The sequence below is a fragment of the Ranitomeya imitator genome, chromosome 3 (genome assembly GCF_032444005.1).
Source record: "Ranitomeya imitator isolate aRanImi1 chromosome 3, aRanImi1.pri, whole genome shotgun sequence".
NCBI lineage: Eukaryota > Metazoa > Chordata > Amphibia > Anura > Dendrobatidae > Ranitomeya > Ranitomeya imitator.
This window is the reverse complement of record NC_091284.1, coordinates 94,380,107-94,636,708: the sequence shown is the minus strand read 5'-3', so window position 1 is coordinate 94,636,708 and position 256,602 is coordinate 94,380,107. Positions and strand designations below refer to the sequence as shown.

The window sequence follows — 256,602 nt, the reverse complement described above, 5'->3', positions numbered from 1 at the left end:
ATAAAGAAGGGGATACCCTCACTGAATTCAGTGTCCGGTATTGTCGCCACCTTTCGCACCCATTCGAAGAGCTCTACGTATATTGCCATTAGATAAAGAACTTAGATTAGGAGTCTTTCACATTAGACGCCCCGTGCGACCGCAGCCATTCTGCCGCCTCTGCTGGATCTGTAAAGAACAAGGTGGAGCCCTCATGGACAATGCGGAGCCGAGCTGGATACAGCATGGAGTAGATGATATTCTTATCCCTGAGTAGTTTCTTGATATCTATGAATCGTGCTCGCTGCTTTTGGAGTTCCATGGAGAAGTCCGGAAAAATTGATATTGTAGCATTATTAAATCTGATGGGGCCCTTCTGTCGCGCCAGGCGAAGAGTAGTATCTCTGCAGTTGAGGAGGCGTGCCAGGAAAGGTCGAGGTGGAGTTCCAGGGGGAAGAGGTCTCGTTGGGACTCTATGGGCCCTCTGCACCGAGAATGTCGAGGAGAATCCATCCCCCAGGGAGGTCTTAAGCCATTCTTCCAGGAATTGTTCGGGTTGCTGACCCTCCGAGCGCTCTGGGAGACCAATAATCCGAATATTGTTGCGGCGTAGTCTGTTTTCCAAATCATCTGCCTTTTGCTTCCAAGCGTTTACGGAGCCAGTAGCTTTTGTTATTTTTGCCTCCATAGGAATGATGGTATCTTCTATATGAGACACTCTGGTTTCGACTTCCGAAATACGCCCTCTCATAGCTTGCATGTCGTGTCGCAAACGACCCACCTCTGTGTGCACATCCTCTATTTTTTCCGTGAGAGATGATCTAGTGAGGTAATAGCCTGCATTAGCTGCTCGGATGCCTGTTTAAGGGTCAGTTCATCTTGGTCTCCCTCTTCATTACTATCAGAAGGACGGCCCTTGCGTTGGGTCGGTGCAGAGTTATTTCTGAGAGAGCGCACGTTATCAGGGGGATCGTCCCTGGCATATTTCTTTAGCCTATCAGCAGCTCCTGCTCCCTTAGAGTGCTGCATGGTAGACAGTTAAAAGGGCCCCACAAATAGTCACAATTGTAGTTATGGATAAACAGAGCCCTGGTTCCAGGTCCCGTATAATGAGGCACTGGACTGTACTCCAAAGAGGCCACTGGTTTGGCAGATAATGGGGTTTATAGAAGCAGTTCTGGTAATCTTCACCTCCACGGGGGGGGGGGAGGGGAGCAGCAGGGAGAGGGGTTAATCCTCCTAGTATTGTGGTGCTGGTATTTAAAGTATCTGTCTGATACCCAATTTCTCAGGGCACACACACTACACCACCCCTTTATGTTCTCAGATGTGCGCTCTCCTTTCCAGCAGCACCGCAGGTGTAATAAGGAGCGCTGCTTCCCCTACTGCCAGGGTGCGCGCTATATTAATGGCCGCCGCTCCCCACAGGCACCGCCGTCCCCCTCAAGCCCCACAGTTACTGCACACCAGCGCGGCCCTCACCGCTGTTGTCCAGTTATCTCCGGCTCCAGGGAGGAGTAAGTCCGGCTCCCACAGAGGCTGGCGCCGCGCTCTGTGTCTCGGAGCGCGCGCCCTAAAGATGGCCGCCGCCACACGTGCAGTCTCCTGGCCGCCTCAGCCCTCGCAGCTCCCGGCACCTCAGATCACCGCAGCTGCCGCCCAGAGGGTCCGCAAGGCTCCCACGATCATAGGATCCCGGTCTCCGTCGGTACCGCCTGCGGCGGCAAGGTACTAATGGCAGGATGGGTTCAGGATGTGCGGAGCTCTCACTAAGTGCGTCCTTCTTCTTCCACTACATAGCCACGCCCCCCCTTACTAACTATGTTACTATGTAAATAATGAAAAAAATATTATTCCCATGAATACATTTCTTTATCTAAATAATAAAAAAAAACAATAAAAGTACACATATTTAGTATCACCGCGTCTGTAAGGACCCGACCTATAAAACTGGCCCACTAGTTAACCCCTTCAGTAAACACCGTAAGAAAAAAAAAAACGAGGCAAAAAACAACGCTTTCTTATCATACCGCCGAGCAAAAAGTGGAATAACACGCGGTCAAAAAGACGGATATAAATAACCATGGTACCGCTGAAAACGTCATCTTGACCCGCAAAAAATGAGCCGCCATACAGCATCATCAGCAAAAAAATTAAAAAGTTATAGTCCTGAGAATAAAGCGATGCAAAAATAATTTTTTCTATAAAATAGTTTTTATCGTATAAAAGTGCCAAAACATAAAAAATGATATAAATGAGGTATCGCTGTAATCGTGCTGACCTGAAGAATAAAACTGCTTTATCAATTTTACCAAACGCGGAACGGTATAAACGCCTCCCCCAAAAGAAATTCATGAATAGTTGGCTTTTGGTCATTCTGCCTCACAAAATTCGGAATAAAAAGCGATCAAAAAATGTCACATGCCCGAAAATTTTACCAATAAAAACGTTAACTCGTCCCGCAAAAAACAAGACCTCACATGACTCTTTGGACTCAAATATGGAAAAATTATAGCTCTCAAAATGTGGTAACGCAAAAAATATTTTTTGCAATAAAAAGCGTCTTTCAGTGTGTGACGGCTGCCAATCATAAAAATCCGCTAAAAAACCCGCTATAAGAGTAAATCAAACCCCCCTTCATCACCCCCTTAGTTAGGGAAAAATTACAAAAATGTATTTATTTCCATTTTCCCATTAGGGTTACGGCTAGGGTTAGGGCGAGGGCTAGGGTTGGGGCTAGGGTTGGGGCTACAGTTACAGTTAGGGTTTAGATTACATTTACGGTTGGGAATAGGGTTGGGATTAGGGTTAGGGGTGTGTCAGGGTTAGAGGTGTGGTTAGGGTTACTGTTGGGATTAGGGTTAGGGGTGTGTTTGGATTAGGGTTTCAGTTATAATTGGGGGGTTTCTACTGTTTAGGCACATCAGGGGGTCTCCAAACGCGACATGGCGTTCGATCTCAATTCCAGCCAATTCTGCGGTGAAAAAGTAAAACACTGCTCCTTCCCTTCCGAGCTCTCCCGTGTGCCCAAACAGGGGTTTACCCCAACATATGGGGTATCAGCGTACTCAGGACAAATAGGACAACAACTTTTGGGGTCCAATTTCTCATGTTACCCTTCGGAAAATACAAAACTGGGGGCTAAAAAATAATTTATGTGGGAAAAAAATTTTGTTTTATTTTTACGGCTCTGCATTATAAACTTCTGTGAAGCCCTTGGTGGATCAAATCGCTCACCACACATCTACATAAGTTCCTTAGGGGGTCTACTTTCCAAAATGGTGTCACTTATGGGGGGTTTCAATGTTTAGGCACATCAGTGGCTCTCCAAACGCAACATGGAGTCCCATCTCAATTCCTGTCAAAGTCAAACGGCGCTCCTTCCCTTTTGAGCTCTCCCATGCACCCAAACAGTGGTTTACCCCCACATATGGGGTATCGGTGTACTCAGGACAAATTGTACAACAACTTTTGGGGTCCATTTTCTCCTCTTACCCTTGGTAAAATAAAACAAATTGGAGCTGAAGTAAATTTTTTGTGAAAAAAAGTTAAATGTTAATTTTTATTTAAACATTTATAAAATTCCTGTGAAGCACCAGAAGGGTTAATAAACTTCTTGAATATGATTTTGAGCACCTTAATGGGTGCAGTTTTTAGAATGGTGTCACAGTTGGATATTTTCTATCATATAGACCTCTCAAAATGACTTCAAATGAGATGTGGTCCCTAAAAAAATATGGTGTTGTAAAAATGAGAAATTGCTGGTCAAATTTTAACCCTTATAACTCCCTAACAAAAAAAAAAATCTTGGTTCCAAAATTGTGCTGATGTAAAGAAGACATGTGGGAAATGTTACTTATTAAGTAGTTTGTGTGACATATCTCTGTGATTTAATTGTATAAAAATTCAAAGTTGGAAAATTGTGAAATTTTCAAAATTTTCGCCACATTTCCGTTTTTTTCACAAATAAACGCAGGTAATATCAAAGAAATGTTACCACTATCATGAAGTACAATATGTCACAAGAAAACAATGTCAGAATCACTGGGATCCGTTGAAGCATTCCAGAGTTATAACCTCATAAAGGGACAGTGGTCAGAATTGTAAAAATTGGCCCGGTCATTAACGTGCAAACCACCCTTGGGGGTAAAGGGGTTAATGCATATGAAGCAATAGGATTACTCCGTCCCAGGTGCATTACTCTACATTTATCTTCATTAAACCTCATTTGCCAAGTGTTTGCCAATTCAGTTATCTTATCCAACTCTTTTTGCAATATCGTAATGTCAAGGTCAGATTTTGATATCCTACATAGTTTGGTGTCATCAGCAAAGACTGACACTTTTCTCTCAATCTCATCCACAAGGTCATTAATAAAGAGATTAAAAAGAATCGCTCCAAGCACAGATCCTTGCGGTTCCCACTGCTGACTATATCCCATTTAGAGAACAAACCATTTATGACGACATTGTTTCCAGCCAATTCCTTACCCATCTGCATAGTTTCCCCCAGTCCTTGCCTCAGTATAAGACTTATGTAGTACCGTATCAAATGCCTTTGCAAAGTCCAGATAAATAACATCAGCTGCATTACCAACATCCAGATTTGCACTCACATCCTTATAGAAACCCAATATGTTAGTTAGACATGACCTAGCTTTCATGAATCCATGCTGGTTGTCATTTATTATATTATTCTTTGCAATAAATTTCTCCAGGTCATCTCTTAGGATGCTCTCAAAAACTTTGCACACTACTGATGCCAGCCTTACCGGACGGTAGTTGCCTGGATCCACCTTCTTGAATATCAGTACCACATCAGCCATTCTCCAATCCTGTGGCACCAACCTTCTCACAAGAGAGTCTAAGAATATGAGATACAGCATTCTGTCAATTATTGAGCTCAGTTCCCTCAGTAACCGTGGATGAATGCCACCTGGGTTGGGGGATTTGTCAATGTTTAATTGAGCTGCAAGCCATCAGTGGGCACAGACCTGTAGCTCTACCAAAACCTCTTCCACTCCTTCCCCAGAGTCACACAGAGCCCCAGCACAGTCTCCTGTACAGGAAACTGCAGGGAAAATAAGTAATGCACACAGAAGTAATGCACAAAGCACCATAACACCAGCCCTGGCAATAAAGACCATCTACTAGTCTCTTTCACTGACATGGATAATGGGATGGATCAATGGATAGGGAGAGATTTGAATGTATTCATATTACAAAAGACAATACAGCAGGATGTATATACATTACACATACCATACTGTATGCATACAGATAGAAGGGAGATAATTGGGTCTACAGCAGCAGTCAGAGAAAGAGTGAGCTCAGCTGAATGCAGCATCTCCCACTCACACAGAAAGCCCTGCCAACCGATCAGTTTCCAGAGCCCAGAATTGAGGGAGATTTTGATGTGACATGAAAGGAAGCCAGGAGTTTCTCCACCAGAGATCATGTAACCAGAAGAGCAGCTCGTTACACAAGGATTTGGAAATCAAAATATTTAACGAATTTTAATAAATCTGTATTAAAAAGGTTTCTTCTCTAGACATGGGCAAACACATGGGGTCCGACTGAACATTTTTAAAAAGTTCAGTTCGAGTACCAGAAAGGTACCCGAACCCCATTCAAATGAATGGGGGCCCAAGCATCGGGTGTTTCGCACTGTGTCATTTGTGTGAGAAACACCGGCTCTGATTGGCGGCAAGTTCGTTACTGCTGGTCAGAGGGCTGTGGTGCCCACGCTGTCATCTGTGTGAGAGCCACCAGCTGTGACCAGCGGTAAAAAGGTTAATAGCTTGGGAAACTTTATGGCTATTGACCAGTTTACGAAATATTAACATCAGCACCCAGCCGTTGGCTTTCCCTCTGCAGTTTATGAAAATTACGGGGGACCCCACGCCGTTTTATTAATTTGATTATTTATTAACAAATACAGTAAAATACACACCCAAGGTAACCTTAGTTCACAGCGTCCAGGTGTTCCAGCAGCTGGAAACTTGAATACCCTTAAAATGTCCCTCAAAGTTTCCCATGAGGTTTCTGGGCCTCACAGGTGCTGGTGGCTGTGGACTCTGGTAACCTGAAAGGCAAGGCAAGAGAAACAGCTGCTATGAACTCAGGTGAGCTTATTAATAAATAAAAAAATAAAATATACATTATTTATAAAAATATATCTAATCAATTTGCCTTTACTGGGGAGGTTACAGGCTGCTATTTTTAGACAACATCCATGGCCCCTTCCCAGTCTGAGAATACCAGCCCCCAGCTGTCTGCTTTAGCTTGGCTGGATGTCAAAAATAGAGCTGGAGCATATTAAAAAGCATTTATTTAAATAATTAAAAAAAATATAGTTCTTACCGATAACGGTATTTCTCTGAGCCCATGACGGCACCACGGAGAGAGGGGATCCGCCCACCAAGGACAGGAAACCTACGGATAAAAAGGCGGTACCACTCTCCTGCATCAGTTGTTTTACATAGAGAACGATGGGAGACTACTAAAACATTTGTAAATTTTAACTGTTTATCATAACGAGATACCGCGTGTTTAAAGACTATAAATAGACTATGGCACTAATTTGATGTGCGCACCCATAAGTGAAGGGAGGGAATGTACGGGTGCCGTCATGGGCTCAGAGAAATACCGTTATCGGTAAGAACTATATTTTTCTCTGATCGCCCATGACGGCACCACGGAGAGAATTGCATAGATAGTACATTCAGGGAGGGACCACCGCCTCCAGAACCCTTTTACCGAAAGTAAGGTCTGAAGAGGAGATTAGGTCCAATCTATAGTGCCTATAGAATGTGGATGGTGAAGACCAGGTAGCAGCTCTACATATCTGGTCTATAGAAGCTCCGGCTTTCTCCGCCCAGGAAGTTGCCACTGCCCTTGTTGAGTGAGCCTTAACCTCCCCTGGAACGGACATCCCACTTGCCGAGTATGAGAGACTGATGGCGTCTGTGATCCATCTTGCTATGGTGGCTTTGGATGCTTTTTTCCCCTTCCGGGGACCCTGGAAACACACAAACAGAGAGGGATCCTCCCTACTCTCTCTAGTGGCTTCTATGTAATGTAAGAGACACCTTTTTACATCTAGTGTATGTAAGGTTTGTTCCTCCTTATTTTTAGGGTTGGGACAGAAGGAGGGGAGAGATATCTCTTGGGACCTGTGAAATTTTGAAGCCACTTTCGGTAGATATGCTGGGTCTATTTTTAAAATGACTCTATCCTCTAGAAATTGTGTGTAGGGAGGATTAGCTGAGAGAGCCTGTAAGTCGCTAACCCTACGGGCAGAAGTGAGGGCGACTAACAGAGCAGTTTTTAGAGATAAATTTTTCAGTGAAGCTTCGCGTAATGGTTCAAATGGAGTACTAGTCAGGGCTTTAAGGACCAAGTTTAAGTCCCATTGAGGAACAACTTTTACTGGAAGAGGCCTCGATCTTCCTGCTGCCCTGATAAATCTAGAGACCCATCTGTTTGAAGCTAATTCAAAATTGAATAGGGCTCCCAAAGCTGCCACATGAACTTTTAGGGTACTAGTGGCCAACCCCATCTCCAACCCATTTTGTAGGAATTCTAGTATGGAAGTAAGGGGAATTTCTTTCCCTATTCTTACACCTGAAGAAGACAGAAATTTTTTCCATACCTTGCCGTATTGTTTTGTTGTAACCGGCTTCCTACTTTGTAACAGGGTTGAGATTAGCCCCGGAGAGAACCCTCTGCTCTCTAATAATTTCCTTTCAAGAGCCAAGCTGTCAAGTGCAAGTTCTTGACTCGAGGGTGACAGACTGGGCCCTGCGACAATAGATCCTGAAGGTCTGGTAATACCCAAGGGTCGGATATTGACATCTTCCTCATCCATGAGAACCAAGGTCTCTTCGGCCAGAACGGGGCAATTAGGATGACCAGCGCCCCGTCCTCCCGAATCTTCCTCAGCACTGCTGGAATCAGAATAAGAGGAGGGAAGGCATAGACAAGATGGTGACCCCAAGATATCAGGAAAGCGTCCACCGCTACTGGGTTCCCCAGAGGAGATAGGGAGCAAAAGGAGGCTACTTTTTTGTTTAGATGGCTCGCAAAGAGATCTATTTTGGGAACACCCCATCTTTCTGTGATCTGGGTGAATATTGACCGATTTAGTTCCCATTCCCCCTGTTTTAGGCTGGACCGGCTGAGGAAGTCTGCTTTGTAATTGTCTACTCCCTTTATGTGTAGGCTTGTTAGGGATAAGAGATTGCTCTCGGCTATTTGCAGGATTGAGTCGGTCACTTCCATTAGATTTTTGGAACGGGTACCCCCCTGGTGATTTAGGTAAGATACTACCACCCGGTTGTCCGACATTACTCTTACATGGTGAGAGTGAAGGACCCCCAAGAATTCTTGAAGGCCAAATTTTACTGCAAGGAGTTCCTTCATGTTGGAGGATTTGTTTACCAGAGATGGAGACCAAATGCCCTGGGCTACTAGGTCGCCCAGATGGGCCCCCCACCCTGAAGGGCTTGCGTCTGTAGTCAGGACTTTCGAGACCTGAATTACCCATGGGACTCCCTGGGAAAGATTTTCCTGCGATTTCCACCATGTTAGAGAGTGATTGGTGCGAGGAGATAGAGTCAACTGCCCGTCTAAATGCCCTCCTAGATGGATTTGCTCCGATAATATCTGCCATTGAAGGACTCTCGAATGTAATTGGGCCCACTGGACCGCTGGAATACAAGAGGTCATGGAGCCTAAGAGGGACATGGCCTGACGGAGTGTTATGGAGGGGAGAGATTGGGTTCTTGATACTAAACTTTTTAGTTTTTGTATCTTGTTCTCTGGGAGCCGACACTCCATCTTTTTGGAGTCTAGAGTGAGACCTAGGTACTCCTGGACCTGAGAAGGCATTAGTCTGGACTTCCCTACGTTTATTAGCCAGCCCAATTTCTTTAAAGAATGCATCACTATTGCCAGTTGATCCTCGCAATGTTGCGGGGAGGAGCCTATCACCAAGAAATCGTCCAGATATGGAACGATTAGGGTATTTTCTTCCCTGAGGTGAGCCATTACCTCTGCTATCAGCTTTGTGAAAACCCTCGGGGCTATGGCAAGGCCAAATGGTAGAGCTGAAAATTGGAAGTGATTTAGGACTCCCCTGATGTGAACTGCCATCCTGAGGAATCTCTGGTGATCCTTGTGTATTGGGACGTGATAATATGCGTCCTTTAGGTCCAGGACCACCATGAAGCATTGGGGAAACAACATTTTGATAGATGATTTTATCGTTTCCATCTTGAATGCTTGAACGTCCAAGTAATTGTTTAGTTTTTTTAGATTTATAATGGTCCTGAAGGAACCGTCTGGTTTCTTCCTCAGGAATAGAGGGGAATAGTACCCTTGCCCTCTTTCTTGTGGGGGAACCTCCAGGAGTACTCCCTTTTTTACTAGCCCGATGACCTCGTTTTCCAGTGCCAGCTGTTCTTCTGCCGAAGATCTTATAGATGTCATCGTAAAAGAGGGACGGGGCCATTTTTTGAATGTCAGCCTCAGACCTGATTCTATGATGTTTAGAATCCATTGACTGGAGGTAATCTTTTTCCAGGCTGGGAGAAAGAGAGATAATCTCCCTCCCACCTGGGGCGAACCTTCATTGAGAAGGCTTCTTGGTATCGCTGGGGTTTTTGTTAAAGATGAACCCCTTGTTCTTGTTCCTCTTATCCTCCCACTTTCCCTGGCCTCTCCCAGGGTTCTTACGGAAAAACCTCTTGTTTCGAAAGGGCTTCCTGTAAGAGGGGAGACCTAGAGAGGGAAAGGACTTTTTCTTGTCCCCTGCTTTTTCCAAGATATCATCTAATGTGGAACCGAACAAAAACTCCCCTTCGCAGGGGATAGTACACAATTTTGTTTTTGTTTGTAGATCGCCAGGCCAATTCTTAAGCCAGAGGGCACGCCTGGCCGCATTAGCAAATACTGCCGACCTGGCAGCTAATCTTATAGAGTCTGCCGAGGCGTCAGCCAGAAAGGCCGCAGCTCCCCTTATTACGGGTAATGTCTTCAGCATCAAGTCTCGGGAAGTTTTCCCCTTTAATTGACCCTCTAGTTGATTCAACCAGATCATTAGGGAGCGAGATGTGCATGCTGCTGCCACTGCCGGTTTCAGGCCTCCTCCCGCTGACTCCCAAGAGCCCTTGAGGAAGGCATCCGCCTTCTTGTCCATAGGGTCTTTTAGGACCCCTATGTCCTCAAACGGGAGAGCGAATTTCTTTGATGCTTTCGCTATTGCTACATCTAATTTGGGGGCTTTTTCCCAAAAGGAGCAGGATTCATCCTCAAAGGGGTATTTCCTTTTGGGAGTTAGGAGAGTCTTTTTCATGGGTTTTTTCCATTCCTTTTTGATTAGCGCTGCAATTGTTTCATTAAGCGGAAAAGCTCTCCTCTTTTTTTGTTCTAAGCCCCCAAACATAATGTCTTGTGCTGATTTTTTAGGGTGGGAGTCTACTAACCCCATAGTACTCCTCACTGCCTTTATGAGGCCATCAGTGTCCTCTAATGGGAAACAATTGTGACCTCCTGAGGAAGAAGTGGATGACGAAGACGCGGAGGAGGAGTCGGAGGATTCCGAACTCGCACTATCGCTGTCAGATTTAGAGACTGGGGACGGGGACCTGTGTCTGGTCCTTCTCCGTTTTCTTCCCCTTTTAAGGGATTTAAAGGTGTCTTCCACCTGCTCTTTAATCAGGTTTTTAAGATCTGTTGCAAACCCGGGCAGGCTTTCTGATACCGTCTGCTGTATGCAGGAATTACATAGCTGCTTCTCCCAGGCGAGTGGAAGATCCTCTTTACAGATGGCACAGACCTTGTGCTTGGTTTTACCTACGCTTTTCCTTCCCTAAAAGAGACAAATAATAATCTTACTGTCTCTAACTTTCACGAAGATCAACTTACCACCTCCAGGACCCATAAATACCGGTTGGGAATTCTCAGCCTCTGGCTTTTTCCCCGACGCCGTGCTGGACTCCTTGCTGTGTTGAGACCTTTGGCGTTCTTTGCTGGTGTCCTGGTAACCTTTCTGCTGCCGCCTTTTTTGCTGCTGCGGCGATGCTATAGGTGGAGGTGATTCAGGCAAGGGAGATGCCGGGTCGCTCATACTGCTGCTGCTGGTCTGCGCAAAACAACACTTGCTACGCTGGCGCTGACACGACTGCTCCTGAGGCTCCTGCCAATATACTGCAGAGCCACTGGGGGGAAGTAAATCCTCCCATTTAAACTTTCCCGCTGCTCCTCTTTTTTTTTTTTTTTTTCTACTTCCCGGCGCCTGCGCAGTAGCGCCCGGCCGGCACGAGGAGCGCTGAAACGCTGGCGCCTGCGCAGACGCTCCTGCGTCTTGTAGAACGCCTAAGCGTCATGTCGGGATCTATGGAGCGTCCAGCTACAGCGAGGAGCGCCGACGCCTGCGCAATCGCTTCCGCGGCGCCCCGGCGTCTCGCGAGACCAGCGCAGTTCCGGGCATGCGCCGACTTTCCAAGATGGCGCCCGGAGTACAGATATGGCGCTGCTGACCGGCACCCCCGGTCCTATGCAGACCCTTATTGCGCGGCTCTGCAAGCCCGATGGCGTTGCAGTGTGCAGGCTGACGCGAGCTAGGGGAGGGCCACGCCGCACCTCCCGCAACCACAGAGGGACCCCCCTGGATGTTGCCGCTGCTGCATCTTACCTGAGGAGGTGACCGCGAACTCCTTGTCACCTCCTCCACGCACCCTTGAGGCCCACTAGCCCCCAGCGGTGGTGCCTCGGGTCACCACCCCAGCCGAGGCAGAGGGACCCCAGCTGCCTGAATCGGACTGGTTGGCCCCGGAATTCCAACGCTGACTGGTAAGTCCGTAGGTCTCCCATCAAGGACAGGAAACCAACTGATGCAGGAGAGTGGTACCGCCTTTTTATCCGTAGGTTTCCTGTCCTTGGTGGGCGGATCCCCTCTCTCCGTGGTGCCGTCATGGGCGATCAGAGAAAACTGGCTTGAGGACCCCTATTTTTGATAGCCAGCCAAGATAATGCTGACAGATGAGCGCTGCAGCCCACAGCTGTCGGTTTTACTGACACTGGCTGTCAAAGATAGAGGGGACCGCACATCATTTTTTAATTTCATTTATTTATTGCACAGGTGTCGGCAGGTGAATACTCCTAGCATCGTAATCATCGTACACTTGCTCCTACTGCTTTTAGCGAGACCAGGTGTAGGGTGATGAGGGTAGTACTCATCAGCTCAGAAGGCCTTTCCTGTCAGGAGGAACTAAATACTTCTCCTCATCCTTTGAGAAGCTGGGTGAGAACATTCCTTTCCTATAATTACACATACCATGTTAAGACACTGATGGATATGTATCCTCACTATCTATTGCTTCTAATATTTTTTATTTTCATGAGCTGTTTGTGTACTGGTCGATTTTCCTTTGACCACCATTAACACTATATGAAAGCTACAATTTCTACTCCATTCCGATTAATAGAGATAGTTGGGTTATAGAAAAATATATATACCCCAATCTCTGATAATCCCCAGTTGCACCATTAAATCCATTATCAAATAGAAAGAAGATGTTGCTATAACAAACCTGCTAAGAGAGGGTCGCCTACCAAAACTCAGTCTGGGCAAGGAGGAAATTCATCAGAGAGGCAAGAGACCAAAAGGTAACCCTTAAGAACTCCAGCACAGACTGGAGTATCTGCCCATATGTATACTACATAGAGGTGGGCCTTTATGTAGAGTGGGCCAAAGAGTGGGCAGAAAAATGCCTTTAGTTACACACAAAAATTGTAATGCTCATTTTGAGTTTGCCAACAGATGCATAGGCAACTTCCCAAATGTATGGAGGAAAGTGCCGTGGTCAAATGAGACCACTATTGGACTTTTTGGCCACCAAGGTAAATGCTAAGTCTGACACCAAAAAACAGTTCATAACCCCAACACCACCATCCCCACAGTGAAACATGTTGGGGACAGCATCATGCTGTGGGGATGTTTTTTGACAGCAGGGACAGGGAAAATGGTTCATGTCAAGAGGAAGATGGATGGTGGAAAATACAGGGATATTCTTGAGCAAAACCTATTTCAGTCTGTCAGTGATTTGAGACAGGGACGGAGGTTCACCTTCCAGGACAATAACCACAAGCATACTGCTAAAGCAACACTTGAGTGGTAAGGGGAAACATGTAAATGTTTGGGAGTGGCCTACTCAAAGCCCAGACCTCAATTCAATTGTGGTCAGACTTGAAGATTGCTATTCACCAGAGGAAACCATCTAACTTGAAAGAGCTACAGCAAGAGCAGTTTTGCCTTGAGGAATGGGCAAAAATCCAAGTGGCAAGATGTTAAAAGCTCAAAGTCAGATCCAAAGAGACATGTAGCTGTACCTGCCGCAAAAGGAGGCTCTACAAAGTACTGACTTTATTGGGGTGATTAGTTAGGCACATTGAAGTTTTCAGTTATTTTGTCCTAAATGTTCTCAGTTGTAGGCATATTCTTTACATGAACTGATGCAAACGCTCAAAAAAACTGTAAAATTCCAGGTTGTAAGGTAGCAAAACAAAAATATCCCAGGGGAAGGGTGAATATTTTCGCAAGCCACTGTATTTAGTGAAGTGCTTATCAATGGCAGTTAGTTTACATGGAAGGAACATGTAAAGTAGGTGCCAATCCCTAATACATGTATCAAAGCCATATTCATGAATGTGTATATAATTGAAAATTAAGGAACGCAGTTAATAAATATGTGGAGTTAGATAAAGGATACATGTGCCCGAAAACAAAATATTAGCTCAATTTATACACAGACTTTTTCTGATTGACAGAAAATTTGATAAATAACCTAAAACTAGAAATTATTAAAGGGAACCTGTCACCCCCAAAAAATGGAAGGGGAGCTAAGCCCACCGGCATCAGGGGCTTGTCTACAGCATTGTGAAATGCTGTAGATAAGCCCCCAATGTATCCTGAAAGATGAGAAAAAGAGGTTATATTATACTCACCCAGGGGCGGTCCGGTGCCTCCCATTTTCTTGGGATGATGTCCTCCTCTTGTCTTCACGCTGTGGCTCCGGCGCAGTAGTATAATATAACCTCTTTTTCTCATCTTTCAGGATACATCGGTGGCTTATCTACAGCATTACAGAATGCTGTAGATAACCCCTGATGCCGGTGGGCTTAGCTCAACTTCCATTTTGGGGGTGACAGGTTCCCTTTAAAAGTGAGAATTTACGTCACTCCCGAGTCACAGATATTTTTTTTTATTGCCTAGAGCAGTGGTCGCCAACAAAGGAATTTAAGGTCACATGTTATCATGACCCTACAGTGGTCCCCAACCTTTCTTACCTTGAGAGCCACATTCAGCTGTAAGAGAGTTGTGAGCCACATCCAGAGGTCTTCAATTAGCGACATCCAGCTCATGCCACCTCTCCTCCGAGAAGTGACATCCAAAGCCCGCAATACCAAAATAATGACAGTCCAATTTTTCCCATAGAATGCACACTGGGGCAGTACACTTCCATCCAGGGGTTCCCACCTTACCTCCATTTGGTATTCTCACATTAGGCACTCACACCACACTATAGCACCAAGATTCAAGCGACTCTCTAAATGGCAATCATCACACTTGACAAATGCTGCTGGTTTATATGGGCTGCTAGTCGGGAATGAGCATGCAAATTATCGTTATGTCACTATACAAAAATCATGAGTAAATTGTTCATAGCACAACTGTGATTATAAATGCATTTAATCAATCTAATATTTTTGATTTGCTAAGAACGTACCTTGCTTTATCCTTTCCCCTTCCCATTACAGTTTTTAAAGGCGTTGTCCAGAACGTTTCCATTTATGGTCTAATCTGAGGATGGGTCATCAATATCAGAACAGTGTGGGTGCAACATCCGGCACCGAGGCCAGTCATCTGTTCCCGATGGCGGCAGTCAGATGTGATCAGTTGTGGAACAGCACAGCTTCGTCAACTATATATTGGCAGCAGCAGGTACGACCGATCCACCACTATACATGCAGATAAGGGAGGATGTGCAATACTCAGCCATATTCACGATTCGGTTCACGGAGCTCTTCTGCACGGCAGCTCATCACATCCAGCTGGCAATCGGGAATAGTCAATTTGTGGGAGCGCAGAGTGTCATACCCCTACTGATCTGCTATCGATGACTTATGCTAAAGACATCAATATTAAAGTATTGGACAACCAATTTAAGTCAATCAAGAGATAATCATTTATGGATAACTTGTCTTGAAATATGCATTTATAAAGCCTTAAACAATCTGCTATTCCCTTTTGGAGGTGAAAACCCAACAGTTATTAGATATTAGATAAATGTTAATTAGATTTATAAACATCAGCTTCTGTGTAAGAAAAACATACAATTTTTTTTAGGTCATGCTGTTTGTGTGGGTACCTCATTGGTGGACACAGAAAACTATAGGTGAAGTCTGCTGCCACCAAGAGGCACTAAAACCATCACCTTAAATTACTTAGCTCCTCCTCAGCAGGCTACACCTGGCTTACGGGCACCAAGCTACTCAGTTTAGCTTACTGTCAAGCAGGAGGCAGACATAAATCTGGAATCCATACCTGTTTCTAACTATGGTTTTTCCTGCTCATAACCTCTTTTCCATATGACCTATCTAGTAGGCGTCCTCTTTCAGTGGAGCTCCAAATCCTCTTCCATTGCGGACACAACATCCTCCTCTGAAAGCACAACTGATCGACGCATTGATTTACTGACAAAGCCTCCCCTTGAGGTGGTGGACTCAGTTCCTTCATTCAGGCCTTCTCAGTCTCTAGGAAGAAAAGGCTAGGATAAGATGGAGAATCACCATAGAGTCCTGGATGTTTGGGTCAGAGAATAGTACCAGTGTTTTCCATTCTATTTGCTAACCAAGAAAGTCCATCCTTCTCAAGAGCTAAATAAAGTAGATCCTCTACCTGATTGTGCCTTCGTCGCTTTTGCCATACCCCCAGAGCGTTTAGTGAGTTTGTAACCCTGGTGGTCACCTAGGACACCTACATCCTCCAATAGAGTTTCCTAAGGTACATGACAGTTAAGGGCTGTGGCTTGGGCACTTCTACATTTCAGGAGAATTTTTTTACTAGATCGGGAGTTGCGTTTTCTCATGCCCTATTATGACCTCAAAACGTAAACTGATGCCAATTCTACACATTGACTGTAAGCCATAATCATCAACATTAACAGAAATAAACACTTGAAAACTCTGTAATGACCATATAGGAGTTTCACTTTTTGTATTGAAGAACTGAAATAAATTAACTTTTTGATATTTTTTGAGAAGCACCTGGAACATCCTGATAAGCCTTTCCCATAGCCCCTTCTTCCAGTCACTCAGTTTAACAGCAAGGGTTGTTCAGGCAGCAGCTCTAAGGGCTTCAGCTCCGATTATGATCAGGACTTGGCATACATGCCATCACACTTGGTAGGCCTTGTTTCATTGGTGGAGATTGAACAACGTTATTTTCATGTTTTTCTCCTTTCCAGTTCTTTTCTCCTTTTGTAATCCGGTCTCGAGTCCAGATTGGCTCTCTGTACTGTCAAGGGCCAGGTCTCTGCTTTGGCTATGATTTTGTGAAGCTGGCTTCTAAGTCTCAGGTAAAGACTTTCCTCCAGGATGTGGTGCACCCCGTGCTGCCATATTGGCCCCAAAAGGTCTGTGGAACATCAAACTGGTTTTGGATGGTCTTCAGTCCTCTACTTTGAGTGGATCAGTGTCATCTATTCGCTCCTGCTTTCCTAAAGGGTGTTTCTCCTGATAGTGATTATTAGCTGAGAATCTGAATGGGTGGCTGTTGATTGATGCGCTTGCTTCATTGTCCTTCACCTACAAAAGGTGATCTTGTATCTAGCAAAATCCTCTCTCCCTAAGGTGCCTTTTGAAAGCTGGATTTATCTTCCATTCTGAAGCAGATTGGGCTACAGCAAGAGCATCCCCATTCAGGGTCACAGCTCGCTCCAATGGCGATGGTCCTGAGCCGTATGTTATTGGTATCTGTTCTTCAGGTCTGTAAGGCCAGCTGTTTGGTCTTCAGTGCACATCTTTTCAACGCTTTAGAGAGATCATACCTTTACATTGGTAGATGCAAGTCTTAGCAGGAGGTTGCTTAACACAGCAGTCATCGGGTAGTTGCCTGAGGGATTGCTATTCTCTCTTTTGCAACAGTATTTATTTCCCACCGAAATTACTGCTTTTGGACATTCCATGGTTTTCAGTGTCTTGCAGTGAGCTGCCTAAGAAAGTAGGAATTAGACTTCAGGTCTGCTTGATCTAGAGGTTCGTGTGGAGCTTTCCGTAATTCATTCAAACTGAGATTCCGGGGGAATACTGAGCTACATATTGTTGGCATAATGCGTTGTGCAGCTTTAATGAACCTCACTGCCCAGGGATGGTCAGCTAGCGGGTAGTCATAACAGGCGCCCAAAGCTGAAATTTGTACTTTTAAAGTACTAGGTCTTAAACCCATGTTGAAGCCTGCTTGAAGGAAATTCAAGATCTGAGGAATATCTGGTCCTTGAAAGATGGATATTGGAGTTTTGCTGTATGTGCAAAATTTTTTCCAGATTTTTAGATATATAGCCAATGTCACTGGTTTTCTGCTCTTTTGCATGGTTGAGATGACTGAATCTGACAGACCTTTTGATTTCAGGATCTCCTTTTCAAGATCCATGCTGAAAGTTGTAGCATCTTTAGGTCTTGATGGACCAGCGGTCCCTGCGTCAGAAGGTCCCACGTTGATGGTAGCAGAACTGGATCCTCCAGCGCAATCCACTTCAAAAGGGGGAACCAGCTCCTCTTGGGCCAATATGGCACTATTAAGATTACTACTGTAGGACTTTCCTGTATTTTCCTCAAAATTCTTGGTATTAGGGCGAGTGGTGGGAATGCATAAGCAAGTTCCATGTCCCAGTTTTGTGCTAAGGCGTCCACCCCGGTGGGATTGTCTCTTGGATTTAGTGAAAAAAACTCTTGTCTTTGTATTTCGCCTTGAGGCGAATAAGTCTATCTGTGGAGTACCCCATCTCTGGGTTAGCTGAAGAAAGACTTTTTCGTTTAGAGACAATTCTGAGGGTTGCACCCTTTCCCTGCTGAGAAAGTCTGCTATCTGGTTGCTTGAACCTTTTAGATGTACTGCTGTGATTGATCTCACAGTGCGTTCTGCCCAAGAGAATATTGATTCGGCTAGTCCCTGCAGGTGACGGTGCCTCGGACCTCCTTGATGAGGAAGGAAAGATACCGTGTTCGAGTTGTCCAAGAAGACTCTGAGATGACGTCCTTGCAACTCTTTTTGACATCTTTTTAGTGCTTCCCAAAACACTCTAAATTCCCTGTAATTGGAGGAACTGTTACGTACAAACATGAGCCATGTTCCCTGAAGGTAATGTCCTTCTATGTGAGCTCCCCAGCCGCTTAAGCTTGCATCTGTGGTTACATTTATGCACGGAGAAACTCTCCAGGGTTTCCCTTTTTTGAGGTTCTTTATGTTGACCCACCAAGATAGGGATTGTTTTACCTCTCTGGATAACAACATCTTGTTGTCCAACGAATTCTTCTTGCCATCCCATACTGAAATGACCTCTCGTTGAAGGATTCTTGAATGAAAATGGCTCCACCGTATGCTGGGAATACATGAGGTCATAGAATCCTCATGGCTTTCCTGATGGATATGTACCTGCGCTTTATTAGCGCCTGAAATTCTTGCTTGTTTGTTTTTGATCTGGTAGGAAAGAGTATTCCCGTTCGGAGTCTAGCAGTACTCCTAGGAATATTTTCTCCCTTTCTGGAATGAGATTTGATTTTTTTGAATTTATTATCCACCCCAGTCTCTCCAGGAGCGACGTGGTCAATGTTAAAGATTCTTCCATCTGATGTGCCGAGTCTGCTATCAACAACAGATCGTCTAGATATGGGACGATGAGAATGTTCTTTTCTCGTAAGTGAGCCTTGACTTCTGTCATGAGTTTTGTGAATATTCGTGGAGCCGAAGCGAGACCGAATGGTAGGCACTGGAACTGAAAATGATGAATTCCCTCGCAGTCTTTTATTGCAAATCTGAGGAATTTCTGGTGTGAGACATGGATGGGTACATGGTAATATGCATGTTTTAGATCTATCGTGCACATTACTGAGCTCTTTATTATTAAAGGTATAATAGATCGGAGGGACTCCATTTTGAAGCATGGGTAAGCTACCCACTGATTTAATGGCTTTGGGTTTTATTATTGTGCGGTATTCTCCTCTTGGTTTTTTTTATGGAGAACAGACTGGAGTAATGACCATGAAACTGCTGGTAATGAGGCACTGGAACTATGACCTGTAGTTCTGAAAACTCTTGTATATCTGTTGATCTCTGATGGACTGCTGGCTACTCGGTACGTGTTAGGCAGTACCTTTTGGGAGGTGGTTGAGTGACAGCTATCTTGTACCCCTGGGCAACCGTCTGAAGGATCCACTGATTTTGAGTGATATCCTGCCAACCCTCTAGGAAGTACTGCAGTCTCCCTCCTATATTGTTGGTGTCATTGTCCGCTGGGTCCCAAAAGGAACCTCTTCCTCTGCCGCCTTTAGGGTAGCTCCATCTACCAGACTTCCCTTTCCCTTTATAGTCCTGCCTAGGGTGGGAACGAGTTTTCTGAAAGAAAGGCATTTTCTTTGGCTTCTCTTCGGGAAAGCCCTTCTTTTTATCAGATGCTTTTTCAAGAAGTTCGTCTAAGACAGGACCAAAGACATGGGATCCTGAGAACGGAATCGAACAAATTTTTTTCGACTGAGTATCTCCTGTCTAAGATCTCAGCCACAAGGCCCGCCTTGCCGCATATGACAGCTGTCATGATCCATTCCGGATTTTAGTCCTGACTGCTCTTTCTCTGGGAGGATCATGTCTAGGGTTAACTTTGCTCTGCCTCATTCTGGGCTCGGGTTTGCTATTTAGCTCCCAGGTATCCTGACGGTGGTGTCAACTATAGCTCTGTCTTTGGCGTGTGAACCTGAGTCTGGAAGCCCTTGATTTGTCCTACTGTGAACCCTGACTTGTCCGGTGTCTGTTATCTCCCCCGGCCTGCCCTTTCCCAGTGTCTCTTTGTTTGTCTGCAGTTTTGCTTGACTCTCTGGTTCTGACCTCCTGGCTTGGCTTTTTGACTTTATTTCAGTTTGTCCCGTATTTTGCCCATCCTGGTTTACTGATCCCTTGCTACGTCCTGACTATCCATTCTGTCTTAATCCTTTTATACTGTTGTGCTGTCTTGTGCTCTGACTTGGCTTTCCTGACCTCGCTCTCGCCACTAGGTGGAGTCTGTTCAGTTGCTTTGTGTGTGCAGTCTGGCTTCCCTACCAAGCTCCCCCTGGTGGAGGTTGCGCTGTACTGCACTGCAGCTGCATGACAACAGCGCATTATTTCTAGCTGCGAAACGCACGGACTCTGCTGAAGCATCTGCCATGAAATCAGTCGCCATTCTTAGTATTGACAGTGATTTTAGAATTTCTTCCCTGGGAGTTCTGTCTTTAATGTGACCTTCCAGCTCATCTACCCAGAGACTCATGGATCTTGCTACAGAGGTGGCCGCTATGTTTGTTTTCATAATGGCAGCTGATGACTCCCAGGCTTTCTTAAGGAGATCTTCCAACCTTTTATCCATTGGGACTTTTAAACCAGATGAGTCTTCAAAAGGGAATAGATGTCTTCTTTGAGACTTTAGCTACCGGAATGTCGATCTTCGGTACGGACTCCCAGACTTAAGTTTCTTCTGGATCGAAGGAAGATGGTACTTGAAGTCCCTTGGGACTTCCAGTATCATTGCCGTTATATGGTTGTTAACTGGAAATACTGTGTTTTTGCGGGTTCTCAGGCCGCCAAACATTTCTTCCTGAACTGATAGTGGTTCAGTCCTCTACTTTCATGGTACTTCTAACCGCTTTTAAGAGCACATCCGTGTTCTCAGACGAGAAAAGGTTTCTTTTGCATTCCTCCGGGAATATCACCGAGGAAATGTCACCTTCACCTGAGTCCGGGTCGGAGTAACCTGAAACCTCTCCCTCTTCCGAGCTGAGGTCCATGTCCCATCTGGGCCTTTTAGGATAAGGGGATTGGGGTGACACCAATGTTGAAACAGTAGCCTGGACTTCGTCTCTAATCATAGTCTTTATGTTAGTCAGCAAGGAAGCCTGTTCGTCTTTGAGCAGTTTAGTTATGCATACTTCGCATAGCTTCTTGCTATAACCATCTGGGAGTTTGGCGGTACATAACTGACATCTGATAGCCTTCTTAGTGGTTGTAGTAGATAGTTTAGGGATGGCTTTGTCCTAAAATGTAAAAGGAAGGCCCTGTAGCTATCGGAACTAAAGTCCGGTTATGTACTTCCCCACCAAGTTTACGCATATGGTCCGCGGGTAGCCCTAGGGACTGGTTGTCTCGACGGCTAGCACCTTCCATCTTACTAAGTCAGGTGTGCTGTCAACTATCAGTCATTAAATAGTCAGTCTTACCAGACTTCAGAACAACTGATTCATCCTCCTTCCGAGCTCAGCTGCTGCCAATATTCGGTGTCTGCAGGTCCCAGCTGTACTGCGCATGTGTCATCTGGAATGCACGCTAACCAGCTTAGGACCATGTGCTTTCGGCGCCATAAGCTGCAGGCTCTCTTTGCCCTGCCGACGTGCCCCAGCCCCCGGGATGCCGGAAACTGCCGGCGCCGCAAATTCCTGGAATTTGGCCATGCCCCCCGGAAGTCATCATCGGCGCACTCCCTCTGACACGCAGTGCCAGAAGTCTGGGGAGATGCCGCCAGTGCCGGACCCCAGAGAGACACCGCGGCCGCATGCACAAACCGGGGAAACGGCGGCAAGACACCCTAGCAGCAGCTGCTACCCAGAGCCCCTCTGAAGGGATGAGGCAGTTAACGGGAGGCACAGCTCGACATATATTGCGTGAGGGACCTCCATCGGTTTCCTGCGATATAATGAAGTCCCCGTCCACCGAGACTCCCGCAGCCCAGAGCCCCCTCCAGGAGGACATGGCCGCACACGGGAGCATCAGCTCGATCGCGCTTGATAAGGTAAATTCCATTCTTCTGGGGAACACTCTCCTGCGTCTGTCCCTGATAGGGACAGGAAAAACATTGAAGGGTGGTGGGGAGGGGCTTTTAACCTCTTCTGTGTTCCTGTCCCTATCAAGGATACGAAGGATAACCTCCTGGTTGTGCTGCCAGGAGGGACGTCCTGGAAAAGAGAGTTTTTTGTACTCACCATACAATCTCTTTCTCGTAGCATTCATTGGGGGACAAAGCACTTACTCTTGCTTGAAGTTGTTCTTCCCAGGGTGGTCGTTTTTGCTTTTGCTTATTGTACTGCTTGTTTACTGAGAAGATAGATGCCGCTAGGCCTGCCATAGCCTGCTGGGAAGGCGCAGACTCATTTTTTCTTTCAGGTGTTGTTCTTAGCACCAGCCTCCTGGTGGCACCAGACTTCACCCATGGTTTCCTATGTCCCCCAATGAAGGCATCGTGAAAGAATTTTTATGGTACCAAAAATACCCCCCCCCCCTTTTTTTTTTTTATTAAAGCATGGCCTATATGTTGAGTTTTTGCAGAGACAATTTTAATATAGAGGGAAATCAAAAAAGAAAATATATGATTGGTTTTCTATAGAAAGATTTCAGTGGCCCTTTGAAATCAGTTGATCGATGGAGATGCCCAAAACTCAAATGCGTCAAAAATCCATCAACACATGTCAACATTCAGACAGCACATTTAACCCCTTAATGACCGCCAATACGCCTTTTACCGGCAGCAGTTAAGGGTACTTATACCTCAGTGCTGCTTTTTAACGGCGCTGAGATAGGTGTATAGCGCCCCACAGAGTCGGATATTTTCATGGGGGTGCTACCGGGGGTAGCTGAGACTCCGGAGAACATGATTCGGGCTGGTTTTTACAGACCCCAGTGTTGCGATCACTGTTATTCACAGAATAACGGCGACCGCAACAACAAAAAAAGTCTGATTTACCATTAAATTTCTCTCTCCTCTGATGTGATCACACATCAGAGGAGAGAGAAATGGGGTCTGCCCCCCTGGTACCTCCGGTGTCCCTGGACCCTCCTTCTGCCCCCTGTGATGTCCCATGGCCAGCGGAGTCTTCTTCCAGGAAGAAAATGGCAGGCGCATGCACCTGGCACAATAGAACATTTTTCCCATTGGTTCATTTTGATCACTGTGATAGACCCCATCACAGTGATCAAAATGAAAAAAATAGTAAATCAAACCCACTTTATCACCCCCTTAGTTAGGTAGAAATAATAAAATAAGTATTTATTTCCATTTTTCCATTAGGGTTAGTGTTGGGCTAAAGCTAGGGTTGGGCTAAAGTTAGGGTTGGGGCTAAAATTAGGGTTGAGCTAAGGTTAGGGTTGAGCTAGGGTTAGGGTTGTGATTATGGTTGAAATTATGGGTGTGTTAGGGTTGTGGTTAGGGTTGGAATTAGGGTTCTGGTTGGGATTGGGGTGTGTTTGGGTTAGGGTTGGAGTTAGAATTTGGGAGGTTCAATTGTTTAGGTTCATCAGAGGGTCTCCAAATGCGACATGGTGCCGCCATTAATTCCAGCCAATTTTGCGTTCAAAAAGTCTCTCTCCCTTCTGAGCCCTGCCATGCGCCCAAATAGTGGCTTTCCCCCACATACGGGGTATTGGCATACTCAGGAGAAATTGCACAACAAATTTTGTTGTCCATTTTCTCCTGATACCCTTGTGAAAATTTAAAAAAAATTGGTTCCAAAGTTAATTTTTTGTGAAAAAAGTATAATGTTCATTTTTTCCTTCCACATTGCTTTAGTTCTCGAGAAGCACCTGAAGGGTTAATAAACTTCTTGAATGTTGTTTTGCGCACCTCGAGGGGCGCGGTTTTTAGAATGGTGTCATTTTGGGGCATTTTCTGTTATAATGACTTCCCCCAAACTCACTTAAAATGTGATGTGGTCCCTCAAAAAATGGTTTTGTAAATCTTGTGTAAAATTAGAAAAATGAGAAATCGCTGGTCAACTTTTAACCCTTATAGCGTCCTAACAAAAAAAACAAACTGTGTTTCCAAAATTGTGCTGATGAAGTTGACGTGTGGGAAATGTTATTTATTAACCATTTTGTGTGGCACCACTCCCTGATTTAAGGGTACAATGATTCAAAGTTTAAAAATTGCTAAATGTTTGCCAAATTGCTGTTTTTTCATAAACGCAAGTTATATCGAAGAAGTTTTACCACTAACATTAAGTACAATATGTCATGAAAAAAACTATCTCAGAATCAGTGTTATGCATTGAAGAGTTCCAGAGCTATAACCTCATAAAGTGACAGTGGTCAGAATTGTAATAATTGGCTTGGTCATTAAATACCAAATTGGCTCTGTCGCTAAGGGGTTAAAAGAAATGTTTATTTGATTTAATATGTCCCCTAAGCAACACACAAGTCTCCCCCACACCCAAAAAAGATAAATAAATCATGAATACAAACTTCAAAATTTCTTCTCAAAGAAATACCACGATGACAAAATAACAAAAAAAAATAAACCTACGGTATATTGCCATGGTATCTGCAGAGTCAAAGTGACAATGTCTTTAGTCCTCCTCTTTTTCTACATATGTTTTTCCTGCAGAACGAGCAATTTGTCTGGCAAGATAACGGTCTCTGGCTGAAATAACGGTTTCTTCATTACTTCGTTTTACAAATTTGCTTGTTGAGGAGTTTCCATCTTTTGAGGTATCCTCTACCTTGCGCTTTGAGTCAGGATCTTTTTCCTGTTCATCATGTTGATTCACGTCACACAATGAAACTATCTGCCCTTTCCTCTCCACGCTCCTATGAATCTTGGCTTTATCTAAACTCTCCTCCAGCTCTCTTTCTGTTTTTCCTTGATCTGCTCTTTCTCGCCCAGCTCTGCCTCTATTTTCTCTGTCTGGTTTATCTCTATCTGCTTGCTCTTTGTTGTCTGTATTCTCCCCGTCTGCGCGATTTCGGTCTGACCTGTGCGAGTGATCTCGGTCTGACTTGTGCCTGTCCTTTTTGTGATGCTCTCTGTCAGTGAGATCCCGATCTTTATCAACCCTGTCTCTTTGCTTTCCCTCATCTATTCTTTCTTGGTGTTTCTTGCTATCTTTTTCAATATAATATTCATCACCCTCTCTCCTGACATGTTCCTTTCCTCTTTTTCCATCCCTTTTACTGCGGCCATGTTCTCGCTCTTCGTAATCTTGCTCTCCTCTCCTCCTCTCCCAGTCTTTATTGTTGTGCTCCTTGTGCCCTGTTCTTTCCTCAAAATCTAGAATACTTTCTCTTTCATATTCACGGCGCTGAGATTTGCCACTCTCCATTCTGTTTTTGTCACTCATTTTTGTACTTTTTTCCTTGTACCTCTGGCAATCATCTTCCTCACTTGATGAGCTTGTGGGCCTACGTCTATAATGGGTTTTTCTTTCTTTTTTGTCAGATATACGTGGTTTGTTTGTAGTCTCTTTTTCATTTTCACTGGACTCCGTTTCCAAATCACTATCTGCATCGATGTTTTCCAACTGGTTCCCATTGTTAGGTTCATCAGAATATCCTTTGGGCTTCTCCTGTTTAACCCTATATTGAGAAACAAACATAACGTTTACACAGATATTTCTAGTATTTCTTGAAGTGTATACAGACAGATCAATCCCAGTTTGCTATACAGTCATTTGTGTGAACCAGACTTGATTAAGATTAACTTAGCCAGTATCATATTGGATACGTTTGCAGTCAAATGTTACCAAATACTGGTTGTTTAGAACAGTTTTCACATTAATAAAATTCAATTATACTTTGGGGGCACGAACAAATAGTACATAATTGTATAATTACAACCAATTTTACTAATAATAACTTTATTGATCAACATTCTTTAAAAACACAACTACAAAAGACAACAGATCATTAAATAAAAAACCCTGACAAAGCTGCATATGAAACGCGCGTCGGGGTACTGGGCAATGTGGTCCTTTATGCATGATGGCACATGGTGGGTATAGCTGCTAGTTCATGTGATACTTTACCTATATAGGCACCAATGCAGGGGGTCTTTTGACTATTTCAGTTAATACACTGTTCAAAAAAAATAAAGGGAACACTAAGACACCACATCCTAGATATCACTGAATGAAATATTCCCATTGCAAATCTTTATTCATTACATAGTGGAATGTGTTGAGAACAATAAAACATAAAAATGATTAATGTAAATCAAAATTAATATCCCATGGAGGTCTGAATTTGGAATGACACTCAAAATCAAAAGTGGAGAATCAAATTACAGGCTGATCCAACTTCAGTGGAAATGCCTCAAAACAAGGAAATGTTGCTCAGTATTGTGTGTGACCTCCACTTGCCTCTATGGCCTCCCAAACACGCCTGGTAATTCTCCTGATGAGGCAGCGGATGTTCTCATAAGTGATCTCATCCCGGACCTGGAATAAAGCATCAGTCAACTCCTGGACAGTCTGTGGTGCAACATGGTGTCGGTGGATGGCTCGGGTTTTCCCGAACACGCTCGGGTGATCTCCGTGTATTTGTGACTGCTTGGAGATAAAGTTTTTGTTGACACAGCTGCTGACAGCCAGCCTGAGTACATACATAGTAACATAGTTAGGCCGAAAAAAGACATTTGTCCATCCAGTTCAGCCTATATTCCATCATAATAAATCCCCAGATCTACGTCCTTCTATAGAACCTAATAATAACATAGTAACATAGTTAGTAAGGCCGAAAAAAGACATTTGTCCATCCAGTTCAGCCTATATTCCATCATAATAAATCCCCAGATCTACGTCCTTCTACAGAACCTAATAATTGTATGATACAATATTGTTCTGCTCCAGGAAGACATCCAGGCCTCTCTTGAACCCCTCGACTGAGTTCGCCATCACCACCTCCTCAGGCAAGCAATTCCAGATTCTCACTGCCCTAACAGTAAAGAATCCTCTTCTATGTTGGTGGAAAAACCTTCTGTCCCCCAGACGCATGCGGGGGTTGCCTGGTTGCTAGGGAATCCCCACATGTAATCAAGCTGTCAAGCAGCCGCAAATCATGCAGCTGCGGCAAGGAAAACTAAATCTCACCACCTGAGCATGCTCTGGAAAACCCGAGCAACGAGTACACTCGCTCATCACTAAAAGAGACATGATGTCCCAGATGTGCTCTATTGGATTTAGATCTGGAGAACGGGCAGGCCAGTCCATAGCATCAATGCCTTCATCATGCATAAACTGCTGACACACTCCAGTCACGAAGTCTAGCACTGTCATGAATCAGAAGGAACCCAAGGCCCACTGCACCTGCATATGGTCTCACAATGGGTCTGAGGATCTCTTCCCGGTAATTAATGGCAGTTAAGGTATCTCCTGCTAGTACATGGAGGGCTGTGCGGCCCTCCAAAAAAATGCCTCCCCACACCACTACTGACCCAATGCCAAACCAGTCATGCTTAAGGATGTTGCTGGCAGCAAAACAATCTCCAAGGCATCTCCAGACGGTCACATCTGTCATGTGCTCAGTGTGAACCTGCTCATGTCTGTGAAGAGCACAGGGTGCCAATGTCGAATCTGTCAATCTCGGTGTTCTTTGGCAAATACCAATCGCCCTGCACGGGGTTGGACTGTAAGCACACCCCTACTTGTGGACGTTGGGCCCTCAAAACACCCTCATGGAGTCGGTTTCTGACAGTTTGAGCAGACATATGGATGTTAATGGCCTGCTGGAGGTCATTTTGCGGGGCTCTGGCACTGCTCCTTCCATTTCTCCTTGCACAAAAGAGGAGACAGTGGTCCTGCTGCTGGGTTGTTGCCCTCCTACGGCCCCCTCCACGTCTTATGGTATCTGTTCCATGCTCTGAACATTGTGCTGAGACACACAGGTACCCTTTTTGCTACAGCTCACATTGATGTGCCATCCTGTATGAGCTGCACTACTTGAGCAACTTCTGGGGTTGCAGACACTGCCCCATGCTACTGTGCAGTATCTCTATGCGTGAGAGCAATGACAAGGTGAAAATGTGACCAAAACAACAGCCAAAAAAGATAATAGAGAAATGGTCTGTGGTCACCCCCTGCAGAACCACTCCTTTATAGGGCTGTCCTGCTAACTGTAATATAATTTCTACCTGTTGTCTCTTCCATTTGCAAAACAGCAGGAGAAAGTGATTCACAATCTGTGTTGCTTCATAACTGGACAGGTAGATTTCACAGAAGTGTGATTGACTTGGAATTACATTGTGTTGTTTAAGCGTTCCCTTTATTTTTTGGAGCAGTTTATATCTCACTGACATGACTATTTACTTGTAGCCTTGGTGTTGTATATACTCAGGGATTGGTTATACCAATACTGAATATAGCTGCCATGTAGATTTAATGTTCCTGTAAATTATGAGTACTATAATCCTGGGTTTTATGCTGTTTTTTTTTTTTTTACTGATCTGTTGTCTCTTGTAGTCGTGTTTAAAAATTGCTTAATCAATAAAGTGGTTATGTGATTTGTAAAAGGATTTTTTGTACTTTATTATAGACGATTTGATGGTAATTATAGGATTATATAAGTTGGTCAAATGCGCAAGTAATTAACCCTTAGAAAAACGTATATCTACAGAAAACTGATGATCTGCTTTGCTGGCAGGGAGGAAAATCCAAACTGCAATTTTCTGGATACATGATCAGAGAAAAATCAATGGTAAAGGTTTTGGTGAACTTCTTACTTTATTGGCCAATTGATATAATTGGTTAAAAAAAAAAAAGCAGAGGTTTGTGCTAAGTTAAATTAAAGGGGCTGTCTGGGATTTAGATTCTTCATTGGGAGCAGAGTTGCTGTAACCAAGAATTTAATACACAGCGTAAAGAGCTATGTGTTCCCAGAATTGTTTATTGTGTCCGAACTCATCTGACATCTAGGTCCTGAACAACCCCTCTAAAGGAATGGTTAACTCCAATAAAGAAATCGTGCACTTGTAGTTCTCCAATGAATAACTGAACTCTAAATAGCAATGGAGGTTTTCAGAAATACATCTAAATGAAGGCACCTACACTTTCTGCTTGTACAAGGAGGCAATGCTAAAAAATAAATGTCACCAGTGACAAACTTTACTTACTCAGCACTTCTCAAGCTGCATTCAGGAGCTTTCTCTTCGCCCACAGTCTGGTTCAGCAGATGCCGGTAAAAGCCGCTCAAGTCTTTCTGCTTAGTTACATCCAGAGATGCTAAAATTGGAGATGTTTAAAAGTGTATTTAATGGGCGTTTTATTGGATGCAATTGTGTATGTCCTAAAGCTGGAAATTTATCTACATCACAGCAGTACCTCATCTGCAATTGGGTACATATTGTTCCCCTTAGTATAATACCTGTAAAACCTCACAGGCTATAATATTAGGATTGTAACAGTGCCCATAGGTACAATGGACGGCAGGATGATAAATGTTTATATTTTATTTTCCTGGAATTTTTGGAAAACCAATGCAATCATTTAGGGTCTCTCCTTACAAACCACAAATCAGGACACCAAGCTGCATAATCCTGTCCACTCTACAATCGGCTTCCCTTAAGTGGACATGAGCTATGAAGTTTGGTTTGTTAAAGGGAATCTGTCTGCATGCAGGTCATAGAAAGATGATACCTTGATATCTGTGATCCGAAGTCTTATCCTAGAGAAATCCATATTTTTTTTAAATATGTTTAGATCTATGGGTTGGACATGGATCTCCCTGAGAATCTGCCTTCAGAGATTATTGTAAATGGAATGTAGAGTTAGCAGACAGTCAGTCATTACATGTCTCACACTGGTAACTCCCCCTGACATGTAAAATAATGTCTGAAGGCAGATTCTCAGGGAGATCTATGTCTTTTTTCCTGCTGAATTCAGATCTATGTCCGGCACATAGATCTTAGCAGCTGATTTACGGATTAAGAAAAAAGTGGATTTTTCTGGAATAAGACTCCAGATCGAAGATATCAAGGGGTCATTTTATTAATTTTTTTATTATCTACATGCCCGTATAGAGGTCTTAGAAGGGTTGAAGATACCGACAACCTCTCCAGTGATATAGATAGCGATCGTTTATATCCCTGCTACATAATAGGCTACGATCATGACTACCATCTATTCTGTCTTAACAAAATGACACTGTCACCTTCTATCGCAGCTTCTCTCCTCTCCCGCTCTTCCTCTTCAGCTTTCTCCTGAAGCTTTTTCTTATAGGCGGTTGTGACAAAAGCTTCCTTGTCCTGAAATTCTTCCCCTTCCATTTCACGTTCTTTCTGGATCTTTTTCTCCATTCTTTTTTCCTGTTCCTTCTTTCTGTGCTCCACTGCTTTCAGGACGTTCTGGATATACTTAGGCTGAGTAAAGTAAAAATGTATGTACTCCATTCACAATGTCAAAATCTTTAGTTTCCCTGCAGATTTTCTACCGGTGAAATAAGCACGGCACCTATAAGCGAAACATGTAATTTTTCTTTGTTGCACAAAGCAGTTAAAGAGTTGTTCCACTACTTTCATACTGCTGACCTATCCTCCAGAATAGGTCATCAATATAAAATTGAAAGGGGTCCAACACACCCAGCATTGCTACCTGTTCTCATTGTTTGAATGAATAGGATCAGATCTGCAGTACCCGGCAGCGACCACTACACAGCTGATAGATCCGTAAAACTAATAACAACGGATTTCTGCCAGCACTGAGAACAGATAATGGGTGCGGGACCTCCACCGATCTGATAGTGATAAAATCAGGAACAATCCTTCAATACTAGGACACACGTGTTTGGATTTAAATGGATTGGCCTCACCAAAGAACTCCATTTTAATATGAGATTTACTGCAGTGATCAGCTTAAATCCAGGGCAACAGATGATCTTGGATGGGAAGATGTAGCTGGACATTCAGCTGTAGTACTATGTGGTGGTCATTTAGATGAATGGCTATGAAAATTGTGCATTCACACTGAAGGCATCAAAACTATGAATTAACACATGTGGAATTACATACTTAACAAAAAAGTGTGAAACAACTGAAATTATGTCTTATATTCTAGGTTCTTCAAAGTAGCCACCTTTTGCTTCGATGACTGCTTTGCACACTCTTGGCATTCATAAGTGCATGTGGGGGTTGCCTGGTTGCTAGGAAATCCCCACATGTAATCAAGCTGGCTAACAGATGTAAATCATTCAGCTGCGGCAGTGAAAACTAAATCTCCGAGCACTAAAAAAATACTCGGAGAACACCCGAGCGGGCTCGGGAAATCTCAAGTAACGAGTATATGCTCATCACTAATCGTGAGATTATTTTGCATGTGCAGCAGATGTAAGAAAAAAAAACAAAGGGGCCAATTCATCATTGGTTTTGCATCTTTTTTTCCGGAGTAAAGTAGTTCAAACACGGACTTTATCTTATGTGTACCTTAATCATTATTAAATTTTGCACCGTTCTTAAAAATAACAACTTAGTGGTTTCCGTTTTGGTTATCCAGATGTTTCAGCCCAATTCATAATTTGTCACTCTTGAAATGTTGCAAAAAGTTTGTGTAACCGGTAGGGTACAAAATATATCTGACCTTTTTTTTTTTTTTGCTCAGCTGAAGACTAACAACAGCATTGTCTCATCAAAACTATTGTGCGACTTTTTAATCTAAAGGTGGTTAAAAAACAAAAAATACCAAAAGAATAAGTATCTTTGAATTTTCGCCAATTCATCAAACATTGTGTGTCCATGAAATAATTTAGATTTTTATTTTCATTGCTTTTTTTTTACCCCGAGGTTGTATTGACCTTTATCTAATCTATAATATTAATAACTACAATTGATTACAAATGAAAGGTCACATTTAGCATTCAGTTCGAGAATTTAGCACAGAGATACCTTCCTATCCTTTGCAGATAGCATCTTAGCTGCATTATCCTCCTTCTTCTTCTGCAGGTCATCATACACACTGTCATATTCATACACGGATGCATCCTCCTCCAGGGCTTTCTGCATTTCCAGCTTGGTCTTGGAAGAGAGATATAAACATGAACATTTCTGCAATTCATCATACTTTATTACAATGATCTCAGAATGATTCAGATAAACCTCATTAGATCTTCACCAGAAAGGTCAAGTTCAACAACCCACCTGTGTGCTACTACATGATAGTGAGATTAAGCAGAATTCTCCATAAAATGTATGGAAAGCTTCAATTTACACAAGGTGCAAGATTGCAACACTAGTGTTTCTGTAGCAACAATACATCATGTAATCATATAAAGGAAAAACTTCCAGCATATGTACGGTCTATAGAAATCATCCTATTACTTTATCTCATTTCAGCAGACTCGGGGATGAAAGGTGTCACCTATCATGTCACATGCCAGAACGTGCAAGGTTGTGTCTACAAGGTGCCTTTCTAAAAAGTCACGTAGCGAGGGGTCAGGTATTGACACACATGCGGCCACCAGACAGCAGTCAGGATCTTGTTATGCATCAATGTAGCATGTGACACTGTTCGATACCCTTCGAAAGACAGTTAGCGAGAACACACAGACAACACATAGATGACATACATCACTAGTGCCATCTTTTGTTTTGTGCCTAATATCTATAGTGAGTTAAAGAGAAAGAAGATTTAATGTGAAAGAACGGTCACATCTCCGCCGAAGCCTGCTCCTTCGACGTCTGCGTCTGTCAACAGGCACCACCGTGTTCACCCTGCGGGTTGCGCTGGTGTTAGAAGAGGTGTGGGAACCAGAAGCTCTGGACGACGCAGGCTCCGTCCAACCACTAATGTTAGGGTGGCTCGAACCGGCAGCGCTGTCCAGTCTGACAGTATTGGTGTGCTGTTCAGCTGTAGTTAACAGGTCCTTGCTTCAGCCAATTGGAAAGCACCTCACCCTACCTCAAGCTTCCAGCTCACTGCTAGAAGTTGCCAGATATAGCTTTGTGCTTCCCTGGTTTTGGTCTGTAATTTCTGCTTCAGTTTAGTGTGGTTTTCCTGTTCTAACCTTAGCGGTTTTATTGACGATTTTCCTGCCTGACAATTTTGCACCTTTGCTGCCCTCTTGCTTTTGACCTGGCTACCCATTTCTGTGGCCCCTGCCCAGAGTCCCTTGTGTAACTCCAGATCACTGTATAAAAGTTAAAAGCATGAAGGCCTGGGCAACCCCAGGGCTCTGGGAAATGGAGTGGCTTGCTCTATTAGGCTTTAGTCTATTCATGATAGCCATTTTAGAGCTGCCAGGCGACCACTGACGGAAGCTCCTTATAAGCACCTTTTTCCTTTATACGCTACAGCTGCCTTGCTGCTCCTTGATGAGTTAAAGGACAGTACGGGAGACTCCTTCTGCAGTTCCTTCACTTGCACACAAATAGGTTTGAGAGGTGGAAGGAGGGAAATAGCTGTATATAGAACTGTATATAGAACCGTATATAGAATGCTATGTACATTTCTCTTTTTTTCTGCGCAATATTAGAAAATAGATTGGAGGTAAGAATTTTCTTTTTATTAAAGTGGTTGCTCGGTTACATCGACAAAATGGTCTGATCGGCAGAACGGGAAACTTACAAAATGGAGCAGAAGATCGGAAGCCCAACAGAAGCACTTTCAAAACTGATAATTAGACAAAAACTCCTCTTAAATGTGTTCATATCCTTCAAGGGTACAATTAGAGGGAAAAGAGTAGTATTGTTTCAAAAAGGATATTTTGAGTTGTACATTAGAGTTTCACTTGGCAAGGAATTCTTAGCAAAAGTGGATTAGTAGTTACAGAGCGTGTATTGAATAGATGGTTTTGGAGTGGGCTGGGCATCTACGGTCACTAATCACAGTGCGAACCCATCAAACATCATCTTGTCAATGTCACTCTGATTTGGAATGAGTGGCATGAATACTACAGTGTATATACAAGTCAGTTCTGCTATTGCAATGCACTTGAGAGGACGCCTTGGGCTGAGCCTGAGAGAGAATTAATATAACCTGGATCAAAAAGCTGAAGGTTTTGCAGTAACAGTATGCACTTCTTTTACTTTACAAGATAGTATACAAAGCGAAGATTTCTGATACAAGTATAGTTTTATAAACATTGTCCCACATAACCTACCCGTATTATAGCCAATTGCCTTTACATTTTGCCAGTGTACGTGTTCATTTCTATTTTTCTCTATCTATAATGTGGCCAAAGCTGCAGAACACACAATACCTGCTTCATCACGCGTTTCTTCAGGGCTTCTTTTTGCAGAGTTTCGCCAACCGACATCTAGAAATACATAAAAATGTATTTATGTATAAAAGCAAATCACACAAAATAGGGAATCAAGTAAAGTATGGGAGAGAGTTACATATAGTTTCTCGTGATATTATCTATGCCAGTGGTGGTTGATTTACCATTCTATAAGGGCTTAAGATGCTGCCATTGATGCCATCCAAAAGGCCAAATATTCCATTTGTTGTCCCTTGTTCCCAAATAGCAGTATTATTATGCACTATGTAAAGTTAGAAATCACTTCTCAGTGAAAAGCGACCATGAATTGGTTTCAACTGTTAAAAAGTAGTTCCAGGATCAGCAGCTGGATAGTGTCCATCACCCCATACTAAAGGACGAGGACATAGATAGCTCATACCCTTTCAAAAATGTCTCATTGGTCTAAGACAATGAAGCATATTCATAAGGTTAAATGCACCAAAATTATCATGCAATTTGTGCTAAAAAACAAACAGTTTTTTTCATTACTTGCACTATATTTACTATGCATTTTGGATACTTTCTGTTCCTTTTGTGGAATAGGACACCAATCATGCAACACTATGCACTAAAAAAAAAAACCAAAAAATCTTGGTGAAAACTTTTGAGCAGCTGTGAAGATTTGCTTATAGATGCTACAGCCCAGCTAAAAACGGGTGATCCAGCCCTCTATATCCACTAATAGATTACAAGAATCTAGTCCTCATTTTCATTATTCCTGTTGGGCAGGAGCTGTGTAATCATCTTCAGTAAGTGTGATAGGCGTTTCTGTATCCCTTATACCGCAAACCAGCTGGACTCAAAATGCAGATTTTAATTCTAAACAGGAAAACGGTCAGAAAATATTGTACAGCCATTTCAAAGTAAACACTCCATTCTAATCAGAACTAATACAGCTATTTAATGTATGAAGTTTGTATTTTAAAATCTGGTGAAAGATCCCCTTTAAGGATATGTTCCCACAATGAGCTTTGGTGAGTTTTTGATGTTGCAGATTATCTGTACTTATTAGGTAAATTACAGTGCCTTGCGAAAGTATTCGGCCCCCTGGAACTTTTCAACCTTTTTCCACATATCATGCTTAAAACATAAAGATACCAAATGTAAATTTTTGGTGAAGAATCAACAAGTGGGACACAATTGTGAAGTTGAACAAAATTTAGTTTTTTTAAAATTTTTGTGGAAATTCAAAAACTGAAAAGTGGGGCGTGCAATATTATTCAGCCCCTTTAACTTAATACTTTGTGGCCCCACCTTTTGCTGCGATTACAGCTGCAAGTCGCTTGGGGTATGTCTCTATCAGTTTTGGACATCGAGAGACTGTAATTCTTGCCAATTCTTCCTTGGGAAACAGCTCGAGCTCAGGGAGGTTTGATGGAGATCGTTTGTGAACAGCAGTTTTCAGCTCTTTCCACAGATTCTCGATTGGATTGAGGTCTGGACTTTGACTTGGCCATTCTAACACCTGGATACAATTATTTGTGAACCATTCCATTGTAGATTTTGCTTTATGTTTGGGATCATTGTCTTGTTGGAAGACAAATCTCCGTCCCAGTCTCAGGTCTTTTGCAGACTCCAACAGGTTTTCTTCAAGAATGGTCCTGTATTTGGCTCCATCCATCTTCCCATCAATTGTAACCATCTTCCCTGTCCCTGCTGAAGAAAAGCAGGCCCAAACCATGATGCTGCCACTACCATGTTTGACAGTGGGGATGGTGTGTTCAGGGTGATGAGCTGTGTTGTCTTTACGCCAAACATATCGTTTGGCATTGTTGCCAGAAAGTTTGATTTTGGTTTCATCTGACGAGAGCACCTTCTTCCACATGTTTGGTGTGTCTCCCAGGTGGCTTGTTGCAAACTTTAAACAACACTTTTTATGGATATCTTTGAGAAATGGCTTTCTTCTTGCCACTCTTCCATAAAGGCCAGATTTGCGCAGTGTACGACTGATTGTTGTCCTATGGACAGACTGTCCCACCTCAGCTGTAGATCTCTGTAGTTCATCCAGAGTGATCATGGGCCTCTTGGCTGCATCTCTGATCAGTCTTCTTGTCTGAGATGAAAGTTTAGAGGGACGGCCGGGTATTGGTAGATTTGCAGTGATATGATATGCCTTCCATTCCAATGTGATTGCTTGCACAGTGCTCCTTGGGATGTTTACAGTTTTGGAAATCATTTTGTATCCAAAACCGGCTTTAAACATCTCCACAACAGTATCACAGACCTGCCTGTTGTGTTCCTTAGTCTTCATGATGCTCTCTGTGCTTCAAACAGAACCCTGAGACTATCACAGAGCAGGTGCATTTATACGGAGACCTGATTACACACAGGTGGATTATATTCATCATCATTAGGCATTTAGGACAACCTTGGATCATTCAGAGATCCACAATGAACTTCTGGAGTGAGTTTGCTGCACTGAAAGTAAAGGAGCCGAATAATATTGCACGCCCCACTTTTCAGTTTTTGAATTTCCACAAAAATTTAAAATAACCAATAAATTTTGTTCAACTTCACATTTGTGTTCCATTTGTTGTTGATTCTTCTCCAAAAATGTACATTTGGTATCTTTATGTATGAAGCATGATATGTGGGAAAAGGTTGAAAAGTTCCAGTGGGCCGAATACTTTCGCAAGGCACTGTAGGTTACTTGCATTTTTCATTGCATTTTTGTGTGCATTTTTTAACATTGTTTTTATCGCTGCGCATTTGGTCTCTTTTTGGAATGTCATGTTTTAAACACGGCTAATTTGTTTTGTTTTTGTTTTTCCTGGAGTTTGGCTTTGACAAAACTTTATTGAAACATTCATTGGTAGATTACTTGCATTTTTGATGCGCTTCCACTGAGGAAAGGCACTAAAAACACTTGTAGGTTATTTTAACTGTAAATTTTCCACTTCTAATGCGCGTGTATGGGAAAATCTTCACATAAAACCCAGTATACACCCAAGAAAAACTGAATCATTACGGATTTGGAACACGCACCACAGGTCAGTATTCGCTGAGTAAAAAAATAAAGCACAGAGGGCAGGAGATTTCTATAAATCCCATACACCCTGGTGGAACTGTAAGACACTGCGTTTTTGACCCAACAAACAGATGCAGAATCAAAAACTCACTGAAAATTCATTGTGGGCACACAGCCTAAAAATTCAGAAATGTGCAAGGTACGGCATAGAAATGTCTAACTAACTTCTATGTAAACTTACGGTAAGTCAATGTTGGATATAAACAATCAGTACATTTATGCTTAGTTTTGTGGGACAGTGTTTGGGATTTTCACAGATTGATTTCTAACCAAAGCTATTTACATCCCTCAAAATTATGAGGAATATACTGTATTTGCATTAATTAGACAGTTTTCATGTATCCTGAAATAGACTGTGCTCTTAAAATGTACTAAAAAAGGAACACATAAGCCCTGAAACACTCCTCAACGCTGAAAGGAAAAGTCATGAAAATATGAATATAAAAAAAGCAGTAGACAAGTTAATGATATGCAATGGATGAAAAAAAACGTATCTTGGCTGCGATCAATGTGGTTATAACTGACTGAGGAATACTCTGCCAAGCTGAAAGCACTTGTACACACATCATCAAGATCCGCTGCTGGCAACTCCCTTTAGAACTGTGAGCCAATGACATCTCAGATCACGACTGGAAACACTGCAGGCCACGGTAGCACATTTAGGCCATGCAGCCTTGCATTGTAGTGTTGAAAAATGGCTCCTAGGACACTTTCACATTCCCTCGTGAAGGCCTCTTCATAGTGTTGCCCACATCAGCTCCAGACCAATCTCTGCGTCCAAGACAAAAGACTCATCACTGAAGAAGATAGATCTCCATTACTGTATTGCTTGGCACTATGATAGTCTTTGTGAGTGGTGGTGTGAGGCCAGTGGAACACCTGTAGCTGGATGTCTGGCTCATGGCCCAATGCGGTGCAAACATCGTCTGATGGTTTCTGTTTGACGCCTTAGGCCAGTGGTCCCCAACTCCAGGCCTCGAGGGCCACCAACAGTGCAGGTTTTCAGGATTTCCTTAGTATTGCACAGGGGTTGAAATCATCACCTGTGCAAATGATCACATTACCACCGATGCAATACTAAAGAAATCCTGAAAACCTGCACTGTTGGCGGCCCTCGAGGCCTGGAGTTGGGGACCCCTGCCTTAGGCTTTGAATGCATAGTCTAATTATACTTGCACTAAAGAATGGAACACTACACACCATTCTTAAAATCTGACAAGACCCCGTTGGCAAAGCCACGGTGAGTTATTTGGAGGGAACGTCACAACAGTCCTACTCCCAGGATTATGGTATGGGGTGGCATAATGTACGACAGTCAGACCCCTCAAGCCTTCATTCCAGGTACAGTAACAGCTAGGAGCTACACTGATTTGGTAGTAGAACCAGTAGTAAGGCCATTATTATATAGTGTTCCTGAAGCAGTTTTTTCAAAACAACAACGCTAGACCACAAGTTGCTGGTGCGCAGTCTGCGTGAGCCAAAGTGCTACTATGGTCTGCAGAATCTTTGTGATGGTCTCTCATTGAGCATATCTGGGACATATCTTGAGTCATAATTACAAAGGGAGCTGCCAGCAGTGGATCTTGATTATTTTCAAACCCAAGTGCATTCTGCAATGCAGAGCATTCCTCAGACAACCATTAATAACCTCACTGACACCATGCCAAGGAGTGCAGGTGTGGGTATTTCTGCATGTGACACTCATACTCATTAGTGAATAATTTGAGATGTTTCAAAATTTTACATTTCCATTATTTCAATATGTTTAACCATCCTGTGATTTTTACAATTCCATGACTTTTCCTTCTTGGGGTTGCAACTTTTATTTTGAAAAGTAGTAGTGTAGTATGGCTATAGGATATAACTCATACAACTAGTTCCCGATGTCTGTGCCAAAGGCATATTATCTGCCTAAACCCACTGCACACATCTCTCCAAGCACAGCACATGTCTGACAAGTCAAGGAAAGCACTACTGACATCAGTCTTCAACACCAACAAGTCACTGCTGTCAGATCTGGATGAATATAGGGGAGGTCTCTGAGAATGCAGGTGGTGGAGCGCCATTGTTTTTCCTCCATTCAGCTGTTACAGCGCACCTTATGAAACATTGAATAGTGTCTGTCCTGTCATCAGTGTTCACTTACATACACACAGCTGGGCTACACATGGGAGTCTCATAAGACCAGAGCAAATAGTGCGACAGGTCCTTAAAGAAAAGAAAAAAAAAAAACTCTCCAGGAAAGATGTTCTTCACTTTAGTGTGGAAAATAATGATGGCAGAGAATGGATAAGAAGGCTTTGGTGTGCACACTCAGGTCTTTTACCAGTCACATCCTGCAGTATATATAGACAAAATTTCCCAAATTAACACTTCAATGTGTGCCACTGCTCAGGCATAACGTGCCATACATCTACCTACAAGCTTCCAATTAGTATATTTAACCCCTTAGTGACAGAGCCAATTTGGTACCTAATGACCGAGCCAATTTTTGCAATTCTGACCACTGTCACTTTATGAGGTTATAACTCTGGAACGCTTTAACGGATCCCGCTGATTCTGAGACTGTTTTTTCGTGACATATTGTACTTCATGTTAGTGGTAACATTTCTTCGATATTACTTGCGATTATTTATGAAAAAAACAAACATAGCGAAAATTTTTAAAAATTTTGCAATTTTCAAACTTTGTATTTTTATGCCCTTAAATCAGAGAGATATGTCACAAAAAATAGTTAATAAATAACATTTCTCACATGTCTACTTTACATCAGCACAATTTTGGAAACAATTTTTTTTTTTGTTAGGGAGTTATAAGGGTTAAAAGTTGACCAGCAATTTCTCATTTTTACAACACCATTTTTTTTTTTAGGGACCACATCACATTTGAAGTCATTTTGAGGGGTCGATATGATAGAAAATAACGAAGTGTGACACCATTCTAAAAACTACACCCCTCAAGGTTCTCAAAACCACATTCAAGAAGTTTATTAACCCTTTACGTGCTTCACAGGAACTGAAACAATGTGGAAGGAAAAAATGAACATTTAACTTTATTTTGCAAACATCTTAATTCAGAACCATTTTTTTTATTTTCACATGTGTAAAAACAGAAACGTAACCATAAATTTTGTTATGCAATTTCTCCTGAATACGCCAATACCCCATATGTGGGGGTAAACCACTTTTTGGGCGCACCGCAGAGCTTGGAAGTGAAGGAGTGCCGTTTTACTTTTTCAATGTAAAATTGGCTGGAATTGAGATCGGACGCCATGTCACGTTTAGAGAGCCCCTGATGTGCCTAAACAGTGGAAACCCCCCACAAGTGACACCATTTTGGAAACTAGACCCCTTAAGGAACTTATCTAGATGTGTGGTGAGCACTTTGAATGCCCAAGTGCTTCACGGAAGTTTAGAACGTAGAGCCGTGAAAATAAAAAATCGCTTTTGTTTAAACAAAAATGATCTTTTCGCCCACAAATTCTTATTTTCACAAGGGTAACAGGAGAAATTAGACCAAAAAAAGTTGTTGTGCGATTTCTCCTGAGTACGTCGATACCCAATATGTGGGGGTAAACCACTGTTTGGGCGCACCGCAGAGCTTGGAAGAGAAGGAGTGCCGTTTTACTTTTTCAATGTAAAATTGGCTGGAATTGACATTGGACGCCATGTCGCGTTTGGAGAGCCCCTGATGTGCCTAAACAGTGGAAACCCCCCACAAGTGACACCATTTTGGAAACTAGACCCCTTAAGGAACTTTTCTAGATGTGTGGTGAGCACTTTGAATGCCCAAGTGCTTCACAGAAGTTTATAATGCAGAGTCATAAAAATAAAAAATATATTTTTTTTCCACAAAAAAGATTTTGTAGCCCCCAAGTTTTTATTTTCACAAGGGTAACAGGAGAAATTGGACAACTAAAGTTGTTGTTCAATTTATCCTGAGTACGCTGATGCCCCATATGTGGGGGTAAACCACTGTTTGGGCGCACGGCAGCGCTCGGAAGGGAAGGAGCGCCGTTTTGGAATGCAGACTTAGATAGAACGGCCTGTGGGCGTTATGTTGCGTTTGCAGAGCCCCTGATGTACCTAAACAGTAGTAACCCCCCACAAGTGACCCCGTTTTGGAAACTAGACCCCCCAAGGAACCTATATAGATGTGTGGCGAGAACTTTGAATGCCCAAGTGCTTCACAGAAGTTTATAATGCAGAGTCATAAAAATAAAAAATATTTTTTTTTCAACAAAAAGATTTTGTAACCCCCAAGTTTTTATTTTCACAAGGGTAACAGGAGAAATTGGACCCCAGAAGTTGTTGTCCAATTTATCCCGAGTACGCTGATGCCCCATATGTGGGGGTAACCCACTGTTTGGGCGCACGGCAGAGCTCAGAAGGGAGGGAGCACTGTTGTGAATTCTGTGGCCAAGCTCCCTCCTGTGGTCGTGAGCAGGGTTGAGCGACCTTGACCTTTTTAGAGTCGAGCCGTGTTTCGCGAAACCCGACTATCTTAGAAGTCGAGTCGAGTGGAATCGGCCGATTATCGCGAAAAGTCGGGTATCGCCCAAAACACGAAACCCAATGCAAGTCAATGGGGGAGCATAGTCGGCAGTGAGTGGAGGCCAGGAAAACACCTACACTGCCCATTTTAATGGCAAAAACATCCATTCTTGTTAAAGAAGCTTGTCAATCGTAATTTACCTTATAATAATTGGAAGGCATTTGAAATTGGGGGTCATTTGGCTAAAGTTGTGGGGGGTAGGGCTGGTTCAAGTAATTAGTGGGCCCAGTAAATCTGGACCACGTCACGGCAGTGGAGCAGGGAGAGGTAAGTATTTCAACTTTGCAAGTGCTGTGATCCTGAGCAAGCAGGGGGGGCCCACTCGTTGGCATTGGCACTGGCACAGGGCCCCTCAAAGTACAGCGGTGTGTTTGCACGGCGGGGGCGCCTCGAACCGGCAGCAACTTTTGCGTACTATGAGAGGCCCTGTGCCAGTGACGTCGCCAACTAGTATTCCTCCCCCCACCTGATGAAGGAACCTGCACTTTCATCTGCACCTTCCTCTTTGTCCCCGTGTAAGGTGGTATGGTATGCGTGAAGAGGAACCTGACTTTCAGCAGGGTCACAATCTTGCTGTGTAGCGTGCACGGGGAATTTTGCGTTATGGGTCAATGTACCAGCAGACTCATCTATCACTGGCTGGGCAATGGGCAGGATGAGGAGGAAACACAGATATATGCCCAAAGAATAAAGTGGGCTAAATGCAGTTCAAAATTGGCAACTGTAGTAAACAGGCGGCCCAGCTTTGTTCAGTTGAGGAGAACAGCAAGGAGTGGCAGACACCGATAGTAGGCCCCAACCCAACTAGTAGGCCAAATGCAGTCTAACATTAACAACTACTTAACAAGAGCCTGAAAATGGAATTTCAGGACAGGAAACCAGGAGAACAGCAAGGAGTGGCAGACACCGATAGTAGGCCCCAAACCAACTAGTACGCCAAATGCAGTTGTTCCATTTAACTACAATTTAATGAGAGCCTGAAGATAGAAGTTCAGGAAAGGCAACCTGGAGAACACCTTGGAGTGTAGCACACCATCTCTCTACACCCCATACCCAATTTGTAGGCCTAATGCAGTGTAGTTTTCAACAACTACTAAACGAGAGTCGGAAGATCGAAGCAATGTGGACGAAACCTGGGGAACACCTTGGAGTGTAACACACCGTCTCTCTACACCCCATACCCAATTTGTAGGCCTAATGCAGTGTAGTTTTCTACAACTACTAAACGAGAGTCGGAAGACCGAAGCAATGTGGACGAAACCTGGGGAACACCTTGGAGTGGAACACACCATCTCTCTACACCCCATACCCAATTTGTAGGCCTAATGCAGCGTAGTTTCCAACAACTACTAAACGAGAGCATGAAGATCGAAGCAATGGAGAGGAAACCTGGGGAACACCTTGGAGTGGAACACACCATCTCTCTACACCCCATACCCAATTTGTAGGCCTAATGCAGCGTAGTTTCCAACAACTACTAAACGAGAGCATGAAGATCGAAGCTCAGGAAAGGCAACCTGGAGAACACCTTGGAGTGGAACACACCATCTCTCTACACCCCATACCCAATTTGTAGGCCTAATGCAGCGTAGTTTCCAACAACTACTAAACGAGAGCATGAAGATCGAAGCAATGGAGAGGAAACCTGGGGAACACCTTGGAGTGGAACACACCATCTCTCTACACCCCATACCCAATTTGTAGGCCTAATGCAGCGTAGTTTCCAACAACTACTAAACGAGAGCATGAAGATCGAAGCAATGGAGAGGAAACCTGGGGAACACCTTGGAGTGGAACACACCATCTCTCTACACCCCATACCCAATTTGTAGGCCTAATGCAGCGTAGTTTCCAACAACTACTAAACGAGAGCATGAAGATCGAAGCAATGGCGATGAAACCTGGGGAACACCTTGGAGTGGAACACACCATCTCTCTACACCCCATACCCAATTTGTAGGCCTAATGCAGCGTAGTTTCCAACAACTACTAAACGAGAGCATGAAGATCGAAGCAATGGAGAGGAAACCTGGGGAACACCTTGGAGTGGAACACACCATCTCTCTACACCCCATACCCAATTTGTAGGCCTAATGCAGCGTAGTTTCCAACAACTACTAAACGAGAGCATGAAGATCGAAGCAATGGCGATGAAACCTGGGGAACACCTTGGAGTGGAACACACCATCTCTCTACACCCCATACCCAATTTGTAGGACTAATGCAGCGTAGTTTCCAACAACTACTAAACGAGAGCATGAAGATTGAAGCAATGGAGAGGAAACCTGGGGAACACCTTGGGGAGGCAGACACCGTTAGTAGGCCCTACCAAAGTTGTACACCCAATGCAGTTTTAAAATTCCTAGAGGCTGAAAACAAGACTATTGACGCTCAGCTTTTTTCAAAGGAACACAGCTGAATTGAGTGGCGAAGACAGACACAGGTAGTAGGACTCAAACCAAAAATGTGGCTCACTGCAGCAGAAAAAAGTTACAGGGGTACACAAGCTGCAGTGCTCTGGGCAGTGGAGGACAATTTCAATAGTGAACCGCAGACAGACTTTGTACGCCTACTATTAAAAAAAAGGATGCTCTATGCAATTATAAATAGGTTCCAGGGGTACACGGGCAGCAGTGGTGTGGTCAGTGGAGGCCTAGTGGAAGGAGTGACCGCAGACAGGCATCGAAGGCCTAAAATAATAACACATGGCTGTAGGCAATTTTAAATTGGTTCCAGGGGTACACGGGCAGCAGTGGCCTGGTCAGTGTAGTAGTAGTAGAAAGAACGGACCGCAGACAGGCATCGAAGGCCTAAAATAAAAAAAATTGGGCTGGCTGTAGGCAATTTTAAATTGGTTCCAGGGGTACACGGGCAGCAGTGGTGTGGTCAGTGGAGGCATATTGTAAGGAGTGACCGCAGACAGGCATCGAAGGCCTAAAATAAAAAAATTGGGCTGGCTGTAGGCAATTTTAAATTGGTTCCAGGGGTACACGGGCAGCAGTGGTGTGGTCAGTGGAGGCCTAGTGGAAGGAGTGACCGCAGACAGGCATCGAAGGCCTAAAATAATAACACATGGCTGTAGGCAATTTTAAATTGGTTCCAGGGGAACACGGGCAGCAGTGGCCTGGTCAGTGTAGTAGTAGTAGAAAGAACGGACCGCAGACAGGCATCGAAGGCCTAAAATAAAAAAATTGGGCTGGCTGTAGGCAATTTTAAATTGATTCCAGGGGTACACGGGCAGCAGTGGTGTGGTCAGTGGAGGCATATTGTAAGGAGTGACCGCAGACAGGCATCGAAGGCCTAAAATAATAACACATGGCTGTAGGCAATTTTAAATTGGTTCCAGGGGTACACGGGCAGCAGTGGTGTGGTCAGTGGAGGCATAGTGGAAGGAGTGACCGCAGACAGGCTTCGAAGGCCTAACATAACAAAAATGTCAATACAATGGTATTGTCAGTGGCAGGCATTGAAGGATGTCAGCGCATAGACTAAACATTGGTGGAGCTGTGAGATAATTTTGCAAGTGGTAGAGCACTGTTTGAGCTGGGGGGGGGGAACTGTCTTGTGGCCGGCGGTACAGGCCCAGGGCCCCTCATATTACAACGGTGTGTCTGACGTTGGGTGCGCACCACCACCGCCAGAGACACTTTATTGTACTAGGAGGGACCCAGTGGCAGTGCCGTCGACCAAAAGCGGGCACACCCACCTCTTCAGACAAACAGCACTCTCACGGGTGCTGGCGCCAAGTGTCGATACCACGGCCCCGTGTGGGGAGTTTGGCCATTTAGTGAGGTGTAAACATGTCGTATGCTGGACAATCAGGTGCAGAAAATTACGAGATTGGAAAAGGCATTCAGAATAGTCCACAGGCAAGACCTTTTCATAGGAAAGCTAGGTGTCAGCCGGGCAAGGTGGGGCAAAAGATTTCGAAATCCAGTTGTGGTTCATTTTAATGAAGGTTAGATCATCTACATTTTGGGTAGCCAGACGAGTCCTTTTTTCTGTTAGTATTGAACCTGCAGCACTGAATACTCTTTCTGATAGGACACTAGCTGCCGGGCAAGCAAGCTCCTGCAATGCATATTCTGCCAATTCTGGCCAGGTGTCTAATTTTGATGCCCAGTAATCAAATGGGAATGACGGTTGAGGGAGAACATCGATAAGGGATGAAAAATAGTTTGTAACCATACTGGACAAATGTTGTCTCCTGTCACTTTGAATTGATGCTGCAGTACCTGTCCTGTCTGCGGTCATAGCAAAATCACTCCACAACCTGGTCAGAAAACCCCTCTGGCCAACGCCACTTCTGATTTCTGCCCCTCTAACTCCTCTGGTCTGCTGGCCCCTGCAGCTCGTGTGAGAACGATCACGGGCGCTGTGTGCAGGGAATGCCAGAAGCAAACGGTCAACAAGAGTTGATTGTTTGGTTGCTAATATTAGTTCCAAGTTCTCATGTGGCATTATATTTTGCAATTTGCCTTTATAGCGAGGAGAAAGGAGGCAGGCCAACCAGTAATCGTCATCGTTCATCATTTTAGTTATGCGTGTGTCCCTTTTGAGGATACGTAAGGCATAATCCGCCATGTGGGCCAAAGTTCCAGTTCTCAAATCTGCGGTTGTGCTTGGTTGAGGGGCAGTTTCAGGCAAATCCACGTCACTTGTGTCCCTCAAAAAACCAGAACCCGGCCTTGCCGCGCCACCAATTTCCAGTGGCCCCGGAAAAGCTTCCTCATTAAAAATATAATCATCCCCATCATCCTCCTCCTCCTCTTCGCCCGCTAACTCGTCCTGTACACTGCCCTGGCCAGACAATGGCTGACTGTCATCAAGGCTTTCCTCTTCCTCAGCTGCAGACGCCTGATCCTTTATGTGCGTCAAACTTTGCATCAGCAGACGCATTAGGGGGATGCTCATGCTTATTATGGCGTTGTCTGCACTAACCAGCCGTGTGCATTCCTCAAAACACTGAAGGACTTGACACATGTCTTGAATCTTCGACCACTGCACACCTGACAACTCCATGTCTGCCATCCTACTGCCTGCCCGTGTATGTGTATCCTCCCACAAAAACATAACAGCCCGCCTCTGTTCGCACAGTCTCTGAAGCATGTGCAGTGTTGAGTTCCACCTTGTTGCAACGTCTATGATTAGGCGATGCTGGGGAAGGTTCAAAGAACGCTGATAGGTCTGCATACGGCTGGAATGTACGGGCGAACGGCGGATATGTGAGCAAAGTCCACGCACTTTGAGGAGCAGGTCGGATAACCCCGGATAACTTTTCAGGAAGCACTGCACCACCAGGTTTAAGGTGTGAGCCAGGCAAGGAATGTGTTTCAGTTGGGAAAGGGAGATGGCAGCCATGAAATTCCTTCCGTTATCACTCACTACCTTGCCTGCCTCAAGATCTACAGTGCCCAGCCACGACTGCGTTTCTTTCTGCAAGAACTCGGACAGAACTTCCGCGGTGTGTCTGTTGTCGCCCAAACACTTCATAGCCAATACAGCCTGCTGACGTTTGCCAGTAGCTGCCCCATAATGGGAGACCTGGTGTGCAACAGTGGCAGCTGCGGATGGAGTGGTTGTGCAACTGCGGTCTGTGGACGAGCTCTCGCTTCTGCAGGAGGACGAGGAGGAGGAGGAGGGGGTGCGAACGGCTACAGCCAACTGTTTCCTAGACCGTGGGCTAGGCAGAACTGTCCCAAAATTGCTGTCCCCTGTGGACCCTGCATCCACAACATTCACCCAGTGTGCCATGATGGACACGTAACGTCCCTGGCCATGCCTACTGGTCCATGCATCTGTTGTCAGGTGCACCTTTGTGCTCACAGATTGCTTGAGTGCATGGACGATGCGCTCTTTAACATGCTGGTGGAGGGCTGGGATGGCTTTTCTGGAAAAAAAGTGTCGACTGGGTAGCTCGTAGCGTGGTACAGCGTAGTCCATCAGGGCTTTGAAAGCTTCGCTTTCAACTAACCGGTAGGGCATCATCTCTAACGAGATTAGTCTAGCTATGTGGGCGTTCAAACCCTGTGTACGTGGATGCGAGGCTAAGTACTTCCTTTTTCTAACCATAGTCTCATGTAGGGTGAGCTGGACTGGAGAGTGGAGATCGTGGAACTAGCGGGGGTGCCGGTGGACATGGCAGACAGAGACGGTGGGAGATGGTATTGTTGCCGCCGGTGCCCTAGATGCAGTGTTTCCTACTACGAAACTGGTGATTCCCTGACCCTGACTGCTTTGGCCTGGCAAAGAAACCTGCACAGAAACTGCAGGTGGTGCGGAAAATGGTGGCCCTACACTGCCGGAAGGGATGTTGCGTTGCTGACTAGCTTCATTGGCCGAGGGTGCTACAACCTTAAGGGACGTTTGGTAGTTAGTCCAGGCTTGCAAATGCATGGTGGTTAAATGTCTATGCATGCAACTTGTATTGAGACTTTTCAGATTCTGTCCTCTGCTTAAGGTAGTTGAACATTTTTGACAGATGACTTTGCGCTGATCAATTGGATGTTGTTTTAAAAAATGCCAGACTGCACTCTTTCTAGCATCGGATACCTTTTCAGGCATTGCAGACTGAGCTTTAACCGGATGGCCACGCTGTCCTCCAACAGGTTTTGGCTTTGCCACGCGTTTTGGGCAAGATACGGGCCCGGCAGATGGAACCTGTTGCGGTGTTGATGCCTGCTGCGGCCCCTCCTCCTCCGCTTCAGAACTGCTGCCGCCTGCACCCTGTTCCCCCAATGGCTGCCAATCGGGGTCAACAACTGGGTCATCTATTACCTCTTCTTGTAGCTCGTGTGCAACTTCGTCTGTGTCACCGTGTCGGTCGGTGGTATAGCGTTCGTGATGGGGCAACATAATCTCATCAGGGTCTGATTCTTGATCATTACCCTGCGAGGGCAATGTTGTGGTCTGAGTCAAAGGACCAGCATAGTAGTCTGGCTGTGGCTGTGCATCAGTGCACTCCATGTCAGATTCAACTTGTAATGGGCATGGACTGTTAACTGCTTCACTTTCTAAGCTAGGAACGGTATGTGTAAAGAGCTCCATGGAGTAACCCGTTGTGTCGCCTGCTGCATTCTTCTCTGTTGTTGTTTTTGCTGAAGAGGACAAGGAAGCGACTTGTCCCTGACCGTGAACATCCACTAACGACGCGCTGCTTTGACATTTACCAGTTTCACGAGAGGAGGCAAAAGAGCTAGAGGCTGAGTCAGCAAGATAAGCCAAAACTTGCTCTTGCTGCTCCGGCTTTAAAAGCGGTTTTCCTACTCCCAGAAAAGGGAGCGTTCGAGGCCTTGTGTAGCCAGACGACGAACCTGGCTCCACAGCTCCAGACTTAGGTGCAATATTTTTTTTCCCACGACCAGCTGATGCTCCACCACTACCACTACCCTCATTACCAGCTGACAATGAACGCCCCCGGCCACGACCTCTTCCACCAGACTTCCTCATTGTTTTAAAAACGTAACCAAACTAACGGTATTTGTTGCTGTCACACAACTTACACGGTGAGCTATAACTTCAGTATGATTTAGCTACCCCTTTACAGGTGAGTGAGACCACAACGAAAATCAGGCACAATGTTACACACTCTGTTGTTGGTGGCAACAAATGAGAGAGATGCCACACACGCAGGACTGTCACTGAAGCACAAATGTAAATATTAATCTCCCACTGATTTGATTTTTTTTTTTTTACAGGGAGACTTTAGGAAAAAAAAAAAATAGAATAAAATGATTTTTTCAGGAAGAATTTAGAAACCAAATAAAATAAAATGATTTTTTCAGGGAGAATTTAGAAAACAAATAAAACAAAAAAAGGCTTTCTATGGCCCACTGAGTGAGAGATGACGCACACAGGAGTCAGGAGTGGCACACAAGCCCAGAGGCCAATATTTATCTCCCACTGATTGATGTAGTGATTTTTTCAGGTAGATTTTGGAACCCAAATCAAGCTAAAAAAATAATAGGCTTTCTATGGCCCACAATTGGAGAGAGAGAGAGATGGCACACCCAGGAGTCAAGACTGGCACACAAGCAGAAAGGGCAATATTAATCTCCCACTGATTTGATTTATTTTTTTTTTTTCCAGGGAGACTTTAGAAAAAAAAAATAATAAAAAAAATGATTTTTTCAGGAAGAATTTAGAAACCAAATAAAATAAAATGATTTTTTCAGGGAGAATTTATAAAACAAATAAAACAAAAAATAGGCTTTCTATGGCCCACTGAGTGAGAGATGACGCACACAGGAGTCAGGAGTGGCACACAAGCCCAGAGGCCAATATGTATCTCCCAATGATTGATTTATTGATTTTTTCAGGTAGAATTTAGAACCCAAATCAACCCAAAAAATAAATAGGCTTTCTATGGCCCACTATTTGTGAGAGAGATGGCACGCTCAGGACTGGCACACAAGCCCAGAGGCCAATATTAATCTCCCACTTTTTTTTTTTTTTTCAGGGAAAATTTATAAACCCAATAAAAAAAATAATAAATAGGCTTTCTATGGCCCACTATCTGAGAGAGAGAGATGGCACGCTTAGGACTGGCACACAAGCCCAAAGGCCAATATTAATCTCCCTTTTTTTTTTTTCAGGGAGAATTTATAAAACCAAAAAAAAAAAAATAAATAGGCTTTCTATGGCCCACTATTTGTGAGAGAGATGGCACGCTCAGGACTAGCACACAAGCCCAGAGGCCAATATTAATCTCCCACTGATTGATTTATTGATTTTTTCAGGTAGATTTTAGAACCCAAATCAAGCAAAAAAATAAATAGGCTTTCTATGGCCCACTGACTGAGAGGTGGCACACACAGGAGTCAAGAGTGGCACACAAGCCCTGAGGCCAATATTAATCTCCCACTGATTGATTTATTGATTTTTTCAGGTAGATTTTATAACCCAAATCAAGCAAAAAAAATAAATAGGCTTTCTATGGCCCACTGAGTGAGAGATGGCACACACAGGGATGGCACTCTAGCAGAAATGTCAATCTTAATCTCCCACAAAAAAAAAAAAAAAAAAACAGGGAGTGTCCAACAATTACTATCTCCCTGCAGTAATCTCAGCCAGGTATGGCAGGCAGCAATAAGGAGTGGACTGATGCACAAATTAAATAAAAAGTGTGGACAAAAAAGATAGCTGTGCAGAAAGGAAGGAACAAGAGGATTTGTGCTTTGAAAAAAGCAGTTGGTTTGCACAGCGGCGTACACACAGCAATGCAGCTATCAGGGAGCCTTCTAGGGCAGCCCAATGAGCTACAGCGCGGAGGGGAAAAAAAAAAAATGTAGCTTCCACTGTCCCTGCACACCGAAGGTGGTGTTGGGCAGTGGAAATCGCTACAGCACAAGCGGTTTGGTGGTTAATGGACCCTGCCTAACGCTATCCCTGCTTCTGACGAAGCGGCAGCAACCTCTCCCCAAGCTCAGATCAGCAGCAGTAACATGGCGGTCGGCGGGAACGCCCCTTTATAGCCCCTGTGACACCGCAGACAGCAAGCCAATCACTGCAATGCCCTTCTCTAAGATGGTGGGGACCAGGACCTATGTCATCACGCTGCCCACACTCTGCGTTTACCTTCATTGGCTGAGAAATGGCGCTTTTCGCGTCATTGAAACGCGACTTTGGCGCGAAAGTCGCGTACCGCATGGCCGACCCCGCACAGGGATCGGATCGGGTTTCATGAAACCCGACTTTGCCAAAAGTCGGCGACTTTTGAAAATGAACGACCCGTTTCGCTCATCCCTAGTCGTGAGTGGTACTGCGGCTGGTTCTGTCTATAAGCTTCCTTTGGTGGATGAGAGTGGTACTGTGGCTTTGAGTTTCCTTCCTCAGGTGATGAGGTTAAGTCGTTAGGTGCTGCTCTATTTAACTCCACCTGGTGCTTTGACCCTGGCCTCCAGTCAATGTTCTAGCATTGGTCTTGCTTCCTCCTGGATCGTTCCTGTGGCCTGTCTATCCTGCATAAGCTAAGTTCTGCTTATGTTATTTTTGTTTGCTATATTTTCTGTCCAGCTTGCTATATTGGTTTTTCTTGCTTGCTGGAAGCTCTGAGACGCAGAGGGAGCACCTCCGTACCGTTAGTCGGTGCGGAGGGTCTTTTTGCCCCTCTGCTTGGTTGTTTGTAGGTTTTTGTGTTGACCGCAAAGCTATCTTTCCTATCCTCGGTCTATTCAGTAAGTCGGGCCTCACTTTGCTAAATCTATTTCATCTCTGTGTTTGTATTTCATCTTTACTCACAGTCATTATATGTGGGGGGCTGCCTTTTCCTTTGGGGAATTTCTCTGAGGCAAGATAGGCTTATTTTTCTATCTTCAGGGCTAGTTAGTTTCTCAGGCTGTGCAGAGTTGCATAGGGAGCGTTAGGCGCAATCCACGGCTACCTCTAGTGTGGTGTGATAGGATTAGGGATTGCGGTCAGCAGAGTTTCCACGTCTCAGAGCTCGTCATATGTTTTTGGTAAATGTCAGGTCACTTGTATGCTCTGAACTTCAAGGTCCATTGTGGTTCTGAATTACCTGTTCATAACAGAGCACCATTTGACTTTTTGAGCGCAAAATTGGCTGTCGTGTTTGGACACCCCCTGATGTACCTAAACAGTGGAAACCCTCCAATTCTAGCTCCAACCCTAACCCCAACACACCCCTAACCCTAATCCCAACCCGATCCATAATCCTAATCACTAACCCTAACGATAATCACAACCCTTACCCCAAAACAACCCTAATGTCAACCCTAACCATAACCCTAATCAAAACCCTAAATCCAACACACCCCTAATCCTAATCTCAACCCTAACCTCAAACCTAACCCTAATCCCAATACACCCCTAATCACAACCCTAACCTTAACCCTAATCCCAAACCAAACCCTAATCCCAAGCGTAACCCTTAGGCCAACCATAACCCTGATCCAAACCCTAACACTAATCCCAACTCTAACCCTAACTTTAGCCCCAACCCTAACCCTAAGGCTACTTTCACACTTGCGTCGTTTGGCATCCGTCGCAATCGTCGTTTTGGACAAGAAACGGATCCTGCAAATGTACCCGCAGGATGCGTTTTTTGCCCATAGACTTGTATTGCCGACGGATCGTGACGGATGGCCACACGTCGCGTCCGTCGTGCACTGGATCAGTGTTTTGGTGGACCGTCAGCACAACAAAACGTTCAATGTAACGTTTTTTTGTACGTCGCATCCGCCATTTCTGACCGCGCATGCGTGGCCGTAACTCCGCCCCCTCCTCCTCAGGACATAGATTGGGCAGCGGATGCGTTGAAAAACTACATCCGCTGCCCACGTTGTGCACAATTTTCACAACGTGCGTCGGTATGTCGGGCCGATGCATTGCGACGGCCCCGTACCGACGTAAGTGTGAAAGAAGCCTAACCCTAAATTTAGCGCCAACCCTAACCCTAAATTTAGCCCCAACCTTAAATTTAGCCCCAACCCTAACCCTAAATTTAGCTCTAACCCTAATCCTAACCCTAGTCCTAACCCTAGCCCTAACCCTAATTTTAGCCCCAACTGCTCTTCTCCTGCCGGCCGATGGAGACAAATGGTGGGTGCACTGCGCATGCGCCCGCCATTTTCTTTTCCCCGGCGGCCAGGTGGAGCAGCAGGAGGACCCAGGGACACCGGTGAGTATGATAGGGTCCCCGAATCCCCCTATTTCTCTGTCCTCTGATGTGCGATCACATCAGAAGACAGAGAATTACACTTTGCTGTTTTTTTTTTTTTTTTTTTTGCGGTCGCCGGTAAACAGTTAATTACCGGCGATCGCAAAACAGGGGTCGGTAAAACCGACCCTGATCATGCTCTTTGGGGTCTCGGCTACCCCCGGTAGCCGAGACCCCAAAGATTCTCCCGGGGCCGGCCGGCGGGCGCACTGCGTATGCGCCCGCCATTTTGAAGATGGCGGCGCCCATCGGGAGCCACGAGGAGCACCGGGGGAGACAGGTGAGTATCAGGGGGCGATCGGGGACCCCTTTTCTCTGTCCTCTGATGTGCGATCACATCGGAGGACAGAGAAATTAAAAAGAAATCGCTTTTTTTGTTTTGTTATCGCCGGTAAACGGTTAATTACCGGCGATCGCAAATGCGGGGTCGGTACAAAACCCCCCGAATCATGTTCTCTGGGGTCTCGGCTACCCCCGGCAGCCGAGAACCCGGAGAAAATCCGACTCTGGAGGGCGCTACTCACTTTTTCCACAGCGCCGTTAATTAATGGCGCTGTGGTTTAAGTACCCTTAGCAGCCGCCGTTAAAAGACGTATCGGCGGTCGCTAAGGGGTTAATAAAAATAAGGATGTATACCACCCTAACGGAGGCGAAGAGGATGCTCTTTTGGCTCCCTGGGATGAAATAAGCCTTATCAATAAAAAATATAATATATATATATGTATGTGTATATATATATATATATATATATATATATATATATATATATATATATATATATATATATATATATATATATACAGTGGGGCAAAAAAGTATTTAGTCAGTCAGCAATAGTGCAAGTTCCACCACTTAAAAAGATGAGAGGCGTCTGTAATTTACATCATAGGTAGACCTCAACTATGGGAGACAAACTGAGAAAAAAAAATCCAGAAAATCACATTGTCTGTTTTTTTAACATTTTATTTGCATATTATGGTGGAAAATAAGTATTTGGTCAGAAACAAAATTTCATCTCAATACTTTGTAATATATCCTTTGTTGGCAATGACAGAGGTCAAACGTTTTCTGTAAGTCTTCACAAGGTTGCCACACACTGTTGTTGGTATGTTGGCCCATTCCTCCATGCAGATCTCCTCTAGAGCAGTGATGTTTTTGGCTTTTCGTTTGGCAACACGGACTTTCAACTCCCTCCAAAGGTTTTCTATAGGGTTGAGATCTGGAGACTGGCTAGGCCACTCCAGGACCTTGAAATGCTTCTTACGAAGCCACTCCTTCGTTGCCCTGGCGGTGTGCTTTGGATCATTGTCATGTTGAAAGACCCAGCCACGTTTCATCTTCAATGCCCTTGCTGATGGAAGGAGGTTTGCACTCAAAAATCTCACGATACATGGCCCCATTCATTCTTTCATGTACCCGGATCAGTCGTCCTGGCCCCTTTGCAGAGAAACAGCCCCAAAGCATGATGTTTCCACCACCATGCTTTACAGTAGGTATGGTGTTTGATGGATGCAACTCAGTATTCTTTTTCCTCCAAACACGACAAGTTGTGTTTCTACCAAACAGTTCCAGTTTGGTTTCATCAGACCATAGGACATTCTCCCAAAACTCCTCTGGATCATCCAAATGCTCTCTAGCAAACTTCAGACGGGCCCGAACATGTACTGGCTTAAGCAGTGGGACACGTCTGGCAGTGCAGGATCTGAGTCCATGGTGGCGTAGTGTGTTACTTATGGTAGGCCTTGTTACATTGGTCCCAGCTCTCTGCAGTTCATTCACTAGGTCCCCCCGCGTGGTTCTGGGATTTTTGCTCACCGTTCTTGTGATCATTCTGACCCCACGGGGTGGGATTTTGCGTGGAGCCCCAGATCGAGGGAGATTATCAGTGGTCTTGTATGTCTTCCATTTTCTAATTATTGCTCCCACTGTTGATTTCTTCACTCCAAGCTGGTTGGCTATTGCAGATTCAGTCTTCCCAGCCTGGTGCAGGGCTACAATTTTGTTTCTGGTGTCCTTTGACAGCTCTTTGGACTTCACCATAGTGGAGTTTGGAGTCAGACTGTTTGAGGGTGTGCACAGGTGTCTTTTTATACTGATAACAAGTTTAATCAGGTGCCATTACTACAGGTAATGAGTGGAGGAAAGAGGAGACTCTTAAAGAAGAAGTTATAGGTCTGTGAGAGCCAGAAATCTTGATTGTTTGTTTCTGACCAAATACTTATTTTCCACCATAAAATGCAAAAAAAATGTTAAAAAAACAGACAATGTGATTTTCTAGATTTTTTTTCTCAGTTTGTCTCCCATAGTTGAGGTCTACCTATGATGTAAATTACAGACGCCTCTCATCTTTTTAAGTGGTGGAACTTGCACTATTGCTGACTGACTAAATACTTTTTTGCCCCACTGTATATATATATATGTGTATATATATATATATATATATATATATATATATATATATATATGTGTGTGTGTGTGTGTGTGTGTATGTATGTAAGTATATATATATATATATATATATATATATATATATATATATATACATACATACATATACATACATACAAAATAGACAAAAGAAGGCAGCACTCCAAGTCCTTTTCAAGGTGAAAAAAGTGCGAAGTTTATTCAAGCCCACATCTCTGTGCGACGTTTCGGCTCACACTGAGCCTTTCTCAAGCCAGTGTGAGCCGAAACGTCACACAGAGATGTGGGTTTGAATAAACTTCACACTTTTTTCACCTTGAAAAGGACTTGGAGTGCTGCCTTCTTTTGTCTATTTTGTATACATGTTGGGTAGATGAGCGGACCATTCTACCCAGGAGGCCAGGCACCCACCGGTGAGCATTGTGCTGTGTGTAATATATATATATATATATATATATAGATATATATATATATATATCTATATATATATATATATATATATATATATGTACGTACACCGACCCGAGTATAAGCCGACCCCCCTAATTTTGCCACAAAAAACTGGAAATGCAGCTGCTACCGGTGAATTTCAAAAATAAAAATAGATGCTCCATACCGTTCATTATTGCCCCATAGATGCTCCATATAAAGCTGTGCCATATAGAATGCTCTGCACCATTCATTATGACCCCATATAAAGCTGAGCCCCATATAGAATGCTCTGCACCGTTCATTATGGCCCCATAGATGCTCCTTATAAAGCTGTGCCATATAGAATGCTCTGCACCGTTGATTATGGCCCCATAGATGCTCCTTATAAAGCTGTGCCCCATATAGAATGCTGCTGCAATAAAAAAAAAAAATCACATACTCACCTCTCTTGCTCAGGACGCCGGCGCTTTCAATATTTACCTGCTCCTCGTGCGGCTCCGTCTCCAGCACTGACGCTCAGCAGAGGGCGCGCTCTGACTACGTCACCGCGCCCCCTCTAACCTGAGCGTCACTGCCAGGGGACGCTAGAGACGGAGCAGCAGCGGAGCGAGGAGCAGGTAAATATCGTGCAGCGCTCCCCTCCCCGTATACTTACCTGCTCCCGGTGCGGTCCCTGCAGTCCCGGCTTCTCCCGGTGCTGCATCTTTTTGCTGTATTGAGCGGTCACAGTTACCGCTCATTTTCAGTCATGAATATGCGGCTCCACCTCTATGGGAGGTGGAGCCGCATATTCATTTCTGTAATGAGTGGTACCATGTGACCGCTCAATACAGGAAGATGCAGCGCTGGAAGAAGCAGGGACTGCAGGGACCGCGCCGGGAGCAGGTAAGTATAACTAGACAGCCCCCGCTCCCCCTCACCTGCCGACCCCCGGGTATGACTCGAGTATAAGCCGAGAGGAGGACTTTCAGCCCAAAAAATTGGGCTGAAAATCTCGGCATGCGTTTACATGCGTTTTTTTTTGGACAAAAAATGCATTGGAGTCAATGGGGACGCATGCGTTTTTTTGGACATGCGTTTGCATGCGTTTTTTTGACGCATGCGTTTTTTTTGGCACCATTGAATTAACTGTAGATAAGGATGTCTAGACACTGATAAGCCTCCCCCATAGCAGCAGGGTTATAAAAGGAAGGTTGGGGGAAGTTTCTGGTCACTTCTCATCAGACTCCAAAGAAGACAGCACCCTGCCCGGACACATTGTTGGACAAGACACAGAGCAATGTGAGTATATCCTAGCCAATGCATTCATTTTCAATTTTTTTGATCTACATGTCCTAATTTCTTCAATTTTTTTCTTTCAACACGCATCAGAATGTCTTCTCCGGTTTCTTCGTCTGATGAGGAGTTCCAGCCACGGCAATCAGAAGTGGATCACGTGAGCGAGGTAATTTTTTTGTCCGTCAGCTTGGTAAGTATTGACTGTCACATCGACACGAGGCAATTTTTTTTTTTAATTTTATAGAGCACTTCAACTGAGGGACAGAGAGGTACTGAGCAGCGGAGTCAAGGTCCAGGTGGAAGACGGCAGCGGGTATGTATACCAGGCAGACTGTCCTTATTATAATATTCTTTCCTTTTCTGTACCCTTGTTTTTCTTTACATTTTTCTTGTATCATCCTTTTCTGAAAGTTGTCTTTCATATTCCTGCCCTTTCTCATCTTCGTGTCTTATTTTTTCCAAATGTGGTTGAGCAAACTTAAATGATTTTCTTTTAATTTTAGGTTTCACAACGGGACGACGACCGGATTGATAATGACCTGCTGATCAGTCTGGTCCAGGAGCGAGTCCCGTTGTGGGACAGCCGGGATCAACAGCACTCCGTCAATAGTGTTCTCCGTCGTTTGTGGAGTGAGGTGGCCCAAGCGTTGTGGGATGGCTGGGAGAATTCCCCGCCACGGGTCCATAATGCATTTGGTAAGTATTGCACGGTAGTGTGAAGCAACAGACCTTGGCCATGCTCTCTTGACTGTGTGTGATGAAAGAAACTTTTCGTAGTTTCTGTCATCACACACAGTCACGAGAGCACGGCCAAAAGTCCTTATTCTGACCATTATATTTTATTATTATTTCACAGTGGACAAAGTAAGGACACGTTGGCGTTCCATGAAGGACCGCTTCAACAAGGACCTGCGTGCAGAGAAGAGTGCAGCTAGTGGTTCCGGAGCAAGGCACCGGCTCTACAAATACCACCGTGTGTTGGCCTTCCTGAGACCGGTCCTTCTCATGAGAACGTAAGTATTTCTCACATGCCTCCGGTTGTATTGCATAGACATAATCTGTCATTTTTAATTCCACAGGATGTACCGTCTTGTTATAGTTTGGTATTAATTTTCTGTTTTCTTTTTTCACAGCACACACTGCACGACTGTCGCCACAGGTTCTGGAGCGGTCCTTCAGCCGGCAGCCACGGACCCGTCCCAGCCATCCAGCAGCGCAGCACCAGGTGGGTCTTCCACACTCACTGGAGACCAGGGGGCTGGCCCATCAGGTCTTCCCCTTTCGCAGTCCTCTTTCGCTGCACCCATTTTTGCGGGCTCATCCCGGCAGCGACAGAGGGCTTCGGATAGGTCCCTCATGCCCGAGTTTTTGCACTTGAGCTCGGTTTTACACGAAGCTATCAAGGCTTTAGGTGACAGAATGGATGTGTCCCATAACCTGTTAGAGTGAGGCATCCAGGATGTCGCCAAAAGCGTTGATCAAGTGAAAGCAGACCTCCAGAAGCCAGCTCATCATTTTTTTTAATCAAATCGAACAGGGCATGTCGGAACACCTTAGCCCTGATCTCCAGCTGAGTGTGATGCAGGCCTGCAATGTTGCTTTTGTGCAGGCTATGCAGCAGAGTCAGAGTCGTAATGTGGCGGCATATCCAACTGTGCCGTCACTGTCACAAGTAAACACTATTCCTACCTCTGCTGCATACCACTGCACGGCCACCTCTATTCCCTCTACAGGTGTACTCCACTACAGCGCCAACACGATGACGAGTGCTGTTGGACATCCCACCGCCACCACCGCTGCTCCGGCTTGGACCTCCTCCGCTCACACCACGATGACGCAGGACCCTGGCGTGGCTTATCGGCCCGGCACCCTCCCGATGCAGCAGGACCCATCCATGCAATATCGGACCGGCCCACCCCCGATGCAGCAGGACCGAGGCCTGGCATATGGGACCGGACCCACCCCGATGCAGCAGGACCGAGGCGTTGCTTTCCGGGCAGGACACCCCCCGATGCAGCAGGACCCATCCATGGCGTATCGCACCGGGCCCCCCATGATGCAGCACGACCAAGCCATACCTTTCCGGACAGGACCCACCCCGATGCAGCCGGACCCATCCATGGCTTTACGTTCCCCCCCCCCCCCCCAACGATGCACCAGGAACCTGGGAGGGTGTTATGTTCCCCCCCCCCAACGAGGCACCAGGACCCAGGCGGGACTTTATCTTTTCCCCCATTGGACTCAGACATTGCCGAGCGCTCCACAATGGAGACTGACTGTTTAATTGTGGAGCCGGGTCCTGACGTGTCTCCCGCCTACACTTTACAACCTAGCCCCAGAAGACTTCCCCCAACCCGGAAAACCCAACGTAAAACTGGCAAAACTCATAAAAAACAAAAAACTTTGATTATTCCTCCCCCATCACCTACCGATGTGTCTCAACCTTCCAGTGTGTCTCAAGCCCCTCATGTTTTAAGCCCCATCCCCGAACTTCCAGACCCTTCAAGTTTTCTTGCCCATTCTCCTGCCACCTCTGCCTCCTCCACAGTGAGCCAGGCTTCAGTTCTGAATACCCCCCAGTTACGTCACTCAACCCCAAGCCGGCGTGGTTCAACCCGGCGCGGTACCAAAAAATAAATTGTTGTTTTTCCTCAATAAAAAAAAAAGATTATTTGCAACAATTATGTTTGGTTTATTGTGTCTTTCACCGCTCTCAATACACACCAATAAAGTTCGTCACACACTTATTCTTTTGGCCTACACATATCTCCAGTAGTATAAAATACCAGACAACATCTATATGTGTTTCTTTAGTATACAGATATGAGTTGGCCAAAAAAATAGCAGTTATTTCCATACTCTTATTTTTAATTTTTAACTAGTGTAGTGTCACTGTCCAAAGAGAAAATGGTGGCAATCAAGTTCAGAACTCAACTGAACCGGTCAGATGTCAAAATAGACACCTGACCTGTTTAGTTGATTACTGACTTGTATATTCACCCTATTCTATATAGCACATTATGTGACAATTTTTGTCAAACTGATAGGACAATGGTTGGCACACGCTAACTATCTATCCTCACCTGGGCAGGTGTAAGAAATTTTGAATTCATGATCATGTATATGTTCATCATGAATTCATTATTTCTTACACTTGACTTGACGGGTATAGAGAGCGTGCCAGTCTTGACGCAATGACGTCAAGAAGATTACCAATAAATAAATTTAAATCTGGTTACATTATTATAAGTATGCGTGTTTATATCATTCTTTGTAAACCAAAATAGGGAGTGCAACAGAGGTCAATTATGATTAAAAAAAATCTAATTATTACCTCATCAACTATCACCCACTCCTGGTTTTGGATTACAAATTATGATATACATATCTACTGCCCATCTTTGTTCAACCTTTTTTTAGAGAGGAAAAAGACAGGAGACCTGGTGAACACAAAAAAGTTTATTAATTAGAAAAATTTGTATCAGTATTTAATAATTGGTAAACATTAACATACAACAGGACATTTAAACAACATTGTCCTGCCATGAAACCCGTCCAATATCGGACACAAAATAGGCCGCAAATTGGTCCCGCATAAGACCAACGGCTGCAGTTGACCGCATCGGGTGATGCTGAAAATCTGGCAATGGGTGTGAAACTGGTTCATCAAGTTCAATGTGGGGTCGCTCCTTAGCCATTATATAATTGTGTAGAACCACACAGGCTTTGACCACCTCGTCCACAGTTTCCACTTTTAGATTGATGGCTGTTGCAAGAATGCGCCATTTAGCAACCAGAATGCCAAAGCTGCATTCTACGGTTCTTCTGGCCCTGGTCAGTCTGTAGTTGTATATTCTGCATGTGTGGTCCAAGTCCCTACTAGAATAGGGCTTCAGGAGATTTTCACACATCTGGAAGGCCTCATCCCCAACCATAACAAATGGCAGCGGTGGGCCTTGAGTGTTGGGGAGAGGCTGTGGAGGCGGAAAATTAAAATTGTTGCCATATACCCGACGGCCCATATCCGAGCTCTTGAATGTCTGGGAATCATTGCCACGGCCAAAAGCTCCAATGTCCACGGCGATGAAGCGACACTCCGCATCCGCTATTGCCATGAGCACTACCGAAAAATATTTTTTATAATTAAAAAACTCAGATCCGGTTCTGGCAGGTTTAACAATGCGGATGTGCTTCCCGTCCACCGCCCCTAAACAGTTTGGAAAATCACACACGTTCAAAAATGTTTTTGATATTTCCCGCCACATGTCCACGGTGGGTACGGGTATAAACTCCTCACGGAGTACATTCCATAACGCACGACAGGTGTCCACAACAATTCCGGACAGGGTTGAGATTCCAAGGCGGTATTGGAAGTGCAGGGAAGATAAACTCTCTCCTGTGGCCAGAAATCTAGAAGAAAAGGAAAAAAAAAATTAAAATTTGCTCTTAATGGTGTTTTTAAATAAGAAAAAGGTAAAAAAAAAAAAAAACCCAAAATACATGTCATAACCAAAAATTTGGACTGTCATTGGTTTAGTTTTGGAACGTACCGTAATGTCACTAACAGACGTTCCTCGGGTGGAATTGCTCTACGGAGCCGTGTGTCCTGTCGCCGTATGGAACCTTCTACACGAGACAGTAAATCCCGGAAAGAATCCTGAGACATTCTGGTGTAATCCTGGAATTTCTCCGGGTTGGCATTCAGCTCCGCATAGAGCGTGTGATATGCTCCACGGGTCTCACGCACTTCAATGATGGGGTGCCTCCAAAAACGCCGACGCTGTCTCCTTCTCCATCTTTGGCGGTTTCGGTCTTGCTCCCAAGCAAAAACACAGGCAAGGAAAATCTTGAAGCTGAACTCCAGTTTGAAATAAAAGTTCGCCATTGAAAGATCCATCATGACACCGTAAACAGTAGCAAGCTCTGAAAATTTCTGTTCCCCTAGGGTCTATATATTGATTGTCAATCATGTACGCCCTCTCTGTTCCCATTGGTTGTGTCTGGTAACCTTTTTTTTTATTTTTATTTTTAAATCCCCCAAAAAACACAAACGCATGCAAAAACGCATGTAAACGCGTGTAAACGCTGCGTTTTTTTGACGCACGCGTTAAACGCGTGCGTCAAAAAAACGCAGCGTTTACACACGTTTTTGTACCATGCGTTTTTTTAAAAAAAACGCATGCGTTCAAAAACGCAAGTGTGAAACCAGCCTTAAATGAAAAAACACAAAAAGAATTGTCCAAAAGCCAAATTGAATATAATTCCACACCAAACATAAAAAAGGGGGTGGACAAAAGTATTGGCACTGTTCGAAAAATCATGTGATGCTTCTCTAATTTGTGTAATTAACAGCACCTGTAACTTACCTGTGGCACCTAACAGGTGTTGGCAATAACTAAATCACACTTGCAGCCAGTTGACATGGATTAAAGTTGACTCAACCTCTGTCCCGTGTCCTTGTGTGTACCACATTGAGCATGGAGAAAAGAAAGAAGACCAAAGAACTGTCTGAGGACTTGAGAAACAAAATTGTGAGGAAGCATGAGCAATCTCAAGGCTACAAGTCCATCTCCAAAGACCTGAATGTTCCTGTGTCTACCGTGCGCAGTGTCATCAAGAAGTTTAAAGCCCATGGCACTGTGGCTAACCTCCCTAGAAAGAAAAAGTGACAAGAGATTTCAACACAAGATTGTGCGGATGCTGGATAAAGAACCTTGACATCCAAACAAGTTCAAGCTGCCCTGCAGTCTGAGGGTAACAGTGTCAACCCGTACTGTCCGTCGGCGTCTGAATGAAAAGGGACTGTATGGTAGGAGACCCAGGAAGACCCCACTTCTTACCCCGAGAAATAAAAAAGCCAGGTTGGAGTTTGCCAAAACTTACCTGAAAAAGCCTAAAACGTTTTGGAAGAATGTTCTCTGGTCAGAAGAGACAAAAGTAGAGCTTTTTGGGCAAAGGCATCAACATAGAGTTTGCAGGAGAAAAAACAGAGGCATTCAAAGAAAAGAACACGGTCCCTACAGTCAAACATGGCGGAGGTTCCCTGATGTTTTGGGGTTGCTTTGCTGCCTCTAGCACTGGACTGCTTGACCGTGTGCATGGCATTATGAAGTCTGAAGACTACCAACAAATTTTGCAGCATAATGTATGGCCCAGTGTGAGAAAGCTGGGTCTCCCTCAGAGGTCATGGGTCTTCCAGCAGGACAGTGACCCAAAAAACACTTCAAAAAGCACTAGAAAATGGTTTGAGAGAAAGCACTGGAGACTTCTAAGGTGGTCAGCAATGAGTTCAGACCTGAATCCCATAGAACACCTGTGGAGAAGTCTAAAAATGGCAGTTTGGAGAAGGCACCCTTCAAATATCAGGGACCTGGAGCAGTTTGCCAAAGAAGAATGGTCTAAAATTCCAGCAGAGCTTTGTAAGAAACTCATTGATGGTTACCGGAAGCGGCTGGTCGCAGTTATTTTGGCTAAAGGTTGTGCAACCAAGTATTAGGCTGAGGGTGCCAATATTTGTCTGGCCCATTTTTGGAGTTTTGAGTGAAATGATCAATGTTTTGCTTTTTGCTTCGTTCTCTTTTGTGTTTTTTCATTTAAGACAAATTAAATGAGGATAATAATACCAAATAATTTGTGTTTGCAATCATTTTCAGAAAGAAAATGAGTATTATCTGACAGAATTGCAGGGGTGTCAATACTTTGTGAAGTGAAAAAATTGCAACAGCATCAAAATACTACCTTGAAAATGTGCAAAGCTTCCCCAACCACTGTTCAAATGACTCTTAAATATAAAGATAAAAAGGAAAACAGCACAAAAAAATGAAAAAAAGTGGACTTTATTGCCCAAACGTCGTGGCAACGTTTCGGATGTGGTATCCTTTCTCAAGCAGCACAAACTTCTGCACAGTCCCATACTGTGTATCAATTTTGTACAAGGAAGAAACAGTGCACAAGGGGGTGAGAGAGGTCAAATGACCCAACACATAACAATAAAAAAATGCAAAGGGATGATATAGAACAGATATGTTGGAAAGTGCAAACGGTGTGAGACATGTCCGCTGCGTCAGCATCACTAAGCATACACACATGGTAATTTCACCGCACTCCCGATGCAATTGCATCGGGCATATTTCTAGTGTTGATATAAGTGCCAGTTTTCCCAGAAAATGTAAGGCACAGACACAAAGTCCACAGAACTTTACCAAAATTGCAGGTGCTAGTAGAAATGCAGTCAATAAAAAATGGATGACTACAGAAAATCCAGAATTATTTTCCAGTAAGAGGGGATCTGGGGTCTGCTATAAGTCATCGGCAGCGCCACCAGCTGTGATAGATTGCATACGGGCCGCTCAGCAATGCCAATATTATAGGAGTTACCCAGGATTTTTATTATTTGTGTGTATGGGGCTAAGAACTAACAGTAATTATAATCGCAATATACTAAAAATATTCCCAATAACAGCAGAGTAACTGTAAAACTGTATTACAGTATTTCTATGAAAACAAAGCTTTTCCCCCTTAGTAACCCTCTGTCCTAGAATAAAACAACCATTCCAATACACAGGTTATGGCAGTCATCCAGGAATGTGCAAAGTATAAAGGAAACTAGGGCACTGCCTTGTTACACACAGTGCTCATGTGCCAAAAGAAATTGATAAAACTGAGTGGGCAGGGTGTGTGACTGATATTCCCAGGGGTGCGGGTATTAACTAGCAGTGCTTACAGGACCATGGGGACAATGAAAAGTAGAGCTCATAAAAGGTTTGGATGATTAATAAAAAAAATAAAAATAAAATAAAAAAACAAAACTAATAATTATGTTAATGTGTAAAGATCTTTTTTTAAATGTTTGGTCAAGTTGATTGACAATTGGGATCAGGAGGGGAAGATCAGCTCTTGTGGACCGGGATGGATCATGCATTGTGGTTGGGCATGTGTCCCTTCCCTTTTTCCTTTCCCCCGGCCGTACACGATGGACGTTTAAAGATAGTATACAATAAAAGTTTAGAATGGCGCAAAAATTAAATTTAGACAAATCAATAGCGATGGGGCGTTGTTTCATTGTTAACCCCTTCACGACATTCGATGTATATTTACGTAAAAGGTAGTGTCCCTGACGCGTCTCCACCTGCGGCTGTTAAATTCCCGTTAGTTTCACCTGTCCGCGCCCCTGTCATGTTATCGCGGGCCCCAATAGGTTGTCATGACAGCCTCGAGTCTGCTGAAGACCCCCGTGCCTGTCATGACGATACTCCTGTGAACACCATCCCGTTGCTGGATTTCATAGGAGATAGTGATTTTTGCTGTGTATAGCACAGGCGATCGGCCCATCTCAGCATCAAATCTCCTAAGAGGACTATTAAATAATGTCAACCATAAAAGTCCGATATACCAAAATATTAAATTAATTCATCCAAATTGATAAACGGAGTAATAATAAAAAAAACTAAATAAAAAAAAACACCAGAATTACTTTTTTTTTTTTTTTAGGCCATTGCAATAAAATGTAGTGAGAGGTGATCAAAGCGCATCTACCCCAAAATAATATCAACAAAAAGGTCAGCTTACAGCACAAAGAAACAAGTCTTTTCACAATCCCAGATCCCCAAAACTTAAAACATTACAGGTCCCGGAAAATGGGAAAAAAAGGGAAAAAGTTTTTTCTTACAAATTATAGAATATAATATCACGTAGTATATCGCCCAGTCACGTATTGCCCAGCACATAGTATATAGCACAGCCCACGTAGTACGGTATATTGCCCAGCCACATAGTATATAGCAGAGCCACGTAGTATATTGCCCAGTCACGTAGTATATTGCCCAGTCACGTAGTATATTGCCCAGTCACGTAGTATATTGCCCAGTCACATAGTATATAGCAGAGGCACGTAGTATATTGCCCAGCACAGAGCCACGTAGTATAGAGATGTCAAAAAATAAAAAATAAACATATACTCACCTATAGCCCGTTGAAGTCCTGCTATACTTACCATCCGCCGCCTTTGCCGCTCCTCGCCACGCTCCCGGGACCGATCACCGCTCCATTGCAAGCGGCAGCTTACGTTCCCAGAGCTGGTGTGAGCAGGACCTCTGATGACGTCGCGGTCACATGACCGTGGCGTCACGGCAGGTCCTTGCCACACACCAGCCCTGGGATGGGACCGAAAGCTGCCGCTTGCAATGGCGCGGTCCCGGGAGCGTGGCAAGGAGCGAGAAAGGCGGCGGAGGGTGAGTATAGCAGGTTTTTTGTTTTTTTTTTTATTATTTTTAACATGAGATTAACTATGAAATAGTTTGGGGGACACAGGGTTAATAGCAGCGGTAACGGAGTGCGTTACACCGCGGGCCGTTACCGCTGCCATTAACCCTGTGTGAGCGGTGAGTGGAAGGGATTACGGAGCGGGCGCCGGGCAGTGAGTGCAGGGGAGGGACTAATCGGACTGTGGCCGTCGCTGATTGGTCGCGGCAGCCATGACAGGCATCTGCCGAGACCAATCAGCGAACGAATAACCGTGACAGAAGGACAGACAGACGGAAGTACCCCTTAGACAATTATGTATATAGATACATGTATTTTAAAATAAAAAAAATCTAAAGATATATCTGTAAATAAATAATTGAATGAAAAAAAAAAAAAAATAAGTACACATATTTGGTATCACCGCGTCTGCAACAACCTGACCTATAAAAGTGGGCCACTAATTAACCCAGTTAGTGAACACCATAAAAAAAAAATTTAAAAATAAGGCAAAAAAAATGATTTATCATCATACCGCCGAACAAAAAGTGGAATAAAACGCAATCAAAAAGACAGATATAAATAAACATAGTGCCGCTGAAAAAAATCAGTTTGTCCCGCAAAAAAACAAGCCACCATACAGCTCCATCAGCGAAAAAATAAAAAATAAGTTATAGATTTCACAATAAAGCAACGCAAAAATAATTATTTTTTCTATAAAATAGTTTTTATTGTCTAAAAGTGCCAAAACATAAAAAAAAGATATAAATGAGGTATCGCTGTAATCGTACTGACCCAGAGAATAAAACGGACTTATCACAAAAATCAGAATAGAAAGCAATGAAAAAATGTCATGTGCCCGAAAATGGTACCAATAAAAACGTCAACTCGTCCCGCAATAAACAAGCCATCACATGACTCTGTGGGACAAACTATGGAAAAATTATAGTTCTCAAAATGTGGTGATGCAAAAACTATTTTTTGCAATAAAAAGTGTGAAAGCAGCCAAACATAAAAACCGAATATAAATCTGGTATCGCTGTAATCGCACCGACCCGAAGAATAAAGTCGCCTAATCACTTATACCACACGAGCAACGGCGTAAAAATAAATAAAAATAATTCTTCACCTACTGTTCATTTTTTCATTCTGCCTCCCAAAGATCGCAGTAAAGCTCGGCGCACATTTATCCTGCGCTCTGCGTTGAGCCCTTACACTGGGGTTTCCGTGTAAATCTGTGAAATACGCGACTCAGACGGAACCTCTGGTGGAAGATTACCTATAAGGAGGCAGATACAGACACTGTAGACACCATTAGGCCTGTGATCCAGCGGTGTCAGTCTTTTTGGGCCTGCATAAAAGTGCAATCGGCCACAGTTTTCTGCACTTCTGAAAAGAAGGACACTGCTGAACAGAGGCCAGACAGAGTCCAGAGTAACTCTGCTGCCTCATTATAGTGAATGGATTCTTCTGCGGTTACATCTGAATCACGTCACTCAGAGATTTAGATGGAAACCCCAAAGTAAGTGCTCAGCATAGGGCGCCGGATAACTGTAATCACAAATATTATGTAAAATGTTCCCAATAACAGCTTCAACTCAATCCACAAGAAAAGCAAGTCCTCACTCAGATCTGTCACCTGTTAACGGAAATATAGGGGGCTTCCACGTTACTGGTAGCACAAATGCTCTGGAAAAGCGAAATGGCTCCTCTTCCGCCAAAAGAAATTCAGCAAATTCTGTGCTCCCAAATCCAAATGCCCCCTCCCTTCTGAGCTCCAGCGTACCTAAACCAGATATAGTGTCCATGTGTTTGGCATTTCTGAAGCGATGAGAGCCCACCTAACTTACGGATGCATGTCTCCAGAAGCACGGGCTGGGCATAACGTACTGGTGACTACAGCATACTGGTCACTACAGCGGCAGTTTGCAATTTTCACTTGGCAACATTCATTGCTGTTTCTGGAAAATACCCATGGAGTCAAAATAAGCACTACACCTGTAGATAAATTCCCAAAGGGGTATAATTTCCAAAATGGGGTCACTTGAGGGGGGATTCTGCTCTTCTAGCAATTAGGGGCTTTGTATATGGAGTCCGCAAACTCTTCTAGGAAAATCTGTGCTCCAGGAGGCAAATAGAGCTCTGTCCCTCCTGAGTCTCTCCGTATGGCAAAGTAGTACTGTACAGCCACATATGGAGCATTGCCACTTTCAGTAGAAATTGCGGGACAAGTTTTGGTGCCATTTTTACCCACTTGAGTGAAAATTTTAAATCTGGGGTTAAAACTAAATTTTCATGGTACAGGTGTAGTTATTTTTTCTTCACTGCTCAATGGTTAAAATACTGTGACGCACCTGAGGTGTTATTATGATCACTGCACCCCTAGATGAATTCATTGACGTGTGTAGTTTGTAAACAGGGGTCACTTATGGGGGGGAATTCTGCTGTTCTGGCACCTCAAGGGCTCTCCCAGTGGGTTATGGTACCTGCAAACTATAATAGTAAAATTGTAAAATCTGGCATGCAGGAAAAAAATGGAGCTCAGCTTGTTGTATAAAAAAAAAAAATTCCTATTAGAAATTAGAATTCCCTTAGAAAATGTAAAAACTTGGAGCTAAAACAACATTTTTGTGCGGAAAAGGTAATTTTATTATTTTCATGGCTCAACGTTATAAATTTCTGTGAAGCACCTGGGGGTTCATGGTGCTTACCATACATCTAAATACATTCTTGAGGGGTCTAGTTTCCAAAATGGGGTCAGATGTGGGAGTTTCCACTGTTTAGGTACATCAGAGGCTCTCCAAATGGGACATGACGTGCGCTAATGATTCCAGGAAATTTTATATTCAAAAAGTCAAATGGCGCTCCTTTCCTTCTGAGCCCTGCCGTGCGCCCAAACAGTAGTTTACCCCAACATATGGGGTATTCGCGTCCTCGGGAGAAGTTGCACAACAATTTTTAGGGTACTTTTTTCCCGTTACGCTTGTCAAAATAAAAAAAAATTTGGATCTGAAGTAAATTTGTTGGGGTAAAAAAAAAAAAAAAAAAAAAGGTAAATGTTCATTTTTTTCCACATTCCAAAAATTCCTGTGAAGCACCTGAAGGGTTAATAAACTTCTTGAATGTGGTTTTGAGTACCTTGAGGGGTGCAGTGTTTAGAATGGTGCCACTTTTGGGTATCTTCTATCATATAGACCCCTCAAAGTGACTTCAATTGTGATGTGGTCCCTAAAAAAAAAAAATGATGTTGGAAAAATGAGAAATCGCTGGTCAACTTTTAGGCTATGTGCACACGTTCAGGAATTCATGCAGAAAATTCCTGTGGAAATCCGGACATTTCTGCCAGATTTCCGCATGAAATCCGCAAGGGTTTTTTTTTTTGCGCGTTTTTGCGCGTTTTTTCCCGGACATTTCCCAATGCATTAGACAGTGGGAAATCCGCTAAAAAAAAACGCAAAATTAATGAACAGGTTCATTATTTTTCCGCAATGCGTTTTTCATGCGGAAAAACGCACATAATGTGCACAGAAATTGTGGATTCCATTATAAATGATGGGATGCTTAATGTATGCAAATTTGCGGTTTTATAGCGCTTTTATAGCGCAAAAACGCTAAAAAACCGCAAATAATCTGCAACGTGTGCACATAGCCTAAACCTTTATAACTCCCTAACAAATAAAATGTGGCTCCAAAATTATCCGAATGTAAAGTAGACATGTGGGAAATGTTACTTATTAAGTATTTTGTCTGACATACAGTGGGGCAAAAAAGTATTTAGTCAGTCAGCAATAGTGCAAGTTCCACCACTTAAAAAGATGAGAGGCGTCTGTGATTTACATCATAGGTAGACCTCAACTATGGGAGACAAACTGAGAAAAAAAAATCCAGAAAATCACATTGTCTGTTTTTTTAACATTTTATTTGCATATTATGGTGGAAAATAAGTATTTGGTCAGAAACAAAATTTCATCTCAATACTTTGTAATATATCCTTTGTTGGCAATGACAGAGGTCAAATGTTTTCTGTAAGTCTTCACAAGGTTGCCACACACTGTTGTTGGTATGTTGGCCCATTCCTCCATGCAGATCTCCTCTAGAGCAGTGATGTTTTTGGCTTTTCGCTTGGCAACACGGACTTTCAACTCCCTCCAAAGGTTTTCTATAGGGTTGAGATATGGAGACTGGCTAGGCCACTCCAGGACCTTGAAATGCTTCTTACGAAGCCACTCCTTCGTTGCCCTGGCGATGTGCTTTGGATCATTGTCATGTTGAAAGACCCAGCCACGTTTCATCTTCAATGCCCTTGCTGATGGAAGGATGTTTGCACTCAAAATCTCACGATACATGGCCCCATTCATTCTTTCATGTACCCGGATCAGTCGTCCTGGCCCCTTTGCAGAGAAACAGCCCCAAAGCATGATGTTTCCACCACCATGCTTTACAGTAGGTATGGTGTTTGATGGATGCAACTCAGTATTCTTTTTCCTCCAAACACGACAAGTTGTGTTTCTACCAAACAGTTCCAGTTTGGTTTCATCAGACCATAGGACATTCTCCCAAAACTCCTCTGGATCATCCAAATGCTCTCTAGCAAACTTCAGACGGGCCCGGACATGTACTGGCTTAACCCTCCGTCACATACAATATTCGGACTAACGAGTTCACATACAATGTGCCTGTCAGGCGCCTGATGGAAAAAGCCGGATTACTCACCGGTAATACTCTTTTAGTGAGTCCACGACAGCACCCTACAGGAGAGAGAGGGATCCGCCCCACAGGAACAGGAAACCTACAGAAAGATAAAAGGGGGCGGTCCGCCTTTCCTCCTCAGTTTTGATTTCAGAGTACCCAGAGGACCGCCAGTATTAGGCAAATATAATTTATTTCATCTTCAAACTTATTTGCTCATGTATGATTAAAAGAATTTTACTCAATAGTAAGTACTATATTAACCTAGGGAGGGATGTAATAGGGTGCTGTCGTGGACTCACTAAAAGAGTATTACCGGTGAGTAATCCGGCTTTTTACCCCTCGCCACGACAGCACCCTACTGGAGATCTTTCAGAGACCATCACCTAGGGGGGGGACCACCGTGCTGAGGACAGTCCTGCCAAAGTCTAGGTCAGAAGTTGACGATAGGTCAAGCCTATAGTGATTATAGAAGGTAGAAGGATTTGACCAAGTTGCCGCCTTACATATGGTTTCTATTGGGACGTCTCCTCTTTCGGCCCAGGAGGATGCCATAGCTCTGGTAGAGTGTGCCGTTATGCCTTTCGGAGGGTTTTCTTTCCTCGCGGAGTAAGCCAGTGTGATAGACTCCCTGATCCACCGGGATAAGGTGCTTTTTGTGACTGCATGACCCTTCTTGTGACCCTGAAAGGATATAAACAGAGCCCTACACTGTCGCCAGCTACTGGTCCTTTCAATGTATTTTAAAACTACTCTTTTAACATCTAGAGTGTGATATTTACATTCCTCAGGAGTGGAAGGGTTACTGAAAAAGGTGGGTAGGACTATTTCTTGTGACCTATGGAATTTCTTCGCTACCTTGGGAAGATAGGAAGGGTCTAATTTAAGAATCAACTTATCCTGAAAAGTTAGCAGGAAAGGTGGATCTATAGAAAGAGCTTGGATGTCACTGATTCTCCTAGCTGAAGTCAGTGCTACCAAGAGGACAGTTTTAAGTGATAAATATTTAATGGATACTGAATCTATTGGTTCAAATGGAGAGTCTGTTAGGGCTTGTAGAACTAAATTTAGATCCCAGGGTGGAATTCTAGGTATATTAACAGGATTTATCCTTTCACAAGCCGTGATAAATCGGGATACCCATCTATTTCCTGCAATATTATGGCCATAGAGGGCTCCCAGTGCTGATACGTGAACTTTTAACGTATTTACAGCTAAACCTAGTTCCCTCCCTTTTTGAAGGAATTCCAATATAGATTGTACCGGAATTTCTGATGTGTTGGGAGATTTATGGAACTGTAGGAATTTTTTCCAGATTTTTGTATAAATTTTTGTAGTAGAGCGTGTTCTACTTTGGAGGAGTGTGTCAATTAGTCCCTCGGAGAATCCCCTTAATTTTAGCATCTGCCTCTCAAATTCCAGGCCGTCAGATGGAGATTGTCCACCTGGGGGTGGAGAAACGGACCCTGGAAGAGAAGGTTGGGTGTAGAGGGGAGGACCCAAGGGTCCGAAACCGACATGGCTTGTAGGCATGAGAACCATGGCCTTTTGGGCCAGAATGGTGCTATTAGTACAACTCTCGCTCCATCCTCCCTGATCTTCCGAATGACCTGTGGTAACAATATTATCGGAGGGAAGGCGTACGCTAGACTGTATTGCCAAGGGGTTTGGAAAGCGTCTAGAATGTCCGGATGATCTGCTAACGATAGGGATGCAAATTTCTGGACTTGCCTGTTTTTTCTCGTGGCGAAGAGGTCTATTTGCGGACAACCCCATAGGGATACTATCCGCTGGAAGATATGATGGTTTAGGCACCACTCTCCCTGCCTTAGGGTATGTCGACTTAAGAAGTCTGCCTGCTGGTTGTTTTTCCCCCTTATGTGAACTGCACTGAGGGATAATAGATGTTTTTCTGCCAAGTCCAGAATTTTCCCAGCGGAAGACATCAGAGTCTCTGATTGAGTACCTCCTTGTCTGTTTATATAAGCCACTGTTGTGGTGTTGTCGGAAAGGATTCGAACGTCTTTTCCCCGGAGCTGTGGGAGAAAATGACATAAAGCGTATCTTACTGCATTTAGTTCTTTCAGATTAGATGAGTTGTGGCATTCTTCATTGTCCCATAACCCCTGGCAAAAATCATTTCCCATATGAGCGCCCCATCCATGAGGACTGGCGTCAGTGGTTATAATATGAGATGGTGTTATTACCCATGGAACACCACTCATCAAATGGTTAGAATCCAGCCACCACGTTAAGGAACATAAAACTTCCTTGCACAACGTTATCTTTGCATTTAAGCTAATTAGCCGTCTTTCCTCTTGGAGGATTTGGTGCTGCAGTGTCCGGGTATGGTATTGTGCCCACTGGACTGCAGGTATACAGGAAGTAAGAGATCCCAGTAATGACATGGCTTTTCTTAGGGTCATGTGAGGATTATTTATTGCTGTTGTGACTTTATGTCTGATGAGTGAGATTTTTACCTGAGGGAGCAGACATTTTTGAGTTATGGAGTCTAGATGGAAGCCCAGAAACGCTTGAAGTGACAGTGGAGTCAGTCTGGATTTGTTGATATTGATTATCCAACCTAGATCCTGTAGAGATGAAACTGCATGAGCTAAACGGTCAGCACGCTGAGAAGCTGAATTTCCGATGACTAAAAAGTCATCTAAGTAGGGCACAATTAATGTCTCTTTTTGGCGAAGATAAGCCATCACCTCTAAAATCACTTTGGTGAAAATCCTTGGCGCTGTAGCAAGGCCGAAGGGCATGGCTGCATACTGGAAATGACAAATCTTGCCTTTGATTGCCACCGCTACCCTGAAGAACTTCTGGTATCTGTCATGAATAGGAAGATGGTAATAAGCATCTTTTAGATCAATGCCACCCATCATACAGTTTGGAAAAAGTAACTTTATGGTGGATTTTATAGACTCCATTTTAAATGTATCATTTTTAATAAATGAATTAAGCTTTTTGAGGTTTAGGATTGTTCTGAATGAACCATCGGGTTTGGAAATTAAGAATAGAGGAGAATAGAATCCTCTAGTCTCCTGTCCTTCCGGAACTTGGACTAAAACCCCTTTTGATAATAGGGTTTGGATTTCACTCTCCAGGGCCTCCTGTTGTATAGGCGAGCTGAGAGATGTTATAATGTATGATTCGTGGGGAAAGCGAGAGAATTGTAATTTTATTCCATCTCTGATTATATTTAAAATCCACGAACTAGATGTAATATTTTCCCACTGGGGAGTGAACAATTTTAATCTGCCCCCTACTGGAATGGTTATATCCTCAGAATTTGCTGTCTTTTGGGGGGTTGGGTCTTCTGAACATGGTACCTTTGTTTATCTTCCTTAGGGAACCATGTTGACAACCTGTCCGTCTGCCTTCTCTTGCCGAATGGCCTTCTCTTAAAGGCTCTCCTATAAAAGGGAATAGAGGTATCAGGAAAAGCCTTTTTCCTGTCTTTTGCCTTCTTGAGTATGTCATCTAAGGTTTTTCCAAAGAGGAACTCACCCTCACATGGGATTGCGCATATCTTAGATTTGGATTGTGCGTCCCCTTTCCAGCTTTTCATCCATAATGCCCGTCTTGCACTGTTTACCAGACCTGCGGATCTAGCTGCTAGGCGGAGAGAATCTGCAGACGCGTCCGCCATAAAGGCTGCTGCCCCTCGTATTAAGGGAATAGCAGCTCGTAATTTTTCTCGTGACATTTTATTCTCAATGCTTTGGTCTAGCTGGTCAATCCAGATGAGCATTGACCTGGCGGTACAAGTGCTTGCTATTGCTGGCTTAAATATGCCTGTAGTTGCCTCCCAGGATCTTTTAAGGGACGACTCGGCTTTGCGATCTAGAGGGTCTGAGAGTAACCCCGCGTCTTCAACAGGCAATGTGGACGGTTTAGAGGTAGAGGCAACAGCTGCGTCAACCTTAGGGATTTTGGTCCACGTAAGTAACTCATCATCACTAAACGGGTATTTCCGTTTTGATGCTGAGGGCAAAAATCTTCTCTGATCTTGTCTCTCCCATTCTCTTTTTATTAATGCCTTCACTGCTGGAATAACTGGAAAGCATTTCCTTTTCCTCTCCGCCAAACCCGCAAACATTATACCTTGCGTGGTTTGTGCGCCCTTTGTTTCCTCACACCCCATAGTGTCTCTTATTGATTTCACTAGATTATCCACACTATCTAAGGGGAAACATGAAAGTCCCTCAATTTCTGAAGATGATGATGATGATGATGATGATGCAGAGGCTATAGAGATATCTGAGAGTACGGCTTGCTCACTATCAGAATCTGATAAAGGTGTTGGCTTTTTGGATTTACTTTTTTGTGGTTTATCCTGTGACATAGCCTTTAACTCCTCTCTTATAATAGCGCGTAAGTCCGTAATAGACACCGCTGCTCCTTGTGTGGTTTCTGCTATACAATCCTTGCAGAGTTTTTTGGGGGTATGAGTCTGGTAGGGGCTGGCTACATAAGGCGCATTCTTTATGTTTGGTTTTCTGTCGTTTTTTGGCCTGGTCCAAATAAGAGATAGCGAGAGGAGGAGAAAGAGAGAGAAAGGAGGGGGAGACGGCGTCAGCTTAATAGGCAGAGTTATAAACTCACCCAGTGAAGCTTTCTATTACCGGATCAGACGGCCGAGATCCTTTGGATTTATCCACTGTGTCGCTCTTCCGACCGGCATCTGATGATCCTCTGCTGGAGCGGTCCTTGGAGGGAACGGAGTCTCCTGCTGCAGGATCCATGGCACCTGGAGATGACATCTTGCATCGCAGGTAACAGTGGTTAGCCGGTTTAAATAGAGCGCCATTTTTTTTATTATTTTTTTAAGCGGTACTGCGCATGCGCGAACTCGCGCTACCCCCACCGCTGATCTCGGCCTGCTTACCCCGGAAGTTTAGCATCTACTTCCGGGGTGAACTTACTAATGGCGGTCAGCGTGCGCGGAGCGGCCTCTAGTCCCTGGATCGCCATGCAGGAAGCTCCTCTCACTCACCCCTTCTGCCGGGCGAGGAACTCCCACGCTGAAGCCGCCGCATAACGCAGATGCCGGGCGGCTTTCTCCAGACCCGGACATCTGTATGCCTCCCAGACGAGGAGGGAGCCGTCTAGCGGAACTCCCCTGACACTGCTTCCAGGCTGCAGCCCCTGCCGTTCCGAAGAGACTGCACAGGCGGCGTGCATGCCCAGGTACTTCCGTAGCTTCTTAGAGTCCTGTCGTTCCCGCAGGAACAGGAAACCTAAACTGAGGAGGAAAGGCGGACCGCCCCCTTTTATCTTTCTGTAGGTTTCCTGTTCCTGTGGGGCGGATCCCTCTCTCTCCTGTAGGGTGCTGTCGTGGCGAGGGGTAAAAATACCTATAATATCTAATGTTTGCAATTTCAGTGCTCTAAAAGTGATCAGTGACCTTCATAGGGATGTAATAAAAGAGACTACACATAATCAGTTGCAAAAAAAAACATTTACTTAACATAAAACTAATAACTATGAAATACAAACTTTTCAAAACTCCCGCCAAATAGTCCCCAGTTCGACTCTCTCAAAAAAATGTACAAAGAAAATTTTTGAACACAAACTTAATTTTAAGGTACCTTAAGTACTATTAAAAACATATTCAATCAGAAGTAGATGCTGAGGTTTCCCCAGAAAAGTCACACTTGCAGAGCAAATAGCAAGAATTACACACCATTTTTGCATGTGTCAGGCAAATTGCTTTATGACATTTGAGACATTCATAATTTGAAAGCCTTCTGGTTCCGCTTTCCGTTTGACAGGTTGTGCATCTCCTTCTTTTGTGAGGTGGTGCAGATGGTGACTTTTCACCATCATCTTCTGGGCGGAACCTTTTGAGCTGAACTTGAAGGCGAGAGGGGATACGATTGTTTTCATGCTTCTCCTGCGTAGCTCTCCAAGTACTAGTTCATGGGCCAATTTTTTCAGATACAATCGTCTACGGAGTGGTTCAAGCTTGTTTTCAAGATAAATTACTTGTGAATTTATACCACCCAAATTCAACAAAGCAAAAAATATGACTACTAGCCAGCGTTTGATGTTTCTGCTGACGTTGAAAGTGGAGCACATCTGATCTGCTGTATCCACACCCCCTTTGGTGGCATTGTAAAATGTAATTATCTCCGGTTTTTTTTCTGCCCCAGTCCCAGGATCGATGGCAGCATCATCATGAAGTGTTGATAGAAGAAGTACGATTTTTTTGGCATGTGGTACATAGGAAACTAAAGCCTTTCCATTATGGAATGCAAACATACTGCTGTACTGTTGTCTCTCTTTCACACTTACAAACTGTGGCGGCAATTCCCTTTTGTTTTTTCTTACAGTTCCCACATATGACAGCTTCTGAATTTTCAGATAATCAATCAGATCACAACTTGTAAACCAATTGTCAGCTGTAATATTGCGACCCGATCCAAATAAGGGTTCAGCCAGTCTTTTTACAACATCAATGGGTTTGTTGCTCACACAGTAAGGACCTTCTGGTTGTTTTCCTGCATAAACTTCCAGGTTGTAAGTGTAGGTCTTACTGGCATCAACAAGGGCATAAATTTTTATTCCATATTTGTTTGGCTTTGATGGAATATATTGACGAAAGGCACATCTACCACGAAAACCAGGGAGCATTTCGTCAATAGTGAGATTCTCTCCAGGGTAATAACTTTGTTTACAGTTTACAACAAATCTTTGAAATATATCACGAATTGGAGCAATTCGGTCATGTGTTTTGCGTTCGGTTCGGGTAGTTCTGTCGTCAAACCGAAGGCAACGAATTAGAATCTTGAATCTGTTTATGGACATAACAAGGCTAAATTTTTCAACTCCATCCCCATCTTTACCCCAAAGTTCCTCCAAACTTTGTCTATTTGCCCTATAAGCTCCTGCAAGGTACAGTAATCCAAAAAAAGCACGCAGTTCTATTTCATCTGTGGGCTTGATGGTTCTGTTGCAGATGTACTTGTCCTTTATAATGTCTATATATTGGTTGGTATATGTGACAATAGAGTCCAGAATGTCATCTGTAAATATACTGTTCCAGCATTCAACTGCAGTTTTTGCATTACGTGCAGTTCCTATTACTGCAGGAAGGTGAGTAATAATGTTTAAAGGTTCCCTACGTTTTTTCTGGAATAGCTTCTTGTTCCATTTAGTATTTTTATCTTTTCCAATATAATATGATCCAACTTCTTCATCCTCACCACTGTCACCATCTTGCTCTGTTTCAGAATCCAGGACACATTCTTCCACCTCATCATGAGAATCAATCTCACTTTCCTCTCCTAAATCCTCATTCAGTGTGAGGTCTCTATCATCTAACAGCATGTTTGTTACTTCCTCAACATCAAGTTGTTTGGATAAATTGTACATTTTCCTCTCCATTTCAGCAGATAATCTGAAGCAAGAGAAGGAATATGTTAGGGAACTACTGTATATGCCTGAGCAGCACACTTTCTTTTATAAAATCTCCCTTATTTCTATGAAATATCCTCACATTTTGTGCTATACATTCATAAAACAAGCTAGGTAAATAAACTATTGTGATGAATAAAAACATACAATACCAACCTTACTGAATGTGACGTATTCACATACAATGAGCCTGAGAGATCTGTGCAGCTATATCCTCTCCCCTGAAGCTCTGAAATCCAACTGTGATATCAGGTTTCACAGATCTTCAAGAGACAGGAGACTACCTGGAGGGAGGGGGTTTCCTCACAATCTGGTGAGGAAGGAGAAATGAAAGTAAAAGAGAAGCGCCTGTCAGATCAGTTGTATGTGACGGAGGGTTAAGCAGTGGGACACATCTGGCACTGCAGGATCTGAGTCCATTGTGGCGTAGTGTGTTACTTATGGTAGGCCTTGTTACATTGGTCCCAGCTCTCTGCAGTTCATTCACTAGGTCCCCCCGCGTGGTTCTGGGATTTTTGCTCACCGTTCTTGTGATCATTCTGACCCCACGGGGTGGGATTTTGCGTGGAGCCCCAGATCGAGGGAGATTATTAGTGGTCTTGTATGTCTTCCATTTTCTAATTATTGCTCCCACTGTTGATTTCTTCACTCCAAGCTGGTTGGCTATTGCAGATTCAGTCTTCCCAGCCTGGTGCAGGGCTACAATTTTGTTTCTGGTGTCCTTTGACAGCTCTTTGGTCTTCACCATAGTGGAGTTTGGAGTCAGACTGTTTGAGGGTGTGCACAGGTGTCTTTTTATACTGATAACAAGTTTAAACAGGTGCCATTACTACAGGTAATGAGTGGAGGAAAGAGGAGACTCTTAAAGAAGAAGTTACAGGTCTGTGAGAGCCAGAAATCTTGATTGTTTGTTTCTGACCAAATACTTATTTTCCACCATAATATGCAAATAAAATGTTAAAAAAAACAGACAATGTGATTTTCTGGATTTTTTTTCTCAGTTTGTCTCCCATAGTTGAGGTCTACCTATGATGTAAATTACAGACGCCTCTCATCTTTTTAAGTGGTGGAACTTGCACTATTGCTGACTGACTAAATACTTTTTTGCCCCACTGTATCTCTGTGATTTAAGGGCATGAAAATTCAAAGTTGAAAAATTGTGAAATTTTTCGCCAAATTTCCTTTTTCACAAATAAACACAAGTAATATCAAAGAAATTTGTCCACTATCATAAAGTACAATATGTAAGGAAAAAACAAACATTCTCAGAATCAGTGGGCTCCATTGAAGCGTTCCAGAGTTATAACTACATAAAGGGACAATGGTCAGAATTGCAAAAATTGGCCCGGTCATTAACGTGCAAACCACCCTCAGGGATAAAGGAATTAATAGAGGTGGAGAGCCAAGGATTCCCAAGCTAGAGACTGATAAGCTACAAACTAAAATGATAAAATACAAATATTACCCAGAAGTGTAAAAACTTTTTTAAACAAAAAAATAAATAAAAATCACTTTCAGACCTTAACCTTTATTACCACTGCATTTTTGCTGCACTCTACAATGGCTGATATTCATGGCTTAACAGTATCAAAATAAGATAAACTAAAATATACAATTGATGTAAGACTCTTCAAAAGGATTAATTCTTTCTGGAAACTGATATGAATGAATTGTACCTGGTACCTTCAGCCCTAGGTAAAACAAGTGCAGAAGAAGTTACACAAAGGCCAGTGTTGCAAAAAATGCAGAGAATCTGCCAAAATGTACGTCAAGTTAAGAACCGATGCGTCACATAGTTATGGATTGGGAGGTCTGGACTGTCCGAAAGGTTTCATTTCTCGTGTACATGTACCGTATGTTCTTTAAAGGTATGTGAACACGTTCAGGTTTTTTTCGCAATAAAAACGCTATAAAAACTCATTAAAAATGCATACATTATACATCCTATCATTTAGAATGCATTCTGCAATTTTTGTGCACATGATGCGTATTTTTCTGCGAAAAAAACGCATTGCGGTAAAAAAAAAAAAAGCAGCATGTTCATTAATTTTGCGTTTTTCCTGCTGCCTGGATTCTGCTGCGGCACTGCTGCCTGGATTCTGCTGCGGCACTGCTGCCTGGATTCTGCTGCGGCACTGCTGCCTGGATTCTGCTGCGGCACTGCTGCCTGGATTCTGCTGCATGCCCAGATGATGCCAAGCCATTACTGCAAATGTCTGGAAAGCTGAACCGGAGGATCTATTCTAGTGATTTTTGGATTTATTAGAATATTCACGGATAAAACAAATCCAAGAAAGGGCCCGCCAAGATGAAGTTACAGGAAATTACCATAAGTTTTTTTTTTTTGCACTGCTCTCAGAAAATTTTCATTCTAACCAGTTTGCAACGTTCAAAAAGAGAGAAGGGATATGATTGTGGTGGCTTAAAGGGAATGTGTCAGCTCATTTTTCAGTTATAAGCTGTGGCCACCACCATTATGGGCTTATCTACAGCATTCTGTAATTCTGTAGATAAGCCTCCGATGTAACCTGAAAGATAAGAAAAACAAGTTAGATTATACTCACCCGGGGGCTGTCCGGTCTGATGGGCGTCGCGGTCCGGGTCCAGCGCCTCCCATCTTCATACGATGACGTCCTCTTTGCTTCCTGCCGTGGCTCCAGCGCAGGCGTACTTTATCTGCCTTGTTGAGGGCAAAGCAAAGTACTGCAGTGCGCAGGCGCCGAGAAAGGTCAGAGAGGCCCGGCGCCTGCACACTGCAATACTTTACGCTGGCAGATAAAGTACGCCTGCGCAGGAGCCACGACAGGAAGCAAGGAAGAGGACGTCATAGCATGAAGATGGGAGACGCTGGACCCGGACTGCAACGCCCATCGGACCGGACCGCCCGTGGGTGAGTATAATCTAACTTGTTTTTCTTATCTTTCAGGATACATCGGGGGCTTATCTACAGCATTACAGAATGCTGTAGAAAAACCCCTAATGGCGGTGGCCGCAGCTTATAGCAGAAAAATTAGGTGACAGATTCCCTTTAAAAGGCATCTGTCATCAGGTTTTTGCCATATGATCTGAGAGCTTCATGATGTAGTGGCAGAGACTCAGATTCCTGTGATTTATCACTTCGTTTACTGGGTGCAGCAGTTGTGATACAATCACAGTTTTCTCTGCTGCAGATCTAGCAGTTCTCTGAATGCTGACCTGTCTAACCTGCCCATACCCTTGACTGATAGATTTCTGTGTATATTGTACATTGTCAGAAAGCTGCTAATCAGTGCTGGAGATGGGGTTACACAGAGCAGCTATGAGGCATAAGAAACCTAGTCCTGTAGTGATAATCTGCTGATCACACAGATTTTATTGGAACAACGGCACACAGCCCAGTGACATCGCTGGAATCAGACTCACAGCCCCTACATCACTTGGCTTTTCGATTATACAGCAAAAGACTGATGATAGATTCCTTTGAAGGAACCCCATACACATTAGACCAACGTTGGCTGAACATGCCTTTGTAAACAGATTTAGCCAACAGTTTAATATGTTCAATGGCCCCCGATTAATTATCGGCTCTGACGATCATCTTAGGGTATATATGATTTCAAACTGCCAATTTACTTACTTTACTCACTTATATAGTGCCATTAATTCCACAGCCTTTTTACACAGAATGTCGGCACTGTCCCCATTGGGGTTCACAATCTAGATTCCCTATCAGTACGTCTTTGGAGTGTGGGAGGAAACCGGAGAGCCCGGAGAAAACCCATGCAAACACAGGAAAAACATACAAACAACAGTATCACTGTGCTTGATTGGCAGCAAACTCGTCTGAACTCCTTAGAGAATCTATCGGGTATTGTAAAGAAGAAGATGAGACACCAGACCCAACAATGCAGACGAGCAGAAGGCTGCTATCAAAGCCACCTGGGCTTCCATAACCCCTCAGCAGTGCCACAGGCTGATCGCCTCCATGCCACGCCGCATTGATGCAGTAACTGATGCAAAAGGAACCCCGACCAAGTATTGAGTGCATTTACTGAACATACATTTCGGTACGCCAACATTTCGGATTTTAAAATCATTTTTCAAGCTGGTGTTAGAAAGTATTCTAATTTACTGTGATAATGACTTTTGGGTTTTCATTGGCTGTAAGCTATAATCATCAACATAAACAGAAATAAACACTTATAATAGACTAGATGGTGGCCCGATTCTAACGCATCGGGTATTCTAGAATATGCATGTCCACATAGTATATTGCCCAGTCAAGTAGTATACAGCACAGAGCCACGTAGTATATTGCCCAGCCACGTAGTATATTGCACAGCGACGTAGTATATTGCACAGCGACGTAGTATATTGTCCAGCCACGTAGTATATTGCACAGTGACGTAGTATATTGCCCAGCCTTGTAGTATATAGCACAGAGCCACGTAGTATATTGCCCAGTGACGTACTATATTACCGAGCTACGTATGTCTCAGGTTAAAAAAAATAAAAAATAAACACACTCACCTAATGATCCGAGGGCCCCTTGTAGTTGAACATACTCACCATTCTGGTCACTGCTCCTCAGCATCCCGTCTCTCCGCTTCCTGGGATCCAACGGTGCTGTGCAGATGGGTGCGCGGCTGCCGCCATCTTGCATTCCCAGGATGCTTTGCGAAATTACCCATATGACTTAGCGGTCTTGCGAGACCGCTAGGTCTTATGGGTAATTTTGCAAAGCACCACTGGCAAAGGAAGATGGCGGCAGGCTCGAGCGGCTCAGCGGACAACGGAGGGTGAGTATAGCAGGTTTTTTGTTTTTGTACTATTTTTAACGTTACTTTCTTTTACTATTGATGCCGCATAGGCAGCATCAATAGTAAAAGGTTGGGGACACACAGGGTTAATAGCAGTGGTAACGGAATTAACCCTGTGTTAGCGGTGACCGGAGGGGAGTATGGAGCGGGCGCCGGGGACACTGACTGCGGGGAGCGGTGCGCCGGGGACACTGACTGCGGGGAGCGGAGCGCCGGGGACACTGACTGCGGGGAGCGGAGCGCTGGGGACACTGACTGCGGGGAGCGGAGCGCCGGGGACACTGACTGCGGGGAGCGGAGCGCTGGGGACACCGACTGCGGGGAGTATGGAGAGGGTGCCGGCCACTGACTGCGGGGAAGGAGCAGCCATTCTCTTCTGGACTGTGCCCATCGCTGATTGGTCGTGGCTGTTTTGCGGCGACCAATCAGCGACTTGGATTTCCATGATAGACAGAGGCCACGACCAATGAATATCCGTGACAGAAGGACAGACAGACAGACTGAAGTACCCCTTAGACAATTATGTATATAGATCACTCTGTTTGTAATGACTCTATATAATTTACGGGTTTCACTTTTTGTATTGAAGAACTGAAATAAATGAATAACTTTTTGATGATATTCTAATTTTGTGAGAAGCACTTGTATATGAGAGTTGGGCAAAATCATTTGGCCGTCAGTAATCAGAAGTGTACGTGGTCTTCAGTCACTACCAGATATCAGACCAACAAAGGATCGGGCTTTGATGTTTTACCTCTCCAACGACAACTACCTTCAAAAACATTAAGGTTGATATTTGTGAATTACGTTGGACGCCTTCAAACCTCCCTTATATAATCCTATAAAACTTTGGTAGACGGGTCATGGGTATAATGTTAGAATTATGTTCTTTCTTACTTTTTTAGGTTTCCTTAGCTGAGTGATAGCTTTGTTTCACCTATGAATGTTAAAATGATCCACCTGCCTGCTGTTTGGCTGGAGTGTCTACAGTACAAATACGGCATTGTGAATGGTTTATAGTGACAATTTCCTGTTGTCTTGAAGGTACTGATAGATTACAATTTCCTGGACCTTTTATGTTATTCTTGCTTATCAACAGGTCTTTTATTAAAGGTCTGTGAGCATAGTTACAAGTCAGTCTTCTTTATTTGTCTACATAAAGTCTTTTATTTCTAGGCACAAAGCTTTAATTTCAGACTATTCTTCAAAGCAAGAACATTTTCACCCAGAATGTTTGAGTAAAGACAGGTTGTCCACAGTCACACAGCTACAAGTATGGACCTCTGCCAATAATTGAACATGGATTAACATGTCAGACTCCTTATTAATTAATGTTACCTATAGCACATGCAATGGCCTACCACAAACACTGCGGAAGAGGATTACACTGATGTCAAAATGATCTGCAAGGATATTACATCACTTCCCTACTGGTGAGAGTCCGACTTCGAAGACTTTATCCAATGATTTTGGCTTTTTCTTGAGGCTACTGACTATAATGGGCCAATCATAAAATAACTCGAAAAACCCAAATGGTGTAAACAGGAGGCAAAGTGGCGTAGCACTTCCTGAGTCTGCTGCCCACGGCGGTCAGACCTCAACCTTTTCAATATTGATGCCATTTTCTACTAATATGTTATCAATGTCTGTCATGGCACAAGCCCTTTATATATGTACTAGATGCTGGCCCGATTCTAACGCATCGGGTATTCTAGAATAGGTATGTAGTTTATTTATGAAGACTTAAGAATAATGCAATGAATACACAGGATTTTCCGAGTAAAATATATACATTAACAGCGCAACGTGGTTCAAATACCACGCCAATTCGTGGCCGGACTGCGCATGTTGCTGATTGGTTGCGGCAAGCCAGGCGCAACCAATCAGCGCAGTGGGGTTTAAATCCCACGTCAATTCGTGGCCAGACTGCGCCAATATCACTGATTGTGCTCGCGACCAATCAGCGACACGGGATTTCCGTTACAGACAAACAGACAGAATTAGACAATTATATAGTAGATACCTACTTGTAGTATATAGCCTTGTAGTATCAAATAGGTTCAAATACCACGCCAATTCGTGGCCGGACTGCGCATGTTGCTGATTGGTTGCGGCAAGCCAGGCGCAACCAATCAGCGCAGTGGGGTTTAAATCCCACGTCAATTCGTGGCCAGACTGCGCCAATATCACTGATTGGTCGCGAGCAGCTGCTCGCGACCAATCAGCGACACGGGATTTCCGTTACAGACAAACAGACAGAATTAGACAATTATATAGTAGATACCCGATGCGTTAGAATCGGGCCATCATCTAGTATTTATGTAAACATTGGTGCTTACATTTACCATATTTTTCCGATTATAAGACACACTTTTGTTCCCCCAAATTTTGGGGGAAAATGGGGGGTGCATCTTATAATCCGAATCTGTGTGATGTGCTGTGCTGTAGAGGAGGGATGCGGCTCTGAAGTGGTGTCAGGGGGCTGGGGTGGGGGAGGGGCTGGCTGGGGCTGCAGACAGCAGGAGGTCCTGTGCTCCCATTTATTAGACTCATGTAATATTCAGTGCACCTGCTGTCCATCACCTGGTGCTGAAGCTGTGCAAGTTGATCCACAGGGGAGCAGCGAATATTACATGTGCCTGCCTCTCCCCCCCTCCCACCATGCCATCATGGATATGGCCCCCCGGTCACTCTTATATGCCCCCCGTGCTGCTGGCAGGCACATGCGCCCCCCCCCCCCCCCCCGTGCTGCAGGCAGACACATGCCCCCCCTGTGCTGCTAGCAGACACATGCCCCTCCCTGTGCTGCTGGCAGGCACATGTCCCCCCTGTGCTGCTGGCAGACACATGCCCACCCCCCCTGTGCTGCTGGCAGACACATGCCCCCCCTGTGCTGCTGGCAGACACATGCCCACCCCCCCTGTGCTGCTGGCAGACACATGCCCCCCTGTGCTGCTGCTGGCAGACACATGCGCCCCCCTGCTGTGAGACATATGATAAAATAACAAACACTTAACTCACCTTCCGATGATGGCTCCGTGCTCACAGCTCCTTTGTTGCGCTTCCTGTGTCTGTGCTGACATCCGATTATGTGATCGTCATAGCACAGTAATGACATCACTGTGTGCCCAGGTCACATGATCCGATGCCTGCGAAACAGGAAGCGTAACCGAGGGGCTGTGAGCACGGAGCCATCATCGGAAGGTGAGTTAAGTGTTTGTTATTTTATCATGTGCCTCCCAGCAGCACTGGGGGGGCATGTGCCTCCCAGCAGCACTGGGGGGGCATGTGTCTGCCAGCAGCACAGGGGGGGCATGTGTCTGCCAGCAGCACAAGGGGGGCATATGTCTGCCAGCAGCACGGGGGGGCATGTGTCTGCCAGCAGCACGGGGGGGGCATGTGTCTGCCAGCTGCACGGGGGGGGGGGGCATGTGTCTGCCAGCTGCACGGGGGGGCATGTGTCTGCCAGCTGCACGGGGGGGCATGTGTCTGCCAGCTGCATGGGGGGGGCATGTGTCTGCCAGCAGCACGGGGGGGGGGGAGGCATGTGTCTGCCAGCAGCAGGGGGGGCATGTGTCTGCCAGCAGCACGGGGGGGGGGGCATGTGTCTGCCAGCAGCACGGGGGGGCATGTGTCTGCCAGCAGCACGAGGGGGGCATGTGTCTGCCAGCAGCACGAGGGGGGCATGTGTCTGCCAGCAGCACGAGGGGGGCATGTGTCTGCCAGCAGCACGGGGGGGCATGTGTCTGCCAGCAGCACGGGGGGGGCATGTGTCTGCCAGCATGCCAGGAGCACGGGGGGGCATGTGTCTGCCAGCAGCACGGGGGGGGGCATGTGTCTGCCAGCAGCACCGGGGGGGCATGTGTCTGCCAGCAGCACAGGGGGGGCATGTGTCTGCCAGCAGCACAGGGGGGCATGTGTCTGCCAGCATGCCAGGAGCACGGGGGGGCATGTGTCTGCCAGCAGCACCGGGGGGGCATGTGTTTGCCAGCAGCACAGGGGGGGCATGTGTCTGCCAGCAGCACAGGGGGGGGCATGTGTCTGCCAGCAGCACAGGGGGGGCATGTGTCTGCCAGCAGCACAGGGGGGGCATGTGTCTGCCAGCAGCACAGGGGGGGCATGTGTCTGCCAGCAGCACAGGGGGGGCATGTGTCTGCCAGCAGCACAGGGGGGACATGTGTCTGCCAGCAGCACAGGGGGGACATGTGTCTGCCAGCAGCACAGGGGGGGCATGTGTCTGCCAGCAGCACGGGGGGGCATGTGTCTGCCAGCAGCACGGGGGGGGGCATGTGTCTGCCAGCAGCACGGGGGGGGGGGGGGGCATGTGTCTGCCAGCTGCACGGGGGGGCATGTGTCTGCCAGCTGCACGGGGGGGCATGTGTCTGCCAGCTGCATGGGGGGGGGGGCATGTGTCTGCCAGCAGCACGGGGGGGGGGAGGCATGTGTCTGCCAGCAGCAAGGGGGGCATGTGTCTGCCAGCAGCACGGGGGGGGGGGCATGTGTCTGCCAGCAGCACGGGGGGGCATGTGTCTGCCAGCAGCACGAGGGGGGCATGTGTCTGCCAGCAGCACGAGGGGGGCATGTGTCTGCCAGCAGCACGAGGGGGGCATGTGTCTGCCAGCAGCACGGGGGGGGCATGTGTCTGCCAGCAGCACGGGGGGGGCATGTGTCTGCCAGCATGCCAGGAGCACGGGGGGGCATGTGTCTGCCAGCAGCACGGGGGGGGGGCATGTGTCTGCCAGCAGCACAGGGGGGGGCATGTGTCTGCCAGCAGCACAGGGGGGGCATGTGTCTGCCAGCAGCACAGGGGGGGCATGTGTCTGCCAGCAGCACAGGGGGGGCATGTGTCTGCCAGCAGCACAGGGGGGGCATGTGTCTGCCAGCAGCACGGGGGGGGGCATGTGTCTGCCAGCATGCCAGGAGCACGGGGGGGGCATGTGTCTGCCAGCAGCACCGGGGGGGGCATGTGTCTGCCAGCAGCACAGGGGGGGCATGTGTCTGCCAGCAGCACAGGGGGGGCATGTGTCTGCCAGCAGCACAGGGGGGCATGTGTCTGCCAGCAGCACAGAGGGGGCATGTGTCTGCCAGCAGCACAGGGGGGCATGTGTCTGCCAGCAGCACAGGGGGGCATGTGTCTGCCAGCAGCACAGGGGGGCATGTGTCTGCCAGCAGCACAGGGGGGGCATGTGTCTGCCAGCAGCACAGGGGGGGCATGTGCCTGACAGCAGCACAGGGGGGGCATGTGCCTGACAGCAGCACAGGGGGGGCATGAGCCAGCACAAGGATGGGGGTTGTATAGATACAGGATGAGGGACATATGATTTGTAAGACGGACACTGGTATTATACAAGACAGACCACCATGTAACAGAAAAAAATATTTTTTTCTCTTTTTCTTCACCAAATTTGGGGGTGCGTCTTATAATCAGGTGCGTTTTATAAAGCGAAAAATACGGTATGTTTTAACCCATTGGACACACTGCCATTGTTTTTCTCCTGTCTATTTTAAGAGTCAAAACTTTATTAGTCATCTGTCACTGCATGACAGCTTGTTTTATACAGGATGACTTATAGTTTTCAAAGACACCATTTATTTTACCATATGATAAACTTAAAGGGAACCTGTCACCCCGTTTTTTGAGATTGAGCTATAAATACTGTTAAATGGGGCCTGCGCTGTGTGTTCCTATAGTGTATGTAGTGTACCCCGATTCCCCACCTATGCTGAGAAATAACTTACCAAAGTCGCCGTTTTCGCCTGTCAATCAGGCTGGTCAGGTCGGGAGGGCGGGGTGACATCGGTGGTTCTTCCTCAGCTTTACGTTGGTGGCGTAGTGGTGTAGTGGTGAAGACACAGCGCGCGATCTGCGCTGTAATCCCTTGCATCGGTGGGGGCGGCCATCTTCCTGGGGCCGCGCGTGCGCAGATCGAGTGCTCTGCTGCACGGGGCTTCAGGAAAATGGCCGCGGGATGCCGCGCGTGCGCATTAGAGATCGCGGCGGCCATTTTCCCAAAGCCGAGTTTGCATCTCGGCTTTGGGAAAATGGCCGCCGCGATCTCTAATGCGCACGCGCGGCATCCCGCGGCCATTTTCCTGAAGCCCCGTGCAGCAGAGCACTCGATCTGCGCACGCGCGGCCCCAGGAAGATGGCCGCCCCCACCGATGCAAGGGATTACAGCGCAGATCGCGCGCTGTGTCTTCACCACTACACCACTACGCCACCAACGTAAAGCTGAGGAAGAACCAGCGATGTCACCACGCCCTCCCGACCTGACCAGCCTGATTGACAGGCGAAAACGGCGACTTTGGTAAGTTATTTCTCAGCATACATAGGGAATCGGGGTACACTACATACACTATAGGAACACACAGCGCAGGCCCTATTTAACAGTATTTATAGCTCAATCTCAAAAAACGGGGTGACAGGTTCCCTTTAAAAACGGGGAAAATTTTTATTTTCTCCCTTACACATTGTCCTCCATGTTATTCTCTCCCTCAGACTGTCCTTCATGTTATTCTCTCCCTCACAGACTGTCCTTCATGTTATTCTCTCCCTCACAGACTGTCCTCCATGTTATTCTCTCCCTCACAGACTGTCCTCCATGTTATTCTCTCCCTCACAGACTGTCCTCCATGTTATTCTCTCCCTCACAGACTGTCCTCCATGTTATTCTCTCCCTCACAGACTGTACTCCATGTTATTCTCTCCCTCACAGACTGTCCTCCATGTTATTCTCTCCCTCACAGACTGTCCTTCATGTTATTCTCTCCCTCACAGACTGTCCTCCATGTAATTCTCTCTCTCACAGACTGTCCTCCATGTTATTCTCTCCCTCACAGACTGTCCTTCATGTTATTCTCTCCCTCACAGACTGTCCTTCATGTTATTCTCTCCCTCACAGACTGCCCTCCATGTTATTCTCTCCCTCACAGACTGTCCTTCATGTTATTCTCTCCCTCACAGACTGTCCTCCATGTTATTCTCTCCCTCACAGACTGTCCTCCATGTTATTCTCTCCCTCACAGACTGTCCTCCATGTTATTCTCTCCCTCACAGACTGTACTCCATGTTATTCTCTCCCTCACAGACTGTCCTCCATGTTATTCTCTCCCTCACAGACTGTCCTTCATGTTATTCTCTCCCTCACAGACTGTCCTCCATGTAATTCTCTCTCTCACAGACTGTCCTCCATGTTATTCTCTCCCTCACAGACTGTCCTTCATGTTATTCTCTCCCTCACAGACTGTCCTTCATGTTATTCTCTCCCTCACAGACTGCCCTCCATGTTATTCTCTCCCTCACAGACTGTCCTTCAGGTTATTCTCGTTCTAGTATATGTGTGTAGTTTATTTATGAACGCTGATTGGTCGAGATCGGCCGGGCGCGACCAATCAGCAGAGAGGCTTTCAAACAGGAGGAGGTGGCGCTGGATGGAAAATAAGAGCTGGAGTGAGAGAGGCTTCAGATCTACATTAGCCCCTCAGCCTCATTTGCATATCAATTCAAATGCTGATTTCTCAGTAAGGGAGGAGCAGACTAGTCATGTAAATAGTATGGATAGACTTGTCTTTGACAGCGCCACATACACATATGACTAGTTTTTTGGTGTGGGGAGAGTGAAATCCTGCTGCCAAATTCCCTTTATAACCACTTTAGGAGCCTAGGCAGAATGTTTCTTAGACATGAATAAAATTATATGGCTCCTAACGCCCCGCATACATTACAACTTACAGTAAAGATATAGGCATGACCTACAACTACCGTAATTGTTGTAAAAGAACTATACAAAACCAGTTCTTCCAACATCTGGCACAAATCTGCTAGGCAGTAACCTGTATGATGTGACCGGTGTCCTACATGTTTATACTATTTTGGAACTAGATAGCTGCTGTGGCTCTCTCTGTACAAAGGAAATTATTTTTTACTATGCGAGTACAGCAGGTCAGCAGATAATCCTCCAGTTCAATCTACAATAGTCCAGATGAGAACATTAAACACAAATGCACAAGGTTGCAGGATTCTGTTAAAATACATTTAGACTACTTTTACTATAAAAAGAAAAATACTCTGACTATAAGGATACATCTATACAGGGTAGAAATGCTGCAGATTCTGTGTGCGCATTAGTGCATGTACACCTACTAAAGGTCAGTACCAGCCATGTAGATGAAACCTGACTATGTATGATCAGCAGATGATCAGAACCTAGTGACCGACCAGAGATAAAAGTATTTAAAGGACTCCAGTAACACTTGGCAATCAAGAACCACTTACAACAGTCCTGAAAAACTGTAGTTACCACTGAACCTTTGGGATTCCCATTGAGAATGATGGTCCACTGGTTTAAAGGGTCATAAACTACCACATCATCTGTAAAACACGGCGGAGGCAGTGTGATGGCTTGGGCATGCATGGCTGCCAGTGGCACTGGGTCACTAGTGTTTATTGATGATGTGACACAGGACAGAAGCAGCCGAATGAAGTCTGAGGTATTCAGAGCCGCCATACTGTGTGCTCAGATCCAGACAAATGCAGCCAAACTGATTGGTCGTCGTTTCATACTACAGATGGACAATGACCCAAAACATAAAGCCAAAGCAACCCTGGAGTTTATTAAAGCAAAGAAGTGGAATATTCTTGAATGGCCAAGTCAGTCACCTGATCTCAACCCAATTGAGCAGCATTTCACTTGTTAAAGACTAAACTTCAGACAGAAAGGCCACAAACAAACAGCAACTGAAAACCACCGCAGTGAAGGCCTGGCAGAGCATCAAAAAGGAGGAAACACAGCGTCTGGTGATGTCCATGAGGTCAAGACTTCAGGCGAAACGGCCGTCGTTCTGCTCCCGCATTCCTATGTCACACACCCCCGTGCCGTGAAGACTTTTAACAAATAAAGACACCTGCATAAGAAGATCGGTGAGTGCTGCTACTTTCTTTCTCTTCATATCCACGCTATCTGGTTTTCCGGCTATAGCACCCGAGATCGGGGGATCAGCTGAGGCTAATTAGCCTAAAGCGGAGGTAGTCAGCTGCAGCGGTGGTGCGGTCAGCTGTGCTCTTGTAGATGATTCATTGCCAACAAAGGGTTTTCAACCAAGTACTAGAAATGAACATTTTATTTAAAATTATTTAATCTCTCCAATTACTTTTGGTCCCTGTAAAAACAGGATGGCACATGTTAAGGAGCTGAAACTCCTAAACCCTTCATCCAATTTTAATGTGGATACCCTCAAATGAAAGCTGAAAGTCTGAACGTCAACTGCATCTGAATTGTTTTGTTTAAAATTCATTGTGGTAATGTCTATAACCAAAATTAGAAATATGTTGTCTCTGTCCAAATATATATGGATGTAACTGTATGCTTCGCAGCAGTCACATAAATCACAGGTACCAGCAGACATGAAATGACTCACTGACTTTTATCAGTGTTGTGAACATGGTATATGACCTCAGGCAGATGTCATTGTGTAGTGAGAGGGAGGAGGTGAGCTGTGACCATCACCAATTACATCACATCAGAGATCCTGGGTTATCCATAGATGAGTGACACCAGTCATTATAATCCAAACATTAAAATAGTAGGTCATTTAAATAACACATTCCCCTTGAATGAGAACTCTGTCCCTTTGAAAAGTTCTGGAGAGGGACAGATGCACACAAAAAAAAGGGCAATACCGTCTGATAAAGTATAAGCGATGGTAGCGATAACCGCATGGGTAGTTACCGCTGCTGGAGAAAATGGGAATTCCAGATGTAGAATGGCAAAAATGGAAATGGTCACGCGTTCAGACGGGCCGCACGGTGGGAATGAGGAGCCTTGGAATTCCAAATTGTTTATCAATACCAACGTGTTTCTCTGCCGCAGCAGCGCTTTTCTCAAGGTATAAAAAACAAGTGTTTACATATCTGAGAAAGAAGCCGTTCCGGAGCAGAAACGCATTGGTATTAACAAAATCTATTTTGGAATCTATTTTGCCTAAACGCGACAATATCCATTTTTTGCCAAATCCGTCCCTTTTGTAATTTATCCAGACAAATATGACTTCATACCAGTAATACATTCTTAACGTTTGAGATCATACCAGGCACTGATAAATAACATCGTTCAGCTGCCATAGAGCTTATTGTATTATTAAGTAAAAGTGTTCCTCAATTTTTCTGTATTTTGTGATCAATCCTAGAGATGGACAGACACACATTCTTACCGTTTTCAATACATTGCATTATTGGAATATTTACATTTCACCTACTACAGTCATATGCGGCCCCCGCAGTACGGGCCAAAGCACAGAAAAAAAATGCTGCAATTAATATACTGAAACTAATGCTCGGCTGCTAACGAGATGTTTAAAAAAAAAGGAAAAATAATGTAATATCTTATGACAGAGTGGAAGTAGTATGTGAACGTGAAAAAGTAGACTGTCACTTCAGTAACCGTCCATGGCTCTGTATAAGTGGGATCTGGATTCCACTAAAGGTGAAACTAGTGATAACTTTATAGCAGTGTATTCTGAAAAACTTTATAAGAATAAACAGTTTAGAAGGTAAACCTTGCTTAAAGGGGTTGTGCCACGAACAAAAGTATATTCTAATTAATAGATCTGGGAATAATAATAATTTCCACAATTGGATGTGTTTAAAAAAAATGTTCCTGTGCTGAGATAATCTTATAAATGTGCCCCTGCTGTGTACTGTGTAATGGCCGTGTCTGACCGTACAGGAACATGGTCTGATCATTTAAAAAAATTGGGCCGGGTCATTAAGGGGTTAATTGATCTTGCATTAGACCTTGGAAAAGTCTGCATTGAAATTATAATTAGGGAAACATCCATCCAACGCAAGTATCCATTTTTCACACCAGATTTGTGACAGGTTATCAGACGCTCTGCAATATGCAATGAAGAAAACATAAAAACTTTAATTTGATATAAAAAAAAAAAAACAATACAACAAAGTAATTGTAAAATTTTGTGAACATTTTGTAAATAAAGAAAATCATAATAGACTTTCTACATTTGTAACAAATGAGCAAAACATACTTTAAATTACCAAGAGAGAAAATCGTAGACCGACAATATGGCAATAGCGGCCCTACCTAACAAACCAAACAGTGATTGTCTCCAGGTCTGAATACCAGGTCTTGTTTCTGAGAAAAACAGACAATATATCGGTGATAGGATCGCTGTAAAGTGTGAGCCGTCCCCTGGCCGGACTTTATTAGAGCCCAGTTATAAACACAATGCTCAGAGGCAGACATGATAAGTCTCAGGAAATGAATCTCTCCCCGAGCGCTGCCCCTTATCTTATAAAAGCCTGGCATTCATACCTTACTAATAAAAAATGTTATATTAAGTAAGCAAAAGGGAAAAAGAAAAAACAGATAGCATCAAGCTCTGAATCTGTTAAAGGCACGGTGAGCAGGAGGTCTTATTACCTTATATTTCATCCCTTTTGCTTTACACATTTTAATAAAGAGTTTCTATAACATCCGTCATCGCTGCTGATGAGCCGGGGCACGGAGCGGTGAAGTTTGCAAGTAGCGGGAACAAAGGCGAAAAAGTTTGAAGATTCTCGTTGAAAATAATAAAATTATTTGATTATTGGGCAGTGCATGTTTGAATTAAAAAAAAAAAAAAAAAAAAAAAGGATCTGTTTTGTCATACATAACATGTAATAAAAAAAAAAAAAAAAATTGGGAAAAAAATTAGTACGTGCGCATACATGCTTCAGTGTCCCATTGCAGAAAAAGCTGTAAGAGAACTGACGTTTTCATGTGGCACAGTCTTATCCTTAGTTGTGCAAAACGTGTGAATAGTAAGTTTATCCAACGTTCTTTTGAAAGTTACCCACCAACAGGGGTCGATAACGTGGGAAACCCCCTCTGATACCTCTATATGCCTTAATCGGGCATGTAGAATGTGCAATCGTTAATGCACTCACTTCCTGGTGAATCTGGACTGCGTTGATACAAAGTAGCCAATCTGAAAAAGCAAAGCAGCATCCTGAACCAATGAGGAGACAGGAGGTGTGTCTCAGACTACCGCAGACTCCTGCACACACTGTAGTCAAACAGTAGTCACAGATCACAGCTCTGCACTAATGGAGCTCAAATAAAAAGCAACCATGGAAAATAGATCGGATGTGAGCATTAATTATACTGACTTACTAAAGGTACAGACTCCGACTGTTCTAGTGTGAAAGAATTAAGAATTGTTAGAGGGTTTTCTGATCAACCTTGTTTTAAGAAAGGGGAAGTGTAACATTTTTCCTGCATGCTTTCTTCTGAAAGTCCCATTTCAGTATGGTCATGGCAATAATACACCAATATAAGGGTATGTGCACACGCTGCGGATTTTGCTGCGTATACGCAGCGTTTCCGCAGCTGCGGATCCGCAGCAGTTTCCCATGAGTTTACAGTACAATGTATACCTATGGGAAACTAAAACCGCAGTGCACATGCTGCGGAAAAAAACGTGCGGAAACGCAGCGGTTTATTTTCCGCAGCATGTCAATTCTTTCTGCAGAATCCGCAGCGGTTTTACTCCTGCTCCAATAGAAAACTGCAGGTGTAAAGCCGCAGCGGAATCCGCAGTAGAAACCGCAATAAATCCGCAGTAAAAACCGCAGCGGTTTTGCACTGCGGTTTTCCAAAATCCGCTGCGGAAAAATCCGCAGTCCTCCAGGATACCTGTGCACATACTCTAAGGGTTCTGCTTTGGTAAATCAAGTACATGTATATCCATTTGTATGGTTTCTTTTTGGAGAGGTGCTTTGATACGTTTTGCTTACTTTGGTATCTTCGGCCTCTGGAAACACTAATTGGGTTTCTTGTGATTATTCCCCGTTTCATGTAAAACACAATACATACCTTACACTAGAATCGGATGATGCTAGGGACCCTCAAGGACCACATTACACCCAAATGTACCAAATGTTCATTTGCGATTATCATGAAATTTGAGGTTTGAAGTTAGAATTTTAATTTAGAATGTAAAATATTTAATACCCCAGAGCCGCTTACTGAGATTAATATTTAAGTATTACTGAAATTCTCAATAGCATCCTCTCTCATGTAACAACCCAGGAACTAATTAGCCTATGGAATCATTATCTATTGGGTTAAATGGCTGGCAAAAGAACTGTCACTCCAATACATTCAATTGTCATCTAAAACTGGTCACATCCAGCCTTATACAGTACAAAAAAAAATACCTAGGCAGATTGGCCACTAACTAAACGAAAGCAACATTTTCTTTGTAGCGTTAAAGGGAATCTGTCACCACATTGGACCTATCTAAACTATTAATATGGGCATACAGGGCACCATATAAAATGGTGAAAAAACTCGTCCATGCGTGTTTCTCTTATCATATGCCTGGTTGAGAAGTCATCATTTATCACTGCATATAAATTACCTCTTCCAGGTTCTGTGGTGGACACTGGAAGATAATTCTGCCTCCAGAGATTATTTTACATAAAGAGAGCGTTACCAGTGTGATGTGTGATGGTGACCAGTGCGATGTGTAGTGGTGACGAGTGCGATGTGTAGTGGATACCAATGCGATGTGTAATGGTTACCAGTGCAATGGGTAATTGCTCTCTGCTCTCCTGATCTCACTGCAGAGCGGTGTGTGATTATACCGGACACATCTGCAGGTTCCTCTCAGCTTCCATCTCATAGGCAGACAGGGTTGTAAAACAGTTACAATACAGCAGAGCTGACAGAGATGCAATAAATGTTTGCAAGAAGATAAATTTATTTTCTCCAGTTCTGTGTTAGTTACTTGTCTCACACTGGTAACTCCCTCTTCATGTAAAATAAGCTCTGGAGGCAGAGTTATCTTCCAGGCAGCGTCCTCCCAGAGCCTGGAAGAGGTAATTTACATGAAGTGATAAAAGATGATTTCTCAATAACAAGGCATCTGATATGAGACACACAGGGAGGACTGTTTTCAGCATTCTATAACCTGTATGTCCATATTAATAGCTTAGATAGGTCAAATGTGGTGGCAGATTCCCACGATTAGGAATAGCAGCGTTTTGGACACTTTTGCCCACTGTGCTTCTATTTGACGGTACATAAGCTCACCTGCGGTAATTCTAATAATTCATGGCATCCAAAGAGTCAGTCTTCCCTAGCTATTCCACATGACGTTTTTTTAGCTCTCAGTCATCTATCAGTCAGTGCGCACTAACAATAGATATAATCCATTAATTGAGCATAGCGGCTCTGCCTGACCTTAATAAAGAAATCACATAAAAGCAACAATGGCAAAAAAAGCAATGGAAGGTCCCACCATCGACCCACCTGCCACATCATAAAATTCCAACTTCAGAAATTATACTTTACAAAAAAAAAATTTGCTATGAAACCCAGATAATTCTATCTCTCCCACCTCCCTGTGAGAGTTTAACCCCTTCCCGACCCATGACGCCACGTAGGCGTCATGAAAGTCGGTGCCATTCCGACCCATGACGCCTATGCGGCGTCATGGAAAGATCGCGTCCCTGCAGATCGGGTGAAAGGGTTAACTCCCATTTCACCCGATCTGCAGGGACAGGGGGAGTGGTAGTTTAGCCCAGGGGGGGTGGCTTCACCCCCTCGTGGCTACGATCGCTCTGATTGGCTGTTGAAAGTGAAACTGCCAATCAGAGCGATTTGTAATATTTCACCCATTATAACGGGTGAAATATTACAATCCAGCCATGGCCGATGCTGCAATATCATCGGCCATGGCTGGAAATACTAGTGTGCCCCCACCCCACCCCTCCGATCGCCCCCCCACCCCCCCGATCTGGCCGGTACACTGCTCCGGCTCCCCTCCGTCCTGTGCTCCGCTCCCCCCCGTGCTCGTGTCCGCTCCCCCCGTGCTCCAATCACCCCCCCGTGCTCCAATCACCCCCCCTGCACTCCGATCCACCCCCCCCCGTGCTCCGTTCCACCCCCCCGTGCTCCGTTCCAGCCCCCCCGTGCTCCGTTCCACCCCTCCCGCGCTCCGATTCCCCCCCCCCGTGCTCCGATCCCCCCCCCCGTGCTCCGATCCCCCCCCCCCCCCCCCGTGGCCACCCCCCACCCTATCATACTTACCGATCCAGCCGTGGTCCCGTCAGTCTTCTCCCGGGCGCCGCCATCTTCCAAAATGGCGGGCGCATGCGCAGTGCGCCCGCCGAATCTGCCGGCCGGCAGATTCGTTCCAAAGTGCATTTTGATCACTGAGATATAATCTATCTCAGTGATCAAAATAAAAAAAATAATAAATGACCCCCCCCCTTTGTCACCCCCATAGGTAGGGACAATAAAAAAATAAAGAAATTTTTTTTTTCCACTAATGTTAGAATAGGGTTAGGGTTAGGGTTAGGGGTAGGGTTAGGGGTAGGGGTAGGGGTAGGGTTAGGGGTAGGGTTAGGGGTAGGGTTAGGGGTAGGGTTAGGGGTAGGGGTAGGGTTAGGGCTAGGGTTAGGGTTAGGAATGTGCACACGTATTCTGGTCCTCTGCGGATTTTTCCGCTGCGGATTTGATAAATCCGCAGTGCTAAACCGCTGCGGATTTATGGCGGATTTACCGCGTTTTTATGCGCATTTCACTGCGGTTTTACAATTGCGATTTTCTATTGGAGCAGTTGTAAAACCGCTGCGGAATCCGCACAAAGAAGTGACATGCTGCGGAATGTAAACCGCTGCGTTTCCGTGCAGTTTTTCCGCAGCATGTGTACAGCGTTTTTTGTTTCCCATAGGTTTACATTGAACTGTACACTCATGGGAAACTGCTGCGGATCCGCAGTGTTTTCCGCAGCGTGTGCACATACCTTTAGAATTAGGCTATGTGCACACGGTGCGGATTTGGCTGCGGATTCGCAGCAGTGTTCCATCAGGTTTACAGTACCATGTAAACATATGAAAAACCAAATCCGCTGTGCCCATGGTGCGGAAAATACCGCGCGGGAACGCTGCGTTGTATTTTCCGCAGCATGTCAATTCTTTGTGCGGATTCCGCAGCGTTTTACACCTGTTCCTCAATAGGAATCCGCAGGTGAAATCCGCACAAAAAACACTGGAAATCCGCGGAAAATCCGCAGGTAAAACACAGTGCCTTTTACCCGCAGATTTTTCAAAAATGGTGCGGAAATATCTCACACGAATCCGCAACGTGGGCACATAGCCTTAGGGTTAGGGTTGGAATTAGGGTTGTGGTTAGGGTTAGGGGTGTGTTGGGGTTAGTGTTGTGGTTAGGGGTGTGTTGGGGTTAGGGTTGTGATTAGGATTATGGCTACAGTTGGGATTAGGGTTAGGGGTGTGTTGGGGTTAGTGTTGGAGTTAGAATTGAGGGGTTACCACTGTTTAGGCACATCAGGGGTCTCCAAACGCAACATGGCGCCACCATTGATTCCAGCCAATCTCGTATTCAAAAAGTCAAATGGTGCTCCCTCACTTCCGAGCCCTGACGTGTGCACAAACAGTGGTTTACCCCCACATATGGGGTACCAGCATACTCAGGACAAACTGCGCAACAATTACTGGGGTCCAATTTCTCCTGTTACCCTTGTGAATCTAAAAAAATGCTTGCTAAAACATAATTTTTGAGGAAAGAAAAATGATTTTTTATTTTCACGGCTCTGCGTTGTAAACGTCTGTGAAGCACTTGGGGGTTCAAAGTGCTCACCACATATCTAGATAAGTTCCTTGGGGGGTCTAGTTTCTAAAATGGGGTCACTTGTGGGGGGTTTCTACTGTTTAGGCACACCAGGGGCTCTGCAAACGCAACGTGACACCCGCAGACCATTCCATCAAAGTCTGCATTTCAAAAGTCACTACTTCCCTTCTGAGCCCCGACGTGTGCCCAAACAGTGGTTTACCCCAACATATGGGGTATCAGCGTACTCAGGAGAAACTGGACAACAACTTTTGGGGTCCAATTTCTCCTGTAACCCTTGGGAAAATAAAAAATTCTGGGCTAAATAATTATTTTTGAGGAAAGAAAACGTATTTATTATTTTCACGGCTCTGCATTATAAACTTCTATGAAGCACTTGGGGGTTCAAAGTGCTCACCACACATCTAGATAAGTTCCTTTCAGGGTCTAGTTTCCAAAATGGGGTCACTTGTGGGGGGTTTCTACTGTTTAGGCACATCAGGGGCTCTGCAAACGCAACGTGACGCCCGCAGAGCATTCCATCAAAGTCTGCATTTCAAAACGTCACTACTTCAATTCCAAGCCCCGGCATGTGCCCAAACAGTAGTTTACCCCCACATATGGGGTATCACCGTACTCAGGAGAAACTGGACAACAAATATTGGGGTCAAATTTCTCCTGTTACCCTTGGGAAAATTAAAAAATTCTGGGCTAAATAATTATTTTTGAGGAAAGAAAACGTATTTATTATTTTCACGGCTCTGCATTATAAACTTCTATGAAGCACTTGGGGGTTCAAAGTGCTCACCACACATCTAGATAAGTTCCTTTGGGGGTCTAGTTTCCAAAATGGGGTCACTTGTGGGGGGGTTCTACTGTTAAGCCACATCAGGGGCTCTGCAAACGCAACGTGACGCCCACAGAGCATTCCATCAAAGTCTGCATTTCAAAACGTCACTACTTCACTTCCGAGCCCCGGCATGTGCCCAAACAGTGATTTACCCCCACATATGGGGTATCAGCGTACTCAGGAGAAACTGGACAACAACTTTTGGGGTCAAATTTCTCCTGTTACCCTTGGGAAAATAAAAAATTGCAGGCTAAAAGATCATTTTTGAGAAAATAATTTTTTTTTTTATTTTCATGGCTCTGCGTTATAAACTTCTGTGAAGCATTTGGGGGTTCGAAGTCCTCACCACACATCTAGATTAGTTCCTTTGGGGGTCTAGTTTCTAAAATGGTGTCATTTCTGGGGGATCTCCAATGTTTAGGCACACAGGGGCTCTCCAAACGTGACATGGTGTCCGCTAATGATTGGAGCTAATTTTCCATTTAAAAAGCCAAATGGCGTGCCATCCCTTCCGAGCCCTGCCGTGCGCCCAAACAGTGGTTTACCCCCACATATGGGGTATCAGCGTACTCAGGACAAACTGGACAACAATATTTGGGGTCCAATTTCTCCTATTATCCTTGGCAAAATAGGAAATTCCAGGCTAAAAAATCATTTTTGAGGAAAGAAAAATTATTTTTTATTTTCATGGCTCTGCGTTATAAACTTCTGTGAAGCACCTGGGGGTTTAAAGTGCTCAATATGCATCTAGATAAGTTCCTTGGGGGGTCTAGTTTCCAAAATGGGGTCACTTGTGCGGGAGCTCCAATGTTTAGGCACACAGGGGCTCTCCAAATGCGACATGGTGTCCGCTAACAATTGGAGCTAATTTTCCATTCAAAAAGTCAAATGGCGCGCCTTCTCTTCCGAGCCCTGCCGAGTGCCCAAACAGTGGTTTACCCCCACATATGAGGTATCGGCGTACTCGGGAGAAATTGCCCAACAAATTTTATGATCCATTTTATCCTACTGCCCATGTGAAAATGAAAAAATTGAGGCGAAAAGAATTTTTTTGTGAAAAAAAATTACTTTTTCATTTTTACAGATCAATTTGTGAAGCACCTGAGGGTTTAAAGTGCTCACTAGGCATCTAAATTAGTTCCTTGGGGCGTCTAGTTTCCAAAATGGTGTCACTTGTGGGGGAGCTCCAATTTTTAGGCACACGGGGGCTCTCCAAACGTGACATGGTGTCCGCTAAAGAGTGCAGCCAATTTTTCATTCAAAAAGTCAAATGGCGCTCCTTCCCTTCCAAGCCCTGCCGTGCGCCAAAACAGTGGTTTACCCCCACATATGAGGTATCAGCGTACTCAGGACAAATTGGACAACAACTTTCGTGGTTCAGTTTCTCCTTTTACCATTGGGAAAATAAAAAAATTGTTGCTAAAAGATAATTTTTGTGACTAAAAAGTTAAATGTTCATTTTTTCCTTCCATGTTGCTTCTGCTGCTGTGAAGCACCTGAAGGGTTAATAAACTTCTTGAATGTGGTTTTGAGTACCTTGAGGGGTGCAGTTTTTAGAATGGTGTCACTTTTGGGTATTTTCAGCCATATAGACCCCTCAAACTGACTTCAAATGTGAGGTGGTCCCTAAAAAAAATGGTTTTGTAAATTTCGTTGTAAAAATGACAAATCGCTGGTCGAATTTTAACCCTTATAACTTCCTAACAAAAAAAAATTTTGTTTCCAAAATTGTGCTGATGTAAAGTAAACATGTGGGAAATGTTATTTATTAACTATTTTGTGTCACATATCTCTCTGGTTTAACAGAATAAAAATTCAAAATGTGAAAATTGCGAAATTTTCAAAATTTTCGCCAAATTTCCGTGTTTATCACAAATAAATGCAGAATTTATTGACCTAAATTTACCACTAACATGAAGCCCAATATGTCACGAAAAAACAATCTCAGAACCGCTAGGATCCGTTGAAGCGTTCCTGAGTTATTACCTCATAAAGGGACACTGGTCAGAATTGCAAAAAACGGCAAGGTCTTTAAGGTCAAAATAGGCTGGGTCTTGAAGGGGTTAAGCACCCATGAGACTAATGTTGGCTGAACTTCATGGGGTCCGCTGCGGTCTAATGTGTATGAAAGCGCCAGCCAACTTATGGTCTGTGGAGATGTCGATCGTTTATGTCAGACTTCGGAATGCCCACTGCATGGTTCTTCCAGAGATAGGCCACCAGCCAACGTGTCAGTCAATGAGAGCACAGGAGCACTCCAACAAACAAGCGTTCCTGCATATGGGAGAGTCAGATGATCTGACTGTCGGCCGATGCATTGTTTGTCCGCCATCTAATGTGTATGACCAGCTTTACACCTTTCCTCCTGGATCCCCAGCAGCGTGCTCATACATCTGGAAATCAGATTGCAAAGATCTTGTACAAAACCCAAGGATGATTGCGATGGGTTGTCTCAGCGACCAGGTTTATTGATGTTTTCTTCTCTGAATGGGCTGGAATTTGATCTAATCCATTGGAATTCGAACTTCGTACTAACAATCAATGTCAGACATGGTCCGATGTAGAGTACACTGATCTATTTCATTGTGAACATTTCCTTTGTTTTAGGTAAATATTACACTTTGCAGTGCACTGTGTCAGACCAGCGATCTGACAGGCACTGCAGGGAGGCTTCCCAACGCCTGCTCTGAGCCACCTCCTCCCTGCAGAACCCGGAAGGCCCCCCCCCCCCCCGCAGCCATTTTGGATCCGGGGCCTGCATGGAGGAGGAGGTAGGAGAACCTGTGCCGCCGGAACGCTGCGATAATTTTTTATCACAGTGTGTCGGGGGTTAATGTGCCAGGAGCGGTCTGTGCCGGATGTCAGCTGTAATAATCAGCTGACACCCATGAGCGCGGCCGATCGACTATGACGTACTATCCCGTCACTGGGAAATAAATGCCAGGTCACCTCGACGGGATAGTATGTCATATGGGATTAAGGGGTTAATGTTCGGCCCCGATAAAATAATAAAGCCCAGCTCTGTTACAGTGGTGTCGGTAATCGCAGTCCTGGGGCTGTGATTTGGTGAAATTACACTTGACGCCCAATCAGTGCTGGCATCACTGTCTCCGCCTTCGGACAAACTGAACATGAAGAGGAAGCCTGGGATCAGCTGCAGCCCTGGCTTTATCTTCATGTTCAAGTTGTCCAAAAGCAGAGGCAGTGACTCCAAAAGCGGAGACAGTGACTCCAAAAGCGGAGACAGTGACTCCAAAAGCGGAGACAGAGACTCCAAAAGCGGAGACAGAGACTCCAAAAGCGGAGACAGAGACTCCAAAAGCGGAGGCAGTGACTCCAAAAGCGGAGGCAGTGACTCCAAAAGCGGAGACAGTGACTCCAAAAGCGGAGACAGTGACTCCAAAAGCAGAGGCAGTGACTCCAAAAGCGGAGACAGAGACTCCAAAAGCAGAGGCAGTGACTCCAAAAGCAGAGGCAGTGACTCCAAAAGCGGAGGCAGTGACTCCAAAAGCGGAGACAGTGACTCCAAAAGCGGAGACAGTGACTCCAAAAGCGGAGACAGTGACTCCAAAAGCGGAGACAGAGACTCCAAAAGCGGAGACAGTGACTCCAAAAGCGGAGACAGTGACTCCAAAAGCGGAGACAGTGACTCCAAAAGCGGAGACAGTGACTCCAAAAGCGGAGACAGTGACTCCAAAAGCGGAGACAGTGACTCCAAAAGCGGAGACAGTGACTCCAAAAGGGGAGACAGTGACTCCAAAAGCGGAGGCAGTGACTCCAAAAGCGGAGGCAGTGACTCCAAAAGCGGAGGCAGTGACTCCAAAAGCGGAGGCAGTGACTCCAAAAGCGGAGACAGTGACTCCAAAAGCGGAGACAGTGACTCCAAATGCGGAGACAGTGACTCCAAAAGCGGAGACAGTGACTCCAAAAGCGGAGACAGTGACTCCAAAAGCGGAGACAGTGACTCCAAAAGCGGAGACAGTGACTCCAAAAGCGGAGACAGTGACTCCAAAAGCGGAGACAGTGACTCCAAAAGCGGAGACAGTGACTCCAAAAGCGGAGACAGTGACTCCAAAAGCGGAGACAGTGACTCCAAAAGCGGAGACAGTGACTCCAAAAGCGGAGACAGTGACTCCAAAAGCGGAGACAGTGACTCCAAAAGCGGAGACAGTGACTCCAAAAGCGGAGACAGTGACTCCAAAAGCGGAGACAGTGACTCCAAAAGCGGAGACAGTGACTCCAAAAGCGGAGACAGTGACTCCAAAAGCGGAGACAGTGACTCCAAAAGCGGAGACAGTGACTCCAAAAGCGGAGACAGTGACTCCAAAAGCGGAGACAGTGACTCCAAAAGCGGAGACAGTGACTCCAAAAGCGGAGACAGTGACTCCAAAAGCGGAGACAGTGACTCCAAAAGCGGAGACAGTGACTCCAAAAGCGGAGACAGTGACTCCAAAAGCGGAGACAGTGACTCCAAAAGCGGAGACAGTGACTCCAAAAGCGGAGACAGTGACTCCAAAAGCGGAGACAGTGACTCCAAAAGCGGAGACAGTGACTCCAAAAGCGGAGACAGTGACTCCAAAAGCGGAGACAGTGACTCCAAAAGCGGAGACAGTGACTCCAAAAGCGGAGACAGTGACTCCAAAAGCGGAGACAGTGACTCCAAAAGCGGAGACAGTGACTCCAAAAGCGGAGACAGTGACTCCAAAAGCGGAGACAGTGACTCCAAAAGCGGAGACAGTGACTCCAAAAGCGGAGACAGTGACTCCAAAAGCGGAGACAGTGACTCCAAAAGCGGAGACAGTGACTCCAAAAGCGGAGACAGTGACTCCAAAAGCGGAGACAGTGACTCCAAAAGCGGAGACAGTGACTCCAAAAGCGGAGACAGTGACTCCAAAAGCGGAGACAGTGACTCCAAAAGCGGAGACAGTGACTCCAAAAGCGGAGACAGTGACTCCAAAAGCGGAGACAGTGACTCCAAAAGCGGAGACAGTGACTCCAAAAGCGGAGACAGTGACTCCAAAAGCGGAGACAGTGACTCCAAAAGCGGAGACAGTGACTCCAAAAGCGGAGACAGTGACTCCACAAGCGGAGACAGTGACTCCAAAAGCGGAGACAGTGACTCCAGCGCTCATTGGGCGCCGGGTGTCATTCCAGCGCATCACAGCCCCAGGACCGCGAGTGCCAACACCGTGGAAACGTAGCCGGCACGAGAGGAGAGCATAGGCTTTATTAGGTTATTGGGGCATAACATTTAGTTTAAGAAGGGGTTGTCCTAGTAGTGAACAACCCCTTTAACTTTATTCTCCCTGCAACGTTCCGGTTTCAGACACAGGGGCGGTGCTGGTTATGTCACCGGTATAGAGAGTGTCGGCTGTAACCGAGCCCCGGCATTGACTCACTTGCTCTGTAATGGGGCTGGCTGTCAGTTAGTGCTGTGGCCGCAGCTTTCACCACTCAGATCGGTGACAGAACCAGTGCAGGCACTGCTCCCGTGACTGAAACCGGAATGCTGCAGGGGGAATAAAGTTCATTTTCTCCTCCCAAAATTCAGGTCAGTGCCGGTACCAGGCAGGCTAATAACACTATAAGGCTGCGGTCACACGTTCAGTATTTGGTCAGTATTGTACATCAGTATTTCTAAGCCAAAACCAGGAGTGAGTGATAAATGCAGAAGTGGTGCATATGTTTCTATTATATGTTTTCCTCTAATTGTTCCACTCCTGGTTTTGGCTTACAAATACTGAGGTAATATACTGACCAAATACTGCTAGTGTGACGGCAGCCTTAACCTGCTGATTACCCTCATATTTGCAGATTGATTAATAGGTGTTTTTTTTGGTGGTTACAGGTTCCCTTTAAGAAAAATCCTCCATCAGGGACAGAACTAGTCTTAAATGCCCTCTATGGTCATCGACAGCGTCTAAAAATATATAAATTCCCAGGAATCAATGAAGTAGAAGCACTGGGTACCAGTGGCCATCTTTCTCTTTCAGGAAGAGGAAGCCACAAAAATGGTCTAAAATTATTACAATAAGAAACACATTTTATAGGGGATTCTACCCAAAAACCTTTGTTATATAAAAAGGACAGATCGGGAGGAGTTCAACCACTGTGACCGCCAACAGGAGGACCCGCTTGACCACCATTACATTCAGTGTGCTCCCCTTTGTGCGAACTTGTATTTGGGGAGAGACTGCTGCACCACCTTAAGATGAAAACGACACTAAATTACGGTAAATTACTGTTTTTTTTTTTGGAGTAGCCAAAAACCTTAACTAGGTGTCAGTGGAGCACTTGTTTAGCCTAAAGCCAATGACTGATTGTCTACTGTATAAGAGATTCTCCCAAATCACAGACACATGATGACCGGGATGAGAAGCATTTTTGCAATGTTTACACAGTGCGTTAAAAATCCTGCATTTTGCAGAACCAGCAAAATAAATGAGATTTCTTCAATCTCATGAAAACATTGCTTTTTTTTTCTTGCGCATTTTAACCATTAATGTGCATGTCTTCAAATCTGCAGCATGTCAATTCTTTCACACTTTTGGTAGTGCTTTTCACCAATCCAAATAAAAGCATAAATAACGCAGTAAAAATGCAGAAAACAAGCAGCAAAACAGTGTACATTATATGCTGCGTTTTTTCCAGCATTTTCAGTGCAGAAAAAAAGAAATGCTGCAAAAACATGCAACATGTGAATATACCCCAATGATATTTCGACTGACAGCCTTCTAAAATGTAAGGTCAGCAGTAATCGCTGCCAACACCTCAGGCGGCAATTTATCTCCGGTAAGAATTCTTGATGAGCAAAGAAAAACTATACCAAAATAAAATAAGATACACGATTTCAGGTTAAAGAAAAAAAACACAACATGCACAATGGGTAATTTCACCTCCGATTCAGCTCGTCTTCAGTCAGTAAGTGTTCCTGACAATGTACAGATCTACATACGCCGTTAAGGACTTGTGACAATTAACTATGATTACTCCGGTAACATTACGTTTCTTAGCAATGTGCGCTAAGCACGTCATATGCTGGGTTTTCTCCTGAAATAAACACTACGCTTGGCTTCGTGGACTTTAGAAACTTCCCAGCTTTGGAAAGAACCCAAATAATGAATCACCTTTGTTATGACAAAGCAGTATCCTTCTCAGCTAAGGGGCTTTAGAAACGACCTCTGCCCCCCGAACCCGCTTTACATCAGTGAAGAAGAAATGGATATGAAAATGTCAGATTACCACATTTCCCCATAAAATCAATATGAAAAGACAGTAGATCCATATAGCTACTATGCAACGCTAGGTTCCCACATTATGGCCACATAGGGTTGTTAATGGACGAACAATTCAACACGCAACATAGTGCGCCCATTAGCATGACTCCGAAGCCCTACAGATGTGTCTAGTGGTCATATGAAAGAGGTATCTCATCCTCAGGGAGCTTTCTCACTTTCTCATGGTTACCTATTCTGGGCATAGTAACTTCATCGCTCGGGTGTTACAGCATACATGGGCAAAAAAAGTGGAAGAGAACCGATTCTCCGGTGCCACCGACTGGAAGTACCAAACATCAATATCAACCCTTGTTTAACACAAGCAGTAAGCTTGCGTCTGAGCAAATTAAACATTGACAAATCCCCGGCCCAGATGGCATTCATCCACGGATACTGAGGTGGCATTACTGTGACTGGCCGCATTACCTCATCAGAGGTTATAAAAGGACTGGCACCGCCGCAATTGGCACACCATAGCACAGTTCTTATTGGAGGGAGAGAGTAGCTGTCCATAATCAGCATAATGAGACCCGCCTCTGTGCCTACTTAAACAGTCGCTGCTCACAATTAAATATGAAGCTTTGCACGCGAACCAGGTGGAGATAGAAGACATGGAGATACTAAAGGTACCGTCACACTGAACGATATCGCTAGCGATCCGTGACGTTGCAGCGTCCTGGATAGCGATATCGTTCAGTTTGACACGCAGCAGCGATCAGGATCCTGCTGTGATGTCGTTGGTCACTGCAGAAAGTCCAGCACTTTATTTCGTTGCTGGACTCCCTGCAGACATCGCTGAATCAGCGTGTGTGACGCCGATTCAGCGATGTCTTCACTGGTAACCAGGGTAAATATCGGGTTACTAAGCGCAGGGCCGCGCTTAGTAACCCGATGTTTACCCTGGTTACCAGCGTAAAAGTTAAAAAAAACAAACACTACATACTTACCTTCCGCTGTCTGTCCTCGGCGCTGTGCTTCTCTGCACTGGCTGTGAGCGCCGGCCAGTCGGAAAGCAGAGCACAGCGGTGACGTCACCGCTCTGCTTTCTGGCCGCTGTGCTCACAGTCAGTGCAGGAAAGCACAGCGCCGGGGACAGACAGCGAAAGGTAAGTATGTAGTGTTTGTTTTTTTTTAACTTTTACGCTGGTAACCAGGGTAAACATCGGGTTACTAAGCGCGGCCCTGCACTTAGTAACCCGATGTTTACCCTGGTTACCGGCATCGTTGGTCGCTGGAGAGCTGTCTGTGTGACAGCTCTCCAGCGACGCTGCAGCGATCGACATCGTTGTCGGTATCGCTGCAGCGTCGCTGAGTGTGAAGGTACCTTTACTACCAAGTCTTATCTCATCTACTCAGTACAGATTGGGTATCAATGGAGATATGGAAGGTGAAGGAGGAGGGACAGGAGAGCAACAGAGGCTAGTACCCACACAAGCTTTGTCCAGTCTCTCCTACGTTGATGGGCTGAGGACGAGGAGGATGGATAGTTGTCATCATGGTGGAGACAGGGAAGTGTGGACCTTGGCACATATGGACGACTTTATGAATAGCTGCCTTTTCCATGATCCTCGCGTTATATTCATCTTAGCCAAAAAAAATTTACTTGTTCTTCACCCGGCTAGGCCCACACTACAAGAAGAACCTTGCATCTCTCCTTCCTGAGGCAGAGAGGTCTACTAAAATGGTGTTATACCAGAAGGCCATTGTGGAAATATGTTGGTAAAATTCCCATCAGACAACGCTAGCGGCAGGGGGCAAGCTTCCTTGGCCAACCAAGGAGGAGAGGCAAGAGAGACACAGCAAAGGCAGTGGTACACTGTGAAAGGCCTGCGCCAATTTCATGACACCAGCCCAACCAAAGGAGGGAAAAGTTTTTAAAGATGGCCAAGCAATAACTGGACGACAAAACCAGATTACTCCCTAATTCCTCTGCAAACTTCAGCTAATGGGTCTCAAAGCTGGACACCTGGCATGCGCTTTCCCTCTATGACTTGGAGGTGTCGTGCTTCCCTGCCCCTAGCTTCTTATCTGACCAGATTTTTAATGCCACTGGGGAGGGTTCGACATAGATAAGCACTTTTGCCAGTCAATAGAAAATGCTGACAGGGTCACTCAAATAACAAAGAACAAAGCCTGGATTAGCCCAGAATTCTCCACATCACCAGATAATAAAAGCACAATATTTGAATCAGGCCCCCCAGTTGTTGCCTTAAAGGTGCATGGATGACCCTCCTTAGAATTTTTCATGGCTTTGCACTGTGTGCAGAGCCTTTATAAAGGTACCTTCACACATAATGATATCGTTAACGATATCGTTGCTTTTTGTGACGCAGCAACGATATCGTTAACCCCTTCATGACCCAGCCTATTTTGACCTTAAAGACCTTGCCGTTTTTTGCAATTCTGACCAGTGTCCCTTTATGAGGTAATAATTCAGGAACGCTTCAATGGATCCTAGCGGTTCTGAGTTTTTTCGTGACATATTGGGCTTCATGTTAGTGGTAAATTTAGGTCAATAAATTCTGTGTTTATTTGTGATAAAAACGGAAATTTGGCGAAAATTTTGAAAATTTCGCAATTTTCACATTTTGAATTTTTATTCTGTTAAACCAGAGAGTTATGTGACACAAAATAGTTAATAAATAACATTTCCCACACGTCTACTTTACATCAGCACAATTTTGGAAACAAAATTTTTTTTTGCTAGGAAGTTATAAGGTTTAAAATTTGACCAGCGATTTCTCATTTTTACAACGAAATTTACAAAACCATTTTTTTTAGGGACCACCTCACATTTGAAGTCAGTTTGAGGGGTCTATATGGCTGAAAATACCCAAAAGTGACACCATTCTAAAAACTGCACCCCTCAAGGTGCACAAAACCACATTCAAGAAGTTTATTAACCCTTCAGGTGCTTCACAGCAGCAGAAGCAACATGGAAGGAAAAAATGAACATTTAACTTTTTAGTCACAAAAATGATTTTTCAGCAACAATTTTTTTATTTTCCCAATGGTAAAAGGAGAAACTGAACCACGAAAGTTGTTGTCCAATTTGTCCTGAGTACGCTGATACCTCATATGTGGGGGTAAACCACTGTTTGGGCGCACGGCAGGGCTTGGAAGGGAAGGAGCGCCATTTGACTTTTTGAATGAAAAATTGGCTGCACTCTTTAGCGGACACCATGTCACGTTTGGAGAGCCCCCGTGTGCCTAAAAATTGGAGCTCCCCCACAAGAGACCCCATTTTGGAAACTGGACCCCCCAAGGAACTTATCTAGATGCCTAGTGAGCACTTTAAACCCTCAGGTGCTTCACAAATTGATCCGTAAAAATGAAAAAGTACTTTTTTTTTTTCACAAAAAATTTCTTTTCGCCTCAATTTTTTCATTTTCACATGGGCAATAGGATAAAATGGATCCTAAAATTTGTTGAGCAATTTCTCCCGAGTACGCCGATACCTCATATGTGGGGGTAAACCACTGTTTGGGCACTCGGCAGGGCTCGGAAGGGAAGGCGCGCCTTTTGACTTTTTGAATGGAAAATTAGCTCCAATTGTTAGCGGACACCATGTCGCGTTTGGAGAGCCCCTGTGTGCCTATGCATTGGAGCTCCCCCACAAGTGACCCCATTTTGGAAACTAGACCCCCCAAGGAACTTATCTAGATGCATACTGAGCACTTTAAACCCCCAGGTGCTTCACAGAAGTTTATAATGCAGAGCCATGAAAATAAAACATAATTTTTCTTTTCTCAAAAATGATTTTTTAGCCTGGAATTTCCTATTTTGCCAATGGTAATAGGAAAAATTGGACCACAAATGTTGTTGTCCAGTTTGTCCTGAGTACGCAGATACCCCATATGTGGGGGTAAACCACTGTTTGGGCGCACGGCAGGGCTCAGAAGGGAAGGCACGCCATTTGGCTTTTTAAATGGAAAATTAGCTCCAATCATTAGCGGACACCATGTCGCGTTTGGAGAGCCCCTGTGTGCCTAAACATTGGAAATCCCCCACAAATGACCCCATTTTGGAAACTAGACCCCCAAAGGAACTAATCTAGATGTGTGGTGAGCACTTTGAACCCTCAAGTGCTTCACAGAAGTTTATAACGCAGAGCCATGAAAATTTAAAAAAAAAAATTCTTTTCTCAAAAATGATTTTTTAGCCCGCAATTTTTTATTTTCCCAAGGGTAACAGGAGAAATTTGACCCCAAAAGTTGTTGTCCAGTTTCTCTTGAGTACGTCGATACCCCATATGTGGGGGTAAACCACTGTTTAGGCACATGCTGGGGCTCGGAAGTGAAGTAGTGACGTTTTGAAATGCAGACTTTAATGGAATGCTCTGCGGGCGTCACGTTGCGTTTGCAGAGCCCCTGATGTGCCTAAACAGTAGAAACCCCCCACAAGTGACCCCATTTTGGAAACTAGACCCCCCAAGGAACTTATCTAGATATGTGGTGAGCACTTTGAACCCCCAAGTGCTTCACAGACGTTTACAACGCAGAGCCGTGAAAATAAAAAATAATTTTTCTTTCCTCAAAAATGATGTTTTAGCAAGCATTTTTTTATTTTCACAAGGGTAACAGGAGAAATTGGACCCCAGTAATTGTTGCGCAGTTTGTCCTGAGTATGCTGGTACCCCATATGTGGGGGTAAACCACTGTTTGGGCACACGTCGGGGCTCGGAAGTGAGGGAGCACCATTTGACTTTATGAATACAAGATTGGCTGGAATCAATGGTGGCGCCATGTTGCGTTTGGAGACCCCTGATGTGCCTAAACAGTGGAAACCCCTCAATTCTAACTCCAACACACCCCTAACCCTAATCCCAACTGTAGCCATAACCCTAATCACACCCATAACCCCAACACACCCCAAACCACAACCCTAATTCCAACCCTAACCCTAAGGCTATGTGCCCACGTTGCGGATTCGTGTGAGATTTTTCAGCATCATTTTTGAAAAATCCGCGGGTAAAGGGCACTGCGTTTTACCTGCGGATTTACCGTGGATTTCCAGTGTTTTTTGTGCGGATTTCACCTGCGGATTCCTATTGAGGAACAGGTGTAAAACATTGCGGAATCCGCACAAAGAATTGACATGCTGCGGAAAATACAACGCAGCATTTCCGCGCGGTATTTTCCGCACCATGGGCACAGCGGATTTGGTTTTCCATATGTTTACATGGAACTGTAAACCTGATGGAACACTGCTGCGGATCCGCAGCCAAATCCGCACCGTGTGCACATGGCCTAATTCTAAAGGTATGTGCACACGCTGCGGAAAACGCTGCGGATCCGCAGCAGTTTCCCATGAGCTTACAGTTCAATGTAAACCTATGGGAAACAAAAATCGCTGTACACATGCTGCAGAAATACTGCACGGGAACGCAGGGGTTTACATTCCGCAGCATGTCACTTCTTTCTGCGGATTCCGCAGCGGTTTTACAACTGCTCAAATAGAAAATCGCAGTTGTAAAACCGCAGTGAAATGCGCAGAAAAACCGCGGTAAATCCGCGATAAATCCACAGCGGTTTAGCACTGCGGATTTATCAAATCAGCAGCGGAAAAATCCGCAGAGGAACAGAATACGTGTGCACATACCGAAACCCTTACCCTAACCCTACCCCTAGTTCTTACCCCAACCTTAGTGGAAAAAAAAAATTATTATTTTTTATTGTCCCTACCTATGGGGGTGACAAAGGGGGGGGGGGCATTTACAATTTTTTTTATTTTGATCACTGAGATATAACCTATCTCAGTGATCAAAACTCACTTTGGAACGAATCTGCCGGCCGGCAGATTCGGCGAGCGCACTGCACATGCGCCCGCCATTTTGGAAGATGGCGGCGCCCAGGAAAGAAGACGGACGGATCCCGGGAGGCTAGGTAAGTATAAGGGGGGGGGGGGGGAGATCAGGGCACGGGGGGGCGTCGGAGCACGGGGGGGTGGATCGGAGCATGGGGGGGTGGATCGTAACACGGGGGGGTGGATTGGAGCACGGGGGGGGAAATCGCTGTGCGGGGGGGGAAATCGCTGTGCGGGGGGGTGATCGGAGTGCGGGGGTTTTAATGGAGCACGGGGGTGTGATTGGAGCACGGGGGGAGCGGACAGGAGGACGGGGGAGCGGAGCACAGGACGGAGGGGAGCGGACCACAGATCGGAGGGCTGGGGGGGCGATCGGTGGGGTGGGGTGGGTGCACAGAAGTGTTTCCAGCCATGGCCGATGGTATTGCAGCATCGGCCATGGCTGGATTGTAATATTTCACCAGTTTTTTAGGTGAAATATTACAAATCGCTCTGATTGGCAGTTTCACTTTCAACAGCCAATCAGAGCGATCGAAGCCACCCCCCCTGGGCTAAACTACCACTCCCCCTGTCCCTGCAGATCGGGTGAAATGGGAGTTAACCCTTTCACCGGATCTGCAGGACGCGATCATTCTGTGACACAGCATATGCGTCACAGGTCGGATTGGCACCGACTTTCATGACGCATACGCTGTGTCACAGGTCGGGAAGGGGTTAAGGAAATCGTTCTGTGTGACAGCGACCAATGATCAGGCCCCTGCTGGGAGATCGTTGGTCGCTGAGGAAAGTCCAGAACTTTATTTCGTCGCTGGACTCCCTGCAGACATCGCTGGATCGGCGTGTGTGACACCGATCCAGCGATGTCTTCACTGGTAACCAGGGTAAACATCGGGTTACTAAGCGCAGGGCCGCGCATAGTAACCCGATGTTTACCCTGGTTACCAGCGTAAAAGTTAAAAAAAACAAACACTACATACTTACCTACCGCTGTCTGTCCCCAGCGCTGTGCTCTGCACTCCTCCTGCACTGGCTGCGAGCGTCGGTCAGCCGGAAAGCAGAGCGGTGACGTCACTGCTCTGCTTTCCGGCCGCTGTGCTCACAGTCAGTGCAGGAGGAGTGCAGAGAAGCACAGCGCCGGGGACAGACAGCGGTAGGTAAGTATGTAGTGTTTGGTTTTTTTACTTTTACGCTGGTAACCAGGGTAAACATCGGGTTACTAAGCGCAGCCCTGCGCTTAGTAACCTGATGTTTACCCTGGTTACCCGGGGACCTCGGGATCGTTGGTCGCTGGAGAGCTGTCGGTGTGACAGCTCTCCAGCGACCAAACAGCGACGCTGCAGTGATCGACATCGTTGTCGGTATCGCTGCAGCGTCGCTGAGTGTGAAGGTACCTTAAGTGTAAGACTGTGTGCACACATAGCAGATTTTTTGCGTTTTTTTCACGTTTTTTTGCTATAAAAACGCTATAAAACCGCGAAAAAACGCTCACATTAAGCATCCTATTTAATAGAATGCAATCCGCATTTTTTGTGCACATGCTGCATTTTTTTCCTGAGCGGATTCGCATTCCAGAAAAAAAACGCAGCATGTTCATTAAATTTGCGGAATCGCGGGGATTCCGCACACCTAGGAATGAATTGATCTGCTTACTTCCCGCATGGGGCTATGCCCACCATGCGGGAAGTAAACAGATCATGTGCGGTTGGTACCCACGGTGGAGGAGAGGAGACTCTCCTCCACGGACTGGGCACCATATAATTGTTAAAAAAAAAAGAATTAAAATAAAAAAATCGTGATATACTCACCTTCGATGGCCCCCGGAGTCTTCCTGCATCTCAGCGCTGCACGCGGCCGCTTCCGTTCCTGTAGATGGTGTGTGAAGGACCTGCGATGACGTCGCGGTCACGTGACCGCAACGTCATTGAAGGTCCTGCACACATACCATCTGTAGGAACGGAAGCCGCTGAGGAGATCGGCTGTTTGCGGTAGGTGAGTATGACTATTTTTTTTATTTATTTATTTTTTTTATTATTTTTAACATTCTATCTTTTACTATTGATGCAGCATTGGCTGCATCAATAGTAAAAAGTTGGTCACACTTGTCAAACACTGTTTGACAAGTGTGACCGACCTGTCAATCAGTTTTCCAAGCGATGCTACAGATCGCTTGGAAAACACTAGCATTCTGCAAGCTAATTATATTTGCAAAACGCTAGTTTTCTGCGGGAATATGCATGCCAATTCCGCATGCGATATTTCCGCGGCAATTCTGCAACGTGTGCACTTAGCCTAAAAGTGCCACACCTACACTTTAATTTTTTATGAGACACTCCAATTGGTGCCTTGAAGGGTATATGGATGACCCCGATTGTAATTTTTGACAGGCTTTGCACTTACTGGACAGCCTTTATGAGTCTGAGTACCACTACATGACAATTTGAATAGAATGTGCATGAGACCCTCCTTTATGTCTAATACAGGGAGTATCTAAGTCCCTCTACCATCATAATTTAGGCAATTCTTGCTTCCTTCATATATTACAATGAAATTTACAATTTTTTAATAAAATTTTCAATTTTGGCTTATTTTTTTTAATCCTTTTTAAATGTTTCCTTATAATAATGTTTCTTAGCATTCTTTTTCCTTTAAACTCCAATTTCTCGTCGATTTTGAAGGTTTTATTGTCAGTCCTTAACCCGTTAATCCCATATGATGTACTATCCCGTCGAGGTGACCTGGGACTTAATTCCCAGTGACGGGATAGTATGTCATATGCGATCGGCGGCGCTCACTGGGGGAGCGTGGCCGGGTGTCAGCTGACTATCGCAGCTGACATCCGGCACTATGTGCCAGGAGTGGTCACGGACCGCTCTGGGCACATTAACCCCGGGCACACTGCGATCAAATATGATCGCAGTGTTCTGGCGGCATAGGGAAACATTGCGCAGGGAGGGGGCTCCCTGCGTGCTTCCATGAGACTCTCGGAGCAACGTGATGTGATCGCTTTGCTCCGAGGGTCTTCTACCTTCTTGTCCCTGCAGGCCCCGGATCCAAAATGGCCACGGGGCTGCTTCCGGGTCCTGCAGGGAGGTGGCTTACCAGCGCCTGCTCAGAGCAAGCGCTGGTAAGCTTGCAGCCCTGCATGTCAGATTGCTGATCTGACACAGTGCTCTGAAAAGTGTCAGATCAGCGATCTGACCCTATAACATGATGACCTCCCCTGGGGCAATGTTGTAAAGTAAAAAAAAATATTCACATGTGTAAAAAAAAAAAAAAATCCTAAATAAAGGAAAAAAAATATTGTTCCCATAAATACATTTCTTTATCTAAATAATAAAAAACAAACAATAAAAGTACACATTTAGTATCGCCATGTTTGTAACGACCCCACCTATAAAACTGTTCCGCTAGTTAACCCCTTCAGTGAATGCGGTAAAAAAAAACGAGACAAAAAAACAACGCTTTATTATCATACCGCTGAACAAAAAGTGAAATAACACGCGATCAAAAAGACAGATATAAATAACCATGGTACCGCTGAAAACGTCATCTTGTCCCGCAGAAAACAAGCCACCATACAGCATCATCAGCAAAAAAATAATACGGTAGTTATAGTCCTCAGAATAAAGCGATGCAAAAATAATTATTTTTTCTATAAAATAGTTTTTATCGTATAAAAGCGCCAAAACATTAAAAAAAATGATATAAATGAGGTATCGCTGTAATAATCATACTGACCCGAACAATAAACGGCTTTATCAATTTTACCAAACGTGGAATGGTATAAACGTCCCCCCAAAAAGAAATTCATGAATAGCTGGTTTTTGGTCATTCTGCCTCACAAAAATCGGAATAAAAAGTGATCAAAAAATGTCACGTGCCCGAAAATGTTACCAATAAAAACGTCAACTCATCCCGCAAAAACAAGACCTCACATGACTCTGTGGACTCAAATATGGAAAAATTATAGCTCTCAAAATGTGGAGACGCAAAAAACATTTTTGCAATAAAAAGCGACTTTTAGTCTGTGACAGCTGCCAATCATAAAAATCCGCTAAAAAAACCCGCTATAAAAGTAAATCAAACCCCCCTTCATCACCCCCTTAGTTAGGGAAAAATAATAAAATTAAAAAAATGTATTTATTTCCATTTTCCCGTTAGGGTTAGGGGGCTAGGGTTGGGATAGGGTTTCAGTTATAATTGGGGGGTTTCCACTGTTTAGGCACATCAGGGGCTCTCCAAACGCGATATGGCGTCCAATCTCAATTCCAGCCAATTCTGAGTTGAAAAAGTAAAACAGTGCTCCTTCCCTTCCGAGCTCTCCCGTGCGCCCAAACAGGAGTTTACCCCAACATATGGGGTATCAGCGTACTCAGGACAAATTGGACAACAACTTTTGGGGTCCAATTTCTCCTGTTACCCTTGGGAAAATACAAAACTGGGGGCTAAAAAAATAATTTTTTATTTTCACAGCTCTGCGTTATAAACTGCAGTGAAACACTTGGGGGTTCAAAGTTCTCAGAACACATCTAGATAAGTTCCTTAGGGGGTCTACTTTCCAAAATGGAGTCACTTGTGGGGGTTTCAATGTTTAGGCACATCAGTGGCTCTCCAAACGCAACATGGCGTCCCATCTCAATTCCAGTCAATTTTGCATTGAAAAGTCAAACAGCGCTCCTTCCCTTCCGAGCTCTGCTGTGCGCACAAACAGTAGTTTACCCCCACATATGGGGTATCAGCGTACTCAGGACAAATTGCACAACAACTTTTGGGGTTCATTTTCTCCTGTTACCCTTGGTAAAATAAAACAAATTGGAGCTGAAGTAAATTTTTTGTGAAAAAAAGTTAAATGTTCATTTTTATTTAAACATTCCAAAAATTCCTGTGAAACACCTGAAGGGTTAATAAACTTATTGAATATGGTTTTGAGCACCTTGAGGGGTGCAGTTTTTAGAATGGTGTCACACTTGAGTATTTTCTATCATATAGACCCCTCAAAATGACTTCAAATGAGATGTGGTCCCTAAAAAAAAAATATGGTGTTGTAAAAATGAGAAATTGCTGGTCAACTTTTAACCCTTATAACTCCCTAACAAAAAAAAAATTTTGGTTCCAAAATTGTGCTGATGTAAAGTAGACATGTGGGAAATGTTACTTATTAAGTATTTTGTGTGACATATCTGTGTGATTTAAGGGCATAAAAATTCAAAGTTAGAAAATAGCGAAATTTTCAAAATGTTCGCCAAATTTCCATTTTTTTTTCACAAACAAAACGTGAGTCTTATTGAAGAAATTTTACCACTATCATTAAGTACAATATGTCACAAGAAAACAATGTCAGAATCATCAAGATCCGTTGAAGCGTTCCAGAGTTATAACCTCATAAAGGGACAGTGGTCAGAATTGTAAAAATTGGCCCGGTCATTAACGTGCAAACCACCCTTGGGGGTTAAGGGGTTATAGTGGAGTAAAATTGTGTGACACCATTGTTCTCAGCAGCAATGTGGAAATTGGAGAGGCTTCCAGGGGTCTTCCCCAAGCCGTTTTCCTTTCATATCCACCCATTTTAACATTTTCACTCCCCCAACGCCCCCCCACACACACCTCCTTGTAGGGTCTGTCAAGAAAAATGTTCGGATTTCGTATTGACACTCATTATACTCGTTATTTAAAAAGAGCATTAGAAATTGCTCTGTCCGACCAAAGAGCCTTTTAGTGCTCGCTCATCTCTAATTGTGAAGCGATCCTCAGCTTTCGGCGGTCTGACTGAATCACTGACACAGGTTTAGGGGTGGGTTGGATTATGGGAGGGGGAATATTCATTTAGTATTAACATAGGTTTTACTAGCCAGCACACGACAATATATTTTCAGGGGCAACAGCAACATAACAGGGCAACGTACAGCAATAAAGGTTACACATCCTGAAGGTGATGCCCAAGCTCTACTATTAGGGTACAAAAAATTACCTGACAGATTAACTTTACTGATGTGCAGCATGGTGGCTCAGTGGTTAGCACTGGGTTCAAATCAAGGACAAAACGTGCAAGGAGTTTTCTACGTTCTCTGTTATGGCTGGCAATCAGGCAACACAGCGTGCAGTAATCAGCGCACATACAGAGATCTGGCAATAACCAAAAACAATAGGACGAGCTCTGAGACGTGGAATCTCTGTAGACTGCAGTACCTGATCTATCCTCACACAACTATAAGCAGCAGTGGATTGCGCCTATCACTACCTATGCAACTCGGCACTGCCTGAGGAGCTGACTAGCCTGAAGATAGAAATACAAGCCTGACTTACCTCAGAGAAATACCCCAAAGGAATAGGCAGCCCCCCACATATAATGACTGTTAGCAAGATGAAAAGACAAACGTAGGAATGAAATAGATTCAGCAAAGTGAGGCCCGATATTCTAGACAGAGCGAGGATAGCAAAGAGAACTATGCAGTCTACAAAAAACCCTAAAACGAAAACCACGCAAAGGGGCAAAAAGACCCACCGTGCCGAACTAACAGCACGGCGGTGCACCCCTTTGCTTCTCAGAGCTTCCAGCAAAAGTTAATAGCAAGCTGGACAGAAAAAACAGAAAACAAACTAGAAGCACTTATCTAGCAGAGCAGCAGGCCCAAGGAAAGATGCAGAAGCTCAGATCCAACACTGGAACATTGACAAGGAGCAAGGAAGACAGACTCAGGTGGAGCTAAATAGCAAGGCAGCCAACGAGCTCACCAAAACACCTGAGGGAGGAAGCCCAGAGACTGCAATACCACTTGTGACCACAGAAGTGAACTCAGCCACAGAATTCACAACAGTTCTCCCTGTGTCTGCGTGAGTCTCCTCCGGGTTCTCCGCTTCTTTCCACACGCTAAAGACATACTGATAGGGAACTTACATTGTGAGCCCCAGTGGGGACAGTGATAAAGATGTCTGGAAAGCGCTGTGAGATATGATGGCAATATAAAAGTGAGTGAAAAACTACAGTTAGGGCCAGAAATATTTGGACAGTGACACAAGTTTTGTTATTTTAGCTGTTTACAAAAACATGTTCAGAAATAAAATTATATATGTAATATGGGCTGAAAGTGCACACTCCCAGCTGCAATATGATAGTTTCCACATCCAAATCGGAGAAAGGGTTTAGGAATCATAGCTCTGTAATGCATAGCGTCCTCTTTTTCAAGGGACCAAAAGTAATTGGACAATGGACTCTAAGGGCTGCAATTAACTCTGAAGGCGTCTCCCTCGTTAACCTGTAATCAATGAAGTAGTTAAAAGGTCAGGGGTGGATTCCAGGTGTGTGGTTTTGCATTTGGAAGCTGTTGCTGTGAGCAGACAACATGCGGTCAAAGGAACTCTCAATTGAGGTGAAGCAGAACATCCTGAGGCTTAAAAAAAAGAAAAAATCCATCAGAGAGATAGCAGACATGCTTGGAGTAGCAAAATCAACAGTTGGGTACATTCTGAGAAAAAAGGAATTGACTGGTGAGCTTGGGAACTCAAAAAGGCCTGGGCGTCCACGGATGACAACAGTGGTGGATGATCGCCGCATACTTAATTTGGTGAAGAAGAACCCGTTCACAACATCAACTGAAGTCCAGAACACTCTCAGTGAAGTAGGTGTATCTGTCTCTAAGTCAACAGTAAAGAGAAGACTCCATGACAGTAAATACAAAGGGTTCACATCTAGATGCAAACCATTCATCAATACCAAAAATAGACAGGCCAGAGTTAAATTTGCAGAAAAACACCTCAAGAAGCCAGCTCAGTTCTGGAAAAGTATTCTATGGACAGATGAGACAAAGATCAACCTGTACCAGAATGATGGGAAGAAAAAAGTTTGGAGAAGAAAGGGAACGGCACATGATCCAAGGCACACCACATCCTCTGTAAAACATGGTGGAGGCAACGTGATGGCATGGGCATGCATGGCTTTCAATGGCACTGGGTCACTTGTGTTTATTGATGACATAAGAGCAGACAAGAGTAGCCGGATGAATTCTGAAGTGTACCGGGATATACTTTCAGCCCAGATTCAGCCAAATGCTGCAAAGTTGATTGGACGGCGCTTCATAGTACAGATGGACAATGACCCCAAGCATACAGCCAAAGCTACCCAGGAGTTCATGAGTGCCAAAAAGTGGCACATTCTGCAATGGCCAAGTCAATCTCCAGATCTAAACCCAATTGAGCATGCATTTCACTTGCTCAAATCCAGACTTAAGACGGAAAGACCCACAAACAAGCAAGACCTGAAGGCTGCGGCTGTAAAGGCCTGGCAAAGCATTAAGAAGGAGGAAACCCAGCGTTTGGTGATGTCCATGGGTTCCAGACTTAAGGCAGTGATTGCCTCCAAAGGATTTGCAACAAAATATTGAAAATAAAAATATTTTGTTTGGGTTATGTTTATTTGTCCAATTACTTTTGACCTCCTAAAATGTGGAGTGTTTGTAAAGAAATGTGTACAATTCCTACATTTTCTATCAGATATTTTTGTTCAACCCTTCAAATTAAACGTTACAATCTGCACTTGAATTCTGTTGTAGAGGTTTCATTTCAAATCCAATGTGGTGGCATGCAGAGCCCAACTCGCGAAAATTGTGTCACTGTCCAAATATTTCTGGCCCTAACTGTATATGTAATAGATCGTTCAGTGCACAACACAAAAGATCATCTCATACACTGATCAGCAGACTATAGCACCAACATATTCTGCAGCACTTTACATACATCATCATCACTGTCCCCAATGGGGCTCACAATGTAAATTCCCTATCAGTATGTTTTTGCAATGTGGGAGGAAACTGGAGAACACGGTGAGAATAAACCAACTACTTACAGATGTTGTCCTTGGTGGGATTTGAACCCAGGACCCCAAATCTGCAAGGCTGCAGTGCTAACCACTTAGCCGCCATGCTGGCAGACTGTAAGATGCCACTAGTTCATGATAATCTTGCAGTGTAAAAGACCCTATAGTCTCCACTGCTGCTCAGAGTCTGCTACATGGACGTCATGTTGACGGCGGTGCAGCCAGTCAATGATCGCATTCAGCTCACCGATTGTCTGCACCGCTGTCAACATGACATTAGTGCTGCAGACAATAGCAGACCCTGGGAGCAGCACCGGAGACTCAGCGCTGGACCCAGATAGGCAGAAGCACAGCAGGAGGTTTCCTGAAATTGGAAAAATTATTTGGTATAAAACCAAAAACTCCATTTGCATGCATCAGTTTTGGTGTTCTTTCCCCACCTATCAGTATCAGGCGGCAAACTAGTTGGTTGGATGAGAGACCTTAAATTAGTCAGGTGAAGGGGGGGAGGGGGGTCTCCTAAAAAAAATAACCCCAAAACCTTCAAATCTATCATATGGAGATTTATAGGTGATGCAATGACCCCTGAGAAATAAAATACCAAATTGCCTCTTCTCAGATGACGTGAGACCCCTTGCAGCACACGGTGACGAGGTACCAGGAGGTGCGCCCGGATCGCTGACCGTTACTAGCGCGTTTCTCTTACCTCCTCATCAGAATCATCGGCGAATGCTGAATGTTTGGGTGCACAGACATTTTTCTGTTGCAGTTTCTTGGGAAGAATAAGTCCATACCTGTGAAACACAAGATCCAGATGTAAATATTTGGTAGTAACTGTACACTAGCACATAAATATAGTCCATTTCACAATCCATTTCACATTTTCTTGGAAAACAAAAAATGCTGAGTAAGTAAACAGGCTACAAGTAACAGTCCGGTATGTGAGCGAGTAGCCAACATCTCGCCTGAGGAAGCCTAACCCCAGAGGAGAAGCGTTGGCTATGCCCCACTCCACACACTTCCCAATGACCTGCCTCCTTCTCAGAGCTGGGTGCCATTGATTTGTGCTGCGACCTGTCGAAATGACAATGAATCTACAAGAGGGAGCGCTGCTAGGTCTCCTGTATGTCACCCTGATGTACTGAGGGTCTTCACTCTCCAGCTGACCTATATATTATTTTGTACAAAATTATCAAACTGTAGCTGGCGAGTACGAGTGTCATTCTATGGTAGCTTACGTTACAAAGATGATGGTAACTTAGCTGGCAATAAGTTTAATCCAAAGGATGGTAACATACTGTAACTCAAGCTACCATCAGCTTAGTAATGTAAGTTACTATACGTACATGATCTATATTTGTTGTAATAAAAACTGGTGCATTTAACTTGAGAGGTTAAAATAATTTGTTTTTAAGTTGCTGAGACTATGGTGTTTTAATACAATGTGCTTCTCCCCGGTTTACCAGAACAGAAAATGTGGCAGACTCATGAAGGACAACTGCTTAAGTTACCATGGAATGAGCCACAACTGGATGGATTGATCAGTCTCACACCATCGGTCACACTATTCCACCACTGTAAGGGTATGTTCACATTTTTGCACCTTTTTTTTTAGTACCAAAAACTGTAGTAGTGGCAGAAAAAAAATCTATAATATGCATGGTCTTTTACCTGTTCTTTTTATTGGGTAAAAAGCGGTGAAACAGCCTTGCAAAAATTGACCCGCTGCTTGTCTTTTGCACACAAGATAAAATATGCAGCAAAAACTCGGCAAATACTCCACGTGCGACCATACCCTTACCATCGTCAAGTCATACTTTCCTGTATGCGTAACATCTCCCGTTACTCCAGTTAAATCTGAAATATTGCAATGTACGCAGCACCTTCAACGTTTCCTCATTTTGGGAATCAGAAGTGGTAATGCAATTTTCACAAAAAAAAACTAGTTTAAATTTGTGACAATAGCAGAAGTTACCAGCAGAGGGCGCAGTGCTGGAAGGAAGATGTGATGCCACAATGCACAATGGGGTGGTCCTGCCGCGAGTGGGCAGGAGCCAGTTTTGACTAATGCCATGGAACCTGCTGTGATTAGTAGGGGGAGGCCAGGAGGGCCTGCCCTGTGGTGCTGACCCGATGACCAGGGAAGTAGCACAATGGGAAACATACCATAACTACAAGGCAGGAGTCATGACAGTATTTATTATTTATTATGCGTTGCTTATATAGCACTATCTTATTCTGCAGCGCTGCAGACAATCATCGCTGTGCCCAATGGGGCTCACAGTTACCTTTGGGAGAAGCTGTAACTACTGGAGCAGACCTTGGAGAGACCAGGCTCACACATCACCAGCTGCAATTTTGCAGTTTTCCGTTTTTATGTGCAACTTAATCTGCCCAGGGCAGTAAAGCTGGACACAGGGTGGGGGCCGCGGGGCAGTAAAGCTGGACACAGGGTGGGGGCCGGGGGGCAGTAAAGCTGGACACAGGGTGGGGGCCGGGGGGCAGTAAAGCTGGACACGGGGGGGCAGAGTGCTGGACAGAGATGGGGCAGAGTGCTGGACAGAGATGGGGCAGAGTGCTGGACAGAGATGGGGCAGAGTGCTGGACAGAGATGGGGCAGAGTGCTGGACAGAGATGGGGCAGAGTGCTGGACAGAGATGGGGCAGAGTGCTGGACAGAGATGGGGCAGAGTGCTGGACAGAGATGGGGCAGAGTGCTGGACAGAGATGGGGCAGAGTGCTGGACAGAGATGGGGCAGAGTGCTGGACAGAGATGGGGCAGAGTGCTGGACAGAGATGGGGCAGAGTGCTGGACAGAGATGGGGCAGAGTGCTGGACAGAGATGGGGCAGAGTGCTGGACAGAGATGGGGCAGAGTGCTGGACAGAGATGGGGCAGAGTGCTGGACAGAGATGGGGCAGAGTGCTGGACAGAGATGGGGCAGAGTGCTGGACAGAGATGGGGCAGAGTGCTGGACAGAGATGGGGCAGAGTGCTGGACAGAGATGGGGCAGAGTGCTGGACAGAGATGGGGCAGAGTGCTGGACAGAGATGGGGCAGAGTGCTGGACAGAGATGGGGCAGAGTGCTGGACAGAGATGGGGCAGAGTGCTGGACAGAGATGGGGCAGAGTGCTGGAAAGAGATGGGGCAGAGTGCTGGACAGAGATGGGGCAGAGTGCTGGACAGAGATGGGGCAGAGTGCTGGACAGAGATGGGGCAGAGTGCTGGACAGAGATGGGGCAGGATTGGAAACAGATGGGGCAGGATTGGACGCAGATGGGGCAGGATTGGAAACAGATGGGGCAGAATGGAGACAGATGGGGCAAGATTGGAGACAGATGGGGCAGGATGGATACGATGGAGACAGATGGGGCAGGATGGGGAGATCATATGGGGCAGAATGGATACCCATGAGGGCAGGATGGGAGAACATATGGCGGGAGCCTGGAATGAGACACACGGGGGCTAGGATGGCGAATATTACCATAGGGGCTAATTAAGGGATATTATTATTGCAGTGATGTATTTATTTTATTTTTTGAGTATACTGTTTTAAATGGGGGGGGGAGGTCCTGTTACTGTGTAGAGTGATACTATGTTGCCTTCTTCATGTGGTGTAATGTAGAAGTTGGGAAAATTAAGTAATGTGTTCTACAAGCGGAACTCGAGATAACTGTTTTATTTCCTGCAGAGACGAGTCCTGGCTGGATGAAGTGATGGCGGTCTGTGCTGGATGAAAGATGAAGGACTTCACCTAGAGACGTCACTGGTGAGTCAGTGTTACATATACACTGACACTATACACTGTATACTATATACAGAGGTCCTGTGTACAATGTCACCAGTGATCACTGTATTACCTATACATTATATACAGAGCTCCTGTGTATAATGTCACCGGTGATCACTGTATTACCTGTACACAGACACTGCTTACTAATTACAGATCTCCTGTGTATAATGGCACTGATGGTGATAGTATTGTGGGTTTTTTTTTATTACTGATCAGTATTGTAGTATTCAGTCATTTGTGGTTATATGCGGTCTGGTCATGGTGTATTTGTTCCTTGTATTTTATATTATTCGATCACTGTGGTGGTAATATGTCATCTGGTCATAGTGCTGTGGTATTTGTTCCTTGTATGTGATATTATAGGTCATTTAAAAAATTGAAAAATAAATAAAAATATACCTAAATTGTATTGCATTTTTTAACAAATATTTAGTAGGTTACAGTAGAGTAAGGCCCGGCCAAAAGTGTCTACCGTGTTATGGTGGCGGCTTAAAAAATCTTTTGGCCAAAACAAAAGCTGCCGGCTATATGTGTGATCTGGTGATGGGAACTGTCAATGTGTGATAGGTGAGAAGTGGAGATTTTCCAAGAGAGAGCGGTGGGACTGTGGACAGTTCGTGGGGTGGAGCCTGGAGGCGGGGCTGGGGTGGAGACTGGGCGGAGTTTCAAGTGGGCCCCGAAAATTTTGCCAGTATGGGGCCCCAAAATTTCTAGTGGCAGCCCTGCTCGGGACATATCCGCCCTTCTGCCTGTTCCAGTCTGACCTGCCGACCGGGACAGCAGAATAGCTGAAACAGTGGTCCATGGGCCACCCCACGTCCTCCCCTGCCACCATCCATCCACTGCAGCCCTCTGGACATATCCGGCCTTCTGCCTGTTCGAGTCTGACCTGCGGACCGAGACAGCAGAATAGCTGAAACTCTGGTCCATGGGTCACCCCACGTCTTCCCCTGCCACCATCCATCCACTGCAGCCCGCTGACACAGCTACTTACATCCTTAGGATGCAGACAGTGATGAATACATTGGTGGAGGATGGGACCGCCAACTCCATTTCCCACCAATCAGCGTGTGAGACAGCAGACACGACCATGTCATTTCATCGCACTGCCACCGAGACTCAGAGCATAGGAGACAGGAGCAGAGTCGGGGGAACGGGAGTGAGACGCGTAGGTGGGTTTCTTGTTTTTTTTTTCATGGGTATGGGACATTTATATGTATATTGGAGGTTGTACGGGTGGCTCACGCTGTATACTGTAGGCCATGTGTGGGCTCATACTGTATATAGGAGGCTGTGAAAGCTCACACTGTATATGTAGGCTGTGAGGGCTCATACTGTATATAGCAGGCTATTTGAAGATATATATATATATATATATATATATATATATATATATATATATATATATATATATATATATATATATATATATATATATATATATAGTACAGACCAAAAGTTTAGACACACCTTCTCATTTAAAGATTTTTCTGTATTTTCATGACTATGAAAATTGTAAATTCACACTGAAGGCATCAAAACTATGAATTAACACGATGACTGCTTTGCACAATCTTGGCATTTTCTTGATGAGCTTCAAGAGGTAGTCACCGGAAATGGTTTTCACTTCACAGGTGTGCCCTGTCGGGTTTTATAAGTGGGATTTCTTGCCTTATAAATGAGGTTGGGACCATCAGTTGTGTTGTGCAGAAGTCTGGTGGATACACAGCTGATAGTCCTACTGAATAGACTGTTAGAATTTGTATTATGGCAAAAAAAAAAGCAGCTAAGTAAAGAAAAACGAGTGGCCATCATTACTTTAAGAAATTAAGGTCAGTCAGTCCGAAAATTTGGGAAAACTTTGAAAGTGTCCCCAAGTGCAGTTGCAAAAACCATCAAGCGCTACAAAGAAACTGGCTCACATGAGGACCGCCCCAGGAAAGGAAGACCAAGAGCCACCTCTGCTTCTGAGGATAAGTTTATCCGAGTCACCAGCCTCAGAAATCGCAGGTTAACAGCAGCTCAGATTAGAGACCAGGTCAATGCCACACAGAGTTCCAGCAGCAGACAAATCTCTACAACAACTGTAAGGGCTTGTTTTCACTTGCGAGGAACACGTCCGTGTCTCGCATGTGGAAACGAAGCTCTGGTGCCGGCACTCCGGAGCGGAGTGTGCGGCTGCATGTGTTGCTATGCGGCCGCACGCTACGCTCCCAAGTGCCGGCACCAGAGCTTCGTTTCCACATGTGAGACACGGACGTGTTCCTCGCAAGTGAAAACAAGCCCTTAAGAGGAGACTTTGTGCAGCAGGCCTTCATGGTAAAATAGCTGCTAGGAAACCACTGCTAAGGACAGGCAACAAGCAGAAGAGACTTGTTTGGGCTAAAGAACACAAGGAATAGACATTAGACCAGTGGAAATCTGTGCTTTGGTCTGATGAGTCCAAATTTGAGATCTTTGGTTCCAACCATCGTGTCTTTGTGCGATGCAGAAAAGGTGAACGGATGGACTCTACATGCCTGGTTCTCACCATGAAGCATGGAGGAGGAGGTATGATGGTGCTTTGCTGGTGACACTGTTGGGGATTTATTCAAAATTGAAGGCATACTGAACCAGCATGGCTACCACAGCATCTTGCAGCGGCATGCTATTCCTTCCGGTTTGCATTTAGTTGGACCATCATTTATTTTTCAACAGGACAATGACCCCAAACACACCTCCAGGCTGTGTAAGGGCTATTTGACCAAGAAGGAGAGTGATGGGGTGCTACACCAGATGACCTGGCCTCCACAGTCACCAGACCTGAACCCAATCGAGATGGTTTGGGGTGAGCTGGACCGCAGAGTGAAGGCAAAGGGCCAACAAGTGCTAAGCATCTCTGGGAACTCCTCCAAGATTGTTGGAAGACCATTCCCGGTGACTACCTCTTGAAGCTCATCAAGAGAATGCCAAGAGTGTGCAAAGCAGTCATCAAAGCAAAAGGTGGCTACTTTGAAGAACCTAGAATATAAGACATATTTTCAGTTGTTTCACACTTTTTTGTTAAGTATATAATTCCACATGTGTTAATTCATAGTTTTGATGCCTTCATTGTGAATTTACAATTTTCATAGTCATGAAAATACAGAAAAATCTTTAAATGGGAAGGTGTGTCCAAACTTTTGGTCTGTACTGTGTGTGGTGTTATATATATATATATATTATTGCCTTAGGGGTACTTCCGTCTGTTTGTCTGCAACTTCCTTAACGGAGATCCCGGGACGCTGATTGGTCGCGGCCAATCAGTGATATTGGGGTGGGAGTTAAACACCGCTTCACTTTTTACTATTTTTAAAAACAGATAATGTTAAAAATAATAATAAAAAAAAAAAACATATTATATTCTCACCTTCCGGCATCCGTGGCAGCCTCTCCTGCTCCTATACTACGTCGCTGTGCTATATACTACGTGGCCTGTTATATACTGCGTGGCTGTGCAATATACTGCGTGGCTGTGCAATATACTGCGTGGCCTGTGTTATATAGTACATGGGGTGTGTTTATATACTACGTGGCTGTACAATATACTACGTGGGGTGTGTTATATACTGCGCGGCCATGCTATATACTACATACATATTCTAGAAAACCCGATGCGTTAGAATCGGGCCACCATCTAGTTGTATATAAGAGGCTATGTGGGGGCTCACGTTGTATATATGGAGGCTTTGTGGAGCTCACACTGTATATACGTAGGCTATGTGAGGGCTCATATTGTATATAGGTATATTGAGGGATGTCAGCATACTTAATTCTGCTTAATAGTAAGTGATAATATTCAGATATTTAATTATTTATATTACCGTATATACTTGAGTATAAGCTGAGATTTTCAGCCCAATTTTGGGCTGAAAGTGCCCCTCTCGGCTTATACTCGAGTCACGGTGGGCGGCAGGGTCGGCGGGTGAGGGGGAGAGGGCGCTGAGGCATACTCACCTAGTCCCGGCGATCCTGACGCTGCCCCTGCCTGTCACACTGTCTTCGTTGCTGCAGCTCTTCCCCTGTTCAGCGGTCACGTGTGACCGCTGATTAGAGAAATAAATATGCGGCTCCACCTCCCATAGGGCTGGAGCCGCCTATTCATTTCTCTAATCAGCGGTGCCGGTGACCGCTGAGGAAGAGGCTGCGGCACCGAAGACCGTGTGACAGGCAGAGGGAGCCGGGAGCAGGTAAGTATGTAATATTCACCTGTCCGCGTTCCACATGCCAGGCGCCGCTCTGTCTTCACGTCCTCTTGCACTGACTGTGCAGGTCAGAGGGCGCGATGACGCATATAGTGTGCGCGGCGCCCTCTGCCTGATCAGTCAGTGCGGAGAGACGCCGGGATCGGACGCCGGGAGCTGCAAGCAGCGAGGCGAGTATGGCATTTTTTTTTTATTGCAGCAGCAATGGCACAGCTTTCTATGGCACAGCTATGGGGCAAGAATGAACGGCGCAGCGCACTATATGGCACAGCTATGGGGCAGGAATGAACGGTGCAGAGCACTATATGGCACAGCTATGGGGCAATAATGAACGGTGCAGAGCACTATATGGCACAGCTATGGGGCAGGAATGAACGGCGCAGAGCACTATATGGCAGCTATGGGGCAATAATGAACGGTGCAGAGCACTATATGGCACAGCTATGGGGCAGGAATGAACGGTGCAGAGCACTATATGGCACATCTATGGGACAATAATGAACGGCACAGAGCACTATATGGCACAGCTATGGGGCAGGAATGAACGGTGCAGAGCACTATATGGCACAGCTATGGGGCAATAATGAACGGTGCAGAGCACTATATGGCACAGCTATGGGGCAGGAATGAACGGCGCAGAGCACTATATGGCAGCTATGGGGCAATAATGAACGGTGCAGAGCACTATATGGCACAGCTATGGGGCAGGAATGAACGGTGCAGAGCACTATATGGCACATCTATGGGACAATAATGAACGGCACAGAGCACTATATGGCACAGCTATGGGGCAATAAAGAACGGCGCAGAGCACTATATGGCAGCTATGGGGCAATAATGAACGGTGCAGAGCACTATATGGCAGCTATGGGGCAGGAATGAACGGTGCAGAGCACTATATGGCACAGCTTTATATGGCACATCTATGGGGCAATAATGAACAATATGGAGCATTATATGTGGCACAGCTTTATACAGAGCATCTATGGGGCAATAATGAACGTTATGGAGCATCTATTTTTATTTTTGAAATTCACCGGTAGCTGCTGCATTTTCCACCCTAGGCTTATACTCGAGTCAATAAGTTTTCCCAGTTTTTTGTGGCAAAATTAGGGGGGTCGGCTTATACTTGGGTCGGCTTATACTCGAGTATATACGGTAATTATAATTTTGAGCAGAATTAATTTCAGTCTATTGGTCCGGCCCTCCACAACAGACACTGTATCTCATGTGGCCCCTTGGTAAAACTGTCCACCCCTGAAGTAAACAGATCTGGGTCTCTCATACATCTATAGACTAGGATTCCTTGACTCCCGTTTAGCTCTCCACAACATGTGGGTGTTATGGTGGGGGTTGTATGGCCTCGCTCCCACTTGTGTATAAAATTAGCGAGTGCAATGCAAGGGGTGGGGGATAAATAAATAAAATAATAATCACACTGCGTTCGCACCAATATTATTCAATGAGTCCTGGTAGTGGAACCTGCATCTATTAGACAATTGGGGCATATACTTTTTATATGCTATAAACATCTCAAAAGTTACTTCATTATGTTTTATTGGGGGCCTTGGAAGCCATTGAATGTGGCAATGCTGCGCTGTGCACTCCTGGCCTAAAGGATATCATTGCTGGAGCAGATTTTCCAGTACTATGCTATCGGCAGAGCCGTCCTTCATAACTATAGTCACCATTCTGCAGTTGGCTCACACTTTACATTGGTTTGGTGTGTAAGGTAACAATGTCTGGTCTGTTGCTGCCCCCTGCAGGACATCGATAGTTAAAACCTTAGGGGCTAAACAAATTTCTACCAAAGAAATCCATCCAGGCCATCTTCTCACCACGTATGTGTCCTGTCAGGTGCATGGACGGATAAAAAATGTCCACTACAAAGTCACTTCTGAAAAGTGTAGGTCACACAACAACACGCAAAAACATGGAGCCAGACATGAAAATGTCAACGGTGGCCGATCGGATTAAATTTACTTCATATTTTTATAGATCAGAAGGCGCCAATACCAAATATAGGCATTTTTTAATTTTTTTTTATGAATGGGGCAAAAGGGGGGCTATTTAAACTTATATATTTTTTTTCCCACTGGCTTCAATAGTTCCCTGAGGAGAATCATCCAATCGCATGTGCTACATACAAGTGCTTCTCGCTAAATTACTAAACTAAACACTAAAAAGTGCCAATACCTGGTTTACAAACAACAGTATCACTGTGCTTGATTGGCAGCAAACTCGCCTGACCTTAACCTCATAGAGAATCTACGGGGTATTGTCAAGAGGAAGATGAGAGACACCAGACACAACAATGCAGATGAGCTGAAGGCTGCTATCAAAGCAACCTGGGCTTCCATAACACCTCAGCAGTGCCACAGGCTGATCGCCTCCATGTCACGCCGCATTGATGCAGTAATTGATGCAAAAGGAGCCCCGACCAAGTATTGAGTGCATTTACTGAACATACATTTCAGTAGGCCAACATTCCGGATTTTAAAATCAATTTTTCAAGCTGGTGTTATAAAGTATTCTGATTTACTGAGATAATGACTTTTGGGTTTTCATTGGCAGATGTACCGTATATACACTCGTGTATAAGGTGAGTTTTTCAGCACATTTTTTTTGTGTGCTGAAAACGCCCCCCCTCGGCTTATACACAAGTCAATTGTCCCAGAAGCTGGCGGGGGAGGGGGAGCGGCGGAGCAGTGGATCACAGAGGTGGGAGCCGGCGGCTGAGGCTAAAGCCTGTGCCGCTGCTGTAATAGCGCACAGTGCCAGCTGCCAGCACATATCCTACTCCGGTACCAGCGCGCCCTCGCTGGCACTGCATCTTCGTTCCGGTGCCAGCAGCTCTTCCTGTGCCGAGCGATCACGTGGCCCTGCTCATTAAGGCACTGCACATGCACGTCTCTCCACTCCCATAGGCATGGAGTGCATATATATTCATTACCTTAGTGAGTGGGGCCACGTAATCGCTTGGCTGGAAGACAGAGCTGCTGGCGCCGCAACAAACGAGATGCAGTGCCACCGAGGGCACACAGGCAGGTAAATAGGATGTTTTTTGTTTTGTTTTTTAACAGCAGTCATGCATACAAGGATAGGGGATAAATAGCCATGCATACAATGACAGGGACAGGGGAGCCATGCATACCAGGATGGGGATGAGGGGACAATGCATACCAGGATGGGGATGAGGGGACAATGCATACCCGGCTTATACTCAATAAGCTTTCCCAGCATTTCATGGCAAAATTAGGTGCCTTGGCTTATACTCGGGTCGACTTATACTCGAGTATATACGGTATTTTTGTTTTTGCATTTTCGTTTTTTGCTCCTCTTCTTCACAGAGCCATAACTTTTTTATTTTTGGGTCAAAATGGCCATGTGAGGGCTTGTTTTTTGCAGGATGAGTTGTATTTTTGAAGGACACCGTTGGTTTTAACATATCATGTACTGGAAAACAGGGAAAAAACTCCAAAAAAAGTACTACATTCATTAAATGCTAAGACTACCTGCCATTATGATTCTCCAGGTCATTACAAGTTCATAGACACCAAACATGTCATATTTTCACAGTCTCAGTTCATATTTTTAAAAACTTTTTTTTCTTTTTTTAACTTTTGCCATGTTTCAATAGCATTGGCTCTGCTACACGCAGGCGATGATCAGATCACCTCTATGTAGCTGAATTGCTGAGTTGCTATGAGGTGACCACAGGGTGGCGCGCACAGCAATCCGGCATCAACAACCATAGAGGTCTCAAGGAGACCTCTGGTTGTCATGCCGACACACCGATGAGCCCCGATCATGTGACAGGGGTCACCGGTGCGTGCATTTCTGGCCGGATGCGCTTGTTAAATGCCGCTGTAAGAGTTTGACAGCGACATTTAACTAGTTAGTAGGCACGGATGGATCACGATTCCACCCGCACCCAATGCGGGCACGTCAGCTGTTCAAAACAACTGACATGTCCCAGCTTTGAGGTGGGCTCACCGCCGGAGCCCACATCAAAGCGGGGGTTCTGCCATCTGCGTAACAGTACGTCTGATAGCAGAGAGGGGTTCAACTTTTATTTTTTAAATTATTCTTTAAAACTTTTTTACTTTTTGCATGTTTCAATGGTCTCCATGGGAGTCTAGAAGCTGCAGTTCTTTGATCAGCTCTGCTACATACAGGCGATGAGCAGATCACCTGTATGTAGCAGAAATGCTCACTTGCTATGAGCGCCGATCACAGCTCAATTTTTCACAAACCCGCACATTTCACATTACCACGCATGTCCACTGGATTGGTGATAATAACTGCTGGAAAAGGGGGATCTAACTGCTGAGATCCCCCACCATGCTGTATACGAGAAGAAGGGGAGTGAAAAACTAAAAAAAAAAAAAAAAAAGGTAGTCAAGCATATTGATGAGCTCTGTAAAACCTCACCCCCACCAATGATTGGCAGCTTCCTGACAGGGTTTTTATCAAAATGACAGCAAGCAGGCCAGTAAATGATACATCGCTGGAATCAGGGTCTCTTTCTCTACATTATGCTCCTCTGAGATGGAGTAGCACAATCTTGCTGACTAATTCCCTTTAACCTATCCACACTGCTGTGTCTCTGACCATTCTGAACATAGCTATGCTCCTCAATCTATTCACTGCTTTGGTAATCTAGTTTGATCCAAGTATGTCTCTGACCACTCTGCATACAGATATTGCTCCTTAATCGGTTTACACTGCTCCTTGTCTCGGTAATGCCATTAAATTAAATCTCCTTCTGCACCCGCCCTTATATCTTGCATCTCCCCTACCTTTCCTGACTGCCCATATTTGAGCGCTTTCTTATAGATCATATATACTTACCTTTTCTTAGGGTTAGCTAGTACTAGTCTATAAATAAATCAGTCCAATTTTCATCCAGGAGAGTGGGATCATTTTTTCTAAGTTGTTATCCGTATGCAGTTTTTTTACTCAGCAGCTATCATTTACAATTTCCTATGATACAGAATTGAAATGTATCCATAAAAATCGGATGCCACACTGATAGTCTGTGTGGCAAGTGATTATTCCCGTGCGTTGTCTGATTTCGGAGTGACACGCTGCGATTTTCTCATGCCGAGTACAACAAAAAATAAGCAGATCTGCACTGATATCCAAATATGCATCCCAGTGGTACCTATGTTTGTCTTATATCAAATTTCACAGCGGCGTATGCTGAAAAATGTCCCCACACCATGATGTTCCCACCTCCAAACTTCACTGTTGGCATGGTGTTTTTGTGGTGATATGCAGTGCCTTTTGGCCTCCAAACATGGTGTTTATTATGGCATCCAAATACCGTATATACTCGTGTATAAGCTGACCCGAGTATAAGACGGTGCACCTAATTTTGCCTCGAAAAACTTATTGACCCGAGTATAAGTCGGGTATGCATCGTCCCCGCATCACTATCCTTGTATGTGTGGCTCCTTATCCCCATCCTCGTATGTGTGGTTCCTTATCCCCATCCTCGTATGTGTGGCTCCATATTCCCATCCATGTGTGCGTGGCTCCTTATCCCCATCCTTGTCTGAATGGCTCCTTATCCCCATCCCCATCCTTATATGCATGGCTCCATCCCCATCCTTGTATGCGTGCCTCCTTATCCCCATCCTTGTATGCGTGGCTCCTTGTCCCCATCCATGTATGCGTGGCTCCTTGTCCCCATCCATGTATGCGTGGCTCCTTGTCCCCATCCATGTATGCGTGGCTCCTTGTCCCCATCCTTGTCTGCGTGGCTCCTTGTCCCCATCCTTGTCTGCGTGGCTCCTTGTCCCCATCCTTGTCTGCGTGGCTCCTTGTCCCCATCCTTGTCTGCGTGGCTCCTTGTCCCCATCCTTGTCTGCGTGGCTCCTTGTCCCCATCCTTGTCTGCGTGGCTCCTTGTCCCCATCCTTGTCTGCGTGGCTCCTTGTCCCCATCCTTGTCTGCGTGGCTCCTTGTCCCCATCCTTGTCTGCGTGGCTCCTTGTCCCCATCCTTGTCTGCGTGGCTCCTTGTCCCCATCCTTGTCTGCGTGGCTCCTTGTCCCCATCCTTGTCTGCGTGGCTCCTTGTCCCCATCCTTGTCTGCGTGGCTCCTTGTCCCCATCCTTGTCTGCGTGGCTCCTTGTCCCCATCCTTGTCTGCGTGGCTCCTTATCCCCATCCTTGTCTGCGTGGCTCCTTATCCCCATCCTTGTCTGCGTGGCTCCTTATCCCCATCCTTGTCTGCGTGGCTCCTTATCCCCATCGTTGTCTGCGTGGCTCCTTATCCCCATCCTTGTCTGCGTGGCTCCTTATCCCCATCCTTGTCTGCGTGGCTCCTTATCCCCATCCTTGTCTGCGTGGCTCCTTATCCCCATCCTTGTCTGCGTGGCTCCTTATCCCCATCCTTGTCTGCGTGGCTCCTTATCCCCATCCTTGTCTGCGTGGCTCCTTATCCCCATCCTTGTCTGCGTGGCTCCTTATCCCCATCCTTGTCTGCGTGGCTCCTTATCCCCATCCTTGTCTGCGTGGCTCCTTATCCCCATCCTTGTCTGCGTGGCTCCTTATCCCCATCCTTGTCTGCGTGGCTCCTTATCCCCATCCTTGTCTGCGTGGCTCCTTATCCCCATCCTTGTGTGCGTGGCTCCTTATTCCCATCCATGTGTGCGTGGCTCCTTATCCCCATCCTTGTCTGAATGGCTCCTTGTCCCCATCCTTGTCTGAGTGGCTCCTTATTCCCATCCTTGTATGTGTGACTCCTTCTCCCCATCCTTGTATGTGTGGCTCCTTCTCCCCATCCTTGTATGTGTGGCTCCTTCTCCCCATCCTTGTATGTGTGGCTCCTTCTCCCCATCCTTGTATGTGTGGCTCCTTCTCCCCATCCTTGTATGTGTGGCTCCTTCTCCCCATCCTTGTATGTGTGGCTCCTTCTCCCCATCCTTGTATGTGTGGCTCCTTCTCCCCATCCTTGTATGTGTGGCTCCTTCTCCCCATCCTTGTATGTGTGGCTCCTTCTCCCCATCCTTGTATGTGTGGCTCCTTCTCCCCATCCTTGTATGTGTGGCTCCTTCTCCCCATCCATGTGTGCGTGGCTCCTTATACCCATCCTTGTATGTGTGGCTCCTTATCCCCATCCATGTGTGCGTGGCTCCTTAGCCCCATCCTTGTCTGCGTGGCTCCTTAGCCCCATCCTTGTCTGCGTGGCTCCTTACAGGACAGATGAAAAACACAATACTAGATTGCTGCCGGAGATTCCTCCTCACATATGTGTGAGTGAGTTTTTAAAGGTGATAGGTACACAAGATATGTAGTATATACACTGCTCAAAAAATAACTGGAATGCAAATACCACTTCCTACATATCACTGCATGAAACATTCCAGTTGCAAATCTTTTTTTCATTACACAGTGGAATGCATTGAGAACAATAAATTAAAATGATCAATGTAAATCAAAATTGATATCCCATGGACGTCTGGATTTGGAATGATGCTTAAAATCAGAGTGGAAAATCAAATTACAGGCTGATCCAACTTCAGTGGAAATGCCTCAAGACAAAGAAATGATGCTCAGTGTGTGTGTGTGGCCTCCACGTGCCTGTATGACCTCCCTACAACGCCTAGGCATGCTCCTGATGAGGCAGCAGATGTTCTCCTGAGGGATCTCCTCCCAGACATGAAGCAAAGAATCAGTCAACCACGGCACCTGCATATGGTCTCTAAATGGGTCTGAGGAGCTCATTCTGGTACCCAATAGCAGTCAGGGTAACTCTGGCTAACACATGGAGGGCTGTGCGGCCCTCCAAAGAAATGCCTCCCCACATCATTACTGACCTACTGCCAAATCGGTCATGCTGGAGGATGTTGCAGGCAGCAGAACATAATCCACGGTGTCTCCCGACTCTGTTGTGTCTGTCATATGTGCTCAGTGTGAACCTGCTCTCATCCGTGAAGAGCACAGGGCGACAACTTTGATTCTGCCAATTTTGGTGTTCTCTGGCAAATGCCTATCGCCCTGCACGGTGTTGGATTGTAAGCGCAATGCCTACTTGTGGATGTTGGGCCCTCATGGAGACTGTTTCTGACACTTTGACCAGACACATGGATGTTAGAGCCCTGCTAGAGGTCATTTTGAAGGGCTCTGGCACTGCTCCTCCTTCCAGAAAAGGAGGAGGTAGCGGTCCTGCTGCTGGGTTGCTGCCCTTCTATGCCCCCCTCCACATCTCCTGGTATACTGGCCTGTCTCCTGGTATCTTCTCCAAGCTCTGGACACTGTGGTGACAAACAGCTACCCTTCTTGCCATAGCTCGTATTAATGTGCCATCCTGGATGAGTTGCACTACGTGAGCAACTTTAGTGGGTTGTACACCACCTCATGCTACTGTACAGTACCTCTAGGGGTGAGAGCAATGACAACTTGTAAAAGTGACCAAAACAGCCAAAAAGGATGAGAACAGAGAAATGGTCTGTACTGACCTTCTGCACAATCACTCCTTTATGGGGGTTGTCTTGCTAAATGCCTATCATTTCTACCTGTTTGTTCCATTTGCACAAAAGCAGGAGAAATAGATTCACAATCTGTGTTGCTTCATAACTGGACAGGTTTATTTCACACAAATGTGACTAACTTATTTAAACGGAACCTGTCACCCCCAAAATTGATGATGAGCTAAGCCCACCGGCATCAGGGGCTTATCTACAGAATATATATATATATATATATATATATATATGAATATATATATATATGAATATATATATATATGAATATATATATATATGAATATATATATATATATATGAATATATATATATATATGAATATATATATATATATATATATATATATGAATATATATATATATATATATATATATATGAATATATATATATATATGAATATATATATATATATATATATATGAATATATATATATATATATGAATATATATATATATATATATGAATATATATATATATATATATATATATGAATATATATATATATATATATGAATATATATATATATATATATATGAATATATATATATATATATATATATATGAATATATATATATATATATATATATATGAATATATATATATATATATATGAATATATATATATATATATATGAATATATATATATATATATATATGAATATATATATATATATATATATATATATGAATATATATATATATATATATATATATATATATGAATATATATATATATATATATATATATATATATATATATGAATATATATATATATATATATATATATATATATGAATATATATATATATATATATATATATATATATATATATATATGAATATATATATATATATATATATATATATATATATATATATATATATATATATATATATATATATATATATATATATATATATATATATATATATAACCACAGCAGCACATGTACATGAATCGGCCATGTGAAAACTCTCCTCTATTTGTATGGATGTGGCAACATCCAGACTTATCTTGCACTCCCCCCATTGACCTTGCAGGTGGCGGTAATCAACTCTACCTGCCCATAAATTGTAGGTCTAGCCCAAAGTGACATGTTTGTCCGAAGTTGTAGGCTGGTGGCCAAAGAGTGGCATGTACAATAGAGTAGGACCCATCAGGGGGAGATCACCTTGCCGTGGTTGATGGGCACACGTTAATTGGCCAATTTATGCGCTAAGAATCTCCATTTTAACTGTAAGTTTTATGAAAAAAAAATTTTTGAAAAAATTTTTATGAAAAAATATTTTTGTGAAATGTATATTTGTCTGTGTTTTCACATGGCCGATTCACGTACATGTGCTGCTGTGGTCTTTTTTATCTGTGTGTTGCAGTTTGCAGCTTGCACGTGTTCACATTGGGGGTGCTGATATATATATATATATATATCCCCTTTGAGAAAGCTATCACGTGAAACGCGCGGCAGGGGTCATATGGTGGACCACTGCACTTCTCGGACTTACAATGGGTGAGCATTGATGCCAATGTTATATTTGTCGTATGGAACTGGGCGGTGTTTTCAACACGTGTGTTCTCTGATGCTATCTTGATTATTTTGAATATACTACTATGAAAACATCCGCAGTAATGAGGCTTTATTTTGTATATGGGTATATGCTCTCCCAGGTCTTATAACGGAGCAGTGTTCCTCCCTTTGAGTGTTAGTTGTGGTTCCTTCCTCCATTGTTTTATCAAAAAAATGCTACATGTTATCATAATATATGTTTAATAAAAATCATTTTAATTGAGTTAATTTGTTGGTGATATATGTACTCTTGGTCCTTCTGTGTTGAATTGCTGTTTGGGAGTATTTCACCTGGCGATATGCCGATATACAATATATGGGAAAGGTTTTTAGAATAATATACCTTTGGCCCTGATGGATATGAAGTGCTGGATTATATATATATATTTATATATATACTAGATGGTGGCCCGATTCTAACGCATCGGGTATTCTAGAATATGCATGTCCACGTAGTACATTGCCCAGCCACGTAGTACATTGCCCAGCCACGTAGTACATTGCCCAGCCACGTAGTACATTGCCCAGCCACGTAGTACATTGCCCAGCCACGTAGTACATTGCCCAGCCACGTAGTACATTGCCCAGCCACGTAGTACATTGCCCAGCCACGTAGTACATTGCCCAGCCACGTAGTACATTGCCCAGTCACGTAGTATATTGCCCAGTCACGTATTGGCCAGCCACATAGTATATAGCACAGCCCACGTAGTACGGTATATTGCCCAGCCACATAGTATATTGCCCAGCCACATAGTATATTGCCCAGCCACATAGTATATAGCAGAGCGACGTAGTATATTGCCCAGTCACGTAGTATATTGGCCAGCACAGAGCCACGTAGTATAGAGACAAAAAAAAACCATATACTCACCTATAGCCCGTTGAAGTCCTGCTATACTCACCCTCCGCCGCCTTTCTCGCTCCTCTCCACGCTCCCGGGATCGCTCCATTGCAAGCGGCAGCTTGCGGTCCCGTCCCAGGGCCTGGTGTGAGCAGGACCTATGATGACGTCATATGACCGTGACGTCACGGCAAGTCCTTGTCGCACACCAGCCCTGGGACGGGACCGCAAGCTGCTGCTTGCAATGGAGCGATCCCGGGAGCGTGGAGAGGAGCGAGAAAGGCGGCGGAGGGCGAGTATAGCAGGTTGTTTTTTTTTAATTATTTTTAACATGACATTTTTATTATTGATGCTGCATAGGCAGCATCAATAGTAAATAGTTGGGGACACACAGGGTTAATAGCAGCGGTAATGGAGCGCGTTACACCGCGGGCCGTTACCGCTGTCATTAACCCTGTGTGAGCGAAGGGGATTACGGAGCGGGCGCCGGGCAGTGAGTGCAGGGGAGTAGGGGAGGGACTAATCGGACTGTGCCCGTCGCTGATTGGTCGCGGCAGCCATGACAGGCAGCTGCCGAGACCAATCAGCGAATGAATAACCGTGACAGAAGGACAGACAGACGGAAGTGACCCTTAGACAATTATGTATATAGATATCTCAAGCTTGAGAAAGGCCCATTTGGAGCCGAAACGTTGCCCAGACATGTGGGTTCAATAAATCCTGCAGAGATTTTTCAGCTGGAGTGCTATATATGTATATATATATATAAATAAATAATCATCCTTATGGGGTTATCAGTGTTTATTATGACCCAGTCATTTCTATATGACACAACATCAGTATACACCAATTGAATTGCATTTTACATGACTCTTTAGGACATCCCACACTGGATAAATACTACATACCAGACCCCTAAATAAAAAGAACAGATATTAACGCTTAAACTCACAAGGTAAAAAAATATATATATATAGACCACTATAAATACATCTCTCAGACTGGCATGATTAAAAAATAAAAGCCTCCTAGAAATATGGGTCCGACAAGTACAAACCCCAGACTAGACAGTCGGAAACTCTCCGCCACCCAGTAGCCTCAGGACATCACCTACTGTGGCACCTGGGAGGGTAGGGAACTGCGGGGTCAGTAAAGAGGTGAGTGGACACCTGGAAAAAGTGCTGCCACTTCTGTGAGATCTCCCCTCTTCTCCAGTTACTTCATAAGAAATGAATAGACTTATCTATAGATGGCACCTGGCCAAAGGTAGTATCACACACATATACCATAGATCACCCTGCACAAGTCACCATTAGTGATGAGCGAACGTTCTCTGATCAGGTGTTATCTGAGCATGCTCGTCTGCTATCAGAGCGTCTTCTGTGTGCTCAAATAACATGTTAGTCCCCGCACCTGCATATCTTGCTGCTGTTTCACAGGCAATGGGACCAGAATAATATTTTTCTAGCATGGCGAAGACACCCGGTTAGCATACAAACATGCTCGCTCATCATTAGTCACCGTCTTACCCCGGATTTACATGTACATTGGTACAAATATAACATTATATATATATACACACACACTATGGCTGCAGGGCTACAACATGATCATATTCTGCCAGCTGCACACACCGGTTAGCACTGCACAACATCCCGCTCCGGAGACCTGGCAGTAATGACGTAGGAGCGGTGCATGACATACAGGACGTGATACTCTGGTGTTGCTTACAGCTTGTCACACACAACCTGCGCGGCTGCCACTTACTGCTTCCCGGGAGCCGCCATCTTTCCTGCGCAGTGTACGTGCGCCGTGTCCGCAGCTGCACATTCGGCACTGTGTTTAGTGCCATTATCACACAGGTCACACCTTATAGTCTAAAACTCCATGTCGTGTGATAACGTCTCTTGTGCGTGCATTGCTCTTTATGTATTGAAAGTAAACTTGATCTACTCGTGACGAATCTGCGGACACAAATGGCAATACAAGCGGAAGTGGCGAATGGAGCTCTGGGAAATGTAGTTTCCGCAAATCAGAGAAATCGCGCACGCACAGAAGCAGAATGAGAAGTTGTGGTCGGTGCTGACTGCTGAGCACCTTCGTTGGCGGCTTCTACCCGAGCCGTGGTCCCGTCTCATAAAGCCAACAATGCAGTGCGCCATTTCTGTAGCAATAAACACTTGGCCCCAGTTGTGCGGCTTGAAACTCGTTGGTAACCAGTGCAAAGTGTTCGTCAGGGCCATTTACCTTCATGGGTGGGTAATAGTGTCTGGCTTGTAATGTGGCCAAGGGGACCAATAGGCCACTCAGGTTCCGGGACCCAGGTGCGACTTTATAAGGCTACGTGCACACAGTGCAGAAATGTCTTCCTCTCTTGCGGGAAAATGCCCTTTTTTTCTTGCGTTCTTGTTGCAGATTTTTACCCACTCATTTATTAACATGCTGTAGATTACAGATGAGCAGCGTGTGCAGGAGTCTTCAGGATTCTTGCTCACTTTTCTGGCAATAGGCAAACCCTCAGGATTTTTGGCAAATCTCCACTGAAAAAAAAAAAACACAACATGTGCACACAGCCTTAAGCCACAATAAATGGATTTATAGTATTTGGCCCAGGCAGGGCCGTCACTATAATAGATGCAGGGCTAAGGCTACTTTCACACTAGCGTCGTTTTGGAGAAAAAACGCATGCTGCACAGATGCCCGCAGGATGCGTTTTTTCTCCATAGACTTTAATTAGCAACGGATTGCCACACGTCGCATCCATTGTGCGACGGATGCATAGTGTTTTGGCGGACCGTCGGCACAAAAAAACGCTACATGTAACTTTTTGTGCGTCGTGTCCGCCATTTCCGACCATGCGCGGCCAGAACTCCGCCCCCTCCCCAGACCTTACAATGGGGCAGCGGATGCCTTGAAAAACTGCATCCGCTGCCCCCGTTGTGCTTTTACTTCACAGCATGCGTCGGCCTGACGCACTGCGACGGGCCCGTACCGACGCTAGTGTGAAAGTAGCCTTAGAATTTTTTTTTTTTTTTTTTTAAATGGGCACAAGGTCCTTATAGGGTTTTCTTAGCTCCACTCAATTTTCTGCAGCTGTTCTGTACAACTTCTACACTGTCAGGATTTCACTCTTTTGTCAATTTAAGAGGTTGTCATGAGATTTGCATACTGCAGGTTACGTGCCAATATCCGCTTCTCTTAATAGAACTTTGAGAAAAGTAGGCATAGTTGTTAGTGATGAGCGAGTGTACTCCCTGCTCTGATTTTCCACAGCACGCTCGGGTGGTCTCCGAGTATTTATGACTGCTCGGAGATTAGGTTTTCATCCCCCGCAGCTGAATAATTTCCGGCTACTAGACAGCTTGATTACGTGTGGGGATTCCTTAGCAATAGCAACCAGGCAACCCCCACATGTACTCAGGCTGGCTTGGAGCTGTAAATCATGCAGCTGTGTCAACAAAAACTAAATCTCTGAGCACCACCAAATACTCAGAGATCAACTGAGCAAAAGAGTATACTCACTCATCACTAATAGCTGCTTGTCAACACATGACCTCCAGGATGCAAATCTCATGACAATGCCCTAGCAAGCTAAAGAGCGCAATCCTGACCATGTGCATGTTGCACACTGTTAGGGTATGTGCAGACGGTCAGATGACAATGTCATGTCATGATTAAGGGAGCTTAGTCTCCAGAAACGCATTGAGATTCTTACCCACATGGTTTGTGCTGAAGTTTGTATTCTCCATGTTTAAGCTTGTGAATAAAGAAATCTTTTTTCACGGATTCGGTGAAGCTGGACATTTTCTTCTTTTGGATTCTCCACGCCCAGAAACAGCGGGTCCGTGCTCCCGAAACTTGGCTTATGCATCACGGGTGAGCTGGTTTATATTCCTTCTGACATTTATCTTGCAGAGACTCGCGTCTCCACAAGATAAATAGACATGCTGCAGCCTGGAGAGATGCGCTGCATGTCCATCTCCGCGGGTGAGCTGCGGGCGTCGGTGCTCGCATAGTGGCCATGGGATTTCTTGAAATCTGGACCTTGTGGATGTACGCATCATCCAACCCGCAGCGTTTGCTGACTGTGGGAACATACCTTCAGAACTCGGCAATCTGAAATCACATAGACCAACTACAGAAATTTATTTGGAAAACCCCCTTTCAGCATTTTGGTCAATATAAGCTATATATATATATATATATATATATATATATATATATATATATATATATATATGTATAAGCTCACTGCTACATGGGATCAATCTCTTTTTAACCCCTAATTACCTTTGATGTACAATTTTGTCACAGGTCCCATGCAGGGTGTACGGTTCAGGTTTATACCAGTCAGACGTTGGCTCATTAGTCAGCATTATTATTATTATTTATTTATATAGCGCCATTCCATGTGCTGTACATGAGAAGGGGTTTCATACAAAGTTATAGATATTGTTTACAGTAAACAAATTTACAGTGACATCTGAAGGATTCAAGGGTGGTGGATAATCGAATATGTTGAGGCATGGAATTCCATAGGATGGGGGATATTCGGGAGAAATCTTGGAGGCGGTTGTGTGAGGAACGAATAAGTGCGGAGGAGAGTAGGAGGTCTTGGGAGGATCGAAGATTATGTGAGGGGAGATATTGGGAGATTAGTTCGGAGATAAAGGGAGAGGACAGGTTGTGGATGGCTTTGTAGGTCAGTGTTAGTAGTGTACTGGATTTGTTGGGGAATTGGGAGACAGTGGAAGGGTTTGCAGAGGGGAGAAACAGGGGAGTAGCGAGGAGAGACGTGGATTAGCCGAGCAGCAGAGTTGAGGACAGACTGGAGTGGTGCAAGAGAGTTGGTGGGGAGGCCACAGAGGAGGGTGTTGCAGTAATTGAGGCTGGAGATGATGAGGGCATGCACAAGAGTTTTAGTGGATTGATGGCTGAGGAAGGGATGGATTCTGGAAATATTTTTGAGTTGGAGGCGACAGGAGGTGGTAAGAGTTTAGACGTGTGGTTTGAACGACGGCAGAGTCTAGAGTTAGGGTACCGTCACACTAAGCGACGCTGCAGCGATACCGACAACGATACGACGTCACCGCTCTGCTTTCCGGCCGCTGGGCTTACACAGGGCAGAGAAGCAGAGCGCCGAGGGACAGACAGCGGAAGGTAAGTATGTAGTGGGTTTTTTTTTACTTTTACGCTGGTAACCAGGGTAAACATCGGGTTACTAAGCGCGGCCCTGCGTTTAGTAACCCGATGTTTACCCTGGTTACCAGCGAAGACATCGCTGAATCGGCGTCACACACGCCGATTCAGCGATGTCAGCAGGAAGTCCAGCGACGAAATAAAGTGCTGGACTTTCTGCAGCGACCAACGACATCACAGCAGGATTCTGATTGCTGCTGTGTGTCAAACTGAACGATATCGCTAGCCAGGACGCTGCAACGTCACGGATCGCTAGCGATATCGTTTAGTGTGACGGTATCTTTACTCCGAGGCAGCGGATTTCAGGTGCAGGAGAGAGCGTGATGCCGTTTACCATAATAGATAGATCGGGCAGGGAAGATACGTGAGATGGAGGAAAGATGATGAGTTCGGTTTTGTCTACATTGAATTTTAGGAAGCTAGAGGTGAAGGAGGAGGATATGGCTGATAGACACTCCAAGATTCTGGACAGCAGAGAGGTGACATCTGGGCCAGAGAGGTAGATCTGATTGTCGCTTGTATACAGGTGGTACTGGAAGTCATGGGACTTTGAGTTGTCCGAGGCCAAGGGTATAGATGGAAAAAGGTAGGGCGCCCCAGGACAGAGTCTTGAGGTACTCCAAAAGAGAGAGGGCGGGATGAGGAGGTGGTGTGGGAGTAGCAAACGCTAAATGTGCGGTCGGAAAGGTAAGAGGCGATCCAGGACAGGGCAAGGTCTTTGATGCCAAGGGAAGAAAGAATCTGTAGCAGTAGGCAGTGGTGGACTGTGTCAAAGGCAGAGGACAGGTCGCGGAGGATGGAGAACTGCCTGTTAGCTTTGGCTGTGAGTAAGTCATTAGTAATTTTGGTCAGGGCAGTTTCGGTGGAGCCACATTAGAGGTCGTCAAGGAGAGAGATGACAGGTGGGAGGAAAGTTGAGCATGGACATGCTGCTCAAGGAGTTTGGAAGCAAACGGGAACAGTGATATGGGGCGGTAGCTGGGCATAGCAGCTGGGTCAAGGTTTGTTTTTTTGAGGATGGGTGTGATAGTGGCATGTTTGAAGGCAGAGGGGAAGGTACCAGAAGATAGCGATAGTTTGAAGAGATGGTTAGGACTGGAATGAGCGTGTTAGTGAGGTTGGGGAGCAGGTGGGAAGGAATGGGGTCAAGTGCACAGGTGGTGAGGTGTGATTTGGAAAGGAGATGAGTAAGCTCTCCTTCAGTGATGTTGGAGAGGGAGGTTATTAGGGAAAGGCAGTGGTCTGGTATATGAAGTGGTTGGGGAGGTAGAACAGTAAAGGTTTTCCTTGTTTGGTTGATTTTATTTTTGAAGTAGGTGGCAAAGTCCTCAGCAGAGATGAGGGGAGTTGGAGGTGGCAGTGGTGGGCGGAGGAGAGAGTTGAATGTGCTAAACAGTTGTTTTGGGTTGTAGGATAATGAAGATACAAGGTTTGTGAAATAGGTCTGTTTAGCAGAGGTGAGGGCTAATTTGAAGGCAAGTGTAGCTTGTTTGAAAGCAGTGAAGTCGTCTGGCAGGTGTGTTTTCTTCCAACGCAGCATCTGTTTGTTACAGCAGCAAACATGCGGCCTGCAGGCATTGGATCTTTTGTGATGATCACAACCTGATCCTGGGGCTTCCGATGTCAGCGATTCTTTTCAGTTGAATTTGCGTCCATGAACCCACACTCAATTGAACTGTGTCACAGACACCAGCTTTCTACGTGGCAATACCATTACAAGTCGCCGACCAATCAGAGGCCATGAGCTGATGGCGGCAAGCTGTGTGTTGGCATTGCACAGGCTGCAGCGGAGAAGGGGATGCTGTTCGCTGAGGGAGTTGAGGTCAGGTGAAAATAATATTTTTTTTCAATGTGTAAGTGAAGTGTGGCATAATTGGGGGAATTACTACATGGTGGGGAACAAGATGGGCACAATACTATCAAATGGTGACATTGCTACAAGAGGGAACCAGGATGGGACGTTACTATAACATGAGAACATTGCTACAAGAGGGGACATTACTATAAGATAGGGGCATTACTACAAGAGGGGGACCAAGATGGGACATTACTATAAGATAGGGACCAGGGTGGGACACTACTACAACATGGGGACAATACTACAAGATGCTGACCAGGATGGAGACATCACAAGATGCGGACCAGGATGAAACATTACTATAAGATGGAGAAATTACTACACGATGCTGTCCAGAATGGGGACATTACAAGATGAGGACCAGGGTGGGACACTACTACAATATGGGGACATTACTACAAGATGCTGACCAGAAAGGAGGCATTATTACCAGATGAGGACCAGGGTGGGACATACTACAAGATGCTGATCAGAATGGGAACATTACAACAAGATGAGGACCAGGGTGGGACATTACTACAAGATGCTGCCCAGAATGGGGACATTACTACAAATGGGATGCTGACCAGGATGGAGACATTACTAGAAAATGCTGGCCAGAATGGGGTAATTACTACAAGATGCTGACCAGAAGGGTCATTAGTACCAGATGAGGGACAGGATGAGACATTACTATATGATGGGGACATTACTACCAGATGCTGACCAGAATGGGAACATTACAACAAGGTGGGGACCAGGATGGCACATTATAAGATGGAGACATTACTACAAGATGCTGACCAGAATGTGGATATTACTACAAGATGGGGACCAGGGTGAGACATTACTACAAGATGGGGAATTTACTACACGTTGCTGACCAGGATGGGGTCATTACTACCAAATGGGGACAAGGATGAGACATTACTATAGGATGGGGATATTACTACAAGATGCTGACTGGAATGGGAACGTTACAACAAGATGGGGACCAGGATGGGACATTACTACAAGATGCTGACCAGGATGAGGACATTACTACAAGATGAGGACATTACTACAACATGGGGAAACTAGTACAAGACGGGGAACATTTCTATAATATTGAGCATAATTACTATATGGTGCTAATTGGAAGACAAAATTACTATGTGGCCAAATAGGGGACACAAAAAGGAAATAAAAATTGTAAAAAAAAATTAAAATTCAAAATAAAGTAAAAAACCTTTGAAACTAAAAATCGCAATTTTATGTATAAACTGTGACTCTGAGTCACTACTTACGGACAAGCCGTTAGACAGGGTAGTCAGGGGTCAGATACCACGAGGGCTTGTGGTACAGAGGCGCAAAACAAAGGCTTAGTTAGGTAACAGTCTGAGGTCAAATGCCAGAAGGGTACGTCAAGATAAGGAAATAAGATAAATGGATAGAGGCAAAGTCCGGGGTGAGGTACCTGAGGCCAGAGCGCGTCAAGAGCAAAAGGAATAATCCACATAAATAGTCACGACAAATCCTACGTTCCGGCAACATGATCAGAGAATAAGACACAATCGGACTCAGTGCTAATCACACTCCAGGCTAAGCTACAGCTGATACAGCTCACAGCTATCTGGCTAAATAGCTAGCAAATCACCAAGGAAGGGAGGCACCTGGGGAAATGCCGCAGGCTAGGCCAGATTGAGCCACTTGGCTGTCTGTCAAAATGCTGACATCCCATCACGTCCCAGCATTAGAATGGATGACTGTACTTTCACAGCGTCCCTAGGCCACAGTAAAGATGAAACCGTGACAGACTAAAGTAAAGAAGTGGACGTTTGTTATCGCTGCTGCATCCATAATGACCCATGCTATAATACTGTACCATAACCCATACAATGATTGCCATTTTCAAGAATAAAATAAAAACAAGCCAAAAATGTTCAAAAAATTATCAAAAGGGATCTAGAAAAAATAATAATGTGGTATCACAGAAAATGTAATCTCATCCTTCAAAGAATGCTGCCCTTTAAATTCACATTTTTTCTAAATGCGGCCCATATACCCAGCCGTGTTTGAGACCCCTGATTTAAATGGTATTGTTAATCACTGACAATAGCCTTAAACTGGCTAGCGTGCACCCATTCTCATTGGCCCCGTATTAATGTAATCCCATAGAGCCAGTGGGTTACAATGACAGCTGAGACCTCTCTGTAAGCCCCATGGCTGCTGTTTTTGTCCTCCTATGAGGCTGGGCTTCATAGGAAAATGTTAGTTAAACGATATACTACTGTTCTATTACATGTCTACATCTAGTAAATGTTTTCAGAGATTAAATGATCACAAATTAAAGTCCTCTGGGAGGACTAAAACAAAATAAAAAAAAATGTTATAACATTATAAGAAAAATAAAAGTTAAATTGCCCCCCTTTTTCCTGTTTAAAAATAAAGAAATTAAAATATAAATATATTCGGTATCATCATGTCTGTAAAAGTCCAGTCTATCAAAATTTAAAAAAAATAACATTTTCAACAATTCGGTCAATGTTAAAAGTGATGTTTTTCAGTAGCCACACTCCCCACAAAAAATGCAATAAAAAGCTATCAAAATACAATATGAGCAGCATAATGGTATAAAATAAAACTACAGCTCATATTGAAAAACACAACCCAGGTGATACACCTACATTGCCGGCAAAATAAAAAAAAGGTCTAGGTCGCAGAAACAATTTTTTTTACAAAGTTCAGAATTTGTTTTACAAATAAAATATAAGTATGAAACAAGCCCTTATCCGTTTGCCACCACTGTAATTGTACTGACTTGGAGAATCATACTGCCAGGTCATTTTTAGTGTAGTTCACACTGAACGGTGTAAAAACAAAACTGCCAAAAACAAGCCCTTGTACAAACATGTTGATGCAAAAATTAAAAGTTATGGCTCTTGAAAGAAGCAGAGGAAAAATTGAAAGCACAAAAACAAAAATTGCCAGGCCTTACAAGCATTAACTGAGCCCCTACTGATGATTCCTTTGCCTGAAGTCAGTCAAGCAGGAGGAGGTCGCTGGGTGGGGAATAGAGTCGGAGTGACAGTGGCTTTAGATCTACAATAGCACTTCAGCCTCATTTGCATATTAATTAAATTGCCAATTTCTCAGTGCTCACTTTAAAGGTACCGTCACATTTAGCGACGCTGCAGCGGTCTAGACAACGATGCCGATTGCTGCAGCGTCGCTGTGTGGTCGCTGGAGAGCTGTCACACAGACAGCTCTCCAGCGACCAACGATGCCGAAGTCCCCAGGTAACCAGGGTAAACATCGGGTTACTAAGCGCAGGGCCGCGCTTAGTAACCCGATGTTTACCCTGGTTACCAGTGTAAACGTAAAAAAAAAAAAAACACTACATACTTACATTCCGGTGTCTGTCGCATCCCCCGACGTTCTGCTTCCCTGCACTGTGTCAGCGCCGGCCGTAAAGCAGAGCGGTGACGTCACCGCTGTGCTCTGCTTTACGGCCGGCCGGCGCTGACACAGTGCAGGGAAGCAGAATGCCGGGGGACGCGACAGACACCAGAATGTAAGTATGTAGTGTTTTTTTTTTTTTTACATTTACACTGGTAACCAGGGTAAACATCGGGTTACTAAGCGCGGCCCTGCGCTTAGTAACCCGATGTTTACCCTGGTTACCAGTGAAGACATCGCTGAATCGGCGTCACACACGCCGATTCAGCGATGTCTGCGGGAGATCCAGCGACAAAATAAAGTTCTGGCCTTTCTGCTCCGACCAAAGATGTCACAGCAGGATCCAGATCGCTGCTGCGTGTCAAACACAACGATATTGCTAGCCAGGACGCTGCAACGTCACGGATCGCTAGCGATATTTTTGTTAAGTTGTTCAGTGTGAAGGTACCTTTAGGCACAAAAAAAACAGAAGTAGAGTCTGCAAGTGTGAATGATCCTTAAGGGTTTTTCCTGCGACAGACAGTAATGCCATATCTACCACATACGGCATTCTTGCCTAACCAATGGTGAAGCCACTCACTGTTCATAGAACAAAAAGGCAATGGCATCTTTTGGTATTATTTGCAGAAATAGGGCATTATTGTGCAGAAATAGCAATCTAGTGTGTTGGAAAATTGATGTTTCTGGTGGGAAATCACACAACTCACTATTGATACCATCTTGTTATTTAAAAAAAAAAAAGTGTTCCCTACCTCTGACGTCATCAACCCGGGGACCTCTGCCACAGAGCAGATAAACAATTACAGCCTACATAAACTATCCACTTTCCAATGTTTGCTTTTACACTGATTTGCTGATTAATGTGTGTTATGTTTTAAGGTTAAGGGATATTTGTGAAGAGAGTTTGTTTATAAAACGCATAATTATTAGCAAGTTCCAGAGGGATTGTGAGCTGTCGTACATTGTATTTTCATTGTTCCTCTACAGTCTTGCTGCTGCGGGAATACATATATATTCAGCACAACTTTATATTGTACTTATATATTTATTTTCATAAAACCACTAGACCCCTTTAAGGTTAGAATGATTATCCTGAATCTAACATTTTCTATTTTTAAGCCACAATGTGTTTATATCACTTTGACAGTTCTAATAAAGACATTGTAGCTGAGGCTCACTACATGCACGCAAAATGTCCGATGGCTATTACACGTAATGTTCTAGCTGCCGCCAATACAACCCCATTGGACCTGAATTTCTAGTCAATGTCTTCTCACTTGGGTGTGTTTGTAACTGGATGATTGAAAAATGACCTTTTGTATGTAATTTTGAATACCCACATCTATTTTATACTATCTTTGTGCAGAATGCAATGCCCCGGCCTACTGGCTGTGGCTCTTTTGACTTGTACTTACAATCTTATGAAAATGTCAGATCAAGTCATGAGACCCTCAACCAGTTCGGGGATTGTGGTCTGTTCCTGATCCACATAATACAGATGTGTGAATTCAGCCTTATTGTACTGTGTGTGCCAAGATAACAACAGGCAACCTTCTGTTAATATGAAAGGTAAACTCTAGGAATAATTTAGCACAGAAACCCAAGTCCAGCCATCTACCCAGGTCCATTTTTACTCTGACATCCTCCTCAAATTCCTTTTGGTCCAATTTACTGCCCACTTTGAAAGCCAGAGGTAAATTGATTGCAATCTTATTTCAAGCTAGCTGGGGCAAGATGTGCCTAATTGGATCAAAGTGTTTAGAGCAGAAAATGGCGTAGCCACATGATTGTCCAACATGTCTAGGTTGTCTCATGACTACACTGATAAAATGGACTTTGCAGCTTAGACCTTACATCAGGGGTGAGGAACCTTTTTTCTGTCATGGGCCATTTGGTTAGACCATTACTCTGGGGCCGTACAAAATGATCAACTTGAAATCTGTCTCGCTTTATTTGGTCAAACATTTAATTAACTTACCCCTAATGTGATGACTGAGCTGCTTCCCATTAAGGTACCTTCACACTCAGCGACGCTGCAGCGATACCGACAACGATGTCGATCGCTGCAGCGTCGCTGTTTAGTCGCTGGAGAGCTGTCACACAGACAGCTCTCCAGCGACCAACGATCCCGAGGTACCCGGGCAACCAGGGTAAACATCGGGTTACTAAGCGCAGGGCCGCGCTTAGTAACCCGATGTTTACTGTAAGACTCATGCTGGTGTGGTAGATGGAGGCAGGTATATCTCGCCCAGGTGTTTGTCCTATGTGAATTAGGCCACTCAGTATCTTCAGGGTGCTAATGGGTTAATGATTGCAGGAATAAAAGATGACCAGCTGGGTGTTTCCAGTGTCTGCCTGGGGCACACAGATTGCCTGCCTGTGTGAGACAAACGTGAGTGAAGAGCTTTGCTCAAGATCTGTATGATGTTAGCTGGGTGGGAGAAGCCCCCCCAGTTGTTGAGATAGCAACGTATTTGTTTAGTTAGTGCCGGACAGGCTAGGGTTTATTTTTATGTTTTGCTTTTTGTGTTGCTTTCACGTTAATAAATCTGACCTGAGGTCAGCCTGCTCAGAAACCTGCTGTACGCCTCAGATTCAATGCACAAACCACGTGTCCTTTGACCCCAGCAAAGGCGATCCCAGAGTGTTTTGTCACATTGTGGTGGAGAACGCGGGCATACCGTGGCACAGGCGACAGCATGGAAGACGTGGTGAAAGCCTTAGTACAGTCCACTGCCGTACAGCAGCAGGCCACTGCCGCACAGCATGAAGCTAATCGCTTGATGGCCGCACAGCTGAAGTAGTTACTGGACATGACGGTTGCAGACCGCCAACTTCTCCAACAGGTGGCGCAGCGCCTGGTGATCATGCCTGACGCTGACCCGGAAGCAGAGTCCAGAAGGATCCATGTGAGTCGATACTGGCAAAAGCTGACTGCAGAAGATGACGTCGAGGCATATCTGACAACTTTTGAGCGGACGGCATTGAGAGAGAAGTGGCCGAAGGCACGATGGGCCGATTTGATTGCCCCGTTTCTCTCCGGCGAGGCCCAAAAAGCTTACCATGATTTGGACCCGGAGGTCGCTCAGGACTTTGAGAAGCTGAAAGCTGAGATCCTGGCCCGGCTGGGTGTGACAACGGCTGTCCGTGCACAGAGGGTACATCAGTGGACATACCAGCAAGATAAACCAGCGCGGTCTCAGATGTTCGACCTGATCTACTTGACAAAGAAATGGCTGCAACCCGAGGTACTGACAATACCCGAAATAATCCAGCGGGTTGTCCTGGACAAGTACCTGAGAGTACTACCCCCAGCGCTGAAAAGGTGGGTAAGCCAAGGAAATCCCACGACAGCGGATCAACTTGTGGAGTTGGTCGAGCGTTATTCCGTGGCAGAAGGACTTCCCGACGACACCGCCAAACCCCGGACTGTGCCTCCTCCTCGTGGAACCGGTAAGACTGTTCCAGGGACCACGGGTGAAGGAAAATCGCTTAAAACTGTGGGGGAGGAGTCCGGGACTGCTCGCACTCCGAGACCAAGAGTATTGGACGGTGGTCTCAGTAGGGGACCTGTTAGGTGTTTCCGCTGCCATGAGAAGGGTCATGTTTCTGCGAACTGTCCTGTTACCGCTGAACCCATGCAGTGCGACGTTATAGACTCTAGAAAACGCATGTCTTTGGTTACACAGCTAGTGAGTGTGAATGCGGGTCAAAATGATACAGTGAAACACCTGTGTGAATTATCTGTTGATGGGAAAAATGTTGTGGCATTACTAGACTCTGGAAGTGTGGTGACTCTGGTGAAAGCTAGTCTGGTGGCACTTCCGTCTGGTCCGTCTGACAAGTTTTCTGTGACGTGTGTGCATGGTGACACCCACTCGTACTTAACAGCGGTCATATGGATTTCTACTCCCTATGGGTCAGTGCAGCACAAAGTGGGACTCGTTCCCGCATTGTTACATGATGTAATCCTGGGCAGGGATTTTCCCTATTTCTGGCAGTTGTGGGAGAATCAGTTACTCCTTCACGGTAGCTGTACCCGTGAATCTTCTCCCATGCCATCTGGAGGTCCCGAGTCCCTAGAGGAGACCCCACAGGAAGATGTTGCTGGGGAGGTTAGTGAATCTAACCTTCAGTACCCCTTCTCCGTCATGGCGGGGGAAACAGAGGAAACTGAGGAACCTCAGCGAGAGGCGGAGGCAGACAGCCATCCGGCACCCTGCCTGCCAGATTTGGGAGTCCAGGTGGATGACTTCCACAGCGAGCAAATGAAAGATCCTACCCTGACTCCGGCTAGGAAAAATGTAAAAATGATAGATGGGGTACCCGTAGAACCTGACACTAGGCTAGCGTACCCGTATATGGTTCTTGAAAATGATTTGCTCTACCAGGTAGAAAAAAAAGGGGAAGACACAGTGCAACGGTTAGTGGTACCCAAACCTTATCGGCGGAAGGTACTGGATTTGGCCCACGGACATATAATGGGGGGACATCTGGGGGTACAGAAAACCACAGAAAGGATATTGCATTGTTTTGTGTGGCCTGGAATACATTGTGATGTGCGTAACTATTGTGAGTCCTGTCCAGAGTGCCAAATCGCGGCCCCTAAATCTCAGTTCCGTAGCCCTTTGGTACCCCTTCCTATCATCGGGGTCCCTTTTGAGAGAATTGGGATGGATTTGGTTGGGCCCCTTCCCCGATCCGCACGTGGGCACCAACATATCCTCGTCATCGTGGACTATGCCACTCGTTACCCGGAAGCTGTCCCTTTGCGTAACACAGCTACCAAGACGATCGCCAAGGAATTGGTACAAGTGTTTAGTCGGGTGGGAATTCCAAAACAGATACTCACCGACCAGGGGACTCCCTTTATGTCGAGGGTAATGAAGGAGCTCTGCAGGCTCTTACAAATAGACCCGTTGCGTACGTCTGTCTATCACCCTCAAACAGATGGCCTGGTTGAGCGCTTCAACAAAACCTTAAAACAGATGCTCCGGAAGGCGATAGACAAAGATGGGAAGAACTGGGATTACTTGTTACCCTATTTGCTGTTTGCCATTAGGGAAGTTCCCCAGTCTTCCACAGGATTTTCGCCTTTCGAACTGTTGTACGCCCGTCGTCCCCGGGGACTGCTGGACGTCGCAAAAGAAACCTGGGAAGGTCAAGTCACTCCCTTTAAAACGGTGATCGACCATGTAACACAAATGCAGGATCGTATTGCCGCTGTCATGCCCATTGTTAGGGACCATATGTTACAGGCCCAGGGAGCCCAGAGGCAAAGTTATGATAGAGGCGCTAAGGTCCGTACATTTGCACCCGGCGATAGGGTGTTGGTCCTAATCCCTACGGTGGATAGTAAATTCCTGGCGAAATGGCAGGGCCCATTTGAGGTCCGAGAAAGAGTTGGTGAAGTGAACTATAAAGTGTACCAGCCGGGTAAGAGAAAACCGGAACAGATTTATCATGTGAATCTGATAAAATCCTGGAAAGACCGCTCTGCCCTAACGGCGGATCTGCCCCGTCCGGTTTGTTCACCTACTGTACCAGAGGTGCAGGTTGCTGAGACTCTCTCAGAACGACAAAAATCTGAGGTTAAGCAATTTTTGTTACAGAACCGACAGTTTTTCTCCGAAAAACCTGGCCGGACGAAGTTGGTGAAACATGAGATTGTCACAGAGCCTGGCGTCACTGTTCATGTGAAGCCCTACCGGATTCCGGAAGCCCGCCGTGAAGCCGTCTCCCGGGAAGTGATGGCAATGTTGGACTTAGGAGTCATTGAGGAGTCACACAGTGCCTGGTCCAGTCCAATTGTGTTGATACCTAAACCGGATGGCTCCATCCGGTTTTGTAATGACTTTAGGAAACTGAATGCAGTTTCTAAATTTGATGCGTACCCTATGCCCCGGGTCGATGAGTTGATCGACCGGCTTGGTAAAGCCCGATACATTACGACCCTGGATTTAACAAAGGGGTACTGGCAGATTCCTCTGGCCGAGGCGGCCAGAGAGAAGACGGCATTTGCTACACCGGAAGGTCTGTTCCAGTATGTCTATATGCCGTTTGGACTTCACGGAGCTCCCGCAACGTTCCAGAGATTGATGGATCGAGTCTTGAGGCCTCACAGACAGTACGCTTATGCCTACCTGGATGACATCGTAATTTACAGCATGGACTGGGAAACTCATCTCCAGAAGGTACAAGCCGTGATTGATGACCTGCGAGATGCAGGTTTAACGGCAAACCCCAAGAAATGCCACATCGGGCTTGAAGAAGCCCGATACTTGGGCTACGTGATTGGCCGAGGAGTGGTTAAACCCCAGATCGACAAAATACAGGCAATTCAGGGCTGGCCACAACCAGTGAACAAGAAACAAGTGCAGGCTTTCCTGGGGATTGCCGGCTATTATCGCCGGTTCATACCCAATTTTGCAGCCATGGCTACTCCCTTGACGGATCTTACCAAGGGGAAGGGTTCCGTCATGGTAAAATGGACCTCAGCTGCTGAAGAGGCCTTCCACAGCCTGAAACGGGCTTTGTGCTCTCAGCCCGTACTAGTGACTCCTGATTTCAGCAGCGAGTTTGTGGTACAAACTGATGCCTCTGATACTGGTGTCGGAGCTGTACTTTCCCAGGTGAGGGACGGAGTCGAACACCCGGTCCTCTATCTCAGTCGGAAACTGAATGTACATGAGCAGAGGTATGCCGTGGTTGAAAAAGAGTGCCTAGCCATTAAATGGGCTCTCGACTCCCTCAAGTATTACCTGGCTGGTAGGAAGTTTAGGCTGGTCACAGACCATGCCCCTCTCAAGTGGATGCACCTCCACAAGGACCGTAATAGTCGGGTAACCAGGTGGTTCCTTGCCCTGCAGGCTTACTCTTTTACGGTGGAGCACCGACCTGGGGTGCAGATGGGGAACGCCGATGCCCTATCCCGAGTGCACTGTTTCAAAAGTGTTCTTGCTCGACCGGAGTGGTCTGAGCAAGGGGGGGGGATATGTAAGACTCATGCTGGTGTGGTAGATGGAGGCAGGTATATCTCGCCCAGGTGTTTGTCCTATGTGAATTAGGCCACTCAGTATCTTCAGGGTGCTAATGGGTTAATGATTGCAGGAATAAAAGATGACCAGCTGGGTGTTTCCAGTGTCTGCCTGGGGCACACAGATTGCCTGCCTGTGTGAGACAAACGTGAGTGAAGAGCTTTGCTCAAGATCTGTATGATGTTAGCTGGGTGGGAGAAGCCCCCCCAGTTGTTGAGATAGCAACGTTTTTGTTTAGTTAGTGCCGGACAGGCTAGGGTTTATTTTTATGTTTTGCTTTTTGTGTTGCTTTCACGTTAATAAATCTGACCTGAGGTCAGCCTGCTCAGAAACCTGCTGTACGCCTCAGATTCAATGCACAAACCACGTGTCCTTTGACCCCAGCAAAGGCGATCCCAGAGTGTTTTGTCACATTACCCTGGTTACCAGCGTAAAAGTAAAAAAACAAACACTACATACTTACCTACCGCTGTCTGTCCCCGGCGCTGTGTTTCTCTGCACTCCTCCTGCACTGACTGTGAGCACAGCGGCCGGAAAGCAGAGCGGTGACGTCACCGCTCTGCTTTCCGGCTGACCGACGCTCACAGCCAGTGCAGGAGGAGTGCAGAGAAGCTGAGCGCCGGGGACAGACAGCGGTAGGTAAGTATGTAGTGTTTGTTTTTTTACTTTTATGCAGGTAACCAGGGTAAACATCGGGTTACTAAGCGCGGCCCTGCGCTTAGTAACCCGATGTTTACCCTGGTTACCAGTGAAGACATCGCTGGATCGGTGTCACACACGCCGATCCAGCAATGTCAGCGGGAAGTCCAGCGACGAAATAAAGTTCTGGACTTTCCTCAGCGACCAACGATCTCCCAGTAGGGGCCTGATCGTTGGTCGCTGTCACACAGAACGATTTCCTTAACGATATCGTTGCTACGTCACAAAAAGCAACGATATCGTTAACGATATCGTTATGTGTGAAGGTACCTTAGGGAGGCTGTGATGATTAGGTGGTAGTGATGACGTTTCTACTCGTAACTGCTTTTCCAGATTTGCGTCAGTCTGAAGCGCAGGTGACGCTTTGCGATGAATTTTGAAAAGAACTTGCAGCAGTAAATTCTGAACAAAAAGGCAGATTACACTGCAGGTCTCCTCACAGGGGGAAATTCATTGCTGCTCATGTAACATTTATAGAACTCAGGCAGTGAGAGATCTGCAGCATACATCACATAGGAGACACTGAGACTGCCGTATACACATCAGATAGGAGACACCAAGACTGCTGTACATACATCACATAGGAAACATTGTGGCTGTAGCATGTACATCACAGGAGACCCTGGGGCACATACATCACAGGAGACCCTGGGGGCACATACATCACAGGAGACCCTGGGGGCACATACATCACAGGAGGCCCTGGGGGCACATACATCACAGGAGGCCCTGGGGGCACATACATCACAGGAGACCCTGGGGGCACATACATCACAGGAGGCCCTGGGGGCACATACATCACAGGAGGCCCTGGGGGCATATACATCACAGGAAGCCCTGGGGGCACATACATCACAGGAGGCCCTGGGGGCATATACATCACAGGAGACCCTGGGGGCACATACATCACAGGAGACCCTGGGGGCACATACATCACAGGAGACCCTGGGGGCACATACATCACAGGAGGCCCTGGGGGCACATACATCACAGGAAGCCCTGGGGGCACATACATCACAGGAGGCCCTGGGGGCATATACATCACAGGAGACCCTGGGGGCACATACATCACAGGAGATCCTGGGGACATACATCACAGGAGACCCTGGGGGCAAATACATCACAGGAGACCCTGGGGGCACATACATCACAGGAGATCCTGGGGACATACATCACAGGAGACCCTGGGGGCAAATACATCACAGGAGACCCTGGGGGCAAATACATCACAGGAGACCCTGGGGACATACATCATCGGAGACCCTGGGGGGCACATACATCACAGGAGACTCTGGGGGCACATACATCACACAAGCCAGAGACACATAAATCACAGGAGACATCGGGGGCACATACATCACAGGAATGGCTGGCGATGGGAGCCTATATACATCAAAAGAAGGGCTGGGGGCCTATATGCATCACAGGAAGGGCAGGGGCTTCCACTGCTCTTGTCAGTGGAACTGGAACACGCTAACTCCAAAATATATGCCTTTTACAGTCCAATAGTTCATAATGCACCCCTTGCTGTGTCTATGACAGAAGCTGCTTTGGAGGTGGAAGCGGTTCCCTCACCTCTTGGGCCCCTGTTCGGCTGCACAGGTGGCATCAATAATATGTCCACCGCTGCATACGTCCAAGACCTCCTCAAACACTAAGGCTTTATTGACACATCAGTATTTTTGATCAGTATTTGTATGACAATGCAAGATGTCTCCATCTTTCCATTAGAGTTTTTCTCTGTAAGTTCTACTCCTGGTTTTGCCCTACAAACACTGATGCAAAATACTTTTATGTGAATAAGCCCTAAGTTTGTTACCTTCCCCTGCAAGCCTTAGTATAAATTATCATTTCAGCGACCTAGTTGGCTTCAGAGCTGCCCTTGCAAGCGCTAAAGCAAAGAGCTTACAAGCATGCTCTCCTAGCCATGGAAACCGGCCACCTCTGCAGACGGCAGAGGGGACTGGTAACCTAGGGAACGATCAGTAAACTACATTTAAAAATCCCTCTATTTTTGAGAATGGAGACTATTTTCTATAGGAGGTAAATAGCAAAGTTTTTTTGTTTTTGCACATACTTTGCACTTTTACACATGTAACAAAATTAAACAACCTATTTAAAGGGTTAAAACACATGACAATAATGAGGGTTTTTTCTGATTATCACTTACTTATATTTCAAGCTTTTTAACAGTTCAGGAGGAGAACTGAAGTAGAAGTCTTAATTCAGTCATCACACGTAGGAATCCTGCTAACAATGAGTGAGAATTTGCCAGAAGTCCTTATAGTATATAATATTCTATTAGGAAATCATAATCTCAGTATATAGGTACCGTATATACAGGCAGTTTAATATCTTTTAGAAGATTATTCCTGGAAACATGGCCGCTTCTCCTTAATTGTGCTTTTACAGGAACCTGAAGCCGAGAACAGATTATCTTTGGGATCAGGTAGCACAATAACAAGAGCATCTTATCGCGGAGCAATCAGTACGACAGCTCTGACCCACTATTGGCAGCGTATTATCAGCAAGATAAAATAACAGACAGATGTCTTTTCCCAAACTTTTCTTTTATTAAAAAGATGTTGTTACTTGGAATTTTATTACATAGATGGGATCTCTCAGACTCTGTTCAGAAAATCTTAACCAGCTCACTGCCATAGAGACAAAAATGCTGAACAATGGGCTTAGTGTAGCCGGGGTGAGAGATACTGAATGGTGAATGACAAGACCTTATCATTATTATTATTGCTGAAATTGTAATTATATTATTAAATAACAGCCAATAAAGACTAAGAGACAAATTAGAGGGAACCTGTCATGTCCTTTGTAGCATGTGAAGTGTCCCCAGTGCGTTGTTAGTAATACAATGTGTATCAACACTTTTTTTTCATTTAAATTACAGCTGTAATACTTTAAAAAACACTTTTTATAGTACTATCTTACATGCTCGTTTAGTCATCAGAGTGTGCTTCATCGTGTTCAGTCAGGCTTGTCCCACCCACGCAATTTGAATTGTTCACGGGATTGCGCCGACTTCACTGTATATCCTGCACTTGCGCAGTAAGTTGATGACCCGCGCTTGCACATTGTCCATCAGCGATCCGCACATGCGCCATGACTAGTATCTCCCCACTCAGTCAGTGATGCTGAGAACTAAAACTAGCTTCAGTACGCACAACGACTCGGCATGGATTGCCGCTGGACAATACGCAAGCAACATTCTGCTGCGCAAGCACAGGATATACAGTGACGTGGGCAGAGACAAGCCTGACTGAATGCGATGAAGCACAACCCTAAAGACTAAACAAGCAGGTAAGATATTACTATATAAAGTGTTCTTTTAAGAAGGATTACAGCTGCGATTTTAATGGGAAAAATGTGTTAGTGATGCACATTGCATCACTAACAACGCACTGGGGAAACTTCACATGCTACAAAGGACATAACAGGTTCCCTTTAAGCTCTTTAGGTGACCATCACAAACTTTGACCCCTCACTTTGGTGTTTGGTGTTTTAGATTAAAGATCTATAATCAGGAGAGGTAAGAATAGTTTATATATTGATGACTTTTGCAATCATCAATATATAATCCTTTGCAACCACTTTATTGCCTGTACAAATGTGCTAGAATGCATCAGTATCTCTATACACATACAAGACATATCAGTGCTCCTGTAATAACATGCTAGGCACTTTGCTTTGTAAAACGGACACCCACAAAGCGTACTAGTTTCATCTCCATAGTATTCCAAGTATGCCAGCCCCAGTTCCTACCAAGAACACTTTCAAAGTAGGCAACATATGGAAGGAATTATAGATGGCCATAACACCTTACAAAGCTGCTTCCGTCCAACCCAAACACATGCATGTTGAGTTCTGCTGAAAATGCATGTGTTCTCAATGGAGACAGAAGATTAAGCCACTGCTAGACTTCTCTGCTGGCGGTTCTTCTGCAATGAGAACAAAGAATCAGACATGTTGGAATCCAACATGCTCTTTGTCTACCGTGACATATTCTATCAGTGTAGAGTTTGGACACCCCTCATACACATTAGAAGGCAGAGGGGTTGGCCAACATTCATCTGTTAAGTATGGCCACCTTATATCTGTTACACACCTGTCCCAGGATCTGCTCCCTTCACTTTGGTCCACAGCCTTCTGTTGTGCTCCACACCCGCCTTTGCAGGTTCCTGGCGTTAGTCATAATCTCCCTATGCCCATCAGGACACACACCTGTGTCTTCAGATTGTTATTCAAGACTTTAGTTTGTTGCTCTCCTCTTGTACACACTAGGTTACTTGCTTCTATCTCTGCTGCCCTACTGACTTTGCTGCATCCATCCTGCTGTTTCCAAAATTCCTGAGGGTGTCTTGTCCTTTTTCTCATCCTGCCAGCTGCATGACACTCCTAGCCCATGTACCCACCCTGACTTGGGGGCTTAGTGGGTACACTCCACCAGATGTGCCATAATAATAGTGTTATGACTAAACCTACACGATCACATGGGTAAAGTATGAATGAGGAGAGACACAACACCTGAGCTCAAAAGTTTCCTGTTCAGACTAGGAAAGTCCCTGATCTGGCCCTGATTTGTCCGTGACGGACCACGGTGATGGCACCCTAAAATTACAAAATTGTGCCCCCACTCAGCATCGACTCACCCTGAATGTCCTTAACTGCACATTCTTTATAGATAATATGCAACACCAAAGTAATAATAGCTATAGAAAAAAATACACACAAATTATAATTTTCTAGCTAGGGAGCTGGACTGCCAAACACCATCAACCTTGCAGCAAAGAAGGCAGGTGCAAGGTGAGTATACATAGACCCTCCCAAGCTGTGATAGGACAGAGAACCAAATAGGGAAATGAGAAACACCTGAATAGAAGCAAAGAAAGCATAGAAAAGAAAGAAAGAAGCATCAACAGTTGGACAGAGACAAACAGAAGCATCAACAATTGGACAGAGACAAACAGGCTGTGGCTCAGCAGGAATGGGGAAACAGACCACGCAGCAAAAGGTGACCGGAACGAGTCCTGAATCTGAGGCATGATAACTGCAGAATGAATATAGTCCAACCACATGAATGGCTAAGGTGTTATTGTCCAGACTAAGGGATGCACACAGTAAACCAGACTGATAGGTGAATAATAATTGTTAGGAGTAAAAGGCAAAGAAGGGGAATTCATCAAGACTGGAGTTTCAGTCCATAGTCCCGTAGAGTAAAATATGCCAAATTCATTTAGAAAGTCTCTTAATAAATTTGATTCATATTTTAGCTAACGTATGCACCCCTGTCAGAAAATGAATTCCAGTAATGGAATCTCTCAGGCTATGGCCATCTAACCTCTTTTATAAAAAAAATTGGCGTAGGTGGCATAAAATTGGCTAATGCTCGTTATCCATCTCCAAACTCTTCTTTCAATTTGTATATTTAAAAATGCTCAAGTGTTGAAGTAAAAGGTCACAACACGATTCATCTTGTCATATTCACTTCCTTTTTATTCACATTTGGTTTGGTGCTGGCACAGAGACCAGGGTTGGTGACTGTGTGTTCTGCATTTTCTGGCTGAGTTCCATCAATGAAAGGCAGGTGAAAGCCCAATTATAGAGATGTTCTGCTGGAATGGAGCCGTGTCTCCAGACTGCTCCTCTGGGAATACCTGAAAGATATCAGTTACGAATATTAAAGGGAAGGTACCGCGTTTGTAGATCATTAATAAATCAATGTAATGTAACAAAACATGCTGTTATAACCAAGTTTTGATTGCATTTGAAACATATTTCATGTGCTATAGGAGTTTAAAGAAGGCACTGGAGGCTGACATCTTGCTTTCACAGTAGCAGCACGACACTTTCAGTGTCATCATATGGCACCCCATGGTCATAGGAGATAAGACGGACACTGACCCTATCTATTGTAATAGAACTGTCACTGCTGTGAACTAGGCACGCCTCTGTGGGCTGTACAATTCACACTAGTGGGAGTGTTCTGCCATATTCATGGAGCCCTCGGCTGTCAACTGTGCTCCATTCTTGTCTCATGTCATTAGGATCTGCTAACATAAGCAGTACTGCTTCCAGCAGAACAAATCATAGATTGACTGGAGTAAAATGAGAGAAAAGCTGGGGCTGAGTATCAGAGACTGCAAAGACATCGAGGAACTTGTGGAGCGGGGTGAGATACATGTAGTCTGGGTGAGAGAGTCATACGAAGACTGATGGGAGAGAGAGAGACAGTAACTACTGGTGATAGCAGATCACAGGGCAGTCACCAACAAAATGGGAGGGAAATGGTGATGTAAGCAGTTACTGCCCCAATTTTCCAACCAACAGTAAACCTGGGAAGTCTTACTATAGCTGCTTGAGGTCTAAAACAGAAAATGCTCTCCCTAGTGGTCATTATATATTTATACAAAAATATATAATATTTTTCATATAGAAATGTTTGCAAACAATTGCATTAATACATTTTAATTACTATTTTAAGCTTAATTTCACAAAAAAACAAACTACAAGAAAACTGGTGGCAACTTCCCTTTAAGATGTTTTGGCAATAAGTCGAATAACTTACCTTATATCACAATCCCATCATAATAATACTGTATAATCTGTCACTGTGTGTAACTGGCCAAAATGTGTGCTGTATTGGTTCTGATCATTTGCTGGTGAACATATATATTTTATGATCCACTTAACAGTTAAACCCTGTGCCCCTCCAGCAATGTATTCCTTGATATAAATTGCCAATTTACGACAAATATTAGTTAATGGGATAACTTTAGTCTAAAAATCTAATTTGTAAACCCAGTGTAGAGAAAGCTCACATGGCCCCATCCTCAGCATTAACTACTCATGGAGCCTTAGTAATAGAAAATCGATGTAAGGGTACGCTATATTTACCTTTAATATACTTAGTAAGGATCTCTGGATTGAACTGTACAGACTGAGCAGTGGGGTCAAAGGACAATATCTTCCGGATTAAATCACTATTCACTTTCTACAAGTAAAAAAAGAAATGATGTTAGAATTAGATTATTAAAGGAGTTGTCCAGGTAAAACAAGGTATCACCTATCCACACGATAGATGATTGCTTGTTGATCGGCTGGTGCCGTACCACTGCGACTGCAGCACTCGGCAGATTGGGGAAATTTTATCCCTGACGGCACCTTTATCTCTCCATGCCCAACAGCTGCTCCATTCATTCTCTTAGGGTACGTTCCCACATTCAGGCATTGCTGCAGCGGCCAGATGTTACAGCATAGTGGATGGAATTTCTACAAATCCCATGTTCGTGCATGTGTGCCTATGGACACTGACATGTGGCGCATCTTTCAGGACTGCAGCATGTCAATTTCTCTAGCGTCTCCGCAACAGAAATTAAATCAATAGATTCTATTGAACGCGGTGAATCCGCACGGTTCAGTGATCACATGCAGCTTTACCTGAGTTCAATATAACACAGTATTTTGGAAGCAGCGAAAATATGTTGCACCCAAAGCACTGCTGGTTCTGGATTGTGGACATAAAGCCGAGTGCATCGTTTGGCAGTCCCATATGGAATGAATGTAGCAGCTGTTGGGCGTTATTATAGCCACTCCGTTCTAATGGGAAAGACGTTCCTCAATATGCTGACTGGTGCGGGACCCAGCGGTCTTATCCCCGCCAATAAACAAGTCAGCATCTGTCTTTTGGATAGGTATTATCTTGTTCACCAAACAGTTCACACCAACATGCTGCATTATTATGCAAATAAATGATGCAAAATAGAGACCCCACTAGAATCATTTGGGAGCTGTCAGATGTTGCAGGTGTCTGCTATGTGACTTATCTGGTACAGCTGTTAATGTCATTGTTTGATACTATAATAGAGCAGAAGAACAGAAGTAGGCGAAGTTCACATGGCCAGTAATTATCTGTTTAAAAATTATCCAGTAAGCAAAAAAAAAAAAAAATCCATTTCAAATGGAGGAAAAACAAATGGCTATTTAATGTATCCGTTTTCCATAAACTTCAATGCAAAAAAAAACGGATCCAGTTGAAGTTTGTTTTTTCTTAACTGAACAAAAAAGTTGTGACTGCCCAGCTTTTCTGTCCTGCTAAGATACTGTAAGTGATCGCTGCTGGATCCATTTCAAACAGATCAGTACTGAAAATGTGAACTTCGCCTTAGCAAACGCTGATGTGAACGCAGGCTAAATAAATCAGCAAGTACTTACAAAGGCCGCATTATGATACTCTGCAGCCTATTTTTAGCAATATTTTTCTTATTTGTACTTTTATCTTGTTGGCAGCATAATCTAGAGTTGTGTTCTCAATTATGTTGGTTGATAGCCGAAAAAAAACGGGCTTAACAAATAGACCCCTAAAAGCTTTGAACGCATGTATGAAAGTCAATTTTATCTACAGTATAGTGTCTGGTGTAGACTTATCTCAGTGGTAGACATTTGTGCAACTTGTGAAGCTACACGGGGGTCCGGTAGGTAAGGGGGACACAGCTTCCTGAAAATCAGCTTGCGTTAATGAATTACGTGGCTCACAATTTCCATTGGGCTCTTAAGGTACCGTCACATTTAGCGACGCTGCAGCGATATAGACAACGATCCGACCTAAACTAGATCGCTGGAGCGTTGCTGTTTAGGTCGCTGTAGAGATGTCAAACACAGCAACTCCAGAACGATGCAGGAGCGATCCAGTGACGTACTTATCGTTCTCGCTGGTTGTTAGCTCTGTGAAAAAACATTGCAGGCATCAGTTGCTTTTGCTGTCAAACATGACGAATCATGCCGACCTGACAACCAAATAAAGTTCTGGACTTTCAGCTACGACCAGCGATGTCACAGCGGGATCCAGATCGCTGCTGCGTGTCAAACACAACGAGATCACTATCCAGGACGCTGCAACGTCACGGATCGTTGTCGTTCTCGTTCTAAAGTTGCTCAGTGTGAAGGTACCCTAAGAGAGGTAAAGTGCTGAGATAGCAAAGGGCACAAGCAGAATAAAGTTCTCCCACAGGGGTCTTCTGCTGTATCTGGCCACCCCCGGTGTTGCCAACACATCACAGGAAGCAAATAACCAGAGCACGTTCTGTAAAATACCATGGAAAGACTTCTTTAGGCTGAGTTCACATAAGTGCATATAAAAATCATCCGATTTCCATCCAGGAAAAAATGGACAATTTTTCATCTGTGTTATCTTTCCTTATACGTCACCAGATTTTAAAATTTATAAGACCAAATATCTTCTCCTGTGTTAATGATATATCCATAAAAATCGGATGTTATACAGTCGATCCATACAGGATCCAATTTTTTTTTATCTTATACACCCATAGACTCAAATGGGCGAGTTTCATCAGAAAGAAGAGACTAGTGCATGCCACGATTTTCATACGGACATTCCATCCATTTTACATCAGTATTTGTAAGCAAAAATCAAGAGTGGAACAATCATTATTAGGCCGGGGTCACACTTGCGAAGTGTAATGGAGAAACTCACATCAATACCCGGCACTGCCGCCCGGATCGTGCGGCTACATAATAATACACGCAGCTGAACGCTCTGGTCCCGAGGTCCGGTGGCAATGCCGGGTATTGAGGCGAGAGACTCGTGTGTGTTTCTCGCATTGAAAAATATTTCAAATTGAGAGTCCTCAGTGGTTGATACCTTTTAATGGCTAACCGAAAAGATGGAAACAAATTGCAAGATTTCAAGACTACACAGGTCTCTTCATCAGGCAAAGACTAAAACAAATTCTGAAGAATCACATATTTATGCACAACATAGTATAGAAAAAAAAAAAAGGAAAAACCATGGATAAGCCAGGTGACATGAAGCAGAATCACCCAGATCCCAGGTACTTTCAGCTGCGTCACTTCTAATGTGATGTACCTAATTATTTGTACTAAATGTTCAACTGGGGGTCTGTATGTGGGGGAGACAGGGCAAAAGCTTAGAACAAGAATGAATTCTCACCGGCAATACATTTTTGTCTCCCAAATCATAACATTATGGACATGAAATTACTTGTGTTAAAAGGTAGTTTCAAATCTCAGAGAGACAGAAGAGTCTGGGAATATAAACTGATGATGACGTTTGACACTCTCACTGCAGGAATGAATGTGTCGCACGGATTTATGTCTTCTTACATCAACTAAGGAACTTGCCCCTCAGACTATGAGGGGTCATCACAACAGAACCAGACCCCAATAAAACAATCCTTATCTAAGAACTGGCCCAATATTTATGGACATAACTGTTTATCACTCATGGTAATTCTGCTTCATGTCACCTGTCTTATCCATGGTTTTTCCTTTTTTTTTTCTATGCTATGTTGTGCATAAATATGTGATTCTTCAGAATTTGTTTTAGTCTGTGCCTGATGAAGAGACCTGTGTAGTCTCCAAAGCTTGCAATTTGTTACCATCTTTTCAGTTAGCCATTAAAAGGTATAGACCTGTCTCTAATCTTTCCTTCATCTCTAAACTCCTCGAACGCCCGGTCCACTCCCGTCTTACGCGCTATCTCTCAGATAACTCTCTTCTCGACCCTCTTCAATCTGGCTTCCGCTCTTTACACTCTACTGAAACTGCCCTCACTAAAGTCTCTAATGACCTACTAACAGCTAAATCTAATGGTCACTACTCCATGCTAATTCTCTTGGATCTCTCTGCAGCATTCGATACTGTGGATCATCAGCTCCTCCTCACTATGCTCCGCTCCATCGGCCTCAAGGACACCGTTCTCTCCTGGTTCTCCTCCTATCTCTCTGACCGATCCTTCACTGTATGTTTTGCTGGTTCCTCCTCCTCTCACCTTCCCCTTACTGTTGGGGTTCCTCAAGGATCAGTCCTAGGCCCCCTCCTCTTCTCTTTGTATACTGCCCCTATTGGACAAACAATCAGTAGATTTGGTTTCCAGTACTATCTCTATGCTGAGGACACCCAATTATACACCTCTTCTCCTGTTGTCACGCCGACCTTTTTAGAAAACACCAGTGATTGTCTTACCGCTGTCTCTAACATCATGTCCTCCCTCTATCTGAAACTAAACCTGTCAAAAACTGAACTCCTCGTGTTCTCTCCCTCTACTAACCTACCTTTGCCTGACATTTCCATCTCCGTGTGCGGTTCCACCATTACTCCAAAGCAACATGCCTGCTGCCTTGGGGTCATCCTTGATTCTGACCTTTCATTCACCCCCCACATCCGATCACTGGCTCGCTCTTCTTACCTGCATCTCAAAAACATTTCTAGAATTCGCCCTTTTCTTACTTTTGACTCTGCAAAAAACTCTTACTGTTTCACTTATTCATTCTCGTCTGGACTATTGTAACTCTCTACTAATTGGCCTCCCTCTTACCAAACTTTCCCCGCTCCAATCTGTCCTGAATGCTGCTGCCAGGATCATATTCCTCACCAACCGTTACACCGATGCCTCTACCTTGTGCCAGTCATTACACTGGCTACCCATCCACTCCAGAATCCAGTACAAAACTACTACCCTCATCCACAAAGCACTCCATGGCTCAGCACCACCCTACATCTCCTCTCTGGTCTCAGTCTACCACCCTACCCATGCCCTCCGCTCCGCTAATGACCTCAGGTTAGCATCCTCAATAATCAGAACCTCCCACTCCCGTCTCCGAGACTTTACACGTGCTGCGCCGATTCTTTGGAATGCACTACCTAGGTTAATAGGATTAATTCCCAATCCCCACAGTTTTAAGCGTACCCTAAAAACTCATTTGTTCAGACTGGCCTACCGCCTCAATGCATTAACCTAACGATCCCTGTGTGGCCTATTTAAAAAAAAAAAAAAAATCAGGTTCCTCGCATTATGTTCTCATTCACTTTATGCAGTTAATAGCCCTCTGTGTCTGTACTGCTACATACTTAGGCAATTAACTGGTTCATGCAGCTTTACATGAACACCCGAGCCTTACACTATGGCTGGTCCGAATAACTAAAGCAATTGTTACCATCCACCTCTCGTGTCTCCCCTTTTCCTCATAGTTTGTAAGCTTGCGAGCAGGGCCCTCACTCCTCCTGGTATCTGTTTTGAACTGTATTTCTGTTATGCTGTAATGTCTATTGTCTGTACAAGTCCCCTCTATAATTTGTAAAGCGCTGCGGAATATGTTGGCGCTATATAAATAAAAATTTATTATTATTATTATTATCAACCACTGAGGACTCTCAATTCTAAATATTTTTCTATCTACTGGCTAACACGGTACCAAGATATATATCTTTCTCGCATTGCACACTCAAGTGTGACCCCGGCCTTACATATGTTATTGCATATTGACCCACCAGTTTGCACTGATTCCAGCTGTGAATCTCCTCTGAATCAGCCCAGGCTGGACAAAATAGCAGTAACACAGCCTTGAGGATACTGTGCACCATGACAGGAGGCTCCTTGTAGCTCTTCAGTTCAGCAAATGACTGGTGGTCCAGTTTACTGACGCACTGCCTCAGGTCTTGCAGCATGAAGCGATGGAATAGTACTCCCACCCTCCTCTGTCCTGACCCTCGTTCTGCCTCTTTAATCAAACAAACAGAAAGGAAATCAATTAGAACACAAAGATTATTAGGTTATCTAAACAATGTTTGATCTTTTCATTTTAATCGAAACGTATCGAATTATCAGTACATTGTCCATTGTCTTTTTGCTTGTGCATAAAAAGTGCTAAGATATAATATAGTTGGGCAGATATACTTTTGGGTATACCCCACTGTCTGCCAGAGAGATATGCTACACGTCTCCAACTTCTTTGTGACGAGGCGTGTTATAATAGATTATTATTTATTGCAGGAGAGGACACAGACAGAAGAAGAGGCCCCTGTGCAATAACAAGATAAGGGCCCTTTCCAGTCCAGTAGCTCATCATAGGGCACCATTCTGCCTTCTTTGGAGGTGGTAGTGGCCCCCTAACCTCTTTGGGCCCCTGTGCGGCTGCACATGTGGCGTCATTGGTATGTCCGCCCCTATATTTATGCACGCACATGCTGTGCAGCTTAATTATCGGTGACCATATCACTGTTATTTGAGGGTAATTTATAAGTCTCATCTTTTTATAAGTCTACCCTATTCTTATTTCAAGTATATAAAAAGACTTTTAACAATCTACTATATAATTGTCTAAGGGTCACTTCCGTCTTTCTGTCCTTCTGTCTGTCACGGATATTCATTGGTCGCGGCCTCTGTCTGTCATGGAATCCAAGTCGCTGATTGGTCGCGGCAAAACAGCCACGACCAATCAGCGACGGGCACAGTCCGGAAGAAAATGGCCGGTCCTTCCTCCCCGCAGTCACTGCCCGGCGCCTGCATACTCCCCTCCGGTCACCGCTCACATAGGGTTAATGCCGGCGGTAACGGACCGCGTTATGCCGCGGGTAACGCACTCCGTTACCGCCGCTGTGTGTCCCCAACTTTTTACTACTGATGCTGCCTATGCGGCAAATGTTGCTGCTGGATCCGTTTGTTTCTCATAGACTTGTATTAGCGATGGATTGTGACGGATGACCTTCCGTTTCGTCCGTCGTGTGCTGGATCCGTCGTAAAATCGCTGTCCGTCGGATGGAGACAACGCACAGAACTTTTTTTTTGTATGTCGAAAAGTCGGACAGCGACGGATCCAGTGGCGTCCGTCGTTGGCTATAATGGAAGCCTATGGGCACAGGATCTGTCGCTGTCCGTCAAAAGATGTAATCCAGCGACGGATTGCGTTTTTTAAAACTGAGCATGCCTGGAAGATTTTCTCTTCATTCAATTTAACCCATTTTTCCATTCCGGGAATCTCTCTCGAGTTGTGTTTTCCTTTAAATTCCGGCAGATGTTGCTTCGATGGATCCGTAAAAAAAAACAGGATCCAGTGCATCCGTTTTTTACAATTGGCACAGGATCCGTCTTTGATGGATTGTGACTGATTGTAAAAAACGGAAGTGTGAAAGAGGCCTAAGTTGCAAACAAATATGTTATTATTCATTAGAACTAACAGAGATCTGGAATCTAGTGAGAGATAGCACATAAAGTATATTACAATGATACATAATTGTTCATTACACAAGTTACGTACAGGTGGACAGCTCCTTGAACTTCATGAATAAGTCTGCACAATACCCCACACTCAAGGGAAGAGAGCCTGAGCTTCTCCTCTATTAGGCAGGATAATACTGCCATCTAGTGGTAAATATCAAACATACTGCTTCATACATTTTTTCAGGATCTGTTTTCTTTATATCCACAAAATATAGCCCCCAAATGCTAAATAAATGATTGCTGGGTCAATCTCCGTTTTTATAACGTCCTCCATGTTTCTTTCCTAATGGACAAGGCCAGTAGGAAATGAGGTTTTGGCCCGAAAGGCTGATGTATTGAAAAAAAATCTAATAATAACTAATTGAAAAATTACCTAAGACAGCCCTTTTTTGGATGTCTGCAGATGGTTCTTCCTCCAAAATTTCATAACAAGCTCCCTGTAGCATCTGCAGCATTTTCTGTAGGTCCTGATACTCATGGGCTGGTAAATCCCTGCAGTGGCCTGTGTTTAGATCCAGCACCCCCAGAGCTCTTCCCGATGGGTCACGGATGGGTACAGCAATGTGGCGTTCTCCATAGGCATCTGTAGTGATAACTTCTGAGCTATCGGCACATTTAAATAGATAGTCCCTGTGCAAACAGACGTCCGGTATTATTGTCATAAAAGGACATTAAAAATATGATGGTAATCACAATATGTAGTAATAGAGTAAGGTCGCCAAATAAAGACAAATAAAAAGAGCACAAATCCAAATGTCGCTCCCGGAAAAAAAATACCTTAAAATAAAGGTTATTAATTATTTTTTAAGATACATAATAATATAATTTACACTGGTGGATAATCCTAGTGCAGCTCATTTCCCCCAAAATATGCAGTCTACACAAGCTGCCTATCACCTGATGAACAAGCAGTATGTGGAGAAAGATGGTATCCTAGATGCACAGAACAATCGTATTAACAATCGTTCTGTGCACATGGAAGTTCAGTCCTCCTGTCTCAAACAATTAAAGGGGTTGTCCACTACTAGGGCAACCCCTTCTTAAACTAAATGTTCAGCCCCGATAAAATAATAAAGCCTATAAATCACCTCCCATGACGGCTCCGTTCCAGTAGCGTCAACACTCGTGGTCCGAGGGCTGTGATGCGGTGTTGTGACATGTGACGCCCGACGGCCAATCAGTACTGGCCTCATTGTCTCCGCCTTCAGACAAACTGAACATGAAGAGGAAGCTCAGGATGAGCTGCAGCCCGGACTTCCTCTTCATGTTCAGCCCGTATGAAGGCGGAGACAGTGACGCCAGTGCTGATTGGGCACCGGGCGTCACATGTCACAACACCGCATCATAGCCCGGGGAGAGTGAGTTTTAACACCGCGGGAATGGCGCAGGCACAGGAGGTGACTATAGGCTTTATTATTTTATGGGGGCCGAACATTAACAGTCCTTTAATGCCCATGGTCGGCTAGAGTAAACAGACACATAAGTTGTTCCCACAATTAGTTTTTGATGAGTTTTTCACTGCGTATTAGCATTGAGAAAAAAAAAAAATATAGAATCTTAGAGCTCCAGCAAAGTGGATGAGATTTATAGAAATCTCCTGCCCACTGTGCTTTTATTTGCGCAGCATAAGATGACCTGTAGTGAGTTTTTTAAATCTGTAACATCAATTTCTCTTGCGATTATGCCAAGTTTTATGATGTGCAGACTTTTCCCATAGAACTTTCCATTAGATGCGGAAAATCTGCAGGTAAACAACACAATAAAAAAACACAAGGTGCAGAAATGCTGCAGAAAATCTTCAACATCCAAATCTCACCAAATACTCATTGTAGTAACCTTAAACAGGTGACTTGCTGACAAAAATGATCTTTTTTTTAACCCCTTCACGAAATATGACATATATTTACGTCGTATGTCGTGTCCCTGACTTAGATGAGGGCTCCGGCGCTGAGCCAGCATCTCTCCCAGATTCAGTCAGTTGTCATGGGCTTTTAACAGCCATGGGTAGATTGGAACTCCACCCGCAGATGTTAACCAGTTGAATCCCGCTGTCAGTCTCTGACAATTTAACATGCTTCAGCCAGAAACACGTCACAAATTGTGCCCATCGGCACCCATGTCACATGATCGTGGGTCGCCGATGGGTTATCATAACAGCAGGATGTCTGCAGAAGACTCCTATGCCTGTCATTATGATACTCCTGGGAATGCCGGCTCGGGACCGACATTCATAGGAGATTGTAATTTTTGCTATACACAGTGCTAAAAAAATTGAATAATACAAACATAAAAGTTCAAATCCCCTCCCTTTTGCCCCATTGAAAATAAAGCAATTAAAAAAATACACATATTTGGTATCGCTGCGTTCAGAAATGTCTAATCTATCAAAATATAAAGTCAATTAATCAGATCGGTAAAGAGCGTAACGAGAATAAAATTGAAACGCCAAAATAATTTTTTTCTGGCTGTTGCAACATTACAATAAAATGCCATGCAGAGGTGATTAAATTATTGTATGTACCCCAAAATGGTATCAATAAAAACATCAGCTCAGGGTGCAAAAAAGTAAGCCATCACCCAGGCACAGGAAAATGAAAACGCTACGGGTCTCGGAAAATGGCGACCAATGCAATAAACTTTTTTTATTACAACTTTTGTTTTTTCAACACTTAAATAAAAAATAAACTATGCATGTTTGATATTTGCGTTCTTGTACTGACCTGGGAAATTATATTGCCACTTCAGTTTTACCATATAGTAAGCATAATAAATAAAAAAAAAAAACAATTGTGGAATTGCACTTTTTTTGCAATTTCACCGCACTTGGAAATTTTCTCCATTTTCCAGTACTCTATCTGGTAAAGTCAGTCATTCAAAAGTACAACTCTTCCTGCAAAAAGCAAGCCCTCAAACAGCTATATTGATTAAAAAATAAAAAAAAGTTTTGGCTCTTGGAAGAAGGGGAGGAAAAAATGAAAAAGAAAAAACGTAAAATTGCCATGGTGAAACCAACCACCATAGGGGTGGAGCCGCATATTCATTACTGTAAATGAGCGGCCCCACGTGACCGCTCATACAGTAGAAGGTGCGGCCAAGACAGGAAGCAGCGCCAGCCAGCGAGGGAGCCGGGTGAGTATTTTAAGAACAGCGGGGGGGCGCACAGTTTGTGGGAGGGGGGTGGGGTCATGGAGCTTTATTTTAAACACAATTATTCATATCTTCTCTACAGCAAACGCTGCTGCCGGGAAGATATGAATCGTGGCTTCAGCACCAGATGCAGGGGACAGCGCTAAAGTTTAGCGCTGTCTCCTGCACGGTGCGTGTGGTACCCAGTGGGCACACGTGCGGCACACGTGTGCTACACGTGTGCCACACTGATGTGCTACAGAAACGCACCAGCACACGGACACGGAGAATTCCGGTACCGATTTTTCCGGTACCGGAATTATCTGGACGTGTGAGACTGCCCTTACATACAAGGGCAACTAAATTACCTCCTCCTGAAAGCCGTCCGATCCTCCAGGTACAGTGCACCCTCTTTAGATGGGCTGATACTCTGGGATGAGGGTTATCAGCCAGTGTACATGTGTCTTTATTCCATGCACCTGTATCCCTATTACCCTTACTAACATTACTAGCTTGTTTTTAAGCTGAAATTATAATACCTAGTGTTCTTAACGACCATAAAGTGCGGTAACACTGACCTGAACAGATTGTCTCGTCTACGCAGTGTGGCTGGAGAACTGTAGATTTCAGACACTCCTGTATTATTGTCTGTGTACATCATGTTCCGAAATACATATTCTCGTGCCTATATAAGTATATATAAGTATTAATAAGCAAGATTAAAAAAGCTTGAAGTTCTTGTATAATCATACATATAACAAGTCAATGACAACTTCAAACAGCTTTATGTCTGTAAGTGGGTGGACAAGAGAGAAGATGAGTACAATTGATGCCTAACTGAGTAACTGCACACAAACACTGCCATTTGCTGGTCAAAGGCGAAAGTAAAGAAAGAATTATAGTAGCAGGACCCCCAAGAGTGGAAGTGCATGTTTCCGGCGAGGCCATTGAAGATGACATCAGGTCAGGTGACACCTGTGTCACAGTTACTAATTATAAAAGGCTTGGCTTGGCCAAGAAGAAGGAAGTTGATGCCAGAACCTGTACCAGGCAGGTCGTGTGGCTGTGAGATTGGCTTACAGCCACCACCACCGCAGAAGGGTCAGAGACCGTTAGCACCGCCACAGAATACTGTAAGCAGCACTAGTAGAAGACCGTAAGCTACACCAGTGGAAGAGCTTTAATCAGCACCAGTAGAAGACCGTAAGCAGCACTATTAGAAGACAGTGACCAGATCTGAACCAGGCTCGAGAAGCGATCTAACTGTAGCAATGGAACGTTCCTGTGGACGGTTACTTTCAGTGTAGACGTACAGCACATGGTGTGGGCTCAGAGAACAGAGACGACAGGTGCGACAAACACAATGTATATCTAGTGACTCATATCTAGGACTTGTGGCCTACTGGGAAATGGATGGATTTTCTTTCTGTGTTAGTCAATAAATAGTGTTGGTTGATTACCACTGTCTCCTCATTAACTGCACTGTGGCAACCAAGTAACCTGTTCACATGTCCATCACATATAATTGAGCGTCCTTTTATATAACATTTCTTAATTACTCACAATCACATGAACAGTTTGCAACAACGCAATGTCCTCCACATATACCTAGAGCTTAGGGCAGGTGCAGACAAGTGTAAATTCGGTCCAAGTGTGGTCTGACAAAACATTGGATCGGTTTTGGACCAGTGTTATTCTATGGGGCGGTGCCCATGTCCGATTTCTTCCTTGGACAGAGTCAATCGAGAAAAAATATTGCTGCATACCCGAGTTTGATCTGATATATGGATCGTACTCAGCTATGAAAGTCTATCAGCAGTGAAAAACCATTGGATTGCACTCGGATGACATCGGACTGACACAATGGAGAAGATGGAGATGTGTTTTATCTCCATCTTCTCATCTGAACGAATCGAATCAAACTATCATCACACTGTGATCAAAGTGTGATTAGCATAATCCACACGATTCTCTTCAGTGAGAGAATCTACGGAAGTCTGTAATTGCTTTTAAAGTAGATTTGTCACCAGCTTTTACCATACAACTTATACACATCATTAAATAGATCTTAGTCCTCATAATGATTGTGAAAATCAATGTAGGAATGGCTGTGTGATCCTTTGGAAAGTTCTCCTGTTTGATATTAAAATCAGCATTTCATGAGCTGGATTATACAGTATATCACAAAAGTGAGTACAACCCTCACATTTTTGTAAATATTTTATTATATATTGTGGCACCCCTAGGGGTATTTGCCACAAAAATAGTTACTGACAGTAAGTACAAATACTAAAATAGCAAGACTGCACTACCACCTCCGGCCAGAAGGGGGAGCTCCAGAGACTCCCCTTGATCCATTCTGGTCTGAGAGAAGAAATGGCAGTTGGGCTAAGGAGCTGAAAGTGAGAGGTCATACAATTGAATCTCTAACAGCCCTGTGACTGTTACCAGGCCTAAATCACCGGCCTGAGGAGAAGAGGGATAGAGAAAAAGGACATTGTGAGAACCGGGTAGCATTAATCACTACCCAGAACAGGCGCAAAGACAGATACCGGATCCGTGGCTGTATTCATTATATATAATACAGCAACCGGAAAAACGTGAGGTGATATCAGCTTCACTAGGGCCGGACGCAGCAACAGACACAGAGTTCAGCGGTACTCCCAGAGGGGGTAAACCGATAAAAGGACTCGGGTTGCCCGTCGAACCAGGACCCGGAGGGGACAGATTGGGCCGGCAGCCAGTTCACATACAGCAGCAGGGCCACACAGAAATTGCGCACAATAAGAGGCGAAGACCCCGGCAGGGTCAAAGTAACTCAGAGTTCCCATACAGACTCCGGTGACAGGACTGGTTGTAAATCCTTTTATGTTAAAGTAAACTGGTTAAACGTTTCAGTGCCTCAGTCTTTCATTTGGACAATAGCCATCTATCCAGGATCGGGATCGTCACCGCTGGGAGAACCTGCTGCTGATCAAGTAAGTGCCTGTCCCCTCATGATACCCCTTACACTGTGCATTGCCTGAGGCCACAGCACCGGGTCAAGCCACCCGTGACATCCCCCTCAAGAGACAGACTCCATTGGTCCGGTGCTGGGTATCCCGGTCTCCTGGGCGTCACAATTGGCGTCACGAACAGGATCTAGCCAGCCCGTATACCGGGTATTGTGTGCCGTGATTGGAGCCCAAAACTGTGAAAACTGGGATGAAAAATCTTGAAAATTGACTTTATTAAAGAAAAATCCATTCCCCATTGAAAACTATTGAAAGTGACTTTTCCCCATTGGTTATAATGGAGTAAAGATGGCCGCCATCCCCTGAGGTAATCACTTCATAACCGTTAAGCACGAGACTGTTAATTGAGCTACGCCATCACCTGAGCCCCAGTCTAACTGAAAAACTTCAGAATCCGCCATTACAGAGCGCGGTGGGTGGGAGCAGCAGGGGGCGTGTCATTGTGGGCGGCACCAAGCTGAGCGCTCTGACATCAGAGCAAGGGGAAAATCGATCCTGCTGCACAGCGGAACGAATCTACACTATCCCGACGGAAGCGGAGGACCGGAAGGGTCCGGATTAACTAAGGGGGCACAGTATGTCGCAGCACGGAGACGCCGCAGCACCCGGCGACGCTAATGCAGCTGAAAGACAGAGTGTCGATAGAGAGTCCGGTAGCGCAGCGGTGCAAGGAGTGGCGCCCATCATGCCGGTGCTGATGCCATATACCCCGGGTGGCCCATGGCTTCCAATGTATGAAGGTGAGCCTAATACCCTTGACGATTTCAGAGAAAAGATGCTGGCCCATTTTGACATGTTCCCTGTGGGTGAAGTTCAGCGTGTTAGTCTCCTGATGATGCAGTTAAGTGGCCATGCTAAGCGAGAAGTCACAGCATGGGCAGCTGATCTAAAAGGCACTGTTGAACGCATATTTGCTGGATTAAAAGCTACATTTGAAACCACTGCCAGCAGCAAAGCTAAAGTACGATTCTTTAATTGCAAACAAAAAGTTAATGAGGGCGTGAGAGACTTTGCCTTAAACCTGCAGGAAGCCCTTAAATCACTTACACTGGCTGAACCCATTTTTAACACCGGAGCGGATAAACTGCTACGAGATCAATTTATTGAGGGACTCTACACCCCTTCTCACCGGGGGCATGTGAGCATGCTTGTTTTTAAGAACCCTGAATTGACATTTGCCCAATTAAAGGAGAGCGTTATACGTCTCCAGCTGGCAGAGGCACCTCGGGATCAGGATCCTGCGCAACTCATGGCAGAGGCTCCTCAACAACATGGAGTACCAGTGACATCAGCTATGTCCGGGGCCATTGCTAAGCCCCTGGGGCCCAGTACTAATGAGACTCTTCAACAAAAGCTTGACTCTTTAACTGATGTTGTTGCTTCAATGGCTAAAACCATGCAGGAGATGAGAGGACCCAAGATGGAGTTGTCAAACCGTAGAGAAGGTGTTCCATGGATGAGACCCCGGAGATACCCGACATGGAGAGGACGACCCCGCGACCGCTACCAACCGGATGGACAGCCCATTTGCCGCCGTTGCCAGCAGCCAGGCCACTTTGCACGAGATTGTGATTTAAACGGGAATCCCCTGGGAATGCGGGCCGCTTCGCAGGAATGAACTTTCAAGGCCCAACACCCTGGCACGACAGGTACATCGGAGGACGACCCATTATCCCTATCGTGCTGGACGGAATGCCCCTCAACGCTTTGCTGGACACAGGTTCCCAGATTTCATCTATACCGTATATCCTTTATAAGAGGTACTGGGCTGATGCAGATATTGATAAAGGGCCCTCTGATGTTGAACTAGATATATGGGCCAGTAATGGTAAGTTGGTACCGAAACTAAGATTCAGGGAGATGACCATAAAGATTGGTAAAGTAGAATTGAAGAAACAGGGTATAATTGTTGTTGATGTTGACCGGCGGAACTGTGAACCAACTGTATTGATAGGAATGAATGTGTTAGAGAACTGCTTTTCCGAAGTCATTTCTGTCTTACAGCAAATTGCTGAAACTGCCCAATCCTGCCAGCAGAGAGTTCTCCGGAGGGAAATAAAAGTATTGATGTTAAGGCAACAGGTAGAAGTTGCAGGTGGAGAAATCGGCAGTGTGAGGGTAAGTGATCCAACATCTATTGTAATCGCACCAAAAACAGAAATGCTGGTATGGTGTAGAGCAGCCATTGGTACTAAGGGACGAGATTATCAAGCCTTAATAGAACCAGTGTACACCGACAGCAGGCCCACTATACTCACAGCACGAGGGATAGTCGAGGTACACCGGGGACGAGTGCCGGTACGACTTTTGAACTGTGGAGAGGAAGAGGTCACTTTGCCAAGGTATGCTACAATGGCAAAGCTATATACTGTTGACAACAATGCCATCACAACCATTGAGCCCTTAGAACCAACCTGTCAGGTGGAAGGCAATGGCTCAGATGGAGAAATGGAGGATTGGTGCCAACAGCTACACGTGGGCATAAATTCAACACCTACCCATCAAAAACAAGGGGTGTATAGGCTAGTGACGGAATATGAACAAGTCTTCAGTAAACACCCATTGGACTTCGGACGGATAGAAGGGGTAGAACACACAATCCCCACCAGTGACCATCCCCCAATAAAAGAAAGATATAGACCCATACCGCCCGCTCACTATCAATGTGCAAAAGATATGCTGAGGGAGATGAAACAGGCCGGGGTAATAAGAGACAGCTGTAGCCCCTGGGCGGCCCCTCTAGTGATTGTCAAAAAAAAGGACGGAACCATGAGAATGTGCGTAGACTACCGGAAGATTAATAACATCACCCATAAAGACGCCTACCCCTTGCCTAGGATAGAAGAGTCCTTAACTGCTTTGAAATCTGCTAATTATTTTTCCACCTTAGACTTAACAAGCGGGTATTGGCAAGTCCCTGTGGCTGAGCGAGATAAGGAAAAGACGGCATTCACCACACCAATGGGTCTATGTGAATTTAATCGCATGCCGTTCGGACTCTGCAACGCATCCGGTACCTTCCAGCGGCTGATGGAATGCTGCCTCGGACACAAGAACTTCGAGACCGTCCTCCTGTACCTAGATGATGTGATCGTCTACTCAAAGACTTATGAACAACACTTAATAGACCTGGCAGAAGTGTTCGAAGCCTTATCCAGGTATGGCATGAAAGTCAAGCCATCCAAATGTCACCTTCTCAAGCCAAAGGTACAGTACCTGGGACACATCGTGAGTTCGGAGGGAGTAGCACCAGATCCCGAGAAAATAAGCGCCATAAGGGATTGGCCAAGACCTACCAGCGCAAAAGAAGTGAGACAATTCCTGGGATTGGTGGGTTACTATCGCAGATTTATAAAAGGATTTACCAAGTTGGCAGCACCCTTGCAAGACACCTTGGTAGGGCAGACGAAGAAACCTTCAAACCGAAACCCTCCTTTTCAGTGGAACGACGAAAGGGAAGACTCCTTTGAACAACTAAAGAAGGCACTAACCGGAGAAGAGGTTCTGGCATACCCAGATTACCATCAACCTTTCATCCTCTACACCGATGCCAGTAATGTGGGACTAGGAGCGGTGCTGTCACAAAAGCAAGAAGGTCGGGAGAAAGTCATCGCCTTTGCAAGTAGAAAGCTCCGGCCTACTGAAAGAAATTCAGAAAATTACAGCTCCTTCAAATTGGAACTACTGGCAGTAGTTTGGGCTGTGACTGAACGTTTCAAACACTATCTGGCCGCTGCAGAATTTATTGTCTATACTGACAACAATCCGTTGACCCACCTGGACACAGCCAAATTAGGTGCGTTAGAACAGCGATGGATAGCCCGGTTATCTAATTACAACTTCAAGATCAAGTATCGAGCAGGTCGCAAGAATGGAAATGCCGATGCCCTATCCCGGATGCCACACTTGAGAGATGTAGAAGAAGAAATGGGGGAGCTTGAAGAAATTGAACTACCAGCCTTCCATCATCCCAAGGCAAAACATCATCAGTCAAGTACCTATCAGAAACAACAAGAGGTGAATTTAAATCCGTTAGCACACCATAGATGGGCTGACACCCAAGACAGCAATCCGGCTGTGAAGTTGGTGAAGGAACTGTTAACTGAGCAAAGTGCATATCCCGATGAGGATGCCCCAGAAGAGACGCATCAACTCTGGAAAGAGAGAGGCAAAATGTTCCTGTGTCAAGGGAAGCTCTGTAGAAGGTACACCAATCCGAAAACACATGAATTGGTTTGGCAGATTATCGTGCCTAAACAAGATGTCAAGATGGTCCTCGAAGCTTACCATAATGGTGCTGGTCACTTCGGTTGGAAAAAGTTAGAAGTACTTCTAAGAGAAAGATTTTATTGGGTCGGGATGAGAAAATCAATCGAACAGTGGTGCAGAAATTGTGGCCCGTGCAACCTCAGAAGAAACGATCAAAAGAACCAAAGAGCACCACTGCAGCCCATAATCACCAAACAACCACTTGAACTTGTAGCCATGGACCACGTGAAGTTGACACCAAGCCGGTCTGGCTATGTCTATGCCTTGACCATCGTGGACCATTATTCACGCTTCTTGGTAGTAGTACCCGTAAAAGATCTGACAGCAAAAACAGCAGCCAAAGCGTTCCAAACGTACTTTTGTAGACCCCATGGATATCCGGAACAGGTTCTCACCGACCAAGGTACAGCCTTTGAATCAGAGATCTTCAGAGAATTCTGTAATATGTATGGTTGCAAAAAGATCCGGACGACGGCCTATCATCCACAAACAAACGGCTTATGCGAGAAGATGAACCATATTGTAATAGAACTACTAAAGACTTTACCTGAGGCAGAAAGGAATCAATGGCCAGAGAAATTGCCTGACTTGGTGGATCTGTATAATCATGTCCCGGTGAGTTCCACCAATTGCACCCCAGCTTACCTTATGCGTGCAAGACCCGGCCAATTACCAATCGATCTAGAAATGGGAATTCTGAAACCAGACGCAGAAGTTCAAGACTCCAATTGGGATATCAAACGGCAAAAGCAGTATCGCCAAGTGCAAGAGAGTGTGGAAAGAAGCCTTCAGCAAACTAGAGAAAGACAAGAGCGAACTTTCAACCAGAATGCTCTAGCGACCCCATTAAGACCGGGTGACCAAGTGCTCAAGAGAAATCGTCGAACCAATAAACTGGACAATCAGTGGGAAGCCGTACCCTACACAGTTTTACCAACAAGAGTGGATAATCCTAAAATGTGTCTCATTAGCAAAAACGGAGGCTTAACATCTGTACTAGTGTCAAGAGACAATCTTAAATTATGTCCGGAAGCATTGAAAGAGCCAGACGTTGTCCAGCCAGAACCAGAAGTTATTCAACCCATACAGGTTCAACCAGTAAAGGAAAAAGAAGAGGAAGTGTATCACACCTGTATAGGAGACTTTCCCAAAACCCTACTAACATACCATGGTGCAGTAGTGGTTCCCATGGTGGCCTTTTACCCAACACCGAACCCAATACCAGAAGTCCCAAGACAGGAAGAGGCTGACCCCGTACTACAGGAGGTTCCAGGCCAGGAAGAACAGATTCCTGGTCAGAGTAATCCCATTCACGGTGGACTTGCCAACTCCATAGTCGTGGAATTATCTTTAGCAGAGCGGGCAGATACTACATCTGCAGTAGACAGTAGTACACCACATGAAGAGACACCGCTATTACGTAGATCACAGCGTAGTACCCAGGGTCAATTACCGGCCAGGTATGCAGATTACCAACTATAAAGCTCATAATGTGAATTGTATATATGTTATGCCGTATATAGTTAAACAGAAAATGTAGTATAGTCATTGCTATCAGTCTGCAACGTTTAAGCCCAGTGCCTACAGAGACTTGTCTGTATGAACTTATTGCATATTCTTGAACTTTTTATCAGCCCGGAGGCACTAAATCAAAGCTCCGGAAAGACTGCTTTTTGAACTTTGCTTTTTGCTCTTTTTGAACTTTCTTTAGACTTTATATTGATAACTCCGTTGGAAAAATGGAACTAAATTCCTGGACACTAAGTACAGTGCCGTTCCTAATACCTTCAAGGATAGAACTGTATTAATGGACGCTATTTGAAGTGACTTTTTACAGAACTCTATTTTTGTTTCCTTGAGTGGTTTTTGTAACTTTTCATTTTTAAGACTCTGTACATATTAATTGTTATTTTAAAATGTTATTGTCCCACAGTCCCGGAGTACTGTTCTTAACTAAGGGGGAATGTGGCACCCCTAGGGGTATTTGCCACAAAAATAGTTACTGACAGTAAGTACAAATACTAAAATAGCAAGACTGCACTACCACCTCCGGCCAGAAGGGGGAGCTCCAGAGACTCCCCTTGATCCATTCTGGTCTGAGAGAAGAAATGGCAGTTGGGCTAAGGAGCTGAAAGTGAGAGGTCATACAATTGAATCTCTAACAGCCCTGTGACTGTTACCAGGCCTAAATCACCGGCCTGAGGAGAAGAGGGATAGAGAAAAAGGACATTGTGAGAACCGGGTAGCATTAATCACTACCCAGAACAGGCGCAAAGATGGATACCGGATCCGTGGCTGTATTCATTATATATAATACAGCAACCGGAAAAACGTGAGGTGATATCAGCTTCACTAGGGCCGGACGCAGCAACAGACACAGAGTTCAGCGGTACTCCCAGAGGGGGTAAACCGATAAAAGGACTCGGGTTGCCCGTCGAACCAGGACCCGGAGGGGACAGATTGGGCCGGCAGCCAGTTCACATACAGCAGCAGGGCCACACAGAAATTGCGCACAATAAGAGGCGAAGACCCCGGCAGGGTCAAAGTAACTCAGAGTTCCCATACAGACTCCGGTGACAGGACTGGTTGTAAATCCTTTTATGTTAAAGTAAACTGGTTAAACGTTTCAGTGCCTCAGTCTTTCATTTGGACAATAGCCATCTATCCAGGATCGGGATCGTCACCGCTGGGAGAACCTGCTGCTGATCAAGTAAGTGCCTGTCCCCTCATGATACCCCTTACACTGTGCATTGCCTGAGGCCACAGCACCGGGTCAAGCCACCCGTGACATCCCCCTCAAGAGACAGACTCCATTGGTCCGGTGCTGGGTATCCCGGTCTCCTGGGCGTCACAATATTTTCATGGGACAAAAGGGAGTACACCCGTAAGTGAAAATGGACAAATTGTGCCAAATTAGCCATTTTCCCTCACTGATGTCATGTGACTCATTAGTGTTACAAGGTCTCGGTTGTGAATGGAGAGCAGGTGCAGTAAATGTGGTGTTATTGCTCTCATACTCTCCCTTACTGGTCCGTGGAAGTTCAACATGGCGTCTCATGGCAAAGAACTCTCTGAGGATCTAAAAAAAAAAAATTGCTGCTCTACATAAAAGTGGCCTAGGCTACAAGAAGATTGCCAACACCCTGAAACTGAGCTGCAGCACAATGGCCAAACCATACAGCGATTTATCAAGACAGGTTCCCATCAGAATTGGCCTCACCATGGTCATCCAAAGGAGTTGAGTGCACATGCTCAATGTCATATTCAGAGGTTGTCTTTTCAGAATAGACGTACAAGTGCTGCCAGAATTGCTGCAGAGGTTAAAGGGTGCGGGGTCAGCCTGTCATTCCTCAAGCAATATGCCACACTCTGCATCAAATTGGTCTCCATGGCTGTCATCCGCGCAGGAAGCCTCTTCTAAAGATGATGCACAATAAAGTACACAAACAATTTGCTGAAGACAAGCAGACTAAGGACATGGCTTACTGGAGCCATGTCTTGTGGTCCAATGAGATCAAGATAAACTTATTTGGTTCAGATGGTCTTAAGCGTGTGTGGCGGCAACCAGGCGAGGAGTACAAAGACAAGTTTGCCTGGCCTACAGTCATGGTGGTGGGAGTGTCATAGTTTGGGACTGCATGAGTGCTACTGGCTGTAGAGAGCTATAGTTCATTGAGGGAACCATAAATGCCAACCTGTACTGTGACATACTGAAACAAAGCATGATCCCATCCATTCAGAAACTGGCCCATAGGGCAGTATTCCAATATAATAACGACCCCAAGCACACCTCCAAGACCACCACTGCCTTTCTAAAGAAACCAAGGATAAAGGTGCTGGACTGGCCAAGCATGCCTCCAGACCTAAACCTAATTGAGCATCTGTGGGGCATCCTCAAACAAAAGGTGGAGAAGCGCAAGGTCACCAACATCCACCAGATCCATGATAATGTCATTGTGGATTGGAAGAAGATTCCAGTGGCAACCTGTGAAGCTCTAAGGAACTCCATGCCCAAGAGAGTTAAGGAAGAGCTTGAAAATAATGGTGGCCACACAAAATATTGACACTTTGGGCACAATTTGAACATTTTACTTTACGGGTGTACTCACTTTTGTTGCCAGCGGTTTAGACATTAATGGCTGTGTGTTGAGTTATTTAAAGAGCACACCAAATTTACACTGTTATGCAAGCTGACTACTTTGCACTGTATCAGTGTCATATCTTCAGTCTTGTCCCATGCAAAAGTATAATAAAATATTTCCAACAAATGTGAGGGATGTACTCACTTTTGTGATATACTATATATTGTATATATTATACAGACATTCTGACATGGATTTTCTCAGTAAGTACACCAATATCATCAGGTCTAAAAGATGTATTTATAAAAAAAAAAAAATAAATAAATAAAGATTATTATGTATTTAGTAATGTATGCAGTATGTAGTGTCACATGAGATGAAATATAAAATTCTCTTCATTCTCAGCAGGTGTCAAACTCTGTTCTAAGGCCACAAAGAAATTAAATGGCTATAATCTCCATACAGAACATAAAAATGAGTGACAAACTGTGTGACCAAATATTAATACCTTATCCACACATGGCTCCATTAGGTAGGTGTTGATGGCTCGAATATTGGGAGCACGACTATAGATCCAAGCGAGTGCGCTGCTTACCAGCTGTACTATATTTCTTTGCCGCAGGACGTGGTGGTAAGCTGTGCTGAAAGCAATTGTCACACCCTAAAACAATAACACCAAAAATATGATATCTTTAAAAAAAGATGAAAGAACAATTACTGCTTTATAAGATAGAAAATCATACATGTTATAGAAAATGACATTGCTAGGAGAACAAGTCATATGTGAGGAAAACATAGTTCCCGATTCGTCAAGGTGTTTACGCCAATTTTCTGGCATAAAACACCTGAAAAATTAGCAAAATGTTTGTGTGAATTCAAAGTTTATAACATTTGGCATTTTTACACCAGTCTTGCACAGCTCAGCCAAGGTGAACGGAGCTGTGGGAGGCAGGGCATGCCGAAAAAGGCTGATACATCAAAATTGATGTCTCTTTAGTGACGTACATTTTGGCAGAAATATACTTAGTAACATTTTTGGCTGAGGTGCATGGCGGTTGTAAGATGTTTAATAAATTAGGAGCATTGTGATTCAGGGCTGCCCCATCCTTCTGGTTGATAACTCCATTATATGCGGATTCATTCACGTTTTGTAATGCCACTTCCCGTAAGATGTGCCTTGTATGTGAGATCAGTGTTTGCTGTCGCCTACGCCAGGTCAACACTTTATTAACCAGTGAGGGGCCAACTGGCAAAAAGCCAGTCTTAATGAATGGGGCCCATGCTGGTTCACATCAGCAGCCATCAGAATTTAGAGAGCAATCCAACAGTTTGAGGAGGTGGGACTTATTAAAAGGCGTATGCTCCTACGATTACATTATTTTTAATGATGAAATGTAAAGATGGTCTTATATTGTGTCAAAAAACATAACCTGGATGGCCACTTTATTGGAGACAATTGCCCTTTGAGTGGCTTTGAACAAGGCTAGGTAATCGGTGCTATACTAGCCGGGGCCAGTATTGCCAACCTCGTGAGGTTTTGTTGTGCAATGGTGTATACTGAAAATGATCTGAAAAACATCCAGCATTAGGGAATCCTGTAGAAGAAAACAAGTTATTGACAGAAGGGGTCAAAGGATCCCGAATCGTTCTGATGAACAAGTGGTGCACGGCCAAGCAAATTGCACCCGAATACAACGCTGGTGCTCCAACTAGTATGTCCTAATGCACATGTCATTGTACCCTAATATGGATGGAAGATCCCAGTAGACGACTAGTTGAAATGCCTTCATATTCAAGGGGAAAGAGAAAGGCGAGACTCCTCTTGCCACTATGAACCATGAGGGTCATCCTGGATCAGTGAATTTGACCATGAAGACTGTTGGAGTTGGAGTAATGGTGTGGTGAATGTTTTCTGGGCACACCCTAATCATCTGATACCTATGGGTAGACATTTGGAAATAGAGCTCACCTAAGGATTGTGGACAGCAGAGTTCATACTTTCATAGCAGATGTCTATCCTATGGCATAAGGGCACTTTCAGCAGGGCAACGTATCATGCCACAATTGGTTCTAGGAACATGACAGCAAGTTTCCCTTGCTTCCCTGGCCTTCATAGTCCCCAGGAACTTAATCCTGAAGGGCATTTCTAGGATAAAGTAGAATGGCTGTTCAGAGCTCGTCTCTACCTCAAAGTATTTTGCAGCACATATGCCAATATTCCTGTTTAACAAGTTCACACCTAATGGAATCTGTGCCATGATGAACTTCTGCGATTCTGAAGACCAAAGGAGGTCCAATGTGCTAGTGGATATGTGTCTCTAATAAAGTGACCATTAAGTATAACTAGGTCTTTGGGGGTGTCACTATATGAATAACCACAGCCTAACCCCTTCACAGATGCAGAGACCGATGTTGTTAATACCTGATAGAAGCTGATTTCATGTGTGAGGAATATATTCCTGTCTCGGAGTTCTCTCACAGTGTCAATGCTGAGCGTCCCGAATACTCGTTGCTGTGTGTCCATTAGCGGCAGTACAATGAGTGATCCCTTTCTGTCTTCTTCAGACCGCTCGTTATTCCACAACTGAATATTACCGTGATATTGAATACGGGGTACATGTTGTGGAATTCCACTGTCTACTGCTGCAAAGCTGAATGATAAATGTAGAAAATATTGGGAATTCGTTAGTATAGATTGGTAAAAGAAAAGAAAACATTCAAGAAAAATGTAGAGAACAAAACATAGGGTATGAATAAATTAATGGATAAAATAATTATTTGGATGCTATGCAGCACAACAACAAAAATGAACAATTGTTTATAAAGGATCTTTTGGTCACAATTCTATAACCATATATCATATATATAAATTGCAATTCCTTCCAGGCTCAAATACGACAGGTTTCCCTCTAGTAAGGCATTTGATTACTTTCTTACCTGACCCCTTTCATTTCTCTGGTCAGTGTCTTGTTTAACACATGTATGGCATCTTCAGAAGTACATGCCACATACCGAAGAACTTCATTCCACCTTTGACTCTCTGAGCTTTGCTCTAAAAGGGCGATATTGGCACTAATCTTCTTGTTGTTCCCATGAACCTCAGCATCCTGTATATACACAGAGAATTAAGCTTTAGATGTTTATATGCTTTGTATACTTTTTATGCTTAGTGCAGCCTGACACCATGTTGATCCAGACGTGCCTTATACAGGGCCTTAAATACAGCTTTGTATACTGGCTCAAATCTTCCACCACTTATTTCCGCCACGGACTGGATGTGTTGCAGCCATTTTCTACGAGAGGCTCCTCGTAGCTTCTCAGCCTGAGTCCGCTCCACACTGGTGGTTAGAAATTCTACCATACTTTCAAATACGTCTTCTTCTGGACCCGGAAGTTGATGGATCAGACCTTGGATGTACCTGATGAACTCAACCACTGACAACCTTCTTGATCCACGCTGAGACTTTGAAGAATTCAGACTTTCCCTTCCTAAATAGAAAAATGATTTAAAAAAAGTCCCTGAAAAAAATATCTATTTGATCCAACTGACAAGTAATTTATTATTTGCATTCAGATGATGCCCGTGGAAACTTTGGACAAACGCTGAGCTTCTGTGGCTGTAACATTCCTAATTCATAATGTGCATGTTTTGTATTATAGACATGTGAAGGAAAGTTCTGTATTTTTTTCAAGGATTTCACATAAATTTTTTCAAATATAATTTAATTAAGTTTAGAAAATTAATTTCACCTCTAGTCACCACCTGAGATTCCATCCCTTCTTTATATTTGGCCAAGACTCCTTCTACCTCCTCCAGCTCTAGGAATCCTGAACCTTCATTATCCCATTTTTCAAAGAGGGCCTGCAGTACTAACTTCTGTCTTGCAAGAAGAGCTTCATGCCGCACCTTTAGGATGGAGTGCAATTAAACAGAATACTATAGTTAAATGTTAGCCTGTAAAAAAAATAGAGGACACACTATGTAACACACCCCCTGAAGAAGAATACACGAAACGTGCGTTGGGGTGGAGGGAAGCACTATCAGCTCTGCAGCAACAAGCTGGACTCCATACTTGGATATTCACTACTACTATAGGTAAATCTGCCTCTTTCACAATTTTTTTGCATCCCTGCACTGCGCTATATTACAGTTCACACTGCTGACTTTACATAGGCACTTGTACCTCTTTAACTTCTGGCATCCTGCCTGAAATTAGATAATTCAGTATGGCAAATTTAGCCTAGTCTCTGATATTTTAATTGGATGGTGGATAAACCTGTTGTTTATTTTGGATATTGTCCAGCTAAAACTATTTGGATATTCATGTTAATATAATATTTGCAGTGACTGATACTGCTTCCCTCATACTAAAGGCACCTTGTTGAATTCTGCTAATTAGACTTATATGTGTTTTTTTAATGTTTATTCAATAAATTGTCATTTTTAAATGAACACATTGATAACAGTGGTTAATACTATATGTCCCTCACTTAGTTTTTTTGGGTCATTGTCATTGTGTTAGTTTTGGGTCATATTGTTGGATTCTAGATGTTTGTAAAATACCACAATCTTATTTTGGACTATATTGGTTGATAACACTATGTAACATGCATTTTTCCTCCTGACGAAGCTGCTGTGTCAGCGAAACGCGCGTCGAGGGGCCTCAGTGACCGCTATCTCGCTGGTATACCCCCTTACTATGGCTGCAGGTAATTGCCTTATTATATCATAGGTACGGTTCATATATTTGGCATTAGGTGATATTTGATATGCAGTTTACCGATACTGGGCTTATGTATGGTATATGTAGCAGCTCTATAGTGAGGAGTACTCTGTTATTATTTCTATACATATTATTGTTATTCATACTCTAGGGTACTATTTACCAGTGGGATATATAGGTCACTTTCTCTATGTTTGGTCTTGGTTGCTAGTAATTTGTAGTCCTATAGCAGCAGAGGTGTTTAGTCATCCCTGCTGCATACATATATGGTTAGTTATATTATTGTGGTAATTGTAATATGAGATTACTCTATTTTAAATGTATGGAACTATCCTGGAAATACTTATAATAAAGATATTTTGTATTTTATCTAATGGTGTTCGTTACTTCACTGTCTCTTTTGGTGTATATTGGTTGATAACACTATGTAACATGCATTTTTCAACAGCATCTTCACCAAAACCTAAAGAGAATTTACATTTGTACAATCACTGTACACTGTGTGCACAATTATTAGGCCAATGAGTATTTTGATCATATCGTAATTTTTATGCAGATTTTCCAACTTTGCGCTTTATAAACTTGAATGAATTGGATGAAGCAGATCGGGTGATGTGTATTTTTGTACTGAGGGCATGAGGCCTAAGATATACAGGAAAATTAAGGGCACAACTAATGGAATGGGATCTCCAACTACACACCTTAACTGGACATGTGTGCAGAGAGAAAAGAGGTGCGCAAAGAAGTCGGGATCACCAAATATAAATGAGATGAATAAATCTTTATTAATATAACATGAACAAACAGTAGACACAAAGATTAAAAGCAGTTGAAAAGCTAAAAGGCTATAATGCACCACCAGAGGTGTCCATGTAAAGACCAACAACCCTCATCCAATGAGCTCGCTCAGTAACCCACAGTAATGAAACAGTTATCAATGCTGTAAATATATATAGATCTCCCTGGAAACCCCCCCCAACCCCCCCCCAACCCCCCCACAATACTGTGGTCAAGCCAGGATGCACACAATCATTTATAAATCAAAGAGTTTGGAAAAATCCAGTTGAGAGAACACTACTAGGGATGTGATCAGTGTTGATATATCACAAAAAAAGACAAGTGCAACTATACAATTATTAATACAACTAGATGGTGGCCCGATTCTAACGCATCGGGTATTCTAGAATATGTATGTCCACGTAGTATATTGCACAGCCCACGTAGTATATTGCCCAGCCACGTAGCATATTGCCCAGCCACGTAGTATATTGCCCAGCCACGTAGTATATTGCCCAGCCACGTAGAATATTGCCCAGCTACGTAGTATATTGCCCAGTCACGTAGTATATTGCCCAGCTACGTAGTATATTGCCCAGTCACGTAGTATATTGCCCAGCTACGTAGTATATTGCCCAGTGACGTAGTATATTGCCCAGTCACGTAGTATATTGCCCAGCCACGTAGTATATTGCCCAGCCACGTAGTATATTGCCCAGCCACGTAGTATATTGCCCAGCCACGTAGTATATTGCCCAGCCACGTAGAATATTGCCCAGCTACGTAGTATATTGCCCAGTCACGTAGTATATTGCCCAGCTACGTAGTATATTGCCCAGTCACGTAGTATATTGCCCAGCTACGTAATATATTGCCCAGTCACGTAGTATATTGCCCAGTCACGTAGTATATTGCCCAGCCACGTAGTATATTGCCCAGCTACGTAGTATATTGCCCAGTCACGTAGTATATTGCCCAGCTACGTAGTATATTGCCCAGTCACGTAGTATATAGCAGAGCCACATAGTACGGTATATTGCCCAATCACATAGTATATTGCCCAGCCACGTAGTATATAGCAGAGCCACGTAGTATATTGCCCAGTCACGTAGTATATTGCACAGCGACGGAGTATACAGCACAGAGCCACATAGTATAGAGACTTAAAAAAAAATAAACTTATACTCACCTTCCGAAGGCCCGCTGAAGTCCTGCTATACTCACCATCCGCCGCCTTTACCGCTCCTCGCGTCGCTCCCAGGACTGCTCCTTTGCAAGCGACGGCTTCCGGTTCCAGGGCTGGTATGAGCAGGACCTGTGATGACGTCGCGGTCACATGACCATGACGTCACGGCAGGTCCTTGTCGCACACCAGCCCTGGGACCGGAAGCTGCCGCTTGCAAAGGAGCGGTCCCGGGAGCGACGCAAGGAGCGGTAAAGGTGGCGGAGGGTGAGTATAGCAGGTTTTTTGTTTTTTTTTACTATTTTTAACATGACATATTTTTACTATTGATGCTGCATAGGCAGCATCAATAGTAAATAGTTGGGGACACACAGGGTTAATAGCAGCGGTAACGGAGTGCGTTACACCGCGGGCCGTTACCGCTGCCATTAACCCTGTGTGAGTGGAGGGGATTATGGAGCGGGCGCCGGGCAGTGAGTGCAGGGGAGTAGGGGAGGGACTAATCGGACTGTGCCCGTCGCTGATTGGTCGCGGCAGCCATGACAGGCAGCTGCCAAGACCAATCAGCGAATGAATAACCGTGACAGAAGGACAGACAGACAGACGGAAGTGACCCTTAGACAATTATATATATAGATATGACAATTGTGAGCCCTCGCGGGCAGGGTCCTCATTCCTCCTGTACCAGTTATGACTTGTATTGTTTAAAATTATTGTACTTGTTTTCATTATGTATACCCCTCCTCACATGTAAAGCGCCATGGAATAAATGGCGCTATAACAATAAATAATAATAATAATAATATGACAAGACCAAAATACCCAACTGTGTAAAGATCTAAAACACAGATAAACAAAGTGGCAGAGGAATCCCAAAAAATCAGAAATCAGACACCAACTGTCAGTTCTGTGTGAATGAAGCCCAAGGTAACCAAACCAACGAGTGTGCAGATAGAAAAATGCATATTATCAGGGTAAGCAATCAAATGACTGACAACCTATACATAGAGATACATTAGTGCGGCTGGGATGATGTGTGGAGCAGTAACCCCTGTGCATCGCCAGGAAACGTGGCTTCCTCAGGGGTAATGACTGACTCTGAAAAATTAAAAATTGTTACAAGTCTCACAGAGGGGTGCAGCTCTCTTGAAATGGTGGCAATCACAGAATCATCAACAGTTTTGTTGCAAATAGTCAGCAGAGTTGCAAAACTGTGTTGAGAAAAAAAGGCACATTAACAGCCATAGATTTGAGAAGAATTAAATGTGAAGTGACCAGGAAGCCATTATCATCCAGTGCAGTCATATTCCAGAATTACAAGCTCCTTCGAGTGTCCAGAAGTACAAGGTGTTCAGTGCTCAGACACAAGGCTGAGATCAAGAGGGCTGAAACCAACACCGAATAAGACACAAGTGAAAAAGTCAAGACAGGGCCAAGAAATACAGCTACTCGAAGATAAGTTTTATAGACGGATGAGATAAAAATGAATCTTGGTAGACCAGATGGATGGGCTCATGACTGTATCAGTAGTGGGCTCATGAAAGATGGAGGTGTTGGTACTGCTATATTATTAAAGATAAGCTAGATAGGCCTTCTGGGGTTAAAGATGGACTCAAAATCAACTCCCAAACTTGCCAGTTTTTAGAAGACACTTTCTTCAAGCAACAGTACAGGAAAAAGTCTACATCTTTAAAGAAAACCATGATTTGTATGAGGACAACAATGCAAAACTTACAACTTACATTACATTTTACAAGTTTCCACTGCTCGGCTGCCAATAAAGGCCTTAAAGATGAAAGTATCACGATTCCTTCTCTCAGTGGGGTGAGTGGCAGCTCAGCCATCCAATCTGGGGCACAGGCGTGCTGAGCTGTCAGTATCGTGATAAACAGCTCAAATGTCCAATCTGAGGCATGGTTGTGCTGAGCTGTCAGTGTGATGACTAACAGTCAAGTGTCCAATCAGGGCCAGGGCGTGCTGGGTTTCCTGCAGGTGTTTCCTGTGTGGAATGGCTCCCAGGGTATTTAGCTGGCTTCCTGCCTGCCTCTAATCTCTGTCAGTTGTAGCTCTGCTCAGTTTGGTATGTGTTTTGCTCTGTGCTTTGAGTTCTAGTATTTTGATCTTTGTTGACCGACCTTGGATTTGCCTGTGATCTTCCGATTGCCTAGCCATTTGTCTTGATCTGCTACCTTCTTGGAATTATAACCTCAGACTGTGACCTAACTACACCTTTTTCTCACCCCTGTGTTTCTGATGTACCCTCCTGGCTTTTGACTTTGGACTCCCTGACTTCCCCACCTTACGGCGTGTCCGTAAGTAGTGACTAGCGTAACAGAAAGAATTATGACATCGTCCCTTCCTCACCGGACCTAAACCCTATTGTGAACTTATGGGCCCTTCTTGAATGAGAGTTTTAAGGTGAAAGAAAACAGTCATCTTTCTGCACAATGTCTTAATGTTGATATGCATGTGTAGCAATTTACTCTGGAAACTAGATACACTGAAAAACTGCAACTGACCATGTTGGTTACTGTACAGACTAGATATTCTGATTCCACAGTCCATAGTGGTGCCTGCTGGTGCAGAGATAGCCCTAACCAAAGACTAGGAGATGGCAACTCGGACCTAAACTGCCTAAATGGCGGAGAAGTTGCTTCACATTCCTCCTAAAGAAACGGAGGGCAGAGCAGAGTGTTAATTGCCTACAAGAGAAGAAATGTGCTGACCCAAAGGAAAGATCTCAGAGTGAGTAAATTAATACCGAAACGCCAAACAAAGAATAAAGCAAATACTGTTAACACATATGCTGCCTACTTCCTAATAATAAACAGAAGATACTGTAGGTGCAAAGCACAGCAAGGAAACAGCAAAGTGAAAACCCTAAGCTGGCATTTCACAGACTGGCTTCAAACATAAATAGAATGTTAGAAAATCCAAATGAATCTATCACCAGCAGGAGGACAGAATATAAAGCTGCACCCAACAGGTGATAGGCAGAGAAATGAAAATTACTGCGTTAAATTAGACAGACTTCAGCCAGAATAGCAGAACTGAAACACCAAGAGTAAAGGTGTGTCTACTGTGACTCAGCAGAAAGAGAAGCCGGCCACAGAACACAAGCTCAAGTGATTGAATTCAGGAGCATGACAAATGTCTCTCGATATTTACTGCTACATAAGGGATCATTTTCTTTACTTTTATGTTCTGTTCTCGTCATCCTCTTACTTCTCCTCCCATCCCCACACACATTCTAGCCCATTCTCTTGTTCCTTTTCTTGCCTACTGACAAAACTACTTCTCAACACGGACCACATTTTTGTAAAAAAAATTTCCTGCTAAGTAATTCGCAGATTAAAAATTTAACCAAACATGAAACAACAGAACAGGCTACAAGATGTACTATCAGTTCTATTTGCAGAGAAATATTCTGGAGTTCTTGCCCCTCATCATTGCAAAGCAGGATGGGGTTACCATAATAGGTGTTGTTAAAATTCCATGACCCCGTATTGTCAAAATTTGATCAAAGACCCAACCTGACTGCTGCTTAGAGAAGCAATATGCAAGTGTAGTCATAGGAAGTGGTGCTCTTCCATAGCGTAATTTTCACTTGCATACCTCCTCATCCGGCAACCGTATGTTTGAGAAAGGTTTTGACCAAGTGACCACTATGTCACTGTAAATATTGAATTGCCTACGGTACATTTATTGAACTACAGAACATGTAATCTAAACAAAGGGCCTTACTTTAGTCAACAGGGCGATTCGTTCCTCTTCCGTCTCAACATATTCCTTCAGTATAAAAGATGTGAGCTCCTCCACAGCTGCCAACGGAGCAGTTTCCCCAACAAACGTCTCCATCAGCTGAACAAACTGGGGCAAGTTAAGGGCACTGTCATTGAAAGCACTTGGGATACGTGATGGGCCACGGGTATTAATATCTGAAATGATGGTTTGTAAATCTGAAAAATGAAACAAATTATCCTATTGTTAAAAAAAACATAGCAATAACCTTCACATCAATTGTGTTTGAAAAAAATAATTTTTTGAAAACTTTTATACAAGGTTATACATAAGTTTGTGTCAATTTCCTCCCAAAACAGAAAAGAAATGAAACGTTTTTCTATATTTTGTTAATTTAAAATATTCAACACAAGTTAATATTTTCTAAGTTTCAACGGCAAACTTCAAAAAGAAGCCACAAATATGGAGAGCCTAGAGCTTTGTATGGTGCCAGATTGCACATAAAAGTTTCATTTTATAGATTATGTCATCTTTATGTTGTGAGGCCGTGTATTTCTTAGAAACCATTTTCTTCTAAGGACAGATTATACTTGTACATGCTGCCAGAAACTTCCTTTGATCTTGCTACTAATGAAACACGAGAGTATCAGTGAATGACCACTTCAAAGTAAATGTCGGATATTGTGCACACTAATTTCATATAGTATAGATAGATAATAAAAGACCAGCATTTTTTATAAACATCTTTATCAGCTATGCAGGTGGATTTTCTTGATAAAAAAAAACAAGAGATAAGTGTCACAGCAATTTTCAGAGAGTAATTATTTATTAACTTTAACAATGCAAAAAATATCAAAGGGAACATAAGATTTTTTTTAATATTGAGACCAACTGAATCACTTTGATGGAGCAGCGGCAGTGACGTCTCGCTAATGGACCAGTGCCCTCTTCATCCCCTTTGTGTCATTGGTGCTGGTTCATTGAGAGGGCAATGACTTCAGATTTTGATTGCTGTTCAGTGCAAATGAAAATTGCGAACCAGAAGAAGAGATTGTCCAAAAGGAGGGCACCAGGTATGTGGACAAAGCATTCCTGTACATGGAACACTCAGGCAACATAAGTAAACTGATAGGTTCCATAATTTTATTTGTTAAATACTTTTTAAATATAATAAGTTTTTATTTGCATTATTTGTGTCTTACACATACATTTTATTTAGTATAATAAGACAGACAATTATTCAATATTACTGAACCTCCCACTAAGATTACAACATTGTTAGTTCTCAATATGTCTACTTTTAGATTAAAGAATATACCGTATGTATTTTTCCTGTACTGCCAGCTTGTTTAGCAATGACCTATTGTGGCTTACCCTCCTTGTGGAGTGTGTCAGTGACTGCCTTCTGGTCCGTCAAGTCAGTAGTCTTCCCGATGATTGTGGAGCCTACCGAACCAGACTAAGGGATCTTTTTAAACGCTTAGGAAGGCTTTGCAGGTGTTTTTTGTTAATTATTTTAATTTTCTCTAATAATGACTTTTGGGTTTTCATTGGCTGTAAGTCTTTAATCATCAACATTAACAGAAATAAACACTTGAAATAGATCATTCTGTTTGTAATAACTCTATATAATATCTTAGTTTCACTTTTTGTATTGAAGAACTGAAATAACTTAACTTTTTGATGATATTCTAATTTTGTGAGAAGCACCTGTAAATCCATGTTTAAAAAAAGTATTTATAAGCTCTGTTTTTCTAATTAGGGCTATGACTAGTGCATGGGGCAATAGTTTGCCCAGACCAGTTGGTCGTCTTTGCATGTTATCATGCCCCTGTGTGCGTGATAACATGATTTTCAAGAGCCATCATCATCTCCAGCTTTCTGAAAACATTGTGCATGTGTGCGGCTTTCTTCAGACCCGTCATGGCACCTCTGAAGCCGGTTGTACGCTTCCCAACTTCAAAAGCATACTGCGCATGACCGGAACTGTAAAAGACAGCTCATGTGTAGGGGAGAAGACCGGGCTGTGGGTGCTAACAGGGCATCGGGTCTGGAACTGCTGGGGCCAAGCCTACTGTTGCAGGGGGGGAAGGAGATTGCGGACAAAGCAGACCCGTCTAGAGGGGGTGTGGGGAACCAGAGAGATATAAGAGGTTTGCGCAGGAAAGAAGGGGGTCTTTCCGCCAGAGAGAGGAGTTAGTGAGGACTGACGCCAAGCCACGGGTAGTGACAGGCCGCGCAGCAGTGATAAAAGCTGGGTGCAGCAAGGACTCTCAGACCTCATCGGGCGTGCGGAGAAGCGCACACCAGGTGGAGAATTGCCGTGGACGACTCTTGACTGCACAGCAGCACAACGGACTAGGGGCTCTGCGGGTCAGACCAGTGACCGCCTGCTGCTGACATTAGGAGATCAACTTGTTAGATGGGGAAGCTGGAAGAACTCGACACCAGCCTCATCCAGCAGCAACCCAATCCACGAGAAGAGACAGACACCTGAGTCACGCTAAGTGAGATATCCATAGACTGCCACCTTGAGTTACCCTTTTCTCTTTGTATCCCTCATCATTGACGATTTATTCCTTGTTACTCACTGCGAGGAGGTTATCCCTGTAATAATTAAACCAGTAATTGTTTATGTCATGGGGCTACCGCGACAGAGAGGTTCCAGAGAACCGCAGCGCTCTGGGCCTCGTTCACACTCAGTGAACATAAGCTCTTCACCTGTATTCTGACCTGGCTGCTTTGTGCCAGCAGTGCAGGAGTTAACCTTATTGCTGAGTTGCTGAGAGCTGGGTCTCTCTCAGCTGAAGTGGATTTTGTAATCTGATCCTCTATATAGACCCAGTCCTGACTTCAGCTATTGTCAGTGATCAGTTCTACTGCCTGGCTTGGAGGTTCAAGGAGCGTAGTGTTGGTGTTGGAGGTTTTATTTACAGAGATTGGTGTCTGCTGTTTTGGTTGCATGTTAAACCTGTTTTCCTTCCTATTTTTCTCTTTCTCTTCCCTTCTATGTGTACCCTCTGTGGTTGTGTGAGCATTTGGTGAGTTTGAGACTTTTAGTTACCTTGTCTGTATACTCTGTTATTTGTTGTATTATTACACTGGTGCAGTCCACCTCCTTTGGGGGAAGAGGGGGCCACTGATAGGGCCTGCATAGGAGACAGGGATACGATGGCGACTCAGGTCTCCTAACCATCATAGGTACCCCTGAGATAAGGGAAAGCCAGGGCCCCATCATAGTAGTAGGGACAGGTGCGGGTCCCAGTACGCCGTCCTGCCCCTTTATCGCCGCTTACGGCGTGACAGTTTACCCCTGTTAACCCTTGCTCTGTGCCTCTGTGTCACTGCATCCTATTACCTGTGTTACACATAGTAACATAGTTAGTAAGGCCGAAAAAAGACATTTGTCCATCCAGTTCAGCCTATATTCCATCATAATAAATCCCCAGATCTACGTCCTTCTACAGAACCTAATAATTGTATGATACAATATTGTTCTGCTCCAGGAAGACATCCAGGCCTCTCTTGAACCCCTCGACTGAGTTCGCCATCACCACCTCCTCAGGCAAGCAATTCCAGATTCTCACCGCCCTAACAGTAAAGAATCCTCTTCTATGTTGGTGGAAAAACCTTCTATCCTCCAGACGCAAAGAATGCCCCCTTGTGCCCGTCACCTTCCTTGGTATAAACAGATCCTCAGCGAGATATTTGTATTGTCCCCTTATATACTTATACATGGTTATTAGAACGCCCCTCAGTCGTCTTTTTTCTAGACTAAATAATCCTAATTTTGCTAATCTATCTGGGTATTGTAGTTCTCCCATCCCCTTTATTAATTTTGTTGCCCTCCTTTGTACTCTCTCTAGTTCCATTATATCCTTCCTGAGCACCGGTGCCCAAAACTGGACACAGTACTCCATGTGCGGTCTAACTAGGGATTTGTACAGAGGCAGTATAATGCTCTCATCATGTGTATCCAGACCTCTTTTAATGCACCCCATGATCCTGTTTGCCTTGGCAGCTGCTGCCTGGCACTGGCTGCTCCAGGTAAGTTTATCATTAACTAGGATCCCCAAGTCCTTCTCCCTGTCAGATTTACCCAGTGGTTTCCCGTTCAGTGTGTAATGGTGATATTGATTCCTTCTTCCCATGTGTATAACCTTACATTTATCATTGTTAAACCTCATCTGCCACCTTTCAGCCCAAGTTTCCAACTTATCCAGATCCATCTGTAGCAGAATACTATCTTCTCTTGTATTAACTGCTTTACATAGTTTTGTATCATCTGCAAATATCGATATTTTACTGTGTAAACCTTCTACCAGATCATTAATGAATATGTTGAGGAGAACAGGTCCCAATACCGACCCCTGCGGTACCCCACTGGTCACAGCGACCCAGTTAGAGACTATACCATTTATAACCACCCTCTGCTTTCTATCACTAAGCCAGTTACTAACCCATTTACACACATTTTCCCCCAGACCAAGCATTCTCATTTTGTGTACCAACCTCTTGTGCGGCACGGTATCAAACGCTTTGGAAAAATCGAGATATACCACGTCCAATAACTCACCGTGGTCCAGTCTATAGCTTGCCTCTTCATAAAAACTGTACACCTCCTGCACTTTCGGTCATGTGCAATGCGCCTCTGCAGTCAGAAAGCATACTCCCGGCTTCAGAGGCGCAATGACGCTGCTGAATAGAGCCGCGAGATTTGCAGGGAGATGAAGATGTCACCGGCTAATAACATTATCATGCCCACAGGGGAGTGATAACATGCATAGAGGGACAACTAGTCTAGGGAAACGAACACCCCATCGACTAGTCAAAGGCAAAATTAGCATAGGATATGTGGATATTATAAATGCTTTTTTTAAACATGGATTTAAGTGACTAAAGACAGGAAAATTTCCAAAATATTGCAATAGGCATTATTGGGCTGTGTTCACGGTTTCTTTCTTAGAAAATTTTGGAATGAATGCACTGCATAAAACACCTTCAGAAACATTCTAAAGACTTTTCCTCTTAATTTCTGTTTTTTTCCCCTCATGGCTTTTGAAAAACATTTGGTGCACACCGAGTCGTTTTGTGTAAGCATAATGCTGGTGCAGGGGGAAAAAAAAGGCATGTTGCTTATTTTTGGCGGATTACTGCTTCACATTTGTAAAGATGCAAATCAGTTGAAAGAAGTGACCATTCTGTAGGCAACTTCAGCTTAGAAATAGTGATGAGCGAGTGTGCTCGTTACTCGGGATTTCCGAGCATGCGCTGGTGTTCTCCGAGTATCTTGGGCGTGCTCGTAGATTATGTTTGTGTGCCTGCAGCAGCATGATTTGCGGCTGCTAGACAGGTTTGTCGCCGTTCTTCTTGTTGACGCTCTGCCGCCGGTGGCGTTCACTCTATACTGTTCAAAGAACTGTTATAAGATGGAACATGTGCACAGCAATTCATCTTGACATCGCTGTGCACTATGTTAATTTTAAGGCGGACGTTATATGCACATAACCTGACACTGTTTTTTAACCATTTTTTTTGTATTGTTTTCATGTGCATTTTGGCAGCCTTTTGACTTAATAATGTTACATTTCAAATACATTTTGTGAGTAATCCTCTGAGAAATAACGTGGGTTTTTAAAACCTCATCAGGTAAAAAAACAACTCGCTATATGATCAGAAATGTGAATTTCCCACTGAAATCAATAGTGAGCTTATTCTGACAGTGTTTACAGTTTTTTTTAATGTAGCAGGTTTAGCTGTTTCACTTCAAAACCTTACAAAAAAAAAATTCTGTGTGATCATACCGCCCTGAAGCAAAATGAGACGGTCTTTTACTACCTGTGAACTTGGAGGCAGCGTCGCGACAGTCTTCTTCACTTCTGTCTCCATATGAACTATACCTGATAGCCAGATCCGAAGTCATCAAGTCTCCTACACAGACACAGAGTGATAATTGTCAGTACAAGAGATCTATAGAGCAGCAATTACACTGGATGTTCCTATTAACTAACTGGAGATGAGTAATTAATCATCCCATACAGTATATAATATTTAAAGGTCTATTAGCATAAGCATGCGTGCTGACATCTCCTCTGACTGTTCCAATCATATATTAAAGCCATGCATAAATGTCAGCGTCTTATTATTTACCTATAGTAATATATTGCAGGGGACGCTCAAATCTCCTTCTCTTTACTAACGGGCTAATCCTATAGAACAGTATTTGAGCTGTTTTGGCTGGATATCAGTTATACAGCATAGCTAAAACCACCATTCAAATTAGATCAGATGTCAGACGTAAGATGGAAAGCTGTTTTCCCCAAATTAACTACTTTGTAACTCAATTCCAATAAATCAGACAATTGAGTGACGAAGCTAGACCAATCTTTTTCCTTCTTTCATAAACTTAGAAATACATGTTATACATCTATCTAATCTGCTGAAGGTAAGTCACCATTTTTATTAAACTGTCCAACTATATACATCAGCCAGTATCTCCTTTTTTTAAAGATAAATGCATGGTATATATTTTGAATCAAATCTGAATTGGAAACCATAATGGAACTGCGATTGGGGCAAAAATATATACCTCACACTGTATGGCAAAAGAACACTCCTGGCATACGCCTTGCATGCTAAATGTATAAACAGGTTGCAAAAAAACACGTCCATCAAGTTCAACCTTCCGTGACCAATTATACTTTATCTACAGCTAGATTATTTATAACCTACAATGCTATTTATTGTGGGAAAATCTTCTAGCCATTGTATAAATGCTGATACAGTATCAGTCATTGCTACGTCTAACAGTAAGGCTACTTTCACACTGGCGTTTTTTTCAATACGTCGCAATGCGTCATTTATGGCAAAAAACGCATCCTGCAAAGTTGTTTGCAGGATGCGTTTTTGCCCCATAGATTAACATTAGCGACGCATTGCGACGCATTGCCACACGTCGCAACCGTCGTGCAACGGTTGCGCCGTGTTGTGGCAGACTGCCGGGAGCAAAAAACGTTAAATGTAACGTTTTTTGCTGCCTACGGACCGCTTTTTCCGACCGCGCATGCGCGGCCGGAACTCCGCCCCCACCTCCCCGCACCTCACAATGGGGCAGCGGATGCGCCGGAGAAATGCATCCGCTGCTCCCTTTGTGCGGCGCATCAAACGCTAGCATCGGAATCTCGGCCCGACGCATTGCGACGGGTAGATTCCGACGCTAGTGTGAAAGTAGCTTAAGGCTTCCAACAGTCTGGCTGCTCTAACTGTAAAGGTACCGTCACATTAAGCGACGCTGCAGCGATACCGACAACGATGTCGATCGCTGCAGCGTCGCTGTTTGGTCGCTGGAGAGCTGTCACACAGACAGTTCTCCAGCGACCAACGATCCCGAAGTCCCCGGTAACCAGGGTAAACATCGGGTTACTAAGCGCAGGGCCGCGCTTAGTAACCCGATGTTTACCCTGATTACCATCCTAAAAGTAAAAAAAACAAACGCTTCATACTTACCTACCGCTGTCTGTCCCCGGCGCTCTGCTTTCCTGCACTCACTGTGAGCACAGCGGCCGGAAAGCAGAGCGGTGACGTCACCGCTCTGCTTTCCGGCCGCTGTGCTCACAGCCAGTACAGAGAAGCAGAGCGTCGGGGACAGACAGCGGTAGGTAAGTATGTAGTGGTTGTTGTTTTTTCTTTAACGATGGTAACCAGGGTAAACATCGGGTTACTAAGCGCGGCCCTGCGCTTAGTTACCCGATGTTTACCCTGGTTACCTGCGAAGACATCGCTGAATCGGCGTCACACACGCCGATTCAGCGATGTCAGCGGGACGTCCAGCGACGAAACAAAGTGCTGGACTTTCTGCCCCGACCAGCGATATCACAGCAGGAGCCTGATCGCTGCTGCCTGTCACACTGGACGATATCGCTAGCCAGGACGCTGCAACGTCACGGATCGCTAGCGATATCGTCCAGTGTGACGGTACCTTAAAGAACTCTTTCCTAATTAGATATCAGAATCGTCTTTCCTCCACATGTAATTAAGGTCCCTTAGTCTTTTCTAAGGTCCTTGGAAGGAATAATTCAGGTGCCAGTCCTTTGTATTGACCACACATGTATTTATCCATATAAATGAGATCCCCCCTGAGATATCTTTTATCTAAACAAGCCCAATTTTTCCAACCTCTCATCATAGGAGAGGCCTCCATTCCATGTAATAATATAGTTGCCTTTAAACTGACACTAACTTCCCAAAATTCTTTTTAGAATGTGGAGCCTAAAGCTGAATCCCATATTCAAGTTTTTGTGGCCTCACAGCGGATTTATAGAGGATAATAATACACTGGGATCACAATTTATTAGCTATTTTTAGAAACTCTAAAATCTATTTGCTTTTGCAGCTTCTGCTTGACATTGATTACTTGGCACTGAATTTCCCTGTGATACACAGATTTTACTCCCCTTGTGACTTTATTTGTCCTATTTTACCTAAAGTATGTCTAATAATCATGTACAGCTATATAAAACAAAAGTTTCTCTTTAAAAACCATGGCATGATTGTGAGCTGGAAAGGCTCATAACTATGTACCTGACCAGGGTTTGCCCTCAATAAAGTGTGCCACTCTGCTTTTACTGTCTTCAGTTTTATGGTCTCTTGTATTGTCTTCTCTGTGTGCTGCACCTGTAAATGTACAAAATAATGAAAATATATATTTTATTAGCATTGCCTTCACTATTACATAGTATTACTTGTTTTTGTATTTACATAGTAACATAGTAACATAGTTAGTAAGGCCGAAAAAAGACATTTGTCCATCCAGTTCAGCCTATATTCCATCATAATAAATCCCCAGATCTACGTCCTTCTACAGAACCTAATAATTGTATGATACAATATTGTTCTGCTCCAGGAAGACATCCAGGCCTCTCTTGAACCCCTCGACTGAGTTCGCCATCACCACCTCCTCAGGCAAGCAATTCCAGATTCTCACTGCCCTAACAGTAAAGAATCCTCTTCTATGTTGGTGGAAAAACCTTCTCTCCTCCAGACGCAAAGAATGCCCCCTTGTGCCCGTCACCTTCCTTGGTATAAACAGATCCTAAGCGAGATATTTGTATTGTCCCCTTATATACTTATACATGGTTATTAGATCGCCCCTCAGTCGTCTTTTTTCTAGACTAAATAATCCTAATTTCTATCTGGAAATTGTCTGGGAATATTTTTTTTCTGGTTGCTACCATATCCATGCCAGATAGTATTAGTGACTTGTTTTTAAAGGGAATTCATCACCAGCTTTTTGCTATGTAATTTTAGAGCACTAAGATGTAGGGGAAGAGACCCTGATTCCAGGCATCAATTACTGGGCTTTATTTTGCGGTTTCAATTTAAGAATTTCATAGTAAATTTGTTTACTGTAAACGATATCTATAACTTTGTATGTAACCCCTTCTCATGTACAGAACCATGGAATTAATAGTGCTATATAAATAAATAATAATAATAATTGTTTTGTCAGCAGAAGATTATCACTTCAGGACTATGTGTCTCATGTCTCCTAGTCCAACCCCACTCCGAGCACTGATTAGCAGAATTCTGTGAATATACATTGTACATAGAAAGCTGGTATGCGAAACGTGCGCCAGGGGCTGCCAGGAGGGCTATAGGGGTCCGGACTTACTATGGGTAAGCAGAGGTGACTTTCTGTGGCAGCTTATACTGCGGGTGTGCACGGTGCATCTTATAAATAGGTGAATATATGCCTCTTTATGTCTTACTGACCTCTTGGCTTTGATTCACCATGTTTTATTGGACCTCTACCCTCTCCTTGCCTACCTCCATGTCTCCTCCACTTTTTTTCTGATTTGTGTCATTTACTCTGTGTTCAGTATGTTTTCCATGTAATACTTTAATAAAATTTATCTTGTTTATATACTACTTTTCGGTGGTTTATGGCTTTCTCCGTTTGTCCTTTAGTACTGTACATAGAAAGCTGTAGTGTGGGTGGTGCACTTATACACAGCTCAGCATTCTGAGATCTGCTAAATCTCCTAAAGAGAAAACTAACTAAAACTAAGTGATACATCGCTAGAATCAGGGTCTTCGTCCCTAAATAAAGCTGCTCTCAGACTACATGGCAAAATCTGTTGAAATATTCCCTTTAATCCTTTTCCATATACGGTACCTTATAAGCAGCTCTAGTAAATCCATATATTGCATGGTTGAATATTCATTGGCATGACTATCCTGTAATACCTAATTTTTCCTTGCAGTGGGAAAAGTATAGCCATCCGTAGCTTCCTCAAGGATTACCAGCGGGTCACTGGGGTGATTCTGATGTCAGACTCATAATCAAATTCCCAGAAAAAGAAAAAATATATCTTTGGGGATATGCTTTGTAACAAATTCACAGAAAAACCCCAGTGCTTTTTGAATAAAAAATACCTTTTAATAATTTAATTTAAAATTCTTAATTGGTGCACTACACAAACCATCACCACAACAACAACATACAATAGAAAAAGCCAGAGTGGTGCCTAGCCCTGCACTTCACTATATGCACCCTACCTACCAGCGGAGGTTGGCACCCTATGACCTGCGCAAATGGCGCCCCGCTCACCGTCGGCTATCCCTTCTACCCCTATTGGGCCCTTATAGGATGGGATAAAACAATGATTACCATGCATACAGTGTGCCAAATAACATAATTAGAGTCTTTGATCCATATAAAAAAGGTGGCAAATTAGGGCTGTCCCTACCCTGCCCCTGCCTATCAGCGGAGGTTGGCACCCTAATATTACACCCAACGCAAGTGGCACCCCCGGTCCTCGACAGCTGTTTTCTACTTTTCCCCTTATTGGACAGATGAAATGTCATTAAAGTAAGGTGCCTTAGTGCTTTTTAAAGTGCCAATGAATAGAGAAATTACCAGAGTTTCCTATATACAATATATAAATATAGTTTCCAATATAATATATTTATATAGGAAACTCTGGTAATTTCTCTATTCATTGGCACTTTAAAAAGCACTAAGGCACCTTACTTTAATGACCTTTCATCTGTCCAATAAGGGGCAAAGTAGAGAACAGCCGTCGAGGAGCAGGGGCGCCACTTGCGTTGGGTATAATATTAGGGTGATAGGCAGGGGCAGGGTACGGACAGCCCTAATTTGCCACCTTTTTTATATGGATCAAAGACTCTAATTATGTTATTTGGCACACTGTATGCATGGTAATCATTGTTTTATCCCATCCTATAAGGGCCCAATAGGGGTAGAAGGGATAGCCGACGGTGAGCGGGGCGCCATTTGCGCAGGTCATAGGGTGCCAACCTCCGCTGGTAGGTAGGGTGCATATAGTGAAGTGCAGGGCTAGGCACCACTCTGGCTTTTTCTATTGTATGTTGTTGTGGTGATGGTTTGTGTAGTGCACCAATTAAGAATTTTAAATTAAATTATTAAAAGGTATTTTTTATTCAAAAAGCACTGGGGTTTTTCTGTGAATCAGACTTATAATTAGTTGAACACCAAATGAGCTTCATTATGACAAAGGGTCATCTTAGAGAGACAACACTTTTAAACCCACAACCTAGTAATTTACCGCTAATTTGAAAGGTCTACAGGGTATAACTGGTTTTTAGGACCACGGTCATATATGAGAATCTGTATACACCACATTTCATAACGCTACACTTTCGATGTGTCCTTTGATCCTTCCCCTCCTGAACTACTGGCTTTATGTTGTCCACCTTCTCCAGTATTCTCTAACTCTGCTTTCTTCTCTCCATCCTCTCCAGAACTATAGCTATATGTGTTTCACCTTCTGTGGTGTCCTCTGACTCTTCTTCCTTCTGTCCTTCCTCTCTGGAACTACTGCCTATATTTTGTCCACGTTTTCCAGTATCCTCTGACTCTTCTTGCTTCTGTCCTTCCTCTCTGGAACTACTGCCTATATTTTGTCCACGATTTCCAGTATCTTCTGACTCTTCTTCCTTCTGTCCTTCCTCTCTGGAACTACTGCCTATATTTTGTCCACGTTTTCCAGTATCCTCTGACTCTTCTTCCTTCTGTCCTTCCTCTCTGGAACTACTGCCTATATTTTGTCCACGATTTCCAGTATCCTCTGACTCTTCTTGCTTCTGTCCTTCTTCTCTGGAACTACTGCCTATATTTTGTCCACGATTTCCAGTATCCTCTGACTCTTCTTGCTTCTGTCCTTCTTCTCTGGAACTCCTGGCTATATTTTGTCCACGTTTTCCAGTATCCTCTGACTCTTCTTCCTTCTGTCCTTCCTCTCCAGAACTCCTGGCTATATTTTGTCCACGCTCTCCAGTGTTCTCTGACTCTTCTTCCTTCTGTCCTTCCTCTCTGGAACTAATGGCTATATTTTGTCCACGTTCTCCAGTGTCCTCTGACTCTTCTTCCTTCTGTCCTTCCTCTCCAGAACTACTGGCTATATTTTGTCCATGTTCTCCAGTGTCCTCTGACTCTTCTTCTTTCTGTCCTTCCTCTCTGGAACTACTGGCTATAGTAGAATCTGTAGTAGTAGTGCTTTCCACTTTTTCATCTGGCTGATTATGTCCTTCCTGGAATTCAGCCCAGAAATCAGTTGGATCCATTTCCCCTATTTCAATTACTGGCCCTAAAGGGAAAAATAAAAGGAAAAAAGTAATCTAATTTAATAAATTACATTATAAACATTAAGTGAAGACATTTGTTTGTTTAAATAATTGATCTCAAGAATATTTCCTGAGTAATAAAACTAAACATCAAAAGTAAAAGGTGGGTTCTGATGGCCGTATTTCTCAGTCAACATATGGACCACAAAGGCCGGATTGACTGACCTGAACATTCACCGTCAGATGCCTATGAGGCTCTAAGTGTGGGTCAGGAGACCTTGTAATAAGGTTGTCTTAACCCCGCTTCATACAGGGTTAGGAAGAAAGATATCCAAAGGTGTTATGCTTATTTAAATAAAGAGAGGGGAATAAGCTGCTCCCACAAGCAATAGATTAGATTTAGGAGACAGTCAGTACCCATAGGATTTACATTAGAAACCAATCCCACCAAAATTGACAGCTTTGGCTGACTATAGTCTAAGGTTTATGACCAGCTTAGGTTGAGAAATCATGCTTCATGTACCATCATGGAATACTAAATCTTTAACTGAGTAGTAGGGTACCGTATAGTACTAGTTGTATTAATGTCCATAATAAACTGGAGATTGTTAGCAATTAAGTGGTGAGGGCTGGAAAGCCAAAAGGCACATTGAATTCGACACAATGCATATCGGAGGTGAGCTTTAGATTTCTATATGGTTATTAAATTGCACAAAAATGAATATCGCCAAATGTAATAAATGAAAGACATATATATATATATGTGTTCTTACACTGCCGCGGGTTGCGTGGCTGCCAGCTCTCTGCCTTTGAATTTATAATGTCATAGAATTTTTCCAAGAGAGAGAGAACTCTCTGCCGGTCCAGAAAGCCGACCTACAAGCACAAAGGATACACAGAGGTTACACAATTTCTCAGTATAAGGCTGGTGACACACTAGCGTATAATACGGACGAGTGCTATGCGACAAAAAAATCAATGTTAATCTATGGGGCAGTACATTTTCCCACGCTCCAGAGTTCATTGCAGGTCACTGATGCTGATGCTGGCAGCTTCTCATTTATTCATGAGTGGTGTACAGCCGGGGTGGTCACATTAGCACCGCTCCCGGTTGTAAACTGTATATCCCCTAGAGATATGGATTACTGCGTGGGACTGAACGCCCAACAGGTATGGGTATATTGTTGGTTTGTTATTTTTTCTTTATTACAGGAGATAGAGGGCGTCGAATGGATTAGCAGGACAATAAAGATGGCAAACTGTGTTTAGTGTTTTATTTCATTAAAAGACATTATTCGGACTGTGTCTTTATTTAACCCTTTCCCAGCTATATGAATAGTAATGGATAGGTGTCTTATTGACCCCTTTCCATTACTAAGCCGGGCTTGATGTCACCTTACAATACAAAGGTGACATCAACCTCCCAACTATTACCCCATATGCCACCGCTACAGGGCAGTGGGAAAAGAGAAGCTAAGTGCCAGAATTGGCGCATCTTAGAGATGAGCCATTTCTAGGGCAGCTGTGAGCTGGTGTTTGTAGCCAGGGGAAGCCAATAACCATGGTCCCTTCCTAGGCTAAGAATATCAGCCCACAGCTGTCTGCATAGCTTTTTCTGGCTATTAATTTTAGGGGGACCCACATTATTTTTTTTTGGGGCCCCCTATTTTAATAGCCAGTAAAGGCTAAATATACAGCTACAGGCTGATATTCATAGCCTGGGAAGATCTATGGGTATTAACCCCTTCCTAAGCTATAAACATTGGCCCCCAGTCGCTGGCTTTCCCTCTCTGGCACAGAAAATTGCATGGGAGCCCACGCCACTTTTTTCCCAAAAAATAATCTTTTATTAAATACTGTACATACATGTTCCCTAATTTTCACACACACTGTACTAATTGTATTGATCACACACATCTATATATCTAACTATTCTGCATGGATTTACTGTATGTAAACCATGTCTCCTATCCAGTCGGGTCCTGCATTGATTTTACAGAAGCCGACAAATGAATTACTGGCTATTCTTCTATCTATATCTTTATGCAATATAAAGATATATAGTACAGACCAAAAGTTTGGAAACACCTTCTCATTTAAAGATTTTTCTGTATTTTCATGACTATGAAAATTGTACATTCACACTGAAGGCATCAAAACTATGAATTAACACATATGGAATTATATACTTAATAAAAAAGTGTGAAACAACTGAAAATATGTCTTATATTCTAGGTTCTTCAAAGTAGCCACCTTTTGCTTTGACGACTGCTTTGCACACTCTTGGCATTCTCTTGATGAGCTGTCACAGTCTGGAGATCATGTCTTCCTGCTTTTTCCAATCTATGTTCCTATACGTTACAACAGTAAAGGTACCTTCACACATAACGATTTTGTTAACAATATCGTTGCAACGTCACGCTTTTTGTGACGTAGCAACGATCCAGCTAACGATCTCGTTATGTGTGACAGCGACCAACGATCAGGCCCCTGCTGGGAGATCGTTGGTCACTGGGGAATGATCAGGACCTTTTTTTGGTCGCTGATCACCCGCTGTCATCGCTGGATCGGCGTGTGTGACGCTGATCCAGCGGTGTTCACTGGTAACCAGGGTAAATATCGGGTTACTAAGCGCAGGGCCGCGCTTAGTAACCTGATATTTTTCCCCTGGTTACCATTGTAAAAGTAAAAAAAAAAAACAGTACATACTCACATTCCGATGTCTGTCACGTCCCCCGCCGTCAGCTTCCCTGCACTGACTGTCAGCGCCGGCCGTAAAGCAGAGCACAGCGGTGACGTCACCTGGTTACCCGGGGACTTGGGCATCGTTGAAGACAGTTTCAACGATGCCGAAGTCTTTCCCCTGATCATTGGTTGCTGGGAGAGCTGTCTGTGTGACAGCTCCCCAGCGACCACACAACGACTTACCAACGATCACGGCCAGGTCGTATCGCTGGTCGTGATCGTTGGTAAGTCGTTTAGTGTAACGGTACCTTAAGAGCCTTTTATCAGCTGTTGTAACTTGATATACTGAGATAAACAGAAGCAGGAGGGGTGAATTTGTGAAGGGGCTCTTTCCTATGCACTACCGCTATCGACATGTGCTTGATTGATATCTGTTCAACACCATTATGTCAATATTATTAGCCAAACTGAACAGACCCAACTCGAAACTGTGAGGTGGTGGAAAATAGTGCAGCCACAATTACATAAGGATTTAAAGTTGACTTTCTCAGCGATGATAAAAACATTTGTGGCCAGGAGGAAAAGCTTTAACTTGTCTTTTACTACACTACACAGCAATGTAATTAGTTTGGTGACAGATTTTACATAAATATATGAACAGTACACATTAAACCAACCTTCCCTGAATCACATTCAAGAAAGAGATCAGAAAATTGCTGCCTCCAAATATCATGGCGAATGGTCTCGCGGAACATGTCAGCGCACTGGGCCATGTGGTGCAGGAATTCCTGGAATAAGTCCGTGCTGAGATGACTGATAAATGGATATACATACTGCAAGGAGAAATGAAAGGTATTATAACTAAAGCATAAAATGAGTTGGCCATGCATTAAGTAATGCTGTATGTATGTCGCAAGAAAAACAGTCAGAATAATGTGTTTATCCCTGTTAAAATACCCAATAAATGATGTAAAAGCGCTTAGCCTCTTAGCAATATGTAAACTGAGCCTAATGAAAATATTAAAATTATGTAAAAATAACAAAACATATTTTATGTGTTAGAAATTACATTTGAAAAATAAACTGATGTACAAAGATTTAGGCCTCATATACACAGCAAAATCATGTGCACTGTCTCTGTGGCAAAGCAAATATCGTTTATGCCATTCTTAAAGGGAACGTCTGGTCATTTTTACACAAGGAAGTAGCGGTATGAGAGCTTGACCCCCACAGAGACCCAATGAGCCAGTCATGAGAAATCTAGCGTAGCTGGAAGTGCACTGGGGGTGTGACAATACATCACCTGCTTTTTGTAAGTGTAGTGACACGCCCATAGTGCACTCCCAGCTTGATTTACATTTAGCACCTACATTAGATTTTTTTAGACTCGTACATCAGTAATATTTGTTCAGAGAAAAACACCTATACAGCCGTACTGCTACTTCCATATGTAAAAACGTGCTGACAGATTTCCTTAAAGTTCAGTTTGATTGATGGTTGCACTTACAGAAATAAACAGATTTTTCTTCACTGGCATACATGTAAATTACAGATATCCAGTATGTTTTTTAGTATACAGTCTTGTATAGGATATAAATAGGCAGGTGGGTATCGAATAATGAATGCAAAAAGAAAACAGATTAAATATTTTTCACCTCTATAAATTCTTCTTCATTTAATTTCTGCTCCATTGTGTCTGCAGTCACCAGATCTTTACTGTCTACTACCAAAACAAAATCAAAGATTTATTTTATTTATATATATAATAATAATCTTTATTTTTATATAGCGCTAACATATTCCGCAGCGCTTTACAGATTGCACACATTATATATATATATATATATATATATATATATATATATATATACACACACACACACACGCAGTGAGACCCTGACCTCCCTATTACATACCACATCTACTACATACATTAAAACAAAATAAGCCAGATTTTCTATTTACGTTGTTAAAAAATGATCCGGCGCCCCCTGGTGTTCAAAGTGTGTAGCACGATACACAAAATTCTGCCAATCACACATGCTCAGTCATTCAGTCATTCTTCTCAAAGTCAGCTTTCTGCATCGTGAGCCCCTCTTCTCTGCAGAGCGGTCAGTAGTAAGGAGGGCAGAAGGCTATTTACTGTATATTGGCAGCTCTGCAGTGGACAGGGAATCACTAAGCAGAGAACTGGCTGTGAGAAGAGTGACTGCGCATGTGCAACTAGCAGCAGTTTTTGCACATTGCTATATACTTTGAACATCAGGTGGCGCCATACTATATAAGAAATTGTCATAACTCTACCCTGACATACATTTTTCAAGGGAACTTGTCATATCTCAAACTCAATTAACCTGTAGATATGGGGTTAATCTGCAGGTTAATATTGTTTTGAGGCCGGTTTAACACGTGTTTATTTCCAGTACCGGAAAAAAAGGTACCAAAGATATCCGTGTCTGTGTGTCCGTGTGTGTAATATGTGCGGCACACGTGTTGCAACTGTGTGCCGCATCAGTACCACACGGACGGCTGCCCGGGAAGATGCGCTACAGTAAGCGCTGTTCCCCGGCAGCAGGTGCTGAAGACGGCTCTCATCATTCTCCCCTGCTCTGCCAGTGATCGGCGCGAGCAGAGGAGAATGATGAGAGTTATATTAAAGTCCGAATGATGACGGCAAGAGAAAAATTCTAAAGGTGATCTGCTGTGACTGAGCTTGAACTGCAGTGACCTCATCATTGACTTTTTCCCACGGTCCTAAGGTCACCGCAGTTCAGGCCAGATGGGAACGCAGCCCGAGTGACATCACTGAGGCTGCGCTCGCAGCATCTCATTCCCCAGTGGTTCTCAGGCTGGACGGTCGCATCTTAGCACCATCCAGGTTGAAAACTAATTAGGCGAGGTCATAAGTATGGTTTAATTGAGAATATTAAAGGAGTCTGTGTCATTTTTTCAATTGAAGGATTTTATTCTGGCTGTGTCTTTATTTAACATATAGCTATAGGATTAGCAATGGATAGGTGTCTTATAGATGCCTCTCCATTACTAAGCTGTGGGCTTGATGTCACCTGACAATACAAAGGTGACATCAAACCCACAAATATTAACCCCACTTGCCACCGCTACAGGACAAGTGGGAAGAGCCAGGCAAAGTGCCAGAATGGACGCATCTAATCGATGCACCTTTTCTGGGAAGCTGCAGGCTGCTGTTTTTAGTCTGGGAGGGGCTATATCAATGGCCCTTTACCAGCCTGAGAATACCAGCCCCCAGCTGTGAGCTTTAGCAAGGCTGGTTGTAAAAAATGGGGGGGACCCCATGCCTTTTTTTAAATTATTTATTTAAAAAACAGTGTGGAGACCCCTCTATTCTTGATAACCAACCTTACTAAAGCTGACAGCTGAGGGTTGTAGCCCCCAGCTGTGAGTTTGGCCTGGTTGGTTCAAGAAAATAGGGGGGAACCCACGTCAGGTTTTTCATTCATTTATTTAGTTATATCGCAGGCGGCGGCTGAGGAATACCCTGATCACCCGCTCCGACTGTCACTGTTATTAGCGGCAGCAGGTGTCGGATGATGGGTGTAAGAGTCCCAAAAGCCCCCACCTGCTGTCATCAATCGGACTTTTATATAACTCTCATCATTCTCCTCTGCTTTCGCTGGTTGCGGGATCAGTCACCAGTCAGTACATAGTAAACAGCGGCTGTACCCACGCCCCAGCACTAACTGATACCTGGCACAGATAAACTGGCTGTCAATCAGTGTCAGGGAGTGGTTAAAGATGCCACTTACTATGTATAGAGCGGTGACTGAAGCCACGCTGGCACCCCCTCTATGACTGAAAGCCGGAGGCTGCCAGAAGGAATAAAGTTAATTTCTTCCAGTTTCCCAATGATCCACATAAACCTGGAGAATGCCCTGAATTGGTTTGATTTGTAAATAATGTTCATTGAGAAAGCTTAGTTGAAACACGGCAGATATTTTAAAGGGAAACAGCCCGATGTGCCTGACCACAGAGAAAACATAGTTTGACAGGGCGGCCTAGGACTATAGAAAGATGTGACTTGTCCCTATCCCAGGCTGGCTTCACCCTGCACTGCTCCAGGTGATTGACAGGTTTTTACCATGTGTGTACATAAGGACCTGTCAACTAGAAAGGTGCAGAGAGAGAAGCTGGCCAGAAGCAGCGCCGGGTCTAGTCTCATCTCTGACTACGGTCCCTGAACGTTTTTTTAAACTAAGTTTTCCTTGCGGCATTTCAGAAAATGATATAGTTGGCTGCAATCAGGCGGCAGCCAAGCTCTGATTCATCCTGCCCGGCATTCAAGCAGCAAGATTTTAGTGACAGGTTCTCTTTAACATTCCTATTAGTGAATCTTACTGTCACAATCCATTTTTGGATTTGTGGCAGCCCTGGTTCCACTCAGTTTAAAATTTTCCTTTTGGACCATCACGGGTTAATGTCAGTTCCGCCCCCCTCGGCAATCTGGCATTACTGCAGTGCTGCTGGGTCAGCTGATGCAGGTGGTGACCACTCCCACCATTTTTTCTACTAGGCAGACAGCCCCTGCAATGTCTGGCTGGTGCGGGGGTGGCTGTTTTTATCAAGTAGTTTGCACCTGTGCCGCCCCTTGCCTTTATCAGTGGAGGCCTGCTGCATCCTGCTAATGTGCATTTGTCATCAGACAGGGTTTTGGGAAGGCTGTATCTCATGGTATGTATTTTTTTCTGAGTTTTTTCTATGTTAGCTGTTTTTTGATCACTGCCACCATCCTTTAAAAGGTCACCTGATGCATCAGCTGACTGTTGGTGATACAGTTCCTTTCTGGAGACCAGCCTAGTAGGAGCAGCCTCTCTGGTGTCAGCAACTTCTGGTTATTGGAGTCCAGTTGCTGTTATCTGCGGTGTGGAGCTTAGCAGCTGTGTTCATAAGCTAAGTGTGGTGTTTTTTGTTACCTTGTCCTTTTGGTGTTTGTCACTTCCCTCTGTGTGTATTATCTGCAGAGGTGAGGCTAGTGCTCCTTGCCGGCCAGTGCACTAGCCAGGGCAGTAATAGGTGACTACTAGGGACGAGGTATTCTGACGGCGGCGGGGAGAAGGGCCCGCATAGGGCATTAGGGGAGTGCAGGAACAGGCTCAGGTTTGAGCTTAGGTGGTAACCATTCCGCATTCCCTACAGGTAGGGCCTTTCTCTCACCTATACCATCCTCATTGTATGTGTATTGTGCCGTTAGCTGACCAACCATCTGTTGGGTCGAGTCACACCGTGACGCTTACCTAGTTTGTTATCTTCTGCAAGTTGAAATGTTACTTCAAAAAATGATTTTAAAGCACTTTGTACCTGGATTCAATGGGAAACACATAAAAATTATGTAAATATCAAAAAGCATTTTCACCACAACAACTTTACAGGCCACATTATTTGGCTAAATTTAATTTAATTTGTGCAAATTTCTCCAGCCTTGCAGACACAACAAAAGAATCCCCCCTGATTCAGGTGTTAAAGATCATTTTCATCCCTGATGCATAATTCTCATTTGGGAGGAGAGAGGGATGATCTTAGCATTGCTTTTATATCTACTAATTAGAGTTAACTTTTAATTTTTAAAGGGGAAAAAAAAACATATTGATCAGTATATCATATGACCAGGGCTGCCACCAGGAATTTCAGAGCCCCATACTGGCAACATTCTCTGTGCCCCCTTGAGACTCCACCCAGGCTCTACCCCAGCTCCACCCCCTCAAATCTTCCACAGTCCCACCGCCCACTTCTGGAAAAACTCCACTTCTGCGCCACGTCCTCACCAATCACACATTAACAGTTCCCATTGAACACCATATCACATACATAGCCAGCAGCTTTTATTTTGGCCACAATAATTTTTTAAGCTGCCACCACGACAAGATAAACTCTTTTCGCATTGCCCTACTCTACTGTAACCTATTAAACATTTCCTAAAAATTCCAATACTCTTTACATATTTTTTATTTATTTTTCTATAAGGGAATATGTTACATACATTTTTTAAAATGATCAATAATACCACATACAAGGGACAAATACTGTCACACCATGACCAGACCACATATTACCACCACATAGTGACTGAATAATACCACATAAAAGGGACAAATATGGTCACACTATGGCAAAACCACATATTACCACCACATAGTGACCGAATAATACCACATACAAGGAACAAATACTGCCACACTATGACCAGATCACGTATTACCACTACATAGCAGTGGCCGAATAATACCATATACAAAGAACAAATATCGCCATACCATTACCAGACCACATATTACCACCACATAGTGATCGAATACTACAATACTGATCAATAACAAAAAAATACAATGTCATAATATATAATGTCAGTGTAGAAGCAACACAGACACACCAGTGATGTCTCCAGTTGAGGTCCTTCATCTTCGCTTTTCTTTTTTATTCAGATCTGAGCGCTATAATTTCTTCCAGCCAGAAAGCACATTCCACAATTTTCCCCAACTTATATACTATACCAGATGAAGAAAAAAGTGACATAGTGCCGCCCTGCAAAGAAACAGAACCCTCCACCCACATTGAAAACAGTATCCTCAAAAATAAAACACATCACAGCAGTAATAATATCCCTTAATTAGCCCCTACAGTAATAGTGCCCCATATTCTGGCCCTTAAATGTAATAATGTCCCACATCTTGGCCCTTGTCTCATTACTAGCCTCATATATCTGTTCCCCATATTGCTGCTTTTCAGTGCAAGCAAAAAGAAAAAAGAAAAAGTCTCTTATCTGGCTAGGGTCCAGTGGCATCCTTGTCTTTCTAGATATGTAGCGTGGAAGCACCAGCGCTTGGCATTGACGTCATACGCCGGCAAAATATTGTCCGACATCAGCTGCCAGTCTCTGAATTGGCTGGCGGCTGTTAACGATTGCCGCGCAGGAAACCAGTGGATTCCTGCAAGGCAATATATTTCCACTGAATCGGCCCAACCCACCTCTGCCCATGGGGCCCAGTGAGCGGAAGCATAAAAAGGGGGGGGGCCAAGACTCGGTGAGGCACGCTGTTAGCGTTTCTCACCCAGTCTGGGTCCCCCTCTTTGTTTCTGCTCACCGGGCCCCATACACCATAACGGTACTAATGCCCGAATGGCAGCCCTGCATATGACCTTGATATGTATGTGTCTGTGCATAGCTACACTCACCAATGCAAGAGGAATCCTGCCATAAACATCCAGGGTCCATTCTTGGAACTGAATCGACAAGGCTTCTTTCCTCTTCTCCATCACTTCTGCCTGGATGCCTTCCACTTGTACTCTTTTACTTTGGCTTTCCTTCAGCTCCTTTTTTAGCTGACCAAGCCTGCAGTGAATAAAGTCATAACCAATGCAGTGAAAAGCATTATCTATAATATCATCAAAGTCAATATCATAAAATACAAAGAAATTAGGGAAGAAACCCAAAGCCAAATACCATGAGTAATATCGGTAAGTACTGGGAGATGCATCGTTCACAATTTAAAAGGGAAGCACCACACAGAACAGAAATGACGAAAACCTTTTAAAAGAGAATAAATCATGGAGAAATAACGGCGTGGGATGCCGGAGTTACTACTATGGCTTTACACATTTTACTTCTCCCTGCAATCTTATGGTTTCAGCAAAGTCTGTAATTTTGTACATACAGTGGGGCAAAAAAGTATTTAGTCAGTCAGCAATAGTGCAAGTTCCACCAGTTAAAAAGATGAGAGGTGTCTGTAATTTACATCATAGGTAGACCTCAACTATGGGAGACAAACTGAGAAAAAAAAATCCAGAAAATCACATTGTCTGTTTTTTTAACATTTTATTTGCATATTATGGTGGAAAATAAGTATTTGGTCAGAAACAAAATTTCATCTCAATACTTTGTAATATATCCTTTGTTGGCAATGACAGAGGTCAAACGTTTTCTGTAAGTCTTCACAAGGTTGCCACACACTGTTGTTGGTATGTTGGCCCATTCTTCCATGCAGATCTCCTCTAGAGCAGTGATGTTTTTGGCTTTTCGCTTGGCAACACGGACTTTCAACTCCCTCCAAAGGTTTTCTATAGGGTTGAGATCTGGAGACTGGCTAGGCCACTCCAGGACCTTGAAATGCTTCTTACGAAGCCACTCCTTCGTTGCCCTGGCGGTGTGCTTTGGATCATTGTCATGTTGAAAGACCCAGCCACGTTTCATCTTCAATGCTCTTGCTGATGGAAGGAGGTTTGCACTCAAAATCTCATGATACATGGCCCCATTCATTCTTTCATGTACCCGGATCAGTCGTCCTGGCCCCTTTGCAGAGAAACAGCCCCAAAGCATGATGTTTCCACCACCATGCTTTACAGTAGGTATGGTGTTTGATGGATGCAACTCAGTATCCTTTTTCCTCCAAACACGACAAGTTGTGTTTCTACCAAACAGTTCCAGTTTGGTTTCATCAGACCATAGGACATTCTCCCAAATCTCCTCTGGATCATCCAAATGCCCTCTAGCAAACTTCAGACGGGCCCGGACATGTACTGGCTTAAGCAGTGGGACACGTCTGGCACTGCAAGATCTGAGTCCATGGTGGCGTAGTGTGTTACTTATGGTAGGCCTTGTTACATTGGTCCCAGCTCTCTGCAGTTCATTCACTAGGTCCCCCCGCGTGGTTCTGGGATTTTTGCTCACCGTTCTTGTGATCATTCTCAACCCCACGGGGTGGGATTTTGCGTGGAGCCCCAGATCGAGGGAGATTATCAGTGGTCTTGTATGTCTTCCATTTTCTAATTATTGCTCCCACTGTTGATTTCTTCACTCCAAGCTGGTTGGCTATTGCAGATTCAGTCTTCCCAGCCTGGTGCAGGGCTACAATTTTGTTTCTGGTGTCCTTTGACAGCTCTTTGGTCTTCACCATAGTGGAGTTTGGAGTCAGACTGTTTGAGGGTGTGCACAGGTGTTTTTTATACTGATAACAAGTTTAAACAGGTGCCATTACTACAGGTAATGAGTGGAGGAAAGAGGAGACTCTTAAAGAAGAAGTTACAGGTCTGTGAGAGCCAGAAATCTTGATTGTTTGTTTCTGACCAAATACTTATTTTCCACCATAATATGCAAATAAAATGTTAAAAAACAGACAATGTGATTTTCTGGATTTTTTTCTCAGTTTGTCTCCCATAGTTGAGGTCTACCTATGATGTAAATTACAGACGCCTCTCATCTTTTTAAGTGGTGGAACTTGCACTATTGCTGACTGGCTAAATACTTTTTTGCCCCACTGTATAGGGGGAAATTCATCATTTGCAGGTTTTTAAGTCACTTTTCTTGTTTGTCTTGTGGTATTCATTGCCTTTTTTGCCAAATTCTTAAAAATGGCACACGCGATTTATGAATTTTATGCAAAGTTAAAATGTGGTCTTTTTTTATGCCTTTAACCTTTTTTTAGCACAATAAGTTGCATAGTTCATGAAATGACATAAAAATTGTGGCTAAATAACTAACATACCGTACATAAAAATCACTCCTGTGAATGGTGGGGGGCATGGAGTACATTTGCAACAAAGTTTGCAACTATATAAATAAAATATATATATATATATTTTATATATATATATATATATATATATATAATATATATATATATATATTATATATATATATATATATATCTAATATATAATTGCCTAGAATACTACTTCCTGCAATTTGTGCCAACTTCCTGTCCGGAGCTAATGTCCGGAGCTAATGTCCGGAGCTAATTTCCGGAGATAAGTGACGTCAACAGTGTCCAGTGTCTGATTGGTTGCCGCCTGCTGCGAGCGACCAATCAGAAACGTGCCGTACTGTGACACACTCCGCCCGCCATTTTGGTGTGATTTTTGAATTTTTACCTCACAGCAAGTTTCTACTGCGTGGAGGCGGGCCCAGTGACGTTGCTCTTCAAGCTCCTGCCGAATTTCGTCAAAAAAATGATAATACCATTTACCAAAACTATATATATTTAGTTGTGAAGTGGTTCAGTGACATTTTCACACCAATTTTGAACTTTTGTTTGGTGTTTTCTCCATATACTGCCTATTATTCACTGACTGTTATACTGAGAGACTGCCGTTTATTAACGTCTTCTTTGCCACATTGGGTATATTGCTCTATTATTTGCCACATAAGGACATTGTCCATTATTGCCCAGCAATTTCTTAAATAACAAGAATTGTCAAGAGCTGGTAAGTGCAGCCATTTTTTGTTCTTTCTTACTATTATTTATTAATTGTATTATTCTTACATTTGAATAAATAAAGTATATATGGATTCTAGACTCCCGATTCTTTAGAATCGGGCTGCCATCTAGTATATATATATATATATATATATATATATATATATATACACACACACAAGAGAACAAATGAAAAACGGTAGAAGCACCAAAAACTAGACGTAAAAAAGGCGCATAATAGAATAATGATTTGGGACTATAGTCTCTTGATGTTGAAAGATACAAATCAATTCTTCAGGTCGTAATTCAGCTTAGATAGTGTAAGTCTGACATCCCTGCGGGGTTCTCCTCCCTCTCCCCGGCAGGGACATCAACATACTCACCGCCACCGCCGCTTGGCAGCAAGATTCAAGATTCAAAGAAGCTTTATTGGCAGGACCAGATACACATCAGTTTTGCCAAAGCAAGTGTATAAAGGCAATAGGGATAGGGACTATGGGGATGTTGGGTAGGAGCTGTAGGGGAGGTGGATGGGGGCAGATCCAGGGTGGGGGCTATAGTCCATGGCATAGGGGAGGTGGATGGGGCAGGTCCATTGTGGGGGCTATAGTCCATGGCATAGGGGAGGTGGATGGGGCAGGTCCATTGTGGGGGCTATAGTCCATGGCATAGGGGAGGGCAGCATCTCCTCCTCCAGCTCCCACCGCGGCTCCCATGTTACAGGGCATGCGCAAGGTTGCACAGGACTCTTGGCATCGCGCTTAGGATATGTGCAAATGCGGTCCCCGATTCTTAAAGGGGTAGCGCTCGCACTCCGCATGTGTCCCCAGCCTTTAGCAGGGAGGCATTCGGTATTTAAGGCATCCTCCCCTGTAGGGAGGTGCCTGAGAAATTTCAGTACCTAGTGTGTGTTTAAGCTACTAGTCCATTGTCAGGTCCCTGTTCTTGAGCCCATTCTGCAATCTTGAACCAGTACCTGTCCAGTGATCCTGAGTCCGTCATGTCTGAACCAGTCATTCTGTCCAAACCCGAACTTGTTCTGTCTGAACCAACACCAGCATCTATACTGCCAGTGATCCTGATACTGTCCTGCCTGACACTCCAAGTCCCATACCTGCGTCCATGACCCCAGGGGTCAACTGCTGCAGTACCTGGGACTGCACTGGAGTGGTACCTGGCAGCAAACTGCAGCACCAACCTAACTTCATCACCAGAGGCTCTAGTGAAGAACCAGGTAGTCACTCAGTTACCCTCCTGCAGGGAAAGCCTGGCCTGTGGCACAGTGGTTCCACACCACCAGCATGACAGACAGCAATTGGTTATATGCGCTTTTGGACAACAACTTTTCCATCTGACTCTTCCATAAATGTGCATGCTCATCTCTGTTCAGCTTATAATATGTGTTCTCAACAGGGAGAGACAATGTAAGGTACGCAGGTGGCCCATGTGGTTTGTAGATCCACTGTGCCTCAGGATTGGACCTGCCCAGGAAGGGGCTTAGCAAAGCGGTTACCTGGTGATTATTGGAGATCTTGATGGTGGAAACAGGAAGAACTGCAGGTAGCCTCCAGGTACCACTCCTATGCAGTTGCCGGTACTGCAGCTTCTGACCCCAGGGGTCGGGTTTGCTTTGAGGTACGTTCCAACTGAGCTGCTTTGGAGACTGGTTTTAGCAGTATGGATACACGGCTAGTTCGGAGGCACACGAACAGACACATGGGTCTCGGATACTGGTACTGGCACCAGCCTTACATGGACGGGGGATGAAGTTCAGGCACTGGCCACACTAGGACCAGGGACTATGAGTCTAAGATTGGCCGCACTCAGACCGTGGGACAAGGTTCAAGACTCTGGCCATGCAATGACCATACACGGGTCTTGGATATTCGTACTGGCACTGGCCGCACTAGGACCAGTGACTATGAGCTCAGGACTGGCAGCACAACAACCAGGGGTTCACGTTCACGACACAGGATAAGGGAAAAACTAACAGACTAAGGAAGGGAGACCAGACAAAATGCAGTTGTACACACCACACCACTAACAAACTAACTAGAGGGGTTGCTCAGGCACCTCCTTATTCAAGAGGGTGCCTTTTACACAAGATGCCTCCCAGCTATTGGCTTAGAACCATCTTGCAGGTGTACTCTTTTACTAAATGCCTGCTACCTGTTGGCTGGTGGCATTTTGCTATGTGCGTGCTTCCCCTTAAGAGCAGGGAGAGTATGTGCACTAGGCACACCACCAGAAGTCAGTGCGTCGAGCATTGGAGAAGGAGGAAGGGGAGCACAGGGAAGCTGCCGCAGCTGGAGTGGTAAGTATGTCGGTGTCCCTTGTATGGAGGGAGCACAGGAACCATGCTGGGCGTCGACCAAGGTTGTTATAGGGAATAAATCACTGCCTAACACCTCTGGTGGTTTCTTATCACTCATGAACGCAAAAGGATTGGATACGCCAAGCTCAGTTTATTCACCTTCCATAGCATTTGGAAATCATGAAAGTTTAAAAAAAAATATTTTTAGGGTCAAATCACTAAAAGTGATACATTTTACGTCTTTAAAAGGATTTTCTCACATTCTGTCTTTAGGAGCGCTCCGCTCTGTTGTCTCCTGGCTTTTTGCTTGATAGGGGAGCGGTGCGCTCCTGATTGATTGACAGCTTAAGCCAGCCTCATGGTTGTACCACAGTGCTGAAATGAGCTTCATCCAATGCTACAAACAGAGGCAGCTTTGCCTCTGCAGAATCTGTGAAACGTCTGGCCAGCTTCAGAGCAACACTTGCAAACTCTATAGAAAAGAACTGTGAGCGCTACACGAGTTGCACAAAGTATTCGGCCACCACTGATAGACTGCAAAGGAGACTGGTAACCTAGGCAATATGCAGTAAATAGTATAATAAATATCGCTCTGTTTGTCAGGATTCGAACCCAGCTGCTCCTGTGCACCAGACGGCAGCTCTTCCCTCTGAGATATTCAGCTCACTGGACAATTCTGTGCTAACGCAAATACTTGTACCTATGTTGTTGTTGCTGATGTCTAAACTGTGAGTTTCCTGTTGGTCACCACTCCGAGTTCCTTATTGGCTCATCTGGATTGCACACCCATTTTAAACGTAACCTTGCTCTCCTTTCCTTGCATAATTACTGAGCTATCAGCCTCTAGTCAAGCTTCCTTCCATCTGCTGCTTCTTCATACGACATTGCTGCACCTGATATCGACCTCTGGCTTTCCTAACTGCGATTCCTTCTTATTCCTTCAAACCACTTTGCTGCTCCTGATATCGACCTCTAGCTTTCTTGTCTATGATTACTGCTTATTCCTTCAAATGACATTGATGCTCCTGATATTGACCTCTGACTTTCCTGACTACGATTCCTGCTTATTCCTTCAAACTACATTGCTCTTCTTGGGTATCGACTCCTTGGCTATCACTAACTACTCTACCTGCTGGTGCTCCCCCTAGTGGTTGCAATATCACTGTTACATACTTAAAGGGCCACTGTCACCCCCTTCCAGCCGTTATAAACTAAAAGAGCCACTTGTGCAGCAGTAATGCTGCAGTCTAACAAGGTGGCTCTTTTAGTTTTTGTTTCTGTTATTCCCACAATAAATGTATTTATAATTCTGCTGAAATACCTGTCTTTGTCCATGGAGGCGGGACTGAAGCCTCCTCTTAGAAGCGCCCAACTGCCGTCAGTCATCTCTTGTGTAGATTTTCGCCGCCCCCTCAGCGCTGTTATTGTGTGAATTCCGGCGCCTGCGCTCTACTCTTCTGCCTTGCGCAGGCGCATAGAGCATTTGCCGTCCTAGCGCTGGTGCCGGGTTCTGTTCTGCGCCTGTGTGGGCAGTGCGGCCACCCTGTTACTGAATCCCCGCCCCGCACTGTGTTATGCATTATGCACAGTGCGGGGCTGGGATTCCTGGGCATACGCACTGCGCTTCTCAGACTCTCCCCAGATCCCCCGCCTTTCAGCGTTGCCGGAATATACAGGTATCCTTGCCTGCGTTTGGAACAGCCGCACAGAACAACGCTGGAAGGCGGGGGACCTGTGGAGCGTCTGACAAGCGCAGTGCGCATGCCCAGGAATCCCAGCCCCGCACTGTGCATACTGCATAACACAGTGCGGGGCGGGGATTCAGTAACAGGCTGGCCGCACTGACCGCACAGGCGCAGAAAGGAACCCGGCACCAGCGCTCGGATGGATAACGCTCTATGCGCCTGCGCAAGGCAGAAGAGTAGAGCGCAGGCGCCGGATTTCACACACTAATAGTGCTGAGGGGGCGGCGAAAATCAACCCAACAGATGACTGACGGCAGTTGGGCGCTTCTAAGAGGAGGCTTCTGTCCCGCCTCCATGGACAAAGATAGTTATTTCAGCAAAATTATGAATACATTTATTGTGGGAATAACAGAAACAAAAACTAAAAGAGCCACCTTGTTAGACTGCAGCATTACTGCTGCACAAGGTGGCTCTTTTAGTTTATTACGGCTGGAGGGGGTGACAGTGGCCCTTTAAGGCAGTTAACTGGTTCATGCAGCGTTACATGAACACCTGAGCCTTACACTATGGCTGGTTCGAATAACTAAAGCAATTGTTACCATCCACCTATCGTGTCTCCCCTTTTCCTTATAGTTTGTAAGCTTGCGAGCAGGGCCCTCACTCCTCTTGGTATCTATTTTGAACTGTGATTTCTGTTATGCTGTAATGTCTATTGTCTGTACAAGTCCCCTCTATAATTTGAAAAGCGCTGCGGAATATGTTGGCGCTATATAAATAAAATTATTTATTATTTATTTTATTTATCACTACTTCAAACTAGGTCAGTCCATAACATTGCTCTTGAGAACACAAAGGATATTTAATGACAATAAAATTGCTTGCTTTTACAAGGACTTTGCAATTTTACCCATTCAAGAACTTTAGAATAACACGTTAATAGCTATCTAAGCTCAATTGGCCAAGTGTGCATTTGGCATAGTGTACAACAGAGAGTAATCATTACCAGTGTTGTTGTTTGCCCATATATAAAAAAAGAAGAAATTACTAAAAATTTGTGCTGGTTCATCATTGCAGAACACGCTGAGACTCCTGGGTACCTGGGATGATAAGTTGGAGAATGCTGCATTGGAGATGGTATGTCCGGCATAAGACATTTTATGAGTAGCAGATCTGAGGTTGTTATGTGTACAGTGCTAGGTAAAATTTTATATTCACTATTTAAAATTGTTTTGTATTTGTTTTAGGGTGATGGGAATTATAATCCAAAACTGGGAATATTTACTACCTGAGGCATGTACACTAAGAATACGGGATGTATAAGCAGTTACCCAACTTTGGTTGGTGCAAAAATCTTCACTATTAATCTTGGCCCCTTCACATTATTTCTGCAGGCAAATTTATAAAAAAAACATGTTTATAAAACATTTTTTTTTTTAAATGAACAATTACTCTGGTAGATAAATTTGCGCTCACCTGTTAAATTCTAAATCAAAAACATTGTCTTTCAGATCAGCAATCACTTGCTCTAAGCCACGAGTGTAGGCTGACTTCTCCGTGCCATAAACAAAGCCAGGATTGTGTCTCATGAGGAACTCTCCAAGATAGTTAACTGGGTCAAACTTAACTGGATCACCTTCGAGCACTTTCTTCTTTTCCAACTCTTTCAGAAGAGACTCAACACCATGCACAACTGAAGGCATCAACTGGTCAAGAAGATAAGCTCTTGTGTCTACCGAGGACTTGTCATGGCTAAACCACTCCTGTGCCAGTAGATCAGCTGGTGCTTCCTTCTCTAATTTCTGCCTTTGTTCTCTTTGTATCTTTATGTTTTTAAGTGTTTTCTGTTGCAGTTTTAATCCTCTCTCCTGCATCTTTTCTGTAAATATCTTCCTGTACCCAGCCTCTGCCTCAGTGTCTTTGGAAGAGTCTGTGAGGCCACTCATCCCGGAATCACAACTCTCCATGGAAAAGCTATCAGTGCTCCCACGTTCCATCGTTCTCTTAAAGAAAAAAAAGAAAACAGTAAAAGTTTTGGATTACATATTACCATTAACCCCTTCATTACCCAGCCTATTTTGACCTTAATGACCTGACCATTTTTTGCAATTCTGACCAGTGTCCCTTTATGAGGTAATAACTCAGGAACGCTTCAACGAATCCTAGCAATTCTGGGATTGTTTTTTCGAGACATATTGGGCTTCATGATAGTGGTAAATTTAGGTTGATAATTTTTGCGTTTATTTGTGGAAAAAAATGGAAATTTGGCTAAAATATTTAATATTTTGCAATTTAAAAATTTTGAATTTTTATTTTGTTAAACGACACAAAATAGTTAATAAATAACATTACCCACATGTCTACTTTACATCAGCACAGTTTTGGAAACAAATTTTTTTTTTTGCTAGGAAGTTATAAGGCTGGGTTCACATTGCGCTAGGTGTGTCCGTCTAACGGACTCGTTTTTAAGTAGTAAAAACGCAATGTAACGCACATACTAACGCGCCCATAGACTTGCATTGTCTGACGCATCGTGACGCATCCCTAAATTGGTATGCGTTTGTCACATAACGTTTTTTTTCTGACGGACCTTCAACGCGGCTTGCAGCGTTTTCGGGTCCGGCCAAGCTAAGGCACTACTAACGGAAGCGTTCATTCTGCCATAGAAGGCTATGGCAAACGCAGTCAGACGCAAATCATGAAAAATTTCCAAATAGAACCACACGTTTTAATAGCGTTTGAGGGTGGTCACATGTGGTCATGTGACAGGAAATGTGACTTCGGCCATTAAAATATCCCACTCACACAAAGTCTCCTGCACGTGACAGAGTGTTTTGCCGTAGCTCTTATAAATTGTAAGTACATTTCTATATATTATATATCTCTGTATACATCATGGGAGTCTGTAATGTCCGTCGGATGTGTGTGTACTTAAAATGTATTGTTTTGTTGCACGCAGATGTCGGATACTGATGTCAGCAGCAGCAGCGTGTCTGCGATTTTTTCTTCTGAGTCGGTAGGCTTGCACTTTAAAAAACCATGTTGTGTGAAACTCCATTGTATTGAGCTAGGCATAACAATCCTGTTTATTGTTTTATTGTGAATAGGAGTCACGATCTGCGGATAGAAGCACTGTTGCTGCAGGTGTGAGTGCCCGGTTGCAATCACAGCGTGGACGCAAGCGAGCATCTCAAAAAGATGAAGCAGATGCAATTATTGTGGATGGACTCCAACGGGTAGAGGACATGTGTCGCAGTGAGCTCAAAGACCTGAGACGAGAAATTACCGAGCTGCAACCACGCGAGTCTGTCTACTCTGCTAATGAGTGGAAGCTACTTTTATTATCCTATGTGCCTGTAGTACAAAATATCCCGGCACATAGAAACCTTATGTTTCGACAAAGACTTAACGAGCTTGTAGAGGAATTTGTGGGCACCGAGGAACCCGCTCCATCGGGAAGAAGAAGACTGGACATGCCGCCCTACAACCCTCAATATAGAGGCCGGGGTGAAACGAGCGTGGAACCTCAAAGACAATGTAGCAGTCCATCATATAGTTGGGCAGAGAATACTCCCGTGCAGTACCAAAGTCTTTAGTACAGTTCACTGTCCACAGCCAGGTGCAATTACCGCGTTGGAATTTTTTTTTTTTTTTTGGGGGGGGGGTTTGTTGTTAATTTCTATTTTCCTTTTTTTTTTCATCCCTATGGGATATCATATGTTACACCTGTGTACCAACAGTTTGTTGGGAAAATACAAAAACATTTAGTAAACTGTTTCAAATTTCAGATTCTTGTATGACTTTAACTTTAACTTTTTACACGACATAAGGTAACTTTTTACACGACATCAGGTTAAACAACATAACTTTTTACACTACGTAACTTTTTACACGACATCAGGTTAAACAACATAACTTTTTACACTACGTAACTTTTTACACGACATCAGGTTAAACAACATAACTTTTTACACTACGTAACTTTTTACACGACATGAGGTTAAACAACATAACTTTTTACACTACGTAACTTTTTACACGACATCAGGAAGACTTTAAATTATTTTCACACGTGTCTGTCTTGCCATGGAACCTGGCCTTCATGTGTGAAGTAGTGTGCAAATTGATCACGAATCCTCATTATTTGTGATGCAGAACGAACTGTAGTCGATTCAATGCTACTGAGGTTCGACTCACAATCATTGGGGTCTACCAACTGGGGTTCATGTCTCGCCACAAAATTGTGCAGACAGATGCATGCCTTCACAACACGGTCCACATTGTCTGGTTGCAGTTGCATGCAGGTTAGTAAAATCCGCCATTTTAATGTCAAAATCCCAAAGGCACACTCCACATAACGTCTAGCCCGGCTCAAGCGATAATTAAAAATGCGCCTGCTGGAGTCTAGACTACGGCTTGAGTAGGGCTTGAGGAGATTTTGTCCTAGTTGGAAGGCCTCATCACCAACTAAAACATAGGGCAAACTTGGGCCTTCGGTCCCCGGAAGAGGTCGTGATGACGGTATGTTTAAACTTTGGTTGTACAAACATTGGCCCATGTTGGAGTCTCTGAATACTCTGGAATCGTTAGTCCGGCCATAAGCTCCAATATCCACAGCAACAAAACGGTACCTGGCATCCGCAATCGCCATCAATACTATAGAAAAGTATTTCTTATAGTTATAGTAGAGGGAACCACTATGTGCAGGTTTCTGAATCCGAATGTGCTTTCCGTCCACGGCACCAATACAATTGGGGAAATTAGCCACATCCTCGAACTGTTGGGAAATTGCTAGCCACATTTCTGATGTTGGTGTTGGTAGCACAAGTGGTTGCAAGTTGTTCCAAATGGCATCACAAGTTTCCCGAACCAGTTGACAAATTGTTGACTTCCCAAGTCGAAACTGATAATGCAGTGACGCAAAAGTTTCTCCGGTAGCCAGATATCTGTTGACATTCAAAAACAAAAAAAAAAAATTAGGATTTTAATGATCATCTAAAGGCTAGTTTACAATATAATATACAATTGCAAAATGAACATTAGGCCACACGATACCGAGATCTAGTCTTTGTCAATAGAATGATAAAAAAAATGTATAATTACCTCACAGTCACTACTAAACGTTGCTCCGCACTGATGCTTTCACGAAAAGTGCTGCGATGATGATGTATCTCATCCTTCACATGTGAGAGCAGAACATCAAAGGTCTCAATGGACATCCGTAGATAGCGTTGGAATTTGAAGGGATGATCCCGAAGCTGCACATACAGGGTGTGAAAGGCACCATATGTACTCCGCAAGAAATTCACTTCGTGGATCCAATATCTCCTTTGCGAACTACGCTTTCTCTGCCGAAGTCGCAACCGCATCAAGCGAAATCTGACGAGCTCAGACACAAACATCTTGCTAGCAGAAGTTCACTCAATGCTTTCAAAATGGAGAATGAGTCTGTGCCCACACCCGACAATGACAAAAGGGAAAAAAAAAAAAAAAAGAACAACTTTATTGACAGTGACAAACGCAGACAAACGGATACTTCGTAAACGGACATCAAAAAGAAAAAACGCGATCACATGCGTTAACGCTAGCGTTACCGTGACGACGAATTTCACATATTTTTGCTCCGTTTCTGTACATGCGTTTAACGCATCCGTTTAACGCCATGTACTTGACGCAATGTGAACCTAGCCTAAGGGTTAAAATTTGACCAGTGATTTCTCATTTTTACAGCAGAAGCAACATGGAAGGAAAAAATTAACATTTAACTTTTTAGTCACAAAAATAATGTTTTAGCAACAATTTTTTTATTTTCCCAAGGGTAAAGAGAGAAACTGGACACCAAAAGTTATTGCACAATTTGTTCTTAGTACGCCGATACCCCATATGTGGGGGGGAACCACTGTCTGGGCGCACGACAGGGCTCGGAAGGGAAGGAGCGCCATTTGACTTTTTCAATGAAAAATTGGCTGGAATCTTTAGCGGACACCATGTCGCGTTTAGAGAGCCCTTGTGTGCCTAAACATTGGAGCTCCCCCACAAGTGACCCCATTTTGGAAACTAGACCCCCCAAGGAGCTTATCTAGATGCATAGTGAGCACTTTGAACCCCCAGGTGCTTCACAAATTGATCCGTAAAAATAAAAAAGTACTTTTTTTTCACAAAAAATTTCTTTTAGCCTCAATTTTTTCATTTTCACATGGGCAACAGGATAAAATGGATCCTAAAATGTGTTGGGCAATTTCTCCTGAGTACATCAATACCTCATATTTGGTCACAAACCACTGTTTGTGCACACGGCAAGGCTCGGAAGGGAAGGAGCGCCATTTGACTTATGAATTAAAAATTAGCTCCTATCATTAGCGAACACCATGTCGCGTTTGGAGAGCCCCTGTATGCCTAAACATTGGAGCTCCCCCACATGTGACCCCATTTTGGAAACTAGACTCCCCAAGGAACTTATCTAGATGCATAGTGAGCACTTTGAACCCCCAGGTGCTTTACAACTTGATCCGTAAAAATGAAAAAGTACTTTTTTTTTTTCACCAAAAATTTCTTTTAACCTCAATTTTTTCATTTTCACATGGGCAACAGGATAAAATGGATCCTAAAATTTATTGGGCAATTTCTCCTGAGTTCACTGATACCTCACATGTGGGTGTAAACCACTGTTTGGGCACACGGCAGGGCTCAGAAGGGAAGGAGCGCCATTTGACTTTTTGAATGAAAAATTAGCTCCAATCATTAGCGGACACCATGTCGCGTTTGGAGAGCGCCTGTGTGCCTAAACATTGGAGCTCCCCCACATTTGACCCCATTTTGCAAACTAGACCTCCCATGGAACTAATCTAGATGTGCGGTGACCACTTTAAACCCTCAAGTGCTTCACAGAAGTTTATAACGCAGAGCCGTGAAAATAAAAAAATCATTTTTCTTTCCTCAAAAATTATTTTTTAGCCCACAATTGTTTATTTTCACAAGAGTAACAGGAGAAATTGGACCCGAAAAGTTGTTGTCTAGTTTGTCCTGAGTACGCTGATACCCCATATGTGGGGGGGGGGGACCACTGTTTGGGCACACGTCGGGGCTCGGAACGGAGGGAGCACCATTTGACTTTTTGAATGCAAGATTGACTGGAATCAATGGTGGCGCCATGTTGAGTTTGGAGACCCCTGATGTGCCTAAACAGTGGAAACCCCTCAATTCTAACTCCAACACTAACCCCAACACACCCCTAACCCTAATCCCAACTCTAGCCATAACCCTAATCACAACACTAACCCTAATCCCAACCCTAACCCTAATCCTAACCCTAATCCCAACCCTAACCCCAACACACCCCTAACCCTAACCCTAACCACAGCCTAATCTTAACCCTATTTCCAACCCTAGCCCTAATTCCAACCCTAACTCTAAGGCTATGTGCCCACATAGCGGATTAGTGTGAGATTTTTCCGCACCTTTTTTTGAAAAATCCGCAGGTAAAATGCACTGCGTTTTACCTGTGGATTTACAGCGGATTTCCAGTGTTTTTTTGTGCGGATTTCACCTGCGGATTCCTATTGAGGAACAGGTGTAAAACGCTGCGGAATCTGCACAAAGAATTGACATGCTGCGGAAAATACAACACAGCGTTTCCGTGCGGTATTTTCCGCACCATGGGCACAGCGGATTTGGTTTTCCATAGGTTTACATGGTACTGTAAACCTGATGGAAAACTGCTACGAATCCGCAGCAGCCAATCCGCTGCGGATTCGCAGCCAAATCCGCACCGTGCGCACATAGCCTAATTCTAACCCTAACCCTAACCCTAGTGGGGCAAAAAAAAAATATTTTCTTTATTTTATTATTGTCCCTACCTATGGGGGTGATAAAGGGGGGTTTATTTATTAATTATTTTATTTTGATCGCTGTCATAGAACCATGACAGCGATCAAAATGTAAATGTAACGAATCTGCCGGCGGCAGATTCGGCAGGCACACTGCGCATGCACCCGCCATTTTGGAAGATGGCGGCGCCCATGGAACAGACGGACGGACACCGGGGAGGGACACAGGAGGTCGGTAAGTATGAGGGGGGGAGCGGACAGCGGGGGGGGGAGCGTAATGCGGGGGGAGCGGACAGGAGGACGGAGGGGAGCGGAGGACGGAGGGGAGGAGATCAGTGGCGGTGGCGGGGGCAGATCGCGATCTCCAGCCATGACTGATGCTATTGCAGCATCGGCCATGGCTGGATTGTAATATTTCACCAATTTTCATTGGTGAAATATTACTATCGCTCTGATTGAAAGTGAAAGTGAAACGTCACTTTCAACAGCCAGTCAGAGCGATCGTAGCCACGGGAGGGCGAAGCCACCCCCCCTGGGCTCAAGTACAACTCCCCCTGTCCCGGGTGAAATTACAGTTAACCCTTTCACCTGGCCTGCAGGAGCGCAATCCGACCATGGCGCATATGCTGCATCACAGGTCGGATTGGCACAGGTTTTCATGACGCATACGCTGCGTCAAAGGTCGGGAAGGGGTTAAAGGAAAACAATAACCCACTAGATGCCATTCTTAACGGTAAGGCTGGGTTCACATTGCGTTGAACCCGCCCGTCTAACGGACTACGTTACACTGCGGCATAACGCGGTGTAAACGTAGTCCGTTAATGTCGCCATTGAATTCAATGTCGGACGCATCGCTAGCGCACGCCCATAATGGGCGTGAGCTAGCGATGTGTCGTCATTGAGTGACGGACCCCGAGACGCGGGCTGCAGTGTTTCCGGGTCCGTCACCGCTAGCGCAGATAGAGCTAGCAGATGCTCTATCTGCGCTAGCGTGCTGCCATACTGGCACTTGCGTTTACAGCAGCCCGTTACCATATGTGTTGAACGGGCTGCTGTAAACGCAATGTGAACCTAGCCTAACAAATAGAAGAATTTAGAACACTAGAGGTAATCCCTAATTCTTATGGTGCTTTTTACAAGCTCATTTATCCATGCTCCGTTTCTGGAAATACACGGAATTAAGTGTTGGGACACATCTTAAATTTTTTATTGAATCTCAGTGCCATGTAGCAAAATTAAGACCCTCGCCATGCAGTCTACCTTAAACATTTGTTAAAGACTGGATCATTCTAGAGAGCTCATTGAATTAGACCGTGACACTCTAGTAGGATGACACTGCGGTGACAAGCCAGTCTGTGAAATTTCTTCTCTCCTAAAAATTTTACTGTGAGAGATATTATTGAAAACTTGAAGTGTTTAGGAACCACAATAAGTCAGCCTCGAAGTCACTGCGTGATAAGGCACATATATATGTCATCAGTGCTCTGCTGACTCAACAGCTGCGGAAATCTTAACCTCCTCTGGCATTAACATCAAGACAAAATCTGTGCACCGGGAGCTTCATGGCATGGGTTTCCATTGCATAACAGATTCAGGCAAGCCTTACATTACCATGTACAATGCCAAGTGTTGGATGGAGTGGTGTAAAGCCTCCACCACTGAACTCTGGAGCAGGGGAAACGTGTTCTGTGGAGTGAAGAATTACACGTCTCTATTTGGCAGACCAATGGATGAGTATGGGACTGTCAATTGCCAAGAGAACATTACCTGCCAAACTGCATTATAACAGCTGTTACATTTGGTGGAGAAGGGATAACGCTATGGGGTTGGTTTCAGGGGTTGGTCAATGTTCCTTATTTGTATTGCTGTCGTAAGAGATATAAAAATGTCTAAAAAACATAGAAATGTTTTTGTAAACCATAATGGACGCATACTTTGTTTAAAGGAGTTGTCTAGGATTAGAAAAATGTGGCTGCTATCTTTCACAAAGAACAACACATCTGTCCACAGGTTGTGTATGGGATTGCAACTCAACACCATTGATCTGAAGGTTTCTAATTTGCCTTTAAAATGCCTATATTTAAAAAAAAGGCTTGTCACCCGCAATACGATATCTAAACCGCATAAACAGATCTGTAGGGGCATAGTGCCTTTCTCTACCTTTCAGTGGTTTAATTGGCTTAAAAATATATATATCTATTTTGTATGCAAATGAAGTCTTTGGGACCACTCGTAGTGGTCAAAAGTTCAGTGCATCGTTACGCCCTCTCAATTTTCATACTAAGCACTTGTCAGATCTTGATTGACAGAGCTTAAGGGAGCCATGCTTGACCTTTGCAACGGCACTTAGGTTCCTGCCTGCAGTACACTACCAGCAGCAGACACAGACAGGACCCGGAAACGACTATGTGGGCGTGACTGCAATGTCAGTGCGAAGTACAGGGTCACTGACTGAGTTCAGCAATGTCAATCAAAAAATGAAAATCAGCGGGTCTGCACCTCCACACAGATCTGTCAGCCGGGCTCATATTGTGTCATTTCTGGTTCCTGTCTGCTGTCATCTATCGGTACTGTGCTATAGCCAGGAGCCAGTGATGTGAGCCGGCAATAATACTATGCGAGTGCTGATGCCTATTGTGCTATATACAGAATGAGCCCCCATATAGTTCTCTATATACAGTATGAGCCTGCAAATAGCCTCCTATATACAGTATGAGCCTGCACATAGTGTCACGCACGCGCCCAGACTGAATGGCGCGGGCATACGGGGGTGGTTTGTGGCCCCACTGTGCCACAAACCAGACTACCCTGGAAGGGGCGTGACTATGACAGCTGCCTGGGTTTTCACTGGAGCCTCTGATGGTGAGGTCAGGCTTGTGCAGCAGGCAGCTGCCAGGTGCTACTCCAGGGTGGTGTCTGGCTGTGGCTGCTGATCCCACTAAAGAACGGAGCGGGCACGGCTGGCACTCTGGCTGACAGGCAGGCACGGCTGGGACACAGGCAGGCAGACGGGTACAACAGAGACACTGGCGAGCAGGCGGACACGGCTGGCTCTCTGGTAGGCAGGCGGGTACGGCTGGAACATAGGAAGAACCGGTAGGGACCGGTCTGCAGGCAGGTATGAGAAACAGGTAGGAGCCTGTACAGACAGGAGGACTAAGTAACAAGTAGAAGGTGGAACTAAGAGAAGAGAAGGAGAAGGCAGAGCCAAGGGCGGAGATGCTGGAGGCGGAGCCAAGAGCTGAGACGCTGGAGGCGGAGCCAAGAGCGGAGACGCTGGAGGCGGAGCCAAGAGCGGAGACGCTGGAGGCGGAGCCAAGAGCGGAGATGCTGGAGGCGGAGCCAAGAGCGGAAACGCTAGAAGCGGAGCCAAGAGCGGAGACGCTGGAGGCGGAACCAAAAGCGGAGACGCTGGAGGTAACGCCAAGAGCGGAGTCGCTGGAGGCGGAACCAAGAGCAGAGACGGAGCCAAGTGCAGAAACACAGGAGGGGGAGCCAGATAGAACCGCAAAGAGCGGAGCCAGATAGAACCGCAAAGAGCGGAGCCACAGAGCAAAGCCAGAGAGTACGAAGCAAGGACTGAGTGCAGAGCCGCAAGAGTGCGGAGTGTAAGCATACTGAGAACACAAGGAAAGACAAAGCAGGGAAGGAAGCCACAGACAAGGAGACCGAGAAAAGACAAAGTACAGACAAGGCAATGGAACAAGACACAGGGACAAAGACACAGGGACCAGGATATTCTGCCTCCTGGAGGGCGGACTACAAGAACAAGGCAAAAGCACAGAGAAAAGCTCAGAGGGAGAAACTCAGAGCAAGGCCAGGCAAACTCAGCAGCTAAACACTAACTGAGCTAACACATTGCACAGGCCCAGACCACAGGGTGGAGCTGCACTATATACAGGAGGCCTCTTGATAATTGGTCAGGAACTGATTAGACAGATGCACCTGATTCCTATAAGAACCAGAGAGTTCAGGCGCCGGCCCCCTATACACATAGCCATGAAGCAAGCACAGAGCAGAGACACAGAACATGGAGCTGGCATGAAACAGAAACCACATCATGGCCTGGAGCAGTGGGTAAGATTGTGTGAGAGATGTGATGCCATGCTGTGATGCCAGCAGAGTTGTTACAGTACCCCCCCTTTACGGACCCTCTTCTTCAAGCCCGCCAGAATAACTTGTAGAAGAAGGATAGGAGCACACATAGTCCAGGCCAACATGACATCTTCAGGGTAGAATAAGGCAGGCGGGTCACCAGGAATCTCATAAAACAAAGTCTCTTGGTGCTCAACAGGGTTAGCTTCCACAATGAGCTGGACCACCTCCTTCAGGTAGACAGGTAACAGGGAATTGAATGCTGCTGTCTTAACATCTTCACCAGCCGGACACATGGAAACTGGAAGCCTTCTCATAGGATTCAACTTTTGCCCGACAGGTAGCAGAGATGTTCTTAGATACGGAACACAAGAAAAGTCATTAGAGATGAGAGAGGAGAACAACAGCTCCACCGGGTCAGAGAAAAATTGAGGTGAACAAACTTCTGTTTTGAAATCTTCACCAGCCGGCCACAAGGACGCAGAAGGTATCCACATAGGAACCATCTTCTGCCCGTTATCCAGAAGAAATCGTCCAAACGGCGGGGATGTTCCTAGGAACAGATTACAGGAATAGTCGTGGGAGATGTGTGGAGAGATAGTCACCGCCTCCCCATCTTCAGTGACGTTAGCACACCTTGACTCGACGACTATCTGTTTACTGGTATAGTCATTGGAGATGTGTGGAGACATCGTCACCGTTTCCCCATCTTCGGTGACGTCAGCACACCTTGACTCGACGACTAGCAGACCAGCTGAAGAAGATGACACTGCTGAGTGTCTTTGACGCATGGGAACCAGACACTTCTCAAGACTGGGTAAGTTCAAATGAAGCACTTTACTGGAACTCTTGACCAGAGCGGGTGGTAGAGTCCTTGGCTCAGAATGACCCATGGGCATAACAGACAGCATACGGTAGACAAACTTATTCGTGTATAAGGCTCCAACTTGGAGCTGTAGTTGTCTTTGCAGGACTAGACTGGTCTTGAGTAGGGCTTGACCAACTTCAGACAACGCCCATACCGGGTTCTGGAGCTGTATGACAGAGACCACACACCGACTCCGAATGGTTGGCGACTTTACCACACCAAAGCTCCCGGAAAACAGAGACACAGTCTTTGATTTTAATGGAGAGGAAGAACTCTCACCTAGGGCAGCCTCTCCTGCTGGCCCAGGGTTTTGGAGTTTTAGATCTACAGGGCAGAGACCGTCAGGATGTTCCTTGCAACCGCAGCGATACCGCGTTCCCTTCTTGCGGCTGGATTTGGGCTGCTGCTTTGCCAGCCCACTTTTATCAGCCTTCTGGGGTTTTGCTTGGAAAGCTGCTGGGACAGGTAGAGGAACAGGTGGGTCTTGGACGGACTTGGTCAGACGTGACGATTTCTTCACGGGTTTCGCCCGTCTGGACCGCCTCTCAGATCTAGATGGGGAAGACTTCACAGGAGCAGCAGGACGAGGCTTGTAAAAGACTTTACGGAAGGCCACCAGGAAGGCCCCAAGACTCATGACGATAGGATCCCCTGCCTCCCAGATGGGACAAATCCATAATAAAGCATCTCCTGCTAGGTAGGACATGATGTAGCCCACCTTAATCTGGTCAGAGGGAAAACAAGCTGCATTCTGCAGGATGTAGCGCAAGCACTGTTCCAGGAAGCTTTGGCATTCCTCTGGATTCCCATAGAACCTAGATGGGTCTGCTGGGTTGTGCTCTTCCTCATAGGCCAGAAGTTGGTTGTAGAGAGCATTTGAAACTATGATTGGGCCCGAGGTCTCCTCAATTGGAATGACACAGGGCGGAACAAATTCTTCAGCTTGCTCATACTGGTAGAAAGAATGTTCATCATGCTCAGAGAGCGGTAGGACATGGGATACAGCGGAGGCCATGGCCTGTGCAAACTGTCACGCACGCGCCCAGACTGAATGGCGCGGGCATACGGGGGTGGTTTGTGGCCCCACTGTGCCACAAACCAGACTACCCTGGAAGGGGCGTGACTATGACAGCTGCCTGGGTTTTCACTGGAGCCTCTGATGGTGAGGTCAGGCTTGTGCAGCAGGCAGCTGCCAGGTGCTACTCCAGGGTGGTGTCTGGCTGTGGCTGCTGATCCCACTAAAGAACGGAGCGGGCACGGCTGGCACTCTGGCTGACAGGCGGGCACGGCTGGGACACAGGCAGGCAGACGGGTACAACAGAGACACTGGCGAGCAGGCGGACACGGCTGGCTCTCTGGTAGGCAGGCGGGTACGGCTGGAACATAGGAAGAACCGGTAGGGACCGGTCTGCAGGCAGGTATGAGAAACAGGTAGGAGCCTGTACAGACAGGAGGACTAAGTAACAAGTAGAAGGTGGAACTAAGAGAAGAGAAGGAGAAGGCAGAGCCAAGGGCGGAGATGCAAAAGGCGGAGCCAAGGGCGGAGCCAAGAGCGGAGACGCTGGAGGCGGAGCCAAGGGCGGAGATGCTGGAGGCGGAGCCAAGAGCGGAGACGCTGGAGGTGGAGCCAAGAACGGAGACGCTGGAGGCGGAGCCAAGAGCGGAGACGCTGGAGGCGGAGCCAAGAGCGGAGACGCTGGAGGCGGAGCCAAGAGCGGAGACGCTGGAGGTAACGCCAAGAGCGGAGACGCTGGAGGCGGGGCCAAGAGCAGAGACGGAGCCAAGTGCAGAAACACAGGAGGGGGAGCCAGATAGAACCGCAAAGAGCGGAGCCAGATAGAACCGCAAAGAGCGGAGCCACAGAGCAAAGCCAGAGAGTACGAAGCAAGGACTGAGTGCAGAGCCGCAAGAGTGCGGAGTGTAAGCAGACTGAGAACACAAGGAAAGACAAAGCAGGGAAGGAAGCAACAGACAAGGAGACCGAGAAAAGACAAAGTACAGACAAGGCAATGGAACAAGACACAGGGACAAAGACACAGGGACCAGGATATTCTGCCTCCTGGAGGGCGGACTACAAGAACAAGGCAAAAGCACAGAGAAAAGCTCAGAGGGACAAACTCAGAGCAAGGCCAGGCAAACTCAGCAGCTAAACACTAACTGAGCTAACACATTGCACAGGCCCAGACCACAGGGTGGAGCTGCACTATGTACAGGAGGCCTCTTGATAATTGGTAAGGAACTGATTTAACAGATGCACCTGATTCCTATAAGAACTAGAGAGTTCAGGCGCCGGCCCCCTATACACATAGCCATGAAGCAAGCACAGAGCAGAGACACAGAACATGGAGCTGGCATGAAACAGAAACCACATCATGGCCTGGAGCAGTGGGTAAGATTGTGTGAGAGATGTGAGGCCATGCTGTGATGCCAACAGAGTTGTTACACATAGCCTCCTATATACAGTATGAGCCTGCGCATAGCTCCCTATATACATTATGAGCCTGCACATAGCCTCCTATATACAGTATGAGCCTGCACATAGCCTCCTATATACAGTATGAGCCTGCACATAGCCTCCTATATACAGTATGAGCCTGCGCACAGCCCCCTATATACAGTATGAGCCTGCAAATAGCCTCCTATATACAGTATGAGCCTGCGCATAGCCCCCTATACACATTATGAGCCTGCAAATAGCCTCCTATATACAGTATGAGCCTGCACATAGCCTCCTATATACAGTATGAGCCTGCACATAGCCCCCTATATACATTATGAGCCTGCAAATAGCCTCCTATATACAGTATGAGCATGCACATAGCCTCCTATATACAGTATGAGCCTGTGCATAGCCCCTATATACATTATGAGCCTGCACATAGCCTCCTATATACAGTATGAGCATGCACATAGCCTCCTATATACAGTATGAGCCTGTGCATAGCCCCTATATACATTATGAGCATTCACATAGCCTCCTATATACAGTATGAGCATGCACATAGCCTCCTATATACAGTATGAGCCTGTGCATAGCCCCTATATACATTATGAGCCTGCACATAGCCTCCTATATACATTATGAGCCTGCACATAGCCCCCTATATACAGTATGAGCTTGCACAGTATGAGCTTGCACATAGTCTCCTATATACAGTATGAGCCTGCACAGTATGAGCTTGCACATAGCCTCCTATATACAGTATGAGCCTGCACATAGCCTCCTATATAAAGTTTGACCCCCATATAGTTCCCTATATACAGTATGAGCCCACACATAGCCTCCTATATAAAGTATGAGCTAGCACATAGTCGTCTATATACAGTATGAGCCTGCACATAGCCTCCTATATATAGTATGAGCCTGCGCATAGCCCCTATATACAGTATAAGCCTGCACATAGCCTCCTATATACAGTATGAGCCTGCGCATAGCCCCTATATACAGTATGAGCTTTCACAGTATGAGCTTGCATATAGCCTACTATATAAAGTCTGAGCCCCCATATAGTTCCCTATATACAGTATGAACCTGCACATAGCCTCCTATATACAGTATGAGCCTGCGCATAGCCCCCTATATACAGTATAAGCCTGCACATAGCCTCCTATATACAGTATGAGCCTGCGCATAGCCCCCTAAATACAGTATGAGCATTCATAGTATGAGCTTGCATATAGCCTCCTATATAAAGTCTGAGCCCCCATATAGTTCCCTATATAAAGTATGAGCCTGCACATAGCCCTATATATACAGTATGAGCTTTCACATACCCTCCTATATACAGTATGAGCCTGCACATATATATATAGGAGACTGTGCTGACACTATAATAGTGCAGGCTCATTATATAAGTATAGTAGGCTATGTATTGGCTCATAATAATAATATATAGGAGACTGTACAGGCTCATTATATATATATATATATATATATATATATATATATATATATATATATATATATATATATATATATCTATATCTATATCTATATAGATATAGATATATATATATATATATATATATATATACATACATACACACTACCGTTCAATAGTTTAGGGTCACCCAGACAATTTTATGTTTTCCATGAATACTCATACTTTTATTAATCAAATGAGTTGCCAAATGAATTGAAAATATAGTCCAGACATTGACAAGGATCGAAAAAAAGATTTTTATTTGAAATAATAATTTTCTCCTTCAGACTTTGCTTTCGTCAAAGAATGCTCCCTTTGCAGCAATTACAGCATTGCAGACCCTTGGCATTCTAGCAGTTAGTTTGCTGTAGTAAACATGCTTCCAGAAGCCCCTCCCATAAGATGGTTTGGCTTGATGGGCACTTTTTGCGTACCATACGGTCAAGCTGCTCCTACAACAGCTCAATGGGGTTGAGATCTGGTGACTGTGCTGGACACTCCATTACAGATAGAATACCAGCTGCCTGCTTCTTCCCTAAATAGTTCTTGCATAATTTGGAGGTGTGCTTTGGGTCATTGTCCTGTTGTAGGATGAAATTGGCTCCAATCAAGTGTAACACCCCAGGGTCCTGGTTGTTACAGTGGCATTGCTTTCCTCACGGGGAGAGTGATGTCATGCTTGGAAGCGAAGGAAGATCTACTCTATTAGGTACACACAAACATGCAACATGTTCACACTCCAGGCCAGAAGGGGGAGCTCTGATCCAGCTTGTGGGTGGCTCCCCTATACATGTATTCTGGTCTGGAGGGAAAGTCAGTCTGTCAGAGAGACAGAGGAGAGAGCAGTCAGACAGTGAGTGTCAGAAGCACTGAAGGGGCCGTGCAGCCAAGAGTGTGCTGCAGCTCCTGGACAGAGATAATACAGAAGAAGAACACATTGTAGAGGGTGTGCAGGAGAGCGGAGCACAGGAAAGTGAGACCTGGGGAGAATAGTTGCGACTGAGCTAACTCCCTGCAGAGCGCAGATACCGGTTGCTGGAAGACCGAGGTTGTGTCGGACTCTAGGAGGCACAGCAGAAACCGGCAGGACAGCTGGACTACACCTCAGCTGTCTGCCCTAATACCCAGGAGACACAGTGGCGCATAGAGCCCGGGTCATGACAGAGACCCTGTAAAAAGGCTCGAGCCACCTATCATACGGGTTTGTGTCCCATCTTTATGGAGGACAGAGAGAACTGTGAGGACATTGACAGAAGCCACAGGCAGCAAGGGGCTACACCACCATGCTAGTAAGAAGGCTTTTAACTCCACCTGGTAAAGGGGACTCTGAACTTCCAGGCGGCCGGACCCTGCCTGTACCTGTGATCTGGTGCCCTGGACTGTGGCTGTCTGAAGTCTTCAGTAAACCAGGACTGCAAACCTGTGTCCTCGTTTTTTACTGCGCAATTCACCATCTTCATCTACACACCGGGAGCCCTGGGGACCCAACTTCACCTGTGGGAAGTTATACCATCTTAGCTGCCATAACATCACCCCAGAGGACCCCTTTAAGCAGCGTCGGTCCCCACAGACCAAATACCACAGGTGGCGTCACAAACAAACTTTATTCACAAAATCCCTTTAAAGACCGACCCTTTTACATGGACGCCCAGAGGCACGGACAGAGTCACCGCCACCATGACACATCCCCTTAAGTACCGGACCCGGTACTGAGTACCCCACGGCCCTGGAGGGCGTTTCACAAGCGCTGTCCACAGGGTATGGCATGGCGTTGTAAAATGGAGTGATAGCCTTCCTTATTCAATATCCAATTTTACCGTGTACAAATCTCTCACTTTACCAGCACCAAAGCAACCCCAGACCATCACATTACCTCCACCATGCTTGACAAATGGCGTCAGGCACTCTTTCAGCATCTTTTCAGTTGTTCTGTGTCTCACAAATGTTCTTCTGTGTGATCCAAACACCTCAAACTTGGATTCGTCTGTCCATAACACTTTTTTTCCAGTCTTCCTCTGTCCAATGTTTGTGTTCTTTTGCCCATATTAATCTTTTCCTTTTACTAGCCAATCTCAGATATGGCTTTTTCTTTGCCACTCTGCCCTGAAGGCCAGCATCCCGGAGTCGCCTCTTCACTGTAGACATTGACACTGGCATTTTGCAGGTACTATTTAATGAAGCTGCCAGTTGAGGACCTGTGAGGGGTCGATTTCTCAAACTACAGACTCTAATGTACTTGTCTTGTTGCTCAGTTATGCAGTGGGGCCTCCCACTTCTCTTTCTACTCTAGTTAGAACCTGTTTGTGCTCTCCTCTGAATGGAGTAGTACACACCATTGTAGGAAATCTTCAGTTTCTTGGCAATTACTCCCATGGAATAGCCTTCATTTCTAAGAACAAGAAGAGACTGTTGAGTTTCACATGAAAATTATTTTTTTCTGGCCATTTTGAGAGTCTAATGGAACCAATAAATGTAATGCTCTAGATTCTCAACTAGCTCAAAGGAAGGTCAGGTTTATAGGTTCTCTCATCAGCCAAACCATTTTCAGCTGTGCTAGTGTGGCACCTCAGGAGACATTGCCTCCCTCACAGGGGGTGATGCCATGCCTGGAAGCAAGGAGGGATCCCCTTTCCAGGTACATCAGCATGCAACACGTTTCCAGACTCCAGACCAGAAGGGGGAGCTCTAAGACCTGTTTTAGGGAAGCTTCTGGCTTGAGGCGGTGGTAGTCTCAGTATGTGAGTCTGGGAGAAAGGAAGAGGAGGCAAGTGAGGAGAACCTGAGGGATTGGAGCTGCGACTGAGCTCACCCTAGGACTGAGCGCCAAAGACCGGACACCGGAGTCCATGGTTGTGTGGGAACTGCAGGCCCAGCAACTAAAACTGGAGGGCAGGAGACTGCAAGTCTCCTGGCCCCAGCAAACACACTGAGGCACAGCAGCATACTAGAGCCCGGAGTCACCACGAGGGAGTGACACCTGGAACAGGCTCAAGCTGCCTGCCATGCGGGGAATGTTATATTTCATGGACAGACAGCAATAGGGACTTGTGGAGAGCTTAAGGCATGAAGAACCTAAGGGGCAGCGCAGAGGGAAGGCTTCCAAATCCACCTGGCTAGGTGGATCCTGAAATACTTCCAGGCTGCCCGGACCTCCATGACCACCTGTCACCAGTGTCCCGGACTGCACCTGCAATTAAAGGTAAAGAAACTACAGTCCTTGTGTCCTCCAATCATTTCCTGCACCCTCATTCCTGCATCCCAACATCCACCATCCCTCATAAAACTGTTCTGGTAGCCCTAGGGCCCTGCTCCACCTGTGGGGAGCTAAACCATCTCAGCTGCAACACCACCGGTCCCAGTGGTCCCCGTAAGCAGCGTCAGCCATCTATAGCCGAACACCACAGGTGGTGACACGTGAAATCCCTTACAAACATTCCCTCACCCCTTTTATTGCGCACCCAGGGCCATGGACCGGGTCACTGCTGCCGCGACCACCCCTTTAAGAATTGTCCGACTCGGTTCCAAGTACCCCAAGGCCCTAGCGGGTGTCGCACTAACATACTTGTGCAAGGGTTTTTTGAGGGTATTCTAACCATCCATTAGCCTTCTTACACAGTTAGCAAACACAAAGCATCATAAGAACACTGGAGTGATGGTTGTTGAAAATGGGCCTCTATATACCTATGAAGATATTGCATTACAAACCAGACATTTGCAGCTAGAATAGTCATTTACCACATTAACAATGTTTAGAGTGTATTTCTGAATCATTTAATGTTAGCTTCATTGGAAAAAAACTGTGCTTTTCTTTCAAAAATAAGGAAATTTCTTAGTGACCCTAAACTTTGAGCGGTAATGTGTGTATATATATATACACTGCTCAAAAAATAAAGGGAACACTAAAATACCACATCCTAGATACCTCTGAATGAAATATTCCAGTTGCAATTTTTTATTCATTGAATAATGGAATGTGTTCAGAACAATAAAACATAATTACCAATGTAAATCAAAATGAATATCCCATGGAAGTCTGGATTTGGAATGATACTCAAAATCAAAGTGGAAAATCAAATTGCAGGCTGATCCAACTTCAGTGAAAATGCCTCATGACAAGGAAAAGATGCTCAGTATTGTGTGTGGCTTCCATGTTCCTGTATGACCTACCTACTGTACAACGCATGGGCATGCTCCTGAAGAGGTGGCGGATGGTCTCCCGAGGGATCTCCTCCCAGACCTGGACTAAAGCATCCGCCAACTCCTGGACAGTCTGTGGTGCAACGTGACATTGGTGGATGGAGCGAGACATGATGTCCCAGATGTGCTCAATCGGACTCAGGTCTGGGGAATCAGCGGGCTAGTCTGTTATGATCTGGTGGCCTAGGAGCAGCATGAGACGGACTCTGGAGAAGGTGGTCCCTGTACTGACCGCAAACCCTGAACCTAGCAGCGCAACTAGAAGTAGCCGTGGGGGGTACCTAACACTCCCTAGACCCCTCGGCACAGCCTAAGATCTAACTACCCCTAAAGACAGAAACAGGAAACCTATCTTGCCTCAGAGAAAATCCCCAAAGGATAGATAGCCCCCCACAAATATTGACTGTGAGAGGAGAGGGAAATAACATACGCAGAAATGAAATCAGATTTTAGCATAGGAGGCCATACTAGCTAAAAAGAAAGAATAGAACAGAGTACTATGCGGTCAGTATAAAAACACTAGAAAATATCCACCGCAGAAAATACGAATAACCACATCTGACTAAAGACATGGGGGGTATATCTGCATCTCCAGAGAAATAGCTAGGCTGCAAAAAATCATTCACAGACTAAGCTGCACAAGACAAAAACATGAAAATGCACAAAACTATAAGGTCCACAGCAGGTGGACAGCAAAAACAAAGCCAGGACTTATATGTGTAGAAAAACACAGCAAACTGGAGAGACCAGCAGGGAAGTGAATCCTTCAAGAACAATGGACAACTGGCACTGACTAAAGGATCCTGCAAAGCTATATACCCCAGTCAGTTTTGCAATTGGTAGATACACCTGTCCACTCCTGCAGTCCAGGCACAACTGCATTACCCTCTACAACCACCGGAGGGAGCCCAAAAACTGAATTCACAACACTAGTCCATAGCTTCAATGCCTTCATCTTGCAGGAACTGTTGACACACTCCAGCCATATGAGGTCTGGCATTGTCTTGCATTAGGAGGAACCCAGGGCCAACCGCACCAGCATATGGTCTCACAAGGGGTCTGAGGATCTCATCTCGGTACCTAATGGCAGTCAGGCTACCTCTTGCGAGCACATGGAGGGCTGTGCGGCCGTCTAAAGAAATGCCACCCCACACCATTACTGACCCACTACCAAACCGGCCATGCTGAAGGATGTTGCAGGCAGCAGATCGCTCTCAACGGCATCTCCAGACGCTGTCACATCTGTCACATGTGCTCAGTGTTAACCTGCTTTCATCTTTGAAGAGCACAGGGTGCCAGTGGCGAATTTGGCAATCCTGGTGTTCTGTGGCAAATGCCAAGCATCCTGCACGGTGTTGGGCTGTGAGCACAGCCCCCATCTGTGGACGTCGGGCACTCAGACCATCCTTCTTGGAGTCGGTTTCTAACCGTTTGTGTAGACACATGCACATGTGTGGCCTGCTGGTGGTCATTTTGCAGGGCTCTGCCAGCGCTCCTCCTGTTCCTGCTTGCACAAAGGCTGAGGTAGCGGTCCTGCTGCTGGGTTGTTGCCCTCCTATGGCCCCCTCCACGTCTGCTGGTGTACTGGCCTGTCTCCTGGTAGCGCCTCCAGTCTCTGACAGACACAGCAAACCTTCTTGCCACAACTCGCATTGATGTGCCATCCTGGATGAGCTGCAGTACCTGAGCCACTTGTGTGGGTTGTAGAGTCCGTCTCATGCTACCACGAGTTGGAAAGCACAACCAACATTCAAAAGTGACCAAAACATCAGTCAGAAAGCATTGGTACTGAGATGTGGTCTGTGGTCCTTACCTGCAGAACCACTCCTTTATTGAGGGTGTCTTGATAATTGCCAGTAATTTCCATCTGTTGTCTATTCCATTTGCACAACAGCATGTGAAATTGATTGCCAATCAGTGTTGCTTCCTAAGTGGACAGTTTAATTTCACAGAAGTTTGATTTACTTGGAGTTATATTCTGTTGTTTAAGTGTTCCCTTTATTATTTTGAGCAGTATATAATGACCCTGCACAGTCTCCTATATATATTATGACTCTGCACATTGCCTCCTATATACATTATTACCCTGCACATAGCCTCCTATACACATTATCAGCATGCACAGCTTCCTATATATTATGCGCCTGCACATAGTTTCCTATATATATTATGAGCCTGCACATAGCCCCCTATATACATTATTACCCTGCACATAGCCCCCAATATACATTATTACCCTGCACATAGCCTCCTATATACAGTATGAGCCTGCACATAGCGTTTTATATATATTACTAGATGGTGGCCCGATTCTAACGCATCGGGTATTCTAGAATATGCATGTCCACGTAGTATATTGCACAGCCCACGTAGTATATTGCCCAGTCACGTAGTATATTGCACAGCCCACATAGTACATTGCCCAGCCACGTAGTACATTGCCCAGCCACGTAGTACATTGCCCAGCCATGTAGTATATTGACCAACCACATAGTATATTGCCCAGCCACGTAGTATATTTCCCAGCCACGTAGTATATTGCACAGTCACGTAGTATATTGCCCAGTCACGTAGTATATTGCACAGCCCGCGTAGTATATTGCACAGCCCACGTAGTATATTGCCCAGCCACGTAGTATATTGCCCAGCCACATAGTATATTGCCCAGCCACGTAGTATATTGTCCAGCCACATAGTATATTGCCCAGTGACGTAGTATATTGCCCAGACACGTAGTATATTGCCCAGTGACGTAGTATATTGACCAACCACATAGTATATTGCCCAGTGACGTAGTATATTGCCCAGCCACGTAGTATATTGCCCAGCCACGTAGTATATTGCCTAGTGACGTAGTATATTGCGCAGCCACATAGTATATTGCCCAGTGACGTAGTATACAGCACAGAGCCACATAGTATATTGCCCAGCGACGTAGTATACAGCACAGAGCCACATAGTATATTGGCCATTCACGTCGTATATTGCCCAGCTACGTAGTATATTGCCCAGCCAGGTTTGTCACAGGTTAAAAAAAAAAGATAAACATATACTCACCTTTCCGAGGGCCCCTTGTAGTCCACGGCAGCTTCCGGTCCCAGAATTGGTATGAGCGCAGGACCTGTGATGACGTCGCGGTCACATGACCGTGACATCATGGCAGGTCCTTCTCCCATACCATCTTTGCCAGCAAAACCTGCAACGGAAGATGGTGGCCGGCACGAGCGACTATGGAGGGTGAGTATAGCAGGTTTTTTTTATTTTTTTTATTATTTTTAACATTACATTTTTTACTATTGATGCCGCTTAGGCAGCGTCAATAGTAAAAAGTTGAGGACGCACAGGGTTAATAGCGGTCCGTTACCGCCGGCATTAACCCTGTGTTAGCGGTGACCGGAGGGGAGTATGCGGGCGACAGCCACTGACTGCGGGGAGTAAGGAGCGGCCATTTTCTTCCGGACTGTGCCCGTCGCTGATTGGTCGCGGCAGCCATGACAGGCAGCTGGCGAGACCAATCAGCGAATGAATAACCGTGACAGAAGGAAAGACAGACAGACGGAAGTGACCCTTAGACAATTATATAGTAGACTAAATTGTGGCCCGATTCTAACGCATCGGGTATTCTAGAATATGCATGTCCCCGTAGTATATTGACAATGATGATTCCAGAATTTGCGGCAGACTGTGCCCGTCGCTGATTGGTCGAGGCAACCTTTATGACATCTACGTCGATACTGTGCCCGTCGCTGATTGGTCGAGGCGAATTCGCAGCAGACTGTGCCCGTCGCTGATTGGTCGAGGCAACCTTTATGACATCATCGTCGCCATGGCAACCATTATGACATCTACGTCGATACTGTGCCCGTCGCTGAATCAGAAACGTGGGATTTCTACGTCGATGCTGTGCCCATCGCTGATTGGTCGAGGCCTGGCGGCCTCGACCAATCAGGGACGCGGGATTTCCTGGACAGACAGACAGACAGACAGAAAGACAGACAGACAGACAGACGGAAAAACCCTTAGGCAATTATATATATAGATGAGCCTGCACAGCCTCCTATAGATATTATGAGCCTTTTTATAGCCTCCTATATACAGTATGAGCCTGCACATCCCAGAAAAAAATACATACAGACATACTCACCTCGCTCCTGTTCCCCAGGCGCTCTGTTCTGGTCCCCAATGCTCCACTTCTGGTCTGGCCAAAGCGTACATGCAGACGCCAGCACCAGCTGAAGAAGTCATCGTGCTGGAACATCACCACAGAGGCAATGTGAGCTCCCTAGGCTCTGCGCTGCCATTCTGTATCGTCGGCAGCGCCAGGGAAAGTACTTACCGGGATATGTGCGCCGCAGATGGCAGCGCACAAGACATTATAATAAGGGCAATCTGGCAATACCCCCCGCCCCCAGAGCTTCTGGCCCTGGGCGGTAGCCTAGATTGCCCTCATTATAATCCGCCTATGCCCATACACCCTGAAGCCTGTTTTCACTTTCCTGACCAGGCCAAATTTTTCAATTCTGACCAGTGGTTTCAGAGGTGCACGAAACTGTACTCAACTGCACTTTTATTGCACGACTAAAAAGATGGACACTGCCGGATCATAGGTCAGACGGCGTCCACAGTGTCTCCATCTGCCTCATTATAGCAACTCTTAAGCCGGGGTTCTGTCTGAATCACGTATTTCAGAGATTTACACAGAAACTGCAGTGTAAGCGCTCAGCACAGAGCGCAGGATAAATGTGCGCCTAGCCTTACTGTGATTTTTGGTAGGCAGAATTAACAAATAGACATCAGGTGAAGAATTTATTTTATTTTTCATTTATTTATTTTTTACGCTGTTCCTCATGCGGTATAAGTAATTAGATGTATTTATTCTTCAGGTCAGCGTGAATACATAATTTGAGAGCTAGAATTTTTCTATATTTCTGCCAACAGAGCCATGTAGGGTTTCTTTTTTGAGGAAGGAGTTGAAGCTTTTAGTCATCAACTTATTATTATTTTTGGGAGGCAGAATGGACAACAAACAGCAATTCAGGAATTGCTTCGTTTTGTTTTTAATGCTATTCCATGTGTGGTAAAAGTGATAGGACAGCATTATTCTTCGAGTCAGTACGATTGCAGCGATACAATACTTATATCATTTTTTTAATGTCTTGCCACTTTTATACAATAAAAACAATTTTATTAAAAAAAATTATTATTTTTGCATCATTATTCTGAGAGCTATAGCTTTTTTATTTTTCTGATGGAGCTGTATGGCAGCTTGTTTTTTTTTTTTCGGGACAAGATGACGTTTTCAGAGATACTAAGTTTTTACGTTATATGTTTTTTTATTTATTTTTGTACGGTATTCACTGAAGGGGTTAACTAGTGTGATAGTTTTATAGGTCAGGTCGTTCTAGAAGCGGCGACACCAAATATGTATACTTTTTAAAATTGGATGTTACATAAATATATGTATTTATTGAATTAATATTTTTCACTTTTTTTGTTCTTTATTTTGTGTTTTTACACATTTTTAAAAACCTTTTCTTTCACTTTTTTTTACCTTGTCCTAGTATGATAGCTAATCCCCATATGTATTCAAGCTGTCTAGCAGCCGCAAATCATGCAGCTGCGTCGACATAAACTTAATCTCCGAGCACGCCGAAATATTCGGAGACCACCCGAGCGTACTCGGGAAATCTCGAGTGATGAGTATACTCGCTCATCACTGATTCCTTCTCACAAAATAATTCCAGATCATCTCTTTCATGCTCAAAGTTTATGAATAAATTGACAACTGGGTGTTACCAGTTGCAGATATGTACACTCTGACAATGACCAATCAGTGCTGCCAGGGCCAGAGAGTGCACCTTGGCTACAGCAGTCTATCCCATATATCCCATGTAGCCGCTGCAGCCATTCACTGGTCGTAGCGGCACAAAACCACTAGGCCAGTGATTGGCTGCAGCAGTCTCATGGTGTATACAGGTTGTGATTGCTGCAGCCCACGTAGTCAGGTTTTTAACGAAGCGTGCGTCTTTTAAAATTCAGTATTCATTTTGCTTTTACTAACTCTCTTTTAGTTAGATTGGCGCGAAATATTACCCGTCTATCTAGCGACAAATATCCTTGGAAGGCAAATATATCAGTAGAAGAGTCAGTAATGAGATTTGTGGCCATTCTTACCTGTATCGTGGCCGTATCTGCAGCTAATATACGACACACGCTGTCCCCATGGACGGTGTCGTGCGGCCTCCTGTGTGTTTGGCTTCTTCTGGTTGCTAAGTGATGAATCAGGAAGTTTCTGCCATCAGTAATGGCTGTCCTCAGCCTCCATCTGTGAGAGATGCCCTGCAGGGGATTACAATAGGAAAAATGGCACTAATTCAGCCGGGAATACGTGTTAAGCAAAATGTGCTACAAATCTCTTTCAAAATGCAAAAATGCATCCAAAAAGTACATGTCATCTATCAGATTTATCAAGTGCTTTCTATACTTTTGCGCTAACCTTGGGAGATTTGAGAAATCATTTTATTTTTTTTTTTAAAACATAATTTATTTTTTCGTAAACCCTAATAATTAACATTTAGGCTATGTGCCCATGTTGCAGAATAGAAGCAGAGTTTTCTGCTTCAATTCTGCATACCCTTGGCAAGAAAAACGCATGCGGATTTAGACACGGTTTTACCTTGTATTTACCGTGTTATCCATGCCTTTTTCAAGCATTTTACAAGCGGATTTTTAATACATGTCTATGGGTGCGGAATTGCCGCGATTCCGCAAAAAATAATGAACACGCTATGTTTTTTTCCGCGATACATTTCTGCCGCGGAAAAAAACGCAGCATGGACACATCAATTGCGGAATGCATAAGAAATGAATGGGATGCTGTTTGTAA

General features: G+C 44.6%; 2 protein-coding genes across 4 annotated transcripts; both read right to left on the bottom strand.

The window, feature by feature from the left end:
• Nucleotides 1–24,415: 24,415 nt before the first annotated feature.
• On the bottom strand, nt 24,416–143,934 carry NSRP1 (nuclear speckle splicing regulatory protein 1). 3 transcript variants are annotated; one of them, XM_069761163.1, is made up of 7 exons: nt 143,889–143,934; nt 123,906–123,993; nt 34,231–34,287; nt 31,919–32,047; nt 30,193–30,400; nt 29,156–29,264; nt 24,416–25,626 (listed from the first exon to the last, which is right to left on the bottom strand). In XM_069761163.1, exons 1-7 carry the CDS (start codon nt 143,906–143,908, stop codon nt 24,621–24,623), a joined length of 1,617 nt encoding a protein of 538 aa, XP_069617264.1. In that variant the 5' UTR covers nt 143,909–143,934; the 3' UTR covers nt 24,416–24,620. The 3 variants fall into 3 exon arrangements, with proteins under 3 accessions (XP_069617264.1, XP_069617263.1, XP_069617265.1); XM_069761162.1 differs by having other exon boundaries at nt 143,756–143,911; XM_069761164.1 differs by lacking the exon at nt 143,889–143,934 and adding an exon at nt 143,853–143,878.
• An 18,948-nt stretch (nt 143,935–162,882) lies between these two features.
• EFCAB5 (EF-hand calcium binding domain 5) lies at nt 162,883–256,012 on the bottom strand. The gene is made up of 21 exons (XM_069761160.1): nt 255,891–256,012; nt 230,284–230,810; nt 221,795–221,951; nt 219,859–219,922; nt 216,244–216,311; nt 215,266–215,421; nt 212,677–212,779; nt 211,105–211,926; nt 207,878–207,970; nt 205,136–205,228; nt 199,301–199,515; nt 192,623–192,779; nt 192,075–192,361; nt 191,810–191,979; nt 191,295–191,523; nt 189,381–189,533; nt 178,086–178,192; nt 174,755–175,011; nt 172,653–172,882; nt 167,241–167,337; nt 162,883–166,000 (listed from the first exon to the last, which is right to left on the bottom strand). Exons 2-21 carry the CDS (start codon nt 230,802–230,804, stop codon nt 165,843–165,845), a joined length of 4,137 nt encoding a protein of 1,378 aa, XP_069617261.1. The 5' UTR covers nt 230,805–230,810; nt 255,891–256,012; the 3' UTR covers nt 162,883–165,842.
• Between the last annotated feature and the right edge of the window lie 590 nt (nt 256,013–256,602).

What these genes read in the sequence shown, in the direction of transcription:
- NSRP1 (XM_069761162.1), bottom strand. Translation starts at nt 143,823, where the DNA reads ATGTCATGCACCGCTCCTACGTCATTACTGCCAGGTCTCCGGAGCGGG. An exon ending in ATGTTGTGCAGTGCTAACCG is followed by an intron (nt 123,994 to 143,755) that starts GTGTGTGCAGCT and finishes TGTGTTTCACAG; the next exon opens with GTATGGACTTATTCTTCCCA. An exon ending in TATCTGCAAAGGATAGGAAG is followed by an intron (nt 30,401 to 31,918) that starts GTATCTCTGTGC and finishes TACTTTACTCAG; the next exon opens with CCTAAGTATATCCAGAACGT.
- EFCAB5 (XM_069761160.1), bottom strand. Translation starts at nt 230,804, where the DNA reads ATGGAACGTGGGAGCACTGATAGCTTTTCCATGGAGAGTTGTGATTCC. An exon ending in TGCAGAAGATAACAAACTAG is followed by an intron (nt 216,312 to 219,858) that starts GTAAGCGTCACG and finishes TTGTTTTGGTAG; the next exon opens with TAGACAGTAAAGATCTGGTG. An exon ending in CCAAAAAAGGGCTGTCTTAG is followed by an intron (nt 172,883 to 174,754) that starts GTAATTTTTCAA and finishes GTTTGATTAAAG; the next exon opens with AGGCAGAACGAGGGTCAGGA.